Source organism: Rhinoraja longicauda, chromosome 3 (assembly GCF_053455715.1).
Source record: "Rhinoraja longicauda isolate Sanriku21f chromosome 3, sRhiLon1.1, whole genome shotgun sequence".
In the NCBI taxonomy this organism is placed as follows: domain Eukaryota; kingdom Metazoa; phylum Chordata; class Chondrichthyes; order Rajiformes; family Arhynchobatidae; genus Rhinoraja; species Rhinoraja longicauda.
The window spans coordinates 40,760,263-41,004,055 of NC_135955.1; the positions used below are offsets into that span (position 1 = coordinate 40,760,263).

The following is a 243,793-nucleotide window of genomic DNA, read 5'->3' on the forward strand; positions in this document are numbered from 1 at the left end:
TTAACTACACCACCTATCTTAGTATCACCTGCATACTTACTAATCCAATTTGCCACACCATCATCCAGATCATTAATGTAAATGACAAACAACAGTGGACCCAACACAGATCCTTAAGGGTACTCCACTAGACACTGGCCTCCAACCTAACATACAGTTGTCAACCATTACCCTCTGGTATCTCCCATTCAGCCATTGTTGAATCCATCTTGCAACCTCACTATTAATACCCAACGATTTAACCTTCTTAATCAACCTTCCATGTGGAACCTTGTCAAATGCCTTACTGAAGTCCATATAGACAACATCCACAGCCTTGCCCTTATCAATTTCCCTAGTAACCTCTTCAAAAAATTCAAGAAGATTAGTCAAACACGACCTTCCAGGCACAAATCCATGTTGACTGTTTCTAATCAGGCCTTGTTTATCCATGTGATTATATATATTGTCCCTAAGTATCTTTTCCATTAATTTTCCCACCACAGACGTCAAACTAACAGGTCTATAATTGCTAGGTTTACTTTTAGAACCTTTTTTAAACAAAGGCACAACATGTGCAATGCGCCAATCTTCCGGCATCATCCCCGTTTCTAATGACGTTTGAAATATTTCCGTCATAGCCCCTGCTATTTCTGCACTAACTTCCCTCAATGTCCTAGGGAATATCCTATCAGGACCTGGAGACTTATCCACTTTTATATTTTTCAAAAGTGTCCGTACATCCTCTTCTTTGATCCTCATAATTTCCATCACTACTCTACTTGTTTCGCTTACCTCACATAATTCAATATCCTTCTCCTCGGTGAATACCGAAGAAAATAAATTGTTTAATATCTCCCCCATTTCTTCCGGCTCAGCACATAGCTGTCCACTCTGACTCTCTAATGGACCAATTTTATCCCTCGCTATCCTTTTGCTATTGACATATCTGTAGAACCCCTTGGGGTTTACTTTTACATTACTTGCCAAAGCAACCTCATATCTCTTTTTTGCTTTTCTAATTTCCTTCTTAAGATTCCTTTTACATTCTTTATATTCCTCAAGAACCTCATTTACTCCCTGCCGCTTATATTTATTGTATATCTCCCTCTTTTTCCGAACCAAGTGTCCAATTTCCCTGGAAAACCATGGCTCTTTCAAATTATTATTCTTTCCTTTCCACCGAACAGGGACATAAAGACTCTGTACTCTCAAAATTTCACCTTTAAATATCCTCCATTTCTCTATTATATCCTTTTCATAGAACAAAATGTCCCATTTCGCTCCTTTTAAATCCTTTCTCATCTCCTCAAAATTAGCCTTTCTCCAATCCAAAATCTCAACCTTTGGTCCAGATTTGACCTTCTCCATAATTATATTGAAACTAATGGCATTGTGATCACTAGACCCAAAGTGCTCCTCAACACATACCTCCGTCACCTGACCCGTCTCATTTCCTAACAGGAGGTCCAACACTGCCCCTTCTCTGGTAGGTACCTCTACATATTGCTGCAAAAAACTATCCTGCACACATTTTACAAACTCCAAACCATCCAGCCCTTTAACAGAATGTGATTCCCAGTCTATGTATGGAAAATTGAAATCACCCACCATCACTACTCTGTGCTTACTACTAATATCTGCTATCTCATTACATATTTGCTCTTCCAATTCTCGTTCCCTATTTGGCGGTCTATAATACACCCCTATAAGTGTTGCTAAGCCTTTCTCATTTCTGAGTTCCACCCAAACAGCCTCCCTAATCGAGCCTTCTAGTCTGTCCTGCCAAAGCACTGCTGTGATATCCTCCCTAACAAGCAATGCAACACCCCCACCTCTTGGCCCTCCGATTCTATCACATCTAAAACAATGAAATCCTGGAATATTTAATTGCCAATCGCAACCCTCCTGCAACCATGTTTCACTGATCGCCACCATTGCCCCTTGCCAGTTAGAAGAAACAACCTCACCATCAGTTTGGAACTGCTGAGTTGTTAACTAAACTTAGTTAATTCTCTTTATTCAACATAATTTAGTATTGTTTACTCCATTGTTTACTCCAGGATTCTACGTTTCTGCAGGTGGAAAAAAAAAGGTATTCCAGAATGTTTTAAAAACTTGCATGTTTATTCACTTTATATAGTCTTTTCGGAAGTTTGTTCAGTGAATTCATACACAAGACTGAAATATTCTAGTTAGTTGTTTGGCAATAAAGGAAAATAAAGCTTTATGTAAAGCACATCATGATTATTTTCGTGATAATTACTTAAAATTGTGTTCATTGGCTACCTAGTTACCAAAGAAAAACAAATTCTCTTTTTATGTGTAGGAAAAAAAACTGCAGGTGCTGGTTTAAATCGAAGGTAGACACAAAATGCTGGTGTAACTCAGTGGGTCAGGCAGCATAGCGGGAGAGAAGGAATGGGTGATTTTTTGGGTCGAGACCCTTTTTCAGACTGATGTCAGGGGAGGGGGTGGGACAATGATAGGATGTAGTTGGAGACAGGAAAACTAATGGGAGAACTGGGAAGGGGGAGAGGATAGAGAGTGGAAGCAGGGACTACCACTGGGTGTAAACTGCCCAAACGTGAAGTGCTGTTCCTCCAATTAGCACTGGGCCTCACTCTGACAATGGACGAGGCCCAGGACAGAAAGGTCAGACTGGGAATGGGAGGGGGAGCCACCGGGAGATCAGGTTGGTTGAGTTGGACTGAGCGGAGGTGTTCAGCGAAACGATCGCCGAGCCTGTGCTTGGTCTCGCCGATGTAGAGAAGTTGGAGGAGGTGCAGGTGAACCTCTGACTCACCTGGAAAGACTGTTTGGGCCCTTGGATGGAGTCGAGGGGGGAGGTAAAGGGACAGGTGTTGCATCTCCTATGGCCCCAGGAGAAAGTACCTGGGGAGGGGGTGGCCTGGGCGGGAAGGGACGAGTGGATCAGGGAGTTTTGGAGGGAACGGTCTCTGTGGAAAGCAGAAAGGGTTGAAGGATAACTTGGTATATGCGACGGCTGATGGGGTGGAAGGTGAGGACAAGGGGGACTCTATCCTTGTTACGAATGGGGAGGGGGAGCAAGAACGGAGCTGCGGGATATTGCGGGATATCACTCTACACCTCCATCCCCCACCAGGAGGGTCTTAAAGCCCTCTGTTTCTTCCTCAACCACAGAACCATCCAATTTCCATCTACCAATTCTCTCCTCCGCCTAGCAGAGCTGGTCCTTACCCTCAACAACTTCTCCTTTGACTTCTCCCACTTCCTCCAAATCCATGGCTGAGCTATGGGCACTTGCATGGGCCCTACCTATGCCTGCCTCTTATTAGGGTACATTGAACATTCCCTGGTCCAGGCGTACACTGGCCCTATCCTTGAACTCTACCCCCGCTACATTGATGACCGCATTGGTGCTACCTCTTGAACCCATGCAGAACTCACTGACTTCATCAATTTCACCACTAATTTCCATCCTGCGCTTAAATATACTTGGACCATCTCTGACATCTCCCGACCGTTTCTGGATCTCACCATCTCCATCACAGGAGACAGACTAGTGACCGACATCTACTACAAACCCACTGACTCCCATAGCTTGACTACACTTCTTCCCACCTTGTTTCCTGTAAAAGCTCTATCCCCTACTCCCAATTCCTCAGTCTACGCCGCATCTGCGCCCAGGATGAGGTGTTCCATACTAGGGCATTGGAGAGGAGCAAGTTCCTCTGTCCCTCTCTTCCCCTCCCCCTTCCCAGTTTTCTCTCTATCTTCCTGTCTCCACCTATATCCTTCCTTTGTCCCGCCCCCCTGACATCAGTCTGAAGAAGGGTCTCGACCCGAAACGTCACCCATTCCTTCTCTCCTGAGATGCTTTCGGACCTGCTGAGTTACTCCAGCATTTTGTGAATAAGGGCATCGGAGATGTCCTCATTATTTAGGAATCGGGGGATTCCCCTCTTCCGTTGTAGATGAGGCTCTCACCAGGGTCTCCTCAATATCCCGCCTCCCCCTCCCCCCATTCATAACAAGGATAGAGTCCCCCTTGTCCTCACCTTCCAACCCATCAACCGTCACATAGAACAAATTATCCTCCAATATTTCTGCCACCTCCAACGGGATCCCACTACTGGCCACATCTTCCCATCTCCACTCCTTTCTGCTTTCCACAGAGACTGTTCCCTCCAAAACTCTTTGGTCCACTCGTCCCTTCCTACACAGGCCACCCCCCATCCCATGTACTTTCCCCTGCGGCTGCAGGAGATGCAACACCTGTCCCTTTACCTCCCCCCTTGACTCCATCCAAGGACCCGAACAGTCTTTCCAGGTGAGGCAGAGGTTCACCTGCACCTCCTCCAACCTTGTCTATTGTATCCGCTTTCCAGATGTCAACTTCTCTACATTGGCGAGACCAAGAGCAGGCTCGCCAATCATTTCGCTGAACACCTCCGCTCAGTCCAACTCAACCAACCTGATCTCTCTATCCCCTCTTTCCCTCTCTATCCCCTCCCTCTTCCCAGTTCTCCCACTAGTCTTCCAGTCTTCGACTACATCCTATCTTTGTCCCGCCCCCTCCCCTGACATCAGTCTGAAGAAGGGTCTCAACCCGAAACGTCATCCATTCCTTCTCTCCCGAGATGCTGCCTGACCCGCTGAGTTACTCCAGCATTTTTTGTCTATCCTCTTTTTATGTACTTGGTACTTTCATATAGTCCCTCAAAGCAAAACATACCAAGATAATTCACAGGAACTTTACCAGTCAAAGAATGTTACTGAACCAAAATGTGGTACATTAGGGTACGTTATAGTTGAAAAGCTGAGTGTCTTAAAGGAGGGTAACGTTGAAAAATTCAGGAACAGTGTCAGATCATAGAGTCTTGATAGGTGAAAGCCCAACAATCATGAGGTTGGAATGAGAGGAGGAAATATTTTTTGGAAGGATTTTGGTCTGAAGGAGATGAATGATAAGAAAGGGCAAGATCATGAAATCACTGGAAAAGGTTGCATATAGTGACATTCCTACAGTCAGGGAGAATGGAGATGATTAGATAATTTATCTGACAATCAAGCCCTTTGAAGTTACAGAGATTGATTTTATGGAGGAAAAATATGTGCAACATCCTCTACCTACTGAATGTTCTGATATAATTATCTTCCTTTTATTGGGAGAGTTACTGTAGTTTCTGTTTCTTCCAATCTTTAAACATAGAAACATAGAAAAAAGGTGCAGAAGGAGGCCATTTGGCCCTTTGGGCCAGCACCGCCATTCATTGTGATCATGGCTGATCATCCACAATCAGTAACCTGTGCCTGCCTTCTCCCCATATCCCTTGATTCCACTAGCCTCTAGAGCTCTATCTAACTCTCATTTAAATTCATCCGGTGAATTGGCCTCCATTGCCTTCTGCGGCAGAGAATTCCACAAATTCACAACTCTGGGTGAAAAAGTTTCTTCTCACCTCAGTTTTAAATGGCCTCCCCTTTATTCTTAAACTGTGTCTCCTGGTTCTGGACTCCCCTAACATTGGGAACATTTTTCCTGCATCTAGCTTGTCTAGTCCTTGTATGATTTTATATGTCTCGATAAGATCCCCTCTCATCCTAAACTCCAGTGAATACAATTTTGTTTTGGGGGTAAAATGCTGAAAACAGATTTTGTTTTGGGGGTAAATTGGTTCTGGTATACAACAGACTGTTGCTTTGAGTCAAATACCACATCCTACCTCCACCATTTGGCTGCTGCAGTTGTCAAAAGAAAATTTTGATTTGAAAAAAGGATAAGTTAAGATCATGGGAAATAAACAATAGGATAACCTCAACCCTCCATATCCTCGATCTCTTTCAAAACTCTGACATCAATACCCTAACATCCCATAGTCCAGCTCACTGTCCACCCTGTGCATGGTGACGCACAAAGATTCTTGGTCGAGTTTTGTTCAATTTTAAAAAATCTTATGGGGATTCTCATTCAAATATTTTCATTGCTCCCATCTCTATATGTCCTCTAGTCCAACCTTCTCGGAACTCTGCTTTTCTCAAATTCTGTCCCTAATATTTAGGACACTGTCATTAGACAATAGACAATAGACAATAGGTGCAGGAGTAGGCCATTCAGCCCTTCGAGCCAGCACCGCCATTCAATGCGATCATGGCTGATCACTCTCAATCAGTACCCCGTTCCTGCCTTCTCCCCATACCCCCTCACTCCGCTATGCTTAAGAGCTCTATCCAGCTCTCTCTTGAAAGCATCCAACGAACTGGCCTCCACTGCCTTCTGAGGCAGAGAATTCCACACCTTCACCACTCTCTGACTGAAAAAGTTCTTCCTCATCTCCGTTCTAAATGGCCTACCCCTTATTCTTAAACTGTGGCCCCTTGTTCTGGACTATATCCTTCCTCAAATTTGGAAACCAAAACTGCACACAGTACTCCAGGTGCGGTCTCACCAGGGCCCGGTACAACTGTAGAAGGACCTCTTTGCTCCTATACTCAACTCCTCTTGTTATGAAGGCCAACATTCCATTGGCTTTCTTCACTGCCTGCTGTACCTGCATGTTTCCTTTCAGTGACTGATGCACTAGGACACCCAGATCTCGTTGAACATCCCCTCTTCCTAACTTGACACCATTCAGATAATAATCTGCCTTTCTATTCTTACTTCCAAAGTGAATAACCTCACACTTATCTACATTAAACTGCATCTGCCATGTATCCGCCCACTCACACAACCTGTCCAAGTCACCCTGCAGCCTTATTGCATCTTCCTCACAATTCACACTACCCCCCAGCTTAGTATCATCTGCAAATTTGCTAATGGTACTTTTAATCCCTTCATCTAAGTCATTAATGTATATCGTAAATAGCTGGGGTCCCAGCACCGAACCTTGCGGTACCCCACTGGTCACTGCCTGCCATTCCGAAAGGGACCCATTTATCCCCACTCTTTGCTTTCTGTCTGTCAACCAATTTTCTATCCATGTCAGTACCCTATCCCCAATACCATGTGCTCTAATTTTGCCCACTAATCTCCTATGTGGGACCTTGTCGAAGGCTTTCTGAAAGTCGAGGTACACCACATCCACTGACTCTCCCCTGTCAATTTTCCTAGTTACATCCTCAAAAAATTCCAGTAGATTTGTCAAGCATGATTTCCCCTTCGTAAATCCATGCTGACTCGGAATGATCCTGTTACTGCTATCCAAATGCTCAGCAATTTTGTCTTTTATAATTGACTCCAGCATCTTCCCCACCACTGATGTCAGACTAACTGGTCTATAATTACCCGTTTTCTCTCTCCCTCCTTTCTTAAAAAGTGGGATAACATTTGCTATCCTCCAATCCACAGGAACTGATCCTGAATCTATAGAACATTGAAAAATGATCTCCAATGCTTCCACTATTTCTAGAGTCCCATCAGTCTACCCAAAACCATTTCCTGCCTAATGTGGATTTCCTTCAGTTCCTCCATCACCCTAGGTTCTCTGGCCCCTAGAACATTTGGGAGATTGTGTGTATCTTCCTCAGTGAAGACAGATCCAAAGTAACGGTTTAACTCGTCTGCCATTTCTTTGTTCCCCATAATAAATTCCCCTACTTCTGTCTTCAAGGGACCCACATTTGCCTTGACTATTTTTTTCCTCTTCACGTACCTAAAAAAACTTTTGCTATCCTCCTTTATCTTATTGGCTAGTTTACCCTCGTACCTCATCTTTTCTCCCCGTATTGCCTTTTTAGTTAACTTTTGTTGCTCTTTAAAAGAGTCCCAATCCTCTGTCTTCCCACTCTTCTTTGCTATGTTATACTTCCTCTCCTTAATTTTTATGCTGTCCTTGACTTCCCTTGTCAGCCACAGGTGTCTCTTGCTCCCCTTAGAGTCTTTCCGCCACTTTGGGATAAATTGATCCTGCAACCTCTGCATTATTCCCAGGAATACCTGCCATAGTTGTACATCCTAAGGCTTGTATTCTGAAATTCCTTTCCTAAACAGCTCTGCCTCTCTAAATGTATCTGCCTTTGTCTACTTTTTATCAGTCTTTTAGTTGCATGGTGGAAATTTTCTTTGTGTGACTTAGTATCAAAGATTAATTAGATAAGGCTCGGGAGAATTTTGTATGTGTTAAAGGCATATAGAGTGCATACAGTTTGCATTTAAAAATGCATTCAAACAAAGCATGGCTTCCATTAAAACATTGTATGCTATCATTCTGTTTGTCTCTTTGTAATGATCAGCTGTCACAGATAAAGGGTTAAGGATATATCTGAAGGGCTAAAGATGTTGTAAAGCACAATGCTATATTTCAATTCCACATCTTCTGGGATTGGTTAGAGAATATAATCTCCAACCAATTGCTTTGTTTGAATGCACTTTTAATTGCAAATATATGCACTCTGAAGGATTAAATTATAAGGTACTTTCCAGATGATGATGTTCAGTTCTCATCTGTTCTTTGAAGTTTCCGATTGTCTGGTTCCTTTATTCATTTTAAAGTGAATTTCCAAATAAGACTTTTTGATATCTAAAGTCCTATTTGCATGAAGTATGTCACTTCAAAATGTCTCAGACCTCTGTCTTGTTTAAATTAACAACGCAGGCCATTTTAAAATTCATTTGCTGTCTTGCTTTACCCTGGGGAGGAGCTGACTTGAGTCAGTGTGATTTAAATTTGCATCCTGTATTTATTCCAATCTACATACCAGTTTACTCATGTTGTAGCTTTCATTTACACCAATGCACACAGCAAAGCATAACGCATAATATAGCTGAAACTAGCAATTTATCTCCTGCTCAAGTAAGCAATCTTGCTGAGAATCACATTCTCCCTAGTGCCCTGCATGTAAATGGGGAGAATCCCAGTAGTGGAATTCTAACCCAGATCAAGGTGAAACATGATTAGTTTCATCTCCAGATGTACATGGGTCAAGAGATATTGATGTTCATGATTAAAAAGGAAGCCTCCGATGTTCTGGTTGTTTATAATTCCCACAAGGAGGCAACCATAGAGCTAGGTTGATGGGGCTGATTATAATAATGCAACTAGGACATAAAGACATTGGAGCAAACAGAAAGAGGCTTAAGACTCCTCTTACCTCTGCATGTTGGCCAGGACTTAACTGACGTTTACACCGGTAGCATTTCAGGCAAAGGGGATGGTAATCTTTGCCCAAAGATCGCTTCCTCTCCGCTGCAGAATGTAGAATGTTGATAAGGAATGCTTTTTAAATGAAAAATCATCAAACACAGCCAAAATATTTTTTTCTCTATAAATTCTAAAAACGTTGGCAAGGTTTATTTAATTCATCGCAACTGGATGGCAAATGAGACGTATCCTTTTATCTTTCCAGAACAAGCACACCTTTAATCTTGGCCTTAACAGGAACATCATTGTGACACGGATATCCTTTCTCTCTGTGTGGATTAGCAGGTTTATCCAAAGAACGTTTTCAACATGCGTCCTACAGAGCAGTGTTTGGTGACTGACCTTTAAGACAAGGTGTCACTTTGGGGAGATTTTCTATGAAAAAGTGATAATGTGCCTTTTATGCTGTTTGTTATTTGCCATTTGTGGGTTGACAAAGCAATTGTCATGTGACTAATATGGAGGCCAGTTCCTTATCTCGCAACAGGTGTAAGGCGAGAAGCTCTCAACCCATCAGGCCCATTTCTGCTTGCACACCATATGCTGCATTCACTCTTTGGTATAAAGTGCCCAATGAGTATTTTAAAAAGAGGGAAGTTAATTATTTTAGTTTTACTTTACCAACGCCCATCTTAGCTGCGTACTAATTAATTTGTAAAGCTTAGGTGGAAAAAAATAGAAGACACTTTGACAAGCTAAATACCCACAGTGTACAATCATCTCATCGTGAATATTGCTGGATATTGTAATTTGATATTTGAACTCAAAGGCAAATTGAATCCTTTCCCAAAACCTTTAAGAGAACATTTAGCGTTATTTTCTAAAAATGTTCAGTTACACAACACTGTACCAACCGCAAAAAAGAACAAGCCACGATAACTTATTTATACAATTAATTCTTTCTTCGGCCAAGTATTAAGTCTCCATAGATTTGCACACTTACCAAAATAGACAGGCTTCCCACAAATTGGACAATATGAAATCATCTTTTAAAATTCTCTTTATTCAATCCAATGGCGGTTGCAGCTTGTAAAAATGTTTTTAAAAAACTGACAGGAAAAGCTTCAAATGTGACGTGTTAATTTTAAAGGCAGGATGTGGTTTCCTTTAAGGCAACCATCAGCAAAGTCTCTGAGAAGGTTAAGAAAAATATTATTTGTCAAAATCCCTGGATTGTACCTTTAATATTCTTTAAAAATGTATTTTTTATTTCAGCCTTTAATGCACAGAAGTATGAAAATATAACAAGATTTTCTGTAATTTTTTAAATTTATTTGTGTTTAATTAATTATTTTGAAAAAATATTTTGTCTGGTTTGTCATTAAATGAGGGGTAAAATTTGTTATTTTCATGAATGAGTGGATTTATTTTCCTTTTATCTTTAAATATGTGGATAGTTGGTAAGTGGATAACTTTCAGCATCCCGTTTAAGTTAATATTATATAATTCGAATGATACATGCTCTCTAAACAGGTAGCGTCTGTTTGCCCATAGCTGTTTGGTATTACTGCCACCGTGACCGATCACAACATAACACAAGAACAAAAGAAACAAGTAAAAAATTATCGAGTAAGAAATAGACATAGACACTGGGTGCAGAAAGTGTTTTCCAGGACAAAAAACAAACAGCTGGAAGAACTCAGTCGGTCTGGCAGAATCTCTGGAAGGAAATGGACAGACACCGAGTAGGGACACTTTTTCTGACAAAATGTTGTCTGTCCATTTCTCAAGACAAATGCTGCCTGATACACTGAGTTCCTACAGTAGTTTGTTTTTTGTTTAAGATTCTAACATCTACAGTCTCTTGTGTCTCTAAGCCTTATCCAGGGCATGTTTTGTATTGGGGTCTGTTATCAGTCCCATTCCTTGCCTACTTGTAACTTCCCAATTCCCCACTTGCTCATCCCAGTTCCCCTGTCCCTTAGTTTCATTCCTTGCACCACAGATGGCGAAGAAATAAAATCAGAACGAGGTCCAGGAAGAGTTTAGTAATGGAATGGAGATTAAAGGAAAAGGCTATTTTCAATCTAGATGTCAGGAAGGCAACTAATAGTGAAGGGAATTTTCAATAAACAAAATAACACATTAGACTAAATCTGCCAAGTTCCAGTAAATTATTATCTGCACATATAGAATAGGATCATAGCTTGAAACAGCCACAGAAGGGGTCAATTCAGCCTTTTTTGACTGGGCTGGCTATTTGTTAGGTCTTTACAACTCATCTTTTTCATGCACTCTTTTCCCATGAGCCTGTAATTTCAATTTAATCTCAAAGAATGTATCCCATTTTATTCAAACAGTGCACTCCAACAACTAACTAGATTAAAAAATGTTTTTTTTGTCTCTTTTCTTTTCGCCTTCATTTTGTGTCTTGCGGTTCATCCTGATCTCCGATGTTGCATGTGTGAAGTTTGCACATTCTCCCCAAGACTACGTTGGTTTCCTCCAGGTGCTTCTGCTTTCCCTTATCCCAAACATGTGCAGTTTGGTAGGTTAATTGGCCACTGCAAATAGATGGTAGTGTGTAGGTGAGTTGTAGAATCTGTAGGGTAGGATTAGTATAAACATTTGGCTTGATGGTCAACATGGACAGTGGGTTAAAGCTTTTGTTTTCATGCTGTATGTCTCTGATTCTATGATCATTCATGATCTTGACCACCTTGTCAAATCTATAAACCTTCGCTGAGGAGAACAATGCCAGTGTGGCAAGTCTCTGCACATAACATTCTACTCTTCACCTTTTAAGCTTGTGTACCTGCCCACAAGTCTAAATATTCAACAATATCAACATTAAAATATAGAAGCCTGTTTGCACAGTCAATATGGTCCTTTGCTTCCTGCCATAAGTCTGTTTCATTACCTGCTGATGACCTTTTCCATAGACATGCCTTGAAACCCAGTATCATAATATGTACAAATCCAGTGCTTAGCACATAATTAAACCAGTTAGAAACTTCACTACCTCTAGTCTTAACCTTTGATAACAGAGTAGCATTATGTTGCGAAGGGTACAGTAAACAGAAATTGCAGTGGGAATCTCTTCGCATGGCCACCATTATGAACTCCTGTGATCATAGAAGTATAGCAAATAATGTCAATCCTCCAAGTAACGGAGTAATTATGCAAATAACAGTGAACGCTTCAATTTTTTGCAATTGTCAGAGCTGAGGTTATGACCTTATTAGAAGTTCTTATTTGGCAATATATTCAGATATGTTCAATTATTAAACTAGTCCTTTGTTCATAAATACAGGTTTTAGTAAAGAGATTATTTCATTTGAAATATTATTAATTGAAGTTTCCTCTAAACATATTATAATATAAATGTATTCATTTGCCTCGTGCCATCTATATACTAAAACTCACGTTTGTTCGCTTGTTCCTGAACTACAACCAAAACGGTACATGATAGTGTGACAATTTTAGGCCCACCTTACTCACCGCCGTCCCATGGTCCTATGGAAGAAGTTTCATTGAAATCGGTGTTATATTTTAAAAGTTATTCACATTTTAAAGTTTATAAAGCTGCGCATGCGCAGTTGGGGCTCCGTTGATCTGGTTCTTACATAAGATGGCCACCGCATCCGCATGTGCGCAGAACAAACACGTCCGCGCCTGCGCAGTTGGAGCCCATTGGGCAGGGATCGGCCACCTGTCTCTTGGGGGCAGGAAGGACTGGCCTGGTGCCGGGGGAAGCAGAGAGCCTGGGCCTGGGCCTGGACGTGACCGGGTAATCGCGAGCTTGAGGCGGGCCAAGAGGAAAGGCAGCAGCAGCAGCAATGGCGGTGAGGCCGGGTGTTGGTGGAGGTGGAAGCCGAGGCCTGGGCCTAACGCTGGGCCTGCCCTCGCCTCCCCGCCCCCCCCCTCCTCTTCCCGGCTGGCTCAACGCCTTCCCCACGCCGCCCAGAGTCCAGCAGCTCAGCAACAGTGGAAGAGCCGCTGTCTTATACCACTGAACATCCTCACACCAGGACGGGACAGGACTCTCTGCCCCCCCTCCACCAATGGCGGCCGCCCGGGCCAGGAGGCCGGTAGCTATGGCAACCGCGGGTTGCTCCCTGGAGGGAGGGGGAAGGGAGGGGAGGAGGGTGTGGGGGAGGGAGGGGTGGTGGGGGAGTGAGGGGGCAGAGGAGGGGGAGGGAGGAGGGGAGGGCGGGAGGGGGGAGGGAGGCAGGGAGGGAGAGGGGTGAGAGGGGTGAGGGGGGAGCAAAGATACTAGAGGAACAAGATAGACCACTCGACCCTAAAAAACGTAGTTTGTCATGGCGCCATTTTAGTAGGCAGAAACTTGCAGAAACATTTAAAAAGAAAAATAACAAAAATCTGTGAGTTGATAGATGAGATATATTCTGCATTTTAATGGTATCATCACACGTACTGTTCCCCCAAAACATTGATTACACTGCGAGAGGCATAACGGACGGCGGGTTTTGCCTACTAAAATGGCGGACGTTACGCTCCTTTGCGTACTGCACTTCAGTATAGGCGATTTCAATGGAGTGGTCCATCTTGTTCCTCTAGTATCTTTGGGGGGGGGGGGGGGGGCGAGGGGGGGAGGGAGTGAGGGGAAGGAGGAGTGGGGGGGAGTGGGGGAGGAGAGGGTGCTGCACCAATGCAGGAGTGGTTTGGGCCCAACTTGGGTCCACTTGGTCCAGTTATTGTTATTATTCCTTATTTGACATGGTCCTAGGTTGACTTGGTTTAATTGTGACCTTGCTTCTAGGTAAATTCAATGTTCATACATATATCAAATTTGTGCAAGGTAATGGTTTGGTCACAGTTCTAATGTTTTATTTGATATGATCATGGCTGATCTGCCCCAGGCCTCAATCTTCTATACCAGTTTCCACTATTCCTTAATCTTTCAAAATATCAATCTATCTCCTCATTAAATAAATCCAGTGGGGTAGAGAGTTTCAGAGATTCACTATCACCATGAGAGGGACAGGACTGGCAGCTTAATGTTCCAGGGTACATCTGCTACAGATGAGATAAAAATGGGGGTAATAGAGCGGACGCTGTTTTACTGATAAGTGGAACATCACATCAGTTGTTTGAGGGGACATTACTGATGGTTTTTCCAGTGAGGCTATATAGGTGGAGTTGAGAAATCAAAAAGGGATGTTCGCCTTGTTGAGAGTGTACTCAAGGCCTCAAATAGTCAATAGACAATAGACAATAGGTGCAGGAGTAGGCCATTCAGCCCTTCGAGCCAGCACCGCCATTCAATGCGATCATGGCTGATCACTCTCAATCAGTACCCCGTTCCTGCCTTCTCCCCATACCCCCTCACTCCGCTATCCTTAAGAGCTCTATCCAGCTCTCTCTTGAAAGCATCCAACGAACTGGCCTCCACTGCCTTCTGAGGCAGAGAATTCCACACCTTCACCACCCTCTGACTGAAAAAGTTCTTCCTCATCTCCATTCTAAATGGCCTACCCCTTATTCTTAAACTGTGGCCTCTTGTTCTGGACTCCCCCAACATTGGGAACATGTTATCTGCCTCTAATGTGTCCAATCCCCTAATTATCTTATATGTTTCAATAAGATCCCCCCTCATTCTTCTAAATTCCAGTGTACACAAGCCCAATCGCTCCAGCCTTTCAACATACGACAGTCCCGCCATTCCGGGAATTAACCTAGTGAACCTACGCTGCACGCCCTCCATAGCAAGAATATCCTTCCTCAAATTTGGAGACCAAAACTGCACACAGTACTCCAGGTGCGGTCTCACCAGGGCCCGATACAACTGTAGAAGGACCTCTTTGCTCCTATACTCAACTCCTCTTGTTACGAAGGCCAACATTCCATTGGCTTTCTTCACTGCCTGCTGTACCTGCATGCTTCCTTTCATTGACTGATGCACTAGGACACCCAGATCTCATTGAACTCCCCCTCCTCCTAACTTGACACCATTCAGATAATAATCTGCCTTTCTATTCTTACTTCCAAAGTGAATAACCTCACACTTATCTATATTAAACTGCATCTGCCATGTATCCGCCCACTCACACAACCTGTCCAAGTCACCCTGCAGCCTTATTGCATCTTCCTCACAATTCACACTACCCCCCAACTTAGTATCATCTGCAGGAATTAGAATAGCAAATACGTTGGGAAATTACAGGTAGCTGCTAGATTAATAGAGTTGTCATAGAAGAGGATTTTGACTTTCCCAATGCAGACTGGGACTGCAATTGTGCTGCAGGCTTAGACAGGGTGGAATTGTTCAAATGTGTTTAGGAAAGTTTCCTTAGACAATATGTAGAAGGCCTTACAAGGGAGAGGGTAATGTTTGAACTACTTTTAAGAAATTAGGAAGGGCAAGTGACTGAAGTGTGTGTATGAGAGTCTTTTGGGACAAGCAACCATGGTTCTATTAGCTTTAAAATAACTATGGAAAAAAGAAAGGACAGGCCTACCAGTTAAAGTTCTGAATGCAGGCAAGGCCAACATGGTATTAGGCAGGAACTTGCTAAAGTTAATTGGAGTAAGATGTTTGTGTGCAAAGGGATGTTCAGAAATTGGGAAGCTTCAAAATAAAATTTTAGATTAGAGATACAGCGTGGAAACAGGACATCGGCCCACCGAGTCAGCACCGACTAGCGATCCCCACTCATTAACACTCTCCTACACACACACTAGGGACAATTTACAATAATACCAGCCAATTAACCCATGAACCTGTACGTCTTTGGAGTGTGGGAGGAAACCGAAGATCTTGGAGAAAACCCACGCAGTCATGGGGAGAACGTACGAACTCCGGACAGACAGCACCCATAGGCAGAATCAAACCCGGGTCTCGAGTGCTGCAAGTGCTGTAAGGCAGAAACTCTACCGCTGCACCACCGAGCCAATCCAGGGTGGTGCGGTGGTACAGCGGTAGAGTACATAGTTTTATGTTCTTACCATGACTGCGTGGGTTTTCTCCAAGATCTTCAGTTTCCTCCCACACTCCCAAGATGTACAGGTTTGTAGGTTAATTGGCCTGGTATAAGTGTAAATTGTCCCTAGTGTGTGTAAGGTAATGTTAATGTGCGGGGATCGCTGGTCGGCATGGATTCGGTGGAGCGAAGGGCCTGTTTCCGTGCTGTATTTATAAACTAAACTAAACTAAACTAAGCAGTCAATAATTTCTTCATACATTTGCAGGGCCTAATGTGCCACTGCACACTGGTCCTCAGCTGGCAGGCTCCTAAGATAATGTTCCATTACCAAACAATCCACAACTTCCTCCAAGGTATTTCAGTGGGGCTGGAGCCAGCGAGTGGCAAGCCTCCTTTGTTGGGCTAGCTCAGCTCAGGGAGGTTTGTTGGGGTGGTACACCCAGTCATGAAATTGTTGTGCTACAACCACCAGGGAGAGATGAAGACTGTGCAGTACCTCCATCTGGATAGTATTGTAGTCTGCAGCCACTGCATGGGGCAGCTAAAAATAAGCCTGCTGGGCTTCACCACTGGGCAATATGTGCATCCAACTCTAACACTCCCATTTTTCTCTCTCAGTGGTCAGTTCAAACATGTTTTTGAAAAATGCTTCTATATCATCCTGCTCAGCCAGTTTGTTGAGAAGCCCATGGGGTGTAGGTATGCTTCCACCTGCATCCGTGAGCTGTGTGCCTTCACTGGCATGATGCAGCAGTGATTCCGTTACCCAAGCAAAGTTATAGGTCAACTCTTGGGTTGCCTGCTGTAGTTCTCAGCAAACTCGCTGTTTTTCAATGCTGGTCTCAAAAAAATGCTGGAATAGTTCCTCCAATGTCTGAAGTGCCAGTCCACTTATGCCCACATTCTCCACCAGCGCGGCATCAATCATGACATAAAATCAGCAATGAACACACTGGCGCACAGTCAGGTGAACTCACCCAATGGGCTTTATTCCCAACAACAAAGAAGCATCTAGAATCATCCCAGCAGCTTCCTCTCTCAACTCCCTCCCCTTCCATATTGCTGAGGATCAGCTCGTGGAATGCTCTGACATCAAACTATTGTCAAAGGTATTGGAATGTTCATTGCTCCGTGAAAAAGGCGACATGTGCATAGGATAGTGAAGGCATTTAGTTTGCTTGCCTTCATAGGTGGGGTATTAAGTACAAGAGTTGAGACACCATGGAGCAGGCCGGTTAGGCCGCATTTGGAATATCGAGTGCAGTTCTGGTCATCACCCTATAGAAAGGATGTGGAAGTATTAGAATGAATGCAAAAGAGATTCACCAAATGTTGTCTCAAATGCAAGGCTTTAATTACAAGGAGAGATTAAATTGGCTAGGAAACACAAAATGCAGGAGTAACTTAGCAGGTTTAAACTAGCACCAGTTCCTTTTTATTAAATAGAATGGGATTGTTCTCATTGGAGTGCAGAAGGCTGCTGGGTGACATTATGGACATGTACACAGACTCTGTACATGAACATATACACAAGTACCTAATAAAGTCTGCATGTGCGCATGTACACTTGTGTACCACAGAAACTCTGAAAATGTACAGAGACAGCATAATTTTTGCAGTCTGTATGCAGACAAATTGCAGTGGTTCTGGAATGGCTATGGGGGAGGAGCCAGAAAGCAAAGTAAGGTTTGAATTTTAATCACATAGATAGAACAGGAAGTACTAATGATGTATTATCAGTAAATGGGAAGGCAAAGACCACAACCACTCATTACCCCACATATTTCAAGAAAATGGCAGCATTTCTCATTTCTCAGCATAGTCAGCATTTCCAATATGTACACTAGCAGGTTCATTATCATTTATGGGTGTGCAAACGATGAAGTCCCAAACTTGCTGACAACTATTTGCTGGGATTTCTTCATTTGCTTTTCAAAGTTGGACTTCTCATGGAGTTCAGCTATGCAGTAACAGGGAGAACATATAAATTCCATACAGACAGCACTCGAAATCAGGATTAATTCTGGTTCTCTGGCGCTGAAAGGCAACCACTCTATCACTACGCTACTGTGCCGCCCTAAGCTTGGTGGACTGAAGGGCCTGTTTCCATGCTTTATCGTTCAATCAATCTATCAATCAAGTGACTAAGTTAAGCATTTTTGAGATTTTCTTACGTTTGATTTAATGTTTTAGTGTTCTATTGTAGATTATAGTCATGAAGCAGTAATTTACTAGATTAGCAGCCAGGGTTTTGATTCATTAATTTAAAGACATGAGTTCAAATTCCAGCACAGCACCTCAACTAAATCTAGAATTAAAATCTGTTCTTAGTAATGGTAACCATGAAAATGCCAGATGTTGTTAAAAAGGTATCTGTACATCATAGAAGAATATCTGCCACCCTTACCTGATCTGCCCCAATACATGGTTCCAGATCCACAAGCCAACTGCTCAGTCAAGCATAATTAGAAATGGGCAACATATGCCTGAGAGGATCCAGCCACAATTAATGCTGAACAAAAATGTGTTATGTACAACTGTTTTTTATTAATATGTTCTTTATTTTTTAATAGTTTGAAAAAGAATCATTTAAGTAGGTTTTAGTACGCTCATAAGTTCTAAGAGCAGAATTAGGCTATTTGGCCCATCAAGTCTACCCTGGCATTCAATCATGGCTGATATATCTTTCCCTCTCAATCCCATTCTCCTGGCTTCTCCCCATAACCCTTGACACCCTTATTGATCAAGAATCTGTCAATTTCCACCTTAAAAATATCCATTGACTTAGCCTCCAATGAATTCCACAGATTTTCCACCCTCTGGCTAAATAAATTGCTCCTCATCTCCTTTCTAAAGGTACGTCGTTTTATTCTGAGGCTATGGCCTCTGGTCCTAACTCTCCCACTAGCGGAAACATTCTCTCCACATTCACTCTATCCAGGCCTTTCACTATTTGATAGGTTTCAATGAGGTCCCCGCTCATCCTTTTAAACTCTTTGAAATAAGTAAAGTATATTTAACAGTATTAGAAGTTTTTGCTGCTGTTCCATAACAGACCAAATGGATTGTAAAATGTAAATGTTGCCATATGTGCTGATATCCACAGAGGGCACACCATTTTCCTGTTTTCTTTCAATCATCATCCTGTGCTCCACCACTTTTACAATGATCACAAATTATTACAATGATTCATTCTTTTCTTTTGTTTTTTTACTCACCTTTTTTACTTCTCCCTGTCCCAAACAATGAGGCTATGAAAGTTGTTTCTATCAGATTAGTCGGAACTACATTTGCACAAACTTTTTGTATGTGCAGGTACATCCACAAAACTGAATTTCACTAAATATAGTGTAAAAGATTCATAGCAGGTTCATAGCAGGTTCATAGCATGTGATCTGAATCTTTTTTATTAACTTTTCTAAGCCAAGCACTGAGCCTTGGAGATGCAGGCCTTTCAGTGATTCCCTGACATTTCTGAGTTTGTAATGTAATATTTGTAATGTAATATTCAGCCACCGGATGCTTTTGGTGAATCGATGTGAGAGAGGAGCAGGTGGAAAATATACCATTAGAGTTTATTCTTGGCTGTCATTCTGGAGAGGATTAACACTGCTGCTTTTCCAGATTTATCTTTTACAATAATAGTTACTGGAAGGAATTAACTCCTTGGTTATTGAAAAGGATTGACTTCGGATCATGCCTGAGTTTTGATAATGGTTGACTGACTTGACTCGACTTGTGGTAATGATTACTGTAGGAGATTAACTTCCTGGCTGTAGTCAAATTATAGTCGTGGTAACTGGACGATTAACTCAATGATTGCAGCTGAGTTAGGGTAAAGGTTACCTTTGGGAATGATTGTACCCTAGTTATGATAATGATTACCGTAATGAAATTCTGACTTTACAGTTAAACCAATGATTATTAGCTGGGAATATCTGACTATAATCAATCTATTGTAATAGTCACTTGAAGGGGCTTGGTTTAAGACAGTGCCTGAATTGGGTCAGTTAGAATAATGGGAGGACTGAGATTACTAAAGGGAGAAGGTCATTGAGAAAGGGATTATGTGCCATATGGAGATAATGACAGTAAGTCACTGAAATGAAAAGTTTGTGTGAGAAGAAGGCTACTCAGTATAAATCATACACACCCTGCTACTGTTCCCAGATTAATCTATATTAGTTCAGCCAAAGTTAAAACCTGATGCAATCTGTGCATTTCTGTCATATTTGTCCAGGTTGCTTGTTGGCAAATCATTACTCATACTGGCAAAATCCTCCTCTCTCATAAACTGGCTTCCAATACTTTGCAGCAAATAGTTTGAGAAGAGCCCCTCCAGCCCGTTATAGAGCCACAATCTTCATAAATTTAGAACAATAGTCTGCATCTGTCTTCCTGTCTTCATCATCGTACTGTGGCCACAACATCCTGCCGCATAGGGGCTTGACACCTTACTGCATGCTCTGCATAATTTAAAGTCTTTTTTTGTCAGTGTTATGGGTCTTGTTACCACTCCAGGCTTGGGTCCAGTACTGAAGGGAGACTTCAATGTCAGCTTTTGCTCGGATTTTCTCTCTCTGTTTATACAGCATGGCTGCTAGGTATGTCTCACAGCCCTGATGAGGAAATTGACTGATTACATTTCAGGTCAGGACCCAATCTGCAGGCACTCGTATCTCCATTAGTCAGTGTGAAGTTCCTCATCCTCCCTTCAAGTCTAAAATTATTGACAGAAAGGAACTGATCATCGCTGGGCCATGGAGAAGTAGGACTGCAAGTGCTTCGCCTATCACTTTGGACAAGCAATTCTACAGGATAATATTGGAGATGTTTAAAGGCATATTGGCATGGAGTGAAGCAGAACAAATAGGATTAAGCATCGGTTAGAAAAGTTAGAACAGAAAGCAACATCTTCCCAGGGAGCCTTACAGTGGGGAACAGGACTCTGCATTGCATCTTTTTGGGATTGCTTGCTTTCACTATGTACAAAATAAATTGGAGCTTAGGCAGATGGGAACACTTTCCAAATTTGCAGGCAGTTATAAACCAGCAGGCACATTAAATAGATCTATGTAAATAAAGAAAGATGCGGAGGAATATAAATAAGATGGAGAAAAGAAAAAAAAATTGATTGTTGGAATTCAATGTCAATAAATGTGAGGTTGAATGGGGGGGACCTCAGAATTGTGGAAGAGCAGAGGAATGCGGAAGTCAGGTTTAGAAGACATTTAAAAAAATGCCTATTTTGCAATCATAATAAATGAATGCTGAGTTCTATAAGAGGTATAAAATATAAATCCAAATATCTGTACCGACCTTAGCAGGGCTACTGTGCAAGATATTGTGAAAACTGTCCTATGACTATTTATTTATGACTATGGAGCAACAGAAATAGGAGCAGTCCATTCAACCCTTTGAATCATATATTTAGTGATTATGGTTCCTTTGGCTAGGAAAATAACTGCAGTTGCCGGTACAAATCGAAGGTATCACAAAATGCTGGAGTAACTCAGCGGGTCAGGCAGCATCTCTGGAGAGAAGGAATGGGTGACGTTTCAGGTCGAGACCCTTCTTCAGACTGATGTCAGGGGGGCGGGACAAAGAAAGGATATAGGTGGAGACAGGAAGACTGGGAGAACTGGGAAGGGGGAGGGGAAGAGAGGGACAGAGGAACTATCTAAAGTTAGAGAAGTCAATGTTCATACCACTGGGCTGTAAGCTGGCCAAGCGAATTATGGGGTGCTATTCCTCCAATTTGCGGTGGGCCTCACTATAGCACTGGAGGAGGCCCATGACAGAAAGGAGGAGTGGGAGGGGGAGTTGAAGTGCTCAGCCACCGGGAGATCAGGTTGGTTAAGGCGTTCTGAGCGAAGGTGTTGAGCGAAACGATCGCCGAGCCTGCGTTTGGTCTCGCTGATGTAGAGAAGTTGACATCTGGAACAGCGGATACAATAGATGAGGTTGGAGGAGGTTCAGGTGAACCTCTGCCTCACCTGGAAAGACTGTTTGGGTCCTTGGATGGGGTCGAGGGGGGAGGTAAAGGGACAGGTGTTGCATCTCCAGTGGTTGCAGGAGAAACTGCCTGGGGAGGGGGTGGTTTGGGTAGGAAGGGACGAGTGGACCAGGGAGATACGGAAGGAACGGTCTCTGCGGAAAGCAGAAAGGGGAGGAGATGGGAAGATGTGGCCAGTAGTGGGATCCCGTTGGAGGTGACGGAAATGTTGGAGGATAATTTGTTGGATACGCTGGCTGATGGGGTGGAAGGCGAGGACAAGGGGGACGCTGTCTTTGTTACGAATGGGGGGAGGGGGAGCAAGAACGGAGCTGCGAGATATAGAGGAGGTCCTAGTGAGAGCCTGGACCTCATAAGAGTAGAAGAGTCTAAAAGACATTTGATAGAGGATATGGAGAGAATTAAACCACAGGGGCAGAGGAAGCGGTGAAGAGGTTTCTACTCATTAAGGCTGGATGTCAGTCAAGCAGTATGACATTGCAACAAGTTAGAAATGGTGAATGTGTCAAGAAAGCTGATGGTGTCGTGGAATTTCAATCAACTGATTGATTGTATTTTCAGATTATATTAAGGGACAGCAAATAGTTGAAAAATAGGAGGAGTTCATCTTACTTTATTTTTCTAGCAAATGATGTAGCAGCGAGAACTGGTATTTGCCAAATATAGTGGACTATGTTGAGACAGCGAGAGGTGAGGGCAAGTCGAGTGAGGTGGCACAGGACATTATGAAATACCTGTGAGTAATTGGCAGATGCTTATACCAGCAATGCCATTATTATGACTGTACCAGTGCGAAATTTAAGTTATTTTCATCTTAACTGTATTATTCCATTCAGAACTCTCTGGGTGAATAAAAGTACAATTTCAAGTCTGAATACTCCAGATCTTCTTTCTGCACCCTTTCCTGCATTTCTCTCTTAATATAGATCTCAGAATGTTTAGCCACTGCTCACTCAATCTGTGAGAATTTAGCTGAGTTTGGACTTGGCTTGGCAAGGCAACTCAGGGAGAAAATTAAGAGAAATATTACAAGAAATTATAGATCAGATGAATAATTATTTAGTTGACAATATATGATGAAATGGATAAGAGAGTATTTATTTTCTTCATACTTAGTGTGGGTAGGTGAGAATGTATGTGTTGAGCAACCAAAGGTAAGAATGTGGGAACAGGTTGGTTGGAGCCTGTAGATCACTGCTGGATGACCCAAGGTCATCAGTGCTGCTATCCTCCCCCTCTTTCACTTCAGCATCACAGTGGGGAAATCAAGCAAGATTTCCATTAGTTTATTCAAGATTCCATCAATCTGAAGAAAGGTCCTGACCCAAAATGTCATCTCCACAGATATTGCCTGGCCCACTGAGTTACTCCAGCAGAATGTGTTTTTCTTTGCTCAAGGTTCCAGCATCTGCAGGCTCTTGTGTCTCCGAAGATTTCTATCCCTGGTGATTATCTTTATTTTTCTGTTCTGTTTTTTTAATTAAGTTTTATGCTGGACTTCTCATTTCCAATTTCTGTGGTTTCCCCATTGGCTGGGTATTTTCAGCCAAACTGGAGACAAGCCAAGGTCCTGTTCCAAAGTTTGCATATGCTGCTTAAAATCAGCCACAAGGAGGCATCTGAGAACAATGTTCGCTGCAATGCTCATGTGATTTCTGTGTCTCCTGACTGTGTCACATTTGCATGACTTCACTCAGTTTACCACCTGCTGACCTAGATTCGTGGGGAACTCTGGCCTAAAATCAAGATCTTCCACTATGTGCTGAAGTTATGGCCCCTTCAACTAAAAGTGCAATTTCCAACCCATTGTTAACTGAGTGATACGAGTAATACATGCAAACAACAGAAATCCAATAGCCTCAGCAACAAGCTGGATTCTAATTTTCTGCTATTCCGTTTGTACTAAATACTAACGAGGTTGTTTAAAAAAATACACACATCATATCCATGGACCAAATCATCACCTGGTTAATATGATTAGAATGGCAGTTACTAACCACACAGTCACAACACAAAGTTAAAAGTTATATACCATACTCTTGAGTATATCCAGTTGCATTTGCATTTGCTCTTTGCATAAACATGATACAATACACACAAACAAGTTCACCATTGTGTGTTTATGTTTACAGATACACTGAAATGAAGGCAAAAAGGCCATCTGTATGTGTATTAAGGACATCAAAAAAGCCAGAATAGCTTATTCTGGAATGTGACAGACAGTTGGGGCTGTTGGCAGGAGTATTGGCAATCTCCTAATATAGAGTAGATCAGTAAGTAGATAAGTAAAATTTGCCACAGGCTCAAATTTATTGGATGAAATAGAGAACATCCTAGGAGGCGAAGATGCCTCCTTGAATGCGGGGCAGGCAGCATCTCTGGAGATAAGGAATTCAGACTGAAGAAGGGTTTCGACCCGAAAAGTCACCCATTCCTTCTCTCTCTCGAGATGCTGCCTGTTCCGCTGAGTTACTCCAGCATTTTTTGTCTGCCTTCGATTTAAACCAGCATCTGCAGTTCTTTCCTACACATTTTATTGAATATTTTGATTCAAATTTACAAGCACTAATCACACCAGAATAAATTGACAAAGAATGAGGTGAACTTGGCTTCTACTATAAGATTAAAGTCCATTCAACTAATTATTGTAACTAGAACTACAAGTATTTTATTGATAAATAAGATAGACAGAAAATGCTGGAGTAACTCAGCAGGTCAGTGAACATCTCTGGAGAAAAGGAATAGGTGACAATTTGGGTTGAGACCATTCTTCAGCTCAGCTCTCAGTCTGAAGAAGGGTCTTGACCCCTATTCCTTCACCTATTCCTTTTCTCCAGAGATGCTGCTTGACCCGCTGAATTACTCCAGCATTTTGTGTATATCTTTGGTGTAAACCAGCATCTGCAGTTCCTCCCTACACATTATTAATGAATAAGTTCCATTGATATCTCACTTGGAATACCATTACCCAAAAAGCCCGATTTGGTAAAGAAATTTGTCTTACCACTTCCTCATAAATATATACTACCCATCACTTTCTTCATAAATTGAAATGCTTCATTGGCATTGGCATACTTTCAAATTAGATGGACAATTCTATGAGCAAAGAAAGAAATCAAGTTATAAATTCTAAATGACTGTTTTGGTGGCATTGACTGACAGATAAATATTGACAAGGATACCAGGAATACTCCTTTGCCTCCTGAATTATGCTTGAGTTATTTTTTAATCATTTGAGAATAAACAACTCAGGTCATTGAGCCTTAATCTAAAATGAAATTCTTAGCGATCAAATTGCAAAATATTGCAAATGTTAGAAATCTTAAATCTATTTTTTACCTTCAAATAGAAAGTTGCTGTGGAGATAGATATTGATCCAAGCTAAGCATGTCATTTTGTGGATTATCTGCAATACGTTTGTTTCCATTCCCAATCTACTGGATCACCTCTAATGCTTATTTTTCCAGTGCTGTGTTGATTGTATTGGTCCTCTTCCTGATCTCTTCCTTGAAATGGTAAATACCATGACATTTTGCAGCCAATTTCAATGATTCCCTCACTTTTGCATGGTTCATCTCTGATTCTTCCATTCCTCAACTTCTCTATCTACCTTTCTGGTCATAATCTAGCAATTTACATTCATCATGAGCCCACTGACTCCCAGAGCCACCATTACTGCATTTCTTATAATCCTTAATAAATAATGACAATTTCATTTTCATAATTTCAGATTTTTGATTAGTACAGGAGTCACAGGTTATGGGAAGAAGGCAGGAGAATGGGGTTAGGTGGGAGAGATAGATCACCCATGATTGAATGGCAGAGTAGGCTTGATGGGCTGAATGGCCTAATTCTACTATCACTTATGACCTTATAATTTCTCCATCTTCATTATATTTGCTCCAGTAATGCCAAATACCATAGTAGTGCTTTTCCTTTGCTCGGTGTTTCCTTTCCCTCAACTAGGTATTAATTTGACCACAACTGACAGGAATTTGATATTTCACATATTCTGCTCTCATCCCTTTCCCACATTCACAGAAAGCCTTTGATAAGGTGTCACACGGGAAGATGAGGTGTCATAAGGTGTCACTAAGGAAGATGAGAGCCCACAGTATCAAAGAGCAGATACTAACATTGATACCTGATTGGCTGGATGGCAGAAGACAAAGAGTGGCAATAAAGGGGGCTTTTTCTGGTTAGCTGCCAGTGACTAGTGGAATTCTGCAAGGGTCGGTGCTGGGGCTGCTACTCTTCACGTTGTATATTAATGAGTTGGATGAGAAGGCTTTGTGGCAAAGTTTGCGGATGATATGAAAAAAATGACGAGGCGGGTAGTGTAGAGAAAGCAGGGACTCTGAAGAAGGACTTGGACAGTTTGAAGAGAGGGCAGAGAAGTGGCAGATGGAATATAGTGGAGTCATGCATTTTGGTAGGAATAAAGGCATAGACTATTTTCTAAATGGGGTGAGAATCCAGAAATTGGAGGTGCAAAGGCACTTGGGCTGGTGCAGGATTCCCAAAAAGTTCATTTGCAAGTCGAATCAGTGGTAAAGAAAGCAAACTCAATGCTAGCATTTATTTCAAGAGGGCTTGTATACATAAACAGGGATGTAATGCTGAGTCTCTATAAGGTGCTGGTAAGGTCACATTTGGAATATTGTGAGCAATTTTGGGCACCATATCTGAGGAAGGATGTGCTTGCTCTGGAGAGGGTCCAGAGGAGGTTTATAAGAAAGATTCCAGGAATTAGTCAGTTAATCTATGATGAGCGTTTGTAGTTGCTGGAGTTGCTGGGCCTGTAGTTGCTGGAGTTGCTGGGCCTGTAGTTGCTGGAGTTTAGAAGAATGAGAGGGGACCTCATTGAAATATACAGAATAGTGAAAGACTTGGATAGAGTGGATGTGGAGAGGATGTTTCCACTAGCGGGAGAGTCTAGTTTTTAAGGAAGGAGGAGACATTTCTTTAGTCAGAATCTGTGAATCTGTGGAATTCTTTGCCACAGAAGGCTGTGGAAGCCAAGTCAGTGGATATTGTTAAAGCAGAGATAGATAGATTCTTGATTAATGAAGTTGTCAGAGGTTATCGGGAAAGGCAGGAGAATAGGGGTAGGAGGGAGAGATAGATCAGCCATGATTGAATGGCGGACTAGACTTGATGGGCCGAATGGCCTAATTCTACTCCTATTCATTAGCTTAACCATGATAGTTCCCCCTGTCCTTGCCATTCACCTTACTGGTCTTTACATTCAAAGAATTGTCCTCTATCTACTTTGGAACTTGTGGATGGTATCCTCTATGATTCTACAATTCTAAAACTGAGAATTAGAAATGGTAATGATAAATACCTGGAATTATTAGGAGTATAGAACACCCATTGGCCATTCAGTCCTTCCAGCATAGAATAGTTGCAGTGCATGCCATCTATAAAGTGCATTATGGTTTATACATCTAAGTTACTTGAACCTGCAACCTGTACCTCAAAAAGAACAAAGCCAGGAGCTGATGGAAACACTACCACCTGCAGACACCTCCATGTCACACACTATCCTGACTTGGATATACACTGATGAGCCAAAACATTATGACCATCTGCCTAATATGCTTGGTCCTCCGCGTGCCACCAAAACAGTGCCGATCCGCCGAGGCATGGACTCTACAAGACCCCTGAAGGTGTCCTGTGTAGCTGGCACCAAAACATTAGCAGCAGATCCTTCAAGTCCTGTAAGTTGCAAGGTGGAGCCGCCGTGGATCAGACTTGTCGATCCAGCACATCCCACAGATGCTCAATCAGATTGAGATCTGGAGAATTTGAAGGCCAGGGCAACACCGTGAACACTTCATCATGTTCCTCAAACCATTCCCCAACAATGTGTGCAGTGTGGCAGGGCACATTATCCTGCTGAAAGAGACCACTGCCATCAGGGAATACCATTGCCATGAAGGGGTGTACCTGGTCTGCATCGATGTTTAGGTAGGTGACACGTGTCAAATTGACATCCACATGAATGGCCGGACGCAGGGTTTCCCAGCAGAACATTGCCCAGAGCATCACACTCCCTTGTCGTCTTCCCACAGTGCATCCTGGTGCCATCACTTCCCCAGGTAAATGGAGCACACGTACACGGCCATCCACGTGATCTAAACAAAAACGGGACTCATTGGACCAGGCGACCTTCTTCCACTGCTCCAAGGTCCAGTTTCAACGCTTGCGTGCCCAATGTAAGCACTTTCGACTGTGGACGGGGGTCATCATGGGCACTCTCATCGGTCTGCGGCTACGCAGCCCAATACGCAGCAGAGTGCGATGCACTGTGTATTGTGACACATTCCTCCCGTGACCACCATTAAAGTTTTCTGTAACTTGTGCCACAGTAGACCTTTTGTCGGTTCGGACCAAATGGGATAGCTTTCATTGCCCTCGCGCATCGATGAGCCTTGGGTGCCCAGCACCCTGTCGCCAGTTTGTGGTTTGTCCCTCTTCGGAACACTGTCGGTAGGTACTCACCACTGCTGACCGGGAGCACTCCGCAAGCCTTGTCACTTCAAAGATGCTCTGACCCAGTCGTCTGGACATAACAATTTGGCCCTTGTCAAAGTCACTCAGGTCTTTACTCCTGCCCATTTCTCCTGCATCCAACACATCAACTTCAAGAACTGACTGTTCACTTGCTGCCTAATATATCCCACCCCTTCACAGGTGCCATTGTAACAAGATAATCAATGTTATTCACTTCACCTGTCAGTGGTCATAATGTTTTGGCTCATCGGTGTATATCACCAGTCCACTGTCACTGGGTCTAAATCGTGAAATTTTCTTTGCAAGAACAGTGTGGGAGTACCTTCACCCGATGGACTGCAGCAGTTCAAGAGAGGACGCGCCATTACCCATATACACAGACAATTATTAATTGCTGTGAGTTGAGGATGTTTATCAGAGGCTTGATTTTTAAAAACTTGTAAAACTTCTTCACCACCAACAGTCATCCTCAGACCTTGCAAGGGTTATGAGTAACAAAAGGGTCCTCTAAACCAGCTAATTCAGCCGTTGTTACTGCAAGGATCCTCATCCAATTTGCTGAGACGTACTTGCTGGGCGTGACTTATTCTTAAAAATAAAGGGGGAAGTTATTAAATTGGCATAAGGACAAGATGTTAATAGTTCAATTGTTATAAATATGATGTCTACATTGAGGTATGAAAATTATTAGGAAGTGCAACATGGTTGCACTCTTGTGATAGCTATGCTACTATTGTAGATTGTGTCTACTTCAGAACTGATTAGCTTCAAACTATCTGGTGCAAAGCACTCATGTCTTCTACTCTTGACCTCATCCATAAGGATATGATGGTCTATTTGAGTGAAATGTGGGACAGTGTCCTTCCTTTTCATTCTCCCATTTGAACCATGAGTTTCACAGATATTTTCAGGAATGTGGTGGTTTATTGGACAGGTGCCCTTTAAAGTCAAGAGTTCTGATAGCTGTTGGTGAAAGCATAAGTTGGCAGGAGTAGTATTCATTGTGAACACCTAGTTATCGGGAAACAAAGGCTTTATGCTCAAAGTACAGATTCACAATTTAACTAGAATTGTGGAATTTGTGACCTTGAATCTTCAAGAATAAATATTAACCAGCTCAGCTTAAATACAGAGTGCAAATTTGTGCTCCAGTTCAGGTGCAATTAAGTTCAGGTGTCATTGTCTTTTAAATAAGATGTTTATCCAAGATGCCATTTACCCACATGTACTGTAGATGGTTGAATAGGATATTCCTCCAAATTGTGATAGATGTACTATCAATTCAAGTTCTTTTTTTTCTTTTTTTTTATTAGATGCCATCAAGCACTCATGAACAAGTAAAAAGACCTTAATGTTTTAATGGCAATCTTATAAGGCCTCTCATTTTTGGATAACACCATAGTGTAGCAATGTCATAAACCTGTGATCTGCTCCTTTGAACCCATTTGTTTCTTGTCGACCAATATATACAACATATCGCATAAAACACTGACCATCCCTGAACTAGATATAAAATGCTAGAAAATGTAGGTGGGATGGGTAAGAAGGGCTGAGTAGACTATGGAGTCATGGGGAGTGTGGCCTCTGCAGAAAGTTGGAAGGATGTGGGCAGAGGAGTTGACTGGAGGTGTGGCCCCAATGGAGTTAGCAGAAGTGATGAAGAATTATACACTAGAGGCAGGCGGAACTGGCAAATGATGAAATACTGGATGTAGGTGTAGGTGGAAGTGGAAAAGGACGATATGCAGTATGTGTGCAGAAGTGCTGGAGGATGATATATTGGATGTGGGTGGAAGTGGGGAAGGACGATGTGCTGGAGAAACCTATATGGTCAAGGGGAGAACAGACTGCACTTGAGGTCAGTATTGATGCACTCTGCCGGCTCACTTTATTTACCAGTATCCTTAGTAGCCCATATTATCCTCTTGGCTTTACCAGTTAATTTTATACCATTACCAAACCTAGATACATCGTCCCCTGGAGATACAAGTAGCTGTAGATGCTGGTTTACAAAAAAAGACACAAGTTGCTGGAGTAACTCAGTGGGTCAGGCAGCATCTTGGGAGAACATTGATCGGTGTTGTTTAAGCTCTGTCTTTAAAAAAACTAGAGGTGAGTCAAAGGAAGGGTCCCGACCTGAAATGCCACCTCTCCATGTTCTCCAGAGATACTGCATGACCTGCTGAGTTACTCCAGCACTTTGTGTCTGTTTTTTGCATTGTCCTCTGTTTTTACTTAACAACTTGGTAAACACATTCCATAAAAATAACCTAACAGAAATGGGTTCCACTGGCTTGAGAGCCAAACCAGAGGATATAGATTTAAAGAGGAAGAGAATAGGAAATAAGGTAAATTTTATTTCATGTATCAAGATGTGATATTCTTGAATTCTCTCACTGCAAGGGTGCTGGGATACAATGATAACTCTCCAAATGTAATTGGATAAACACAAAGCATTACAACAGAGGCCATCGCCATTTGGTGCTTTGTTTTTGGAGATAGAGTAATGGTATTTAGTGGTATTAAAGGCTTGCCGTGCTGCAGGAATTTGGTTCAACCCTCAGCTCAGAGCCATATCCAGGACTGCCTGTGGCTTTTTTTCTTTCACATCCCATCTGGTTTTGATGCATCTTGGAGTGAGTTGGCCAATTAGCACCAATCAATGCCGACTAATGAGCAACTGTGTACTGGAAATTTATGTTCACCAGGAGCCCCACCGGCCTACCCATTCCAATCAAACCTCTCTTCTGTCAGGATTTTGACAGAGCAGCATTTTCAGCCAAGTGGTCTGGGTGCTACTTTATCTCTATTTTCAGATTTAAATACATGCTATCATTCAATTTTTCTCAAACTATCTTTTATTAAAAAGAATGTTGCAAACAAATTTCCATCCCTATTATTTTTATAAGGTCACTTTAGATTCCTTTGAAAAATAAAAACAGTAACAGTGAACTGCTAGGCTTTGGTTTGAATAACAGTGAATTTGTGTTTCACGGCATTTTCCCAGTAATTTTCCTGTCAGTTCAAAAGAGTGTAAACTTGGATTCATTGTGATCCCTTTTCCCTGAAGACAAATCCAGATTGTATTCATGTGACTCACGTATGCAGATAAAAATCACCTGATGTGCATCGAATCAATGCTGGACTCACTTGGCAGCAGGTTTGGTGGCCTCAAGTGAAAATAAGTCTTTGAGGCAGATCGATGCTGAGACATGTCTGTAGAGAGTTGAATCAGCACTTTGTTATGAGGCCCTTAGGCAGGGCCCGTTTCAAGCATCTGCATAAACACAGATGGTGAGAAAGCAAAGTCAGTTATAAATCTGAACATGAGGAGCAAAGCAGGAGAATGCAAGCAGGAGAAAAAATCAACAACACCATCACAGTGAAGCAAGCTGGACTACATTAGCAGAAAACAGACTCGTGTTATCATTTCTTTCTGCGCAAGGAATTGATTTACTAAGACCAGGCCAGATTTGGATATCACTGGATGGAGATAGTGTGATGAAAGGAAAGGCAGAAATGACTGGAGGTGAAATTCTCCGTTTGAGCTTGTGGTTTTAATTTGCCAATCCGCATGCTGTTTATGCATTAATTGGGCAGTCGTATTGTTGTTTGATATTAAACAAACATGTTATATTCAGCTCTTCCAGCTTTATCATGGGGTTAAATATTTTGCACATTGTTGATGAGCTGACCTATTGTTGTTTTCCTTTATTAAATGCGCATTAAAAAATTGAAGTGGAAAATTAGCTTTGTTTAAGATTCACCATTCCATTGTAGTTAGTATCTCCTTTTTGAAGGGGAATTGGCAGGGTTCCATTGGTGAACAAAACATAACATACTGTCTAAAGTAGAAGTCTGTTGGCAATCCCTGAACGTGGGTGTTGCTCCACACCTGTCAACACTGAGATTTTGCTGGAAGAGGAAGAGAGCAGGAAAACAAAACACAAAGCACATTGAGGTGGAGTTTCGAGACTTGATAAAAATCCATGCACTCTGAACACTACTGGGATTTGTGGAGCAACGTGTTATCTGTGAATTCTCAGGAACATGCAGATGATTATAGTTACTGCTTACACCACTGTTTGGAAGAGACATTAACAACCGATCTCTCAAGTCTGTGAGTGTGTAAAGTCAAACAAAGTGATGACATGCCTTCTCTACCATCTATCTATCTATATTACTAAAATTCTCATCTTGTTTGTATCTATATTTGACCGTTTGCTCCCGAAATACAGCCAAAACGGTACACGATAGCGCAACATCCACCTTACTCACCATTGTCTTGGGGTGTGTGTTAGCGAAGTTTCATTCAAATTGGTGTTATATTTTTAAAGCCATTTACATTTTAAAGTTTTTTTAAAATCACTTTTCCATTTTCGCTGGCTGTCAGCCGTGTTCGACATCACAATGGGACCTGCCCGAGTGACGGGAATGGCGGCCAATGAGGGGAGGGCAGCCAATGAGTCCAGCTGCCGCTGCTGCTCAATAAATTTTAATAAATGCACTTCCGCCCCCCCCCCCCCCCCCCCCCCCCCCCACCGCCGGGAGGACCGGCACACGTCCCGGCGTGCCCCATGCCTGACCTTCCTCCCGCGGTGCAGGACGACGGCAGAGGGCCAAGCAAGATGGCCGTTGCCGCTGAGCTGCGTTTTCAACGTCACAATGGGAGAAGGTCCGTGCAAGCGCAGTTGATGCACGTTGATCTAATACAGATACTCCCTGACTAACGATGCTTTGACTTACGATATTTCAACTTTGCAATGGTGCAAACGACAGGGACCCGTAGCGAGCCGCATCTCGCTTCCCGCCACGTGATCTAATACAGATGCTCCCCGACTTATGATGCTTCAACTTACGATATTTCGACTTTGCAATGGTGCAAACGACGGGGAGGGGGGGGGGAGGAGAGGGGGATAAGGGGGATTGAGGGGAGATGGAGTGGGTGAGTGGGGGGGGGGGAGTGGGGAAAGGGGGTTTGAGGGGGGATGGAGTTGGTGAGAGAGGGATGAGGGGAGGTGGGGGGGATAGGGGGGGTTGAGGGGGATGGAGTGGGTGAGTGCAGGGTGGAGGGGGGATAAGGGGGGTTGGAGTGGGTGAGGGGAGGAGGGGGATAAGGGGGGGTTGAGGGGGGATGGAGTGGATGAGTGGGGGGTGTTGAGGAGGGATAGAGTGGGTGAGGGGGGTGAGGGGAGGAGGGGGGCATGAGGAAGCTTGAGGGGGGATGAGGGGGGATGGAGTGTGTGAGTGGGTTGGGGGGGGGGGTTGCATGGAGGGTTGCAGGAGAGAATTGGACCAAACGGGTCCATGCCCGTCTAGTTTGTTTATATAAATCACATATCAAAGTAACATGGATTCAAAGATCCAGAAATGAATTTTAGCAGCTGGATACAAATACAAAGCCCATAAAATGAGATCAGATTCCCATACATGTTTCTACAGGCAAACTATTCCCATTAATAACTCAAAGATATTAATGTTATATTTGACATATGTATAATATCAAGAAGATTGGCATGAATTACTGCCGATTTAGGAGGGCGTTTGTCTATTGAAAGAATTTGTGATCCCATTGATAGTTGAAGTGTGTTGTGAGCATGTGCTTAGTCACTGTTTGGATGTGAACAACAAATTTCTTAGTCAAGGCTTTTTCTGCTTTCTTACAGTCTGCTTTTATATTCTGAGTGAACTAATATTGCCTCAGAATAGTTTAATGGGGATGTCAAAGTACAAGATTGGTTCACGGAAATCACATAATAGCAGCTGGTGACATACCAACATGATGCTTAGAATCTGTAAGCAAGATTTTTCTACGATACATATCTGAGAGACGGGAATATGGAGGGAATAGCTGTCCCCAATTGCTCTCCCATAAGAAGTCTGAACTTCTGAGGTAGAGCTTGAGAAATCGGAATTTGTCAAAATGGTGGAGGGCATGCGAGTTGTCCCAGATATAGGTGGGACGGTAGTAGTGGACACAGGGTTAAATTAAGGTGCTCAAGCAAGATGTATGTGGCCCTACTGGACAGAAACAGCCCTTGGCCTCCTCGTAGAAAATGGCTAATGGCTTTGGGCAAATGGCTGAAGTGTTAGTGGGGCAGTACTTTTGGACCATGATTCTTATAGTTGCAAAATAGTTAAAATAGTAATAGTAAATAGAATAGTAATAAAATGTAAAATAATTATTGGTAAAAGTAGGGGTGGTCCGCAAGTTAAAGTCCTAAATTGGGCAAGGTTAGTTTTAATGGCGTTAGACAGGAACTTGCAACGTTCAGTTGGGAGAGGCCATTTGCATCTAAAGTCATGTGTGGCAAGTTGGAAGCTTTTAAAAGTGAAGAAGGGGGAGTTTAAAGCCAACATGTTCCTATTAGAGTGAAGGGCCTGCTGGCAGAATTAGATAACTCTAGTTTGCAAGAATATTGAAGTTCTAAGCAGGAAAAAGAAGATATATATCAGACATAGTCAGCTGGGATCAGCAAATCCTTGGAGGAATAAAAGGATACAGGGGTACATTTAGGGAGGAAATCTTGAGGGCAAAATGGAACATGAGATATCCATGGCAGATAAGGTGAAGAAGTATCCTAATGGATTCTACAAATATATAAGAACAAAAAGGTGCTTAAAGAGAGAAAGTTTCCCTTTAAGGATCAGTGTGGGTGTCAATATTTGGAGTGGGCGAGGTCTTAAATTAATACTACTCACCTGAATTACAATGGAGGTAATGGAAGCTAGGAAATATGATGTCTGGAAACATATTGGCATTACGAAAGAGGAGGTATTGACAGTCTTGAGGCATATCAGTCTGTGGCAAATTTGGGCTCCATATCTGAGGAAGGATGTGCTGGTTCTGGAGAGGGTCCAGAGGAGGTTTACAAGAATGATTCCATGAATGAGTGGGTTAACATATGATGAGCATTTGACGGCACCGGGCCTCTAATCGCTGGAGTCAAGAAGGTTGAGGGGGGGCCTCATTGAAACTTACAGAATAATGAAAGGCATAGAGAGAGTGGATGTGGAAAGGATGTTTCCACTGGTGGGAGAGTCTAGTACCAGAGGTCATAGGCTCAGAATTAAAGGGTGCTCTTTTAAAAAGGAGATGAGGAGCAACTTCTTTAGCCAGAGGGTGGTTAATCTGTGGAACTCATTGCCACAGAGGGCTGTGGAGGCAGTCAGTGGATATTTTAAGGCAGAGATAGACAAATTCTTGGTTAGAACGGGTATCAAGGGTTATGAGGAGAAGGCAGGAAAATGGGATGAAGAGGCAGAGATCAGCCATGATTGAATGGCGGAGTAGACTCGATGGACCAAATGACCTAATCCTATTCTTATAACTTGTGAACTTGTATAAAGATGCATATATCTCTAGGGCCTGATCAAGTGTATCCTTTGGACATTGTGGGCGCTTGCAGAGATTTTTGTATCTTCCTTAGTCATGGGCAAAGTACTGGATGAGATGATGGCAAATGTGCCTTTATTTAACGAGGGCTGCAAGGACAAGCCAGGGAACCCCAGACTGGTGAACCTAATATTAGTGGTGGGAGGTTTATTGGAAAGGATTCTGAGAGACAGGATCTAATTGCATTTGCACAGGGAAGAGCTGATGAGCAAAAGTCAGCATGGTTTTATACATGGAAAATCATGTAATGTGAATCTATGTTTTATAAGTAATGACAAGAGGACTGATGAGGTGGGTTGATAGACGTTGTCTACATGGACTTCAACGAGGCTTTTGACAAGGTCCCACACAGTAGGCTGGTCCAGAAGATTAGATCATGGGGATCAAGGGTGAACAAGCCTCTTGGATATAAAATTGACTTAGTGGAAAGAGTCAGAGAGTAATAGTGGAGGGTTGGTTTTCAGATTGGTGGCCTTTGACCAGTGACATGCAACTGGGATCGATGCTCAGTCCGTTGTTGTTCGTCGTACATATTAATGATTTGGATGAAAATGTAGGTGGTAAAATTAGAAATATTGCAGATGACACCAAAAATTGATGGTGTGGTAGACAGTTGAAGACCATTCTTTAAGATTAATACAGAATCAAGGTCAACTGGGAAATTGAGTAATGGAATGGCAGATGGAATTTTATTCAGACAAATGCAAAAGATGCATTTTGGGAAATTAAACCAGGCCAGGACATACACAGTGAATGGCAGAATGTTGTGGCGCAGAGAGAACTGCTGAGATTGAAGAAAGTGATCTTTAGGATAACAATTGCCAGATTAGTCCTGATTTAACTCAGATTTAAAACCTGTTGTTGCATGCTGGATTTATCAAAAAAGTACAATGGTTAGTTTAAACTACAAATTATGCTGATGCAGTCATGAATGGAGTCTTCCAATAACATGACTGTGGTCCCAGAATGGCATCTTGGAATGTAATTGTTAGAATAGGTGAAATCAGGCCCTGGTATAATCTGAAAATGATCCCATTTAACGAATGTAAAAGTGTGAAATTTTGGAACAAGTGTAAATTTCCATGGATCATCTGCTAAATTTATCATGGGTATTTAAAAGAATTCCCGTGGAACTTCACCCAATTATGAACTCCATTGAACTTGGACTTCACTGCACAGCACAGTGGTACAATTAGTAGAGTCGCAGCCTCACAGCATCAGAGACCTGGATTCAACCCTGACCTTGAATGCTATATGTGGGGAATTTGTACATTCTCTCTCTAGTCCTGTGAGCTTCCTTCAAGGGCTCCAGTTTCATCCCAATACCCAATGCTGAGCAGCTTGGGAGGTAAATTGGCCACTGTAAATTGCCCCTTGTGTCCCTCGTGTGTGTAGGATAGTGTTAATATGCAAGGATCACTGGTCGGTGGGCCGATGAGCCTGTATCTCTAAACTAAACTAAATTTAAAAAAGATTATTGAGCATTATTGTAAATGGATAGTTAATGATCAGTGCCTCTCTCTGTATCTTACACTGATTCTATCACTCTCCACCCACATGCCCTAGGTGGGTAACTGGTCTTGTCTCATCTGACTTAGGTTGATATCATCTCATACAGTTCACATGCTGAACTAGTTTTTGGCTTATGTAGGCTTTTGGGCAGTTTAGTCAAATCCCAAGGCTGACTTATCTAAAGATCCCAGAGGCCTTCGTGGACTGAGTGCAGTTTTTTTGTGAAACATTTGACTAGTCTATGTCTCAAACAGAGCAGCTCTTTCTCAGTAAGTGTATCATTTGGACCATAAAATGGGACTTGAACTCTCAAATTGATTTGGAGGGGAAAGCAGATTAACATCCTTCATGTCTGTGGGAAATGATAATATTGGGGGAGGCGTTTAATATTGCCCATGGAACTGAATGGGTTGGGGGGCAAGACTAGACTTTTATATTCATCATGATAAAAGTTTCTTGCCATTAAAAACTAAGGTGAACTGATATAGAAAATGACATGTGAGGAACTGGAGAGCTACTTTATAGTTTAAATATTGGTAGTTACTGAAATCTGGCAAGAATGGCTTACAAATGTACAGGGCCATGAAGTGTCAGGAAGGGGAGGCGTATAGGATTATTTATCAGGATGTGACTGAGCTTTGCTCAGTGGGGAATTTGAGTATCTGTTTGGGTGGAACTGGATGATGGGAATTAGTGCAGGAATATTTTTTTTCAAGGAACCAGTGAATTAGAGGAAGGGGGATGAACTACAGAGGGAGGGCAGGAAGAATTTAAAGCTGAGGCTCCAGTTGCAAGAGAAGATTTTAATCTTCACAGCACAGACTGTGTCATACACTGGGGACTGTTTTTATGTGTCAGTGTGTTTATTTTAGTAGTTCAGAAATCTTTTCTTAAACACCAGGCTGGGAATGTAGGATTTGCCAACAAAACACTAATGGGCCAGTAATCAGTCATGGCCAGGGGAGGAGGGGGGAGGGGGGGGGAGGAGGGGGGAGGGGGGGGGAGGGGGGGGGAGGAGGGGGGAGGGGGGGAGGAGGGGGAGGGGGAGGAGGGGGGGAGGGGTTAGGGGGGGAGTGGGGGAGGAGAGGGTGCTGCACCAATGCAGGAGTGGTTTGGGTTCAACTTGGTCTAGTTAATTAATGTTTTATGGGTCTCCACAACACACTTGATTGGGTATGGTTGTGGTTGTGGTTGGGTGGAATGCAGGCCTAGCCCATCAGATGTGAATATCCCACTGGTAGAATCAGAATTCAAAGCTCATTCTGATGCTCTTCTGATAGGCTCACTCCATTATAAATAATATGCAATTGGTCTTGCAGAAACCAGTAAGCGTAATTCAGTGCTTCAAAAGTACAAATGGTTTACACCTGTAGTTGTGAATAAATACCTTTGATTTGTACCAGCATCTGCAGTTATTGTCTTATACACCTGTAGCTTACTCTGCTCCACATAATAGGCCAATGTGTAACAATTTCTTTGAAAGTTATGTTACACAATGCTATATAAAAGAGGATTTATTTAAAGAATGCTGGGTGTGCATTGTGTGTTTTTCTCCCACAATATTCAGCTTTACTGGGAAATGCTGAACTACCCCCACTGTGACAAATTAATAGTGTGAATCCACTACAATGAACAATTCTCCATTCTCATCACTATAATGCACACTAATATTTCATTGTCTTCTAATTATCAGGACAGGCAGATTATTCTCCAGTACCACATCATTAACATGCAACCTGTGTTGTTCCCAATCCAATGAGCAAGTGTCTTCATTTTTCACAATGAAGAAAAATGAACTTGTTAAGTACTGACTAAATGCTGGGTCATCAAAGTACAACATGAAGTAATATTTTCATTAGAAGTATCATTATATTTTAGATTGTGCGCCTTGCACAGAACAGCAGGGAATGTGCATATTGTATTAAATAATGATTGCTTTGGTCACAGAGTCATGTAAAGTTTGGCACTGCCTGCTCATTAAATTAATATTAGTTCCATAAACCAATTTGCCGTTGGCTTAATTCCCTAATTTTTCTTATATTCTAAAAAAAAATCTTATTCCAATATTTGTCCCATTACTGATTTCTCTCGATATTTACTGGTAACTCTTTACATGAAAATAAAATCCTTCTACTTTTTTTTAGCTTTTAATACTATGTGCCCATCCTTGATGTGTTAAATGGAAATGATCTTTCACGCGATACAACTCTCCACTTACTCTCTCAGACCCTCTACCGTTCCCATGAGCAAAGTTCTGCTCTTGCTATACGATCTCATTGAAACCAGGTTCATCATATCTGCGTTTATAATTTTTTCCCCAGAATAGAAAAAAGATTTACATTTGTATCATACCTTTCATGTTCCTTTCAAGTATTTTTTTGGCGCTGTAAAAAACAAAACAGCCAATTTACGTACAGCAACGTTCGACAAACAACAATGTGATGTTTTTGCTTGGTGGTTTAGAATTGATCAGACTCTGGGATAATTCCCAGGCTATCTTTGAAATAGTTCCATTATATTACTTTGAGAGACCGAGCCTCACTTCCATGTTGCAGCTGTAAGATGGCACATGAGAAAAAGCAAAACTCCTTCTGTACTGCACTGGATTGTCAGATCAGATTTCTGTGGTGCTGTTTCTAAAGTGGGATGTTTAGAATTGTTTGCTGCAGTAGTTGGGGCCCAATCAATATCTTGTATAGTTTCACCATCCAAAATTGTTTTATAATAAAAACAGAAAATGCTGGAAGCATTCAGTGGGTTAGGCAGCATCTGTGGAAAGAGCATTGGAGTTAACATTTCAGGTTTAAGATTCTTTGTCGGAAATGCGAAAGAGAGAAAAACAAGTTAAAGTTGCAGAGATGGCGGGAGAGGAATATTTAGGACAAACGGAACATTGCGATAGTGTGAGGCCAGGTTTGCTATGGGGATAAGTCGTAGAAATCACCTGGACAAATGGGTTAATAGGACAGTTAGAGCATGAAAATGCAGATAATGAAGTGTTGTTGCAAATAATGGGTTATGGGACTTGCCCAGGACATCTGATATGCTAATAGAAAGAAGAATTGAGCCAATATCACCAATAAATGACTTACAGCACAAAAGGTCAGTTCTGAAACAGGCAGAGAAAGTAAATTACCTGAGGTTGAAGTATTTGATGTTGAGTATGGAAGACTCCAACATGCCCAGGCAGAAGATAAAGCACTTGTTCCACAGTAACAGTGCAGGAGGCCACAGAAAGACAGGTCAAACTAAGAGTGAGATACAGAATCTATTTGCCATTCTGCTTTTAAAGCTGTCTGTTCAAATGACCTCCTTGTTCTCTGCCATTTATCCAAAAATCTACCATTTATTTGTCTTCAGGATATTCAGTTACTGACTTGACACAACCCACTCGGGTAAGGAATTCCACAGAATCACCATACCGAACATGAATATATTTCTGTGTAGGAATGGCAGATGCTGGTTTAAACCGAAGTTAGACACAAAATGCTGGAGTAACTCAGCAGGACAGGGAGCAGCATCTCTGGAGAGGAATGGGTGACGTTTAATGATGAGACCCTTCTTCAGACTGAATGTCACGGGAAAGGGAATCGAGAGATATAGACGATGATGTAAAGAGATATAGAACAAATGAATCTTCTTCTTCTTCTTGTGCTTGAGGCAGCAGAAATTATGTAACGCCCTCCAGGCGCTGTAGCCAGTGCAATGTGCTGTTGTCAAGGGCCGTGAGGTCTACCCCTCCACCAGGGGGACGGAGGACAGTGCAGTCGAAAATGACGTGCTGCGCTGTTTACTGGTCTGCTCCACACACGCAGGCTGCTGATGAACGCAACCCCCAACGATGCATGTTGGCATTGAACCGGCCGACCCCTGTGCGGAGCCGGTTCAGGGCGACCCACTCTTTGCGGGGCATGTCCAAGCCGGGTGGGGCTGTGGTGTTCGGTGCGACAGTGAATTGAGGAACAAACGAATGAAAGATATGCAAAAAAGTAACAATGATAAAGGAAATAGGCTATTGTTAGCTGTTTGCTAGGTGAGAACGAAAAGCTGGTGTGACTTGGGTGTGGGAGGAATGGAGAGAGAGGGAATGCAGGGGTTACAAAGTTAGAGAAATCAATATTACCCTTACCCTGGGTTGTAAGCTGCCCAAGCAAAATATGAGATGTTGTTCCACCAATTTATGTTTAGCCTCACTCTGACAATGGAGAAGGCCTAGGACAGAAAGGTCAGTGTGGGAATGGGAAGGGGAATGAAAGTGTTTAGCAACCGGGAGATCAGGTAGGTCCAGGCGGACAGAGCGAAGGTGTTCAGCGAAACGAAAAGAGGTGCAGGTGAACCTCTGCCTAACCTGAACAGACTGTCGGTCCCTGGACAGAGTCGAGGGAGGAGGTATAGGGGCAGGTGTTGCATCACCTGCTGTTGCTGGGGAAGGTACCTGGGGAGGGGTTGGCTTGGGTGGGAAGAGATGAATTAAGCAGGGAGTTAAACATCACCCATTCCTTCCCTCCATTAATACATTTCTTCTCATCTCAGTCCTGAGTGGCTGACTCCTCATTTTGTGACTGTAACTCGGTATCTGTCCCATCAAGCCCTGTAAGAATTTGATATGTTTCAATTAGATCTGCTCTTGTGCTTCTAAATTCCAGAGGCTATAGGCCCATTCTGCTTAAACACTCCAACAATAAACAGGCATCCCAGGACTCAATTGGGTAAGGTTGGGCAGGCTGGGAATGTATTCCTATGCAGAAAACTGGGGAGTGATCTTATACAGGTGTATAAGATCATGAAAGCCACGGATAGCGTGAAATCAAGTAATTTTCTAGGGTTGTGAAATCAAGAACTAAAGTACATTGGTTTAACATTAGAAGAAGCAGCTTTTGGGTACATAAAACAACCTGCCAGGGTTGAAACCGGTACTATAATAACATTTAAAAGACATTTAAACAGATACATGGGTAGGAAAGGCTGATGTCAAACATGGGCAATTAGGTTCTCCCCCACACACCGCCCCCCACCTTCAGATCTTTCACTCTGAAGAAGGGTTCCAATCAAAAATGTCACTCATTCCTTCTCTCCAGAGATGCTGCCTGACCGCTGAGTTACTCCAGCATTTTGTGTCTATTTTCGGCAGATAGGAATAGATGGTTAGCATGGATAAGTTAGACCAAAGGATCTGTTTCAATACTGTACGGCTCCATAACACCATGACTATATAGATCACGACCGTGAGGCCAAATATATCTATAAGTTTGCAGATGCCACCAATTTGGTGAGCCAGGTCACAAACTATAACGGGAAGGCATACAGAAAGGAGACAGATATCTTAGTGACATTGTGATAGGATAACAACCTCTCGCTCAATGTCAGCAAGATGACAAAACTAATTATTGGAGGTATGGTGGAGTACATGCCCCAATCATTATAAATGGCGCTGATGTGGAAATGGTTGAGAGTTTCAGGTTACTTGGATTAAATATTACCAAAGATCTGTTGTGGATCACCCACATTGAAGTGACAGGCAAGATGGCACACCAACTCCTCTACTTCCTCAGGAGACTGAGGAAATTCGGCATGTCTCCAATGACTCTCACAAACCTCCACAGATGCATCATAGAAAGCACGCTGTTGTGTTGCATCATAGGTTGTTTTGGGAACAGCTTTGAGCAAGACCACAAGAAATTGCTGAGAGTTGTAGGTGTAGTCCAGTCTATTAGCAGCGGTAGAGTTGCTGCCTTACAGCGAATGCTTGGGGAGAGTGAGAGTGTGGGTGGGGGAGGAGAGAGTGGGCTCCTCAGTCACACCCTCTCCCCTTCCCTGTCCCCCCTCTACGAGGAATGGGCCCACTTGCTCTAGTATATTACTAAAACTCTGTGTTTATTTGTTATGTTATTTAGACAATAGACAATAGGTGCAGGAGTAGGCCATTCAGCCCTTCGAGCCAGCACCGCCATTCAATGCGATCATGGCTGATCACTCTCAATCAGTACCCCGTTCCTGCCTTCTCCCCATACCCCCTCACTCCGCTATCCTTAAGAGCTCTATCCAGCTCTCTCTTGAAAGCATCCAACGAACTGGCCTCCACTGCCTTCTGAGGCAGAGAATTCCACACCTTCACCACTCTCTGACTGAAAAAGTTCTTCCTCATCTCCGTTCTAAATGGCCTACCCCTTATTCTTAAACTGTGGCCCCTTGTTCTGGACTCCCCCAACATTGGGAACATGTTTCCTGCCTCTAATGTGTCCAATCCCCTAATTATCTTATATGTTTCAATAAGGTCCCCCCTCATCCTTCTAAATTCCAGTGTATACACGCCCAATCGCTCCAGCCTTTCAACATACGACAGTCCCGCCATTCCGGGAATTAACCTAGTGAACCTACGCTGCACGCCCTCCATAGCAAGAATATCCTTCCTCAAATTTGGAGACCAAAACTGCACACAGTACTCCATGTGCGGTCTCACTAGGGCCCGGTACAACTGTAGAAGGACCTCTTTGCTCCTACTGTAGAAGGACCTCTTTGCTCCTAACTGTAGAAGGACCTCTTTGCTCCTAACTGTAGAAGGACCTCTTTGCTCCTACTGTAGAAGGACCTCTTTGCTCCTAATTGTAGAAGGACCTCTTTGCTCCTAACTGTAGAAGGACCTCTTTGCTCCTAACTGTAGAAGGACCTCTTTGCTCCTAACTGTAGAAGGACCTCTTTGCTCCTATCTGTAGAAGGACCTATTTGCTCCTAACTGTAGAAGGACCTCTTTGCTCCTATTTTAGGATGTTTGTTAGTTATCAGTCGTGTTTTGTGCCCCCGTCACACAATAGCGCTACAATGTTAGGACCACCTTACTCACCTTTGTCCTGGCGACCCTTTAAAACACGTTTAATTCAAATTGGTCTTATATTTTTAAAGTTACAGAGATTTTAAAGTTTAAAAATTACCTTAAAAAAACAATTTCTTCCCATCTTCAGCGTGTGACATCACAACGGGACCCACCCGAGTGACGGCCAATGAGGGGGGAGGCTGATGATGACGGCCGGCGGTGAGACCCACCAGAGTGATGTCCCACTTGGGGGAAGCGCCGCCCATTTTAAAAAAATCTTCAATGGGGGGGGGGGGGCTCACAATGACGGCCGTGGGCGAGACCTGCCAGAGTGACATCCCACGTCGGGGGGAGCGCAGCCAATTTTTAAAAATAATCCAGCTCGACTACCCATTGGTCCGGTGCACGTGTGGGGGGAGCGCAGCCCCCACTCTTAAACTGCCGTCTCCAAGATGCCGTTTACTCAGCCTGAGCCGTCCAGCTCCCGCTGGTGTTGTGTGAGCCATCCAGCTCCCGATTGCACTGCCGCGGCTGTTGAACCCTTAAAGCTGTTTTTCTTTACTTTCCTTTGAAAAAAACGCGTTTTGATTTAAATAAGGAACGATTTATTTTACTGATAACATTTTTTTGATTTAATAAAGAAAACACCCGCTTGTGCTGCCACTGTTGAACCATTACAGATTAAAAAAATTCCTTTGATAAACCCGTTAGTTTTACAGAATAGATGCTTCATTTTAAATGAGGGCCTAGGGTGTCGCGGCCAATGGTGGGGGGCGTGACTGACTTTAACAACCGATGTAGGAGAGGCTTTGGGTCCACAGCTCACTCTTGCTGCAGCGCTGGTGGCATGGGGCCAAGGTGAGTGGCTCCCTCTCCCCTTCTCTGTCCCCCCTCGCCCGCCTACGGACCCGGGAGACACTCCCCGCCCAGCAACGGGCTTTGTCAGTTGGAGAGGGTTACCGCGCCCGCAGGATTGTCAATTGGGGGAGGGTTGCCCCAGGGGAGGCCCGCAGGAGAGATTTGGACCCAACGGGTCCATTTGGTCTAGTACCCTCTAAACCAGCCTGCATTTTAGAGAACCTCTTCTGCACCGTCTCTGAAGGTTCCACATTCTCCCTGTAATGGAGCAATCAGAATTCCGCACAATATTCCAAATGTGGATTAAGCAAAGTTTTATAAGGCTGCATCATGACTTCCTTACTCATGTTATCAATGTCTTGACTGATGAAGGAAAGCATATATATGTCCACTTTATCTACTTGTGTTGCCGCTTTCATGGCTGAATATTTCCAAAGCTATAAAGAATGCCTTCAGAGCAGGTCGTATTTCAGTATATCTGGTCACCAATCTGTGAAAACATTTTATTTATTGTTTAATTGTTGGAAGAGGACTCAGGCTTTTTACAGCATAATTATCTATCCATTTTTGGTTATAGACATTAGTCGCCTTTAAAGTGGTAAAAAAAAAATTGTGAAAAGAAAATGGAATTCCTTGTCTGCCATCCCATTGATTGTGAGTGAAACTATTTGGTGAATATTTCTCCCCAGTAATGCCCAGACAGATCTTTACCCATGTCCTTTAGTCTGAAGTCAATGGTTCTCAAACCTATTTTATGTACCTCAAACCTATGATGTAAAGTAATAAAAAACCATAGCATATGATGTGTGACAAGTATTGGACATGCTGCTTTTCTGTGAGATTGCAGTGTGTCAAATCCAAGGCTCAGAGTCCATTTATTTACTTGAAGCCCCACGACATTCTTTATTATGCTGCATTTAACCGTATCAATTCTTGTTCAAAGTACATGACTACATTGAGGTGGATGGTTCATGCTGTACTGTTTACATAAAACATGGTTTTGAAGTTTCTTAGAGCATGTTAAGTAGCCACAAAACAGATAACTTTCTCATTCAAACATGGGGACAACAGAAATATTGTGCTTCCAGCACACTGCCTATTCACTTGTCTCCACAGAAGCCCTCCCCCTCCCATGAAGCCCCGTGCAACACACGCAATGTCAATGTATCCTCAGGGACCAGGCATCTTTAGAAACAGTCTGATGCTTCAGGATTTGATGTCTGTGGTTCGGTGGTGAGCTGTGGGCCACAGACTTGCTTTAGCCATTTCGAAGGAGAGTGCGCTTTCAATCTCAAATGTTTCTCAACCCCATTTTACTGCCAAGCAGCAAAGAAGCACAGGGGTAGCAAGTCAGGATGCCAGGAATTCCTTGTGGCTGTGCAGGAATTGCTACAGCCCATGAGAAAAGGAAAGTTGCACTGCTTCACATTCTGGGCTAAATTCCAATCGGAGCGTGACCAGCTTGTCTGGGATGAGATTCTGTATCAGCATTTCATCTACCCGGCAAGCTGCTTCCAAGTACACTAAATATGCTAACATGTATAAGATGGTCAAAATTAAAGCTGACTGCTGGAAAATAAAGCCATGCATTAATAAAGCATCTTTCATTATCGTAGGGTTTTACAAATCCCATACAGTAAGCATACGGACAATATCCATACACTTTTAGTAGGGCGCCAATTATAATAGCAGCTGAACCTAAAACTATGCCTCTTCAAAAGATCTTTAACAAAACTAATCACATGGGATGTGTTCTGTTTGTTCTGGAGCACCTCCTTTGATGTCCTGGACTTTAACTTCTCAACATGAAGCAAGAATAAAACTAGCAACCAGGAGGAAAGCAGGATTTTCATTTAGTGGAAAGGAGTTTGATTTGATAAAAAAACACTGTTTCCCTCAGGTCCCAGATTCGGATGGCATTTGGAATACTGAGCCTAATTAGTTGGGGCATTGAATACAGAAGTTATCCTCCAGCTTGGTCAGACCTCAGCTGATTTACTGCATGCAGTTCTGTCCACCATGCTATAGGAAGAATATGATAGCGCTGGAGAGGGTGCAGAGGAGATTCACTTGAATGTTACCTGAGATGCTGCAGTTCAGTTATGAGGAGAGACTGGAGACACTGGGACTGTTCCCTCTGGTGCTGAGATGGTTAAGAAGGTACATGACGAAAGTATTTCAAATTATGAGGTTATGGGTTTTGTGTAAAGGGGAGATATATAGAGTGGATATGAGGGACCTTCTTTACCCAAAGTGTGGTACCAGTAATGCACTGCCCAAGAGAGTGGGTGAAGCTGGTTCGCTGTCAGCACTTAAGAGGTGTCTTGTTGAGTACTTGAGTGCCAAAGCATAGAGGGCTGCGGACCAAACACTGAGCAATAGGATTAAGATGGAAAGGAGCCCACTGCTCAACATGGACAGATTGGGCTCATTGGCCTATTTCCACATTCGATGAAAATAGTCTGGGAATTACATTTTCCCAGCGATCACCCATACTGATGAAAAAGCTAAATGGCCATTACATCAATGGCTACACTTCAATCATAGTTTGGCTGTAAAGTACATTGGTATACCCTAAAAGGGGTATGAAAGGCACAACATAAATGCAAGTCTTTGTTATGTTGTTCACATTGAAGAAAATGTGTGATAGGAAAATGAACACCAACATGGGTTAATTTAGACAATGGCTTGTTTGTATGCTGTCAATATGAGTGTAATTCTAGGTAATATTAAATACTGAGGAGAATACGTAAATCTTCAGCGAGTATATTATATTCAATTCTAGACACAACACTTCAGGGAGGATATCAACGACCAAGAAGATATTCAATGGAATTATCCTGGAGACAAAGGACATTGGTTGTGTGGAGATAATGGAGAATTGGGATTCTTCTCTTTAGAATAGGAAAGGAAAAGGCAATCTAAGATTATGGAAGATTTTTAAAAAGTAGATAGTGTAGTATTGGTGTCTTTCCCTGCCTACCTATGTTTATAAAGGGCCTGTACCTGAATTACTGTCAATTATACAGAGGTCCTGACTAGGATTTAATAAATGACAAAAAAAACAGAATTTGTTCTTCCGTATAAAATATCTTTACTAGAAATTGGAAGATTAATGTAACTTTAATGTAACACTATGATGCTATGGTACAGATTCCCATCATCCCATCTCTCTGTGGTGCAAACTAAGCCCTACATATTCAGTAGGAAAATAACTGCCGATGCTGGTCCAAATCGAAGGTAGGGGGGGAGTGCAGTCTGAAGAAGGGTCTCGACCCGAAACGTCACCCATTCCTTCTCTCCTGAGATGCTGTTTGACCTGTTGAGTTACTCCAGCATTTTGTGATACCTACATATTCAGGATCATCTTAAGGCAAACCATTGATAATCCAATGAATCATGACTTCTGGTAACTGATCAGATTGTCCTTTCTCAGTTGCTGCCTCTCTCAGTGGACTACCTGCCAACAGTTTCTGGTGAATAACCAGATCCTGCCTACCCTGCTCATGTGGCTGAGTATTCTTACTTTGAAGGTAAAACTTTGCAAGCTACAAACAGTTGAAATTGTAGCTTCCTCTTTGATCTAACACACAATTCTACACTCCCCCCCTACTGTTCCTACTGGCGGTTTCCAAAGCTCTCCACACCAAAATTAGAGGAGTTGCAGACAACAAGGAAGCCTGTCACGATACATAGTGGAATATAGATCAGCTACAAAAATGGGCGGAATAATGGCAGATTGGGATTAACGTGAGCAAATGTGAGGTGTTGCACTTTGGGAGGTTGAATGTAGGGAAAGAATATGCGGTTAATGTGGCTGAGTATTCTTACTTTGAAGGTACAACTTTGCAAGCCATTAACAGCTGAAATTGCAGCTTCCTCTTTGATCTAACACTGAATTCCACACTCCCCTCCTTACTATTTCCACTGGTGGTGATCAATAAGCAGGTGAAAAATGTCCAAGTTTTAGGAAAGAGTTGTCAGCCTGATGCATTGAAATAATCTTTCATAGACCCAGAACAGACAAAGTTTTGAGTGCCATGTTTCTGTGCTGCCGATCCTATGATTACACAAATATAGGTGGCGTTGAAACCATTAACAATGGCAATATTTAAAAAGCATTCAACAGTTATGGCACATGGTGTTTTTGTGTTTGGACTGGAAATAACCTGTCTACAAATTTGTTGCGGAAAGCCATCTCCCACGTTCAAACTCTGCTCTCTTTCCCCTGTTCCTGTGCCAATTGACACAGCAATGTGTGTCAAGTGATAACAATCTGCTGGCACTGGTTTCAATCAGTGATCCTTGAAGGATTGAACTGCTACACACAGAAAGCTGTGTTTCCAGCATCGGGTCTGTGCTCACACTATACACGTAGTTTTCTACTACTGTTTCCTTCGCAGTGGCTCAGGACCTAGGACTCTCTGGGAAATATTGATACAGTTCTGAGCCTTCAATCTTTCCCATTGCTTTTCCATTTACTAATTCTGAAATGTCAGTTTAAAGAGATGTTTTCTTCTGCTGGAGCCTCATGATTGCATTCAGACTCTGAAGCAGCAAAGCAGTTTGCAAAACCCCACCCACCTGTGTGTGTGTGTATCAGTATGTATGCGGGTACTTTTTGTTCCATACAAGCAACAGCTGGGCAAAGTGCCTGGGCATCTGACCGCCTGGTACAAATTTATCCCAACATTCTTTGCCTCTGTTAGAATGAGCTGATCTTTTCCATACTCCCTTTCTAAGCACTGTTTCCACATTTGGAAAGCTGGAATTGTTTTTTTTAACATTAGTTTTGCTAATGTGCATTAGAAAAGAAATTTGCTCAAAACTTAATTCTGTGGGACTTCACTAGACTTCCAGAGAGGCCCCTGGAAAAGTCTCTGCATGAAAGGAGGTTACTCACCCCATCGACTCTATTCCAGGGCTTTGTAAGAGCAATTCAGACAATCCCACTCCTCCACCGTGGGAGTCATTTAAAAATTAAATAATGAGAGTTCAGGGACAATGTGCTTCGGTCAAGATTAAAGTAAGGACAGCATGTCCTAAGAACCATGAATGCCAAGGGATATCAAAGGTTTCAAAGGTCTTTTATTCTCACGTAACAATTAAGGTACAGTAATATATGAATTACCATAAAGCCATATGGGGAAAAAAGCAACAAGACACATAACTACATAAAAGTTAACATAAACATCCACCACAGTGGATTCCCCACATTCCTCACTGTGATGGAAGGCAAAAAAGTCCAATCTACTTCCGCTTTATTCTCATCCATCGAAGCTCCCTCAGCTGGCGGTCAAAGCTCTTGCGTCCGGGAGATTGAAGCTCCTGCGGCTTGGAGTTCCTGAAGTCAGTCTCTGACCAGAGACCACGGGCTCCAGCAAAGGCCGCCAACTCTTCGATGTTAGCCGCAGTGCGGACGGAGATACGATACAGAAAAAAATCGCATCTAACAGATTAGAAAAAGTTTCCCCCGACCTCCCCCCCCCCCCCCACCTCCCACATAAAACAAGCTATAGAACACTAAAAACATACATTTAACACTTTCTTTTAAGACACAAAGAAGGAACAAACAGACTGTTGGCGAGGCAGCCATTGCAGGCGCCACCCGGTGGTTGGGTTGGGTAAAGGGAAAAAATGAAGCATGTGACAAGTAAAGAGAATTGAAAACAAGAACCTTCAGGAGTATAAAATATTTTGGGGGCACTGAAAAACAAATCTACGCAGGAAAAGAGAGGACACCAAATACTACAGACAAACAAAATTAAAGAAAATGCCAATGAATTTTATAAATATATTAAGAATAGGATGATCCAATGAATCGTGACTTTTGGTCCTTCCCCAGTTGCTACGGTACAAATCCCCATCATCAATCTATCTGTGCTACAAACTGAGCCCTACATATCCAGGACCATCTTTGGGCAAAACATTGCCAATCCAATGAATCGTGACTTCAGATCATCCTTCCCCAGTGGCAGACTCTGTCTCAGTGCCAACAGTTTCTAGTGACTAACCAGACTAACTTGGAGGAGTTGCAGACAATGAGGAAGGCTGTCAGAATATACAGCGGGATACAAATCAGCTACAGAAATGGGCAGAAAAATGGCAGATTGTGTTTAACCCGAGCAAGTGTGAGGTGTACTTTGGGAGGGTTGAATGTTAGGAGAGAACATATAGTTAATGTAAAGACCTTTAACGGCATTGATGTGCAGAGGGATCTTGGAGTCCAAGTTCATAGCTCACAAAAAATGGCAGCACAAGTAAATAGGGTGGGTAAGAAGGTATATGTTTTGCTTGCCTTCATTGCTAGGGGTATTGAATATAAGAGTCAAGAAGTCTTGATGCAGCTATACAGGACTTTGATTAAGCCACATTTAGAGTGATACATGCAGTTCCGGTCGCCCCATTACAGGAAAGACGTGGAAGCTTTGGAGAGGGTGCAGAGGAAGCTTACCAGAATGCTGCCCAGATTAAAGGGTTTCAGCTATAGGGAGACGTTGGATAGACTTGGATTGTTTCCTCTGGAACTTGGAGGAGATGGGAGATAGATAGAAGAATATAAAAATGTTGAGAGTCAAATGTTGAGGATAGATAGCAGAACCTTTTTCCCAGGGAGGAAATGTCCAACACTAGAAGGCATAGCTATAGTGTGAGAGGGGTGCGAGGAGATGTGCGGGACAACGTTTTTTATTCAGGGGATGGTGGGGGCCTGAAACACATAGCCTGGGGTGGTGATGGAAGGAGATACAATTGTGGCATTTAAGAGGTTTTTAGATAGGCACACGGGTTTGCATGGAATGGAGGAATATGTATCACTTGCAGGCAGATTAGATCAGTTAGACAGCATGTTTGACACAAAGATTGTGGGCCAAAGGGCCCGTTCCTATGATGTTCTATGTTCTATTAGGATTACCGGTTACATATTTGGAACATAATCTAATGGAATACCTGTAAAAAGCAGCATTTACAAAACAAAGTTTAATGTATTTATTTTGTATACAGGTGCAGAGGTTTGGGAATGTTATGGGGTGAAATTGGCAGGGATGAGGTAATGATTTAATAGATCAGGATATTTCTACTTACTCATAGTCTGGAGCTCACAACTGCAAATGGCAGATCCTAGCTCAGGTCAAGAAATCATTCAGCCATCTGTACGGTCCCCTTTTATAGAAATGTCATAAGATTTCTCTTTATGTTAAGCGCCATCAAGCTTGATTCCTTTTTTTATTGGTTTTCCATATAACTTTTAAGAAGATAAGGAAAGTACAGTAAAACTCCAATAATCCAGCACAATTGAGACTTTGATGCCAGACTATTTTATGTTATTCCTATTAACGCCCCCAACGTAATTTTTACTCACTTGTTTTAAAATGTGACAAGATATCATAATATATTTCTTATTGAATCTCTTAAGTTTAAAGAGAGTCTGGGAACCGGACTTCTGGCAAGTCGGAGGGGTGAGCGGGAAGCAGGACCCTGGCAGATCAGAAGGGAGCATGGGGGCCAGGACCATGGTGAACCAGGAAGATGTACAGCAAGCAGGTCCCCAGCAAATCAGCAGGGAACATGGAATTAGGGCCACCGCAAGATGGTAGGAAGGTGAGGTCCACAACCCCGGCAAGTTGGAAGAGATCTTAGGGTCCAGGATCCTGATAAATTGGAGGGAGGTAAGGTCCACGGTCCCAGTGATTTGGAAAGGGAGCATAGGGTCTAAGACCCCAGCAAGCTGGAAGGGAGGGCAATGTTGACCCCATGAGTCGAAAGGAAGTGCGGGAAGAATTGTCTGGTTAGGATTTCTGAATGGTCTGATCATGAATTATTGGAGCTTCAATGTGTTTGTCTCTTTTTCTTATGGTCTTTCTTATTTATTTATCTCTATCTCTCTCTATATATATTTGTTTATTCTTCTACTTTCCTTTACTCCACAAGGGTGCAGAAAAGATTTATGAGGATGTTGCCAGGACTCGAGGACCGGAGCTATAGGGATAAGTTAGAGGTTGAGGGAGAGGCTAGGACTCTATTCCTTGGAGTGCAGGAGGATGAGGGGTGATCTTGTAGAGGTTTACAAAATCACGAGAGGAATAGATTGGGTAAATGCACAGTCTTTTGGCCAGAGTAGGGGAATCGAGAACCAGAGGACATAGGTTTAAGGTGAGGCGGGAAAGATTTAATAGGAATCTGAGGGGCAACCTTGTTACACAAAGGGTGGTGGGTGCATGGAACGAGCTGCCGGAGGAGGAGGTTGAGGCAGTTACTGTTGCAACGTTTAAGAAACATTTAAACAGGTACATGGATCGGATAGGTTTAGAGGGAAATGGGTCAAATGCAGGCAGGTGGGACAAGTGTAGATGGAGCATATTAGTTGGCGTGGGCAAGTTGAGCTGAAGGGCCTGTTTCCACGCTGTATGACTCTGTGACTATGACTCTATGAAGGCTGCACCTCTTTGGGTGCAAATAGGAATAGACAGAAAATATGCTGATCTTGCCTGCAATGCCCACCCCATAGATAAACAATATTTTCACATTGACCCTTTGTCCTTATACCTTGGTCTCACATTATTGCTCATTCCACATAAACCCAGTTCTTCATTTTGCTCAGATCTGTTCTGATAAATCTAACCACTCTTTTTTCTTTGTTTCTTCACTATTTTTTAACTTATCAAGTTCCTATTCTCAAAATATTGATCAGATTTAAAAACACTAGCAGAATAAAACAGAACAGTGATTCAGTTGGTCACAATACACTGAAGACATACTAAATAAGATACTTGGATTGAATTAACCTCCCTGAAGGAAGGTTAAAAATAACCCAAGGATCAGCTGCCACCAGATTAGTTACATACTGCTTAAGTTTGTTTGGACATACAAACAGGAGGTCCCAGCTTCACTCTGAGTCTCCGGCTGAGTCGCTTAATATTCACAAGGACAATATAACTGGTTCAATGTGCTGAGTTATGGAGAGGGGATTCAGCTACTTTGCTGATTTTTACCGAAGTACTTTTTAAAATGTGCATTATCTCCTGTATGTGCTGCTGTATACACACGCATGTGCATACATGTGCATATCAATGCTTGCCATTCTTTCCTGTGGGTGAATGCAAGCTTATTTGAGCCTGAACAGTGTGTATGAATACTGTAAATCTTTGTGCGTACATGTCTGTGACTGTGGTGTGCATGCATTTGCACCTGTCCATGCCTGTGGTGCTTTCATGCACAAATGCCATGACTAATGTGTGTATCTTCCTGCCAGAAGGTGTGTAGAAGCTGAGTGAGTTGTAATCGATCAGAATCAATTGCCTCATCAGAAATCTTCCATGACTCTACAGCCTGGAAATGTGGTAGTACTCCTCCCAATTCCAAAATATAGTCAAAGACTATTGTTGGATTCTATTTGATCAGATTAATTTCCCCTCCCTATCTTTACTCTACCCTTTCAATGACTGCCCATGGCCCCATAACCACTGCCTGGTCATCTCCTTCTTTCTAATGGCCTGGAGCTGTAATATTGTCTAGTATCATGGTTTATCCAGTCCATGGCAGCCAATAAATTCATGCTGCTTCCAACAACTGCTTGTCCTGTTGTTGAAATTGGCAGTATACATGCTGGTGCCCAGGGCAGGGAGATTGAGTGAGGGTGCATACTTCGAGGTACTGATTTCTTGGTAGGTAGCTGGTTTTATATAATGTAGAATTCTGGCTACATGACACCTTGTTAAATGTTACTTAGATGGCAGATATACTATGCATCATTAAACTATATAAAATAGGAACAGGAAAAGGCCAGCTGACCCCTCCAAGCCTGGTGTGGATTCAATAAATTTATGGCTGATGCTGCTTCCCTTGTCTCTACTTTCCTGAACCCTCTCACTAGACTAATTAAACTAATTCACTAGTTAATTAATGAACTAATTAAAAACTTCACTAATTAAAAATGTATCACAGCTTTGAATATGCACCCAGGAATCAGCCTTCACTGTTTTCTAAGGATCTCCCAAGACTCACTACTTGTTGAGAGAAGAAATTCTTCCTCCTCAGGCATGTTTAGTTTAGTTTTGAATTTGTGAGCGAGTCAAAGAATGTTTTTCAAGTTTGATCCTCTAAATATTTTTCCAGTGCAGTGTAATCATTCACATAACTTCAAAGATGTATCTATTTGACAGAATAGATAAGAGAGAGAAATGGGAGATGGAATGTATTTAGATTCAGAAGGCATTTGACAAAGTTCCATATGAGAGGTTCTATTGTAAAATTAAAACACATGGGATGATGGTGATGTATTGACAGGTTTTGAAAATTGGTTGATGACGAGGAAACAGTAGACATACATTTCTTTCTCAGGATGGCAGGTGGTGATTAATGGGGTACTGCAGGGATCAGGCATGGACCCCACTTTTCACAATATCAATGATTTAACTGAGGGAACCAAATATAATAATTCCAAGTTTGTTCTTAAGATAAAACAGGGTACAGTTGTGATGAAAATCAAAGGGACTTCGTAGACACGTTGTATCAGTGGGCAGAAATATAACAAGTGTAATGGAACAAATTTACTCACTTTGGAAGGAAGAACAGAAAGCCAGAATATTATTTTAATGTCGATAAACTGGAAAATGTTATTTATAAAGGGATCTGGGTGTTCTTGTACATCAATCATTGGAACAAACATGCAAATGCAACAAATAATTAAGAAGACAAATGGTCCACTGGCCCTCATCAGATGAGGCTTTGAGTACAGGAACACACTGCACCTGGAGTACTCCGTGTAGTCTTGATCTCTGGACTCAAGAATTGATATGTTTATTATAGAATGTAATGAAAGTTTACCAGATTGATTCCTGGGGTGAGAGGACTGTCGTAAGAGGGGAGATTGAATTGACAAGAGGAATGAGGAGCGACATGATGGTGCAGTGGTAGAGTTGCTGCCTTACAGTGCCAGAGACCAGATTCAATGCTGACTGTGGGTGCTGTCTGTATGGAGTTTGTACATTCTCCCCATGACCTGCGTGCGTTCATTGGGTTCAGCAGTTAAAAATCATGGTATCAGAGATTTGGCCTGGATCCTGCAGTAGGTTAGTGCACCTTTCACTTAAACCTCACAGAAGTTGCTCCTGCAAATGTGTGTTCTGCTAGTGTCCCAGCACTGTGTTTTCATTCAGTACGATTGTCACCTAGTTAGTGCACCCACTGTCATTTTGTCTGAGAACAAAATCTTTGAACCCAGGCCGAGAGAGATGACTTTAAACTCAGCAATTCCCAGGAAACAATGGTGGTGTGTTGCAATAAAACATCATGCTGCAAATTGAAACGAGCATGTTAAACAACGGAACAAAATTACACAAAGTGTTGGAGTAACTCAGCGGGTCAGGCAGCATCCCTTGAGAACATGGATAGGTGACGTTTCAGGTCGGGACCCTTCTTCAGACTGATTCTGAATTCAGAATCTTCAGACTGATTGGTTCAGTCAGGAGAAGGGTCCCAATGCAAAACGTCACCTATCCATGTTCTCCAAAGATGCTGTCTGACCCATTGACTTACTCCAACACTTTGTGTTGGCTTTTTGTAAACCAGCATATGCTGTTCCTAGTTTCTACATGTTAAACAATGAGATTGCTTCGATCCATGAAGCTTTTATTCTGGAACCTGGCACCAGGAAATGTAATAAGGCATAAGGCAGAATTATATAGAAATTTATCCTTAGCTCTATATACAAAAATTTGTAATATTGACTGAAAAAAAAGGAGGGAAACAGTACTGCTACTGTATACTATATTGAAAACTACCGACAATATGATTTTCGAGGCAAGGAAGTGCTGCTGAACAAGTTTGAACATTCAAAACTGTTTTCCACATGTACACTGCCACTGCAAAGAGAAGGCTGGGTAAGTACTGAAAGGGAACAACCAAGTTGTGTTTCCAGGCCCAAATTCCATTATTTAGTTTCTGCACAGGAACCAATTTGAGCCATTTATTAAGTTGATGGAGGAAGTGGTAGAGGTGAGTACAGTTAAGATAAAATATATTTGGACTGGATCAGAAAGCTTAAGGGGGTTACGGGCCAAATGTAGGAAAATGGGACTAGCTCAGTTGGGTGACTTGGTTGGGATGGACATGAAGGGCCTGTTTCAGTGCTGTATAACAGGATTTTATGAAGCTTGGAGGTGTACTGAAGACTAGGAAGGATAATCACAGACTTTGTGTGGCAATGGAAATCACAGATTCTTCAGTTAATTTTATTATTCATTGAACTTTAATTATAAAGTGGACAAAAGTGGCATTCTGCACTCCAGTTTCCAGAGTCAAACTGCCCCTGTTTCCTAAGGTGCCCACTCCAGGATGTAATCTACGTGTCCTAGTTTATGAACATAACATAACCTGATTCAGTCTGTATAACATTGTCAGTTACTGTCTGCAAAAAGAATCATCTGAGAAATTATCCTTTTCACATACCTCATTTCATTTCTCTCATTTGTTTATTTTCCCTTTATTTACAGATGCCTTTATTGGTATTGTTCTGCTGCTTTCATTGCTGTTTAGCCCACCCTTGTTTGACTCTCCAAAGCATACCATGCTATGTTGTGTTGACATAAGCACTCCTGAGCCATGCATTTGGAGCTCGTCAGGACCTATTCTGTGCAGAAAACACAGAAGAAATTCATTTACACATTTTAACAGTTGTTGGGCAGGAAAGGGTACAGCAAAAAGACATAGTGGAGAGGACGGTAGGAAGAGGGTGGAGTGAGAGAGTAGACAATCATAGGCTGGTTTTAAGTGGCTCGAGTTTATGGGTGTGAGGGTCTGTTGCTGGATGGAAGGGATCTTCATAATGGTTCAGTTGTAGGAAAAGATCATGGAGGACTCAAATGGTAGACTGTCAATGAAGTTGAACTGGAGCAAAATTCTGGGGTGATCAAGGGTGTTTGGGAAGTGACATTACAATGGACTGGAGATGGTTATCAATGAGGGAGGGTGGAATTGTAGCAGGATGAACTTGGGGCCAGTGGGCCGACCATGGTAGGGAAAACGATTGGTGAGAGTAGTACTTGAGATTGCAAGGGCTTCGCAGGTTAACTACCTAGGCATGGCCCACAAACATAAAAGCACTTCATTTATTGATCCAGCCTTTCTCATCTACTTTTACCACTGTCCCCAGTCTGGTTAATTGGCTAGTATTGGATAAAAATAATAGGATTGTTAAAATGGAGGCTTCCTAAGCAAAGCACCCCACCAACACTGAGAGCAGATTAATCCAATTGCATGTAGGCACAATGGATTTTCAAAAGATTAAACTGACCTGACCCAAAACCAACCATTTTATTGTTATCAAAGCCAATTAACCTCCAAACCCGTACATCTTTGGAATGTGGGAGGAAACCGGAGCATCCAGGAAAAACCCACGCAAGTCATGGTGAAAACGTACAAACTCTGTACAGACAGCAACCGTGGTCAGGATTGAACAAGGGTCTCTGCCGCTGTAAGGCAGCCACTCTACCGCTGCGCCACTGTGCCACCATTAGCCTACCAATCGACAAGTATTATTTTAGCACACTTTCATTTCCACTCAGACTTTGATTTGTGCCTTATCACATTTCCTGCCTCAAGTTGCCACTCAAAGCACTGAAATGTTATGCATGTTTTTTTCTTATAATTGAGGAGAATCAAAGCCAATGGTGCTGCACAAGGTGATTTAGCAACCGACAATTAGATCATATACCAGCTGGTCTTCCTAATCTTCAATTCATATCAAAGAGAGACAACTTCATTCTGATAATGGAGATTTATGTTATTATGTATTGAGCAGCTGTTGCTAAGAAAAGAGAGAAGTGGAGGTCATATCCTTTGCTGCTTGTTTATTGGGCCTGCTTCTTGGCTCTAATGAAAGATAAGTCAGATAAAAGTTTAGGCTGAAGGAACAAAGTAACTGCAAAGCTTTGCCTGCAGAGTGAATCTGACAGCTGCCCCAAACCTTAATGGGGCTGGCTCTTTACAGTCTCCAGTAAGAGATTCAACTGGTATCAACCTATTAGTTACATGTGGGAGTATCCCTTTCAGTTCCTGGTCCAATATCTTGCTACTGACTGTAAGGAATACCAAGACACATTGAAACAGTAAGTTTGCCTTTAGTTTTTCTCCTTACATTTTCCATTGTTTGGTCTCACAATACAACGTTAAAAGTTTCTACTCACAAGAAAACAGAACATTGTAAAGGAAATGGTATCCCGTGATATGCAGGTAGTGTACATGTATGACGGTGCACACATTGAATAGCCATCAGCAATTCTCTCCTGCCTTTCAATGTCTTAAACAGGGGAAGTAAACTTTGTTCAGACTCCCCTGAGGACAACTTTTTTAAAGAAGGAGATAGCTGTAATTAGAGATTAGGCCTTGCTCCAGTCATTTCAGAATTATTGTTTGGAGGATGCCAAAAAGAAGGTGTTGTGATGAAGTTCATCTTTGTATGATTTTAATGTTTGCACCACTAAGTTTAGCACAAGTAAATGAGAGCAGAAAGCAGTGTTGATAATGTCTGTTCATGAATGATAATAACAAGTAAAGGGAAGAAAAATTAATTAGGCACTGAGTAGAGGGATTTGTTTCATTCATAAAGCAGAAGAACCATCAAATCTTTCCAACTATAAATGGGATTAAAGAAGACAGAACTCTATTTTCACACCCAGGTAAGTTGAATGCTGCTCATCATTGGGTCTGGTGAACAAAAATCATGAATATCCTTGCATGGATGGAATTGTTGAGAGAAGTGAAATGGAGTCCCCATTCGTGAATGGAAGAAGCAAGCTGAACTCAGAACCAGCTTTCAGCTGCTTGGGCCCTGAACTGTGGAGTTTACCTTTCCAAAGCTCATTGCCCCTCCTGTTCACAACTGTAGAGGTTGTGGGTTTCTTTATGTTCTTAGTCAGAGCAATAAACAGAACATTCTTTATTGAAGTCAGCAGCAGTATCTGGATACAATAATTCTTACCACAAGTTATAAAACAGCTCTTAAAGGTATTCTATTTAAGTTAAATTCTTACCCTTTAAAAACACAAATAATCCTATGCACTCAATTAAATTATTTACACAATACAAATTACACAATTGGATCTCTATTTCCATGAATACACTTTTGCAAATTCAACCTATTATGAATTAACTTGATTTCTTCATCTCATCAATCACTGAACCCTTCACTGCAAACTGGACTTGACACATTTAAATTAACCCCTCCAAGCACAATTGCAGTGATCATTTCTTCATGTAGGTGATATGAATTGAACCTCACATCCTGTTTTGCAATTATTGCCTCAACATAGTTGAGTGTGAACTTTGAATACATTGTTTTAAATGTCCTGGATCACCTTCTTCTTCGTCTCACCTGTTTGCATTAAACTGCCTATAGAAATCTTAGTAAGAGTCCAATAACTCTTATCGCTAACTATAGTAGCTATAGTTAAGATTGTATTTAACACATCTCTGTATGCCATGAACTCCATTGCAACAATCTCTATTTCAATTGCTTTGTAAAGTTCTCCATCTGCATTCTACATCCCTCTTGTGATTCATTGTAGATATTGGATACAATCTTTCCTGTTTCCTGGTCTTAGCTTTGGAGTCACAAAGTTATCTCCTCTGAGTTGATTGTGCTCAAACTGTCCTGTCACACTCCGGCTACGTGTATTAGGCCTGATGTCAATAAGCCAAGCCTGCTGTGACATCTCTCAGACAATATTTAGAGCCATGAAACTTCCTTCACATAGCAGGGCAGTCTTCCTTCATCGTAGCCAACACAATCTGCTCTTGATTCGGCAACTCTATAGAGTCTGAGCTCCTCCACAGAATTCACAAAGTCAGATGATAGAGCATCACTGCAGCACCTTGTTCTAAGCCTGTTTCTTCTTGCCTTGTTCCTTGATTCTTGCAGTGATGAAATGTTGTCAAACATGGCGGCTCCAGCACTATATGCAACATGAATTTCACTACGTAATATTTAATTGCATATGTGATAATAAATATCCATTGAACCATTGATGCACTGCTTTCCTAAAAGTGCTATGAATTGGTTCTCTCATGCTAGTCAAACAGATTATAAACACTTTCTGCCTGCCTTTGAGTTTTGTGAAGAGTTCTATTGTTGTGAAAATCTGAACCCACTGTTGAAGTGATGACCTTGACGAAAACTGTTTGTACCACACTGCGTTTCACTGTTGCGCTGGACCCAGAGCATCTTTTCCTCTGAGATTCACTCTGGATTTATCATGTGATCGCCTGGTTGCTTCGTTTCGCAGGTCTGTTTCTCAACTTCTGAGCCAGTGTTTCCCTCCGTAGAAAAAAGGACACCAAGTGCTAGAGTGACTCTGCAGGTCAGGCAGCATCCCTGGAGAACATGGATAGGTGATGTTTCAGGTCGGGATCCTTCAGACTCTGCAGAAGGATCCCGACCCAAAACATCACTTATGCATGATCTCAGGAGATGATGCCTGACCCATTGAGTTACTGCAGCACATTGTGTCCTTTAGTGTAAACCAGCATCTGCAGTTCCTTGTTTCTACATTCCATCCATAGATGCTGTCTGACCTACTGAACATTTCCAGAACTTTAAGTTTATATTTCAACATATTGAATCATATGATGTAATATAAATCATTTATACTGTTGTAAATTCAAAACTTAGTCTCCTATTACAACTTGAGTCAATCATTAAGAGTTATGAACATTTTAATTTCTATAATTTTTATTACTCTGGGTCTTCTAATATGTTCACTCTCTTGGCAGTTAGTTATCAGGGTTTTCACCTTGCTTAGCTTCACATCCTTAGGATAGAATTTCATTTGCACAATTCCTGAAGGCGGTGCTGTGCTATTGATCTGGAGAACTAACCTGGAGAAGAGCTATACTGGGTCGCTCAGTACCTGCCAAAAAATCTGCCTCCTCATTTTTTGCAGGATGATTGTTAATCCTGGAACACTTTGTTTCCAGTAGCAGAGGATGTCAATAGTGGTCCATCATTCAAAATTCAGATTTTCAACCTCACTGATTTGAAAAACAGCTGCTCTTATTTACTCCCAGAACAATCGGATTTTTACTAATCCATTATCCCCTGAAACCATGCTTAATTAAGGGAGAAATTCAAACTATTCCATGTCATCACTGAGCTACAGCATGAAATATAACCTCAGACATGTGCTAGGCTGCTCTGTTCATGGGTGTCAAAGTCAGAGTTGCTGCTGGCTTGCTAGCATCAGCACTGTGGCAACAGCACTGCCACGTGTCTCCTACTGTTTCCTCTTTCATTAGCGGGACTACTCAAACCCCATATTCGCAGCAAGAAATCTGTTCTCCCCAGGTGCAGACAGAGCTGGAATGGACATTTGCCCAATGCAGGCATTATCCCTAAAGCACATAGGTTCATATGCCACACTCCTGTCCTGTTGTGACAAGGTGGATGCATTCGTAATAAGGTGGATGAATTGAATGTGCAGTTAGTGGTTGATATAGTTAGATATATAGATAGATATATGATATAGTTGGAATTACAGATTCAGGGTGACCAGGGCTGGGAGCTAAACATGCGGGGGTATTCGATTCACGAAGGATAGACAGAAAGGAAGAGGAGGTCGGGTGGCATTGCTGGTTGCAGAGGAGATTAATGCACTAGCAAGGAGAAATATTAGCTTGGATGCTGTAGAATCGGTATGGGTAGAACTGCAAAATAGCCAAGGGCAGAAAACGCTTGTTGGAGTTGTATACAGACCACCAACAGCAGTTGGGAGGTTGGGGATTGCATCAAGCAGGAAATTAGGAATGTGTGTAGCAAAGGTACAGCAGTTATCATATGATATGTGACTTTTATCTACTTATAGATTGGGCCAACCAAATTGGTAGCAGCGCTGAGGAGGAGAATTTCCTGGAATGTATACGGGATGGTTTTTTAAACCAATATGTAGAAGAACCGACTGGAGGACAGGCCATCCTAGACTGGGTATTATGTAATGAGGAAGGATTAGTTAGCCATCTTGTTGTGCAAAGCCCCTTGGGCAACAGTGACCATTATATAAGAAAATAACTGCAGATGCTGGTACAAATCGATTTATTTACAAAATGCTGGAGTAACTCAGCAGGTCAGGCAGCATCTCGGGAGAGAAGGAATGGGTGACGTTTCGGGTCGAGACCCTTCTTCAGACTGATGTCGGGGGTGGGACAAAGGAAGGATATAGGTGGAGACAGGAAGATATAGGGAGATCTGGGAAGGAGGAGGGGAAGGGAGGGACAGAGGAGCTATCTGAAGTTGGAGAAGTCGACGTTCATACCACCGGGCTGCAAACTGCCCAGGCGAAATATGAGGTGCTGCTCCTCCAATTTTCGGCGGGCCTCACTATGGCACTGGAGGAGGCCCATGACAGAGCGGTCAGACTGGGAATGGGAGGGGGAGTTAAAGTGCTGGGCCAACGGGAGATCAGTTGCGTTAATGCGGACCGAGCGCAGATGTTCAGCGAAGCGATCGCCGAGCCTGCGCTTGGTTTCGCCGATATAAATAAGTTGACATCTAGAGCAGCGGATGCAATAGATGAGGTTGGAGGAGGTGCAGGTGAACCTCTGTCTCACCTGGAAAGACTGTTTGGGTCCTTTGATGGAGTTGAGGGGGGAGGTAAAGGGACAGGTGTTGCATCTCGTGCGGTTGCAAGGGAAAGTGCCCGGGGTTGGGGTGGTTTGGGTAGGAAGGGACGAGTGGACTAGGGAGTTATGGAGGGAACGGTCTCTGCGGAACGCAGAGAGGGGAGGGGATGGGAAGATATGGCCAGTGGTGGGGTCCCGTTGTAGGTGACGGAAATGTTGGTGGATGATATGTTGGATCCGCTGGCTGGTGGGGTGGAAGGTGAGAACGAGGGGGATCCTGTCCTTGTTGCGAGTGGGGGGAGGGGGAGCAAGAGCGGAGCTGCGGGATGTAGAAGAGACCCTAGTGAGAGCCTCATCTATAATGGAGGAGGGGAAGCCCCGTTTTCTGAAGAACGAGGACATCTCGGAAGCCCTAGTCTGAAACACCTCATCCCGGGCGCAGATGCGGCGTAGACGGAGGAATTGGGAGTAGGGGATAGACTTTTTGCAGGGGACCGGGTGGGAAGAAGTGTAGTCCAGATAGCTGTGCGAGTCGGTGGGCTTGTAGTAAATGTCCGTCACTAGTCTGTCTCCTGTGATGGAGATGGTGAGGTCCAGAAACGGGAGGGAGATGTCAGAGATAGTCCAGGTATATTTAAGGGCAGGATGGAAATTGGAGGTGACCATTATATGGTGGAATTCTGCATTAGGATGGAAAGTGACAGAGTTAATTTAGAGACATGGGTCCTGAAAAAGAAAGGAGACTGTGAAGGTATGAGACGGGAATTGGCTAGGATAAACTGGCTAATTATAGTTAAAGGGTTGATGGTGGAGATGCAATGGCAAAGATTTAAAGACCGCATGGACGTACTCCAAAAATTGTTCATTCCAGTCTGGCAAAAAAATAAAACAGGGAAGTGGGTTCAACTGTGGCTAACAAGGGAAATCAAGGATAGTGTTTAATCCAAGGAAAAGGCTTATACCTTGGCCAGAGAAAGCAGCAAACCGGAGGACTGAATTTTTTTTAGAACTCAACAGAGAAGGACAAAGGGGTTAATTAAGAGGGGGGAAAAGAGCAGGAAAGAAAGCTTGCGGGGAATATTAAAACTGATTCTAAAAGCTTCTTTAGATATGTAAAAAAAGAAAAGATTAGAGAAGACAAATGTAGGTCCCTTACAATTAGAGACAGGTGAATTTATAATGGGAAACAAAGAAATGGTAGAATAGTTAAGTGAGTACTTTGGTTCTGTCTTCATTAGGTAGACACAAACAATCTCCCAGAAATACTAGGGGACCGAGGATCTAGTGGGAGGGAGGAACTGAAGGGAATCCACATTAGTCAGGAAATGGTATTAGGTAAACTGTTGGGACTGAAGGCAGATACTGTAAATCCCCAGGGCTTGATGGTCTGCATCCCAGAGTACTCAAGGAGATGGCCCTGGAAATCATGGATGCATTGGTGATCATTTTCCAATATTCTCTCGACTCTGGATCAATTCCTGTGGACTGGAGGGTACCCAATGTAACCACGTTTTTTAAGAAAGGAGGGAGAGAGAAAACGGGGATTGAAAGACCAATTAGCCTTACATCAGTAGTGGGGAAGATGCGTGAATCGATTATTAAAGATGTTATAGCAGCGCATTTGGAAAGCAGTGACGGGATCGGTCAAAGTCAGCATGGATTTATGAAGGGGAAATCATGCTTAGCTAATCTTCTGGAATTTTTTGAGGATGTAACAAGTAGAATGGATAAGGTAGAGCCAGTGGATGTGGTGAATCTGGACTTTCAAAAAGCCTTTGACAAGGTCCCACCCAAGAGATTAGTGTGCAAAATTAGAGCACATTTTAGTGCAAAATTGGGGGTAGGGTATTGATATGGATAGAGAACTGGTTGGCAGACAGGAAGTAAAGAGTAGGAATTAATGAGTCCTTTTCAGAATCGCAGGCAGTGACTAGTTGGGTGCCGCAAGGCTCGGTGTTGGGACCACAGTTATTTACAATGTATATTAACTATTTAGACGAGGGAATTAAATGTGACATCTCCAAGTTTGTGGATGACACCAAGCTGGGTGGCAGTGTGAGCTGTGATGAATATGCAATAAGCTGCAGGATGACTTGGATAGGTTCGTTGAGTGGGCAGATGCATGGCAGATGCAGTATAATGTGGATAAATGTGAGGTTATCCACTTTGGTGCAAGAACATATCTGAATGGTGTCAGATTAGGAAAAGGGGAGGAGCAACAAGACCTGGGTGTGCTTGCACATCAGTCACTGAAAGTAAGCATGCAGGTACAGCAGGCAGTGAAGAAAGCTAATGGCATGTTGGCCTTCATTGTGAGAGGATTTGAGTTTAGGAGCAGGGAGGTCCTACTGCAGTTGCACAGCGTCCTGGTGATACCGCACCTGGAGTATTGTGTGCAATTTTGGTGTCCTAATTAGAAGAAGGACATTATTGATATTGAGGGAGTGCAGCGTAGGTTCACCAGGTTAATTCCCGGGATGGCAGGACTGACGTATGATGAAAGAATGGGTCGACTGGGCTTGTATTCACTGGAATTTAGAATACCTCCTGGCAAGAATACCTGGCCATAGCCTTCGAATGTTTTCATCTGTTTTGTCGGCACTGCTCTTTATAAAGTGAAGATAGACACAAAATGCTGGAGTAACTCAGCGGGGCAGGTAGCATCTCTGAAGAGAAGGAATGGGTGACATTTCGGGTTGAGACCCTTCTTCAGACTCTATAATCTTCTTCAGACTTTATTAAATTCCAATCCCACACTCCTCCAATAATTCATTTAGTAACCAGAAGAGTGTTGTTTGTAAAGTGGGGTGTGCTTTTAAGAATTGGCATAAAGTTTGTACCTGCTCTGCTGTATGATGAGAACAATAAGAAAATGCAACTGATAAATAAGAAATGCCATAGTATTATCCACAATGTCAGTGTCAACACAATCAATCGAACAATACTACACTCTGAACCTCACAATTGCCATTCGCACTCTTTTTACTTTTTAATTAACTTGCTTGGACAGAGAAGCAGGCTATTCTGCCCATTAGGCCAATTCTAGCCCCCACTTGTTCCGTTACTTACCCCTCCAACCTTGCAACCTGTTCTCCCTCACATTCCAATCTTTGGCAATCACCTACATTAGGAGTAATTTACTGGAGCCAATTCATTAATTTTCAAATATCCCCTTGAAAATAAGACTTTCGCTAGTTGAAAATGTGAAGAGAATGCATGATATATACTTCAGCACCCCAAAGCCATTTGACAAAAAAAAAAGTAACAAATAAACAACATGCTGTGTCTGTTAGGGCTAAGGGTATCAAGGGATATGGGGAAAAAGCCAGAAGGGGGTACTGATTTTGGATGATCAGCCATGATCATATTGAATGGCGGTACTGGCTCAAAAGGCCGAATGGCCTACTCCTGCACCTATTTTCTATGTTTCGATGTTTTTTTCTAATCAGCAATACACTGAAACAAAGTCAATGGCAAAATGGGATGCATTGTTTCTTGTGTTTATCTAAACATGAAGCTTGGTTGTGCAGAAGTGTTGCTTCTAATATCTGTTCAGAACTGCATACAACTATTGATCAGGCCTTACCAATGTTGCCATAAACTCTCAACTATCCCCAACAACTCTCACCAACTTCTGCAGATGTGCCGTAGAAAGTATTTTATCGGGATGCATCACAGCATGGTTTGGGAACAGCTCCATCTAAGACCGCACGAAATTGCAGAGAATTGTGGACACACCCTGGACAATCACACAAACCAATCTACCTTCCACTGACTCCATTTGTGCTTCACGCTGCCTCGGTGAGGCCAGCAGCATAATCAAGGATGAGTTTCACCCCCATCCCTCTTCACCCCTCTCCCATTAGGCAAAAGCTACGGAAGTGTTAAGACGCACACCTCCAGATTCAGGGACACTTTATTCCCAGCTGTTATCAAGCAACTGAACTATCCTATCAACAACGAGAGAGCGGTCCTGAGCTACTATTTACCTCATTGGAGATCCTCGGACTATCTTTAATCGGACTTTAGCTTACACTAAACATTATTCCCTTTATCGTTTATCTGTATACTGTGGACGCTAGATTATAACCATGTATTGAATTTTCACTGACTGGTTAACACGCAACAAAATCTTTTCACTGTATCTCGACAGACAATAAACGAAACTATCTAATGAACTCTCCAAGCCTCTTTGTCCCACTGTACTCAGCCCCCAACCCCCACTGACTCCAACCCCTGAGGCAGTGTAGAGAAAAAGCTGGAACCTCTTGTACTCAGACATATAAATGAGTCTGCTTTCTCAGTTGAATGTAAAAGATCACAAGACATTATTTCATAGAAGAGCTCTCCCTCAATCAACATTACAAAAAACATTACAAGTCAAAATGTGACTGTGGTTTGCAGATCCTGCGGTTCCTTAGTTAAATGACCATTCAAAGTTTTGGGGCAGCTTGATATTTATGAACATATCTAGTGTGGACGTTCATCAGGGCACAGGCTTTCATTTCCAGCTGTTCCTTACTCTCATATAGAAAGGGGTAGGGCCATGTGTGATATTCTAAGTACATGCAAATATTTGGTTAATGATATGATTGCTGGGTGAGCATGTGCTCCAGTACAGTCCCTATCAGGGCTTTCTGTGAGTGACAGGTTCAATAGGCAGAGAATGAATATGAAAGAAGAGCTGGCAAGGCTATCTGATTCTGGCAGCCAATGGAAAAGCAGCTGACTGTACGTTAAAGCCCGAGCCAGTTTAGCTTTGGAGGACTAATCTAATGCAGGTGATACGTTGCATTATGGAGAAACTAACTTGTGAATGTAATATTTCCGTCTACCTAAGTTAGGGTGTGCAGGTGGCAGGTGGGGCAATAGGGGAATGGTGGGATGTATATTCTCATTTCAACAGTTTATTTTAAACTGACTTAAGCTAGGGAGGGAGTAAAATTCTTAGATTTTTAATTCTTATATTCTTAAATTCTTAAATACATAGCAGTCTTCTTTAAATTCAGTAATCCAGAAGGGCTTGGGAATTTAGGGATCCTGTGTCGCATTACAGAGAGCTTAAGGAAGAATTCCTCAGATCTTGAATGCAATTTCCTTCCCAGCCGCTTGGAATAATGTTGACCTACTTGTTGGATCTGATGGGGATTGCGTATTGGAGCATATGCGTAAGGATCCCACCGTGCCTTTTGTGGAGAACCATCCTCAGAGGAGCACCTTTGTATAATTCAAATTGCATATTGTATGCAAGAATACAAGAAAATAGGGATGCAAACTAACTGCATATGTTGGAATCTGAAGCAAAACACAATGTGCTGGAGGAACTCCGGGCAACATCTGTGGAGGGAAGGGACAGATGATGTTTTGGGTCGGGATATTTCAGAATGATTGTAATGCGGGAGGGGGGGGGGGGAGATAGGGAGCCTGGCAAGTGATAGGTGGATGCAGGTGAGGGGGGTTTTGATAGTAGGGTTAGATCACCAGGCCAATCAAGCTTGCCCGCCCACCACTCAGTATTATCATGGCTGAACTGTCCTAGGTCTCAATTCCTCTTCAGTGCCAGTTCCCCATAGCCCTTAATTCCCTCATCTTACAAAATGTATCATCCTCCCTTTAAATATTGACATTGTTCCAGCATCCAAAAATTATCTTGGATAGAAAAATCTAGAGATTCTCCACCTCTACAAGACAAATTTTTGTTTTGTGTTAGTTTTAAATGGCAGCTCAGTATTTTGTAATTATGCCCTCTTGTTTGAACCTCTGCCAGTAGTGGATGTATCTCCACATCTAACCTGTCATGGCCCATGAGCTCTTATTTGTTTCAATAATATCACAGATCTAACTTTGTTTGGCTGTTTAGAGTAAGACAATCCTCTCATCCCAGAAATTATCCAAGTTAATCTCTCTGGACTGCCTTCAACACTATTATATCCTTTATTAAATGAGGGAACAAAACTGGACAGGGTATTCCAGGTGTAATCTTGGTTCCTGTACAATTAAAATTGAGAGGCACAGTGCAACAATTGGTAGAGATGCTGCCTCACAGCACCAGAGACCTGGGTTTGATCCTGACCTCAGTTGCTGCCTATGTGGAATTTGCACGTTCTCCCTATGATTGCGAGAGTTTCCTCTGGGTGCTCCAGTTTCCTCCCACATCCCGAAGATGTGCAGGTTTGTAGATTGATTCACCTCTGTAAACGTTGCTCCTAATGTGCAGGGAGTGGATGGAAAAGTGGGATGACATCAAACTAGTGTTCATGGGTGTTTGATTGGTGGTGCAGACTCATGGGGCAAAAGACTTGTGTCCATGCTGTATCTCTAAACTAAACTCTAAACAATACTTCTCTAATACTAACTCCAAGTCCCTAGCAATAAAAGACAAAAAGCTTTTTGCCTTTGTTATTACTTGCTGCACTGTGTACAATGCACAAGAACACCTAGATCCCCCTATAAGCCGCTCATTTGCAGTCTTCTCCATTTAGATACTGGCCTGCCTTTTGATTCCTCGCGATGTTCCCGTGCATGCTACCTCTGAGCTCTGGAACTCTCTGTGCTCCTGGGTGCTACTCTTTTTCCTGGGATACTACCCTCAGCATCGCAAAAGTATTTCCCCTGAGCCCGAGAACACTGCTGCTAAGCCCAGGAAAACTCTCTGAGCTGGAAGATTCATCCTCGGGGCCTGGGACACTGCCCCTCTATCTTGGGATGCTACCCCTGTGATACTATCCATGATTGTCCAAACATTCCCCCTGAGCTCCAAGTTAGTGTCCCTTAACTTTGAAATACAATCCCTCAGCTCCAGGGAGGTGCCGCTGAGCCCAGGGATACAGGCCCAGGCCACTGGGTGGTTCTTTATCTCCAGGACACTTCTTCCAAGCCCATCAGTCTTAATGACTGGAAATCTTACCATTCCAGTGAACCCATCACTATTGACCTTTTTAATAATGATTAGATTTTATTTATTGTTTAGCCTACAGATGGCATGAAAGGGTCCTGTCCTCTGCCTTGTTTCTGAACTGGTTAATAATACAAATGCAATAATGATCTTTCCAAACCTCCATTTACCTTAGAAACAAGGAACTAAAAAGCTGGTTTCCAAAAAGTGACACAAAGTGCTGGAGTAACTCAGGTCAGGCAGCATCTCTGGAGAACTTGGACAGGCGAGGTTCAGGGTCAGGACTCTTATTCCTTGCACATTCGGAATTTAACATCTTGCTTTCCCTCTAGTAGCATATTTTCCATTTGAACCACTTGTTTTATTTTAAAGGCATATATCCATATTGGGACTGCAATAACTCCTATAAATTCAGCAGCAATGATCAGAATGGCCACAATCTCCAGCAACCATTGCTTTCTCTCAATTATATAGAGAATATTCAGCAGTTGGGCTCTTAAGCTATGAAATTCTCTTCAAAGATCACTTTCACCAATCTACAGTGCATTCAGAAAGTATTCAGGACCCTTCACTTTTTCCACAGTTTGCTACATTACAACCTTATTTTAAAATGGATTTTAAAAAAAATTAATCATCAATCTACACGCAACACCCCATAATAAAATAGCGAAAACAGGCGTTGAGAATTTTTTGCAAAGTAATTAAAAAGAAATAACTGAAATATCACATTTACATAAGTATTCAGACCCTTTGCTATGACACTCAAAATTGAGCTTATGTTCATCCTGTTTCCATTGGTTATACTTGAGATGTTTCTACAACTTGATTGGGGTCCACTAGTGGTAAATTAAATTGATTGGACATTGTTTGGAAAGGCACACACCTGGCTCTATAAGGTCCCACAGTTGACAGTGAATGTCAGAGCAAAAATCAAGCCATGAAGACGAAGGAATTGTCCATAGACCTCTGAGACAGGATTGTGTCGAAACACAGAACTGGGGAAGGGTATAAAACAATTTCTGCAGCAGTGCCCAAGAGCACAGTGGCCTCCGTCATTCTTAAATGGAAGAACTTTGGAACCAGCAAGACTCTTCATAAAGCTGGCCGCCCGGCCAAGCTGAGCAATTGGGGGAGAAGGCCCCTGGTCAGGGAGGTGACCAAGAACTCGATGGTCACACTGACAGAGCTCCAGAGTTCCTCTGTGAAGATGGAAGAACCTTCCAGAAGGACAACTATATCTGCAGCACTCCACCAATCCGACCTTTATGGTAGAGTGGCCGGACGGAAGCCACTCCTCAGTAAAAGGCACACGACAGCCCGCTTGGAGTTTGCCAAAAGGCACCTGAAGGACTCTCAGACCATGAGAAACAAATTTCTCTGGTCTGATGAAACCAAGATTGAACTCTTTGGCCTGAATGCCAAGCGGCACCGCTCATCACCTGGCCAATACCATACCTACGGTGAAGCATGGTGGTGGCAGCATCATGCTGTGGGGATGTTTTTCACTGGCAGGAACTGGGAGAATAGTCAGGATCGAGGGAAAGATGAATGGAGCAAAGTACAGAGAGATCCTTGATGAAAACCTGCTCCAGAGAGTTCTGGACCTCAGACTGGGGCGGAAGTTCATCTTCCAACAGGACAACAACCCTAAGCACACAGCCAAGACAACGCAGGCGTGGCTTCGTGACAAGTCTGTGAATGTCCTTGAGTGGCCCAGCCAGAGCCCGGACTTGAACCCGATCAAACATCTCTGGAGGGACCTGAAAATAATTGTGCATCAACGCTCCCATCCAGCATGACAGAGCTTGAGAGGATCTGCAGAGAAGAATGGGAGAAATTACCCAAATACAGCTTGTAGCGTCAAACCCAAGAAGACTTGAGACTAATCGCTGCCAAAGGTGCCTCAAAGGTACTGAGTAAAGGGTCTGAATACTTATGTAAATGTGATATTTCAGTTATTTCTTTTTAATTATTTTGCAAACATTTCTAAACACCCGTTTTCGCTTTTTTATTATGGGGTATTGTGTGTAGATTGATGATTTAAAAAAAAGAATTTAATTCATTTAAAAATAATTAAAATTGAGAGGCACAGTGCAACAATGTAGCAAAATGTGGAAAAAGTGAAGGGGTCTGAATACTTTCTGAATGTACCTCTGTTTTACTCTTTAAAGAGGTTTTTTTTATACCCACCTCTATGACCCTCACATGTCCTAATATATGGCACATTCAAATGTTAGCTGATTAAACTTTTGAGAAATGCAAAGGCCTTCTTTACTCTTCACTGTGCTAGTTTCTTTCTGTATGGGCAAGTTAGCCACAGAAGTAAATACTGGATTACATGACAATATATCAATGCTTTCAGTGGCTTCTGGCTGCTGTTGTGTCCAGCAGTGAGCCGAAACTTCACTTAGCATTTCAAACTGCCATTTGTTTTCAATCTAAAGAGCTCCATCTGTTCCAGAATTACTACCCTTTAAAGACTACAGCAGGAGAGCTGAGAGATAATTTGAGATCAAAGAGAAACTGACCTGACTAAAGGATGGCAGGAAAACAAAAGGAGGCATTTCTTCAAAGAACATGCATGGAAACTGTTTAAGTAATCTCTCAGTGGAATCTGCTGAACCACCCAAAGTGTTCATTCTGCGGAGACGTTAACCTATTTTAAAGCAGTCGGGTTGTGTCATGTCTGTATATAAAATCAGTAGGTTGAAACAGGGCCAAGGTTCCACTCCAAACTCTGACTAACTCAGTGCTCAAAGCACTATGGAATGTTGCCTAAATCGAAGTGGTCGGGCTAGTAGCCCAAACATTGGGTTAATAGGGCAGTGTTTTTTATCTGTGCAAATTGAGCATGAGAACAACTTAACCCAGGTTAGATTGTGCTAGCAGTCATTACTGAGTGAAATTAGCCCAGCCCCCTGTGTACACAATTCACATGAGACTGTCTGACCATTTTCTGGCATCATTCATGCATCTAATGACATCACCAGTTGTGTACAACACATTTCCTCCCTGACCAACATAAAATGAAATATTAGGGTGCAATCTAGAGCCACTGCCAAATATTCACAGTGTAACTGGGGATACGCTGTGCTCTCTTTTAACATTTATACTCATCCAAAGAGATACTTGGCTGATACGAGATGGCATAACTGGGTGGCAGCTTTGGACCCGGCTGTAGGCTACGGTTTGCAGAGCACGCTCCAGCTAACAGGGAGTGCCTTTCTTCCATGCCACTGAGATACTCATTGAATGATGACATTGCTGGCAGCAAGCCAATGCTTGAGACATTGCTGTGGCAATATCTGGCAATTCAGAGTGGATTGTGGATCTCCTGGCTGGAGGTAAAGCCAGTCCCCCATGGAGCTTCCAGAGCCAGTGTATCCTAACTAGACCTCACTGATGAACAATGTATCTTGAGTTTGCCAAGTTTGCTGTGGCACAAATACTCTGGGGAGACCTTGGACTATATTCTCATGTCTGGACTGTTCTTTCTGAAGAGGTCAAAGTCATGTTGAGTATTAATAAACTCTTGCCACAGGATCTTTCAATCGGCCTCTGCAATTCTCATTGTTTTGTTTCTGTAGCCAGACACGTATTCGCACAGAGATGAGTTCATCTGCTTAGAATTCAATGCCAGCCAGGTGTCAGCATCTTGGTCATTGCTGATGTCCCCTCAATGTAGAGAGCCATTGTCTGTACACTGTACTTATGGGCTCCAATGAATAAAATAGAGTTTCTCAACAAACATTTTCCAGGCAGAGGTGGCCCATCCAAGGATTTTCCTGATGGTGAGTTTCTTAGAAGAACATTTGATACGTTCATCCTTTAAACTTTAGAGATACAACACAGAAACAGGCCAACTTCAGCCCACCGTGTCTGCGCCAAACAGTGATTCCCGTACACAAGCACGATCCTACACACGAGGGACGATTTACAATCTTTATCAAAGCCAATTAACCTACAAACCTGTACATCTTTGGCATGTGGGAGGAAACCAGAGCACTTGGAGAAAACCCACATGGTCACAGGGAGAACAGCCAAACTCTACAGACAGCACCCTTAGTCAGGATTGAGCCCGGTTCTCTGAAGCCATAAGGCAGCAACTCTACTGCTGCACCACAGCACCGCCCTTCCTAAGACAGAACAAACTGCCAACACTGCCTACAGATTTGGATCTTGGAAAATAAGTCCCACCCTTCACCTTCCTGGCTCTCAAAGCGACAAGCAGTCCTCCCGCAGCTACCCAACACCATTACATTGAGAGGCTTGCAAGCATGTTGAAATGGCATTGATCTTCTGCAAACAAGGCGCCAGTGTTTGCATCAATCTGGAGGCATGGTGAGGAATGCTCCTGGCAAGAGGTTGGGATTCTTTGTAGTGTGTTATATATTGCACAAAGTAGCAATCCAAAGACAGCAGCCAGTGCCAGCAGAAAAGCAGGCAGGCCTGAGGGACCTTTGGCCACAACTGAACAACAGCAGGAGTGTAAGGAACACAAGGACAAGGAAGGCTGTTGGGGAGTCCCAACAGAGCACTACTGGCCTCAGCTCCCAACAAAGTAGAGGAGGGAAACATTAACAGCACAGGCAGGGGTGCATATTTCATCAGGAATCCTCCAGATCATGGTCTCCAATACACACCAAGTGACCATCTCCGCACTCAAATCCTTAACACCAATATAGTTCACAAGCAATCAGTCAAGGGACCTCAGGTGCCACATAAAATCGCCACATCCTCTTTTACAGGACCATCTGCCCTAACTACATGAATGAATGAACTCCTGGTCTATTTACTGAAACGACTTGCTATAAATGTTTTGAATGGTTTGCAGCTGACCCTGGCATACCTTGTGAAGACATGAATTTCTGCGTTGCTCATATGGCTGGGGATTCCCAGCGAGGAAGGAAGCAGCTGAAGCCACCACTTGCCAGCCTCTCTCTGTGCTGGCTCTGGTCTCCGGGGGCACACAGCACCCTCCTTCTGACAATGTTCTCACTGATGAGAAGCCCAGTCATTAAATCAAGGGGCTCAGTCCCCTTCAGCCTCTCCATCCATGGCTGTCACAGTGTGTACACCTAGTACCCAGCAACAAAGGCATGCTTTTAAGGGCTGATGACCTTCTCAGATGGCAGCAAATTGTGGGAAATTGTAAAACTAGGCCTGGTCCTGGCAGGAACTGCATGGATTATCTTTCACTGTAGGATTCTAGGTGTAAATCACCATGAAGGTGTTTTAGTTTAGTTTTAGTTTAGAGAAACAACATAGATAGGCCCTTTGGCCTCATAGAAACTAATCCACGCCAACCATCGGTCACTGGGTTCACACTTGTTCTATGTGATCCAACTTTATCATCCATTCCCTACACATTAGGGGCAATGTGTAGAGGCCAATGAACCAAGAAACCCGTATGCCGTTGGGGCGTTGGAGGACACCAAGGACCCGAAGGAAACCCATGCGGTCACAGCGAGAACATGCAAACTCCACACAACAGCACCCGAGGTCAGGATTGAACCCGGGTCTCTGGTATTGTGAGGCAGCAGCTTCACCATTTGTGCCACTGTGCCACCTAATGTGTTTCTAATGTATTTTTGGCAAATTTCTCTTCTTTGTATAGTGGAATGAATTGAAGGTTAGACAATAGACAATAGACAATAGGTGCAGGAGGAGGCCATTCGGCCCTTCGATGGTGTTGATGGTTGCACTCAATGTGTTTAGTGTGCTGAAAAGAGTTAAAATCAAGTTCCTGATAATTGCGGATTGGGGAAAAAAAAACAAAGACATGTATCAATACATAGTTGACAAGGCAGCTCTGAGCCTCTGCTCAAAGGATGCAAGGCCAAAATATTTACATTGTGAAAACACTGCACAGGGACAGTTTTAGCTTGTGTGAGGGTATAAGATCACTCTCTTCAGCTGGAGGATCATAAGGTTTCTAAGTTCAAAACATGAACCCTGGGTAGGCTGAGGCAATGTGCCTTGAATTCTGATGCCTTTATTTGAACCAGTGAGAATCACTTCCCCCACAATGTAAAAGACAAACATGTGAGAAAAATGAGATAAAACAGCAACTCATCCATCTTTTTGCCTCACATGTTCTGCCTTTTTACCCCTGGCCTTTGTCCAACTATCTGCCTATCAAATAACCCTCCTCACCTTTGTCAGCCTGCCAGGCTTTGCCTTGCCCCTCCTCTCTTCTAGTTTTCTTTTCTGCCCCCCCCCCCCCCCCCCACACCTCCACCAACACTCCAATCAGTCTGAAGAAGGGTCCGACTGAAACATTGTCTATACATGTTCTCCTGAGATGCTGCCTGACCCGCTGAGTTACTCCAGTACTCTGTGTCTCCCCAGACAAATACTTTCATAGCTAACCCAACTGTGTCCAATTTCACTAAAAAAAAATCACAAGCAACCCAAGACAAACTCAGACTGTCCAGTCCAAAACTGCTGAAAAGAAGAAAAAATCAATTAAAACACAGGTTCAAATTTTCTGCAACCTCAATTATCAGCGAAATGTGTTGTCAGCTGTTTTGGAAAGTTTCCCCTGCTGATTTTATACCACTTAATCTGTGCGAAGATAAGAAGCAAATGTTTCTTAATGTTGTTTATGTCATGGAAATTCCACAATCATGACCAGGACTTTTATTGTTAATCCATGTGGACACATTCTCTCTCCCCTGGTCTCTGTGTCTCTGGTCTGTCTGCGTCTTTCTCTTCTCTCATCAATGACGTATGTTTTTTCAATTGCCTGTGAGGGAATGTGGATTTGCTTTTGAGCAACATGTATACATTTACCTCTAAGTAAGACCAAGATTCACATCTCTGATTTAATTCTACTTGTTTAATTTAATTGGTCAGTTCATATCATAAGAGCATAAGACATAAGACCAGAATTAGGCCATTTAGCTAATCAAAATAAACTCTGAGCTACATAGACTTGGGGGCATTAGTTTTGTCTTTTTGTACTATTATTGTTTGTTTGTTTTTATGTGTATGTACATGTGTGTATGTATATATATATATATATATATATATATATATATATATATATATATATATATATATAATATGTGTGTGTTTATATGTTTACATGTTTACATATGTTGAGAGTTTATATATGAATATGTTTACAAATTCTGTTGTGCTGCTACAAGTAAGAATTTCAATGTTCTATCTGGAACATATGACAATAAAACACTCTTGATTTGATTCTTGACTCTTGACTCTACCATTCAACCATGGCTGACCTATTTTTCCTTCTCAACCCCATGCTTCTGCCTTCTCCCCATAACTTTTGATGCTCTTTCTAATCAAGAACCAATCAATCTCTGTGTTAAAAATACCCAATGTTTTGGCCTCTATAGCCATCTGTGGCAACGAATTCTAAAGATTCACGACATTATGGCTAAAGAAATTCCTCCTCATCTCCATTCTAAAGGTATGTCCTTTTATTCTGAGGCTGTGCCCTCTGGTTAGACTCCCCCACAGGAAACATCCCTTGCATGTCCACTCTTTCTATGCCTTTCATTATCCAGTAGGATAATGTCCTTCTAAACTCTGGTGAGTACAGGGTTGAACAGGGAATGTCCTTGTCCTTGTCCTTCTAAACTCTGTTGAGTATAGGGCCTGAGCCTCCAAATCCTCCTCATACATTAACCCAATCATCCTTAGGATTATTCTTGTAAACCTCCTCTGGACCCACTCCAATGCCAGCTCATCATTCCTCAGATATGGGACCCAAAACTGCTCACAATACTCCAAATGTGGTCTGACCAGTGCCTTATAAAGCCTCAGCATTATATAATTTCAATTATATTCTCGTTCCCTTGAAATTAATGCTAACGTTGTATTTGCCTTCTGATTCAGCTTGCAAATCCTGCACCAGCACTCCCAAGTCCCTTTGCATCTCTGATTTCTGAATCCTCTCCCCATTTAGAAAATAGTCTATACCTTCATTTCTACTACCAAAGTGCATGATCGCACACTTTGCTACAATGTGTTCCATCTGCCACTTCTTTGTCCACTCTCCCATCTTGTCCGAGTCCTTCTGCAAACTTCCTGCCTCCTCTTCACTACCTGGCACCTCCACCTATCTTTGTATAATCTGTAAACGTGGCCACAAATCTATCAATTCCATCATCTAAATCATTGATATACAATGTGAAGAGTAGCGACTCCAGCACGGATCCCCTACTGAACACCTCTAGTCACTGGCAGCTAACCAGAAAAAGCCTCCTTTGTTCCTACTCTTTGCCTTCTGCCATTTATCCGATCTTCTACCCATGCTAGAACCATGCATCTAATACCATAGGCTCCCATCTTGTTTCGCAACCTCATGTGTGTCACCTTATCAAAGGGCTTCTTAAAATCCAGGTTAACAACATCCACTGATTCCTCCTTTGTTTATCTTGCTATTTACTTCCTCAAAAAGCTCCAACAAATTTGTGAGGCAAGATTTCTTGTTCTACTTTGGTCTATTTTATCAGGTGCTTCCAAGTACCCTGAAACCTCATCCTTAATAATAAACTCTAAAATTTGACCAACCACAGAAGTCAGAGTAACTGACCTATAATTTCCTTTCTTTTGCTTTACTTCCTTCTTAAACAGTAGAGTTATATTTGCGATTTTCCAGTCCTCTGGCACCAATCGTGACTGGCGATTCTTGAAAGAACACAATTTAATGCCTCCACAATTTCTATGGTTACCTTTTTCAGAACCCTGGGGTGTAGTCCATCTGGTCCAGGTGATATCCACCTTCAGACCTTACAGCTTTCCAATAATAGTGACTACACTCACTTCGGCCTCCTGATTCTTTTGAATTTCTGGCACATTGCTGGTGTCTTCCACCATGAAGACTGATGCAAAAAAGCCTATTCAGATCATCCGCCATTTCTTTGTTCGCCTTTACTATATCTCCTGGGTCATTTTTCAGTAGTCCAATGTCCACGCTTGCCTCTCTTTTACTCTTTATATATCTGAAAAAGCTTTTGGTATCCTATTTTTTGTTATGGGCTAGCCTACCTTCATTTTTCATCTTTTCTCCCTTTATTGCATTTTTAGTTGCCCACTGGTGCTTTTGCAAAGCTACTCAATTCTCTAGCCTCCCACTAATCTTTGCCATGTTATGTGCCTTCTCTTTTGCTTTTATGCTATCTTTGACTTCCTCTGTGACTTCTTACATTTCTTTTCTATTTCCTGATGTAATTTGTGCCCTACATTCTGACTACTATTCAGAGGCCTGTGCATAACTCCCATCAGTGTCTCTTTGTCCTTGCAGTTTATTAACTACTCACAAGAATTCTACATCTTGTGATCCTTCGTCATTTCTTGCTAAGGACTGGATTCTATTCCTCACCAACAGAGCCAACTGACCCCATCTGCCCACTTGCCTGTCTTTTTGATAGGATGAATATCCATAGATATTCAGCTCCTACTGTAGCTCTGATCCTCTTTCAGCCATGACCCTGTGATATATCGTGTCGTATCTGCCAGTTTTCAACTGCACTACAAGCTCATCCACCTTGCTTCGTATACTGCTTGCATTTAGATATAACAAACATCTGCGGTTCTGTATTTACCACCCCTCTTCTCAAAATAGTCCCCATTTTGCCTCATTTAACCCTTTTTAACCCTTTTTAAACTTCCTGCCCTATTTCTTAGTCTGGAGATTTCAGTAACCTCTAATGTGCTTCCTGCTTCCCTTTAGGTTTATCCATACTTTTCCAATCTGTTGAACCCCTCCCTCACTATTTAGCTTAAAGGAAAAATACCAAACAGGAATAACCATAGCGCTGTGTTATCTCACCACAATGCTGGCTGACTAAGTCTTAAAAGAATGTCCAGTAATTCTTCTACCTGAACTTCTTTCTCAATATCCATGCCACATTAGCAGCAACTACCTGTATTCTGCTAGTACAGTGTAGGAAGGAACTGCAGATGCTGGTTTAAACTGAAGATATACACAAAAAGCTGGAGTAACTCAGCGGGTCAAACAGCATTTCTGGAGAAAAGGAATAGGTGATGTTTCGGGTCGAGACGCTTCTTCTGACCCGCTGAGTTACTCCATCTTTTTGTGTCTATCTTCTGCTGGTAGAGTGCAGATGGCTGACTATATCTGCAGTTTAGATGGATGAGATTACACAGTTGATCATCTTGGGATTAGATGGGATATTGAAGTTGTGGATGCTTCATTGCCGCCTGAGACAACAGCTGGTAAACAGAAATAAATCAGTTGTGAGGGACCATGGCTTGCAGCAGGTGTAAAGTGGCAGGTGGGTGGGGGCAGGCAGTCAAAGACATCGGCTTTTCCCTTCCTTGTATTTAACTGGCAGTTTCACTTTCTCTGATGCATCATGCTGGGTAACACTAAGCCACTAGTAGCTAAAATAACAGAGAGATGTTTAAAGTTTAAGTGTAAAGAGACGAATGATTGGCAAATCAAATTTAGATAATCATGAACACATACATCCAAAATATGTTGCTGTTAGATAGATCTTCTGCCACCAGATGATACAAATGAAACTAAAAGTCCCAGATGGAAGACGATATAAGAAAGCAGAGTTGGTAGCATACTTAAGTTATCATGGAGATTTTTTTGATGAGCTCTGTAGGTGTATTGCAATAAATTAGAGAAGGGACCTCGGTAAAATATAATCTGATAGCTGAATGGTGCCAAGAAATTGGGGTCTTGGTTTAAGATCTCCTACAAAAAGATGGCACATCTGGCAGTCCAACACTCTTTCAGTAATGTGCTGGAATCTCAGCCCCAATTGTAAGCTCAAGAATACTTTGAGATTTACTACCCACTATTTAAAAAGACGAACAAACAAACTGACACTCCGGGATCTGCTTTTGATGTCAAGCAGAAATATTCCATGGAACTGACCTTTGGTACAGAAGTAGTGATTCAACTGTGAATTCAGTGATCATGATGATGTTCTTATGTTCTGATGCACAGGTTCAACTTTTGCTGAAGAGCACAAGTGGGAAACCAAGATACAGAAGAAGGGTGAAGGGACAATGAGACATGGCAGCTCAAATCTCCAATGATCCGGACGCAAAAGGCGCTAATCAATTATTGTATGAAGCTCACACAATGTACAGAGAGAGGTGAGTGTTCAGAATTTTTGAAATCTTTCTCCAATAAATTTGCCAATGTCTTCCACATGATTTGTTTGTGTCTTTTTTGTATTTTTCAGTAAAAGTTCTAATGTTGGGTGTTTGTAAACGGCATGCTTCACCCCCATTTCCTGTTCTGTATTTCAGCCTAGTTTTGCACAACCTCAAGTCTTTACTGACATTGGTTCTATAGACACAAAGGAATAGCAGATACTGGTTTACCAATTAAGACACTAACTGCGGGAGTAACAGCAGCTCAGGCATCATCTCTGGAGAACATGAGAGGCGGGAAACCAGGCTCTTCTTCAGACTGATTGCAGTAAGGGGAAGAAAGCTGGAAGAGAGATGGTGGTGGGACAAAACCTGGCAAGTGATAGGTGGATACAGAGAAGGGTGGTTATTGATGGGCAGATGGTTTCACAAAGGTCAGGGATGAAAAGACAAAATGTGTGCAATAAGGAGATAAGGTGAGGCGAGGCATAAAGACAAGCAAAGCCAGTGGAAGGAAAATAGGTGGAAGGGGACATGATGAAGGGGAAAGGGAGAAATGGGTGCACTTCCAGGAGGGGAACAGGTAAGAAAAGGAGAAAAACAGGATGGGGGATAAAAGAAGGGGGATGGTTGTTTATGTAAAATTAGAGAATTCAATGTTCCTGCCATTGGATTCTAAGCTTCCAAAGCGGAGTATGAGGTGCTGTTCCTCCAGTTTGCATGTGGCCTCACACTGACAATGGAAGAAGCCCAGGACAGAAAGGTCAGTACGTGAATGGGAAGGGGAATTAAAATGGTGAACCACTGATAGATCCAGTGGGCCCTGGTGGACCGATCGCAAGTGTTCTGAGAAACGGTCAACTAGTCTTTGCTTTGTCTTGCCAATGTAAAGGAGGCCACATTAGGAACACCAAATGCAGTAGAGACGGTGCATAGAATCACGTACTCACCTGGAAGGACTACTGGCTTCCCTGAATGAATGTGATGGAGGAGGTATAAGGAAGGTGTTCTATCCCCCAGGATTGCATCATTCATGAATAGAATGATGTACAGAATGTCTTGGTTATGCTTATATTTGACATAAGTTTGTAGTGTCTAGGTATAATTCTATAATCTCGACTGATCATATACCCTAACTTCAACTTGTTTCCATTATGTCATTTCAAAGAAAGCTGAATAGCAGCTGCTGAACCGATTTTAACCAGTTGGTATTGCAATTGTTTAGCCAACAGAATCTTGAGGAACAGTCATTCTGTCTGCTTATATAAATATGTTCTCTCTGATGAAACCTGAAAATATATATTCAATATCAAGCATCCATTGACAATGCAACAATCTTTGTCAACACAGATATGTACCAAAGGAACCAGTTACCTCAAAATAAAGATTGCCTGAGAAAATGTTTTATGACAATCAAGGAAGAAAGATTGAGTGCTGCCTAGGCCTAAAATATCTTTGGTGCCTAAAGCAGCACATTAAATTGGAGCTGAATTGCAACCATAGTTTTATGCTTGGTCCCTGGCATTAAAACTCTATTGCTACAGAGTCAAAGAATCATACAGCACAGAAACAGGCCCTTCGGCCCAACGTGCCCATGCCAATCAAGATGCCCCATCTATACATCTCACCTGCCCGCATTTGGCCCACATCGCTCTAAACCTTTCTTTTCCATGTACCTGTCCAAATGTCTTTTAAATGTTGTTATGATACCTGCCTCAACTACCTCCTCTGGCTGCTCATTCTATATACCCACCACCCTCTGTATGAAAAATGGGCTGCTCGGGATCCGACTAAATCTTTCCTCTCTCACCTTAAACTTATGACTTTTGGTCTTGATTCCCGTACTCTGGGTAAAAGACCCTGCGCAATCACCTTATCTATACCCCGCATGATTTCATATGCCTCTATAAGATCACTCCTCAACCTCCTGCATGCCAAGGAATAAAGTCCTAGCCTGCCCAGCCTGTATCTACAGCTCAAGTCCTCAAATCCTGGCAATGTTTCCATACATCTTCTCTGCACTTTTTCCAGCTTAATGACATTTTTCCTATAGCAGGATGACCAAAACCAAATACAGTACTCCAAATGCGGCCTCACCAATGTCTAGTACAACCGTAACATAACATCCCAACTTCTATACTCAATACCCTGACTGATGAAGACCAATATACTGAAAGCCTTCTTGACCACCCTATCTACCTGTGGTGCTGGTTTTAGGGATCTAAGTACCCAGATTTCTAGATTCCTCTGCTTTACAACCCTCCCCAGAGCCCTGCCATTCAACCCTAACCCTGGTTTGACTTCACAAAATGCAACACATTGCACTTTTCTGCATTAAACTCCATTAACCATTCCTCAGCCCACATGCCCAGCTGATCAAGATCTGCTGTAATTTTTGATAACTATCTTCACTATCTATGATACCACCCACTTTAGTGTCATCTGCAAGCTTATTAAGTCCCTGACTTCCCACATACTGCAGGAGGAACATTGCGACATTCTACCCGCCATCTCCTGCACTAAAACTAAGGGAAAAAATATCACAACAAACACACACAAGAAACAGCAGACTGCACCTTTACCTCCTGCGACCCTCTGCTCAGCCTCCCAGCTGAAGCCTCTTGAGCCAAAGCCTCAACACAGGCCTTACCCTCTGTATGCCACTTCCCCTCAACACGGCCTCTCCCAGCACTGCCAATCCCAATAGGCTGCTCCGCTACACCTTGCCTTCTTTTTACTGGCTTCTCCATTTGCCAATATGTTGGCCCCTCACTCAACCAATCCAATGGCTGCCTTTTGAAATTCCCGCTCTTGCTCCGACACTGACAAGGTGCTCAAGTTCCAAGATATTTGTTGTGAAAATGAGGCAAAGGCCTTCCCTCGTTTTCGCCACAACTGCCAAGCTAGCACAAGAAATCAAGCAGATGCTCACAGGGTGGGGGTTGAACATAAAAGAATAATAAGCAGAAGGAGCAGTCTGTATGGTACCTCTAGCTGCTCCATCATTAAATAATCAGCACTTCAACTCCCCCTCCCATTCCCAGTCTGACCTTTCTGTCATGGGCCTCCTCCAGTGCCATAGTGAGGCCCACCGGAAATTGGAGGAACAGCACCTCATATTTCGCTTGGGCAGCTTACAGCCCAGCGGTATGAACATTGACTTCTCTAACTTTAGATAGTTCCTCTGTCCCTCTCTTCCCCTCCCCCTTCCCAGTTCTCCCACTGTCCTCCTGTCTCCACCTATATCCTTTCTTTGTCCCGCCCCCCTGACGAAGGATGTCGACCCGAAACGTCACCCATTCCTTCTCTCCCAGATGCTGCCTGACCTGCTGAGTTACTCCAGCATTTTGCGATACCATCATTAAATAAGATTGTGGCTGATCTAATCTTGGCCTGAACTTCACGTTCAGGCCTGTTCGTCATATTCTACTGTTCTTTAGACCAAAAATCTGGTTATTTTAGCTCTCTGGATCAGAAGGTTTCAAAGATTCTTGAACGTCAAAGAAAAGAAATTCTCCCTCAACTCTGTCTCGGATGGGAAGGAGTTATTATGAATAGAGCACAAAACGTACTGTTATGGGACATTAACAGAACAAAACCTCTTTCGTAAAAGAGTAAAAGAATTTAAAGTAAATAATAACTGGCGAGAGAGTCTTGATCAAATTGATTAAGGGTGCAACTGTGAGAACTAAAATTTGAACCGTCGGACATTTGTATTTTCAGCGGTGTTTTAAGAAGGGTAAGACTCAAGGAAATGAGTGGCCTACCTCTATCTCAAATGTTCATGTATTCATATATATCATTGTACAGTGAATCTTCGCTTTTCCGGATCTCTTTATAACGGATTTTGGTTATGGCAGACTGACCTACCGAACTTCACCGCCAGGCCAGATTGGCAATGCCACCCATACCCTGTGCCACCTCTCCAGTCGCTTCCTCGGCCTTGCTTGCCAATGCCACCCCTGGCTGCACTGCTTACTTGGCTGCGCCCGCTGCCGCCTCCACTGCCACCGCCTCTATTGTTGTATTGAGACCGTGACATCGGGCGCTCCGGCAGCAGCAGCGTCTTCGCCCGCCCCAAATCGCAGGGCTTGGGTTGGCCCACTGTGGACCTTTCACCATCCGGCGCGGCCTGAAATAGGCCTCGGGATTTTTTCTCTGCCTGGCGGGGGCTTCAATGTCGGGAGCCACGACCGCCCCGACGTGCAGCGGCAGCATCTTCGCCTGCCCCGAATCGCGGGGCTTGGGTCGGCCCACTGCGGACCTTTCACTGTCCGGCACGGCCTGGAACGGCAATGTGGCGGCATGGCAACTTCAACAGCCTGACCACGGGAGAAGACGGCAGGAGAAGAGAAGACTGAAGGAGACTCACTGTGGCGGCATGGCAACTACAACAGCCTGACCACGGGAGAAGACGGCAGGAGAAGAGAAGACTGAAGGAGGTGACTGAAGGAGACTCACTGTGATGGATGTTTCTTTTTTTTGTTTTGTGTTGGTTTGTGATTGTGTGTGTTATTGCTTATTTTTTATTGCTCTTATTGTTGGACTGTGGGTAACGGAATTTCGTCCAAAAAACTTGTTTTTGTGGATGTCAATAAAGGTTATTCTGATCCTGATTCTGAAGCTATGTAGCTTCGGGCAGGTAGGGCTTTGCTTTAATGTGTTAGCTGAGAAAAGGCACCCCTGTCAGTGCAGTTGTTTCTCCGCTTAAATTATATTGTTAGGTCTCTGCATATGAAAGGCCATATATTCCACTTGGTCCATTATAACAAAGCTTTACTGTAACCAATCACAGATCAAAACATTACATGTACAAAGAAACATAACTCAGCCTTATGTAATACATTTCATAAACTCAGGATGCTCCAAAACACTTAAAGCAAATATGCACTATTTTTAAAGAGTATTCACCATTGTAATGTAGCCAATGCACGAGAAAGCTCCCAGTTAGAAGAAAATCAGATAATCTATTTAAATAATGTTGGTTGAGGGAAACACATCTGCTCAGACATCTGGATAACTCCTACCTGTTCTTTGAAATGGTGCCAAGGGAACTTTCACAGACACAAAGGAGGCATATGGGGCCTTAGAGTAATGAATCAATTGGTGACATTACGGGATAGAATTGTTGTAAAGGGCCTTACCTGTTACAAAATACCAATTAAATATTTAATTAATGAAACAAGAAATTAACGGGAAAGAAGTAATCAAAAACAGTTCAATTCAGTTCGTAACTATGAATAATGAATAAGAAATTATTCTTATTCAAATTCCAAATTCTCTATTTTCAAATCATTGAAAACAGCAGAAACCAATCATTTAACTTAATATAATCCCTGAACGTGAAAAAAATGGCTTTCATATGTGTCAAGAATCATTAAGTGGAATGAGACTGCCTTAAATAACTGCTCCAATTAGGCTCCAGATTTAACCCACCCCTGAGCTAGGTTGTATGTTTAACTTTCAGTGTTTGGATATCCAGATGGGTTCCACGGCTTCCCAACTTTTACCATTGTAAGTTCATTCATATTGCTATAAATGATTTGTAAAAAGTGGTGAGAGCCTGATGTGCAGCTAAAATTAAAGGAATGGAGGAAAAATTGTTGGAGGCAATTCGATGGATCTGATGCAACAAGGTGAAGTGAAATCATGATGGAAAAATGCATCAGGGAAGAGCAATTGAAAATGGGGATTGCCCAATCATCTCAGACACTTAAGTCGCTGCTTGTGATTTACTAATACGGTTTAAATGCTGTGGGTGGGATGGGTGCCCATGAGCATTATTTTGTGTAATTCTAAGTTAACCACAGCTGGATGGTTCTGTTGTTACTATTTGCTTTTGCAATCCAATAACTTAGACTCTGTTGCACTACGACTTCCTGAGAGAAAGGGATTCTTGTGATACCAAATGGCAGAAATAATCTTATTACCTGTGCACATCACAAATGTTACTTTGACACCTGAAATGTTCCCTTCAAATTCCCAGAGATTGTGAGTCAGGACTGAAAAATGTCTGCCAAAACCACCTGGAGAACCAGAGACGGTACTTGGTGCTAAATGGTAAGGAGTTGAACATCATCCCACTGCACCAAGTGTCGCCTGATAATTTTATCAAAAGTAATTACAAAGCTTGAAAGCATTCTGTAGAACAACCCTGGAGACAATGTTAGGGCAGAACTGGAGTTCTTGAATACCTCATGATTTAATACCTTGTGGTTCAGACTACAACAAAATGCTGGCACAGACACCGTCAGACTGTGACTGCTTCATCCAATAAAACTGCACAATTGTATTGATAAAAGAATTGTGTTGAGAAGTGGTGACACTTATACTGGACACCACCTGTATAACTGTCCACTCAAGCACAGAGATTACCTGACACACTGACTTACAGCAGTGTCCACTATTCCAGAGATTTTAGATAGTGTTCACCACCAAGGCACATCCAGACAATGTTATGAAAGCAGTGTTTTGCTTTATTTTTAACAATAGTTCGAGCATGGTAGCGTTGAAAAAAATGTTTTCCCTCTGTTCAGACTGGATTGTAGAAGTTTTGTTATGTGGCAAGTTAAATGGAGTCTATAGTTTAATGTTGATAGACCTGTCCTTCACTTTTACAATAATAAAGATGTTGCTTGAGTGACAGTTGCCTGTTAAATTGAAGTTGCACACTGATAACCTACTGACGGATTCATGTAAAATTGCCCGATCAGTGTGTTTGCAATGATTTGCTGAAATCACAAGTAGTCAGCCAGTGCTTTATTCAACAGTACTTGGGAGCTGGTTGTGAAAACAGTTGAATTTAATCAAGTGAGCATGCTGCAGTTTTCTGACAAAGTTTTATTGGGGCCTTTTAGTTTAGTTTAGTTTTAGTTGAGAGATAAAGCATGGAAACAGGCCCCTTGTCCATGCTGACGATCGATAACTCATTCACATTAGTTCAATGTTATCCCACTTTCCGACTGCACACGAGGGGCAAATTACAGAGGTAATTTAACCTACAAACCAGTGCATCTTTGGGATGTGGGAGGAAACCGGAGCACCTGAGGAAACTCATGTGGTTTCAGGGAGAACGTGCAAACTCCGCACAAACAGCAGTAGTTCTACCAGATACGCAACTAGTCCTAGGAGTGGTTTTATCTTAAATGTGGCTCAGATTATTAGTTTTGTTGGTGCTGTCTCTGAAATACAGTGGATTAAAATAATGCGCACTGAAATAATGCTTATTAACTGGTCTACAATTCCCAAGCTTTGCTTTGCAGCCCTTAAGTAGAGACACAACATTAGCCACCTTCCACTATGCTGGCACCTCACCTGTGTCTAATGAAGATTCATTTATCTCAGGCACGACTCCTGCAATTTCTCGTCTAGCTAGAATAGTGTCCAGTGTCCTTGGATCATGCCTGGCAGATTTAACTACCTTCATGGGTCTTAGCAGGTCCAGCACCTACTCAATTGTATTACGGACTGTTCTCAAGACATTTTCATTATTTTTTTCAGGTTCCCTTGTTTTCATGTTTTTCCACAATAAAAACAGAGGAGAAATATTAATTGAGGACCTTGCCCATCTCCTGTGGCTTCACACAGCGATGACCACTTTGGTTTCTGATAGGTCTATTCTAGTTACCCTGTTTTCCCTTAATATACTTTGGATTCCTTAACATCACTTTGGATTATCCTTAATCTTATCTGCCAGAGCTATGTTATGCCCCCCATTTTGCACTCCTCGTTTCCTTGAGTATACTCCTCCATCCCACATACTCCTCCAGGGATACACTTGACCCCAGCTACCTACATCTAGGAAAGCCTCCTTTCTCCTGACCAGAGCTTCAATTTCTTGTCATCCAGAATTCCTTATCCCAACCTGCCTTGCCCTTCACCCTAACAGGAACATATATACCCTGAACTTTTAGTCTCATACTTTTAAAAACATCCTACTTTTCAGTCTGAAGAAGGGTCTCGACCTGAAACGTCACCCATTCCTTCTCTCCAGAGATGCTGCCTGTCCCGCTGAGTTACTCCAGCATTTTGTGTTTACCTACTTTTCGGACATCCCTTTGCCCACAAACAACCTACTCCAATAAACGTTAGCAAGTTCCTGTCTAATACCATCAAAATTGGTCTTGGCCCAATTTAAAACCTTAAGCTTGGGACCTGCCCAGTCCTTATCCATAACTATTTTAAAGCTAATAGTATTAGCGTAAATCACTTGCCCTGCCCAATTCCCTAAAAGTAGGTCAAGCTTTGCCCCTTGTTCGGCCTTTTACATGTTGTCTAAGAAAACATTCTTAAACACACTTGACAAATTCCACTCCATCTTAGCTCTTGGCACTATGGCAGTCCCAGTCTGAATAAGCAAGGTAAAATCCTCTACTGTGACAAGCTGATTAATCTTGTCGTTTTTTGCATCCATCTGGCATAATTGTTCCTCTAATTCCCAATTACTATTTGGGGGCCTATACTACTATCTTAAGAAGGTGTTAATCCTCTTTTTGTTTCTCAGCTCCACCCATATGCCTCCCTGGATGAACCTTCAGTCATATCATCTTGGATTACTGCTGGGGTATTTTCTTTAATTAATAAAGCAACTCCCCCCTATCTTGCCTGTAGCACCTGTATCCTGGAACATGAAATTGCCAGTGGTGTCCATACCTTAGTTAGGTTGTCATAATAGCTATAACATTTCACTTACATGTACTTATCCACACCCTGAGTTAATTTGCCTTACCGGTCAGGCCTCTCACATTGAAATAAATGCAATTTAATCTTACTGTTTTGCATGTTCTGCCTGTGACCATGTGAATTTCCACTGGGGGCTTGGGCTTTCCCCCCATATCCCAAAGACATACAGGTTTGTAGGTTAATTGGCTTCTGAAAATTGCCCTGGTGTGTAGGAAATGGATGCAAAAATTGGATAACATAGAACTAGTGTAAACAGGTGATTAGTGTGGTCGATGGGCCGAATGGCTTACTTCAATGCTGTATCTCTCAATCAATGAAGTTCCTCACTCCCTGCCGTGCTCCTGCCTGTTCTGTCATTGACTTTTGCAACGACTTCCAGGCTCCAATCTTGTCTCATTACCTTATTGGATCCTGTCCTCCTTCCAATCTAGTTTACACCCTCTTTTGAGTAGCACTAATACACCTGCCTGCCAGGACATTGGTCCCCTCCAGTTCAGAGGCCACCCATCTCTCTTGTACAGGTCACCTCTGCTGCAGAAGAGATCCCATAGGTCCAAAATTCTGAGTGCCTGCCCCTGCCGTAACTCCACAGCCACTCCTTCATCTGTCCTATTCTTCTGTTCCTACCACGTTGTACCAGAGTGATCTGGAGATTGCTATACTTAATGTCCCATGTGGGGTCTTGTCTCTTTTCCTACCCATGTCATTTGTGGCAAAATGCACAATGATTTCTGGCTGCTCACCCTCCTCAAGCATGTACTGCAGTCACTCAGACATCCTGGACCTTGGCACCAGTGAGATAGCACAACCAGCGAGTCTTGTTTGCTGCCACAGAATTTCCTGTCTGTCTGCCTAACTAACGAGTCTCTTATCACCATAGCCATGTCTGTGGGGAAAGGACTGATGAACCTCTTTATCAATAAAGTTGGAACCATCCATTCAGCTGCCCCTTTTTCCACCATGCTTTATCTTTGCTGAAGATTAGCCCTAAACTTTTCTTCTTGTTTCCCTCCAATTTCAATTTTTCAACTCTGATTGCAAACAACTCACCTACTGCTTTGTTCAATTTTTTTACACCATTTTACATCCCTTTCAAGCCTCATGTTAGCATAAAGCATTCATAACTTGCTCTTCTTAGATGCCATTCTCATTCAAATCTGTCAACATCACTTTCTCTTCAAAAAATGCATGATCATACTTTTTATGTCCTTGCAAGTTACTGTCTTATTTCCAAACTTCTTTTTCTCTCCAATATTCTGTATCGTCATCTGTAAAGATGCTTGTTTTCTGGAAGTGCTGCCTTTGAATCCCTCTGATCAAGTTTCCAGTCATAGATTCATACAATTAAGCAGTACAGAAGCAGGCCCTTCAACCGAATGGATAAAGAAACAAAATGATCTTTGTCTAAACACATCCTATACTGTACGGACCAGAATTGCACACAAAACTCCGATTGTGGCATAAACAACAATTTTTATAAATGTATCATGATGTCCCAGCTCCTTTACTCAATACCTCAGCCGATGAAGGCAAGCATACTATAAGCCTTCTTCACCATTCTGTCTACCTGTGTCACCATTGAAAGGGAATTACGTACTTGTAGCCCAAAGTCCCATGTTCTACAACATTCCCAGGGCTCTGCCATTCATTGTGTGTCCTGGCCAGCTTTAACCTCCAAAAATGCACTTTACACATTTACACTTGTCCGAGTTAAACTCCATCAGTCATCCCCTTGCCCACTTACCCAGTCCTGTCAAAGAAATTAAACTTTCAGCTTTCTTCCCTCCCACCCCCACAATCAGTCTGAAAAAGGGTCCCGACCCGAAATGTCACCTCTCCAAGTTCTCCAGAGATGCTGCTTGACCCGCTGAGTTACTCCAGCACATTATGTCTTTTTTTGTAAACCAGCATCCATAGAAATTAAGTGACCTTTATTAAAATCACAAATTACATTCCATATGTCTGTGAGTGTGGTAAATAATCCCTCCTCGGCAGTTGACCATGCCATCTTTCTCCAATATGTCTTGTCCTTCTTGTTGGGATTTTCCTCATATGATTTTTTTCATATTTATCCAGTCACAGGCTCAAAAAATCACCTACATTTCCCTTACTGGTCACTCTGTCTTCATTACGAACAGAATTCCCTCAAGATCCATGGACAATTTCACTTAATGGTAACATCATGAAAAAACTCCAAATGTTGCTCATAACCTTTACTGCTACCTCATGATTAATGCGGACATGATTTCTTATTGTCCCTCCTTTACATCTTTGTACATCTCCATTCCTCTCTTCCTTTAAACATTCCTCCAAACATGTATCTCTTCAACCAAGACTTCAATTGTAACAGTGTGTGAGGTCCATCCACACAGATATTTAATTATTTACACTTACCAAGTGATATCCTGAGAAAAGAATTATAGTTGATATCAAAGATATAACAGCGTAAATATTTTTGTTCTAAAAACATAATATTGTATATTGCTGAACATCTGAAATGAAAACAGAACATGGATAAAAGATTGTCAGATTGAACTATTAATTCTGTTTCTCTCTTCTCAAATGCTGCCTGTTCAGCGTTGTTATTTTTATATTAGCTTTTGCTTGAATTAAATTTGAATTTTTGTAATAGTGTACATTTCCAGAAATAGATTAACCCACAAAACAGAAACAAGATAGACAGCATTACTGTAGTAATTCAGTCTCGACTGTTTTAACTATAATGCTTCTTTGTAACCATTGTATGTAGAAGATTCAAGCCCCGTTTGAGGATTTGAGCACTCTTAGCCAGATGTTTCAGTGCACTCCTGTCAGACAGGATATTAACCAGATGGCATTCACAGAAAATGAGCATGTAAAGGCATGTTGTAATGGAAGGAAGGTCACAAAATAGGGTAACCGACCTCTGGATACAAGTTCACAATTTGACAAATCTTCTGATTTAAAGCATGGTGGATGTGAATTACAAACGTACACGCAATCCCAACCTAAACAAATCTGGAGAATCCCTGGCTTTATTGTGTCTACCCTGCAAGTGCATCTTTCGTCATTACCATCAAGGCAAAGAGGCAACTTAATTGGTATTTCATGGACACAAGAAGTAAATGGATCTTTAGTTTCATCTACTCCCATCAACATACCATGCTTCCAGCTGACTTACCCACAGTAAAAAAAAATCAAATTACAAAAACAGTGAACAGATATACTTTGCTGTTATATACTTTGAACATATATACTTTTCTGAAGGGTCGCGACCCGAAACATTACCTATTCCTTTTCTCCAGAGATGCTGTCTGACCTGCTGAGTTACTGTAGCTTTTTATGCATATCTTCAGTTTAAAGCAGCATCTGCAGTTCCTTCTTATGTTTTGCTGTTGTTATAGAATCAGGAAACTGAGGATCCACTCCAAAAATAACCAGATTGGATGTGATTCTTCAACCACATAATTATGGAATTGGATACAAATTTCACATTCCCAAAGGCAGAGTAGAATCTATTATGAAGCCATTGATCTTGTCCAGTGATTGTTAGAATCCTTCTCCTTCTTCTCAGGTGATCTTTCAGAATCAAGGATGATTTACTTCCACTCTTGTTCAATGGTAACTGATTAGGCCAATGTTGAATTTGAAGTCTCTGCTACAGTCAGGGCAAGAGCTAGGTTAGGTGATCTGTGAGGTGGTGTATTTCTTCCATTGTGTACTTGACACTGGATGGAGATAATCAGTGACTAAGATTCCCAAGAGTTGGTAGGGATGTTACACTCGTTCAAGGAGGCTTTGAGTCCACCAGATAAAGCATACATGGTGTGCCAGTTTTGCAGATTTGATGCCCAGCATGTGGATGACCTGGCTTGCCCATCTAGAACTCACAGGGTGTAATTAGGACCTCCAAGATGCTCATCCTATATGGGGATTTGGAGGATCCTGTGTAGATAACTTTGCTGATATATCTCGTGTTTTGAGGTGTCTGTTGCATACTGCCAAAGTATTAAGACACATGCAGGAGGCTGGGGGTCACTGAGGTATGTATATATCAGATTTGTGCAGGGTTTGAGATCTTGATCTTCAAGCAGCCTTTTCTTCGGGCAGTCTAAGGTTCTGAAGATAGACTGATGGCAATGGTGAATTTAATTCCCCCTGCAGAAAGATGACTCCTGAGATATGGGAAAGGGTACACAGTTACTGTTAGGGGATTTATTCACAAAATGCTGGAGTAACTCAGCAGGTCAGGCAGCATCTCGGGAGAGAAGGAATGGGTGACGTTTCGGGTCGAGACCCTTCTTCAGACTGTTGCTCTACTGTTAGGGGATGGTGTTTTATAGTGGATGAAATTTATTAGAAAACCTTTGCACTGTGAATTTTAAGTATAAGGCATACTGCAGTCAGATCACAGCAGTTGGAGCAATCTTATTTCTGGAGTGCATGCAAAGGAGGTTGAAGTTTCCCATTGAGCTATAGATTAGCTCTAATCTAACAGTACAATAGGTGAGGTGCAGCATTGAAGCCAGAATGAATGGAAAAGGCGTGGAGGCAATAAGACCAGTGTGCACTAAAATCTGTGGTGCACTTTGGTGATTGGGCCCTAAATTGCTTTGAAGGTTCCGAAAAATCTATGCACTTAACCGTTTTAAGAGTTGGTTGATCTCCCGCACTCTTTACACCCACCTTTTGTTCCATGGATCATGTCAAGTCAAGTCAATTTTATTTGTATAGCACATTTAAAAACAACCCACGTTGACCAAAGTGCTGCACATCTGATTAGGAAAAGTGTTTTACGTTGTACTTTGACCTTGGTGCCTGTAACACTGCCTTTTTCACAGTGCAAAAATTGTGAGGGCCAGCATGTTCTAGATGTTATGGATCCTTTGTGGCTCCTGATGGATGGGAGTTGATAAATTCCCCATGAGACGCTGTCTAAGAAAAAGTTATCTTTGAGAACTCCAGCATCCATTTGTATTATGAATAGAGCACACATATTAGCACAAGAAAACGACTTTCTTCACCAGCCAACTCACACCTCAACTGGAGTAGTGTTGAAATCATTGGACATAGGGTTTACATTTACCAAAAAGACAGACTCCAAGGGCTAAATTGTAAGGACAGGTTTGAAAAAATAAGGCTCCTACACACTACAATTTCAAAGAACAATGGCAATTTGACTGAAGTCTTCAGTATGTTTAGTGTTGGGTTGCATGCAGAGAAACTATTTCCGTTGGTTATGGTATCTATTAGGCAACAGAGCCTAAAATTTGAAACCGGATCTTCTGAGAAATACTTATACATTCAAAACCTATAAAAATTTCAGAATTATTCTACTAGTTATTAAATTTAACTTGGAAGGTGATGGAGCTTTGTTTACCAAAGATATTATGGGATAAGAGGCAAAGGAGTAAATATGGTTATACATTATCCATGATCCAATTGAAGAGAAGAATGGCTATGAGAGGTTAAAAAGCCCATTCCTGTTTCTGTTCCCAAATGAAGTCTATTTTCCTTTTCCCATAGTCAAGAGATAAACCCCCCCCCCAAAAATGGTCTCAATTCATAACAAATCAGCTCCAAATCAACCTGATAAGAAACAGACCTCTCATTGGCGTGCCTTGCCTTAAGCCCAGTGTAAACATATAATATATATATGAACAATAAAAAACAAAGAAGCTAGAGGAACACTGTCATCAGGCAGCATCTACAGAGAGGATACGTGGCGTTTTGGGTTGGGACCATTCTTCAGACTGTAAAAAGGCCTGAGTTAGACACAAAGAGCTGAAGAAACTCAGCGGGTCAGGCAGTATCTCTGGAGAAAAAGAATGGGTGACGTTTCGGGACAGGAACTTTCTTCAGACCTGAACCCAAAACGTCATCCGTCTTTTTTCTCCAGAGATGCTGCCTGACCCGCTGAGTTACTCCAGTACTTTATGTCTATCTTTGGTATGAACCAGCATCTGGAGTTTTTTATTTCTACATTCTGTAAGGTCTGGCTGTGTTGATATATTAAGCACATTTAAATACCATGTTATTTAGTAGAGTACAATACATTCTCTACAAAATGTATGATTTCATCAAATATAAATGTGAATGTATCTAAAATCCACAATGGATTCATAAAATATTTCTCGATGAATATATACCTAAATGCAGAACTTGATCAAATGTGCCAATACTTTCCTGACTATTCAGCAAAAGGTAAAAGAAAGTCTTGTTGAAAGTCATTTTTATCATTCTTACTTATAATGGAAATTAAAATATTAACAATATGCATGATGAATCTCTATCATCCGAGTAAACATTATCAATGGAGGGCATTTTAAATGTAAGTCTGTGGACTCAGATTTCCTCTAATGAGCTTTATTCAAGCATAGTTGAATTCAAAATTATTGAAATGCAGCTTTTCTTTAACAATCACATGCAGATAATTACAATTATAATTTGGGAAAAAATCTACAAACATTGTACTGCACACTTGTCTAAAATGTGTACTTAAAGAAAACTAAACCAAAACACTTATGTTTTTAAAAAGCAATAATCAAAATGTTTAAAACGGTAATTAATAACATTATATATTAACGATTCTTTTTCTTATCAAAATAGTTCAAAGTTCTTCAAGGTTTGGATTAATTTGGAGAAACAGTCATGCTGGTAAACGATGTGTTAATAAGTAAAACAAGAGCGAGTTACTTTTATTGGCGCTCTGGTAGTTGATGGTGGTGGAGGTATTGTTTAGCTCCTCCGACTTTGAATAATGCCCGAGTATCTTTATTGTGAAAGTCAACAGGCAGGCATCACCTACATAATCCAAAAACAATGCAGCATTCCCTCGACAGTGCAGTGAATTTCCATCCTACATTATCTGCTCAAACCCCAATCAGGAAGAACCCCACGTAATCCAGGTGTTTCATCCCACAAATAAGAATGTAATATTCATATATTAAAAATACGGTTATTTCCATATCTTCAATGTGATAATATAATATAATGTACTAGAATCTTATTTCCGCCTCCACCGTGCTTATTTTCCATTGGGAAATATATTTTTTAACTTGAAAACGTTTATAATATGTAAAACATTGAGAAAAAAACAGAAAACAATTACTGCTTAAAATCTAGCACGATTATATTTAACAACATTATTCTGAGGAAATGAATCAGCCATTGCTGGGCGGTTTCTAAATAATGGGTATCCACAATCAATTCCAACTCCGGTATTATTTCTTAATTTATCGTATTTCTACCGTTAAATTTAAAATGTTATATTCCCGCAGAAGTATTAAATACCGATGACTATTAACACAATACAATCCCTCTTTTATGTAACCAAAATCAGTCACCTATTATCTAAAAATCACAACGCTCGTTTCTCCTTCCTACTCCTAATGCTCAACAAAAGGCTTGGAACATTAAATAACAAGCCACCACATGGGTCATCTCCTCTCGAGAGTCATACAACCCCCACCTTTTGCCAATGTTAGTAAATAACAGGCAGCTGCCTTGTTCACTCCTCCTCCTTCAGTGGAAACCAGCCCAGCGCAATCGACAGCAAATAGTCGATCGACAGCGACAAAAAAAAGTAGAGTATTCCACATAATTGCAGTTAATTTAAGGGTGAACAACAAGATTAATTAGAAAACGCAACTCTTTCGCAAATAATATAAATGTGAAGTGAGTGATGAGCTGACGATGTCTCATTTCCTGCTGCTAGTCAAGTCCCAGATTGATGGATTTAGTCTGCAGCTGAAATTCTTTTGATCTTTGCATTTATTCTGAGTATGGCACCTATTCTGCTGGAGCTGAGCAAGGTTCGGGCAAGCGACAGGCGCTCTATGAACCTGTTTACCTTCATTCCAATCGACTATATTATATCAGTCGAACCATAGCATCCAAAAAACATTGCCATAAAATAGATTTAATACTTATGTGTGGGGCCGAATTGCAATTTGGATTAGGTTTTAATTCTAACCTAGGTTTGGATGGGGTTAAAACCCAGATGAAATAGGTCCAGGAATTGGATTGGATTCGGGTTAGGGAAGTAGTTGAGTCAGAATACAGTTGGGTTTGTTGGAATGTAATTTGGATTGGGGTCAGGGGTTGACGTGGATTTGTATTGAATTGGAGTCGTGGCTGTTTTGGGTTTGAATTTATTTCAGGCGTGAATTTGAATTGGAAATGTAATTTGAATGAGGTAAAGGGTTGACACGGGCTTGGACTGGAGTTGATTCTGATTTGGGGTGGCGTGCTGTGGGGGGCTTGCTGTGTTGCGGGCGGAGAACTGACTGCTGAAAGTCAGTGACTCGCAATTATTAATTCATTCCTCTCCTCCCTTTCCTCTGGCGAGGAACGCAACCCATGAGAGCGGGTTGAGTCAGCAGTACATGAGGCCGCTGTAAATAACCCGGCCCCCGGCACAAGGCGCACAGACTGGGAGAGAGGTCCGGGGGCCACGGACGGGAAGGAGGAGGAGGCGCAACAAAAAAGAAACAAACCCCACCGCCCTCAACATCAGAAATTAAATAACAGGAAGGAGACAAATATCAGATTGTGGAAACTTGCGGGTCTGGTGACGGTCACCGGGGCGACTGAGGGCGGAACACGAAGCGAAACGACGGAGCGAAGCGGACAGTGAGGGAGCCTGGAGCTTGGCCAAGCCCGAGAGGAGCAGCTGCGGAAGTGCGGCGGCAGCAGCGGGGCCTGGGAGGCGCAGTGAGAGCGGCAGCGGGCAGCGGGCAGCGGGGAGCAGGCTCTCGGCCGCCCCCGGTTATTGTTCCCGCCGCAGCCGCCGCCACCGCCCGACACAAAGTCCCGCAACTTCGGGATCGGCCCGACCAGCTCCCCCTGACCCCCTCTCCCGGCCGCCGTCTCCCCTCCCCTCCCCTCCCCTGGGCCCGCGCCGCTCCCGCCGCCTCCTCACGGCACCAGATGCCGATCGCCTCGCCTTCTCACTCGGCTCAGGAGCCCTGCCTCTACCCCCGGCTGCGGGCCGGGCCCTCTCCGCCCAAAGACACCGGCGATCGCAGCCACGACCAAGGCGCGTCCGCCGAGCAGCCGCGGCCCCCGAGTAACCCGGCGGCGGGCGGCGGGCCGGGTCCCGAGGGCTCGCTGCGGCAGGAGCCGTGGGACCGGGGTGCGGGCAGATACCCCCCGCCCGCCCAGCACCCGCTGCTGGATGCTCCCCGGACGCGCTCCAGATCCAGGTCGGGACTCGGTGGCGGCGGCATAAACCCGCCGAGGGCAGGCGGCCTCCAGCCGCAGGCCGGCTGCCAGGGCCACGGCGATCGTCCCGCCATGGGGCATGGAGGCGCGGCCGGAGCGGCGAGGCCAGCAGGTAAAGGACCGTGGGCTCAGGCGGGGTGGCGGTGACTCTGGGGATGTGCAGCCTGCAAGTTTGGTGCCTCTGGGAAGCGCTGCTCCAGTTTGTGTGGGCTAACTGATAGCAGGGCGCCTGCGTGCGATAATGTTATGAGATTGTGTGGTGGGTGCCACTTTCTTTCTCTTACAAGGCCCAGCATTAGAGCTAGTGGACGGGACTTAGTGTGCCAATAATTAGGACACCGGGTTTAGTTGTTTGTAATCGGTGCCCCACTCGCAGAGCATGTTGCGTTTGGATTGAAGCTCGTGCAATGTGCACCAAGTTAAAACTCGCTGCTTTTTCACTAAATTGTAGGAGAGGAGGAATGAATAATTTTAAAAAGCACATCTCGGTTACTATTGGAAGGACTGCAACCATAACTATTTGTGTAGTAAATATTGATAAGGGAGAATAGTGCTGAATCTCGCACAGTTAAAATAAAAACTGTTTTAATATCACCACCTATTCAGGAGGCCGGCAATTTAGTTGTTTAATCATTCTGTCCGTTGCTGGAAATTTTAGAAAACAATCTTCGAGGACGATGTCACACAAATGTGTAGTTTGAACAGGTTTATAGTTAGAAACAGAAAAAATTGGCGCAGGAGTAGGCCAATCGGCCCTTTGAGCCAGCACTACCATTCAATATGATCATGGCTGATCATCTAAAATCGGTACCCCGTTCCTGCTTTTTCCCCATATCCCTTGATTCCTTTAGCCCTAAGAGCTAAATCTAACTCGGCTTCCACCTACATCTGAGTTTTGCTTCTGAACTAAGTAAACGTGACGTTTTTCCTTACTCTTTGGGTGGGCTTTTGGGTGGAATTGCATACAGGGTGCATCATGTAACTTTTCCAAAAGCAAGTAACAGTCTGTGTCTGACACATGTCATCTCATATGCTGCTGCAAAATAGTGACAACGACATGAAAGCTTTGTGGCATGGTCTGCTCTGCCTCTTGGGAAGGCTCAACTAGTTGATTGTTGGCTTGTTCTTGTCATGAAAAAACATATACGTGAAAGCCCATCTTCATGTCATTCATTCCACTGGTAAAAGCAACATTTTTAATTTAAAATTGAAATAGCCATAACTTGTATCAATAAATCAGAGAGTTAAAGTTAGGCAGTTGTTTGCATAAAATGAGGAATGCTTGGCATTTTCTTTTTTTTTAAAACATTTCCTAAAATAATTTAGTGAAGTGAGTACATTGACATGTTGGATACCTACTGTCAAAATTAAGTCATCCAACTGTGTAGAAATGACAATATATTGTCAATTCAGATTTCATAATTTAATTTTTATTGTCCAAATGGATCATTCACTTTATATTGTCTAATCTTCAAATCTCTGTTACATCAATTATTGGATAACTCATTTTTTTTATCTTTTACTGATTTTGAATTGGTGTGGACTATAAACATAGCAAGAATGTAGATACTTTAGTTTGCCATCCAATACATTCTCTTCCTGTCCTTAACACGATGTCTTTTACAGCTTGGTTTTGCGAGTTTTGGTGATATTTATTTCTTGTCATGAGAACGATTGTCCAGAAGCAGTGCCTCTTAAAAGAAAAACAGAAATTTGTCTATTCTCTTTAACTTGGATAAACATGCCAATGTTACTTTAAAATAGATATTACTAGGGGTGAAACAAACTTGATCAAAGAGGAGGAAAAAGTCTGGATTATTCTTGATTGGACATTGCTGGCTTTACCTTGCATTAAATGTTATTCCCTTATCATTTATCTATCAAAACACTGTAAATGGTTTAATTGTAATCATGTATTGTCTTTCTGCTGACTGGATAGCACGCAACAAAAGCTGTTCACTGTGCATGTGACAATAAACTAAACAGTAAATTGTAAGTGGACTCATTTGTATCAGGTGGTTGGTGGGGGGGTTGCATTTGCAAGTGTTTTTTTTATTTGAGAGAGATCAAGGAACGTCATGGGAGAATTATGTGGTTGTTGGAACAAACAGATGCCCCAAAGGTATTTGAATGCAAGAATGAAGATTTTAATGCAGAATTTACGACAATATCACTAAATGGGTGATGGATGCATAGAATCCAATGTAGGTTTAAACAGTTTGGGTCAGGACGATGTGAAGCTTCGATGTAGCCCACTAGGCGAGCATTGGAATTAAATAGTCTGAAAGTTGACAAAGACACATGAAGGTATCGGTACCACAGGGAGGAGTGGAAATAAACAATGCTATAAATTTGCAATCTTTCATGTAGGATGAGAATTTGCATTCTGGACATTGAGGTTATGAGCAACATTGGTTCAGACAGATAGATGATGGGATATGGCATGAAATTAGTTTCAAAGTTACTGAATTTACGCCAGGCTAGTGGTTCAGAGTGTGCCAAAGATAACCCCTTCCATCTTTCCAGTAGTTCAGAGATGTTGCAAATCAGCCATTACTTGGTCAAGCAAGTCAGCTTTTTACACACAAGGTGTTGATTATCTGGAGCAAATAGCCAGAGGAGGTGCGGCGGCAGATATACTGTAATTACAGTGTTTAAAAGACATTTTGGGCAGTAGCTTGGATAGGAAAACCATAGAGGGATGCAGAGCTAATGAAAGCAAATCGTACATAGGCATCGCTTAGATGAGGTGGACCAAAAAGGTTTGTTTCTTGGCTGTAAGATTCTATAACATTGTCAAGTGGCAATGCGTAAATGAGGAGGATGTGGTGAGATATAGTTCTAAAGGAAGTCCTTTCTGAAAGTGTCTGGCTGAGATTGGAAAGGGAAATACAGGATTGGGTGAGACAGTCCCAGCGAGGTGGACAATGGGAAAGTGTTGTGCATATATTTCTACAGGGGTCATGGAGGAAAGGGAGGCAATTCCCTTTGGTAAAAATGCTGAGGATACAATGTGAAACCATGCCACTTCAACATGGAGGGGGCGATTAGGGTGAAGTTTAACTGGAGATACTAGATAAAGAATTGATGCGTAGGGATATGATCCATTAGATTGTAATCAGATCACTCTAAAAGTCACATTCCACCATGAACTGCACTTCAGTCTAACGTGCTTGATATATTTTCCGTAAACATAAAACCACTCCAATTTGAGGCTTTTGTAACTTTTCACAGAGAGGAGGTATATATTTTAGTCAGTCTTAAGACATTTTATAAGTACTGGCTGAAGTTCACACAACACGGCACATTGTTGGCAGAATCATGATACTTTCCCTGCCACTAGCAGTTCCTGCAATGTTCCATTTAAAAAAAACATGTGGAATAAGTATCCATAATTCTCTGACTGTTGCATTATCACATTTCTATTGTTATGGATGTGCACAGTCAAGCAGAATGATATGGGGCAAGAATATTGGGGGAAAAAAACCTGGCACTATTATCCAATCCTGAAACGTTTGACAGAGATCAGATTAAGCCAGTTAAAAGTATTCGTGCAGAAGCATTTTCTATTTATCGATATCTTTGCCTTGGGGCATTAAATAATCAGCAATGCAACAAGATACTCCCTGTGCCATGTGACTTCAACAAAGTATAATTTCTTTTAGTTTAACTTTTAAGGTAGGGGAGTGAAAAATTGAAATATTTTCAGCTATTTGTTTGCAGTTCTTTAAGTTACAATCTAATTTGTAATATTATAGCTTTTCTGCTCATCCACTGCTATTTTAGTTCCCTTGACGTCACTGGTAGATGTACATTCAAACAAGCTGACTATCGCTGTTAAATAAAGGTTCATCCATGCAAGCATGGAATTCAAAGAAGCCAAACTACTGCTAAAACACCTTTCATGTGTTGATTCTAGTCAGAGCATGAGAACACTTTCCTGCAGACTTGGAAAAACAAGTGATTTTGTGGGCCTCCTCGGTGTCCTTGGAATTGATCATGCAAGAAGCTAAACTGGAAATCGGACATAGAGGTTCGGGTGAGGGAGCACGTTGGAAGGAAAAGTCAATAGTGCAGGTCAAAGATGGGTAACAATAACCAGACTGTATTGTGAAGGTGCAGAGTGGAATAATAAGAGTACGCAAGTGAGAAATCAGAGAGGAAAAATGAAAAAGGTAAAGATTCTTAAATGCAGGCACCATTCAAAACAAGATAAATGAGTTGATTTCATAATAACAACACTAATGGTTAAATGATTATGATTTTATAGCCATTACAAATAAGTGATTGCAAGGGAATCATGACTGGAAACTGAATATTGAGGGGTATTTGATATTGTGGTAGAAAAGTGAGATGGGTTAAATCTGTAAATAAAGGATAATGCCATTGTATGATGAGGATTAATATTGGCACAGGAGTTCAAGATGTGGAATTGTTTAGGTGGAAATAAATAGTAAGGGTGAGAGGTCACTGGTGAGATCAGTGTATAAGCCCTTAAATGGACATTGTGAGTCAAAGCATCTGTTTCATTGCTCTGTGATCCTTTGACTAACTATACAATACCATGCCATATAACAGTATCAATCACAAAATAATGGTGGCGAATCAGAAGGGTGGTGCAATTATCATGGGCAATATAATTATCGTATGGATTGGACAAATCAAAATGCTAACAGTAGCCCTGAGGATGTTCATGGAATGCAATTGTGGATGTGAAACTTTGCCCTGTAATAATCTACTAGATTTTTAAAAATGTGTGCTCCAGCCAGATTTGCTGCTGATACAAAGATAGAGTTAACAATGAGTGTGGGAGGAGGACACAGACCCTGCAAAGTGATTGGAGATGGGGTTAAATGAATAGGCAAGAACTTTGCAGATGAAGTATAATGTGAGGAAAATGTGAGGTTATTCACTTTGAAATGAAAAAGCAAATTATGATTTAATGGATTACAAAAGATTGCATTACAAAGGGATATTCTGGTAAATTACAATTATTCGGGCAACATCTGTGAGTGAATGGACAGGTTACATTTCGGGTTGGGATGCTTCTGAGTAATCATAATCATACTTTATTAGCCAAGTATGTTTTGCAACATACGAGGAATTTCATTTGCCATACAGTCATACCAATAAAAAGTAACAGAACACACAAAATACATTTTAACATGAACATCCACCACAGTGACTCCTCCGCATTCCTCACTGATGGAAGGCTGAAAAAAAATTCAATCTCTTCCCATCTTCGTCCTCCAGCGGTCGGGGGCCTCTAACCTTCCGTTGACGGGACGATCTTACTCCCGTAGCTGGCAGCAGGCCTTCCTCGTTGGGGCGATCAAGCTCCTGCATCGGGGGGGGGGGGGCAATCTCAGCTCCCTGGCGCCGGGTGATCGGACCTCGTGCGGTTTCAGAGCTTCCCGACGTCGGTCTCAACCTGAGACGGCGAGCTCCTCGATGTTAAAGTCCGCAGGCTGCGGTTGGAGCGTTGATCCCAGGCAAGGAATCTGCTCCGATGGCAAGTCAAAGTCAGTCCCGAGCAAGGCCTCCAACTCCACGATGTTCGGCCGCAGAGCGACCTGAGATACGATCTGGAAAACAATCGTATCTCCGGCAAGGTAAGAGATTGAAAAAAAGTTTCCACGACACCCCCCCCCCCCCCCCCACATAAAACAAACCAGAGAACATTAATGCATACTTTCTAAACACACCAAAAATAACAAAAGAAAGATGAAAAAGACAGACATACTGTAGGCGAGGCAGCCATCATGGCGCCACCTGGTGGAAGTATGGTTCAAGAATCACAAATATTAGCTTGTGGGTACAGTAAGTAATTAGGAAGAGTAAAGAAATTTTGACTTCTATAAGAAAATAACTGCAGATGCTGGTACAAATCGAAGGTATTTATTCACAAAATGCTGGAGTAACTCAACAGGTCAGGCAGCATATCAGGAGAGAAGGAATGGGTAGTATAAGAAAATACCTGCAGATGCTGGTACAAATCGATTTATTCACAAAATGCTGGAGTAACTCAGCAGGTCAGGCAGCATCTCGGGAGATAAGGAATGGGTGACGTTTCGGGTCGGAACCCTTCTTCAGACTGAAGGAATGGGTGACGTTTTGGATTGAGACCCTCCAGACTTTTATTGTAACTGGCTTGGATATAAAAGCAGGGTAATTTTTAATTAATAGACTATTATAGGAAACTGGTGTGATAACATCTATAATACTGCATACCATTTGATGCACTGCAGTGAAAAATCACAGGGTTTGTTCCTAGGATGAGAGGTTAGACATAGAAAGGTTGAGCAGGAGAATGAAACATAAAAGGGGGATTGAAGGTGGATGCTGCGAGGTCGTTTATACTTCTGGAGTTATCCAGAACCGGGATCATTTCAAAAGAAGGGCTTGATGGATCTTTGGAATGCTCCATCCCAGACAGCTGAGGAGGCAGAGCCACTGAATACGTTCAAGATTGACTACAGGGGTTTCGAATGGTACAAGTAGTGAGCAGGAAACATTGGATCTGTAGTGATCTTAATGGCAAAACAGTGTTGAATGACTGACTGGCCGAGTGTTCCTGTTTTTGTATCACACCCCATGTGATACTGGAATTCTTTGAAGAAATAGCAGGACAGACAAATGTTGTTTACTTAGATTTTCGAAAGCCTCTGGTAAGGTGCCACACATTAGGCTGCTAAAGAAGATGAGAGCCCATGGTATCAATGGACAGGTACTAGCATGGATAGCAGGTTGGGTGGATGGCAGAAGACAAAGAGTGGCAATAAAGGAGGCCTTTTCTGGTTGGCTGCCAGTGACTAGTCGAGTTCCGCAAGGATCGGTGCTGGGGCACTACTTTTCACGTTGTATATTCATGATTTGGATGAGGGGATTGAAGGCTTTGTGGCAAAGTTTGTGGATCATATGAAAATAGGTGGAGGGGCAGGTAGTGTAGAGAAAGCAGGGACCCTGCAGAAGGACTTGGACAGGCTGGGGGAGTGGGCAAGGAAGTGGCAGATGGAATCTTGTGTAGCAAAGTGTGGAGTCATGCATTTTTGATAGAAATAATAAAGGAGTAGACTATTTTCTAAATGGGGAGAGAATCCTGAAATCGGAGGTGCAAAGGGACTTGGGAGTGCTGGTGCAGGATTCCTAAAAAGTTAATTTGCAAGTCGAATCAGCAGTAAAGAAAGCAAACTCGATGCCAGCATTTATTTCAAGAGGGTTTGTCTCCAAAACAGGGAGAGGGTCCAGAGGAGTTTTACAAGAATGATCCCAGAAATGAATGGGTTAACCTGTGATGAGCGTTTGTCGGCACTGGACCTGTAGTTGCTGTAGTTTAGAAGAATATGGGGGGGGACCTCATTAAAACATGCAGAATAGTGAAAGGCTTGGATCGAGTGGATGTGAAGAGGATGTTTCTACTAGTGGGAGAGTCTAGGATTACAGGTCATAGCCTTGGAATTAAAGGATGTTCTTTTAGAATGGAGATGAGGAGAAATTTCTTTAGACAGAGGATGGTGAATCTGTGGAATTCTTGGCCTCCACAGCCTCCTGTGGCAGTGGACATTTTTAAGGCCGAAATGGATAGATTATTGATTACTAAGGGTGTCAAAGGTTATGGGGAGAAGGCAGGAGAATGGGGTTAGGAAGGAGAGATAGATCAGCCATGATTGAATGGTGGAGTAGACTTTATGGGCTGAATGGCCTAATTCTACTCCTATCCCTTATGACATGATGATGTATCTTTACAGCCATAAGCTAATTTGGTTTATGTTTTGCTTCTGTTCGCGATATTTTATTTTCCTTCACTCCCTTTCTAACAGTAATTCAATACAGCAATATTGTGTTGGCCAAGCAGTGGAAAGGGATTCTTGCAAGAGTATGCAAAAGTAGATGTGTAAAAGGCCATGGATAGTTGTATAGCAAATAGCATCGCAAATGTTTTGATTCCTTTCACATGAGTTATTGTTTTTATCTGAAATATTATTCGCTGTACTAATTTTTGATTAAATTGGGTGAGTTGGCATTGAATATTTCATATTCTCATCATGGCTTCTTTAACTTTCATTAGCACAATTTTGGTCCTCGTGTTGATAAACAGCAATAAAAGTTTCCAAAGGTGATGGAAAGACTGGAGGAAAGACTAGGTGCTGAGAGCTCTCTTATACCTGCATTAAAGAGGCAATTAAACACACCTGAGCATTTACAAACGCCTGTGAAGCCATGTGTCCCAAATACGATGGTGCCCTGAAATGGGGACACTATGTCTAAACATAGAAACATAGAAAATAGGTGCAGGAGTAGGCCATTCGGCCCTTTGAGCCTGCACTGCCATTCAATATGATCATGGCTGATCATCCAGCTCCGTAACCTGTACCTGCCTTCTCTCCATACCCTCTGATCCCTTTAGCCACAAGGGCCACATCTAACTCCCTCTTAAATATAGCCAATGAACTGGCCTCAACTACTTTCTGTGGCAGAGAATTCCACAGACTCACCACTCTCTGGGTGAAGAAATGTTTTCTCATCTTGGTCCTAAAAGACTTCCCCCTTATCCTTAAGCTGTGACCCCTGGTTCTGGACTTCCCCAACATCGGGAACAATCTTCCCGCATCTAGCCTCTCCAACCCCTTAAGAATGTTATATGTTTCTATAAGATTCCCCCTCAGTCTTCTAAATTCCAGCGAGTATAAGCCTAGTCTATCCAGTCTTTCTTCATATGAAAGTCCTGCCATTCCAGGGATCAATCTGGTGAACCTTCTCTGTACTCCCTCTAAGGCTAGAATGTCTTTCCTCAGATTAGGAGACCAAAACTGCACACAATACTCCAGGTGTGGTCTCACCAAGGCCCTGTACAACTGCAGCAGAACCTCCCTGCTCCTATACTCAAATCCTCTTGCTATGAATGCTAATATACCATTCGCTTTCTTCACTGCCTGCTGCACCTGCACGTTTGTTTTCAATGACTGGTGCACCATGACACCCAGGTCACGTTGCATCTCCCCTTTTCCTAATTGGCCACCATTCAGGTAATACTCTGCTTTCCTGTTCTTGCCGCCAAAGTGGATAACCTCACATTTATCCACATTATATTGCATCTGCCATGCATTTGCCCACTCGCCTAATCTATCCAAGTCACTCTGCAGCCTCCTAGCATCCTCCTCGCAGCTAACACTGCCACCCAGCTTCGTGTCATCCGCAAACTTAGAGATGTTGCATTCAATTCCCTCGTCCAAATCATTAATATACATTGTAAATAACTGGGGTCCCAGCACTGAGCCTTGCGGTACCCCACTAGTCACTGCCTGCCATTCCGAAAAGGACCCGTTTATTCCTACTCTTTGCTTCCTGTCCGCCAACCAATTCTCTATCCACCTCAACACTGAATCCCCAATACCGTCTCCTATGTGGGACCTTGTCGAAGGCCTTCTGAAAGTCCAGATATAACACATCGACTGGTTCTCCCTTATCCACTCTACTAGTTACATCAAGTTGTAATTTCTATATGGTGAAACCAAAATGCATAAAAATACCCTTTAATAAAATCTGGCAATGTGCACTTTAACCACATGTGATTATCTTCTATTGCAAATCTCAAATTGTGGAGTACAGAGGCAAATAAATAAATGATGGGTCTTTGTCCCAAACATTATGGAGGGCACTGTACGTAGTTGCATAATATGGTGTTAGGAATGTTCTGTACTAGATTCATTTAGTATTGGAAATGTTATGCAATGTGTTCTATTGGAGCATTGTTTTCTTTAGTGGCCTAAAATATCTTGACTTACATTTTGGGGTCTTTCTGATTATTCAGTCAAATTTATGGTGCTACTTTAAAAACAAACACACAGTCTGCAGATTTGGTTTCACTAATGTAAATGAAAATAATTCTTCACATTGCAGGTTTCGGTATTTATATTAAAAATGTGTTTGACCAGTGATGTTAACAGTTCCAGTTATGCCAATTTTAATTTATCCCCAAAAATGTTTTCCCACATTACCCTGCAATAAATGGCAACCAATTTTATGTATTATAGTAGTAACTTATTCAAAAGTACTTCATTTGAATACGTTAGCAAGGACGTTGGGTTTTGTTCTGTTTTGCACTATATTTAATTTTTTTTAAACTTTATTTTTGTTTGTTTATATTATTTATTGAGTACTGTGTTTACAAACCTGTTGTGCTGCTGCAAGTAGGAATTTAATTGTTCTGTTTCGGTACATATGACAATTAAACACTCTTGTCACTCATCAACTGGAATGTCTCATAAGACGTTTATATTGTCAATAGTGTTTATAAATTCAAGTTATTTTTCTTCTGGTTCTCTTTATTTAGACCTCCTCTATGCAGTGTTTTGTTGATCCAGCTTTATATATTGGCATTCTGACATCTAAGATCTGGAGCATTTTCAATAGAACCCAAGAGGCACTCTTTAAGTTTGTACACCAATCTCCTATGTGGGACCTTGTCGAAGGCCTTCTGAAAGTCCAGATATAACACATCGACTGGTTCTCCCTTATCCACTCTACTAGTTACATCAAGTTGTAATTTCTATATGGTGAAACCAAAATGCATAAAAATACTTGAGGCACTCAGTATGATTTTGTTATCTGACCGTTAATAATATGCCTTACAAAAGAAGATCCAATTTAGTGATAAGGAATTATGAAATAACAAAAAATAAAATGAGCTGTGGAAAAAAGGCATTGTTTATGGGTGCAATCTGACTGGTGCTACAGCCCTGTGCTGTAGTTTCTTCTTAATTTGCTGATTTCAGTCCAGGTTGTGTGTTATCAGCTTACCTTCTGTGCTTTTGGATGGAATAGGGAAATGAACTGGCTTGGCCTGTCACCAGTAATTGCAACTTTGCTGCTCCAAAATATTCTAAGGCACTTCATGGAACAAAGAAATGTTGACATCTGTCCAAAGCAAAATATGAATTGGGTCAGTGAAATAGGCTTTTGGGGCCACAATGAATGACAAGAGGTGGAAAGGTAAAATAAGTTTGGGATAGAATTCCTAAGATCAAGGCATAATTAGTTAAAAGCTGAAAGGGGGTGAAGGAAGCTGATAATGTGTGTGGCCCAAATAAGATTGCAGGACAGTGAACTGGTTATGCTTTGTGGGTTTAATCCCCAAGGGGAATTCAATATGAGATAGGCATTTAAAAGTGGAAGAATAGGCGGACTGCAAGCCAATGACTCTTAAAGGGCACATGCACAAACAAACCTTGTGTGAGGAATGGATCTGGCTTTAAACATATCTTCAAAGCCTTTCACTTGACCATACAGCATTCACCACCAAGAAACATAAGGACCTTTACTAAATATAAGGTAATGGAGGGCTGCTGGAGACTGTTGTCATACTGACAAGAGTTTGGATTGAAGAGGAAGGTGATTGGTACAAAAATAATTTTACCCAAATAGGTTTCAGAGTAGATGCTGTGCAATGGAATACCATACGTGTCTTGAAGTAACTTGCTAAGAGAAATGTTTCTGCAATGTACTTGCATTTACAGTTTGCATATTCCTCAACTGCATTGGACATCCCACATGTATTTAGAATCGTGCATCATAGAATCATACAGCACAGACATAGGCTCTTTCGTTCCATCTTGTACATGCTGACCATGATGCCTCTACCGATGCTGATCCCATTAACTTGCATTGCGCCTGAATAGCTTTCCTATCTGGCCTCAGAAAAGCCACCAGCATCCACAAAGACTCTTCACACCCTTGCAACAGTCTGTTCGAACTCCTTCCATCGGGCAGACGATACAAGGCCTTCTATGCCCGCACCTCCAGACTCAGGAACAGCTTCATCCCCAGGGCCATAGCTGCTATGAACCGGTCCTGCTGAGCCGGATGGCCACAACGCATAGATCAACTTGCACTTTACCCTGTCCAAAACTGTTACAACTGTTTCGTTTCGTTGGGTTGCTGCTGTCTAAATGACCTAAATTATTGCATCGTATGGGAGGCGCATTCCCAATCTCGTTGTACCCCTGGGTACAATGACAATAAAGATATATTGTATTGTATTGTATTGTAAGTGCCCTTTAAGTGTACTTGAATCTGCCTCTTCCACCACCAATGGCCGTTGCTCCAGATAACTTACACCCTCTATGGAAAAACGTAGCAATTAAGACCTTTTAACCTTTCTTTGACTATCTTTTCCAAGCCAGCAGTTTCAATATTATAGACAATAGACAATAGGTGCAGGAGTAGGCCTTTCGACCCTTGGAGCCAGCACCATTCAATGTGATCATGGCTGATCATTCTCAATCAGTACCCCGTTCCTGCCTTCTCCCCATACCCACTGATTCTGCTATCCTTAAGAGCTCTATCTAGCTCTCTCTTGAATGCATTCAGAGAATTGGCCTCCACTACCTTCTGAGGCAGAGAATTCCACAGATTCACAACACTCTGACTGAAAAGGTTTTCCTCATCTCCGTTCTAAATGGCCTAACCCTTATTCTTAAACTGTGGGCCCTGGTTCTGGACTCCCCCAACATTGGGAACATGTTTCCTGCCTCTAACATGTCCAACCCCTTAATAATCTTATACGTTTCGATAAGATCCCCTCTCATCCTTCTAAATTCAAGTGTATACAAGCCTAGTCGCTCCAGTCTTTCAACATATGACGGTCCTGCCATTCCGGGAATTAACCTAGTAAACCTACGCTGCACGCCCTCAATAGCAAGAATATCCTTCCTCAAATTTGGAGACCAAAATTGCACACAGTACTCCAGGTGCGGTCTCACTAGGGCCCTGTACAACTGCAGAAGGACCTCTTTGCTCCTGTACTCAACTCCTCGTGTTATAAAGGTCAACATTCCATTGGCTTTCTTCACTGCCTGCTGTACCTGCATGCTTCCTTTCAGTGACTGATGCACTAGGACACCCAGATCTCGTTGTACGTCCCCTTTTCCTAACTTGACACCATTCAGATAATAATCTGCCTTCCTATTCTTACCACCAAAGTGGATAACCTCTCACTTATTCACATTAAACTGCATCTGCCATGCATCCGCCCACTCACACAACCTGTCCAAGTCACCCTGCAACCTCATAGCATCTGCCTCACAGTTCACACTGCCACCCAGCTTTGTATCATCTGCAAATTTGCTAATGGTACTTTTAATCCCTTCATCCAAGTCATTGATGTATATTGTAAATAGCTGCGGTCCCAGCACCGAGCCTTGCGGTACCCCACTAGTCACTGCCTGCCATTCTGAAAGGGACCCATTTATCCCCACTCTTTGCCTTCTGTCTGTCAACCAATTTTCTATCCATGTCAGTACCTTACCTCCAATACCATGTGCTCTAATTTTGACCACCAATCTCCTATGTGGGACCTTGTCGAAGGCTTTCTGAAAGTCGAGGTACACCACATCCACCGGCTCTCCCCAGTCAATTTTCCTAGTCACATCCTCAAAAAATTCCAGTAGATTAGTCAAGCATGATTTCCCCTTCGTAAATTCATGCTGACTCTGAACGATCCTGTTACGGCTATCCAAATGCTCCGCAATTTCGTCTTTTATAATTGACTCCAGCATTTTCCCCAACACTGATGTCAGACTAACTGGTCTATAATTTCCTGTTTTCTCTCTCCCGCCTTTCTTAAAAAGTGGGATAACATTAGCTACCCTCCAATCCACAGGAACTGAACCTGAATCTATAGAACATTGGAAAACGATCACCAATGCCTCCACAATTTCTAGAGCCACCTCCTTAAGTACCCTGGGATGCAGACCATCAGGTCCTGGGGATTTATCAGCCTTCAGTCCCATCAGTCTACCCAAAACTTTTTCCTGCCTAATGTGGATTTCCTCCAGTTCCTCCGTCACCCTAGGATCTCTGGCCACGAGAACATCTGGGAGATTGTTTGTATCCTCCTTCGTAAAGACAGATCCAAAGTACCGGTTCAACTCGTCTGCCATTTCCTTGTTCCCCGTAATAAATTCCCCTGGTTCTGTCTTCAAGGGACCCACATTTGCCTTGACTATTTTTTTCCACTTCACATACCTAAAAAACCTTTTACTATCCTCCTTTATATTATTGGCTAATTTATCCTCGTACCTCATCTTTTCTCCCCGTATTGCCTTTTTGGTTATCTTCTGTTGCTCTTTAAAAGAGTCCCAATCCTCTGGCTTCCCTCTCTTCTTTGCTATGTTATACTTCTCTTTTATTTTTATTCTGTCCTTGACTTCCCTTGTCAGCCACGGGTGCCTCTTACTCCCCTTAGAATCTTTCCTCATCTTTGGGATAAATTGATCCTGCAACTTCTGCATTATTCCCATTATTGTGCTAAGTTGTACAGAACCATCACTTCTGCACAAAGAATTATTCACTTAACAATTATGGATTCTGATATCTCAAAATTCCACGTTTTTTAGCTTATAAACTGTGCATTTAATAACTTTTGCACTGTTCAATTTACATTTCTTCAGATCCTGAAACAGTTCAACAACGGAAATAGAATACTTTTTTCTGCAGTCAAGATTACCTCCCAATTTATTTTAGTCAGAAACTTGTGTGCCCAAGATAAAAGTATTGGTCTATATGTTGGATATTTTGACGTATCCCTGATCTTTAATCTTCTTTTCAGTCTCAAACTTGTAATTTTACTCTGTTCCTTTGATATTCTATATCCAATGTCCTCCCGAGCACATCATAAATCTTTTCCCTAGACGTTTAACTATGTTTTGTGCCCATCGAGTGCAGACACTTTCTGTACAGTTACTGATCCACACTCCTGCTTGATGCATCTCTGATATGGGTAATTCAGATGAAATTAAATGAAAATGCCTTGCTGTGAATGCTCTGGTCAAAAACAAGTAGCGGAAGAGATAACAAGCAAAATATTACATGGTAGAGGAAGGTAATGCTGTCCAAAATGATTGGAAAATCGTGATCAATGGTGTATCACAGGGATTGTTGCTGACTCCTATTGTTAGTTAAACATATTAACAATTTCAAAGTGAATGTAGAAGGTATGATTGATACATTCACTGATAAGAAAACTGGAAATCTTAGGCTACATGATAAATTGAATTGGTAAAATAGACAGAACATTAGCAAATGAAATTGAATCTTGATAGTTGTGAGAGAACGCATTTTGCTTGGAGTAGGCTAAGGTTGGGGCAAGCACAATGCATGGGAGTGTTAAGGAACAGAGGAATTTTAGTGTACAGATCCAATTCCCCCTGAAGGTGATGATACAGGTATGCAGTGGTATAAGAGAGCTTAGAAGGCATATGGGATACTTGATTAACTTGGCAGGGTGTTTATGGTACAATTTTATAAAACATTGGTCAGGCTGCAGTGCTGGTTGTGCAGTCTCACAGCAGCGGGAAGAAAGGACCTCCTATATCTCTCCTTCACCCACTTGGGGTGAAGGAGTCTGTCACTGAAGGAGTTAAGTGCAGTGACAGTGTCCTGTGTGGGGTGGGAGTCGTTGACCAGCAGCGATGTTAACTTTGCCATCATCCTCCTCTCTCCCATCACCTGCACTGTCGAGGGGGCAACCCAGGACAGAGCTGGCCTTCCTGACCAGCTTGTCGAGTCTCTTCCCTTCCGCCGCTGAGATGCTGCTGCTCCAGCAGACCACTCCATAGAAGATGGCCGATGCCACCACCGTGTTGCAGAAGGTCCTTAGGAGTGCCCCCTGCACATGGCTGATCATCCAAAATCAGTTCCCCGTTCCTGCTTTCTCCCCATATCCCTTGATTCTGTTAGAGCTATATCTAACTCTCTCTTAGGACATCCAGTGAATTGGCCTCCTCTGCCTTCTGTGGCAGAGAATTCCAGATTCACAACTCTCTGGGTGAAAATGTTTTTCCTCCTCTCAGTCCTAAATGGCCTATCCCTTATTCTTGAACTGTGACCCCCTGGTTCTGGACTCCCTCCAACATCGGGAACATTTTTCCTGTATCTAGCCTGTCCAATCCCTTAAGAATTTAAAATGTTTCTATAAGATCCTGTCTGGGATGGAGCACTTCAGTTGTGAGGATAAACTGAATTTTCTTGTGGTAAAAAGGCCAAGGGGGAGAGCTAATTATAAGGAAATTATTTTTCAATTGGAGAGTGGTTGGAATCTGAAACGCACTACCCGCAAAGGGTAGTGGGAGGATGGAGGAAGAGATTATCAACATTCAAGTGTGCAGACAAGTACTTGAATTGTCAGGGCAAAGAAGGCTACAGGTGACATTACAGGCAACCCCTGTGTTACAGCCATTTGGATAACAAAATTTGGCCCTGCAGAATTCACAAATCACTACGTACAAGTTTTAAATTTTGCTCTTACAGAATTTATGTGGAAGAAAAGTAGATAAGTAAACAATTTTTTTTTTTCTACTTGCATTCCTCATGTCAATGTATTTTCTTTCCCTCTGTTTAACTTCTGATTTGCCATGTAGGATTCGAACCATACACTGCATTTGTTGCACAGGCTTTAGTAAAGAATTAATGATATACAGGTTATCAAAGGCGGCATATACTTTACATAAATGAAATGAGTCAATCAAATGCATTTAGAGATTTTACGAGGGCACTAATTGCTGGAAATCCACATAATTGAGAAATATTCCTGAAGTGAAGTGCTTTAATCACAGGAACATGTTGGAAAGGCTCAAATAAATTGTTTGATCATTTGCGAAGCAATTAATTGGTCTATTTGCTTCTGCTTATCAAAAAAAGAGGCATTTTGGAATGTTTAAATGTTATCCTTGAAGTCTACATGGAAAACTTAAGTTATTATTCATGCGTAATAAGATAACTGGAAAGTTAACATTTAACCTGGTGGTCTTGTTGCTCAGGGATATCATTCAGCCTAGTATGCCGGTGCTGTGCTTTTTGAAGAGTGATCCAATTAGTGTTGTTCTTGAATAATAAAAACAGAAAATGCTGAGGAAAAAAGCTGCATCTGTGGAAAGAGTAACAGTTAAGGACACTGAAAGATATTAAAATGTTAGCTGTTTCTCTTTCCACAGATGCTGTCTGACCTGAGTTTTTCCAGTATGTTGTTTTATTTCAGATTTCCAGGGTCTCATTTTTTTAATTTAGTTTTGCCCTTTTGAGTTTTCATAATCTTGCAAAGCCTTAATTTCAATTCAACTTTCTTTACTCTTTTGGAAGTTACCAATGAATCTATCTTCAGTATCCTTTCAGATAGGATATTTCACATCACAACTTTAAGTAGGACCAACCAAAAAAAATCTAGAAATGCTCCTTACTCTAAGATCAGTAATTGTAAGAATATTGACACATTCAATTGGAGCTGTTTTCTGTTTTGGTGAATTGGATTTGATTGGAAAGAAAAACAAGGTTGGAATCAACCATGAAGGTGCAAAAAAAGTTCATATATTCTCATAAGTGAACTTATGAGCTCACTTATGAGAAATTGTTTCTTTAAATGTCCTTTCCCATCCGTCTATTTGCATATCTGAAAAGAAGGCCGGTTCAACATTTGTGTATAGCTTCCTTCATGAATGGACTGTCTCAAAAATTAACCTAGTAAATTCAAGGCTACCTCAACGTAAGGATATTTACAGAAAAGTGGGACCAGAATGTTGTAATTGAACTCCAACTCTCCTTTAATTCAAGCAGTGTTTAAATATAAGAACGAATGAGCAAAGTACTAGAACTATGTGGGAGTTCCTTTCACGTTCACTGCCTGGTGCACTTTTTTGTCTGCGTATCATTTGAGTACAGTTTTTTGAAGAAATGGGTGTGCCTAACATTGAATGGATGGATTTCAGATGCATGCAAGAAATCCAGTATTTCAACTCCGTTGCAGGTTTTGCCTTCCAACCAATCCTAAATAAAGGATTATGCAATGATTCTTGTATTACCTGTTGAAGCAAAATGTGTTGTTTCAGTTTGCTTTACATTAGTTTACCCTCTGACCCTTATCTTTAGATTATTTTGAAATAACAGTCCAAGTTTATTTGAGGCGTGTTTTTGTATTTGCCTTCTGCTTTTTGACTAACCCTGAATCACTTACCCACTCATTTTTGAATTGCACTGTGCCTTTCTCTGATCTATTTCTTGTAGGTATACACGATGTTCCTTCTGGCTGCTGCTTTTTCTTTAGATCTTTTCTACTTTCGTCATATAGTTTATGCCTCATTCTTGGGAATGAATTATAAGAATAAATCAGCTCCCTGTATCCCTTCAGTTTATCTTAGGTACGATTTTGGTCCTGTTCTCAGTATAATTTCAGAAATCTTTTCTCACTTGCATGGCATTGTTGGATTGGAAGTTTTAGTGTGGAACAACGAAGGAATGGCACTATATTTTCATTTCAGTTAAGGTTTTCCTATGCACCTGCTGTCCTTGATGGCGTAGGTCATGGGTTTAAAAATTATTGACTGTTTGTTTTATATAGAGGATTTCTTATATTTTTGTGGATCTATTCAATTTAATCAGCAACTCGTGGAATTTCCAAGTTGATGTGGTTTCAAAGCAATTCAATTATCTTGAAAATTCTGCAGATTAATTGACTTTAAATAATTTGTTCATTTAATAGAATAAGCTGAGGTTGTTCATTTAATAGAATAAGCTGAGGTTGTTCATTTAATAGAATAAGCTGAGGTTGTTCATTTAATAGAATAAGCTGAGGTTGGGAGGAGATTGGAAGAACCAGAAGAGAGGTTTAAGATTTTGGGCTGGAGATGCAAGGGGGATGTGAGGGGCAATTTTTTGTACTTAGAATAGTTAATTCACTATTGTAAAGATGGCAGAAAAGGGAACTGGATAAAGTATCTGATCGAGAATTTGGATGGCAGTGGCGAAAGAACATTGGGAATAGAACTAATGAGATTGTTCCAATAGGATATGCCATATAACTGCCAGTCTGATTCCAAAATTTAAAAAAAGCAAAAGTTTTGATGTTTGAAGGGACAAATACATAGAGTAACCGAAAATGTTTATACTGGAATGTTTGTACTGGGATAGGCTTTTGACGAAGATAATTTTAAAACCTCACGTGGTGTTGCTCAAAATTCTATGGTTAAATATAGCAAATGAATTACCTGAATTGAAGATGGTTCTCCAATTATGCTCATGTATGGAATGTTTGGGATCTCTGATTATGATGCTGTTAAGGGATATTTAGTGTAATATATTAGAAATGTCCTGAATGCTCATGGGACTAAGTTCAAAGGCTGTCGAGGCAAGGGGATAGGGATATAATCAGAATAGGTGTTTAGAAGCTAAGAACGCAGCAGAAAGGAAGAGGACATTTCATTCAACTTGGATTTATTGCATTTAACGAATTGAGTTAATGGAAATATTTGCTAGAATTGTCAGATGCCTAGTTTTTAAACAAGCGCAAATATACCATTTAAGGGACAGACTTGGCTAAAGAAACACAATAGCTGTTTTCCTGGCAAAAAATATAACTTGGAAGGGACTTTGCTTTTGGTATTGAGATCTTTCTCAAGAGTGGAGGAATTTTGAGAGTGATGGAATTTTTAAAAAGGCTGCAATTTCTCCAATTATATTGATTTGCAGAATAAGATGATACATTTGTTTGTCACTAACCTTGTTACTCCAGAGACTGTATATACATCTCTAAGGCACAAGAGAAAGCCTTTCAATCTCTTATGCAATGACTCTTTGCAAATCCATTTCTTCCCAACTCCCTTCTATTGGTCTTCAATATTTTTTCTTTATCACTATCTATCCTGTTCCTTTTTGAAACTTTGAGTCTCCTTTCGCTATCCTTTTTGGAAAAGGAAATCACTTTATGAAAATCCACAGAAAAATTCAAAAGAAAATTCTCAATCTCCATTCTGTTCTTTTGCAGTTATCTATCTGTGCCTTGTTTAAAAAAAAAATCAATTTGCATGTTGGTGGAAACTAATACTCATTTAGTATTAACAATGCCACTGTAATTTTGATCAGCTTATTACATTTTCTCTTAACTGACACCTATCTTAAGAAAACCATCTGAGCTTCCCTAGGTCACCCCATGAATAAGATCTCTCATTCTCATTTTTATTTCTCTCCTGAGAATTAATATATTTTAATACAATCAGTGCAGCTTGCTTCAAAACTTCAACCCTTTTCAAAAGTCTGAGTTGATATCTTTCACAATGTTGGCCTCTGTGAATTTAAGTCGTATTTTGTAGACAACACAAGGAAATACAGATACTGAAATCTTGAGTGAAACACACAGTGCTGGAGTAACATCTCTGGAGGGAATGGACAGATGATGTTTAGGTCTGCGACCCTTCCTCAGACTCCTGTAGTTTGAACAGAAGAAATTTGGAGCAACAGTAGGTCACCTGGTCCTTCAAGTCTGCCACACCATTCAATATAATTGTGACTGATTTGCCCCTGGCTTCTTTGTCTCTTCTGTGCCAGTTCCCCACAGCCATCAATTAGCCAATGTTCAAAAATATATCTATCTTCACTTGAGAAACATAATGATCTAGACTCCACATGCCTCCATGGAGAGATTTTTGAGAGATTCACCACTCTCTGAGAAGTTGTGCTCAATCTTGGAGGATTATTGGTTGTGTATGTGTAGGGGGGGGGTGGTGGTGTGGGGGGGGGGGGTGGGGGTGGGGGGGGTGTGAGAAACTTTTCTCTTCCTCACGGCGCGGGGAGTGGCTCGGCTGCGGGGCCTAACATCGCCCGGTGCGGCTTGGCCGCTGGACTTTACATCGCCCGGTGCGGCTTGGCCGCTGGACTTAACAGTGCCCGGTGCGGCTCGGCCGCGGGACTTTTCATCGCCCGGTGCGGCTTGGCCGCGGGACTTTACATCGCCCGGTGCGGCTTGGCCGCTGGACTTAACAGTGCCCGGTGCGGCTCGGCCGCGAGACTTTTCATCGCCCGGTGCGGCTTGGCCGCGGGACTTTACATCGCTGGTGCGGCTCGGCCGCTGGACTTAACAGTGCCCGGTGCAGCTCGGCTGCGGGGCCTAACATCGCCTGGTGCGGCTCGGCCGTGGGACTTTACATCGCCCGGTGCAGCTCGGCCGCGGGACTTTTCATCACTGGTGTGCTCGGCCACGGGACTTAACATCATCCGGTGCGGCTCGGCCACGGGACTTAGCTGCGCAAGGCTTGGTCGCGGGTCCTTTCATCGCCCGGCTCGGCCGCGAGTCGTTTCAGCGCCCGGTGCGATTCGGGCGCGGGGACTTCCATCCCCTTGCGGGGACTGTGCGGGTAGGTCGGGGACGAGCTGTCTGTCCGTGGGCGTGGGGAAGAGAGTGGAAGTTTTGTTGCCTCCATCACAGTGAGGGGATGTTTGGAGTCACTGTGATGGACGTTTGTGTTGGGGTCATGTGTCTTGTGTTCTTTTTTTTATGACTGCTATGTAGTTTCGTTCGGTACCTCGGTACCGAATGACAAATAAAGCTCTGTTATACTGTTATGTTATGTTATAAACTTTTACTGTTAAGCTTTATGAAGACACAAGGAACTGCAGATGCTGGAATCTGAAGAAGGGTCCCAACCCAAAACCTAACCTGTCCATTACCTCCACAGATACTGCCTGACCTGCTGAGTTCCTCCAGCACTTGTTGAGCAAAATTATTTGTTATGGTTTTTGAAGTATTTAAGTTTAAGTTGAACTAATTTGAGGATCTTATTTGTTAGAATGCATATTTTAGGAAGTGGCTTGTATGGGAGAGAGAAAAATATAAATGGATAGGATCCTTGAACTGTCAGACCGTTTGTTATTGAACTAAAATACTGAAGCATAAAGTAAAGCATAAAACAGTCAGTCAATTTTAACCAAATTAACATTTTAAATATTTTTGCAAGTATCTTCTAATTAGTGCCTGTTTTGTCACTGTTAAAAATGTAAACATGACTAATTACTGATAAAGGGTGAGATAAAGATGGCAGTGTAAAATGACTGGGATGCATTTTAGAGGTAATCTCAATTCCAAAGTGCCGTTTTGCATGTTGGTGGATAGGTTGAAACCCCACATTATATCATTGCTCTGTTGTTAAAATTAGATTCCTGCCATTTTTCTGTCAAAATCAAAGACCCCACCAACTGCCTCCCTCATAGTAATTTCATCTCTCCACCCGCTGCTCAAAACACTTAATTTTTCAGGATAATATTTAATTAAAAAATCCAGAACCTGTAACTTGTCCACACTTGTACTAATTTTCAGTACCAAGCTTTGGCAATAATAAGAGATGTTAAATAGATAGTTGAAAGAACAAATTACAAGCCTTAAATGTTTAAGGTAGGGTTGGTTTGCACCTGTAAGACCAGTACAGCATCTTTGATATTCAGTCATTATTAGTGATGAGCCAGATAGCTAAATTATATTTTTATAAAACTGATAGTTAAGCTAAACTTCCATGTTTGGTTGGTACACCATGCGTGCATAAATAATAACAAATGACATTAGCTTCGCTGTTCAGAGATTGTGATCAGGGAGATGTGTAGCGAAGGAGCTGCAGATGCTGGTTTAATCCCAAGACAGACACAAAAACCTGGAATAACTCAGTGGGGCAGACAGCATCTCTGGAGATGTTGGAGAGAAGGAATGAGAAGAAAGAGATGCTGCCTGCCCTGCTGAGTTACTCCAGCTTTTTGTGTCTATCTTGTGATCAGGGAGAGCCAGGATGGACTATGCCATCCATGCCTGACCACCTAGTGAGTTTTGTTTTGAGGTGGTCACCAATGTGATGGGTAAGGAAATCTCCTTGGCTTTTACCTAAATGAGCAAGAAGGATTTGATCAGGTTGCATAGTTGTCAGCAAAAACGGAAAATTATGGAATTGGATTGAAACATCTTTTAAATTTTTGGCAGGAAATTGGTTAAAAGGTATTGGGGATAATGGGAATGTGCTGCATGCAGGTGGGTTGTAGGAATCTATATAGGAATTTCAATCTTTTGTTATTTTATCAGTGATTATAGATGAGGGAGTGGAGAGGTCTCGAACTTAAAACAATAAATGATGCCCACAGGAGCAGAAAATTCCAAAAGGTTTTTGAGTGGAATGGCAAAACCTAGATAAGTTCAAGGTGAAAGAGTGAAATATTCCACCAAGAGACATGTGAATCTCCAATTAATCACAATTTAAATAAGGAAGATTGTTAGAATATCGGATGGCAGAATCTCTGCAAAGTAATGGACAAACTGTAAACAACTAAATATTTGTCTTTGTCTTAGGGCTGGAACATAAAGTGCTAGAAATTATTCTAGAATTGTAAAGAGCTGTGGTTAAACGGCATCTGACTTACTGTTCAATTTTAGGTGCTACATCGCATGAGAGATGCACTGACCTTTGTGGATAACAGCATAGATTCAACAGATTAATGCCTCGGTTTCGAGATTAAATTATTCCACACATTTAATACTGTATTCTCTTGAGTATAGAAAATCAAAGGTTATCTAATAGCATTGTTTAAAATGGTTGTAGGATTTAAGGAAAGCATAACCTTAAAATGTGAATAAAACCATTTTGAGGATGATGGTAGATTTCTTTCTGTTACTGGAAATGTGGAATGTTCTTTCTCAAAAGTTGAGGCCCAGTCAATTGGTAATTTGGAAAATAAGAAGGATGTAAAGGTAAAGATATTAAGAAATGTGTGAGCAAGTTAAGAAGCTTGGACGTGTGGTGATGCAATATGAACTTAAAGGGTTAAATGTCTCACTATTTTCAGAAACTGCTCTGAATGTCTGTATTAAAGTTTTCAGCAGGTAATTTTGCTATATAATATCATAGAATATCATAGACAGTATGTCTGTGATGATTGGAATGTATTTAAGTGAAATTAACACCTGACTTCACAAACCGTGCTGGCAGAGTGGGGTTTAGGTTTGTTGCTGTTGGGATTGTTCCTAAGAGTCTGAAGAAGGATCTTGACCTGAAACGTCACCCATTCCTACTCTTCAGAGATGCTGTCTGTCCCGCTGAGTTACTCCAGCATTTTGTGTCTATCTTTGGTGTAAACCAGCATCTGTAGTTGCTTCCTACGCACAGTGTCTTGATATTCCATGATGTGGAGAAGAACTCCCACGTGTGCATTGTTTGCTAATGAGGAGCTGTTACATAACAGATCATGATCCACTGGCAGGTTTGGCCACAATTTTGGAGACAATGCTTTATAACATGGGTCACCACATGTGTATCCTGTAGACACAGACTCGAGCACAGATGCGGGTAAAGGAGCTCTTCCATGCTACTTCCCTTCTTGCTCCTTAAACACCTTGCTGCCTGCATTGGTACCTCAACATCTCAAGCTGCACCACGTACCCAATGCCCAGCTCTGGTTGCGTTCATAGCAAAGATACTAGAGTCCCACTCGACTCTGAAAACCGTAGTAGGGCATGGGTAAATTTCAGCACCATTTTAGTAGGCAGATTCTGTGTGCTAGACTGGGCAGTGTTCATGTCTCTCTGGAATTTCTTCGTATATAAAATGTTTGCAAACAATTATTTTTGTTCAACTTCTTGGATAAGGTGATAGTTGACATTTAAAACTATTTCTTGAAGTGTTGCTGCTTCGTGATCTTTAAACTTTGGATGTTACTGATTGAATATTTGCACTAGAGATCCACCCTGTATCTGGCCAATTGATCTGTTCTTCTCTTCTTTCTCTCTTAATTTTAATTTCACCTCCACGAGCTTTTTGTTTCATTTTAAAAAGTCATGGAAACAGATTAGGTATTTGCAAAGAATAGAACTCTACTGTATCCACAATATAATTGAAAATACATTTAACAATACTTAGAGCCAAGAAAATTTCAATTGGTGAATTGATTAGTTAAAAACCCTTGACAGCCACTAAAATGACCAATGCTGCCTGACATGGTACAGAAGCATGAATCCAATTCAAATAGGCACAGTGTTGGAGTAAATCACCGACCGGGTCAGGCAGCATCTCTGGAGAAAAAGAATGAGCAATGTTTAAGGTTGGGAGCCTTCTTCAGATAAGGGGGGGGGGAAGGTGAAGAGCTGGTATAAATCAGGATCTGATCTTTTCATTGGTTAGCTGATATGCGAAACATCTTGCACACAAAATGATGTAAATCGTACAATGAATGACAGAAATAAAAAGTGTTATCCTTGTTTATGATATTATGCATATGCATATACATAAACCATAAAGGTCGAATCGCCTTTACGGTTTATGTACATCATGTGAAAAATAAGATGGAGAGAAATAGAGCGTTGCTTTAAATCAAAGTTGCTTCTGATCCATGAGAAGAAACTTTGAGATCTATTTATCTCTATCTTGCCTCTCTCACGCGCGCGCACACACACACACACACACACACACACACACACACACACACACACACACACACACACACACACACACACACACACACACACACACACACACACACACACACACACACACACACACACACACACACACATTCATATGTGTGTGTTAAACTTGTGCAGAGTGTGTTTGAGCAATACAAGGGAAACTGCACAAAAGAGGGGGCTGGGGTGGAAGGATGGGAGGGAAATGGGCAGAAACAGTAAGAAATAATAAATTCAGAGAAATTAAGCAGGGGGAAAACATTTAAAAATAAAAATAACAACAAAATGTGAGTTGATAGATGAGATATATTCTGCATTTTAATGGTTTCATCACATATACTGTTCCCCCACAACACTGATTACTGCGAGAGGCATAGCGAACGGCTGGTTTTGCCTACTAAAATGGTGGCTGTTCTGCTCCTTTGCGTACTACACTTCAGTATAGGCGATTTCAACGGAGTGGTTCATCTTGTTACTCTAGTATCTTTGATTCATAGCCCCTGCTCCCAGCTCTGACAGTGCTCTGTGTACCTGACCTTAACTCTTGCTGCACACACCAGGAGGTACATGTGACTCTTCATTCTTGCAGAACTAAATTAGCTGCTGAGAAGCTATCATCCCATGGGATTGGGGACTGCTGTTCTGTCCATTTCACCCAATCTTAATAAAAAGAAAATCTGAATTATAATGTAACTAACGCATTGCTATCTATGTTATTTCTGAACATTTAAAGTAGATGCCAATGTATGATTTACACCACTAGATAAAAACTGTACCTATTTGTTTTCAAAATGTTTTGAAGCATTTCTCGTGTGCACTGACTACATTTTGGAAGAAAAGTGCTTCATTATTATTGAAACAGGTTAAGGCATGCTGGTGTCATATAAATGTAAGTCTATTTGTTCTTAGAGTTGCATATTTTGAAATCACTGAAGTAATGTAGGAAAATTACTTGCTAGTGTCTATGTTTGAATAACAGGAAATTTGAGGAATGAGATTTGTATTAGTACTTTAAAAGTATATTCTCAATCTCAAAATATTGATGAGCATGAAATACTTCTCAGGTTAGTTAAGTCTTATTATTAATAGATAGGAAGGTAGGCTGTTAATTGAAAAAATATCTACGTATAATTGTTTGAAAAATGCCAAAAGTGCTATTAATATTTTCTTGAATCATCCGTGCCACTGGGTATATTCATAATTTGCTGGTCTTTTGGATTGTGTGTTTAAATCCTGGAGTGGGATTTGAATGCAATCAGACAACTGAGTGAATATTGCATATTGAAGTTTATTATAGTGAAGTTCAGTAAATGCATTGACTGATTAATAGTTCAATTTTTGATTCACGTGGCAAATAAAAGAATAGCAAATCAATGAGTTATAAAGACAGAATAAAACCCTTTAAATTTGAATTCTGTTATTCCAGCTGCTCTGAATAATACGTGCTCTCTGTAACAATGCGATGGAATCATTTATTTACTTTGGGCAAGATAAACTAATAGCCGTTTGAATGAAAGATAAAGTTACAGAAAATAGTAATAAAATATTACTAAGTTCTATTTCTGAGTCGTCAATTACAAGCTTTTGAATAAAATTGATATTGTGCTGTTTGCTTAAAGGTGATTTGCATTTCAGTAATAGTACTTGAATCCATTATTAACTATTCATTTCTGAAATATGTTGGCTGTTGCAAAGATCCTTGAGATACATTAAGGAATACTAAATTCACAGCACAAATGGAGCTGGTAAAACCCTCATCTGTCTTGGGGCAGTCCAAAACTAATATAATTGCCGTGCTATCTTCCTATGTTCTAGTATGTTTCACTGCTTCAAATGTTTAGCAAACTTTTCTGTTAATAAAATGTTTACAAAACAGAAACCAGCCATTTGGCCAAGAGGTTCATGATGGAGCTTTTACTACACACAAGATACCTTGCTTTTCATTTGACCCCATGAATGTGCCATTTATATTTATTCTCCTATTTACATAGCTTTGCAATTACTAATGTGTGTTACTCATGTGCTACTTGTGCCCCATAATACTACTCTTTCCACTAATGGGAAATTCATGTATTTGTCAAAATATTTCTAATCTATTCATGCCTCTGCTACTTTTTCCCAGAGGATAAAAAAAGTTATTCGATCTTTATGTACAACCATTCTGTTATGGTATAATTTTAATATCTAACTTTTGCATCACCTCTCTATTTAAAATATGGAGACTAGAATTCTGTGCAGTATTCCAGATGCAATCCAAGTACATTTTGATACAAATTTAACATTTCAGCTTTTCAGTTCATTGAACAGCCCTTGTTCTGAAAATAGTTGTTAGCCCTCCAGTACCTGTTTAATTACGTTGATGATCCATTGCTGAACTCTGAATCAAGAAGAAATAGTTGCCGTTGTTCACACTTTTGAAAAAAACCTTCCCTTCTCAGCTTTCCCTGTTTATTGTACCAGTTTCTAGAATCGCTCCACTTAATTGGATCTCTGGTATTCTCCATGTTAATGCAGTTCAGTAACTTTACTCAGCACTCCATTTTTGTGTAACCAAAAGGTGCATAAATAATGTTTTATAGCTCTATTTATAAAATTGATAGTATTGTTGTCTTTTAACAAAGTTATTCACTTGTACAAATGAATAACCTATTTAATCTTTAGCTTGTATATCCCTTTCATTGAGTTTCCATTGAGTATACATTTCTATTTTAAAATACAATACATTATACTATTTACATTTTCCATCTTTAGTGTAAGCAACAAATTTACTTTGTACTGCAGCTTAATCCAGATTCACACCTCCAGATTCAGGGACAATTTTTTCCCAGGCAACTGAACCATCCTACCACAACTGCGGTGTTGGCTCGAAGGGCCGAATGGCCTCCTCCTGCACCTATTTTCTATGTTTTAACTAGAGAGCAGTCCTGAACTACTATCTCCCTCATTGGTGACCCTCAGACTATCTTTACTGACATTATCTTGCACGAAACACTGTTCCCTATTTCCCTAGTTTCATGTATCTGTACACTGAATGGTTCGATTATAATCATGTATTGTCTTTCTGGTGACTGGTTAGCAGGCAACAAAAGCTTTTCACTGTTCCTCGGTACACGTGACAATAAACTAAACTGAAATTAATCTCTATTTCATCTTATTCCTGGTCTCTCCCTAATCTCAGACATGAACTATTTACTATTGCTGGTCTACTTTCTCTGCAAGAAACTTTGATGCAATTTAAAATTTAAGTAAAGATTATCCCCTCAATGTAGCCTTCCCCTTCTGAGTTTTACCAGTGCCTCAAGAACACTTCTGTTTCTGTGTAGCTGCAGCAAGAGATTGATTATTACCTTCTTAAAATTCAGATACTCGCCTCTAAAAGTGTTTCTCTTTTTATATTCTTCACTTTGCCAATTGAGGAATTTTGTTGTTGACTTAATAGCTGCTTACATCTCTGTCAGCACAATTTTTCACTGGCATCATTCTCTTGTTTTTAATGTTTACCTTATTTCCATCCTTTTGAAGTTGGTGAATCCTCGTTCTGTTGTGGAACAATACCATTATTAATGATGCTACTGAGTTGCTGTTTCATTCTTTTGGGTTCAATAAGATCATGGCTGATTTGTTATCTCGGTGCTACTTTCTGCACAGTTTAAAAATAAGGGGTAGGCCATTTAGAACTGAGATGAGGAAAAACTTTTTCAGTCAGAGTTGTGAATCTGTGGAATTCTCTGCCTCAGAAGGCAGTGGAGGCTAATTCTCTGAATGCATTCAAGAGAGAGCTAGATAGAGCTCTTAAGGATAGCGGTGTCAGGGGGTATGGGGAGAAGGCAGGAACGGGGTACTGATTGAGAATGATCAGCCATGATCACATTGAATGGCGGTGCTGGCCCGAAGGGCCGAATGGCCTCCTCCTGCACCTATTTTCTTTTGTCTATTGCATCGATAGTGGGGAAGATGCTGGAGTCGATTATTAAAGATGCCATTGCAGCGCATTTGTAAAGCAGCGATGGGATCGGTCAAAGTCAGCATGGATTTATAAAGAGGAAATCATGCTCGACTAATCTTTTGGAATTTTTTGAGGATGTAACAAGTAGAATGGATAAGGGAGAGCCAGTGGATGTGGTGTATCTGGACTTTCAAAAAGCCTTTGACAAAATTGGCACATGGTATTGGAGATAGGATATTGACATGGATAGAGAACTGTTTGGCAGACAGGAAGCAAAGTGTAGGAATTAATGGATCCTTTTCAGAATGGCAGGCAGTGACTAGTGGGGTGCCATAAGGCTCAGTGCTGGGACCCCAGTTGTTTACAATATATCTTAATGATTTAGACGAGGGAATTAAATGTGACATCTCCAAGTTTGTGGATGACAGAAAGCTGGGTGGCAGTGTGAGCTGTGAAGAGGATGTTATGAGGCTGCAGGGTGACTTGGATAGGTTGGGTGAATGGGCAGAAGCATGGCAGATGCAATATAATGTGGATAAATGTGAGGTTATACACTGGTGGCAAGAACAGGAAGGCAGATTATTATCTGAATGGTGTCAGATTACGAGAAGGGGAGGTGGAACAAGACCTGGGTGTGCTTGTACATCAGTCACTGAAAGTAAGCATGCAGGTACAGCAGGCAATGAAGAAAGCTAATGGCATGTTGGCCTTCATTGCGAGAGGATTTAAGTTTGGGAGCAAGGAGGTCCTACTGCAGTTTTACAGGGTCCTGGTGAGACCGCACCTGGAATATTGTGTGCAATTTTGGTGTCCTAATTAGAAGAAGGACATTATTGCTATTGAGGGAGTGCAGCGTAGGTTCACCAGGTTAATTCCCGGGATGGCAGGACTGACGTATGATGAAAGAATGGGTCGACTGGGCTTGTATTCACTGGAATTTAGAAGGATGAGAGGGGATCTTATAGAAACATATAAAATTCTTACAGGATTAGATGGGGTAGATGCAGGAAAAATGTTCCCGATGTTGGGGGAATCCAGAACCAGGGGTCACAGTTTAAGAATAAGGGGTAGGCCATTTTGGACTGAGATGAGGAAGAGTTGTGAATCTGTGGAATTCTCTGCCACAGAAGGCAGTGGATGCCAATTCACGAGATGTTCTCAAGAGAGAGATTTAGCTCTTAGGGCTAAGGGGATCAAGGGATATGGGGGAAAAGCCGGAATGGGGTACTGATTTTGGATGATCAGCCATGATCATATTGAACGATGGTGCTGGCTCGAAGGGCCGATAGCCTACTCCTGCATTTATTTTCTATGTTTATCTTATGTCTCCTGATAGCTTTAAAAATCTGATGAGGGGATGATTAATGCTGGAGCTCAAAGACGAGAATTTTCCAATTTAAAAACTGAACACCTGTCTCTTTCTCTGTACTGCTCAATATGTTGATTAGTCTAGTCATGCCTCTGATGACCAGGTACTGCAGAATCAGTTCCTCCTGTTAAAATGCAAAACATTTATGGTTACTCCCCAAGTACAGACACTGCTTCACAGTGGTTTCAGTTGTGAAGATCCATGTTTACCTACAAATCAGATCATGAGGCCTCCTAAGGTGCTGTCCAACTGCAATGAACATTACAACCCAGATTTAAACATAGACACGAGGGGAAAAGAAATCCTAACCAGTCGGCACAAGCCATATGTCCCATCATTGACAATTTCTTCCGTTTCAATCAGTTTTTGCCATTAAAACATTGAGATTTTTAAAGTAGTGAATAGTCAGTTGTGCAGCACAGGAACAGGCTTTTGTGCACCATGACCACACCCATGTTTTTGCCCAGCTACAGTTATTCAATTTGCCCACATTAGTACTGTATCCTCTATTTCCTGTCTACATAAACGTTTGTGTAGACATAAATGGCTCTTAAATGTGGTAAACAAATCCAATTCCACCACTACCTCTGGCAGCATGTTCCAGAGATCACTCCGATCCTCTTCAAACATCGTCCTCTCACCTTAAACATATCTCCTCTGTAAGCCTGATTCTATTACAGACTATTATTCTCTATTATCCTTTCTGTTGTACATTTCAATTCTTGATCACCATTATTTTCATTATGAAATTTCCTCATTTGGAAATGCATGGAAGGTTCATTTTAAATTAAGATGTTAGTGGTTTCAATTTTCATTTTAGCATAAATATTAATTGTCTTTAAGATATTGGAATGAACAAGTTTAAATTTATGTTATCTTACTCATTTGTATTTTTTTTCTGTTTTTATTATTTATTTCTAGGTGGCGTTGATACTTCCTTTCAATATCACCCAAGTCCGCATGTGCTACCTTTCATTGAAGATAGTGATAAGGTGAGATGTATAAAGTTAATTTTGTACTTTTTTTTTAAAAAAGCATAAAATGTGCCATTTTACATTGCAAAGTGAAGCCTAAAGGAAATGCACTTAATTATCACATTAAAATAATACAAAAATTGTGTCGGGTAGTTTTCAGAAAAGAATCGGATTTTTATTTCTATTCCTGGGAGAGTTATTGAATGCTTTTTATTGAATGGTTGTTAATATTTAATTTTTAAATTACCATCTACACTACCATGTTAGTTTAAATACAATAGTGTATTGATACTTTAATATTTTGCAATTGCATTACAAATTTCAGATTGTATAGCTAGGAAAAACCACATTTGCTTGTCTCACTTTTAATTACCTCGATCCCAAGAGCATTTTCTAAAACATGATGAATTTTTGAAATTTCCAAATTCCTAGAGTTTAAATTTTAAAATTTAATTTTGAAGTTAATTTGAAGGGAATGTACGCTACTTGTCCAGGCTACATATGTCACATATACCTGCTTGTCTTTGTTAAGCCACCTGGAATGACAGCTGTCCTTGTGGTGAAGGTATTCCCAGGGTGCTATTGAATAGGGAATTCCAATATTTGATCCAGATGAAGAAGCGATCATATATTTCTAAGTCTGGATGCTCTGTGACCGAGAGAGGAACATACAGTAATTATTTTATCATTTGTTTGCTGCTCTTGTGCTTCTGGGAGATGGAAGTTCTGGCAAAGAAGCTTTGTTGAGTTGCTGCAGTGCACAATCTGTCAATTTCTGTCTTGAATCTGTTTAATGAAACTCTAAAGATTTAACACCAACTGGGTGAAGTCATTTCTTATTCTTGTTGAGTTGCTGCATTCCACGAGGCAGCATTCCTTCACATTTCTGATTGTCTTGGGATGGGAAGGTTTTAAGGAGACGAAATAGATCATGACTTATATTTCACAGCATAATGAAATTTAGAAGGCATAGATAGAGTGGATGTTGAAAGGATGACTGGTGGGAGAGTCTAGCACCAAAGGTCATGGCCTCAAAATTAAAGGGCGCTCTTTTAGAAAGGAGATGAGGAGGAACTTCTTTAGTCAGAGGGTAGTTGATCTGTCAAGCTCATTGCCACAGAGGGCTGTGGAGGCCATGTCAGTGGATATTTTTAAGGCAGAGATAGACAAATTCTTGATTAGAATAGGTGTCAAGGGTTATGGGGAGAAGTCAGGAAAATGGGATTAGGAGGCAGAGATCAACGGGTCAGGCAGCATCTCTGGAGAAAAGGAATAGGTGACGTTTCAAGTCTGAAGAAGGTTTTCAACCAGAAATGTCACCTATTCATTTACTCCAGAATGCTGCCTGACCCGCTGAGTTACTCCAGCATTTTGTGTTTTTCTTCAGTATAAACCACCAGTTCCTTCCTACACTTCTTTAATTTCTTCTTGTATGACAAAGTTTTCATCCCAGGAATCAATTTAGTGAATTTATCAGGAATGAAGTGCATTCCCAGCCTCTGACATATCCTGAAGGCACAGTGGCTGAATCAGTTAAGGCTCCGATCAATTGTCACCTCCAAGTTGTTGATGTTGGGTGACCAGTAAATGGTAATGCTTTTGAATATTAATGGAAGGTAATTTGGCTCTTGTTGTAGATGGTCATGGCCCTGCACGATGAATGTCATTGATCTGGCTGTGCCTAAATGATGTCCTGATCCTGCTAGCAAAGTCTTCATTATCTGACCAGTTGCAAATGAAATTGGACATTTTACAACCAGATTATTTTTGGAAATATTTAGCTGTGTGGTTGGAAGGGAACCAGTAGATGCAATATATCTGGATTTCTAGACACATTCAGTAGACTGCTACAAAAAGATATTGCATCGAATCAGACAGTACAGGATAGAAGTAGGCGTAGGGGATTGGCCAACTCATGGTAAAAAGTTATAGAATAAATGAATCGCTTTTGATTTCGTGAACAGTAAATAGTGATGTGCCATGGAGATCAGTGCAGGGGTCTCAATTTACGATCTAATCTGATGTCTTGAATGACCAAATGTACAGTGGCCAGATTTGTTGGTGAAACAAGATAGGTGGCTTGCAGATTGTGAAGAGGGAACAAATAGCCTGCAAAAATATTTCGATGGGCTAAGTAAATGGGCACATTGTTGGCAGATGAAAAAAAATTGAGGTTATTCACTTTGGAAAGAAGGATGCATAAACTATTATTTAAAGGGTGTACAAATATGAACTGTTGTGGAATGGAGGACAGGAGATAACTCGGAAGGCAAACGGAATGTTGGTGTCTTTAGTGTGGGGTATAAAAGTGGAGATTTTGATATAGCTTTACAAAGGCTCATGAAAGTTCACCTGAATAATGCATACATTTTTGGTCTCCAAATTTAAGGAATGACTAACCTTGCATTAAAGGCAGACCAAAGAAGGTTCAAGAGTCAAGATTATTTTATTGTCAAATGTCCCAGACAGAGCAATGACATTCTTACTTTCAGCAGCACAATAGAATATTTTAACATAGTACTCTGTAAACAATGTAATAAGCAAAAAAAGTTCAGTGTGTGCATGCACGAATACACACGCAGTGCAAAAAGACTAAACTAATGCCCCCAAGTCTATGTAGTCAGAGCTTATTTGGAGGTTGTAGTGTTTAATAGTCTGATGGCTGCAGGGAAGAAGTTGTTCCTGAACCTGGACATTAGTTTTCAAGTTTCAATATCATCTTCCTGATGGCAAGAGTGAAATGGGTGTGTGGCAAGGGTGGTGTGGGTCTCTGATGATGCTGGCTGCCTTTTTGAGGCAGCGACTCCTGTAAATCCCTTTGGTGGGGAGGTCAATACCCATGATGGACTGGGCAGTGTACACCACTTTTAGCGGCCTCGTTGCCGAACCAGGCCGTGAAGCAGTCAATAAGCTCTCTACTGTACACCTGTAGAGGTTTGAGAGTCCTCTGTGACATACCGAGTCTCCGCAAGGATGTATGAAGAGAAGTTGAGCAAATTGGTCATATACTCATTGGGGTTAGAAGAATGAGAGATGACTGGGTGTCAAGTGGCACAATGAGTAGAACAACTGCATTGCAACAACAGAGAACTGGATTCAATCCTGACTCCTGGTGCAGACTGGAGCTTGCACGTTCTCGCTCTGATCACTTGTGTTGCCTCCAGGTATTCCAGTTCCCTCACACATTCCAAAAATGTGCAAATTGTAAATTATCTTTCATGAAGATGAATGGTAGTTAATAAGAATGTGGGTAGAACAATATGGGATTAATGTAGGATGAGTGTAAATGGGTGGTTAATTTTCAGTGCAGATTCAATGGCCCGATGGTCCTATTTCCATGAAGTATCGTTCTGTTATCCTATGATCTATTATTCTGCTAGGATGGATGCTCAGAGGATTTTTTTTTCTCTTGGGTTGTTATCTAGTACTGGGTGGTGTAGTTTCTGATAAAGAGTCACCCAAGATGAAGGAGATAAGGAATTTATTGAGGTTTGTGAACCTTTGGAATCGTCTATTGCTGAGAGCTGTGAAGGCAGAATCATTAAATATATTCAAAGAAACAGTCACTTCAACTATAAGGAAGTCACGACATATGGGAAGAGAACTGGGTATGGTATTAAAGCCAAGAATAGATCAGCCATAATTTTTGATTGAATGTCAGAGCAGTCTTGAGGGGCTGATTATCTTCCTTCAGTTTCTAGAGTATGTTCCTTTTATGTTACATTTCATGCAAAGTAACCCCTTCTGTGGTTAATATTAACCTAGTCTCACTGGAGGGTCAAATAGACAAGAAAAAAACCCATGATAAAATCTCTGTTTCCTAATACCTATTGCAGGCAAAAGGTCAACTTAAATCTACTAAGCCATGCAATAAATTAATTATTGAGCACTAATAATACTTTTCAGATCATAATGTTAGAGGTGTACTTGCTACCATCCCAACAGATTGTCTGCCATCTTTGGTAGAGGTCGCCATTCACACCTAAAATATATTGCTTGAGTGCCTTGCAGTACATTGAATGAATGTGTTTTGTTACCAGGGAAATGTACAACCCCCTGCATTGCGAAATCCAAATTCTCATGATCCCAATGCTTGCCTGAGAATTTCTGAATCTTCTCACGGTGCTCATACATTCTGGGTTTTTTCTTTAAAATAATCTTATCTCAGTAAAGCCATTCTCCAAGCATTCTACAGATGATCAAGTTGTTTAAATAAGTAAAGTTTTCTGGAAAATGTCTATCCTGCTGTATACAGTGCACTTTCTGTAAGCATCCTAAAACAAAAACTGCAGTTGATGCTGAAGGGATGGAGGATGGGGTTTGGGTGTGAAGAAGGGAAAATATAAAATTGCATGAGTAAAAAGTTTCTAAAATAAAAATCTAAATTTGATCCAGTGAATTGTTAACATCCAACAGATCCATCAGAATAACTGTTCTGTTATGGTATATATTTAAATTGTGAACAATTTATAAAGTTGGGGGTTGTTGCTGCTGGCTTAAAAGCAGTTATGATTTGACATCTCTTTTGCATCGCTAGCACACTCAGCCATGTAAAAGTGCACTGTATATGCCAAAAGGATCTTTGTCAATATTCATCCTGAGCAGGTGTATTACAGAAATGTGTGTGTGCTATCTGGGCTGTCGTCGGGATGCATATCAAGACAAACATTGACTGTTGCTGGAAGAACATCAATTCAGTGAAAGATGCACTTTGGTCTGCTGGTAACTTGTTGATCTTCCATTGCGAGCATATGTCTGCAAGAAAATGCTGCTGACAGGCACATTCCAAGGTGCAGGAATACATTCAGGGAGATGCACTGTGCAGCCATGGCAGTGGCTGAAAGGGTGCAATCTGCTGCCACTGGACGTCAAGGGGCTGATCACTGTGTAACAGCCTCTCAGATGCTCATTGTTTAAGAATAAAAAATTAGTGACATTGGCATATTGTAAGGGAATTACTAGATTGCTTGGTATGGTGAATAGATAATAACATAACCTCAATGATTCAATTATACTTTATTGTCACATGTACCTAGATACAGTGACCTGATTGTTTATTGTATATATTATGAATAAAGTAATTTTGGGGGGAAAAAATGAGATGCTATATCGCTGCACGAACATAACATTGGCGAGCAAATGGGGAGAAAGAAACACAGGGATCTGCTATGATTTGATGGACATATTATCATTTTTACCAGCTAACAGCACCACCATTTGTGTCAAAGGTAGACACAAAATGCTGGAGTAACTCAGCGGATCAGGCAGCATCTCGGAGAGAAATAATGGGTGACGAGACCCTTCTTCAGACATTAGAGTATCTGATAGTTCCATGATTCTCACCACTCACCCCCTTTCTTTGCCAACTAAACACATCCGTTTCACAGCTTTGCCTCATTCTGATGACATGAATATCAGCCTGAAATGTTTCCCCTTTCACTCTCCATCGACACTGCATGACCTGATAAATATTTACAGCATCTGCAAGTTTTTACTTTGCTTTGTAAATGCAAGGAACGACCTGGCATTTGAATGTCAGGCTTAAATAATGCATTGCAAGTGTAACTGTTGAGTGCTTTTTAACATGACAGACAGGCATTCTAACCCCACACCTACCCCCTTTTCACTCCCCTCCCTTCTCTTCCTCTTTCCCCACCCTCCTCTCTTTCCCCACCCTCCTCTCTTTCCCCACCCTCCTCTCTTTCCCCACCCTCCTCTCTTTCCCCACCCTCCTCTCTTTCCCCACCCTCCTCTCTCTTTCCCCACCCTCCTCTCTCTTTCCCCACCCTCCTCTCTCTTTCCCCACCCTCCTCTCTCTTTCCCCACCCTCCTCTCTTTCCCCACCCTCCTCTCTCTTTCCCCACCCTCCTCTCTCTGTCCCACCCTCTCTGTCCCACCCTCTCTGTCCCACCCTCTCTGTCCCACCCTCTCTCTGTCCCACCCTCTCTCTGTCCCACCCTCTCTCTGTCCCACCCTCTCTCTGTCCCACCCTCTCTCTGTCCCACCCTCTCTCTGTCCCACCCTCTCTCTGTCCCACCCTCTCTCTGTCCCCACCCTCTCTCTGTCCCCACCCTCTCTCTTTCCCCACCCTCCTCTCTCTGTCCCCACCCTCCTCTCTCTCTCCCCACCCTCCTCTCTCTCTCCCCACCCTCCTCTCTCTCTCCCCACCCTCCTCTCTCTCTCCCCACCCTCCTCTCTCTCCCCACCCTCCTCTCTCTCCCCACCCTCCTCTCTCTCCCCACCCTCCTCTCTCTCCCCACCCTCCTCTCTCTCCCCACCCTCCTCTCTCTTTCCCCACCCTCCTCTCTCTTTCCCCACCCTCCTCTCTCTTTCCCCACCCTCCTCTCTTGTTTCCCCACCCTCCTCTCTCGTTTCCCCACCCTCCTCTCGTTCCCCACCCTCCTCTCGTTCCCCACCCTCCTCTCGTTCTCCACCCTCCTCTCTCGTTTCCCCACCCTCCTCTCTCTCTCTCTTCCTCCCCTCCTCTCTCTCTCTCTTCCTCCCCTCCTCTCTCTCTCTCGCTTCCTCCCCTCCTCTCTCTCTCTCTCTCTTCCTCCCCTCTCTCCCTCCCTCCCCATCCTCTCCCTTTCCCCACCTTCTCCCCACCCTCCTCCCTCTCTCTCTTCTTCCCCTCCTCTCTCTCTTCCTCCCCTCCTCTCTCTCTTCCTCCCCTCCTCTCTCTCTTCCTCCCCTCCTCCCCTCCTCTCTCTCTTCCTCCCCTCCTCTCTCTCTCTCTCTTCCCCTCTCTCTCTCTCTCTCTTCCTCCCCTCCTCTCTCTCTCTCTCTCTCTCTCTCTCTCTCTCTCTCTCTCTTCCTCTCTCTCGCTCTCTCTCTCTTCCTCCCCTCCTCTCTCTCCCCTCATCTCTCTCTCTCTCTCTCCTCCTCTCTCTCTCTCCCCTCCTCTCTCTCTCCCCTCCTCTCTCTCTCTCCCTCCTCTCTCTCTCTCTCCCTCCCCGTCCTCTCCCTTTCCCCACCCCCTTCCCCATGCTCTTTCTTCCCCCTTCCTCTTTCCTCTTTCTCCCCCCCCCCTCTTCCCCCTTACTCTCATCTCCCCCTTACTCTCATCTCCCCTTACTCCCTTTCTTCCCCCTACCCCTTTCTCTCTCTTCTCCCCCTTACCCCTTACTCTTTTTCTCTCCTCCCCCTCCCCTAAAACCATTTAACAGTCCAGTACACAGTTGTGACCCGGGGGAGGGAGGCGCGGTTTCAGCGGCCGTGAACGTCACGTCACTGCGCGGGCGAGTCCATCGCCTGTTGTGCGGTGGGAGGTCGGAGTGAACCAGGCGGCGGCAGCGGTGGGGCGGGTCGGGTCGGGCCGGCCGGGCTCCAGCAGCATGCGGGAGCCGCGAAGAGGACGGGAGACAACGCGAGTAACTTGTATACAATAGGTACGGATAACCGCGACAGAATGGAATCATTAATAAACTTCACTTGACCTCTCTCCTCCGCTCCGTTCGGTACTAAAGGACTCGCATGGCTGTCAAGCAGTTTCATGATTAAAAATAATAAAACAAAACAAACGAGTTTATTCCCTGGACCAGGCCTGGGCATGTGTTGCTGAAAATATCTTTAACTCTTTATCCAGTTGCGGCCGCTCGCTGCTGGGACTGGCGGCAGCCGGTGGTCGCGTTGCTGCTGGTGTTGGGACTGGTGGGGGTCGGGCGGCTGCTGGTGTTGGGACTGGTGGGGGTCGGGCGGAGCGGCTCCGTCGGGGGGGGCTTTTAAATTAAAAGGTTGCCGACGGTTGGGGCGCGGGCGCTCGCGCGACCGCCACCCCGCGCAGACAAACAATCCGTAGCGGCCCCGGGCTGGTGGGCGGGACGGACCTTACGCCTCCCCGATGAACTAACCATTTGGTCGGTGGGGTGTGATGGATGTAACTTGACGTCCCATCCTTTCTTGGTTTCTGTTTCTTTAATTTTTAATGGAGATTGGAGTGAGTGAGGATGGAATGACTGCAGTCAGCAGTAGCGAGGTTCCTATTTACTTATCTATGCGGTGTATTATATCTCAATTGCGCGGCCCACCTTATCCTGATCGGAACATTTTCTTAAGACCACATTTTGCTTCGGATGCATAATTTCATGCAATCTGCTATAGCAGTTTGAAGGTGTTATTAGCGTGACAGTATATAAAAACAAATAGGGGGGAAATAATTATTCTTTCTGTACGTATTTGATTTTTATGTTAGTACTTGCCCATTCTGCTTGATTACAAATATTCACCGCTGGAGTTATCTAAACTGAAATGATATCCAATAATATTTTCTTCAAGCTTATACAGAATAAACCTTTTAAAGATACATTTGAGGAAGTATCTCTAATTTTAAGTGTGAAAGAAGATGACATGGTGCCAGAATTTACAATCAGTGATGAACAGTGCTGTTTCATTACATTTAATATCTGCCCACATTTCTTTTGACTTTTGTACAATTTTATAGCCATTTGAAATGGCATAGAGTCCGAGAGCTTTGCAATACTTAGGCCCACCTTGACCATGTGGACCGAGTTTGCAAACTAGGTTGGTTTCATGTGCCTGCATTTGGCCCATAACTCTCTAACCCTTCCGTTGCAATATCTGTCCAGATATTATTTTAAAGTTGTAATTGTATTCGCTACTAAAGCTTCCTCTGGCAGCTCATTCCAGATACGGATTAGCCTCTGAATAGAAAAACTGCCCATGAGGTTCCTCTTAAACCTCTCATCTATCCTGAAGCCACCTAGTTTTAGAATCCTTATCCTAGGAACAAGATCATGAGCGTTGACTAAGGCGACAAAATGTCCTATCCATGTTCCTCATGTGCTAAAGGTGCATTTCCAATCTACTGCGTTGCGGCCCTTACACTTTTATAAAATGCACTTTCTCTGTAGATGTAACACCCTTTATCTGCACTCTTCGTTTTATGATATAATTTGCCTGGGTAGCACAATGGTTTTCACTTATATTTCGGCACACGTAATAATAATAGTGCAATTCAATCATGGGCATTTTGCCTAATCACATGCTATGAAGAGCCATAGGACATTTTATTGAGTGGACAGAGTGGAATTGGGAAGGTGTGTGTGTGATGGTGTCAATCTGATCCTAGTTTATGAATCATCTTGGTTCAACTCATGACAGTTGTCAGGGAGAGGAATGATATCAGTGGCTAAACCCCAAATATCACCTATTTATGTTCTGCAGAGATGCTGCCTGATCTACCGAGTTACTCCAGCACCATGTGTCTTTCTTTTACCTAACTTTCTGGAATGCGCAGACGTGGAAGTATTAAAATAAAAATAATACACTTCAATTGAAATAAACACTGAAATGAGCATTACAAAAATATATATATATTAATATTAATTAAACATGTCTGTTCTGGAGAAGAATTTCCTTTGTCAGATCTAGGCATAATTGTGAAATTTGATGGGTTAGAAATTTGCCAGTGTATAAACTTCCATTTGAGCATGCCAACTAAGTGTGCTGGCTGAGAATTGCTGCAGAGGAATGGCTGGCATTTACTTGCAACATTTAAGTTCATCTTCAAATATCTTTATTCCATCCTATTTCCGGCCTGCATCCAAGACACTTAACACACCTTTTAACTCTGCAATAACTTTCAGTTTCCAGGCCCACATTGCCTCATATTTACCATTGACGTCCAATCCCTTTACACCTCTACCCCCCCCCCCCCCCCACCAAGTCTTAAGGCCCTCAGTTCTTCCTTGAACAGAGACGCAATCAGTTTTTCTCGACTAACACACTTCTCCGCCTGGCAACTTTGACGACTGCATCGGGGCTGCCTCCTGCACCTGTGCAGAACTTGTTGATTTCATTTACTTTGCCACGAACCCTACCCTCAAATTCACTTGGACTATGTCTGACATCTCTGTTCCCTTTCTTGATCTCTTTGTCTCCATCACGATACAAACTATTGACTAACATCTACTACAAACCTACCGACTCCCACAGTTATCTGGAGTACACTCCTCCCATCCTCCTCTTGCAAAGTCGCTATCCCCCATTCTCAAGTTCTCCATCTCCGCGGCATCTGCTCCCAAGATGAGGCTTTCCATTCTAGGACATCTGAGATGTCATCTTTCTTTAGTAAACATGTTTTCCCCTGCTGTCATAGATGGATCCCTCGCCCATGTCTCTTTGTCCTGTAGTTCTGCTCTTGCTGCTCCAATCACAGACGGATCAAGGATAGAATTTCCCTGGTGCTCATCTTTCACCCCACCAGCCTCCGTATCCAACACCATCCTCTGACGTTTCCGTCACCTCCATCGTGATCCCACCACCAGTCATATTTCCCATCCCTACCTCTTCCTGCCTTCTGCAAAAACCGCTCTCTCCGCAACTTCTTGGTTCACCTATCTTTTCCCACCCACACAATACTCTCACCAGGTACCTCCGCCTTCAACTGCAAGAGATGTAATACTTGTCAATATGCCTCCTCCCTCACCTCCATCCAGGGACTCCAGCAGTCTTTCTAGGTGAATCAGCGGTTCATGTGCACCTCTTCTAACCTCATCTACTGCATCTGATGTTCCAGGAAATGGCCTTCTGTACTTTGGCGGGCCTAACGTAGACTCAGACCATTTTTCCTAACATTTGCGCTCGGCCCGATCATGCCTATAGAATCTCCTGTTTGTTAATTATTTTAACTCGTCTTCCCATTCCCATACTGACATTTCCAGAGTGAGACCACACAAACTGGAAGAACAACACCTATTATAATTGGGTAGCTTATAACCCAATGGAATAAACACTGAATTTGTCAATTTTAAATAATTCCATAACCACCCCCCCTACCCCCTCCACTGTGCTCCACCTGGACTTGCACCTATTTCACCCCTTCCCCTCCCACCTACATTCATTCCTTTACCTTCACATTTCGTAACTCTTCAATCCTTTAGTTTCTTTTCATCTCTGGCCATTGTCCACCATCTGCCTATCAAAACTACCCCCCTCACCAGTATCAACCTATTTACTTGTTAGGCTTCATCCAGCCCCTCCTCTCTTGCAGTACTCTTCCCTCTCCCCCTCCCCCTTAATCAGTCTGAAGAATAGTCCAAACCTGAAACGTCACCAATCTATGCTCTCCAGAGATGCTGCCTGATCAACTGAATTACTCCAGCACTTTGTCTTTTTTTTAAAGTTTAGATAAGTTGGAAAAGAGTAAAACACAGCACAAAACAGCATAGCATCATGTCTGTGCTGAACACGATGCTAAGTTAAAGCAATCTACCCTGCCAGCATGTGATCCATATCTTTGAATTGCCTGCATATTCATGTGCCTCATGTTCAAAGCCTTTTAAACAGCATTATCATATCTGCTTCCAACACAACCCCTGGCAGTGAGGTGCCTATCACTCTGCATAAAAACTTGCCCTGCACATCTCTTTTCAACCTCTCACCATGAAGTTATGTCCTCCATTCTTTGACATTTCTTTAACACTTTGACTGGGAAAAAGGATTCTGACTGTACCCTATTCTGCATTAAAATTCAGATTAGTGCCATTTTCTTAATTTTCTAGTGTGGTGCCTTTTGGGCACGGTAATGGGTTGATTCATTTGTTTGACACACTGACTAAGAATAGTGAGAGTTTTGAAATATAAAGTCGAAGGACCTGTAGAGAGCACTTTCATAAAGAAATGTCTTCCCGTGCATATTATAAATATTCATATCACATGGTTATCTGGAATGTGGGATCTTTTTTGTCAGCTGATCTGTTTAGAATTGTATGTTAAGCAGTGCTATAGTTGCAATATTGATTCTTAAAACAAACTGTTTATTGAGGGTAGACACAAAATGCTGGAGTAACTTAGCAGGACAGGCAGCATCTCTGGAGAAGGAATGGGTGACGTTTCGGGTCGAGACCCTTCAGTCTGAAGAAGGGTCTCAACCCGAAACATCACCCATTCCTTCTCTCCAGAGATGCCGCCTGCTCTGCTGAGTTACTCCAGCATTTTGTGTCTACCTTCGATTTAAACCAGCATCTGCACTTATTTCCTACACTGTTTATTGAGGGCTTTGGTTTTACATTAATACAATGCTGATTATATGTGTACATACACAAATTGCCACGGGTGGTTCATGTGAGTAAACATACAACATATTCAGGATATTCCTTTTTGTTACATAGGCATTTTTTTCATTTCATCTCACAAGCATGCAAATTAAAAGCTGGAGTAGATCTTTAGGCCCTAGAACCTGTTCTATCATTCAATAAAATCCTGACTGATTTGACTGTAACCCCCATTTTATATTTCTGACAACCCCAGTAACCATTCACCCTCTTGTTTATTGGGAATTTAAAAATAGTCAAGGACGTTCCTTTTACCATCTTTTGAGGAAGAATTAAAAAAGCTCCAGACCATTGGGAAAAGAATCACCTCATCAGTTCTAAATGGGTCATGTCTTATTTTTCAGTGGTCTCTAGTACTAAATTCTCCCAAAATATAACCGCTTTTCATGTTTACTGCCAATTCCTCTCAAGTAGTTTGATGTCTCAAGTCTCTACAAACAATGAATTATAAAAATGTGTAGTGTCCTAGATAACTAAAAATCTTTAGAATTTTACTATTCTGGCGGCAGTAATCTATTGATTTAATCTGTAATAAAAAATAATAATATCCAGTATATTTCTTCAGATATCATCACTGAGTTTTACAATAAGAAACAACAATCTGTCTAGCATTGAATGTATTTATTAGCTTAGTTGAGAGCTCAGAGTAGCTAATAAATACATTTGAATATTGTTTTTTAGTTTGAAGATAGCAGATGGAGTCTGTATCAAATTCAGTATTAGTGCAAAGCAAACTTACAAGGAGTTACATAAATCCTGTTCTCTGTCAGTGTCTTCAATCTGTATTGGCTGCTGCTTGATTTCTTTATATGGCCTCGTGGGCATATGCAAAAGTGCAGATGATGAACATAAAACTGCACTATTATATGTTCTGAATCCACATGGGAGATTTGTCCTGGATATTTAACCATCATAAATGTTGATCTTTATTTAAAGTACTTGGAAAAATGGTAATCAAACAATTTTATTTTAACTAGTGTAAACAATTTTACTTTCTTCTGAGTAACCAGTTACTTAATCTATTTGATGTTTTGTTTGCCTGGAATACAATTGTCCTGTGATGGTGTTTTTATGGCAACAGGTGACAGTTTAGCATATATCATTGTGCAGCAGAAACGATGGTAGGGTTTAAGAGGTTTTTAAATGAATATGCAGAGAATGGAGGGACATGGTTTGTGCAAACAGATGAAATTAGTTTATCTAGGCATCATGTTCGGTACATAGATTGTGAGCTGAACTGCCTGTTCCTGTATTGTATTGTTCTATGTTCATATTAAAAATATGTCTACCTTCCTAACTACACACTTAAACCAGCATCTGCAGTTCATTCCTACTCATATGTGTCAGAAATTGATGAAAAACTTAGTTTTATTTAAAAAAAGTTTAAATGATAATTTTACTTTAAAGGTAATCACCTTTATTAGAAATTATTATGCACTTTTAATTTTTAATAAAGCTGATAAGTATAAAACATTCTCTCTCATCACTGTCACCCACAAATTGAGAATTGGTCAATCTTCACCATAATGTACACAATGACGTGGCTTCCACAGCCGTATGAGGCAATGAATTCCACAGATTTGCCACCCACTGGCTAAAGAAACTTCATCTCTATTCTATAAGTATGTTCTTTTATACTGAGGCTGTGCCCTCTGGTTCTAAACTCTCCCCTTGCTGGAAACATCCTTTCCACATCCACTCCATCTAGGCCTTTCGTTCTCAAGTATGTTTCAATGAGATCCTCCCCTCATCCTTCTAAACTCCAGCACGTACAGGCCCAGAGCCTTCAAATGTGCCTCATACGTTAACCAAACATCCCTGAGATCATTCTCATGTCTTTTTAAGTTGGAAAGGGATAGAACGCTTCAAATGTCATTGAATATTCTTATCTGCTTGTTATGTTAGGAGATATAAGTGAAGTTGTACAGCCTTTGTCTTTTTTCTGTCCTTTACATTCTTTAATTCTATAGAATGATTCTCCAATTGATAAATGCATAATTAATTTTTTTTCAAATTTGTGATTACATATTAATATTTTGTATCTGTATATTGTAGATGTTTAAAATCAAATGTGTAATTCCCAAGCAAATCCACTTCGTGGTAATATTAGGTCTTACAGAGCGATTTCCAAACACACAAATACATTTCTAAATTATACATTTGATTATAATTCAAATGTGAATTCCACATTTAATAATTCTTTATCATGGCGTAAAATGTTATCTTAGTGAACTGTAGACATGTCTTTATTATTTAATAGATAACTGTCTGCTTATTCAGATTAATTTTCAGCTGCATAATCTAAATGGCAAAGGTTTCTGAATTTAGCACATAATTCACAATTCTATATGCTACATTTGGGGTTAAATACAATAACATGGAAGAATTCTGAAAACTTTTTTCAACCTGTATTCATTTTGTAATAATATTTTTCTCTGTTGGTTGAAACTAATTTCTGGGGCTTGAGTCAAAATCATAATAACTAAATATTTAACACCACAAGTCTATTAAAAATAGATGTGCCATTATTTTGCTGCTGTTAGGCATATCATGTGGAAATTCCTACAGACAAGCAGGCCAAAACAACTTCAGCTGAATGGAAAACAGAACTAAGTGTATGGTTATTTTGTTGTCCATTATTGTTTTTGTATTGAGTATACACAACTTTGAATTTAGGAAGATTACACTGCCATACGTATTATAAGAAAATAACTGCAGATGCTGGTACAAATCGAAGGTATTTATTCACAAAATGCTGGAGTAAATGCTGCCATACGTATTTGTCTGTGGTTTCATTGCCTGATCATTGGAAACTTTTTTAGTGATGTGAATATATTATCAAAGAATGATGAATCTTTCCTCTGAAATATAAATGCAGCTTTATCCAAATATAGCCAAGTCTGTATTTAACAAAGATACCAGAGGACAAATATAGACCACTCGACTCTAAAAACCGTAGTAGGGCATGGGTAAATTTCAGCGCCATTTTAGTAGGCAGATTCTGTGCTAGACTGGGCAGTGTTCATAACTCTCTGCGATTTCTTCGTATATAAAATGTTTGCAAACAATTATTTTTGTTCAACTTCTTGGATAAGTTGATAGTTGACATTTATAACTATTTCTTGAATTGCTGCTGGTTCGTGATCTTTAAACTTTGGATGTTACTGATTGAATATTTGCACTAGAGATCCACTCTGTCTGTATCTGGCCAATTGATCATATTTAATGAACTGTTCTTCTTTGCTTTCTCTGTTAATTTTAATTTCACCTCCACCAGCTGTATCTCTTTTTGTTTTATTTTAAAAAGTCATGAAAGCAGAGATTAGGCATTTGTAAACAATAGAACTCTACTGTATCCACAATATAATTGAAAAGGCATTTAACAATACTTAGAGCCAAGAAACTTTGAATTGGTGAATTGATTAGTTAAAAATCCTTGACAGCCATTGAAATGACCAATGCTGCCTGACGTGGTACAGAAGCATGAATCCAATTCAAATAGGCACAGTGTTGGAGTAAATTACCGGGTCAGGCAGCATCTCTGGAGAAAAAGGGTGGGTGATGTTTCAGGTTGGGACCCTTCAGACGGGGGGGGGGGGGGGGGTGAAGAGCTGAAGAGCTGGCATAAATCAGGACCTGATCTTTTCATTGGTTAGCTGATATGCGAAACAGTGCAACCCTGTATATCTCGCACACAAAATGGTAAATCTTACCATGAATGACAAAAATAAAAAGTGTTATCCTTGTTTATGTTCATTTTTGAATTATGTAAAATTGAAGGGGGTTGGTGCAATATACTGCCAACCCACAAATGTGTCATTATGAGATATTCACATTTGAAAAATTCATAAATCACAAAAAAACAAGGTGCCTATGTTATTTGACCAACCTATCGGTTGAATTTAAATATGAAATGTTTACAGTTGTAGGATAGTGGCCAAGGATCGTGTTAATGCATGTAACTCATTTTTCACAAAAGTGAGGGTTAGCACTATATTGCCCCGACCCCCTCAATTATATGTTAAATTCAAAACTAAACTATGGTAGCAATGTACATTTTTTCATGTCTAAAGCTAGCGCTTCTGTATCAGTGTTGGTATGTATGCATTACATTTTATTACACTAATATAGAATGAAAAGAATGAAAACATATCTTGATATGTGTTCATAGTTATTTTATTCACCATATTAGGATTTCTGGAAATAGATTTGATGTCACTGATTGTGAATGTGTATGGGTAGGCACTGATGAAATGTATGTGAGAGAACAGTGGTCATGATAGGGAGAACCATGTGCTGAGAAGTGTGTGCATGACTGATATATATATAAACAAATAATAAGAGAAAATCACAAGAAAGAAACTATATATATATATATATATATATATATATATATATATATATACACGACTGTGTTCCTGCATTCGACACCAACACCATTGTCAAGTTTGCAGATGACACAACGGTGATCGGGCTGATCACCAACGGGGATGAAACAAACTATAGAGCGGAGGTGCAGAACCTGGCGGACTGGTGCTCGGATAACAACCTGTCCCTAAATACCACCAAGACCAAGGAGCTGATCATCAACTTCCGTAGGTCACATAACGGGGAATATGCCCCGATCTCTATCAACGGGGACAGTGTGGAGAGAGTGTCCAGCTTCAAGTTTCTGGGCACTCACATTTCGGAGGACCTAACATGGTCCAATAACACTGCTGCGCTGGTCAAGAAGGCACAACAAAGACTGTTCTACTTAAGAACACTGAAAAAGTCTGGTCTAACCCAACAGCTGCTGACGACCTTCTACCGCTGCACCATAGAGAGCATCCTAACGCATGGCATCCCTGTGTGGTACCTCAGCTGCACGGAGGCAGAAAGGAAAGCTCTACAGCGGGTAGTCCATAGAGCTCAGAGGGCCATCGGAACACAGCTACCAGACTTAGAGGGCATCTACAACACACGATGCCTCAGAAAAGCCACCAGCATCCACAAAGACTCTTCACACCCCTGCAACAGTCTGTTCGAACTCCTTCCATCGGGCAGACGATACAAGGCCTTCTACGCCCGCACCTCCAGACTCAGGAACAGCTTCATCCCCAGGGCCATAGCTGCTATGAACTGGTCCTGCTGAGCCGGATGGCCACAACGCATAGATCAACTTGCACTTTACCCTGTCCAAAACTGTTACAACTGTTTCGTTTCGTTGGGTTGCTGCTGTCTAAATTACTTAAATTATTGCATCGTATGGGAGGCGCATTCCCAATCTCGTTGTACCCCCGGGTACAATGACAATAAAGATGTATTGTATTGTATATATATATATATATATATATATATATATATGTGTGTTGATAGATGAGATATTTTCTGTATTTTAATGGTATCATCACACATACTGTTCCCCCACAACAATGATTACACAGCGAGAGGCATAACGAACGGCGGCTTTTGCCTACTAAAATGACGGACGTTCTGCTCCTTTGCGTACTACACTTCAGTATAGGCAATTTCGACGGAGTGGTCCATCTTGCTCCACTCTATTATCTTTGGTATTTTACTCCTGTCTCAATTTTGCCCCAGCTCCAAATCCTAAAATGTGGTGGTCAATTGATTTGGATTTAGTCAGCTGAGCGGCCTGTGACTTGTAGACAATGAGAAAACAAAAAAAAGTATTGGTAAATATGGTGATTTTTAGCATATGGTCATTAAACGTAATCATGTGAAAGACAGTGAAGATTTATTTTGATGGTGTCAATTGACCTACAGATTTATTATTTCATAATTCTTTGAACTGGGCCATGCAAGAGCAATGCAGCCAGTCCTGCATGCCTGCTTTTTAATGCAGTACTGGAATTATTTTGTTATCAAATATTGATACAATTCTCTGCATAAATCTGCCTGACAAGTATTGCATTCTGTAGAAGGGCCTCAACCCAAAACGTCACCCATTCCTTCACTCCAGCGATGCTGCCTGTCCTGCTAAGTTACTCCAGCATTTTGTGTCTACTAATGCATTCCTGATGCTGATTACTTGCTACATAAAAAGGTTTGTCCTCGTGTTCCATTAGTTCTTTTGCCATTTAGATCTGCATCCAGAATGACATTTTTAACTTTGATTAGAATCATCTGTGTTACATAGAAACATAGAAAATAGGTGCAGGAGTAGCCATTCATGGCGGTGCAGGCTCGAAGGGCCGAATGGCCTACTCCTGCACCTATTTTCTATGTTTCTATGATCATGGCTGATCATCCAGCTCAGTAACCTGTACCTGCCTTCTCTCCATACCCCCTGATCCCTTTAGCCACAAGGGCCACATCTAACTCCCTCTTAAATATAGCCAATGAACTGGCCTCAACTACCTTCTGTGGCAGAGAATTCCACAGACTCACCACTCTCTGTGTGAAGAAATGTTTTCTCATCTCGGTCCTGATTCGCTGTTCCACTGTGATGATATCCAATATGCAATGACAGAGTAATAAACAAATATTTCATTGTCTTCACAGAAGAGAACATAAGTAACTTTTCAGAAATATTAGAGAACCTAGAATTTAATGAAGGTGACGAAATGAAAGAAAGTAGTATTGGTAAAAAAAATAATGCTGATGAAATTAATGTCGCTGAAAGCCAGTAATTCGCTAGGTCCTGATAATTTGCTTCCCAGAGTACAAAAGGAAATAGCTGGGAAACTGTGAGTACTGTGTATTAGTTGTCATTTTCCAGAATTATTTAGATTAATGAATAACTCCCACAGATTGAATGTTGACAAATGTACTCCATTATTTGAAAAAGGGAGAAATATAAAGGGGATCTACATTCCTATTAACATATGTGTGAGATAAACTGTTGGAGATTATTATAACAGGTGAAATGACAGGCCTCTTGGAAAACAGTGGAATTAGACAAAGACAAAATGGAATTTTGGAATTTGACAAACCTGGAGGTTTTTGAAGATGATCTTGTAGAATAGATACGAGAATATCAGTTGATGTGGTAGACCTTGATTTTTAGATGACCTTTGATAAAAGTTTGCCTTGAAAAGCAAAGAACATGATATGGGTATATTCTGTTGGCATGGATTGAAAATTCGGGTACAACAGTGATCAGTGTTTGTACCTCAGCTATGTTTAATATAGATTAATAATTTGGTTGAGGAAAAACCTCAAAATTGCCTGTCCATTCCCTCCACAGGTGCTGCCTAACTCACTGAGTTCTACCAGCACACCGTATTTTGTTCAAAATTATCTCACGGCCTGAGAGACTGAGTGTGGGGAGGATGTTTCTTGGCTGTGTTGTCTAGAATGAGGGGTCCTGGTCTCAGGTTGCAGGGCAAGAGATGTAGCACTGAGATGTGGAGAAATGTCTATGTTCTTGGTCCTCCAAAATATTCCAAATGGAATTTAAACTGGATGTGGCAGAGTATGGACTGAAGCAAGAAGGGCTTCTTGGAGAAGAAGAGCTGCCTTAAATTTAGTTGCGTCTGGTTGAGTAACTATAGTAGGGTGAAGACTATTCCATGCTATAATTGTGCGAGGGAAGAATGAATTGCTATACACATCTGTCTTGATAGCTGGTATCTCAAATTGAATCGAATGCCCTCGTCGACTCCTGATAGGTTTGGTTTGATGTACAGACCTCCCAACCCTTCCGAATTTGGCGGAAAGTTTCCGCTTTCTTATTTCATTTCCGCCATTCCGATTTCACCTCACATTTTTCCGCAAAACAAATACCTCGCTGCTCGCCTCGCGCCGCTGTCCTCGCCCGGCCTCGCCTCGTCGCTGGCCCCGCCTCGCCACTGGCCTGGTCTCACCTCGCCGCTGGCCTGGTCTCACCTCGCCACTGGCTCGGCCTCGCCTCACTGCTGGCCCCGACTCGCCTCGCCGCTGCGCTCGCCTCACCTTGCCGCTGGCCTCGACTGACCTCACCGCTGCATAGCGCGAGGCCCGTTGATGTTGAGAGGGGTTGGGATGCGGGAGAGGGGGGCAGGGGAGGGGGAAGTGGGGGTCGGGGGGTGGAGGAAGGGAGGGGATAGTGGGGGTGGGGGAGGAATATCGGAGGGGGAAGGGGGGAGCGGGAGTGGAGGTGGGGGTAAAAGGTGGGATGGGGAGGGCGGGAGTGGGGGGAAAAGGGGAGGGAGTAGGCGGAGTGGGGAGGGGGGTGGGAGTTGGGAGTGGGGGGGAGGGCAGGAGTCGGGAGTGGGGTAGTGGGGAGGGGTGGGGGGGACATGGACTGTTGCGATTTGATGTTGAAGACCACTGGAGCAAGTATGTCTTCAATGAAATTAGGTATGTGCATTTTTAAATGAAACTTTCTTCATAACAGTCATACATTTTGTGTAAGGAAAAAGCCAAATAGAGAAAACAAAACAAAACAATTTTTCCTTTGTGTAATAAAAAGTATTTCTGTTCAATAACCTTTCTATAAATAGCAGAATATACTCATGATAGACCTTTTAGTCCAAAAACAACAGTGTTGGAAATAATAGTCGTTTTTCACACATGAATGTAGCGCAACGCGTACGTGCATTTGGTGTGCATACTTTTTTTTGCTGAAAAGTTGCATTACGCGCCATATTATGAATTTTGATGTAAAATTCTGAATTTTGGACATCAAAATTCTGAATTTGTAATATCAAATGTTGGGAGGCCTGGGTGTAGATGTGGTTTTCTATGTCGAGCTGACCATTTAACATTTTGTAAAAACAGGTCAAACGGTGGGCTTTCCGTCTGTCTTGGAGAGTGTTCCACCCCAATGAATTTAGAAGTTCGGTAACACTCGCTTCTCTCTCGTAGGTATTTGTAACAAAACAAGCTGCCTGTCTTTGGACACGTTCGATGGAAGAAATGTTTTTATTTGTGTATGAATCCCATGCTGCAACTGCGTAGTCCAAATGTGGTCTAACAAGGGTGAGGTATAACTTCTCCTTGATAGAAGTTGAACAATGATAAAAGTTGCGTCTCAGAAAATTTAGGACACCTGTTGCTTTCACCGTTGCATGATGAGTCTGACCATTCCAACGTAGATCGTTCTGTAATTTGATGCCAAGATACTTGGTCTGTTTGGATTCTTCAATGGTGGCCCCATGGATATTATATGATGTTTCGCCTGGTTTCCTCTTGGTGACACTCATGGTTTCACATTTGGAAGTGTGTTCACATTTGTTCACATGTGTTCACATGGTTTCGCATTTGGAAGTCTATTCAGTGTAATCAGCCTGCACAATTTGTTACTGTAAAGGAAATCTCAGAGCTCATTGCACCTTCATACTAGCTCTTTGCCTGATTCGCCAAGGGCTAAAATGAATGTACAGCAAGTAATTGGGAAAGCTAACAGAGTGCTATTATTTGTGGCTAAGGAATTAAATACAAAAGGTATGAGGTCAAGCATCAGCTCTGTGAGTGAGGCATTGGTCTAACCACATCTAGAGCATTGTGTCCAGTATTGTTTAGTTTAGTTTAGAGATACGGCGCGGAAACAGGCCCTTTCGGCCCACCGGGTCCGCGCCGACCAGCGATCCCCGCACATTAACACTATCCTATACCCTCTTAGGGACAATTTTTACCAAGCCAATTAACCTACAAACCTGTATGTCTTTGGAGTGTGGGAGGAAATCGAAGATCTCGGAGAAAACCCATGCAGGTTACGGGGAGAACGTACAAACTCCCGTACAGACAGCACCCGTAGTCGGGATCGAACCCTGGTCTCTGGCGCTGCATTTGCTGTAAGGCAGCAACTCTACCACTGGCCACCGTGCTGCCCTATTGGTAGTCTTACTTAAGGAAGGTTGTTAATGTTTTGGCCTCATTTCAGGGAAGGTTTACTGTTCTGCTCTCGTGCCATTTTATTGTTTTGTACTCATCGTGGTATTTTTGGCAAAATTAATTATTACTGTGTGTGTTCTGTTTACTCTGAGCATGTGAACAAAGAATTTCATTGCACCTTGGTGTATATTCTCTGCCTCAGAAGGCAGTGGAGGCCAATTCTCTGAATGCATTCAAGAGGCTCTTAAGGATAGCGGAGTCAGGGGGTATGGGGAGAAGGCAGGAATGGGGTACTGATTGAGAATGATCAGCCATGATCACATTGAATGGCGGTGCTGGCTCGAAGGGCCGAATGGCCTACTCCTGCACCTATTGTCTATGACAATAAACTAATCTGAATCTGAACTAATACCTGGTATGGTGGTTTATCTTCTGAGCAAATGTTGGACATGCTGGGCTCATATTTGTTGCAGTTTAGAAGAGTGATACATCTGGATGGGCCACATATGAATAGGATGTTTTCACTTTTGCAAAGCTCTCGAACAGGTGTGTCAAACTCATTTTAGGTCACGGGCCAGAATGAGCAAAATGCGAATTCATGCGGGCCGGATCAGTTGTGCATGCGCGAACGCACAGCTTTTGTTGCCTTTGTTTTTTCTTGATCTCACCGTACTCTGCAAACTTGTCGTGGATGTCCTCGGTGGCTTCCTCGTGGACCCCGGTCACAAACAGGATCCACCCCTCCACCGAGCGTTGAGGGCCTGGCTCGTAGCCGTCTTGCTCCACAGAGTCGCAGTCTTCTCGCAGCCTGGATCGAGCGCCTTCCTCGGAGCCAAAACCTCGTCCCTTCCTCTTCACCTTCTCCTTCAGTTTGTGGATACTTTCATCGCCCTCGTCGTCCATGGCGAAGTGCTTGCCGCCCTCCTCATGGAGGCCCAGCAGAAGATGGGTGACGTTTCGGGTCGAAACCCTTCTTCAGACTGAGGAAGGGACTCGATCCGAAATGTCACCCATTCCTTCTCTCCCGAGATGCTGTCTGACCTGTTGAGTTGCTCCAGCATTTTGTGTCTACCTCCGGACAGTGTAGGACCGGAGGCCCGGGCGCCGCCTGACATAGGTTGCGTAGCGTCCTGCCTCCCGGCCCGGATGGCCGCCATTTGTGGAGCGGGAGCATGTGGCCGCTGGCTGGGTGAAGTCACGCAGGGCGGTGACGTCACCTTGTCCCGTGTTTGGGAGTGAGGAAGTTGGCAACCATAAATCTGAGGCTTTTCCCCAAATCATCCCGCGGGCCGGATTGGACCCCTTCGCGGGCTGGATGCGTCCCACGGACCGGTAGTTTGACACCCCTGCTCCAGAACATGAGATGGTTACAGAGAAAGGTGATTTTTTTTTCTATCTTGGGGGGAGATGGTAATATCACTAATATGGCTCATGCCTCTTTGAAATTCTGTTTCTCCAACCCTTTGTATCTTTAGTTTAGTTTAGTTTCGAGATACAGTGCGGAAAATGGTCCTTCGGCCCACAGAGTCTAGTCCGCACCGATCAGTGATCCCTGCACATTCATACTACCCTACACACTCTAGGGACATTTTACATTTATACCAAGCTAATTAACCTACAAACCTATACGTCTTTGGAGTGTGGGAGGAAACTGAAGATCTCGGAGAAAACCCACGCAGTTCACGGAGAGAATATTTAAACTCCGTACAGACAAGCACCCGTTGTCAGGCTCGATCCCAGGTCTCTGGCGCTGTAAGGCAGTAGTTCTACCGCTACACCACTGTGCCCGCCCATCTTTGTAAAATCAAGGCAAGATACTTGACCGAAGCAAGAGGATGAAAGGTTGCCATGGAGCACAGTTGCATACAAATTAGCCATGGTCTTGTTAAATGGTGGTACAGTTTTGAGAAGCCGAGCAGCATACTGCTAATTAATATGTTTGTGTCACAGGCAAATTGCCAATATTCAATTAACGGAGTACTCAATCCCCATTCCTCACTTATTTTGAACCAAATTAAAATGTACTCTCATGGATATTCTAATTGGAAGCTTTTCTTTCACTACCTTTGAAAAGATCAAGTAAAGATCAGTGTCTGAAGAAGGGTCTCGACCAAAACGTCACCCATTCCTTCTCTCCAGGGATGCTGCCTGTCCTGCTGAGTTACTCCAGCTTTTTGTGTCTATCTTCGGTTTAAATGTACAAAATGAGTATCCATTCTCTTTGGAAATTTGTTAGCAGAAATAGTTTGTTTTAAGTTGGTGTAGAATGAGAATTCATAGTAATATTCCACCTTTCCATTTTATATTTAGTTTTTGTTTTTAACGTATCTACATTTTTAAACTAGTTTCTTTTGAGATATGTGATCATTTTCATTTTTGAATTTCATATTTTTGTTCAATATTACAAAAGCATGCAGTTTTTAAATTATTAAATTCATCCAGGTATTCTGGCTTACCATGTGCAAATAAGGATAATCATTCCATTCTCCTAGTTTCCCCATTCTCTACTCTGACAAGTATTTATTTCTTGGCTTCCTGTTCTGTCCTTGATCATGTCTTGACCATTTCCCTCCTTTCCAGCTTTATTTTCACTCCTACTCTTCTCTCTTTATCTGACAATCTTTTGACTCCTTTTCACCTCTAGCCTTTGTCACTTACCTCACCATCTGCCAATCAAACACCCCTCAAGTACACTTAGTTTTTATGTGCATCTGATGATATTTTGAAACTAAAACTGTCATCACTTCACTGTAACATTCTATTGATTTTTCAACTTTTATTGAACGTAGTGGGTTTTGATAATCTTTTATTATTATCATGTATACCAACGTTTGCATGTTAACCAATTAAATGAGTTCATACTGTTGTATACAAGAGTACAATCAAGTCATATACAAGTACAATGGGTAGTGTAAAGTGAAAAATAGTAGTGAACAATACAGTTTTACAACATTGCAGCATAACAATTACTGAGAGAATGTCCAGCATCTACAAAGAAGGTCGTTTGGAAGTACTCACTAGCTAATGGGAGGCCCATTCAGTTTTGATTACAGGGGAGAAGAAGCTGTACCCAAGTCTAGTTGTATGTGCTTTCAAACTTTGTATCTTCTGCCCGATGGGAAAGGCGAGGTGGAAAGGACTGGGGTGATAAAAATCCTTGATTATGTTGGCTGTTTTCCTGAGGTACCTTGATTTGTTGGCTACATCTACAACTTTCTGTAATTTCTTGCAGTCTTGGGCAGAGTTGTTCCCAAACTAAGCTGCAATGTAGTCTGATTGTATGCTTTCAATGGTGCATCTGTCGGAGTTGGTAAGAGTTGTCGGAGATATGTCAAACCTACTGAGTTTTCTGAGGAAGTAGTGGCACCTATGAGCTTTTTTTGGCCATAGCTACAATGTGTTTGGTCCAGGAACGATTGTAGGTCTTACTTATGCCTAGGAACGAAGCTCTCTTTGGTATCTTGATGTTGATTGGGATGTATACTCCACCATGATACCTGAAGACAATAACTAGCTCCTTCATCTTGCTGACATTTGGGAGAGGCCCTCAAATTCACCTGGACTATTTCTGACACCTCTCTGTCTTTTCTTGATCTCAGTCTCCATCACAGGGATAGACAATCGACTGATGTCTACTACAAACCCACTGACTCCCACAATCACCTGGACTACACCTCCTCCCACTATGCCCCTTGCAAAGACGCTATCCCCTACTCTCAAATTCTCGTGTCTCCACTGCATCAAGATGAGGCTTACCATTCTGGGAGATCCAAGATGTTCTCTTTCTTTAGTAAATGTGGTTACCCCCTGCTGTCACAGATTGATCCCTTGTCCACATCTCTTTATCTCGTAGTTCTGCTCTTGCTCCCCCTCCCTCCATCCCCAGGCAGAATAAGAATAGTGTTCCCCTGATCTTCACCTTTCACCCCACTAGCTTTGCATGCAATACATCATTCTCTTACATTTCCACCACCTCCAATGTGATCCAACCACCATCTTCCCATCCTCACCTCTTTACGCCTTCTGCAGAGACTGCTCTTTCATCCCTTCCCACCCACACCACCCCCTCCAGGCATTTTCCCCTGCAACCGCAGGAGATTTAACACCTGTCCCTATACCTCCTCCCTTAGATCCATCCATGGACCCCAACCTGGACTAGACTTTTCAGGTGCAACAGGGATTCACGTGCACCTCCTCTGACCTCATATACTGCATCCAGCGTTCTGTCCTTTACATCAGCGCGTTCAAGCGTAGAATCGATGTCCGTTTCGTCAAACATGTGCTCGATCCACCTCTTGCTTTCTAATCATTTTAACTCCCATTCCCATTCCCATATTAACCTTTCTGTCCTGCCCCCCCCCCTCCATTGCCAGAGTGAGCCACATGCAAATGCGAGGAACAGCACCTAATATTCGGCTTGGGTAGCTTACAACCCAATGGGATGAATATTGAATTCTCCAATTTTAGGGTACTAACCAACCATCCCCCACGTGTCCCACCTTGAACGTACCTATTCCCTTTCCGTTCCCTTCCACCTACATTCCTTCCTCTAGCTTCACAATTCGCTATTGTTCAATCATCTCACAACGTTTGTCTTTTCATCTCTGGCCTTCGTCCTATCATCTGCCCATCAACCCCACCCCTCTCACCTGTATCCACCTTGCTAGGCCTTATCCTCACCCTCTTCTTTTACGACCTTCTTCCTCTCACATTACTATTTCTGAAGAAGGGTCCTGACGCAAACGTCTTCTATCCATGTTTTCCTGAGATGCTGCCTGACCTACAGTGATGTACAGCACTTTGGTCAACGTGGGTTGTTTTTAAATGTGCTATACAAATAAAATTGACTTGATTGACCTGCTCAGTTACTCAACACTTTGCATCATTTTTTCCGGCAGAGGTAATCTTAACACCATGTCAATCGCCTTCCTATACTCATGTCTTCTCTTTGTTTAAAACGTGGGCAACTATAGTGGACCGCATCTTGTAAATGGAGTTTGGGCAGAAGTTGGTCACACAGTTATGAGTGTAAATGATTTAGGATTAACTCTCTGGATAAGGATTGTCCATATAGGATCTTTGGTTATCACAGCAAATATGGATGTTCTCAACAAGATTTATTACTGTGCAACAAGAATTATTTGCAATAACATAAGAATCATTAAACCGGTATATAAGTTGTGATAGGGATGGAGAGACACTCCATCTTTGGTTAGTTTCAGAATTTAAATAACAGCTAGATTTAGATGGTAGTCTAACAAGTGTATAGATAGATATTTAATGCAAATCAGCAAGTTCTATGCAGTATCTTTAAAGGAGCTACTTAGTTTAGTTTAGTTTAGAGATACAGCGTGGAAACAAGCCCTTCGGACCACCGGGTCCGTGCCAACCAGCGATCCCTGCACATTAACACTATCCTACACACAGTAGGGACTTTTTTTTAAACATTTACCAAGTCAATTTACCTACATACCTGTACGCCTTTGGAGTGTGGGAGGAAACCAAAGATCTTGGAGAAAACCCAGGCAGCCACAGGGAGAACGTACAAACTCTGTACGGATAGCACCTGTAGTCAGGATCGAACCCGGATCTCCGACGCTGTAAGGCAGCAACTCTACTGCTGCGCCACCATGCTGCCCTATGTGTCTAGATTTCGGATGAGGCTGATAAATGAGATATGGACTAAGCAAGTAATGCGGGCAAATCTGTAAGGAACATTGGGAGTTGTTCAAAACAATCTAATGTAAGGCAGAACAAATTGTATCTAAGGGACAAAAGCAGACCTTTCTAAAGTAGAAAGGCAGCTAAAGTAGCAAGTGTTTTTCTAAATATAACAAACAAGAGGGAATGAAAATCCTTTTTATAATAGGCAGACCAAAAGTGAATGCAATACTCCAAATGTGACCTCACCAATGTCTTCTACAACTGTAACATAACGTCCCAACTTCTATACTCAGTATACTCAGAAAACTGTCTGATAAGGCCAATGTACCAAAAGTCTTCTTTACCAACCTATCTACCTGTGACACCACTTTCAGGAAACTGTACTCTGTGCATCTGTACTCCGAGCTCCCTCTACACTACGGTACTCCCCAGGGCCCTACAATCCATGTGAACGTATTGTCCTGCTTTGACGTCCAAAAATGCAAGTCCTCAAACTTACCTGCATTGAAATCCATTCGGCATTCTTCAGCCCACGTACCCAGTTGATCAAGATCCTGCTGTAATTTTTCAAAAGTGTAGTCGGTGTTTTAGGTTGACACTCTCAGGAATGAGAGGAAGATAATTAGTATCAAGAGATGAAAGGGAGAGGCTGAGGCTGGAAGGTGACAGATGGAATGGCATGAGGAGGGAAATGCACAGATGGAGCCAGGTGAGGAGGGGAGTAGAGTTGGGAGATGGTGACCAGTGAGTGATGGGACAAATAAGAGAAAATAAAGGGAGTAGATGACCAAGTGGGGGAAGGGTAGGATGGAGGTAGAGACAGAGATTGGCAATGATAATTGAAAACACGAGGCTGCAGCTGTTGGAAACTGATAAGTAAGTGATGCGTGGATCCTGATAAGGGTGAAATGAGAGGCAGGTGGAACCAGTAGGGGGATGGGAATGAAACCGGGTGAGGGGTGGAAGCAGAAGAGAGATAAAGGAGCCAAGAGTGCAATCTGCAATGGGAAAATTCAATATTTTAGACTACCGATGCAGTCTTATTTCTGTTTGGCACCCTTGCAACAAAAAAAATCAAGGACTGACAAATAGGTATGGGAAAGAGAATTGAAATGGCATGCAATCAGGAGGTTAAGATCGACACTGCAGAAGGAGTTACAATACAATATATCTTTATTGTCATTGTACAGGGGTACAACGAGATTGGGAATGCGCCTCCCATACGATGCAATAAATTAATTAGCTGGTCAGTATTAATTTAAACAACCCAATGAAACAAATTAGAACAGTTTAATAACAGAATAAAGTGCAAGTAGATCTGTGCCGGTTCACTGTGCGATGTGACCATCCGGCTCAGCAGGACCGGTTCATAGCAGCTGTGGCCCTGGGGATGAAGCTGTTCCTGAGTCTGGAGGTGCGGGCATAGAAGGCCTTGTATCGTCTGCCCAATGGTAGAAGTTCGAACAGACTGTTGCAGGGGTGTGAAGAGTCTTTGTGGATGCTGGTGGCTTTTCTGAGGCATCGTGTGTTGTAGATCCCCTCCAAGGCTGGTAGCTGTGTTCCGATAGTCTTCTGAGCTCTATGGACTACCCGCTGAAGAGCTTTCCTCTCTGCCTCCGTGCAGCTGAGATACCACACAGGGATGCCATGTGTTAGGATGTTCTCTATGGTGCAGCGGTAGAAGGTCGTCAGCAGCTTTTGGGGTAGACCAGACTTTTTCAGTGTTCTTAGGTAGAACAGTTGTTGCTGCGCCTTTTTGACCAGTGCAGCGGTGTTAGTGGACTATGTGAGGTCCTCCAAAATGTGAGTGCTCAGCGTATTCCCCGTTGTGTGACCTACGGAAGTTGATGATCAGCTCCTTGGTCTTGGTGGTATTTAGGGACAGGTTGTTATCAGAGCACCAGTCCGCCAGGTTCTGCACCCCCGCTCTGTAGTTTATTTCATCACCGTTGGTGATCAGTCCGATCACCGTTGTGTCATCTGCAAACATGACAATGGTGTTGGTGTCGAATGCAGGAACACAGTCGTGTGTGAAGAGGGAGTAGAGCATGGGGCTCAGAACACAGCCCTGTGGTGTGCCAGTACTCAGGGTGATAGTGGAGGACAGGTGCGGGCCCATTCTCACTGCCTGAGGTCGCTCCAGCATGAAGTCCAGGATCCAGTCGCATAACGACGAGCTGAGGCCTAGCTGGTGGAGTTTGGTGGTGAGCTTGGTGGGGATGACCATATTGAAGGCAGAGCTATAGTCAATGAATAGCATCCTCATGTACGTGCCCTGTCTCTCCAGGTGAATCAGGACAGTGTGAAGAGCCAGAGAGATAGCATCCTCTGTGGATCTGTTTGCCCTGTATGCAAATCATGCTAAAGATGGCTACAATACAGGCCTGGCAGAGCATCACCAGGAAACCAGAGCACCCATGCGGTCACGGAGAGAACGTGCAAACACTGTTCACAGCATTGAGTCAGGATCGAATCCCGGTCTCTGGTGCTGTAGGGCAGGAACTCTACCACTGTGTCAATGTTCCACCACTGATCATTATGTCCCATCTAACCTGATCCCATTTGCCTGTGTTTGGCTCATATTCCTCTAAACCTTTCCTATCCATGTACTTGTCCAAATGACTTTTACATGTTATCAATGTGCCTGCCTCGACTACTTTCTCTGGCAGCTCGTTCCATATATCATATCATATCATATATCTACAGCCGGAAACAGGCCTTTTCCGCCCTCCAAGTCCGTGCCGCCCAGTGATCCCCGTACATTAACACTATCCTACACCCACTAGGGACAATTTTTACATTTACCCAGCCAATTAACCTACATACCTGTACGTCTTTGGAGTGTGGGAGGAAACCGAAGATCTCGGAGAAAACCCACGCAGGTCACGGGGAGAACGTACAAACTCCTTACAGTGCAGCACCCGTAGTCAGGATCGAACCTGTGTCTCCGGCGCTGCATTCGCTGTAAAGCAGCAACTCTACCGCTGCGCTACCGTGCACTCACCACTGCTTGAAAAACCTGCCCTCAGGTTCCTATTTAATCCTTTCCCTCTCACCTCAAATCTTTGCCCGTTCGTTCTTGATTTCCCAACCCTATGCATTCACCCTATCTATGCCCCTCATGATTTTATACACATCTATAAGGTCACTCTTCAGTCTCCTACGCTCCAGACAGAGTTTGTCCAATCTTTCCCTGAAGCTCAGGTTCTTGAATCTTGGCAATATTCTCGTAAATCTTCTCTGCACTTTTTTTAGCTTAATGATGTCCTTCCCTATAAGTAGGGACCAAAACTGAGCGCAATACTCCAAATGCGGCCTCACCACCGTCATGTACTATAGCAACGTCACATCCCAACTTCTGCACTCAGTACCCTGACTGATGAAGCCAAACATGCCAAAAGCCACTTTCACTATCCTATCCACCTGTGACGCCACTTTCAGAGAACTATGTACCTGCACTCCTAGATACCTTTGTTCTACGACATTCCCAAGGCCGTACCTAATTTGAGGAAGGACTCCTAATTTGTGGAAGGACATTATTGCTATTGAGGGAGTGCAGCATAAGTTCACCAGGTTAATTCCCGGGATGGCGGGACTGACATATGATGAAAGAATGGGTCGACTGGGCTTGTATTCATTGGAATTTAGAAACCTTACTGTTTTTGTCATTAATTGGATCACAGCATTTGCTGTGAACAAACAAGAGCATCAACATTTGACTGCTGAAATTAATAAATAAACATGTTGCATAAGTTATCTTCTGACTAACAAGTCATGCTATAAAGAATTAATCTTTTAAAAATAAATGTTAACATCTTCAGTAACTCCTTACTACTGTATATTGTTCTGTTATAAATTTATGGGTGAAGTTATATGTACATTTTAATGAGTAACATTTCAATCCTTCACTGCTCCATTTGATTGTTGCAAAACTGAGTTAAAATGTTCAATACAGTTATCCGCATCGATTCATTCATTCATATCATACCATATCATATATATACAGCCGGAAACAGGCCTTTTCGGCCCACCAAGTCCGTGCCGCCCAGTGATCCCCGTACATTAACACTATCCTACACCCACTAGGGACAATTTTTACATTTACCCAGCCAATTAACCTACATACCTGTACGTCTTTGGAGTGTGGGAGGAAACCGAAGATCTCGGAGAAAACTTCAATTGTTTTGTGAGAGCCCACTGGGAAAACAAATGGACATTTAGTAGTAGCGTCTCTTCCTTTCTCTGAATCACTCTCAATTGGATGTTCATGCAGTGGTTATCCCCCATGTTTCCTAAGTATCTGAATGCCATTAAGTCTCACAGTCAGAGATTGATGCGTATTATTGAATTCTAGTAGCTCCTGATAATTTCCTGTTTGACTTCAACCCATCCAACTGTTTAAAAATATAGCTGAGTTTTTGACAGTACACTTTTCAGGACCTTATCCTGTGTACTGATTGCTGAATTAAGCAAAATTCTGCATTCTAATGCTAACTGTTCATTATGTATAACTGTCACTGTTTACTTATTAGTACTTGTCAGTATGTCTTTACCTCAATGGTGGGGTAATCTTGGTAACATCAAAACATTTTCACAGAACCTTGAATATGGTAAAGTATTTCAAGGGATGTACATGATGAAATAACATAGTAGTAATTGTAGAGACATGATAAGGACATAGAACTGGGCAGCAGTGTAGGTTGTGAGCAGAATGCAGAGAGGCTCCAGAAGGATATCACCAGGACATGGGAACAATCTGGGACATGGCAGATGGACTACAATGTGAACAAATGAGAGTTCATTCACTTCAATAGAAAAATAAGCAGGAAGAATATTTCTAAATGGTCAGTGATAGAAAGGTGTTATTGTTCAGAGACATTTGGGTGGCTGTGTTTATGAAAGTTAATAGGCATGCTCAGCAGGGAGTGAGGATGTTGACCTTTATTGCAAAATAATTTGAATATGAATGTAGTGACATCTTGATCAGGTGTTATCGGTCTGGACGGGTGTCAGGTTTTGGGGAGAAGGCAGGAGAATGGGATTCCGAGGGAGAGATAGATCAGCCATGATTGAATAGTGGAGTAGACCTGATGGGCTGAATGGCCAAGTTCTCCAATCACTTACGATCTTATAATCAAACTGTTTAGAGCCTATGTGATACATTAACTGTTTGAATGTGAATGTAACAGGTATGATTAGTAAGTTTACAGATGGTGTAGATAATGAGTCTCAAGCTATTGGATGTTATTGATCAATTAGTAGAGTCGGCAGAGCAATGGCTTGAGTATTGTGCATAGTTCTGGTCACCATAGCATAGGAAGGATGTGATTGCCCTGGCGGCATAGACAGAAGGGGATTGGTGGAATATTTTTTTTCAAATGCACTGCTTTAATGAGTGGTGGAGGCAAGTTCTCTCACAGTGTAGCAATGTGGTGGAGCTGCCACTTTACAATGCCAGGAACCCAGGTGCAATTCTAACCTTAGGTGTAGTCCGTGTGAAATTTGTATGTTTTCTCTTTGACCGTCTGAGTTTCCTTTGGGGGATCAGACTTCCACTCACATTTTAGACATGTGGATTGGCAGGTTAGATGGGTACTGAAAATTATGTAGGGGAGTGGTAGAATCAGGGTGAGTAATGAGAATGTGGGGAGAATCTTTTTAAATGGCATTAAGCACGAATAGTGTATAGGTTGGTTGATAGTTAGTAGGCCCTCAAATGGGCAAAGGCTCGTTGCTGTATCTCTGATTCTATGGAAACATTGACGTAGTGCCATATGCATTTAAATTGCAAAGCTACATACAAGGTGCTGGTAAATGGCATTGATATAAATGGGCACTTGCTGGTTGGCCTCTAGACGTGGTGGGCTGAAGGACCTGTTTTTGTTCTCTATGACTCCATGACTGTATCTGGAATATTGAACACAGATTGGGTCTCCCCACCCAAAGAATTGGGCATGGAGGGAGTAAAATGAAGATTCACCAGATTTATTCCTGGGATGGCATGTTGTTGAAGTGATGTCAGTTCATGGGCAAAGCTGGTCAAGGGCAACAGAGGAGGCCCTGCAGCAGCCTGGGGCTTACCTGGATTGAGAACTACTCCAGTACATTGAGCGTGTGGACCGTGGACTTTTTGTAAATGACGTCAAAATATGGTGACTCGTGCACGTATGATTTATGCAAAATGAACTTCACTGTGAAGTGCACACGTGACAATAAAGTACCATGAACCTTCGCAGAGCCATCAAGGATGCCAAGAGGGAGTTCCGGACCAAGCTTCGGTGGCAGGATAACCATACAGACACCTGTCGATTTGTGGCAAGGCTTGCATGCAAAACCAAGTTACAAAGTGAAATCAAGCAATATCGTTGGCAACAATATATCCCTCCCCAACAACCTCAGTGCATATATTCACAAAATGCTGGAGTAACTCAGCAGGTCAGGCAGCATGGGAGTAACTCAGCAGGTCAGGCAGCATCTGGAGTATTTAAATCAATTTGTACCAGCATCTGCAGTTATTTTCTTATACTACTCAGTGCATATATTGCTCCTTTCAACAGAAGATCAGTGGAATGATGTCACACACCCCAAAAGCCTCTGGTGCACCTGCACCCACACTGGCCGTGTCACATCGGCCTTCCTGAGAGTGAGTAGGGTTGGGGGGGACATGGACCGTTGTGATATGCTGTTGAAGATCACTGGAGCAAGTATGTCTTCAATTAAATTAGGTATGTGCAGTTTTTAAAATGAAACTCTTCATAACTTAGTCATACATTTTATGACCATTGTTCTTTTATTCAATACCAAGAGAATTGGGATGTGTAGGGAAAAAGCAAAATAGAAAAAACAAAACAAAACAATTTTTTCTTTGTTGTAAAAAGTATTTCTGTTCAATAACCTTTTTATAATAGTAGAATATACTCATGATAGGCCTGCCATTGTACATGTAGTCCAAGAACTACAGACTGTTGGAAATAATAGTCGTTTTTCACACATGAATGTAGCGCAACGCGTACGCGCATTTGGCGTGCATACTTTTTTGCTGAAAAGTTGCATTACGCGCCATATTATGAATTTTGATGTAAAATTCTGAATTTTGGACATCAAAATTCTGAATTTGTAAAATCAAATGTTGGGAGGTCTGTTCTCCCTACTCCATTCTGAGGTTCCCAGCTACTTTAAGACCACTCCCATCCCGGTGCCAAAGAAAAACAAGATATCTTTAATGACAACTATCCAATGGCTCTGACATCCACCACCTTGAAGTGCTTGGAGAGGCTGGTCCTGGCGCACTTGAAATACAACATCCCAGACAGCCTTGATCCATTGTTGCTCAACATTTCTACCATTGCAACAATTCCATGGCAGACGCCATCTCCCTTGTCCTAAGCTCATTGTGGAATATCTGTATAACAAAGATACGTATGTCAGATGTCTATGTATTGACTATAGGTCCACCTTCACCACCAAAACTCCCAAATAAACTCAACTCCAAAGTCCTGCACTTCATAGTCAGCACCTCCTCTACTGCAGGATCATCGATTTTCTGACCCCCTAAACCACAATCGGTGAGCATAGCCAACAAAACATCCTCCATGATAATTCTCATTACAGCACAAGGATGCATTTTCAGCCCCATACTATACTCCCTATATGCTCAGGACTGTGCAGCCAAAGTTTGATTTAACCTAATTTACAAATTTGCAGAAGACATCACCATAGTGGGCCGGATTTTGAACGGTGACAAGATGGAGGACAGAAAGGTGATGGGAGCTCAGTAACATGGTGTCAAGACAACAACCTCATCCTTTCTGTCAGCAGGGCAAATGGGCTAGTTATTGACTTTGGGATACAAGGTGGCATACATGGCCCAGTCAGCATCAATGGTGCCGAGGTGGAGAAAGCTGTGAGCTTCAAAATCCTAGGCATAAATATCGCCAACATTTTGTCCAAGACCAAGAAAGCACCATAGCCTCAGATGAGTAAGGAAATTCAGCATGTCTCCAACGATTCTTACCAACATCTACAGATCATTTTTACCCTGGTCATTCTCTTTTCTCCCCTTTACCTCGGGCCAAAGATACAAAAGCTTGAAAGCGCATACTGCCAGATTCAGGAACAACTTCTCTGCTGTTCTCAGACTATTCAGCAATCCTCGCTTTGATTTGCTCCCAATCTCCTTACCTACCACATTGCAGACCTTCTGTTTTTTTTTATCTGCATTTTCTCTGTAATTGTAACAAAGTAATACTGTAACACTATATTCTGCAGTCTTATTTTTAATTTGCACTACTTATTGTGCTTGTGTATGACTCATAGCACTGGCTGTTTTACACATAGTAAGACTTGACTGGGTAGTATGCAAATAACGTTTTTCACTGTATCTTAGTGCATGTGATAGTAATAAAATAATACCTGTGTTGCCACTTTCAGGGAACAATGCTGAAGTCCATGTTGATTATGTCTTATCACCTGACCCTCATGTCAATCCTCTTTATCACCTGTGCAAATAACTCAATTCAACTTGTGAGGCAAGATTGCTCATGCACAAAATCATGCCGCCTATTTCTAATCAGTCTATGCCATTCCAAAAGCTTATAGATCCTGTCTCTCTGAATGAATTCCCCCCAGTAACTATCCCACCATTGATGTTAGGCTCACCAGCCTGTAGTTCCCAGGCTTGTCCTTGCAACCCTTCTTAAATAAAGGCATAACATTAGGCATCCTGCAGTCTTCCAGTACCTCACCTGTGGCTGTGAAAGATACATCTTCTGGATGCGCTGGGACGCATCCTCAGTGATGTGACCTGGGGTCATCGGGTGTTTCGGGTCTCACAACATCAGGCACCCTCGCCCAGATGACCCAGCCGGGGTTGATCAGCCCCGACTTGCGTCTCAGCAGCAACCGCCCACGGATCAGCCCTCTTAATCCAAAGCCATCTAGTGGCTTTCTCTGCGGCTTCGCTTGCGGATTGAATGGCCCTCTTCTTTGCCAGCCCCGTAATGCCCAATTGGTTGAGGACTTTGCAGAGTGAGCATCCTGCAAAGCGTCTACAGCCCACCTCTATGGGTTCATCGAAATGTCTTCCAGCCTCTGTCCTGGCACATCTCCACCAGTTCCTGGTACTTTGCCCGTTTCCTCTCATTAGCTTCTTCAGTACGCTCTTCCCAGGGCACTGTCAGTTCCAGAATGATCAGCTGTTTTGTCACTTCGGAGTAAAGATTGCACAAGTATGTTTGCCAAGGTTCTGTAATTTCTTCCCTAGCTTCCCAAAATGTCCTAAGATGCACTTGATCAGGCCCTGAGATTTAACTACTTTAATGTCTGAAGGCCGCCAGCACCTTTTGTAATGTGGATATCATATATCATATCATATCATATATATACAGCCGGAAACAGGCCTTTTCGGCCCACCAAGTCCGTGCCGCCCAGCGATCCCCGTACATTAACACTATCCTACACCCACTAGGGATAATTTTTACATTTACCCAGCCAATTAACCTACATACCTGTACGTCTTTGGAGTGTTCCGATACATCATTTTTCATTTTCCTTCTTGGCTTCCACGACATTCTCCACGGTAAATACAGATAAGAAATATTAGAGTAATAGAGTCATAGAGTGAGTAGAAGAAAGATTTTCCCAATGTTGGGGGAGTCCAGAACCAGGGGTCACAGTTTAAGAATAAGGGGTACGAGGAAAAACTTTTTCACACAGAGTTGTGAATTTGTGCAATTCTCTGCCACAGAAAGCACTGGATGTATTCAAGTGAGAGTTAGCTCTTTGGGCTAAAGGAATCAAGGAATACGAGGAGAAAGCAGGAATGGGGTACTGATTTTGGATGATCAGCCATGATAATATTGAATGACGGTGCTGGCTCAAAGGACCAAATGGCCTACTCCTGCACCTATTTTCTATGTTTCTATACAGTGTGGAAACAGGCCCTTCGGCCCAACTTGCCACAACATGTCCCAGTTGCACAAGTTCCACCTGCCGTGCACTTGGTCCATATCCCTCCAAACCTGTCCTCTCCATGTACCAGTCCAACTGCTTCTTAAAAGTTGGGATAGTTCCTGCCTCAATTACCTCCTCTGGCAGCTTGTTCCATACGCCCACCACCCTTTGTGTGAAAAAGTAATCCCTCATAGTCCTATTAAATCTTTTCCCCTTCACCTTAAACCTATGTCCTCTAGTCTTCGATACACCTACTTTGGACAAGAGTGCATCTACTCGATCTATTCCTCTCATGATTTTATACTTTGTTTTATTATACATGATACATTTACACACCGTTTTATTATACTTTATACATGATTTTGAAATCAAATGTGTCGGTATTGCAGCTGAGCGGAAGGGAACTACAGAGGCATGAGGGAGGAGCTGGCCAAAGTTGACTGGAAAAGGACCCGAACAGGGGTGACGGTGGAACAGAATGGCAGGAATTTCTGGGAATAATCCAGAAAATGCGGGATCTTTTCATTCCAAAGAGGAAGAAATATTCTAGGGGGAGAAAGAGGCAACCCTGGCTGACAAGGAAAGTCAAGGACAGTATAAAACTAAAAGAGAAGGGTAGAACATAGCAAAGATTAGCAGGAAGCCAGAGGATTGGGAAGCTTTTAAAGAACAACAGTCGGTAACTAAAAAGGCAATATGGGGAGAGAAAGATGAAATACGAAGGTAAGCTAGCCAATAATATAAAAGAGGATAGCAAAAATTTATTCAGTTATGTAAAGAGTAAGAAAGAGGCAAGAGTAGAAGTTGGGCCGCGGGAGAATGATGCAGGAGAAGTGATGATGGGGAATAAAGAAATGGCAGAGGAGTTGAATAATAATTTTTGCATCAGTCTTCACAGTGGAAGCAACGTGCCTGAAATTCAAGAGAGTCGGAGTGGAAGTTAGTGGAGAGGCTATTACTAGGTGCTTGGGAAGCTGAAAGGGCTGAAGGTGGATAAGTCACCTGGACCAGATGGACTACACCCTAGGTTTTGAAAGAGGTGGCTTTAGAGATTGTGGAGGCATTGACAGTGATATTTCAAAAATCACTAGAGACAGGAGAGGTCCCAGATGATTGGAAAATTGCCAATATTACTCCGCTGTACAAGAAGGGAGCAAAGCAGAATAGTGGGAACTATAGACAGGTTGGCCTGACCGGTGGTTGGTAAGATTTTAGAGTCCATTATAAAGGATGAGGTTACGGATTACTTAGAAGTTCACGACAAAATAGGCCGGTCAACATGGCATTGTGAAGGGGAGGTCTTGCTTGACAAATTTTCTGGAATTCTTTGAAGAAGTAAATAGCAGAACAGACAAAGGAGAGTCAGTCGATGTTATATACCTAGATTTTTCAGAAAGCCTTTGATAAGGTGCCACATGTGAGGCTGCTAAGGAAGATGAGAGCCTGCGGTATCAAAAGACAAATATTAGTATGGATAGCAGGTTGGCTGGATGGCAGAAGACAGAGAGTGGTGATAAAGGAGGCTTTTTCTGGTTGCCTGCCAGTGACTAGCGGAGTTCAGCAGGAGTCGGTGCTGGGGCCGCTACTCTTCACGTTGTATATTAATGATTTGGACGAGGGGATTGAAGGCTTTGTGGCCAATTTGTGTAGAGTGTAGAGAAAGCAGGGACTCTGCAGAAGGACTAGGACAGGTTGGGAGAGTGAGCAGAGAAGTGGCAGATGGAATATAGTGTAGCAAAGGGTGGAGTTATGCATTTTGGCATAAAGGCTTGGATTATTTTCTAAATGGGGAGAGAATCCAGAAATCTTGAGGGATGCTTTTTTTTCTGGTTACCCCTTTGGTCTTAGTTCACTTGTAGAATCTCTTGTTGTAGAATCTCTTGATATTCTCCTTTACCTTATCTGCAAAGCTATCTTGTGGCTTTTTTTGCTCCCAACAGAGCAATCCTATAAGTCCCATTCCCTTCTATAATTCCTTTGCCACGTCCTTGCACACAGGGCTAATTTATACTTTAGCTAACCTACTGGTATATTCATGCAATGCTGGAGTCCCTGGAGTGAAAAAGCAGCAAAGCAACGTGGTATTTAGTCCAGATGAAGGAAAAGCTGATTTTTTTTAACGTGAAAGTACAAAGTGTAATTCGGAGTGGATACATGCTCTCATAGCTCCTGATCACTCATTAGCACTGGAGAGATAAGATTTGAAACTGGCTCTTCAAATTGTTTCAGTGCCAAAAAGCAGATATATGGTTTTCAATTGCACCACAAGGAAATAGTAAATACTTTGGAAAAAATTAATTGAAACCTTTGAGAGTTAAACTTATATTTGTTGAAATTGGATGTGCAACCAGGACCACATGCTACAATGCAAGTCTCGGCTGGTGTGAGCTGCAGTTTCAACATTATGCACTCATTTAATCCCACTGCCAAGAACAAATTGGCTTTATTGAAATCTTAATTAGTTAAACATACAATTATAAATATACACTGGAGAACTTCTTGATTAGATACAGGATTTTTGTTTTGGAACGGGGCAATTGGATGTCATAGAGCTATACAGCATTGAAGCAAGGCCTTACAGCCTATGCCAACCATAATGTCCAGTAAAGCTAGTCCAATTTGCCTGCTTTTGATTCATATACCTGTAGATTTTTCCTATCCATGTACCTGTTCAAATATCTGTTAAATATTGTACCTGCCTCATCCATTTCTTCTGACACTTCTAATAATGGTCCACTCTCTGTGTGCAAAAAGTTGTCCTTCAGGTTACAATTAAATCTTCCCCTCTCACCTTAAACCATGCCCTCTTGTTCTTGATTTCCCAACCCTGTGGAAAACACTTTGTGCATTCACCCTATCCCTCTCATGATGTTATACACCTCTAAAGATCACCCTACAGTCTCCTAAACTATGATTTGTCTTTAGTATGTGTTAAAAATATCTTTCAATAATTCACTTTCTCCTGAAGAGTCAATCTAATAAGTCTAATAAGTTTTACAAAGTACTCAGATTTTGTTTCTGGCCCACTGATCTGTTAAATTCTCAGATTCATGTATATATACTAGCAAACAAATTTTGCAATTACTTCTGGTTTTTCTATTGGACGCAAAGATATCATATAGGTAGTTTACAAATCTCGGGGATCTAGTATTTGTAAATTAACTAAATAGTGAGAAAGCCACATGAGTTAGTTTGATAAGGACACAAATGGAATGTAAGCTGTGCAGATGAAATTAATACATTTTAAAATGATAAGATTGAGGAGCTAAATGGTCTAATCCTACTCCTGTTTAAAAAACCTTATCTGCAGGTAACTTTCAGGCCATAATATTGTTTAGATTCAAATGCAGATAAACAGGGTTATTGACTTCACATGAATAAAAGGATCAACAAAGGACTTCAAGTTCATAAGAATTGGATTCTCATGCAGAAATCTTGTATTGCATCCCCAAGTCTAGATTATTTATATAGATCAAGAAAAGCGTTGATAGTATTAATGCCTCTGTTCACCTTACTTTAGTCTGAATACCAGGTAGACACAAAATGTTGGAGTAATTCAGCGGGTCAGGCAGCATCTCAGGAGAGAAGGAATGGGTGACGTTTCGGATCGAGACCCTTCTTCAGACCCGAAACGTCACCCATTCCTTCTCTCCCAAGATGCTGCCTGACCCGCTGAGTTACTCCAGCATTTTGTGTCTACCTTTGATTTATACCAGCATCTGCAGCCTTTTTTTCTACACATTAGTCTAGCAACCATTTACCACTATTCTTTTGTCTGTTACTTAACCAACTTCGTATCCAGGGTATAAATGTCATCTTAATCTATGTACTTTAACTTTGCTGATAAGCCTCGTATAGCAACTTATCAAAAGCATTCAGGATCTCCATGTATTCCACCTTCACTGCATTAATTCTATCTAGTAAATTTTCAATTTTTTTATCAAATTGATTAAATACAACTGTCTCTTAACAAATCCATGCTGCCATGTCATAGTTGACCCATTTTCCTTCAGGTGATTATGGATCCTGTCTTGGATCAAAATTTCTAAAAGCTTTCACACAACTAAGTTTAAACTACTAGTCTATTGCTGCTATGTTCGGCTTTACTCTCTTTGAACTTGAGAGTAAATTTGGCAATTTATTCAAAATGTAGCTGACTTTTTAATCATACCTCCAAGCTATCAGTTGTTAATGTATCTAGTGTCTCAACCATCACCTCTGCCAGCATTGATTCAGTGATCGTATGTTGGGATGAAGTGGCTGATGGGTCTGGGTGATTGAACTCCAATGACCACAACCATATCCCTTTTGATTCCATTTACTTCTGGTTCAGTTTTAAATGGAAAGACTGGCAAAAGTGCTCCAATGGTTTAAATTCCATTGTTTGATTCAATAGTCTCAGTTCAGTTTTAGTTTATTGTCACGTGTACAGAGGTGCAGTGAAAAGCTTTTGTTGCTTGCAAACCAACCAGCTGAAAAACATTACATGATTACAATCGTTCATTCACAGTGTACTGATACGTGATAAGGGAATGACATTTAGTGCAAACTAATGCCAGTAAAGTCCGATGAAAGATAGTCCGAGGGTCCCGGATGAGGTAGATAGTAGTTCAGGACTGCTCTTTGGTAGCGGTAGGATGGTTCAGTTGCATGATAACAGCTGGGAAGAAACTGTCCCTGAATCTGGAGGTGTGCGTTTTCACACTTCTATACCTTTTGCCCGATGGGAGAGTGGAGAAGAGAGAGTGGCCAAGGTGCGACTCGTCCTTGATTATGCTGCTGACCTTGCCGAGGCAGTGTGAGGTATAAATGGAGTCAATGGAAGGGAGGTTGGTTTGTGTGATGGTCTGGGCTGCGGCCACAATTCGCTGCAATTTCTTGCGGTCTTAGATGGAGCTGCTCCCAAACCAAGCTGTGATGCATTCCGATAAAATGCTTTCTATGGTGCATCTGTAGAAATTGGTGAGGGTTGTTGGGGACATCCCAAACTTTGTAAGCCTTCTAAGGCAGTGGAGCTGGTGGTGTGCTTTCTTGGTCATTGCTTCAATGGTCCAGGAGAAGTAATTTGTGATATTTACTCTAATGAATTTGAAGTTTTCAACCATCTCTACTTCAGCGCCGTCAATGCAAACTGGGATATGTACACCGCTTCGCTTCCTGAAGCCGATCACTATCTCTTTAGTCTTGCTGACATTGAGAGAAAGTTGTCTCGACACCAGGACACGAGCTTCTCTTTCTCCTTCCTGTACTTCGACTCATCATTGCTTGATATCCGGACTACAATGGTGGTGTTGTCTGCGAATTTGTAAATTGTACTAGATTTATACATGGCTGCACAGTCAAGGACTAGAGAAAGGGGCTGAGAATGCATCCTTGCGGAGCACCAGTGTCCCCAGAATGGGTCCTGATATACTGTCCTTTCAATTCAGCAGTCTTTCACTCTTTCATTAAGATCTGCTATTTGAGAATGCACTGTTTTAAACTCTTCAGTTTTGCAACAATGTTTTCAATTGTGCACTGCGTGCTGATTTAAATTATTTATGCACACCCAGTGGCTTCTGTGCATTGCAGTTACTCAGTTTTGCATTGAACTGTGTGCAAGTGGCATTCACTCTTGCTGGCAATTCTGGGTTTGCTTTCTTCTTGACTCTGCTACCTGACCCACTGAGTGGACCCGCCACTTTTTATTTTTATTTGAAATATCCAGTATCTACATTTCTTTTGTATGAGTCATTTGTGTGGTTGAAAAGACCTGACAGAAATAAATAAATAAAATCATGAGAAGCATAAATAATGATAAAATCATGACAATCAGAATCTTTTTCTGGGTGGAAATATGAAACTTTAAGATGAGAGAACCAAAGTTTAATGGAATGTGTGAGGCGGTTTTTTTTATACAGAGAATGGTGGGTGCCTGGAATGGGCTGCCAGGGTTGGGGGTGGAGTCTGTCCCTGTGCTGAACTCTTCTGTTTTATTGGCATCATATCTCCATATTCTAAAAATTATATTGCTGTATTTTGAATGCGATGTTGCGTATCTAATGAGTAATAAATGTCTTGTTTCCTTGTGGATAACAGAGTGAAGAAAGCCCAAGCCCTAAGCGCCAGCGCCTCTCTCATTCGTTTTTTGAATACGCACCGGTATCTCCTGCCCCATCACCACCAATGCGACCATGGGAGATGACTTCAAATAGGCGGCCTCCCTCAGCTCGACCAAATCACCATCACTTCTCAGGGGAAAGATGCAATACACCTTCACGTAGTAGGAGAAGGTAAATTGTTACAACTCGTGATTGTGAAGTGGTATTTATATTTGGCATTTAAAAAAAAATTGTTTAGATCCTACTGCCTTAAATAAAAACTTTTTTACATAGATACATAGATAATAGGTGCAGGAGTAGGCCATTTGGCCCTTCGAGCCAGTACAGCCATTCAAAGTGATCATGGCTGATCATCCACAATCAGTATCCCGTTCCTGCCTTCTCCCCATACCCCTTGATTCCACTAGCCCTAAGAGCTTTATCTAACTTTCTTTTGAATGCATCCAGTGAATCGGCCTCCACTGCCGTTGCTGAGGCAGAGAAATCCACAAATTCACAACTCTGGGTGAAAAGGTATTTCCTCATCTCAGTTCTAAATGGTCTACTACTTATTCTTAAACTGTGGCCCCTGGTTCTGGACCCCCCCAACATTGGGGACATGTTTCCTGCATCTAGTGTGTCCAATCGCTTAATAATTTTATATGTTCCTATAAGATCCCCTCTCATCCTTCTAAATTCCAGTGAATACAAGCCCAGTCGACCCATTCTTCCAGTCCTGCCATCCCGGGAATTAACCTTGTGAACCTACGCTACACTTCCTCATTAGCAAGAATGTCCTTCCTCAAATTAGGAGACCAAAACTGCACACAATACTTCAGGTGTGGTCTCACCAGGGCCCTGTACAACCGCAGAAGGACCTCTTGCTCCTATACGCAACTCCTCTCGTTATGAAGGGCAACATGCCATTAGCTTTCTTCATTGCCTGCTGTACCTGCATGCTTACTTTCAGTGACTGATGTACTAGGATACCCAGGTCTCATTGTACTTCCCCTTTTCCTAACCTGACACCATTCAGATAATAATCTGCCTTCCTGTTCTTGCCACTAAAGTGGATAACCTCACATTTATCCACGTTGTATTGCATCTGCCAGGCATCTGCCCACTCACCCAACAAGTCCGTCACCCTGCATCCTCACAGCATCCCCTTCACAGTTCACACTGCCACCCAGCTTTGTGTCATCTGCAAATTTGCAAATGTTACTTTTAATTCCATCTAAATTATTAATGTATATTGTAAATAGCTGCGGTCCCAGCACCGAGCCTTGCGGCACCCCACTAGTCACTGCCTACCATTCTGAAAGGGACCCGTTAATCCCTACTCTTTGTTTCCTGTCTGCCACCCAATTTTCTATCCATGTCAATACCATACCATGTGCTCTAATTTTGCCCACTAATCTCCTGTGTAGTACCTTATCAAAGGCTTTCTGAAAGTTCAGGTACACTACATCCACTGACACTCCCTTGTCCATTTTACTTGTTACATCCTCAAAAAATTCCAGATTAATCAAGCATGATTTCCCCTTTGTAAATCCATGCTGACTTGTTACTGCTATCCAAATGCGCTGCTATAACATCTTTATTAATCGACTCCAGCATCTTTTCCACCACTGATGTCAGGCTAATTGCCTCATTCCCTGCTTTCTCTCTCCCTCCTTTCTGAAAAAGTAGGATAACATTAGCTACCTTCCAATCCACAGGAACTGATCCAGAATCTATAAAACATTGGAAAATGATCACCATTGCGTCCACAATTTCTAGAGCCACCTCCTCAAGTTCCCTGGGATGCAGACCATCAGGCCCTGGGGATTTATCAGCCTTCAGTCCCATCAATCAACCCAACACCATTTCCTGACTAATGTGAATTTCCTTCAGTTCCTCCGTCACCCTAGGTCCTCTGTCCCCTAGTACATCTGGGAGATTGTTTGTGTCTTCCTTAGTGAAGACAGAACCAAAGTACCTGTTCAACTCGTCTGCCATTTCCTTGTTCCCCCTTAATAAATTCACCTGTTTCTGTTGTCAAGGAAACCCACATTTATATTAACAAATTTTTTCCTCTTCACATACCTAAAGAAGCTTTTACTATCCTCCTTTATATTCTTGGCTAGTTTACCTTCGTACTTCATCTTTTCTCCCCGTATTGCCTTTTTAGTAACCTTCTGTTGATCTTTAAGTTTCCCAATCCTCTGGCTTCCCGCTCATCTTTGCTATGTTATACGTCTTCTCTTTTATTTTTATACTGTCCTTGACTTCCCTTGACAGCCACGGTCGCCTCTTCCTCCCCTTGGAATCTTTCTTCCTCTTTGGAATGAAATGATCCTGCATCTTATAGGTTATTCCCAGAAATACCTGCCATTGTTGTTCCACCATCATCCCTGCTAGGGTTCCTTTCCAGTCAACTTTGATAGCTCCTCCCTCACACTTCCATAGTCCCCTTTGTTCAACTGCAATACTGACACTTCCGATTTTACCTTCTCACTCTCAAATTGCAGATTAAAACTTATCATATTATGGCCACTACATCCTAATGGTTCCTTTACCTGGCGTTCCCTTATCAACTCCGGTTCATTACACAACACTAAATCCAGAATTGCCTTCTCCCTGGTAGGCTCCAGTATCAGCTGCTCTAAGAATCCATCTCGGAGGCACTCTACAAACTCCCTTGGGGTCCAGTACCAACCTGATTTTCCCAGTCTACCTGCATGTTGAAATCTCCCATTACCTTTGTTACATGCCAATTTTAACTCCTGATGCAACTTGCACTATATCCAGGCTACTGTTTGGGGGCCTGTAGATAACTCCCATTTGGATCTTTTTACCCTTACAATTTCAGTTCTATCCACAGTGACTACATCTTCTGATCCTATGTCACCCCTCGCAAGGGACTGAATGTCATTCCTTCCCAACAGAACTACCCCACCCCCTCTGCCCAGCTGTCTGTCTTTTCGATGTGACGTATACTCCTGAATATTCAGTTCCCAGCTTGTTATGGATAAAGGTTTATCCTTTGTACTGTCTGCTGTGTGTGATTGCATCATCTGGACTGCTTTAATTTCGCTGTACTTTGTGTAGTGACAATAAAGGTTTTTTACATTTACATTTACATTTAATCCTTCTTGAACTTTCCATCCCATTAATTCGAATGTCTTTCGTAACTTTTCCTGTACTCTCTTCCCCTTTAACTCAATCCTTATACTCCAAATTTGTCAATCCCTCCCCCTGCTATTTCATTTAAACCCACCCGTGTAGCACTAGCAAACCTGCCTGCCAAAATGTTGGACCCCCTCCAGTTAAGGTGTAACCTGTCCCTTTTGTACAGGTCACCCATACCCCAGAAGAGATCCCAGTGGTCTATAAATCTAAATCCCTGCTCCCTGCACCAGCCCCTCAGCCACACATTCAGATCCCCTCTCCCTGTTCCTGCCCACTACTGGAAGCAATCCAGAGATAACCACCCTAGAAGTCCTGCTTTTCAGCCATATTCCTAACTCTCTAAACTCACATTGCAGAATCTCCTTCCTCTTCTTCCTGACGTCGTTTGTGCCTACATGCACAACCACTTCTAACTACTTACCTTCCTTCTCGAGGATGTTCTGAAGTTGGTCTGAGACATCCTGGACCCTGGCACCAGGGAGGCAACATACCATCCTCGAGTCTCGCCTGCCGCCACAGAATCTCCTGTCCGCACCTCGGAGAATGGAGTCACCCACCACTATGACTCTGCCCGACGTTGGTCTCGCCAGTCGAGTCTCATCGCTAGGATTGGAGCCACCGACCGGTCCGACAGCTCCCAGAACTTCCACCGAGGAACTTCCACCGAGGTCTCCTGCACCTACTTCATCCTCTTTCTTTCTGTCCCTACCCGTCGCACCTCCTGCACTCTTGGAGTAACGATCTGACTGTAGGTCATGTCCAGAAGCTTTTGTCTTCCCGGATGGACTGCAGGTCATCCAGCTGCTGCTCCAGTTCCCTAACTCGGTCATTGAGGAGCTGCACCCGGACACAGTTCTCGCAGGTGTAGTGGTCACAGGAACTGTGATGCACTTTTAATAATGGACCGGGTTATGTTCAATTTAATCTGTCACCCTACTCTGTTCCCATATCCCACTGTGATGCCCCAGACCCACATGGGAAAATAGTGGCAATGTAGACACACAAACTATTTATGCGTACACAGCTTCCAGCCACCATAATGCTTGGTTCCATGGCCATCCACTAGGGGCACAGCCTCAAGTGCTAGCCAGCTTTCCAGTTGTATTCTGAGGCTCTGTCCCCACAGTCACACTGAAGACCTAAACTAACATGCTGTCAAAGAATTAGCAGATATTTAAAAACTTGAAATTTATTTAAACATAATAAAAAGTTTTAATAATACGTTTATTTATAAAGGCTATCTATACAGCAAAATGAAAAATAAATATGAAAGGCCAATAAACATGCTAAATTAAAATCAGGGAACATGGGACAACATTAGACTTACCTGCTGTGACTGGAATAAAGCTAGTGAGAGGCTAGTGTTGGACTCGTATAGGGGCCCTCAATTTAGTAAGGCATGGAACGCCCTGATACTCAATGGTAAGTCCACATGTGGAGTGAGAGCACTTGTGTGCCGGCATCTGACCTTCCATGCATTCCATACTTCTGCTCCGTGGTGCATATATGCAATAGTCCTGACTCATTGATGTGCACCACAGCACCACTGTCTAACTGCCAGCATGATTCAGCCATTTTCATCAGTGAACAATTCTGCTTCAGTACATGTAGCTATTTCTGCTTGACTTTTTTTCATCTTCAAAGATGAGCAGGGTGCCATTTTTTAGACGCTGTATGAAAAGAAATAACATTTCTTTACTTCAAAGAATTTTTAATCTGACAGTTCTGAGCAACCAGCAATGACATACAGTGAAATTCAATGTCCACCACCATTTAAAGCAACACTTGCCCTTAAAGCTTTAAATCCTGTTCTTGCTTAACTTATTAAAAAAGTATTATTTAACACCACAGCAATCAACAAAACTCAAATATTGCCTGCCAAATGTTTTAGACATAGCAAAGAAGCATAGATCCAGGTTTATGCGGAGGTAACTGCCATGAAAGAAAGGCCAAATCAAGATCCTGTTCATGGTGAATAAATGTTTTTTTGCATTTGAGGTATTGCAAAACTGACTGCTGTATTTCACCACATTCCGTTATTTTGCCTGTTCCTGGTGCAGATAAAAAAAACAAATGTCTTCAAAATGTTAGTTAATTTTAATACATTGAGTATTTTTAGGTAACATTCTTGAGTTTCATCATGTGGTTTTTAATGAAAAGGGCAAGTGTTGCTTTGGCTAAAAATATATAATAGCTTTTAGAAACACAATTAAAAATAATAAATTAAAGTGCACAGGGTACAAACATTGTTATTTTTATTAATCATGGCAGAGAATTATTCAGTTTATTTTAAAAGATGAACACTTTCCTTGCTCATACCTAGATTTGCTAAATTTAGCAGACTAATCTCAAACAACAAAGTATGTAGTGATCATGTATTGATTTTTGCAGCATTCTATATTCTGCAAATTTTAGCAATGTGTATTCTGCATAAGGTACTACTCATTTAGTTTGGTTGTGGAGTTTTTAAAGTATTTATAAAATTCCATTATCAAATTATTAAGTATTTAACAGATTTCAGAAAATGCATCATGCAACATCCAAATCCCAAGTTGAAATTTCCAATTTAGTTTTAATTGGGCCAAGAAATTGAGCTGTTAAGACAGATATTGGTCAATTTCATTCACCACACTGTAATTTTTTTTTGCATTTCCACTTTGCATAGTCCTCCTGTTAGACGGCAGCGAGGGAGACGTGAAAGACTAACTAGAAATAGTTCTCTGAGCCAAGATGAAAACTACCACCATCATCCTTATGGACAACAGCCAACTGTGGAGGAACCCAGAGCATTTCATCCTCCAAATGTATCTCCACGCATGCTCCACCCTGCCGCACATCCTCCACAGCAGAATGCTGTGGTGGTTGATATCCATGAGCAGGTCAGTGAATTGGTTTAAATGCACCCTTTGCCTGTCTTTTTCCTTGGTTATAGATGATAAGATTTCATTTTCTACAAACTTCAGTGAATTAGGTGTGCTATAAATAGATCCCTTGTCTTCATTATTCATAAACAGTCAAATAGAATGTAAATAGAACATTAATTTTTTTAAAGTGCTTGTTTCTGTTGGGAATTCAGTTGCATAGATTGGAAAGTCATCAATTGGTCAACTTTACCATGTCAAAATTGCCTTATCATTTGTACAGCAACTTCCTTGCATGACGCCAAGAAACTTCAGATGCTGGAATCTTGAGGGAAAAACACAAAATGCTGGAGGATCTAAGCTGATTAGGCATTATTTTTGGAGGGAAAACCGCTCCTGCATTGGTGCAGCATCCCCACCTCCCCTTCACCCCTCCCCAACCCCCCTCCCCATCACCTTCACCCCTCCCCCTCCCTCCACACTCTCTCCCTCCCTACCCTCTATCTCCTTCACCTCTCCCTCCCTCCCCCTCACCCCCATCCCCTTCACCCCTCCCCTCTCCCTCCCTCCCTCCCCCTCCAGCCCCCATCTGATGCCCCAGTATGAAACACCTCATCCTGGGCGCAGATGCGGCGTAGACGGAGGAATTGGGAGTAGGGGATAGAGTTTTAAGACAGGAAACAGGGTGGGAAGAAGTGTAGTCAATATAGCTATGGGAATCAGTAGGTTTGTAGTAGAATTTTAGTGGATTTGTACTGGATTTTAGTGTTGGCACCCCTTCCTCTTTCACCTATTTCTCCGCTCCCCCTTCTCATCCACATGCATTCCTTCCTCTAGCTTCACAGTGTGCAACTGTTCAATCTTTTTCTCACACGTTTGTCTTTTCATCTCTGGCCTTTGTCCTACCATCTGCCCATCAACCTCCCTCCCCCACCTGTATCCACCTATCACTTGCCAGGCTTTGTCCTGCCCCTCCTCCCTTCTAGCTTTCTTCCTACCCCATCTCAATTAGTCTGTAGAAGAGTCCTGACCCAAAGTGTCACCTATGCATGTTCTCCAGAGATGCTGCCTGACTTGTTGAGTTACTCCAGCACTTTGCGTCTTTTTTTTTGTTGTAAACCAGCATCTGCAGTTCCTTGTATTTACAAGTTCTTGTATTAATTGAAAGACTCGGACAAAAAGAGGTCAATGACTCAAGCTGTCAGTTTTCAAAAGATCCTGAACTTCTGTGAGAAATTTTAGCCTGTTGATACATTACTAGAAATCTATTTTTTTCTGAATGTCATAGCTTCACAGATCTGGAATTGGCTGCATTTGTTGTGAAATCTCTAAAATTCAATGTCTTTGGAGATCAGAAGAGCTGAACAATGACACTGTTACCTGTAGAATCTTAGTTACGCTGTAGATTATATGGAACAGATGGCATGAATTTGTAAGTGGTTTTGGCAAAAAGTCAGCGCAAATGGATGCTATGCATCTCATTCTAAGAGCAATTTGAGTAACATATAAACTGAGACTGACGTTTATATGGAGAGGGAAAGGCTGACTATGCAGATCACTTATGAGGGCCATTCATGCAAATGTGGTAACTCAACATTTTCTATTATTTTTCCATCTGCTTTGAGCACAGGCTCTTTATAGATTTTGAATCGGGTATTTGACGAGCACTACTTTCTTGCATACAGTTAATTGCAAATAGCAATTGTAGAAAGGAGACTAGATGAGATCCATTGAGATCGAAAGTTGAACTTGCATAGAGGAGAAGTTCTGCTCTGCAGTCATTGTAGGTAATTTACAAACATAAGAATTAAGTGGAACAGGCTTGCTCCATTATTTAATAAGATCTTGGCATATTTGATTGTAACCCCAATTCCACATGTCCCTCAATTGCCAGTAACTTTTCACTCTCTTGTTTATCAAGAATTGTCTATGGATCTGATGTGCTACAATGCTGAGAACTCTATTCTACACTCTGTATCTTTCCCTTGGCTCTCTTTGTTGTACTTGAACTTGACTTGGTTGTATATATGCATAGCATATCAGATCTGATAGCATGCAAAACAAACCTTTTCACTGTACCGCGGTACTCATGACAATAATAAGCCTAAACTTAAACACTTTATCCACCTCTGCCTTAAAAAATATTTAAAGTGCGCTTTTCTGAAAGAGTTGCAAGACTCTCAGCCGTTTGAGATTCGCCTCACTCTGTCTTAAATAGATGCCCTATTATTTTTAAATAAACATAAATCCAGAGTTCTAGATTCTCCCTTAATAAGAAGCATCCTCTCCACGTCCACTCTGTCAAGATCCTTCGGGGTCTTTTATGTTTCAATTAAGCCCCTTTTTATTCTTCACAATTCCAGTGGATGCAAACTCTGGTTTCCCCTCTTTTACCTCACTTCATCCCCTTCCAGCCAGGTGTTGATAAATCCTAATTGTGGAGATTGATGATGAAAAATGCCATTATTGTCTGAGTTATGCTAAATCCACCCTCGCCTGATTAATTTTCTAAATCTACTTCCCTAATTGCCATAAAACCAATTATTTTATTATACAGTGGGACCAATTAAGTAGTGAAATTAATGAAAATAAAAAATTGAATTGAATTTTCAAAGATTAATGCAACTTTATGTAAAGATAGATAATGAGCCAACTGGGTGATGGTCAGGAAGGCACTTTCACTTTAGTATCCTGGGTTTAGACATGAGTGCAAAATAATTAGCTCTTCTGAATAAGAATAAAACAAATGCTTTTGAAAAACTGTACCCAAGCGGATGTGACCCCATGGAACGAATGAACTCAATGTCCATTGCACATTGGTTTAAGGTGGTCCTAATAGACTCGAATTTAACTTTTTGCTGCATAGATCATGTGTTTGTTTTGTCATCAACTTCAGCTGTAGAACTGGGACAGATACGAGTACTACCAGTTTAATCATTTTTTGTTGGACCAAATAGAATGTGATGTAAATATTTTAGCAAGCTTTATCACGCCTCTATACGAACTGACTCATGCAAAATAATATTAATCAAGATTGTGTACTGAATCTACACAAGTGCAAATCAAATACTACATTTTATAACAGTCCATATCACAAGGCCCATATAGAAGTCACAGAACACAGGAAAAAATGTCCAAGTTTCAGCCAAAAGTATTGTACGATTAATTTTTTTCCCCAATCTTTGCATATTAACTGTTTTGATATTGAATATTTTTTTAATGTGCAGATTCATCAGGGCACCGTTCCTGTCTCGTATACTGTTACAACTGTAGCACCACATGTTATCCCACTTTGCACAGGACAGCACATCCCAGCGTGTAACACACAAGTTCCAGGGTGTTCGGTCGTATTTAGTGGGCAACATTATCCTGTGTGCAGTGTTCCTCCTCCGGTTAGTATTAACATTATCATTCTCACTAATAATAAAGAAATAGAACAAGTTAAGTAGAATGTGCGGATTTCCCTAGAGCCATTTACAGAATGTACTTTATGAATCAGTAATAAGCTCAAAACATTTTGCCTACAAAGTTTCACAGAAAACTGTTGTTACGATTACTTTGAACTTCTTATCTACTCAAGATTCAATTTGTTTATATTACAAAGTTCGTGGGCCAAAATATACTTCATACAAATCTTCAAATTTTAACAGTAATGGGCAGTCATGGTTGAAATCATGAAACTATCTCAGTAACATCATGTTAATGCTGAATAACAAAACCAGCTCCCAAGCAGTAGGAAGGGGGGGGGGGGGGCTTAAAACTTGAAGTGGCATTGGAAGGGATAGTGGGTCACATTAGGCAAGACAGGATTCTAAAATTTTAGACAAGGTTAATTATTTATCTACTGGCACCATCTGAGCACTGCTATGTGAAAAAACAGTCTTCCCTTATTCCCCATCTTTCAAACTAACGTTAAAGGTAGACCTGAGCATCCATTACCACATGCTGGTAAGCCTGACTCCAAGAAGCAGCATTCATTTAAACAGCATGGCACACAACTGATAGTGATTTTGCTGATTTTGAGAAGCAAAATTAAGAAATTTGATTTGGAATCAGATTTATTATGATATATTTTCTTTTTAAGACCTGTAGTCAAGCTTGGGTCTTGAGTTTTTGCTCTGTATAAAAAAAATAGAACCTCTTGGTTGACGAGAAACGTTGAGGTTTTGATCACGAGGAAGCATGTTTAAGCGGTCGGGATCAATCAAATTTATATTTTGATATAAAAGGCGTACTTCTACACTTAAAAAGCAGTCAGGAGGACAAAAAAAGGACATGAAATGAAGCTGGTCAGCAAGGTAAAGAAAACACCCAAGAGATTCTTTAGGTATATTAAGATTGAGAGGGTGGCTCAAGAAAGAATACGCTCCCCTAAAGATCAGCATGGCTGTCTTTATGTAGAACCACAGGAGATGGAAGAAATATTAAATTAATACTTTGCATTCATTTTTACTGAGGAAAAGTTTATAAAAACTAAGGAATTGAGGCATAGGAGTTGTGATGTCTTAGATCGTGTACGAATTATGAAAGAAGAGGTATTAGAGTTTTAAAGTGCATTAAGGTGTGTAGGTCCTCAAGGCCTGACCAAGTGCATCCTTGGATCATGTGCGAAGTTTGGGAAGAAATTGTGGAGGCCCTTGCAGAAATATTTGCATAATATTTAGCACGGGTGAAATTTCAGAAGACTGGAGGATGGCTAATGTTGTACCGTTATTTAAGAAGGGCAGCAAGGACAAGCCTGGAAACTACAGGCCAGTGAGCCTGACATTAGTGGTGGATAAACGTTAGACTTTAGTGATACAGGACGGAAACAGGCCCTTTGGCCCACTGAGTCCATGCACTAGCGCTATCCTACATACAAAGGACAATTTACAATTTTACCAAAGATCATTAACCTACAAAGGACAATTTACAATTTTACCAAAGATCATTAACCTACAAACATGTACATCTTTGGAGTGTGGGAGAAAACCGGAGTACCTGCAGAAAACCCACATAAACATAGCACAAAAAGTAAGGAAATTTGTGTTTGGTAGATTATTTCTTTGTTGTAACAATGCTTCTTGGCAATAAATCTTTTACCGTTGGAAAGCCTGTTTATTTCCCTTTTAAATGGTGCCACATTTGTAAGGAACATGCATTTGTGGGATGAGCAGCAGAGCTGAGTATATGGGTTGCGCCCATGAAAAATTTGCCAAATCTTCTCTGCCAATGCCAAACAGCTTATTCTGCTGTTGCTATTGACTCTTGTTTTGAGCTTCTGGTACCCCCAGGTGCTGACAATCAGGTGCCTGGGACCGAACTCTATCCTCCAAGATGACAATGCTCGCCCCCACAGAGCAGGGTTTCTCAGACTACCTCCAGAATTTGGGAGTGGAGAGGATGGAATGGCCTACCAGCAGTCCTGACCTCAACCCCATTGAACACTTGTGGGATCAGCTTGGGCGTGCTGTTTGTGCCAGAGTGACCAACACAACCACGTTGGCTGACTTGTGACAAATGCTGGTTGAAGAATGGGATGCCATCCCACAACAGTGTGTGACCAGGCTGGTGACCAGCATGAGGAGGAGGTGCCAGGCTGTTGTGGCTGTGTATGGTTCTTCCACACACTACTGAGGCTCCTGTTTATTAAATGAATAAATTGTTAAATTGCCAATATGTCTTGTTTCTTCAGACTTCAATCATCCAATCCACCAAACAACACCGAACAAGAGTCAATGGCAGAATAAGCTGTTTGGCATTGGCAGAGAAGATTTGGCAGATTTTTCATGGGCGCAACCCACATACTCAGCTCTGCTGCTCATCCCACAAATGCATGTTCCTTACAAATGTGGCACCATTTAAAAGGGAAATAAACAGGCTTTCCAACGGTATAAGATTTATTGCCAAGAAGCATTGTTACAACAAAGAAATAATCTACCAAACACAAATTTCCTTACTTTTTGTGCTATGTTTAGTAACAGAGAGAACGTACAAACTCCATACAGACAGCTCCCATAGGCAGAATGGAAACCTGATCTCTGGCATTGTAAGGCAGCAATTCTAATGCTGCGCCACAGTGCCGCACTGTTGGAGGGCATTCTGGTACAGGATCTACCAGCATTTAATTAGGTAAGCACTGATAGAGAAAAAGGAAGGTGAGAAAATTTGAGTATTCATTATTTAGTCAGTATTTACCAAAGGGAAGACTATCTGGGAAGAGATGAATCTTGAATTAGTTGAACACAAATGAGCAAGAGAAACATTGCTCGACAAGTTAGTTTAGCTAAATGCCTAGAAATGATTTGTACCATTAGAATAGTGGAGTAAGAAATGGCACTCCAGAAATCAGGGCTGTAGAGTCGGAGTCGTGGAGTCGGAGCAATTTTGATGCTGCTGGAGTCGGAGTCGGTAAAAAAGTCCCGAATCCGACTCCGACCTCAACATAAATTTCAGAGATGACGTAAATCGGGAAATAAAACCACTTTTTAAACATACTGCACACTTTATTTCCAACCGAGAGAATGAGAAATCACATCAGTGCTGCCATCTGGCGGCAAAACGACAAGAAACAAAATGTAAACAAATGTAAACACTGTGAGAGTGATGGGTGCAGAGTTGCTGACTGCATTTAGCATTAGATGAGCACTTCAATTAATTAGGCGTAGAAAGTGTTGGGATTAATACAGATAGGTGGCCACTGGTCAGTGAATGTGGTGGCCTATATCCATTTTATGTCTTTATGGCTCGATAATGCTAATGATTTTAAATGGGTTTTTTTTCCTCTCTAGATGCTCCAAGCGTGTTCTGTACAACATCTGCCAGTCTCATATGCTGCATTTCCTCCTCTTATCTCAAGTGATCCCTTTATATTGCACCCTCGACATCTGTCACCCCACCATCACCCTCATGTGCCACCTCCGGGTCAGTTTGTTCCTTTCCAAACACAACAGTCACGGTCGGTAAGTAATTGAACTTTTGAACATGTTTATGAAAATAAAACTATTTGGTTGTTTTGTTCTGTGTCTGGGAAAGATAGCAGAGAGTAATGGCAACCGAATAAGGTTCTTGCTAGCATGTTAAAATTCTGAGTATTTGTTAACACCTGGTAATATATGAACTGATTTAGAGAGTGTGTTCATGTGTTACTCCATCTTCCTTATTTATTTAATTAATAAATAAAGTATGGTGTTGCAAGGAGATAGCATGAGTTCCTTGTTCTTTTTTAAACTACTGATCCTTTACGCAGCTGTAGTTCCACATGTACCAGTGGCCTTGTGGTTGACAGGTGAAGCATAACTCAAAGCCAAGCCTATGCTGCAATTAGTCAAAGCTGACATAATTTATACTGCTTATGTTATGTGGTCTGCTTATGTTATATGGCAATAAACACTGATTGGTCAAGGGTCCTGATTGGTCTTGATTTTTTTTCCTATTCTTACTAAATGTGTTAATGTCAGTTACAACAACTCATTCAGCTGTGTTCATGCAAATCCTTGTTTGTGGGTGAAGGACCAAGCTATTCATTGAACTGTAAAGTAAATTGCCATTTTTCAGCCCCATTTTTCAATTCAAATAATATCATTCCAATTGTAAGAATTATTGGATATAGCATTATTTTTAATTTTGCAGCCTTTCTCATATTTCCTTGAAATCTTGTTTCCTAAAGTCTTAACTATATTGCTTTCATTATTTTTTGCATAATTTTCTCAAGGATAAAAGTATCACTTTTGGGGTGTAATTAAAAGTTTAATTTGTGCCAATTCAGTCACAGCCCCGCCTCTTGATTTATTCTGCGTACCTGTGTTTCCATTTATACCATGAGTGAAACAAGAAAACAACTCAATGATAGGTACTCTATCCCTATGAAATAATAGATAAAATACCAATATTGTCTATATTAAATAATTCACGTTCTCAGTAATAATATTTGGGGGGTTTTTTGAGAACAAAATCCAGATACTATTTTCATGAGGTTCAGAATAGAGGTGAACATCAGAAAGCTTGTTGTCACCTCCTCCTAGAAACCATGCTGTGTGTCATTGCCCTTCCTGACTGGTTTGCCTTCAATTCTTTATGCCTAATTTGTACCTCATTTACATGTCCGAAGTGAATGGATTGACATAACAAAAATCTGCCGTGACTTTTTAACTGGGAGGAGGAAATACATTTATTTTTGTTTTTTGCATGAAGAAATTACATTATCAAGCATTTCTTTTGTGCCTTTTTTTCCATAGTATCTAATTGCCTATTAAACAAAAATTAGAATAATAGAATATTATATCCTTGAATTTATTGGTTTATTCTAAGCTTTTAAGAGATGATTATGATTTAAGATAGTGTTAGATTTGATATTTCTAAGATTCTCTGAATTTTGGAATGGTCTCTAAGAAATGGAAGGTAGCAAAAATTAATTATTGAAGAATAGAAAAATGGTGCTATGGATCACTTAGCCGGTTATAAATAGCAGGACACATACTAGAAGCTGTTATTAAACACATGGTAGTAGGGCAGCTATGTCATAAGCTAGTGATCAATGAAGAACGGAAATTTGAGTCTGACTGATCTGAGGTTTTCAATTATATAAATGGAAAGGCAGATGAGGAAAGCTAGTCAAAATAGTGTTTTGGGTTTTAGAGAGACCTTTGTGTTCTTGTACACTACGCAATTAGGAATGCAAGAGCTATGTTAGACTTTATGACAAGGTTTTGGTACAAGAGTAAAAAGAAAAGTCTTGCCACAAATTGTGCCCTATTACTTGACCTACCTGCATTAGTCTAGATAAAAAAACCTCAATGTATGACTAAGATATGGAAAAAAAATGGACAAGTCGGGGGGATGATGGTATAATGGTGGGCCTGGCTTGTTTGGTCTTGTGATCTGACACCCAACAACCCACCCCGTTCCCTTTCTTCACGTTATGGTGTCCTTCATGCAGATAAGGCTAAGAGGTTACGTGACAGAAATAAAAGCATAAAAGGTTGGATATATTCTGCAAGGCAGGAGGTTTGATCTTTGTGTATGTAGGTAGAGAGATTTAAAGTAATTAAGAAAAATTCTTGCTAGAGGTGTTAATTCATGGGGATATGATCAGCCTTACATTAGTGGTAGGGAAATTATTGTATAAGATTCTACACTCAGTACCCTAACTGATGAAGGCCAACACGACAAAAGGATTCTTCACCACCACATATTCATCTCAACCAAGACTCCTGCAATTTTTGTTTATGCTTCTCAAAGTGTCCTTGGATATATTTGATAAAGCCCGGGAGATTTATCTTCCTTCATGCATCTTTAGTTGTCAAACACCTCCTCGATTGTTATATGGACTGTCCTCAAGACAATTTTTTTTACCTTTCCAAGTTCCCTAGTTAGAACATTGAACAACACAGCACAGCAACACACCTTTTGGCCCATAATGTCTGTGCCGAACACGATAACAAATTTACAAGCAATTAAGGAAGCAGTTTTGAAATTCAGTAATGACACTGAAATGATCAAGAAAGAGTCGTGTGGACTTTGCAAGCAGATTGAGCAGGAGAACAGCCAGTCACTTGACCCTTAAGGATGAGGAAGCTACATGTCACATGGGTGGAAGGCCTTGCCATAGATGTTAGAAGACTATATCATCTTGGTCTTGGAATATCTGACTACATTGACTTAATGTTACAGTTGCCAAAGAATAAGCCGCTTTGCAGAAGTATACTATTCATTTAAAATGCTTAATGCTGGCATAGATATGGTAGTCCCCATCTGTCTCAGAGGTATGGAAGCAAATCTGTGGAAGGAATCTGCTATACAAACAATGGAGGCCAGTAAAAAGGGGGTAAATGGGATATTCGTTAGGTTAGAGCAATTTTCAAAAATGATCCATTTCAGGCCATCACATTGACCAAAGAAGCAATTATTGATATGCGTATAAATGCAGTTTGTAATGGGACAGGACATGTACCAGAACAATGCCACCACTTTCTGCTGAGGCAGACCAATATAGTGCTGTGCAGTTATTCAGAGAGAGTGTCTGAATCTGAATGTGATGGGTTGCTGGGTATCATGTAGGGCTGGTTGAGTTGAAAAGCGTTGCATATTATGGGATACAAGTGTGACTGCAACAATGAGATTCTGGACTGAAGGATTATATTTGTAAAGGTGAAGCAAAAGCCCCACTTGGTGCACTCGGCCAGCACAAGCAAACCATTAGTCTTGGGTAATACCAAGAAATCTCCAGCTCGTGGACATTGTGTGCATGGAGTATTACAGCAAAGTAAATGAGCAAGCTGGATAAAACAGTGAATTGGTGATTATAATGTAAGTATCTAGGAACAGGATAGTAATGAAGAACTATGATTTTTAGAGGGAGTTAATGAGAGTTTCTTGATTCAGGAGTTACTCTAGAAGTCCACAGCAAAAATTAATGCCTCAAAGGCAATTGGAATAGATGAATTGGCACTTTTCATATCCAGATATGATGCTGATAGCCTTCTTATGAGTGAAAGGTATTTTCATAAAATTATTCAAAATATATCTGATGAATTAGTGTTCTTGGTAGATGAAAGCCTTTTTCTTCACAACAAGCTTGATCAAAGCAATTCTTTGAGCTAAAAATATAAAACGGAGAGGCAATAAAGAAGGTTCAGGCTGTACTATGAACTAAAGATAATTTTTTGGCTTTAGGTCTATTATTGTCACATGTACAAAGGTACAGTGGAAAGCTTTGTTTTGCATGCTTTCCAAACAATCAGATACACCATATGTGGAATCAATCCGTTCAAATTCAAGTACGATAGAGCAACGGGAAGACTCCCACTAGTCTTACTGTCTCTGACTACATTCTATCTTTGTCCCGCCCCCTCCCCTGATATCAGTCTGAAGAAGGGTCTCGACCCGAAACGTTACCCATTCGTTCTCTCCAGAGATGCTGCCTGACCCGCTGAGTTACTCCAGCATTTTATATCTACCGAGCAAAGGGAAGATACAGAGTGCGAAATATTGTTCTCAGCATTGTAGCGCATCAGTTCAATAGACAGAGTGCAAAGTCCTCAATGGCATAGAGGTGAATCATAGAGTACCCTAGCTCATGGAAGGGCCATTCAGAAGACTGATAACAGAGGGAAAGGATGTTTCTGAGTCTGGCAGTGCATGCTGTCAAGCTTCTGTGCCTACTGTCAGATGGGAGCAAGGAGAAGAATGACTGACCGTGTTGGGGCAAGTCTTTGATGTCGGCCACTTTGCCCAGGCACCGTGTTGTAGATGGATTCAATGGCAGGAAGTCTGGTCTGTGAAAGGGTCTGGACTACAATTGCAATTTCTTGTGGTCTTGGGCAGAGCTGTTCCCAAGCCAAGCTGTGATGCAAGCAGACAATATGCTTTCTGTGGTGCATCTGTAGAAGTTTGTATGGGCATGCAGCAGAGAGAACACCAGAAAGTAGTTGCACAACATTGTTTTTTTTAAATAATCTTCTGCTTGTTAACCTCATGGGATACTATAACCATTGGAATTCCTTGCTCTCAAGTTGGCTTAGAATCTTGGTAGTTGCATTGATTGGATTTGATAATAAAGTGGCCATGGAGTCAGTAGTGAAATGAAATGAAGGTCTTATAATTCAAGGTTAGTCCATGTTGTGGATACTACATGTAAAATGAAGGATACAAATACAGGGCAAGATTTGAAGATACATCGCAAATGAGGTGGCAGTTCTGACAGAATGCAGAATGGATATGAACAGGCAAGCACTAATTAGGAGAAGATGAGTAAGTCAAGGGTAAGAGTAGTCTAAAACCAACCAAGACTCCAGGAATGGGAACAGTATGGTAGACTTGGACCCAAAAAGTATCATTCTAAATCATGTGTGCTGAAGAGGTAGATGATCAGGGCAGATGGAAATAAAAGTGGGTGGGGGGGGAAGGTAATAAATTGTAATGAGAATGTGGACTATGACTCCCATCATTCAGATTAAGCATTATATATATGTTGCTGGCATATTAGAAACATAGAAAAATAGGTGCAGGAGTAGGCCATTCAACATGATCATGGCTGATCATCTAAACTCAGTACCCCGTTCCTGCTTTTTCCCCATATCCCCTGATTCCTTTAGCCCTGAGCTAAATCTAACTTCCCCCTTGAAAACATCCAGTGAATTGGCCTCCACTGCCTTCTGTGGCAGAGAATTCCACAGATTCACAACTCTGAGTGAAAAAGTTTTTCCTCATCTCAGCCCTAAATGGCCAACCCCTTGTTCTTAAACTGTGACCCCTGGTTCTGGACTCCCCCAACATCAGGAACATTTTCCCTGCATCTAGCCTGTCCAATCCTTTAAGAATTTTATATGTTTCTATAAGATCCCCTCTCATCCTTCTAAATTCCAGTGAATACAAGCAAGCACAGTCGACCCATTCTTTCAAGACCCATTATTTAAGATTGAGAGTCCATAAAGGAAGCAACAAGCAAAATTAACGAAATTAAGCAAAATACTAAATTGTCTTGAGCAGTAAGGGACTGGTTCTGATTGGCTATTCTTGTGAATTCAAAACTCTTTTACAAAAGAGTTTTACAAATCTAATTTATCATTCTCATTTTGCTGTGTGTAACAGATATTTAGATTTGAATATATTTCCCCCACACACACACGCCATTTAGTATCAAGCGCACGCACACACGCACATAAACAAGCAGAGGCTGAATAAAGTCCTTAAAATGTGACCGTAATCACCAGTTTTATCCCTCGATTCCTTGAATCATAACGATCTTGCATTGAAACCAATCTGTTGGTAATTTTAAGCTGCATATAATCTTGTATTTTCAGTTTGTGCAAATTAACCTTTGACTGTTATCCACATGATTGCACTTTGTGATAAAGTGGTTTGAAGACTTTATTCCTTAAATCCTACATATTGAATAAAATACAATAGATTTTGTTTGGTGCAGTTCTATCTATCTGTCGTCTGTCCCCACCCAGTTTGACCTGGAGAAAGAGGTGATAACTTAGATGTTGCTAGGCATATCTGGACATAAGAAGAAAAACAAGTTGCAAAAATAAGTTTGTCAAAAATTCTGGAAGCTTGGGTATTCAAATACATTCAAATGAGCAAATGTATTTTCCTCAAATTGGCAAACCTTGAAATATTTAAAAATTACCAAAATAATCTGAAATAACTTCCAAAAGCTTTAAAATAGGCAAAAGATCTTTCTGACTGATCATAACCAAGAAAATCATGTCTAATAATTTTTACCTATCTCTTGTTAGCCTTTACAAAGGATAGAAAATGAAGTGGAGTTATTGGGAGAACATCTTCCTGTCAGTGGTTTCACTTATCCTCCGTCACCGCACCCACCTACCCTGCCTCCATCTGCACCGCTCCAGTTCCTGCCACATGACTCTCTTCACCAAGAGCTGCCGTTTGGAGTTGTGAGTACCAAAGGTTTCTTTATTCCATCTAACACTAGGTGATAGAGTATTGCTGGAGGGTGGAATGGAATTGTCCAAAGCAACGAAGATTAAGAACATGGTATTGAGTTCCAAGATTGTCCTTGATTCAATATATTTTCAAGTACCAAATGCTATAGTTTATTCTAACTTGTGACTTGAATTGATTTGACAAAGAAATCACTGGAGGATGTCGTGAGGCTAGACAAGTGCTTTAATTGAACTAATTATAGGCTTTGGATTATAGAATCATGCACAAGAATTGGTGAGATTTGCTTGCAACTAAAGAACTTAAAGACTAAATTAGTTTTGGCACTGTATAAATATATTTGAAGGACATTGAATTGTACATAATGAGAGACTTCATTAGTTATGTGGCTTTGACGCTTTTTAATATTCAAAAGTAAAGTATCAAAGGACTTTTACGTTACATTTTATTTAGAACCAATTTTTCTCAAATTAGTTAGGCTTGTAAATTTTATGTCAATTTATGCAATGTTAATTTTACTAGTAATTAGTCCACTGATTTGGCATGCACACAGAAGCTTCTACTTTCAAAAGCTATTAAACTTGCTAAATTTCAAGCTACATTTTGCATACAAAAATACAAAAGACTGAAATAGAAAATGCCAGAAGCATTGATTTTGATGAAAAATAATTAACCTGAAATGCTATACCTACTGTCATAAGGAATAGGAGTAGAATTAGGCCATTCGGCCCATCAAGTCTACGCCATTCAATCATGGTTGATTTTTCTCTCCTTCCTAACCCCATTCTCCTGCCTTCTCCCCAGAACCCCTTGACACCTGTACTAATCAAGAATCTATCTATCTCTGCCTCAAAAATATCCACTGACTTGGCCTCCACATCCTTTTGCGGTACAGAATTCCACAGATTCACCGCCCTTTGACCAAAGAAATTTCTCCTCATCTCCTTCCTATAAGAATGTCCTTTAATTCTTTAATTCTATGACCTCTAATCTCTACCACGAGTGGAAATATCCTCCACATCCACTCTATCCAAGTCTTTCACTATTCTGTATGTTTGAATGTGGGACCCCCACCCCCTCATTCTTCTAAACTCCAGCGAGTACAGGCCCAGTGCCAACAAACGCTCATCATAGGTTAACCTACTCATTCCTGGCTCCCCCCATTGACTCCCACAGCTATCTTATAGACAATAGACAGGAGGAGGCCATTCGGCCCTTCGAGCCAGCACCGCCATTCAATGTGATCATGGTTGATCATTATCAATCAGTACCCCATTCCTGCCTTCTCCCCATACCCCCTGACTCCGCTATCCTTAAGAGCACTATCTAGCTCTCTCTTGAATGCATTCAGAGAATTGGCCTCCACAGCCTTCTGAGGCAGAGAATTCCACAGATTCACAACTCTCTGACTGAAAAAGTTTTTCCTCATCTCAGTTCTAAATGGCCTACCCCTTATTTTTAAACTGTGGCTCCTTGTTCTACAAGTCAACGCTGTGGTAAAAGCCAGCTTCTTCCAACTTCGAACCATAGCTAAAATCAAACCTTTCCTCCAATTCGACGACACAGAAAAAATCATTCACGCTTTCATTTCCTCCCGCCTAGACTACTGCAACTCCCTATACACTGGGATCAGCCAATCTTCCCTGTCCCGCCTGCAACTGGTCCAAAACGCCGCAGCTAGACTCCTGACGGGTACCCGTAAAAGGGACCACATCACCCCGATTCTGGCCTCTCTCCACTGGCTCCCTGTACGGTACAGAATCAACTTCAAGCTCCTCCTATTCACGTATAAAGCCCTAAATGGACATTCCCCCCCTACATCAAAAATCTTCTAACCCCCCTCTCTAACTCCAGGTCCCTCAGGTCGGCCAACTTGGGGCTACTCACTATCCCGCGGTCTAGGCTTAAGCTCAGGGGTGACCGCGCTTTTGCGGTTGCAACTCCTAGACTGTGGAACAGCATCCCTCTTCCCATCAGAACTGCCCCTTCCATCGACTCCTTTAAGTCCAGGCTCAAAACCTATTTCTACTCCCTAGCGTTTGAGGCTCATTGAGGAGGCGCTGTGAACTGTTTGCGTGCTACTGTATGTTTCTTTTTTTTCCTTAGTACCTAATCAGATGTACAGCACTTTGGTCAACGTGGGTTGTTTTTAAATGTGCTATACAAATAAAATTGACTTGACTTGTTCTGGACTCCCCCAACATTGGGAACATGTTTCCTGCCTCTAACATGTCCAACCCCTTAATAATCTTATACGTTTCGATAAGATTTCCTCTCATCCTTCTAAATTCCAGTGTATACATGCCTAGTCGCTCCAGTCTTTCAACATATGACAGTCCCGCCATTCTGGGAATTAACCTAGTAAACCTACGCTGCACGCCCTCAATAGCAAGAATATTCTTCCTCAAATTTGGAGACCAAAACTGCACACAGTACTCCCGGTGCGATATCACTAGGGCCCTGTACAACTGCAGAAGAACCTCTTTGCTCCTATACTCAACTCCTCTTGTTATGAAGGCCAACATTCCATTGGCTTTCTTCACTGCCTGCTGTACCTGCATGCTTCCTTTCAGTGATACACTAGGACACCCAGATCTCGTCCCCTTTTCCTAACTTGACACCATTCAGATAATACTCTGCCTTCCTATTCTTACCACCAAAGTGGATAACCTCACACTTATCCACATTAAACTGCATCTGCCATGCATCCGCCCACCCACACAACCTGTCCAAGTCACTCTGCAACCTCATAGCATCTTCCTCACAGTTCACAGCTTTGTATCATCTGCAAATTTGCTAATGGTACTTTTAATCCCTTCATCCAAGTCATTAATGTATATTGTAAATAGCTGCGGTCCCAGCACCGAGCCTTGCGGTACCCCACTAGTTACTGCCTGTCATTCTGAAAGGGACCCATTTATCCCCATTCTTTGCTTTCTGTCTCCCTGACTCTGACTCCCAAGGCTATCTTGACCACTGACTCCCACAGCTATCTTGACTATACTTTTTCCCACCCTGTCTCCTGCAAAATGTCTATCCCCTACTCCCAATTCCTCCGTCTATGCCGCATCTGCGCCCAGGATGAGGTGTTTCACACGAGGGCATCAGAGATGTCCTCATTTAAGAAATGGGGCTTCGCCTCTTCCATTATAGATGAGGCTCTCACTAGGGCCTCTTCGATATCCCGCAGCTCTGCTCTTGCTCCCCCTCCCCCCATTCGTAACAAAGATAGAGTCCCCCTTGTCCTCACCTTCCACCCCATCAGCCAGCATATACAACAAATTATCCTCCAACATTTCTGTCACTTCCAACGGGATCCCACTACTGGCCACATCTTCCCATCTCCTCCCCTTTCTGCTTTCCGCAGAGACCGTTCCCTCCGTATTTCCCTGGTCCACTCGTCCCTTCCTAACCAAACCACCCCTTCCCCAGGCACTTTCCCCTGCAACCGCAGGAGATGCAACACCTGTCCCTCCCCCCTCGACTCCATCCAAGGACCCAAACAGTCTTTCCAGGTGAGGCAGAGGTTCACCTGCACCTCCAACCTCATCTATTGTATCCGCTGTTCCAGATGTCAACTTCTCTACATCGGCGAGACCAAACGCAGGCTCGGCGATCGTTTCGCTCAACCCCTTCGCTCAATCCGCCTTAACCAACCTGATCTCCCGGTGGCTGAGCACTTCAACTCCCCCTCCCACTCCCAGCCTGACCTTTCTGTCATGGGCCTCCTCCAGTGTCATAGTGAGGCCCACCACAAAGTGAAGGAACAGCACCTCATATTTCGCTTGGGCAGCTTACAGCCCAGCGATATGAACATTGATGTTTCTAACTTTAGATAGCTCCTCTGTCCCTCTCTTCCCCTCCCCCTTCCCAGTTCTCCCACTGTCTTCCTGTCTCCACCTATATCCTTCCTGTCTCCACCTATATCCTGTCTCCACCTATTGTTTGTAGGGGGTATGCACACCTGACCATAAAGGACAGTGATGTGTGAAATGGTCTGGCTGGACCTTGCTGTCCTTATGGTCAGGTGTGCATACCTCCTACAAACAGCATAGCAGTAAAACTCAGTTTATCTTTGTGTTAGTAGTGTCTGTCTATGTGTGAGTTTGGCCTTTAATAAACGTAGTGATATGCCTGTGTATGTGTTTGCCTCGTTGATCTAAATGAATGAATGAAAAGTGTTCTCATAGCGCAGCGCGTGTGTCAGCGTTTGATTTTAATGGTCAAAATGAATGCGACTAGAATCTTTGAATGAGATGTTATGATAAAGCACTTACAAATTCAATAAATTCCGACACCTATTTTTTAAATAATCACCAAAATCAACTTTATTCAAAAACAATATATTCCTATGAACGATGGATAACTGCATGCCAAAATCTTTTTTTTAAACGGACACTTCACACGAATGCAAAATATACCTAGAAATTTCACTGGACGGACCTTGCTGTCGGTTTGTTCACGTGTGAGTTGTGCTTGTAACACCTCCACATAAGTGCAGGTTTTCGTTGGTTGTCTTGCTTGCCATGGTCCCTGTCGTAGTGGACGTCCTAGGTAGCGAAGACTGAGTCGCTGGTTGTCGTCAGCTTGCCCTCGCCTATGTGGTAGGTTGTCTTAGCTTGTCGTGGACATTGTCGTAGGGTTAATTGTTTTGGCGATCTGCTACGACTTTTGACAGTCGCCGGCAGTCACCTAAAAAATCGCCTAAGTGGGACAGGCCCTTTATCAACATACTAGGGGCAGTTTACAGTGGCCAATTGACCTATCTATCTTTGGGATGCGAGAGGAAACGGGAGCTCTTGAAGGAATCCCATATTGCCACATGAAGAAAGTGCAAACTCCACACAGTGCTAGAAGTCAACGTAGAACACAAATCACTGGCACTGTGAGATAGTAACTTGAATGGCTATGGTATGCCCATAGCTGTGTTAACTAGAATTTAATACTTTAATAGATTAAAACTGTGTGGAAACAGGCCCTTCGGCCCAACTTGCCCACACCAGCCAACATTTCCCAGTTACTCGTCCCACCTGCCCATGTTGGTCCATATCCCTCCAAACCTGTCCTATCCATGTACCTGTCTAACTGTTTCTTAAATGTTGGGATAGTCCCTGCCTCAACTACCTCCTCTGGCAACTTGTTCCCACCACCCTTTGTGTGAAAAAGTTACCTCTCAGATTTCTATTAAATCTTCTCCCCTTCAACTTAAACCCTTAACCTATGTTCTCTGGTCCTCGATTCCCCTTCTCTCGGCAAGAGACTCTGTGCATCTACCCAAACTATTCCTCTCATGAGTTTATACACCTCTATAAGATCACCCTTAATCATCCTCCTGCGTTCCAAGGAATAGAGTCCCAGTCTAGTCAACCTCTCCCTGTAGCTCAGACCCTCTAGTCCTGGCAACATTCTTGTAAATCTTCTCTGTACCCTTTCCAGCTTGACAACATCTTTCCTATAACATGGTGCCCAGAACGGAACACAGTACTCTAAATGCGGCCTCTCCAACATCTTATACAACTAAAACATGACCTCCCAACTTCTATACTCAATACTCTTTGACTGATGAAGGCCAATGTTTCAAAAGCCTATTTGACTACCCTATCCACCTGTAAACTATGCACCTGCACTCCTAGATCCCTCTGCTCCTCAACACTCCGCAGAGCCCGACCATTCACTGTGTCGGCCCTGACCATGTTAGACTTCCCAAAATGTAACACCTCACATTTCTCTGTAATTATTAAAAATGTTTTTTTCATTGTGGCCTTACTGCACTCGAATATAGAAAATACAAAATTAAAATATAGATAACCCTTTGCTAATTCAGTGAGAAATGTTTTTACCCTTGGTATAATAGTAAAACGTAGCCAGGTTGTAAGACCATTAAAGTGCTTTGGGTCACGAGGCTACAGTTTTGTCACAAGTGACTTCCAATACAGAAGGCAAAAAATCTAAAGCAAAATGGATGCAAAGTATAACAATGTTACTTGCATTCAACGTGCATTTGAAGAGATCTATCAATGTACCCATGAATATAATTTGCAAGAGACTAGTACACAGGTGCAACAAGTTATTAGTAAAGCTTAAGCAGAATATTACTATTCATTGCTAAGGGAATTGAATCCAAAAAAGAGTCATGCTTCAGATGTACTGAACATTGGAGAGACCACATCTGGAATATTATGTATTCAATGAAGGATGTCAAGGTGGTGGAAGCAACTTAAAGAAGATTTACTAGATTGAGTGGATATGAAGATGATGTTTTCTCTCATGGGAGAACCTGAAAATCGGGACTACGTTTTAAAAATAATAGGTTACCCATTTCTTCAAATACGAGGCCAGATTTTGGGAGGAACACAGATTTCTCTGCTAGGACTGTGCAAGCAAAGTCTTTGAATATTTTTAAGATGAAGATGGATGGATAGATAGATGGATAGATAAGTATGAGTAAGTAAGGTGTGAAAGACTACTGCAAGTAGATGAGAATGTGGAAATGAGGTTACTATCAGATCAAACATGATTTCATTAAATAGCGGAATAGGCTTGAGGAGCCTACTCGCTTACACTTGCCAATTCTTCTTGTATTCTTTTGTCCCACCATCTTTGAGACTAGAAAGCTGTTTCTTAATATCACATGGAATGAATGAAATTGATTGAATTAGTTTATGTTATGGTGGAGCTCATAGGAATGGCCGTGGTTGGTCATCTATGCAAAAGATTGCAAATGCTTCAGATTTGTCGTTCAACCGTTGGGCTCCTCATGGAAACACAGCAGAATACCAGGACCATCTCTGATTTGCCAGAATCTCAATTAGACAGAAAGCACAGATTTCACTTTCTTTGTTGTGTGTACCAGAATGATTTTTTTACATACGGGGCACTTTAGGGGATTTATCCCATGTTAAAGAATCAATAATAGACACAAAAAGCTGGAGTAACTCAGCGGGACAGGCAACATCTCTGGAGAGAAAGAATGGGTGACGTTTCAGGTCGAGATTCTTCTTCAGACTCAATATTTGGCTACTGATCATGAGGTGGAGTTGGAGAAAGAAGATAAAGTAGTGTTCGGGTTGGAATTAAAATGTTTTAAAGAAAATCAATTTAGCTGATGACTTGTAGTTAATTTCTTCAATTTTGAAATTGCCAAATTTGTTTTGATTTGGAAATTGAGGAGTTAATTTATCATATATGAATTATATAAAAAATATCCCCAAAGAAACTATGATTAATTCAATATAAACTTAACGTGTGTCTTGCTGATGAATGTAATGTTCTGCACCACCAACTTTCTCTTCAAGGACTTTTGTTACATTTATGCAAGTGGTTGTAGTTATTTTGAGAGAGCAATTCGATAATGGCTTTTATTACATTATAGATAATAATTCTAAAACAAGAAATAAGTAAATGTCAATAGAAAGGTAAATACTATCTCGACTGTTGCATATGGACTTGCTGTTCTGGTGTGATTTTACTTCACAAAATGTACCAACAGGGACAACTCAGATGCCTCAGTCCATTCACTGGCTGCTTTCAGCATGCTTAGAGGTGGCATGAAGCCCTGCAGAAGGGTCTTATAAATCTGATTATTTTGAAAACTTGATTTCCAGTAAGTGTTCTTTATTGATGATAATTAACCATCAAGTTTCTTGTTTCATTGAGAAGTTGAGCAAATTTATGGATGATATTAAGAGCAAATTTTGACTGCAGTTTATGTTTACTGTTGTCTGTTATTGCTCCCAAACAGCCGTATCCTCATTTCATGCCTCGAAGACTGCCAGGACGCAGATATCGCTCACAGCAACCCTTACCACCTCCACCATATCATCCCAGCTTCTTGCCATATTTCCTGTACGTGAGTTTAGTACCTTCAACTGTATTATGATAGTTAAGTATTTATTTCCTATGAAATGTTTGGAAAGTTTTGCACCCTAGTCATTCAGTGGCTTAACCAAGTAACTGGGTGAATGTACAATCTGCCAGCTCTGCAGAATGGGGGATGTAGATATTCAAAAAAGTACAGGAATGCTGAGCAGGGAATTTTGATCAATTGTGATAAAAGTTGTGGTTTACCAGTTTCCAATGTTGAGATTATTTTTTTGTATTTACTTCATTTTCTGCTCACTAACTGAACAAAGAGAAGAAAATCAAAATAAATGTTGTTTCTATCAGCATTGGAACTTTACAAAATTCAACTCAGTGCTGGAAATGCTCAGCCCGCATCTGTGGATATGATGTTTCAGGTCAATAACATTCCATTACAAATGTAGGACTGAGCATAAAATGTGCAAAAGACTTGCAATGGGATCATTTAACAAACTGAGTGAAAACTGCAACTCCCCTTGCTGAGTTGATTCAAATATTGGAAAATTCTGATGAGCCCATGTTAAATTCGCAAAATGTGTTTTTAATATATTCTTTGGCATGTGGCCACTTCAGAGAAGGTAACGAGTTATTGGCTATCCATGATTTCCATATAATAAGACAGCAGTGGAAAATCCTTGTGGTGATGCACCGCCTTAGAGGTAGTCATTTTCAGAATGCTCGTGAACATCCACATGCTAGCTAAAATATAGATAGGAGGAATAGGAAAATAACATGAATATATGGCTGCCGTGCATGTGGTGGGATGGAGGAATTCAGATCCCTGGAACATTGGGATATGTTTTGAGGAAAGCAGGACCAATACAAACTGGATGAATTGCACCCGAGCAGGATAGGGACTAATATCCTGGGGGCCGGGAAGGTGAGAGGATAGGGAAGAAGGGCTTGGTGTTAATCTGCGCTGTTAAAGGGTTTAAACTAGAATGCCAGGAGATGAGGAACAAATATAAAAGCTTGGAAAATAGGAAACAAAATGAAATATAAAAGGAAGAAGCAAAAGTGGACGACTGAGAATAAGGCTGAGAGTTAAATGAAGCTACAGCACACCGAAAAGCTTTGAGAGCTAATAACATAATAAAGGCAGATCTTAAGGCATGGTGCCATAATGGTGAGGCATTACATCAATCAATCAGTTCAATCATTCAATCTAGAGAAATGTGGGAACTGAAAGAATAAAATAGTAAAGAAATAATGTTTGGAAATTAGGAGCAAAAGCTAACATATCTGCAGGGCCTGGTAGTCTACATCCCAGAATACTAAATTTAGTATTTACTAAAATTAGATTTAGCTCTGAGGGTTAAAGGAATCAAGGGATTTTGGAAAAAAGCAGGAACGGGGTACTGATTTTAGATGATCAGCCATGACCATATTGAATGGCGGTGCTGGCTCGAAGGGCCGAATGGGCTACTCCTGCACCTATTTTTCTATGTTCTGTGTTTCTAAAGAAAGTCACAAAATGCTGGAATAACTCAGCGGGTAACATCTCTGGAGAGAAGGGAGAAGGGCCTCTGCCCGAAACGTCACCCATTCCTTCTCTCCAGAGATGCTGCCTGTCCCACTGAGTTACTCCAGCATTTTGTGCCTATCTTCCGTGTAAACCAGCATCTGCAGTTCCTTCTTACACAAACTGAAGAAAGTGATCCTACAAGTAGACGCAATAGTACTCATTTTACAACATTATTTACACTATTATGTGGCAATTATATCTCCACTATTTTAAAAAAGGGTGGAGACAAATGAAATTACATACTGGTGAAAGTCTTAATTTCAGTGGTAGAGAAAATGATCGTTTTTATTATAAAAGTGTAATAACAGGAAAACATTAACTTAATTGGATAAAGTCAGCATGAGTTTATGGTCAAGAAATCATGCTTCGCAATTTGCTAGACCTTTTTTGAGAATGTACCTAAGGGAGAACCAGTGGATAAGATGCTTTTGGACTTTGCGATGGCCTTTGAAGGCCATAGTTAAGAAGTTAGTATATAAAATTAAAGCACATACTTTAGCATGTGTAGAAAATTGTTAAATGACAGTAAGCAGAGAACTGAAATAAATGGGTGGGTGGGATGGTAGATCAAATCCTACAGTTATCGGTGATAGGGCCTGAGTTATACTAAAGTGAGAATGTCTGACTACAGCTGATTAAGCTAATACAGGTGAGACCTCATCTGGAACTTTGTATGCAGTTTTGGTCTCTGAGAAAAGATCATCTTGCTATGGAAGGTGCGCAAGGATGTCTATTTATCCAGATTAATTCCTAGGATGTCAAGATTGTCATATATGGAACAATTACGTCAATTGGACCAATATTAATCGTAAGAAGAATGCGGCAACATCTACTAAAAACCTATAATATTCGAACAGTCATATTTTTGACAGTGCAGAACCATGGTTCGGGGAGGAGAGAGTGGGTGTCAGTCACAACTTCAGGGTATGGAGTATGCAATTTAGAGCAGAGATCAAGAACAATTTCTTCTTTCAGAGCATAGTGAACTTTTGAAATTCTTATCACAGAAGACAGTGGAGGCCAAGTCGTTCAGCATATTCCAAAAGAAAGTATCAAGTGGTTAGAATACATAGAAACAAAGAAAATAGATGCAGGAGGAGGCCATTCGGCCCTTCAAACCAGCACCGCCATTCATTGGCTGATCATCCACAATCAGTAACCTGTGCCCAATTTCTCCCCATATCCCTTGATTCCACTAGCCCCCAGAGCTCTATCTCACTCTCTTAAACTCATCCCGTGATTTGGCCTCCACTGCCCTCTGCGGCAGAGAATTCCACAAATTCACAACTCTCAACTCTCTGGGTGAAAAAGTTCCTTCCCACCTCAGTTTTAAATGGCCTCCCCTTTATTCTAAGACTGTGGCCCCTGGTTCTGGACTTCCCCCAACATTGGGAAAATTTTTCCTGCATCTAGCTTGTCCAGTCCCTTTATAATTTTATATGACTGTATAAGGTCCCCTCTTATCCTTCTAAACTCCAGTGAATACAAGCCTAGTCTTTTCAATCTTTCCACATATGACAGTCCCGCCATCCCAGGGATCAATCTCGTGAACCTACGCTGCACTGCCACAATTACAAGGATGTCCTTCCTCAAATTAAGAGACCAAAACTGTACACAATACTCCAGATGTGGTCTTACCAGGGCCCTATACAACTGCAGAAGAACCTCTTTACTCCTATACTGAAATCCACTCGTTATGAAGGCCAACATGCCATTAGCTTTCTTCACTGCCTGCTGTACCTGCATGCCAACTTTCAGTGGCTGGTGTACAAGGACACCCAGGTCTCGCTGCACTTCCCCCTTACCTAAACTGACACCATTGAGATAATAATCTGCCTCCTTGTTTTTACTGCCAAAGTGGATAACCTCGCATTTATCTACATTATACTGCATCTGCAATGCATCTGCCCACTCACTCAACCTGTCCAGGTCACCCTGCAACCTCCTAACATCCTCTTCGCAGTTCACACTGCCACCCAGCTTTGTGTCATTTGCAAACTTGCTAGTGTTACTTCTAATTCCTTTATCCAAATCATTAATATATATTGTAAATAGTTGCTGCTCCAACACCGAGCCTTGCGGCACCACTCACCCACTGCCTGCCATTCTGAAAAGGACCAGTTTACTCCTACTCTTTGTTTCCATGTCAACACCCTACCCCCAATACCATGTGCTGTAATTTTGCTCAACAATCTCCCGTGTGGGAACTTATCAAAGGCTTTATGAAAGTCTAGATACACTACATCCACTGGCTCCCCTTCATCCATTTTACTTGTCACATCCTCAAAAAATTCCAGAACAGTAGTTAAGCATGATTTCCCTTTCATAAATCCATGTTGACTTGGACTTATCCTTGTACTGCTATCCAAATGCACCGTTATTACCTCTTTAATAATTGACTCCAGCATCTTCCCCACCACCGATGTCAGGCTAACTGGTCTGTAATTCCCCGTTTTCTCTCTCTCGCTCCTTTCTTGAAAAGTGGGATAACATTACCTATCCTCCAATCCGCAGAAACTGATCCTGAATCTATTGAGCATTGGAAAATGATCACCAATGCGTCCGCTATTTCTAGAGCCACCTCCCTGAGTACCCTGGGATGCAGACTGTCAGGCCCTGGGGATTTATCAACCTTCAGTCCCATCAGTCTACCCAATACTATTTCTCGCCTAATGCAAATTTCTTTCAATTCCTCTATCCCCCTAGATCCTCTGCCTCTAGTACATCTGGGATATTGTTTGTGTCTTCCTCGGTGAAGACAGATCCGAATACCTGTTCAACTCTTCTGCCATTTCCTTGTTACCCATAATAATTTCACCCTTGTCTGCCTTCAAGGGACCCACATTTGTCTTTGCTAATCTTTTTTTCTTAACTTTCCCCGGTGAGGGACGAATAAAGGAATATATTATTATTATTATTATTAACATATCTAAAGAAGCTTTTACTGTCCTTTATATTCTTGGCCAGCTTCCCCTCGTACTTCATCTTTTCAGCCCATATTGCCCGTTTTGTTACCTTTTGTTGTCCTTTGAAAGTTTCCCAATCCTCTGGCTTCCTGCTACTCTTTGCTGTGTTATACATCTTTTCTTTTAGTTTTATTCTATCCTTAACTTCTCTTGTCAGCCACGGTTGCCTCCTACTCCCCTTAGAATCTTTCTTCCGCTTTGGAATGAAATGATCCTGCATCTTCCGGATTATGCCCAGAAATTCCTGCCATTGCTGTTCCACTGTCATTCCTGCTAGGATCCCTTTCCAGTCGACCTTGGCCAGCTCCCCTCTCATGCCTTCATAGTCCCCTTTGTTCAACTGCAACACTGACACTTCCGATTTAACTTTCTCCCTCTCAAATTGCAGATTAAAACTAATCATATTATGATCACTACCTCCAAGCGGTTCCTTTACCTCGAGTTCTCTTATCAAATCTAGTTCATTGGACAACACTAAATCCAGAATTGCCTTTTCTCTGGTAGGCTCCAGTACAAGCTGCTCTAAGAATCCATCTCGGAGGCACTCTACAAACTCTCTTTCTTGGGGTCCAGAACCAACATGATTTTCCCAGTCTACCTGCATATTGAAATCCCCCATCACCACAGTGGCATTAGCTTTGTTACATGCCAGTTATAACACCTGCTGCAACTTACACCCTACATCCAGGCTACTATTTGGGGGTCTGTAGATAACTCCAATTAGTGTCTTCTTATCTTTATAATTCTTCAACTCTATCCACAGTGACTCTACCTCGTCAGCCCCTATGTCACCCCTCACAAGGGACTGAATTTCGTCCCTCACCAACAGAGCTACCCCACCTCCTCTGCCCACTTGCCTGTCCTTTCTATAGGATGCATATACATTGCCAGCATGTGTGGAAGCAGGTTCCATCATAGTCTTCAAGAGTAAATTGGATAAATATATGCTGAGGAATAACTTGCAAGGATCTGAAGAAGAGGCTGGAATTGCTGAAAATTGCTATAACGGAGAGCCAAACATGATGGGCTAAATGGCTCCCTCCTGAGCTATAACTAGTCTACTTGGAAAAAATGTTCTTATACTGAAGGAATCAAAGGATTTGGGGTGAAGGTGAGAACAGGATACTGAAGTGGATGATGTTTTGCCGTGTCATACTGAATGGCGGAGCAGTCCCTGAAGACTGAATGACCTAATCCTCCTCCTATTTTCTATATACTTCTGAACATTTGGTAAGTAGTCCCGGGATTTTGATCTAGCAACAATGAAGATCTACAACACTTTGCCAAGTCTAGTTGAGGAAACAGGAATTAAGCTTGTGTTTCACAATATTCATAAAAGCTTTGTCTCCATCTGTTTGTGATGTGATGAAGCCATGGATCTGGGAGATGCTGTCAAAGAAGTCATAGCAAAACATTGCATTTCGTAAGTCAAACAGAGTTGAGGGACTGAACCATTTAAGATGGTGAATGGGATGTTTTTGAAACAGTCTAGTATTGTGCTTTTATGTTATTGGAGCAACATCTATTCAGACAAGTGGAATATTCCCCTTTCTTAAAGTACCATGCGGTAGTGAAAAAGCGGAGTAAAGAGGTGCATTATCTGCTGGAGGGTCTCGGTGTGTCAGGGGAGGCATAAGAATGGTTCCATGACTGCTACAAATCAGTGGAATTGGCCATGTTCAGGGATTCAACAGAGGAATCTGATTAATATTTTATTGTTTTCGCTGACTTCATAAAGAAATGTGTGGATGTATGTGTACCCACAAACATTCTGAACCTTCCCCAACCTGAAGCCCTAAATAAACCAGAAGATTTGTAATTTATTGAAGGCTAAATCTGTGGTGTTTAAGACTGGCGAAACAGAGTGGTATAAGGTAATCCATGTCCAGCCTCCTGTCGGTCTTGCAAGAACGAAGAGCCAATTCCAGACCAAGCTGGAATCACAGATTAACTATGGCAGGGCTTGCTGGCCAGTCCATCGCAGGCACAGCGCTCCTTAACATTGCAAACATCTGTATTAGGTGCTGCCTCAAGAGAGGATCCGTCATCAAGGATCCCCACCTTCTCGGGCCAAGCCGCCTTTTGCTACAATTGGACCCCCGAAGTCTCACATAACCAGGTTCGGGAATAACTATTTTCCTACAATCACCAGATTCCTATACAGATCTATGCAATTTGAAATCAGTACTTCAGTAACAGAACACGATGGACCAGCCTTTGCCCTACCTTGGATTTGTTTTTTCTAATTGTGTTTTGCACTAATGTCTTGTTTCAGCAGTCTTTTCCTTTCCATCATCTTGTATAATTTGTCTTTTGCATGTTGCCTGAGTCTGTGTGTCTAATGCTTCTGCAAACCAGTTTTTCACTGTACCTGTAGTCACCATACTTGTACATATGATGAATTTAGACTTGACATCTTCAGGTAACAATACCATCAATGCAGCTGCTTCAGTTCAGTTTCTGGTGAAGGTTCTCTCTATAATATGCTGCATAACCTGTTTAGGATGCATGGTATCCTGATTTTAGGTGCATGCTTAGTACTGCTAATAGACTACAGCTCTGCCTTTAATACCATTATACCATCCAAGCTTATCACCAGACAGGCGATTTGGTGTCAGCATTCATCTCTGCAACTGGATCCTCGACTTCCTGACCAACAGACCCCAATCAGTGAGGATAGGGCATTAATCATTCTCTACGATAATCCTCAACACTTGTGCTCCGCAAGGGATGTGTTCTTAACCCCCTTCTTTACTCCTTGTACACCCACAACTATGCAGCCATGTACAAATCCAATTGAGAATTTTCAAGTCTCTTTATCTAGCTTCAAACTAGCCTTAAATCAGTAGCATCATGTCACCTGGTATTTGTGGTTAATGAATCAGAAATCCAGACCAGTTCAGATCTTTAGATTATACAAGTTAATAAAATGGAGAGATCTGGGGACATGTAACTGGATCCTCGACTTCCTGACCAACAGACCCCAATCAGTGAGGATAGGGGACAAATCACCCTCCACGATAATCCTCAACAAGGATGCATTCTCAGCCTCCTTCTTTACTCCTTGTGCTCCCACGACTGTGCAGCCATGTACAAATCTAATTTAATTTTCAAATTCGCAGAAGACACCACCATTGTTGGCGGATATCAAATATTGATGAGAAGGATTACAGGAAGGAGATCGAGAACCTCGTGTCCTAGTGTGGAGTCAACAACTTTTCAATGTCAGCAAAACAAAGGAGATAGTGATCGACCTTAGGAAGCGAAGCGGTACACATACCACAGTTTGCACTGATGGCACCGAAGTAGGGATGGTTGAAAATTTCAAATTCCTAGGAGTCAATATCACCAACAACTTCTCCTGGACCACGCATATTGAAGCAACGACCAGGAAAGTACACCGATGGCTATACATCCTTAGAAGGCTTAGGAAGTTTGGCATGTCCCCTACAACTCTCACCAACTTCTACAGATGCACCATAGAAAGCATTTTATCACAGCTTGGTTGGGAACAGCTCCATCCAAGACCGCAAGAAACTGCAGCGAATTTTGGACACAGCCCAGACCATCACACAAACCAACCTCCCTTCTGTTGACTCCATTTATATCTCATGCTGCCTCGCCAAGGCCAGCAGCATAATCAAGGTTGAGTGGCACCTTGGCCACTACCTCTTCTCTCTCCCTTCAGAAAAAAAGTGTGAAAACATACATCTCTTGATTCTGGGCCAGTTTCTTCCCAGCTGTTATCAAGCAACTGAATCATCCTACCACAACCAGAGAGCAGTGCTGAACTACTATCTACCTCATTAATGACCCTCGAACTATCCGTGATCGAACTTTGCTGGCTTTATCTTGCACTAAAGGTTATACCCTTATCATGTCTCTTTCACTGTAAATGGCTTGATTGTAATCATGTTTTGTTTTGCTGCTGACTGGTTAGCACACAACAAAAGCTTTTCACTGTACCTCGGTGCACGTGACAATAAACTGAACTGAACTGAACTGAAACTGATAAAATGGCATGCTTTTGTTTTGCAGTTTGAAAGAAACCAAGATTTATTTTTTCATGTGATATTAGATTGTGGCATATGCTGAGTCATGAGTTTAAACGTTATGCTGGAAAATGACTCTTTTGCCACACTTGTCCTGAAGTGCCTCATGGGTCCCTGTTTTGAGTTACATGATTGGTTCTGAATCTATCCTTTAAGCACAGGATGTGATAATGGGAGTTGGGGTTCATACGTTTGCAACGCGGTAACTCCTGTCGGTACTAATGTTATCTAGGAAAGATAGATTCGTGAGGAAAGGATCAAGTTGATGTTATCCTCATGCATAATTCTGATATGGATTTGACCTGCAGCCATGCCCTTCAATAACAACACACAGCCTCTTTTGACAAAAGACATTGAAGTCTCTCGTCCAGAGTACTTTCAAAGCTCCTTGCTAGCTTCTGCTGCTTTAAAGTTATCTTCATTATGAAAGTGCACTAATTCTCCATCTAAGGAGATTATTTCTATGTTATATTTTATATGTTATTTGTAGATTTTTCTTTTCCCCATGGTTTGATCTAATGGCATAAAACTTCCTCAGTTCTGGTCCAAATCGACCGTGCTGCCACCTCTGATTGATTTGTCCTACCTGGTGGTCGGGCATGGTGATAAAGGGGCTTTTAGGAAGTTGGCTGAAAGTTTTGAAAGGTTTGATTTTGTGAGTATAACTTTTTTCAGATTGTTTGTCTATTCTGTTGACATCTCTCTTAATTTTGGCAGATGTTCTCTGATCTTAATGAGATGAGCTTTTATGAGGCTAGCTAGCTGAGTGGCTTTTGCTCAGAACTGAACAAGAAGTGGTTGGTGGGCTGTCTTTTTTTTGTTTTCTACTCTCTCAAAGCAATTGATGACATATAAAATTATTTCCAAGCATAATAGATTATCAAACATAATACTAAGAGAGTCAAAGAGGGCCAGATTCAGCAAGATGAGCATTTTGTTATGATAGAATGAAATAAAAAATGTTCTGATGAAGGGTCCTCAAGATAAATGGGGAATGGGACTGGTGTGTGTGTGGCTTGAGTGCTGGCACAGACTCAATGGGCCAAATGGCCGCCTCCTATTCTTTAAGGTTATATCAGTAATTTGCAAATTTGGCTGCAATACAAATCATTTTTTCATCTCATATACATTACGGCAATGAGGCCCCTGAAGGGATCCCATGGCACCCCGTTAGGTACAGCTTGCCAAAAAACAAAATGACCCATTTATCCCTACTTTGTTTTCTGTTAGGCAATACTCTATCTCTGAGGAACTGCAGATGCTGGTTAATACACAAAAAGGACACAAAGTGCTGAAGTAACTCAGCAGGTCAGGCAGCATCTCTGGAGAATATGGAGAGGTGACACTTTCGAGTCAATCAAAATGTCACATCCACATTCTGCAGAGATGCTGCTGAGTTGCACCAGCACTTTGTCTCTTTTTGATTACTCTATCCCTGCTCCTATAGCCATGTCTTAGTGCTATGAGCTGCTGTTCAGTTGTTTTTTAATGCAATACTCTTATCAATTGGATTCTGGAAATTCAAATACAATTGCATCTATTTGATCTCCTTTATCCATCCTGTTTGTTAATCTCAAAAAAGTCTCAATTGAATGCTTTCCCCTGGCATTCAGCCTCTTAAAGTACAACAGCTCACACTTGCTTAGATTAAACTCCATCTGCCATTTCTCCGCCCATTGCTGTAACTGATCTATATCTTGCTATATACTTTGGCAACCTTCCTAATTATGTGTAAATGGACTAATTTTGGTGTTGTCTGCAAACTTACTAAGCACCACATTTACATGTATGTCCAAGTCATTTATGTATGTCACAAACAACAGAAATCTCAGCTTAGATGCTTATGGAAGTCCACTGGTCACAGAGATCCCGGCCAGAAGAACACCCTTCTACCAAAAAAATATGACTTTTGCCTTCAATATTCATTATTACTTTCTTTGCCTTCAATATTTTGGATTTCTTTAGTTAGCTCTATTCTCTCTTGCACATCAATGACCTAAATGCGTAATTATTACGTAGTGATTTCACATTTACTATTACTGTTTTTAGCTTCACATTCCAGTTTGAATTAACTGTTTAAATTTCTGGTCTGATGTGAGATTTGAACATATTTTTGTTTAAGCATAATATTAAAGCATATAGAAGGTAAGAACAATATATAGGATAAATACAATATATGCATTTTCCTACAGTCATATAAGATATGTTTTGAGTAGCTCATTTTAACGATTAAAACCAGTATAATCCATAGACCAACTTTGGAATGAAGGATTTGTAAAACATACATTAACTACTCCCGAAAAACAGATGGAAAATCTAAACAATGACAGGAACAGTAAATGTAATAACAAAGAACTGCAGTTGCTAGTTTGTACCAAAGATAGACATGAAATGATGTGAGTAACTCAGCGGGTCAGGCAGCATCTCTGGAGAACATGGATAAGTGACGTTTGGGTTGGGACCTTTCCTCAGACTGATTGAAGTATGGAGAGTGGGAGGGAAAAAACGGAAGCGAGAGAAAAACAGGACAAATCAGGGCTGGGACCAGATCTCAGGTAAGGAGGTTCCCCGATAGGCCGATTGTTGAATAGAAATGTGTGAGTCCAAGATGAATACATTGTTGTGAACATGTGGAGCTGGTTACCAGAGTTTTAGTGGAGAAGAGGGGATGTTTGTAAAAGTCACCTAAAATTGGAGAATTCAATATTCATATCGTTGGGTTGGAAGCAACCCAAGCGAAATATGAGGTGCTGCTACTCCAATTTGTGTGTGGCCTCACTCTGGCAATGGAGGATGGAAATTTCAATATTTTTCATGATTACGAGCATTTAATTGATTTTGAAACTATAATTAACTTTGCTTATTATATACAATATTGTTTATCACTAAATAACCTAGTGTACTTCTTTTCTCTTTAAAATAGACTGACGTATGTAAACATATGAAAGCACGTTGACAGATAAATACAGTATAATGTTAATTTTTTGGTAAAAATGTATGCAATTCTGTTTGGAAGCCCCATAGGATCATTAGTGGGGATCCTAACTTAATTTTTATTTAATATTCTCTCACTCGTTGTAGGTTTGGGACAAATTGTAGCATTCTTCATGTCAGTTGATCTAACTCAACACAGTCTGATATCAGACTCTTGCCTCTGTATTCCTTAATGTACTGTGCATGTGGCACATTAAAATAGAAGAGATTTAGTTTGTCGATGAAGACGCTTGAACTTCTACAGATGTGCAGTAGAGAGCATATTGACTGGTTGCATCACGCCCTTGTTCAGCAATTCAAATGCCCAGGAATGAAGGAGATTACAAAAGTGGTTGATCACGGGTTGATCATGGGATCCCATCATCGACAGGATCTATAGGAAGCTCTATCTTCAAAAGGCAGCCAGTACCAAAGCAGTACCCTCTAGCCTACCACTGGGAAGGAAGTATAGAAATCACTACCATGTCAATGGCGCCACTGCCCTCGCAGCTGCGGCTTACCTGCGGTCCGTTTGTCTTTGTGTTTTTGTTGTTTTTTTGTCTTAATTGTAGATGTGATGTCGTGTTTTTTTGTCGTTGTGTACTGTGTGTGTGGGGGGGGAACTGTAAAATTGTAAATTGTCCCTTCCGAACGGAGATCCGACCTTTTTTCTGGATCGTGTCTCCGTTCCTGTTGCGGCCTACCATCGGCCAAACTCCTGGAGCTGACGGCCTCCACCTGGGACCATCTGGGCTCTGGTTCGCAGAGCCCGCGGACCGGACTCACCATCTGCGGAGCCGGCTGTCTTTGGAGGCTGCGGGAGCGGCTGCGACTTGCCTCGGAGGCTTCGGCTCGGGCCGCGTAGATGCCGACATCGGGAGCTCTGGCAGTGGCAGCGTCTTCGCCCGCCCCGAATCGCGGGGCTTGGGTCGGCCCGCCGTGGACATTTCACCGTCCGGCGCAGCCTGAAATAGGCCGTGGGATTTTCTCTGCTCGGCGGGGGCTTCAATGTCGGGAGTCACGACCGCCCTGACATGCAGCGGCAGCTTCTTCGCCCGCACCGGATCGCGGGGCAGGGGTCGGCCCGCCACGGACTTTTCACCGTCCGGTGCAGCCTGGAACGTGGCAACCACAACAGCCTGACCGCGGGAGAAGTCAGCAGGGGAAGAGAAATGACATTCTGGCCTTCCATCACAGTGAGGAGGTGACTGGAGGAGAATCACTGTGATGGATGGTTCTTTTTATTTTGTGTTTTGTGTTGGTTGGGGTTGTGTTATTTTATTGCTCTATTGTTGGACTGTGGGTGACAAAATCACGTCCAAAAGACTTGTTTTTTGGATGACAAATAAAGGTAATTCTGATTCTGATTCTGAAGAATAGCTTCTTCCCAGCAACCATCTGGTTCTTAAACACTACACAACATTAAGTACACTATGAACTATATGCCATCGTTGGTTGCACTACGATCTTTGGGCATTTTTGCACATATTGCGGTTATCAATGTATTAATTTTTGTTTATCACCTTATCTATGAGTATTGTTTATAGGCCTGTTATATTGCAGCAAGTAAGAATTTAATTATTCCGTTGTCTGTTGTATGAAAGTTAAACACTTGACTCCTGATGCCTTCATCCTTTGCTCCAAAAGCATTTAACAATGTGAGAGTTTCTTTTTCAAACCTCTGTCATATCTGTAAATAATGCAGAGGATTAAGCTGGGCTCTACAGAATGGCGCCGTAGAAAAGCATCTGAAATGCAGGTAGCACAATGTTTAAATACTAGTGTACCGTGGCAGCTGTGGATTTTGAATTTAATTAATTTTAAAAATGAACTAGTGTTTAAAAATCCATCTGGCTCGCTAATGCTTGTCGAGAGGAAATCTACTCTCCTTGCTATTCTATCCGTTGTAACTCCAGATCAACAGGAATGTAGTTGACTCTGAATTGGCCTAGCAAGCCACTCTGTTTAGAGGCAATAAGGGTTGGACAATAAATATTTTCAGTTTCAAAAAGTACAGGAAAATGTAACGCCAATGGAAAAAATCACAAGGACTCCACTCAACCTCCACCCACCCACCCACCTTCAGTAGAATAAAATTAATCCAGATGATCGTGCAGGAATAGTCACTTTCTTTTACAACTATGTGATTTCAATACATTTACCTGACCCACTTTGATTGCAGACATCTGCAAACACCCCATCAGCCAGCAATGCTTTCCCAAAGCTCACTACTCTCCAAGAAACATAGAGCAGCCTGTCAGTTCCAGCTTTTTGTAGTTTAAATGCATCAGTTCAGTTTAGTTTATTGTCACGTGTACCGAGGTAAAGTGAAAAGGTTTTCTTGCATGCTAACCAGTCAGAAATACAATACAAGGTTACAATCGAGCCATTTACAGTGTATAGATGCATGATAAGCGAATAACGTTTAATGCAAGGCAAAGCCGGTAAAGTCCGATCAAGGATAGTCTGAGGGTCATCAAAGAGGTATATAGTAGTTCAGCACTGCTCTCTGGTTGTGGGAGGATAATTCAGTTGCCTGATAACAGCTGGGAAGAAACTGTCCGTGAATCAAGGTGGTGTGCGTATTCATATTTCTATACCTTTTGCCTGATGGGAGAGGGGAGAAGAGGGAGTGACCAGGGTGTGACTTGTCCTTGATTATGCTGCTGGCCTTGCCGAGGCAGCTTGAGGTATAAATTGAGTCAATAGAAGAGAGGTTGGTTTGTGTGATGGTCTGGGCTGCCTTCACAATACACTGAAATTTTTTGCTGTCTTAGATGGAGCTGTTCCGAAACCAAGCTGTGATGCATTCTGATAAAATGCTTTCTATTGTGCATCTGTTGGTGATGTTGGTGAGAGTTGTAGGGGACATGCCAAACTTCCTAAGCCTTCTAAGGAAGTAGAGGCATTGGTGTGCTTTCTTGGTTGTTGCTTCAATATGAGTGGTCCAGGAGAAGTTGTTGAAATTGACCCCTGGAAATTTGAATTGGGGTATGTGTACCGACCGCTTTGTTTTCTGAAGTTGATTACTAACTCATGTGTCTTGCTGACATTGAGAGAAAGGTATTTATTCACAAAATGCTGGAGTAACTCAGCAGGTCAGGCATCATCTCAGGAGAGAAGGAATGGGTGACGTTTCGGGCCGAGGCCCTTCTTCAGACTAATGTCAGGAGGGCGGGACAAAGGAAGGATATAGGTGGAGACAGGAAGATAGAGGGAGATCTGGGAAGGAGGAGGGGAAGAGAGGGACAGAGGAACTATCTAAAGTTGGAGAAGTCGATGTTCATACCACTGGGCTGCAAGCTGCCCAGGCGAAATATGAGGTGCTGTTCCTCCAATTTCCGATGGGCCTCACTATGGCACTGGAGGAGGCCCATGACAGAAAGGTCAGACTGAGAATGGAAGGGGGAGTTAAAGTGCTCGGCCACCGGGAGATCAGTTTGGCCAACGCGGACCGAACGCAGGTGTTGAGCGAAGCGATCGCCGAGCCTGCGCTTGGTTTCGCCGATGTAAATAAAATTGAGAGAAAGGTTGTTTACTCGACACCACGACACGATAGTCTCGATCTCCTTCCTCTACTCCTTCCCATCATTATTTGATATACGGCCCACAATGGTGGTGTCTTCTGCGAATTTGAAAATTGAATTAAATTTGTACATAGTTGCTCCAGTCGTGGATGCACAAGGATTATAGAAGAGGACTGAGAACGCATTCTTGTTGATGATTATCATGGAGGGTGATTTGTCCCCTATCCTCACTGATTGGGGTCTGTTGGTCAGGAAGTCGAGGATCCAGTCGCATGTTCCCTAGATCTCCCCATTTTATTAACTTGTAATAATCTAAAGATCTGAACTGGTCTGGATTTCTGGTTCATTAACCACAAATACCAGGTAACATTATGCTACTGATTTAAGGCTAATTTGAATCTAGATAAAGAGACTTGAAAAATCCTCTGAGAGGAATATATTTTTAATATAAATCAGGTATGTGAAGTGAAGATCCGTGTGCACGTGCACTGCACCACCATGTTCCTTTTGGTGGAAAATTAGTATTTCAATAGGCTATTCATATTTCCCATAATTAATATAGAATATTATAGATGTAATAGAATGAAATCGACAATATACTGTACATTTTATTTTTATAACCCTGTAACATATAGAAAGTGGTGTTTTTTGCCATCTATATATTACTAAAACTCTCATCTTGTATATTTGGTTGTTTGTTTATGTGTGTGTATATATATTTATTTATATATATATATATATTTATATTATATATATATTTATATTTGTTCCCGAAATACAGCCAAAACGGTACACGATAGCGCAACAATTTTAGGCCCACCTTACTTACAATTGGCCTGCGGTGTGCAAGTAGCAAGTTTTGTTCAAATTGTTGTTATATTTTAAAAGTTATTGACATTTTAAACTTTAATAAATCGCTTTTCCACTTGCCGTGCCCGTCAGCCGCAGTAATACCTCCATGTTTGACGTCACAAAGGGAACCCAACTGGTCATATATGAGATCGCCATTTGATTGGCGGGTGTGGCGGCCAATGGGGGGGGGGGGTGAGGAGAGTGGAAGAGGCGGGACCGGAAGGAGGGGAGGGGATGGGACCCACACGAGTGACGGGAGTGGCGGCCAATGAGGCGTGGGGGAGCGGAAGAGGCGGGGCCGGAAGGAGGCCGAGGAGGAGGTTCCCGCACCCCAATGAAGAGAGGAACTGCGGGGCGGAAATGGCGGCGCCGCCAGAGAGCCCCTAAGAGTGGAGGAGGGCGGTGAGGGGAGGGGGGTTGAGGAGGGATAGAGTGGTGAGTGGGGGGGGGAGGGAAAAGGGGGGATAAGGGGGGTTGGGGGGGGAGGGAAAAGGGGGGATAAGGGGGGTTGGGGAGGGTGCTCAACCAATGCAGCAGAGGTTTGGGGGAGTTTTGAGGGTGGGTTGAGGGGGATAGAGGGTGATGGTGGGATAGCAGGGGTTGAGGGGGGATAGAGTGGGGGGGAGGGAGGGGAGGGTGCTAGACCAATGCAGGAGAAGTTTGGACCAAATGGGTCCACAGCAGCTAGTTCAAACTAAAAACCCAATTGTTCATTGCAGATCAATGCTTCCAGTGCCACCTACGATGGGACCAGCTTTTAGTTTGGAATTGGATGTGGAGGATGGAGAAGTGGAAAATTATGAGGTTAGTATAATGTGCATTTTGCTGAAACCAAGGAAGTTATAGGAGAAATAATTTATGATGAAAGGATGCGGAGAGAAAAAATATCTTGCCTTCAAGATCAAAATGGGGAACGATGGAGAAGCAAACAGGGTGAGTAATGGAACAAGGGTCAAATGCATTTTGGCAGTAGGATAGTTAGAATATGGAGACATTTTAAAATTTTGTTAGTGTGCAGACTATTTGAAGATATCTTTAATCTTAAAAATCTTTAAAGAAACATTTAGACAGGCACATGGATAGGACAGGTTTAGAGGGATATGGGCCAAACGTAGGTAGGACGGACTAGTGTAGATGGGACATTTTGGCCGGTGTGGGAAAGTAGGGCTGAAGGGCCTGTTCCCACGCTGTAAGACTCTGAGTCTATGATATAATCCGTAAAAGCAACAGACTAGTAAAGTAGAATAATTTTAACTATTCAAGGTGGACTGGGATTATGATTGGAATGCAGGTGGTATTTTTTCATTCTCAACCAGTGTTATTTCTTGGGTAAATACTAAATAATCTAACAAAAGAAATGCCTTGTTAAATTTAATAATGAAAATTGAAATAGGAAAATGACATGTATGAGCAGAGGATTTGAGAAATGAGGATCTCAAATCATAGTTTGAGTTTTATTTTATGAACAAAAAATAAAAGTTAACATGATGGATGCTGGACTGAATAAAGGAAATCTACAAGATGCTGGAGACTGTTTCAAATCAAATACAGTGCCCTCCATAATGTTTGGGACAAAGACCCATCATTTATTTATTTGCCTCTGTACTCCACAATTTGAGATTTGTAATAGAAAAGAAATCACGTGTGGTTAAAGTGCACAATGTCAGATTTTAACAAAGCCCATTTTTATACATTTTTGTTTCACCATGTAGAAATTACAGCCGTGTTTATACATAGTCCCCCGTCCCCCCCCCCCCGTCCCCCCCCCATTTCAGGGCACCATAATGTTTGGGACACATGGCTTCACAGGTGTTTGTAATTGCTCAGGTGTGTTTAATTGCCTTCTTAATGCAGGTATAAGAGAGCTTGCAGCACATAGTCTTTCTTCCAGTCTTTCCATCACCTTTGGAAACTATTGCTGTTTATCAACATGAGGACCAAAGTTATGCCAATGAAAGTCAAAGAAGCCATAATGTGTGAGAAACAAGAATAAAACTGTTAGAGACATCAGCCAAACCTTACTTAGGCTTACCAAAATCAACTGTTTGGAACATCATTAAGAAGAAAGAGAGCACTGGTGAGCTTACTAATCGCAAAGGGACTGGCAGGCCAAAGAAGACCTCCTCAGCTGATGACAGAAGAATTCTGTCTATAATAAAGAAAAATCCTCAAATACCTGTCCGACAGATCAGAAACACTCTGCAGGAGTCAGGTGTGGATTTGTCAATGACCACTGTCTGCAGAAGACTTCATGAACAGAAATACAGAGGTTACACTGCAAGATGCAATAGACAATAGACAATAAGTGCAGGAGTAGGCCATTCGGCCCTTCGAGCCAGCACCACCACTCAATGTGATCATGGCTGATCATTCTCAATCAGTATCCCGTTCCTGCCGTCTCCCCATACCCCCTGACTCCGCTATCCTTAAGAGCTCTATCTAGCTCTCTCTTGAATACATTCAGAGAATTGGCCTCCACTGCCTTTTGAGGCAGAGAATGCCACAGATTTACAACTCTCTGACTAAAAAAGTTTTTCCTCATCTCCGTTCTAAATGGCCTACCCCTTATTCTTAAACTGTGGCCCCTGGTTCTGGACTCCCCCAACATTGGGAATATGTTTCCTGCCTCTAACGTGTCCAACCCCTTAATAATCTTGTATGTTTCGATAAGATCCCCTCTCATCCTTCTAAATTCCAGTGTATACAAGCCTAGTTGCTCCAGTCTTTCAAGATACGACAGTCCCGCCATTCCGGGAATTTACCTAGTAAACCTACGCTGCACGCCCTCAACAGCAAGAATATCCTTCCTCAAATCTGGAGACCAAAACTAACCACTGGTTAGCCGAAATAATAGGATGGCCAGGTTACGGTTTGCCAAGAAGTACTTAAAAGAGCAACCACAGTTCTGGAAAAAGGTCTTGTGGACAGATGAGACGAAGATTAACTTATATCAGAGTGGTGGCAAGAGCAAAGTATGGAGGAGAGAAGGAACTGCCCAAGATTCAAAGCATACCACTTCATCTGTGAAACACGGTGGTGGGGGTGTTATGGCCTGGGCATGTACGGCTGCTGAAGGTACTGGCTCACTTATCTTCATTGATGATACAACTGCTGATGGTAGTAGCATAATGAATTCTGAAGTGAATAGACATATCCTAACTGCTCAAGTTCAAACAAATGCCTCAAAATTCATTGGCCGGTGGTTCATTCTACAGCAAGACAATATTCCCAAACATACTGCTGAAGCAACAAAGGAGTTTTTCAAAGTTCAAAAATGGTCAATTCTTGAGTGGCCAAGTCATTCACCCGATCTGAACTCAATTGAGCATGCCTTTTACATGCTGAAGAGAAAACTGAAGGGGACTAACCCCCAAAACAAGCATAAGCTAAAGATGGCTGTAAAACATGCCTGGCAGAGCATCACCAGAGAAGACACCCAGCAACTGGTGATGTCCATGAATCACAGACTTCAAGCAGTCGTTGCATGCAAAGGATATGCAACAAAATACTAAACATGACTACTTTCATTTACATGACATTGCTGTGTCCCAAACATTATGGTGCTCTGAAATGGGGGGACTATGTATAAACACTGCTGCAATTTCTACATGATGAAACCAAAATGTGCCTTTATTAAAATCTGACAATGTGCACTTTAACCATATGTGATATTTTTCTATTACAAATCTCAAATTGTGGAGTACAGAGACAAATAAATAAATGATGGGTCTTTGTCCCAAACATTATGGAGGGCACTTTAGGTATGGAAGCAAGAACAAACCACAAAGAATTAAAAGCAAACCATCTCAAAACCTGTTTCCAACAGAGTGTTTGCATTTACTGCAATATTTTTGAGGATCCATCAATACAAATGGGTGGTAAAATTATATTGACATATATGTAGAAGATAACAAAATGCTGGAGTAACTCAGCGAGTCAAGCAGCATATCTGGAGAAAAGGAATAGGTGACATTTTGAGGTTAAGACTCTCTTCAGACCGAGAGTCAGGGAGTAGGAAAATAGAGGTATGAAAAGGTACAGAACAAATCAGAACTAGCACCGATGACCAAGGAAAGGTGGAGCCCACAATGGTACATTGTTGGCTGTGGAAGAGGTGATAATGAAGAGATACGAACAGTGGAAATTGTTAGAGGAAATTGCTGCCATTTTGGCCTTGGGGAATGCAGGATAATTGCTGCATTTTAGAAACATTTTTTTCTGATTTTGAGAATTTTTTGTGCTTCTATAGTGCACAATTCTGTCTAAGCAATCATGAATCTAAAATAAATATTTGGCAAGCTATCAAACAGAAAATAATAAACATGTTTAATGGTAGTTTGATAATTCACTTTAAACATAATGAAATATCTTACGTGCTTTATAGATACAACTGTTTCCATACTTGCACAAACCATAAATTCCTAACAAATAGGCATCCTTACATAATATTGTTTAAAAACTAAAAGTTCACATTTAATTTCATTTAATTACTAATATGTTTATTTTGAATAAAGGCACTTCTTAACCTGGCAGAAAGACTGGGAGAAGCCAAACCAAGGGGACTTACAAAAGCAGATATTGAACAACTTCCATCATATAGATTTAACCCTAACAACCACCAGTCGGAGCAAACATTGTAAGTATTTCTGATATAATTCACAGTGAGACTGTTTAACCCTTCAACTGATACCAAGAACCCTTCCACTTAGAGAGTCCTGAAGCAATCAGTTTTATTTGTCATCTCAATGTTATCATTAATGCAAAAATTCAATAAAGAAGAGTGTGGGAAGAAACTGCAGATGCTGGTTTACACCAAAGATAGATACAAAATGCTGGAGTAACTCACGGGACAGGCAGCATCTTTGGAGAGATATCTGGAGAGATCACCATCTGCTTTGAGCTGTCGTTTTCATGCCTTACCCTTCCATATTTATAGACTCCCTCTCCCCTGACTCTCAGTCTGAAGAAGGGTCTCGGGCCAAAACGTCACCCATTCCTTTTCTCCAGAGATGCTGCCTATCCCGCTGAGTTACTCCAACATTTTGTGTCTACAATATAGAAGACATCTATTTGAATAAATACTAGAATCTTGATGCCCCTAATACTAATTTGTATTCATGAAATGTGGTTAAGATTTGGCCCTGCTGTTTGTGGAGATGATGGAAAGGCATTATTACGAGCCAAAGATTACATCAAAACTGGGGATCGGACTGACTTAATTGACAGGACTTACTGTTTACTTCTCTTTTTCACTAAAACACTATGCAAGTGTGTAATTGGCCAAGGGAAGTAATAGCTGGAAGCTGCAGCAATCAACTGGGGTGTGTGGGATTGTTAGCGACCCTAATTTGATTTAGGACTATGTCAAAGATTTAGGGATAGGAGATGGGGAAAGAAAAAATAGCATACGGCAGTTGGGGAAAGAATTGATGCAAATTTTATGGAAGGCGAGGGCATTGTCGTCGGATGCATTAAAACCAGAAATTGAGATGGTTAGGTCAGAGATTGGAAGGTAGATCCTGCCTCCTTTTTGCACAATGTAAATCCAGTCTCCACAGTTGAAAGTTCTGACACAATCTGCTGGTAAAATCTGCAATAACTTTGTTTTCCATTGTTCATGCAGATGCGTTGTGTGCATGTGTGATTTTGAGTCAAGACAACTACTTAGAGTCTTACCCTGCAACCATGAGTTTCATGCCAAGTGTGTCGACAAATGGTTGAAGGTAAAATGACTTTGTAACCATGTGCTTGGACCTGGTGTCTTATTCTCTAAAATATTTTCATAATTTGTTTTTAGCATTTTATAGTGCAAGATGTTGAAATAATATTGCAATAATATTTACATAGCATTCATTATTTATTTAATTTGTAGTAACAAAAGTCTCTAAATTCATTTATTATTTTAAGTGCTACTGAGTTTGGTAAATCTATAATATTTGTACATTTATTTCAAGAAATACATTTATATTCTTTGTTGCCATAACAAGAAAAAGAATATCATATGAACTTGAATTTATTAAATGAACTGAAGTAATTTTTGACCGCTCCATTTATCTCTATTACTTAAAATAATAATCAGATAATTCCACTATCAAACCAGTGAAGTGTAAATCTTTGATACAACTGTCACAAAATTGAATTCTTGATTTGTTTATGAAGAAAAAATCCAAATATGCTTCGTGTTCATAATGTGTTATGCTGCAGACTTACATTAAATCATTTTGCATAAAGTTGCAATCTGATCAAGATCTACCTATGCAAGATGTGGGCGTTTGGGACCAGCATTCATATGATTCGATTAGTGTCAATCTTTACATATACTTTCATTTCTTCAAAATATAATACTGATATATAAATCACGATGTTTCTTTTTACTTCCACAGGCCAATCGTACGTGTCCAATTTGTCGAGCTGATGCTTCAGAAGTTCACCGTGATTCAGAATGAGACCATTTTAATAGCACAAATTTGGTTGTTCCTTGTTGCATATGAATGAACTATCCATTGAACATGCCTATTGTGGCTTCCAGCCTGCCCTTTACATTAAGGGTCATGATGTGATGCAGTTATTTGACCTCCCTTTGCACTGTGTGATTTAATGATTTATAAAGCTTATATAGTCTTCACATTGAACAATTATGGGATTGTTATACTAACAGTGTGATTGGAACTCCAAAGAATTTTTTTCAGCTTAATTTGTGTGTGCACTAACATTCCCTTTTTTTGTGTGATCATTCCGGGTATTGCTGCAGGATTACAGTGGATGTGATCTTTTAGCATGTGTGCTTTTATATATTTAACACACACATGTATATGTGTGTGTGTGTTATATATTATATATATATATTATATTATATATTATATATATATATAATATATATATTAGTTCAACAATTTTAGCAGTCTACCTTAGAGCCTTCAGGTACTGTGAGTGAGAGTGATTGTAGGTGTGCAAGTATTCTAGCCACATGTACTTTGTCAGATGAACTTAAGTACTGGCATGATGTGAGTTGTATGTGTGCAGTCTTAATTATGCTGAAATGTATAGTTATTTATACAGTACTAGTACTGTACACTGGTTTGTATCTTTCTGTTTGCAGTTGCACACTGTAAGTTAAGGGTGCAGCAATTATGTAAATTTTATCAGCCAATTACCCCTCAGTATTGTATAATGGTAAATTGGAAGACCATATGATAAAAACATCCACATTTAAATGAATAGTCAAGGAAGATATTGATCTGTAAAATGGTATATTGTAACGCAAAGTACCAAAACAAGTAGAAGAGTGAAATACTTTGCTGTCCAGTGATGTATAATGAATGTAAATTGTGTAAGCAGAATGACAAAGGGGTTTGAAAGCTGAGTGTTGTATAATAATATTATATGTGACTGAAATTACTGGCTAATCTGATAACATAGGCCATCCATTGTGCAAAATACTCCAATAAGCACCTTAAGACCTAACCTGATTTGTTCAGTTATTTTGCTACTTAAAAAGAGAAATTTCTCCATTTTATCTTCTGATCTTAATGAATGCTTCCATGTTGCAACCGTCCTAGCACAATATTAATTATTGTTTCTTTCAAACGTTCTGATTGAGCACAGCACAGCACTATTAGGCATTCTACTGCCTTTGGCTCCACCTTTCTGATCAAATAAAATGTTCTCCATCTTAAGTATTTTAGTTTTCTCTTGACAACACTATAATTTTTGCTGTTAGATTAAGTAGTAATTTTCCCATATCTACAAATTAACCCCAATAAAGTTATTTGCATATGTAAGTGCCCATGTCATAATGCTTGGGATTTTCATTTAAAATTTGTAGGAAAGCACCAAGCAGTTATTAGATCTATTAAGTGGTAACCAAATTATAATCTACAGTTTGAGGTTTGATCCAACTTTTAGCAAATTTTGTAAAAGAAAAATTGCGAAATTACTATTTTTATAGTACTAAATAGGGGCCAACTGCTGAATAAAGACATTTGGAGAAGGACTAAAGCAGATTTGGATTGAAGAAATTTCATGCTTCCTTTTCTTTGATCAAGATTGTAATCCACAGTCGTCATTTAAATCAATATTGACTATTCTTATAGATTTTTTATATCACTAATATTTGGTTGAAGCAAAGATTGCAATAAATTGGTTTGGAAATTCTCACTTTAGGATGCAATTTTCTGTAATTATTTAGTAATCAAACGTACACCAGACAGCTTATGTTTTTGATTTAGATTGTTGGGATGAATTAAGAGCCTGGTGTTGCCACAGACCAGACGTGGCTTATAACTGCTTGTTACTTAAACTGGACACAGAATGGGGGAAAAAAAATCCTACCTGGTTATTATTTGATTTAATAACAATGGTCAAAAAATTGAAACCTTAATTGACTTCTCACCTTTGACCTCAGTTGTAGTTGTGACTTAATAATGATTTGTGGTGGAGTATTAATATCAATAACGTATCAGTATTGAAACGTTCTATGAAATTGGAGTCATTAGAACTTGGAGATATCAAGGATATCCAAGCAAAAAGCTAGCAAATTATATCTGCACACCAAATATTAGCAACTGGTATTACTTTTTCTGGTTTTGTTAATGTTCCAGATTTGGAGGCTGTTTCTCTTAAAGTGTATCCAGTACTTCTAAAAGGCCCATACTTTAAAGCTTGAGACGGTCGAAAATGAAGAAAAAGATGATATCATTATCATCATTATCACTATTCAGTTACATGTGTACAATAAATATTTTTCATCATGACTTCGTCATCAGGCCAAATGCAATGTGTAATTCTTGAGTGGAAGCAAGATATGTAAAAGCACAGCCAAAGATTGTAAATATTGAAAGAAGAATTTATAAATTAGAACCAGGGTGAGCTAAATTTTAAAATACTTGATGTGTTGTGGATACATTTTCCTTCTTTAAATTATTTATAGAATCATGGAAGAGAAATTGTAAATACGGGCCTCTTAGGAACACTGGATTATTGTAATTCAGTCTACAATGTATTAGTAGTGATAATGGACGTGCACAACTTTAAAGCTATGAGATATAGAATGGAAACATTTACAACTTATAGCATGAATAGTGTTATCTTTTATTCTTTCAAAATATAATTTCCTTTCTGATTTGAAGGTCTTGAATGTATCTTTAATTATAGTTGAGCTTTTGGTTATTCATTTTGTGCATTCCTTGCAGTAGTCACAAATATCCTAAGGCACTACACTATAAAACATTTGTAATGCCATGCACCAGAATGTACAGAAGCACTGTGTGACACTTTTTTTCCTGCATGATTACTAGTTCCTGAAATTATTTGAACCAGTGTTAAATCTGTTTTTGTGCTTATAACCCAGTGCAACTGTAATGCTGAGACATACTGATGCTAAACATAGCATCATCTGAATGATGATGTTTAGGCTAAGCGGTGCTGCCAATAGTTATTTTCAAAGATTCATTATTGTTGTGGCATCATAATTAATTGTAACACTCATGTCAGAATTAATGAGATCAGGTTGAAATTCCTTTATTTGGAGGGAATAGCTTTCATTTAATCTTCATATGGAAATTGGAGTCAGAGAGGAAGCAAAGTAACAGTTAGGTCTGGTTATTGGCAAAGTTAATTGTTGCACTCTTAATGCTTAACCACTTTTAAAATGTTTCTTATTTTTGCATGGAGACTGTAGGGCAGATGTGTGCAGACTTTGCTTTCTGTGGTCAGTGTGTTTTAAGTACATGTGCATGTGATTCAAGCAAACTCATGCTGGCCGTGGCTGCATCTGCCCAGCTGGGGGTTGGTTTGTGTGGGAATGGGGATTCATGCTGAGCTATTACTGCCATGAACTGTAATGCGCATTTCTGTATTTAATCCCACAGTCTGTATGATGTAAGAGAAGCAACAACTTGCAGTAGGATATGTTGTGTTGGTTGACCCCACAAATATTGGGTTTATCAATGTGTCCGGCTCGCCATTGTTTTAAATGTTTTGCATGCCGTTTTGGTGAACAGTTTGAAATTTCTGTTAATTGTAAACAAATATCACAAAGACCTAGTGATACCCCAGGTTTTGGTCATTATTTCAAGAAACCAAGAGTTTAAAGCTGGACTGTTAAACTTCAAAAGGATTTCCTTACTGATCCATTTTTCTAAAAAAAAGAAGTTTGTTCTAAATGCAGCAACATTTGGGGTAACATCTTAAAAGTGTGATATTAGAGTTGGGGTTTGAACAGCAGCCTTAATTTCAAGGGGAAGTAAAACCTGAAGCACATACAATCTGGGTCATCTTTATGTCTTAATGAATATTTTTTTTGAGCGGGATTTTTATTTGGTACATATACTGTTACCTCATTTGCCACTATATGTTTAAAAATTGCTGATGAATCAGTAAAAAAGCAAGTTACATTTTTTGGAGGCTTTTGAGCATTTCATTAAATCATTCATATATTCTATCATTTAACATGACAAGTAGTTTTCAGTGTTGTATTATAAATCTGTAACCAAATCATTTGAAAGCTTGATAAATTTTTAACAAAATTTGTACATTTTTTATGGAAGTTACTAGTAATGCTTTACTAAGTAGTGCAATGATTTTTTATTTTTAATCCCTGTGCCCAATTTTGAAGTTGAGAGGGTTGTTCATTTAATAAATGTATAATGTATACTTTGGTAGTCTTAATTTTATTCAACCTTTAATCTTTCGACCAAAATTTTCTATCTTATTATTTCTTGCCATACGAGTCTAAAATTTTAGTTATATGATTTTCCATTTGGAGATTAAATAGAAACCTTGAAAACTGGTGAGGTCCAAAAGGAAACTTTATAAGCAGTAAAATTGTTTAAGTTCATGTCATTGTTACAAAGACAAAACTATTTACAGTACAAGGATGTAGGAAGGAACTGGAGGTGATGGTTTACACCAAAGATAGACAAAATGCTGGAGTAACTCAGTGGGTCAGGCAGCATCTCTGGAGAAAAGGTATAGGTGAAGTTTCGGGTCGAAACATCTGAAGAAGGGTCTGTTGGGAGTATTGCTGTCTCCCCCTGACCCTTTAATAATTGCGGACAAGCTGAGAACAATCATATCACAGCAGAAGAAAGATGCACATACAGTGACTATCTGAGAGACACCTGCGCATACATTGACTCTCATTTGGGATGCTGTTCCACATAGTAACTCCTACAAAGTATCAGGTCTACTGACATTAATCAATTGGAGCATTTCTCCAACAGGCACCCATTCTCATAACTCCACATTTTCATAGATTACATTGCATTTGCCATAATAATACCCACTCATTTAACCCAATAATGTTTCTTTATAAATCTTAGCATGAGTACCCTACAACATAATATGCCCTGGCATAGACCACACGCTTTACCCTCTATTACAATGAAAAGCATATATCTTGGGGGACATGATAACTCCCCCAATATGTCTGAAATATACACCGATCAGCCAAGACATTATAGCCACTGACAGGTGAAGTGAATAACATTGGTTATCTTATTACAATAGCATCTGTCAAGGGGTGGGATATATTAGGCAGCATGTGAACAGTCAGTTCTTGAAGTTGATGGGTTGGATGAAGGAGAAATGGGCAGGAGTAAAGGCCTGAGCGACTTTGGCAAGGGCCAAATTGTTATGGCCAGATGACTGGATCAGAGCATCTCTGAAACTGCAAGGCTTGTGGGGTGCTCCCAGTCAGCAGTGGTGAGCACCTACCGACAGTGGTCCGAGGAGGGCCAAACCACAAACTGGCGACAGGGTGTTGCGCGCCCAAGGTTCATTGATGCGTGAGGGCAACGAAGGCTATCCCTTCTGGTCCGAACCGACTGGGAAGATGACAAGCTGATGGAGGGAGTAGTGTGATGCTCTGGGCAATGTTCTGCTAGGAAACCCTGGGTCCAGCCATTCATGTGGACGTCAATTTGACATGAGTCACCTACCTAAACATTGTTGCAGACCAGGTACACCCCTTCATGCCAATGGTATTCCCTGATGGCAGTGGCCTCTTTCAGCAGGGTAATGCGCCCTGCCACACTGCACACATTGTTCTGGAATGGTTTGAGGAACATGATGAAATGTTCACTGTTTTGCCCTGGCCTCCAAATTCTCCAGATCTCAATCCGATTGAGCATCTGTGGGATGTGCTGGATCGACAAGTCCGAACCACGGCGGCTCCATCTCGCAATTTACAGGACTTGAAGGATCTGCTGCTAATGTTTTGGTGCCAGATACCATAGGACATCTTCAGAGGTCTTGTAGACTCCATGCCTTGACGGGTTGGCGCTGTTTTGGCGGCACACGGAGGATCATATTAGGCAGATGTTCATAATGTTTTGGCTGATCGGTGTATAAAGGTGCATTATATAGTGGTTGGACTATAATAGAAACAAAAATGCAAATGCATGAAATAGAAACTGCTTGAAAAACAGCGTCAGGCAGCATCTATGGAGAAAGAAACTTTATGTTTCAGATCAATGAGTTTTTGTCAGAAATGTTAACTGCGTAATCGACAAGATGTTTCTCAGTTGCCAAAACTACATATATCGGAAATATTTATACTCTGATTTGACTCCAGGGTATTATTCTGTGCAAATGTGTTGAATCAGTTAATTTACCCATGCCGTACTCTGACCAGGTTAACCTGCAGATATGTACATGTAATTAATATCTTGTAGTTTTTGTATTGCCTGGTGGCTCACTGAAGGCAGCTTTTTTAAAGTACGAAGGCTTGGAATTTTAAGCAGGCAGCTTGGATCTTTGAAACATTGCATATTTACTTGTCAAACAATAAGTCAATTAATGGCATGACCACCTGCTCAGGTTCCCACACCGCTGCCATTCTAATTTAAACCATCCCAAGTAGCCCCAGCAAACCTCACTGCAAGGATGTTGATGCCCCTCCAGTTCAGATGGGATTCTATCCCTCTTGTACAGGTCACCTCTGCCCCAGAAGAGATCCCAAAAATCCAAATTCTGAAACCCTATCCCTGTACCAACTCCCAAGCCACACATTTATCAGTCCTATCTTCGTATTCCTACCCTTGCTAACAAGTGGCACAGGACATAATCCCCAGATTACTGCCTTCTTGAGAATGTTATACAGCAGCTCCGAGACACCCTAAACCCTGGCACCCGGGAGGCAACACCATCCTGGAGTCCTGTTTGCTGTCATATAATCTCCTGTCTGTCTGCAGCACCTCATAGTTTGCTTGGGCGGCTTACAACCAGGCACTAGGAACATTGATTTCTCTTAATTTCAAGTAGCACATGCATTCCCCCCCCCCCCCCCCCCCTCCCCAGGCCAACAATAGGCCATTATGGCCTCCACCCTTCCTTGGTCATCTGTTGGCATCTCTGCTTTGTTCTGACCTTTTGTGACCTCCAATTCCCTCCCCTATACTTTCTGTCTGAAGAAGGGTCCCGACCCGAAATGTCACCCATCCTTTTTCTCTAGAGACGCTGCCTGACCCGCTGAATTAATCCAGCACTTTGTGTTTGTCTCCTATCGTTATAGCACTGTGTGATTTCACCCTTTCCCACTGTGCTTCAGAGGCAGGCCTGGAGCCACAGACTTGATTGCTGCTCTTCTCTGACCAGTCAACCCCGTCCCCAACAGTATCTAAAAGGTTATACCTGTTTTTGTGGGGAATCGCCACAGGGAATCCTGCACTGTCTGCATTCTTTTCTGGTGATCACCCTTTTACTCTCAGTTTGCACCTTTTGTCACAATCACCTTGGTGTAACTCTAATCTCTGACACTCTTACATCCCGGATGAGCCTGAAATTGTCCAGCCACAACTTCAGTTCCCTACACAGTCTATAAGGAGCTGCAACTGGAAGCATTTGCCACAGGTGTGTTCAGGGTCACTGGACGTCTTGCAGGAAGACCATTGCACCATCCAACCTGCCATTTCTACCACATCAAAACCACTAATATACTAAAGAATTATATATAAAAATCATACCTTAACCTGTTGTCACCACCTGCTCAGCTTCCTCACCTAAGCTTGAGTCAAAGCCTCAACATTTACACTTAAACATAGCACCTCTCAACACATCCTCTACCAGGATAGCTGCCCCGTTATTCCTTCTATTTATTGGCTGATGTGCCTCTCAATAAGCCAGTCAACTTTCTTTTCTAATCTACTACTATTAATTGCAACAAAAAACAGCTTTTCACTGTACCTCGGTAATAAACTAAACTAAACTGCCAACAATACTGAAATTAATTGTCTAGCTGATGAAAATTCCCAACCTATCTTGTGTACAAGTGGCTGAAGGTTCTTCTCTTTCTAAACCTATATAGCAATCGGAACCGGGTTGTGCTGGAAAACCAGCATGTAATTCTGACTTGCTTGTCCATTTTTTTCCCAGACCTCTTCAGTGCCGTGACTCTGGAACGATGTGATCCGTTGGAATAGTTACCAAGAAACTAGGGAAAGAATGCAAGAGATGATTTTTAAGAGAAAACCATAACACAGGCATTATAGGGTTTGTTGGCGCTAAATTATAATCATCTTCATCTCTAATGATTCTCTTGCTCTTAATTCTACCCATGGTAGTTTATCCCATGTAGGCTGACTTGAGGGTGGCTGGCTGGGTTTGGAGGTTGTCTGCAAACTAGCTTGCTGTTAACATTTTTGCTAACCTAATGTCCTTTACAAAGGGAAAGTCTACAGTTTACACTTGGAATATCTCAGTTCTATAAAACTGCTGTCCATGAACTTCCATTACTTGGAACTGTGTTGCAATTCCCAAAAGTTGGAAGAGTAGTTGTTATTTGAGTATTGGAGCAGTAGTTATTGGAAAGCATGACAGCCAATTAGCGCACTAAGATTTAACTATTCTGAAGAAGGACCCTGACCCAAAACGTCATCTATCCATGTCCTCCAGAGATACTGCCAGACCTAAATTATTTCAGCACGTTGTGTCTTTCTAAGATCTTACAAACTTCAATTATAACCAAATAATTATTATAGTGATATTGGTTGAGGATTAAATATTAGCCTGAAATTCTCTAGCTCTTTAATTAGTACTGTGGAATATTTATGTCAACCTGAGAGGGTACATGGAGTCTTCTATTCCAAATTGAACATTTGTTTAGTAGTGCATTCATTAATAATGCATAAATAGAACAACTTCACATTACAGATTGCAACAGGCCTCACCCCAATTTTGAAGAGAACTCGGGCTGACTAATAAATCCTGGCTTCAACAATAGTAACCACATTCGATAAATAAAATGTATTTTTCCTTGAGAAAATGTTGCAGTGGAAACTTTTTGATTAACATCTCAGGATATCCTTGCCAAATACCTTCTAAAACCTCTTCTATATTTGCTTTTCAGGTACAGAGAACAAAATGTTACGATGATCGTGCCCTTGAATGGCAGCTGATATTACCCTCAGAACTGCATCAGCAATCCTTCCTCATTCAGTTCTATTTTGTGCAGTAAATTGAACTCATCCAAATCCATCACTTGATTGGAGATTGGGTTTTCTACTACATTTAAGAGTTTACTGATTTGTGATATATATTTTGCTTTTTTAAGTAGCTTTGCAGAAACTACACAGAGATGTGTCCTGATTTGACCAATCTCTCTTTATGAACAGCCCCTTAAATTTACTCCTTCCCCACATGTGCCATATAGGACAGATGAATGTGTGGCTGAGGAGTTGGTGAAGGGGTAGGGATTCAGATTTTTGGACCATTGGGATCTCTTCTGGAGCAAAGATGACCTGCACAAGAGTGATGGTTTGCACCTGAACTGGAAGGGAACCAATATCCCGGCAGGCAGGTTTGCACGTGCTGCACAGGTTTGTGCAACGCTAGCAAACCTGCCTGTCAGGATATTGGTTCCCCTGCCTGAGGAGCATAATTAACCCAGATTGGCAGGGGTGTGGGATCCAATGCAGGACTGCGGCAGGTGAGAGGATAGAAGTCGGTGTGGATTGTGATGAAAGAAAGTTCAGTGGAGAGAAAAGACATGATGGAGTGAGGAAGGATTGTTGAATTGAATTGCACTTATTTTAATGTGAGAGGCCTGATGGGTAAGATGGATGAACGGTGCATGGATACGTTCACACAACTGGGAAGTTGTAACCATTACGAAAACCTGGCTAAAAGAAGGACAGGGCTGGAATCTTAATGTTTCAGGGTACAGGAGAGATAGAGGTGGGGTAAAAGAGGAGGGGGTGTTGCTTTATTGATTAAGGAGAATGTCATGGCAGTAGTCTGAAATTACATTGCTGATGGTTTGTCCAATGAGTTTGTATGGGTGGAACTAAAATAAAAAGGGGATGATCACCTTTTTTGGAGTGTACTAAGGCCCCCAAATAGAGCGAATAGAGGGGCAAATATGATAATAGATTGGAGGCAGCTGTCATAAGGGATAGGAAATACGAGTAGAATTGGGCCAATTTTTTGGGAATCCTGCATCAGCATTTCCAAGTCTCTTTGCACCTCCGATTTCTGGATTCTCTCCCCATTTCGAAAATAGTTTACGCCTTTATTCCTACTACCAAAATGCATAACTCCACAATTTGCTACATTATATTCAATCTGCCACTTCTCTGCCCACTCTCCCAACCTGTCCAAGTTCTTCTGCAGAGTCCCTGCTTTCTCTACACTACCTGCCCTTCCACCTATTTTTGTATCAATTGTAAACTTGGCCACAAAGCCTTCTATCCTCTTGTCCACATCGTTAATATACAACGTGAAGAGTAGCAGCCCCAGCACTGACCCCTGTGGAATTCCACTAGTCACTGGCAGCTAACCAGAAAAAGCCCCCTTTATTGCCACTCTTTATATTTTGCTATCCAGTCAACCTGCTATCTATATACTGAAACTCTTTTTTGTTTGTTTGTTCCTGAACTACAGCCAAAACGGTACACGATAGCACAACAATTTTAGGCCCACCTTACTCACTGTTGTCCATTTGATGCGAATGGAAGAAGTTTCATTGAAATCGGTGTTATATTTTTGAAGTTATTCACATTTTAAAGTTTAAATCTATCTCCCAGGGAGAGAGGGAGGAGGAGGGAGGATAAGGGGGATTGAGGGGGATGGAGTGGGGGGGGGGAAGGGGAGGAGGGTAGAGTGGGAGGGGGGAGGATGGTGGGAGGGGGGAGGATGGTGGGAGGGGGAGGAGGGAGGGAGGGGGAGGAGAGGGTGCTGCGCTAATGCAGGAGAGGTTTGGGCCCAACGGGTCCACTTGGTCTAGTCCATACTAATATTTGTCCTTTGCTACCATGGGCTCTCATCTTCCTTAGAAGCATCACGTGTGGCACCTTATCAAAGGCTTTCTAAAAATCTAAGTAAACAACATCTACCGACTCTCCTTTGTCTGTCCTGCTATTTACTTCTTCAAAGAATTCCACTGTGAAGACTGATGCAAAAAAGTTATTCAACTCCTCTGCCATTTCTTTATTCCCCATCATCACTTCTCCTGCATCATTCTCCCGCGGCCCAACTTCCACACTTGCCTCTTTCTTACTCTTTATATAACTGAAGAAATTCTTGCTATCCTCTTTTATATTATTGGCTAGCTTACCTTCGTATTTTATCTTTTCTCCCTGTATTGCCTTTTTAGTTACCTACTGTTGTTCTTTAAAAGCTTCCCAATCCTCTGGCTTCCCACTAATCTTTGATCTGTTATACGCCTTCTCTTTTAGTTTTGTACTGTCCTTGACTTCCCTTGTCAGCCAGGGTCACCTCTTTCTCCCCCTCGAATCTTTCTTCCTCTTTGGAATGAAAAGATTCTGCATCTTCCGGATTATTCCCAGAAATTCCTGCCATTGCTGTTCCAATGCTAGGGTCCCTTTCCAGTCAACTTTAGCCAGCTCCCCCCTCATGCCTCTTTAGCCAGCTCCCCCCTCATGCCTCTTTAGCTAGCTCCCCCCTCATCCCTTTGCTCAGCTGCAATATTGACACATCCGATTTCGCCTTCTCCCTCTCAAATTGCAGATTAAAACTTATCAGGTTGTGGTTGCAAAATCCTAATGGTTCCTTTACCTTGAGTTCCCTTATCAAATCCGGTTCATTATATCACACTAAATCCAGAATTGCCTTTTCCCAGGTAGGTTCCACTACAACTCACTACACTACCCTTTCTTGGGGTTCAGTGCCTACCTGATTTTCCCAGTCTACCTGCAGTTTGAAATCTCCCATGACCTCCATAGCATTGCTTTTTTTACATGCCAATTTTATCTCCTGATGTAACATACCCTATATCCTGGCTACTGTTTGGGGGGCTGTAAAATAACTCCCATTAGAGTCTTTTTAGCCGTATAATTTCTCAGCTCTATCCACAATGAATCTGCATCTGCTGATCCTATGTCACCTCTCGCTAAGGATTGTATTCCATTCCTAACCCACAGAGCTATCCCACCCCCTCTGCCCACCTTTCTGTCTTTCCAATGGGACGTATAACCCTGAATATTCAGCACCCGGCTCCGATCTTCTTGTAGCCACGTTTCCGTAATGCTTACAACATCATACCTGCCAATTTCTAACTCTGCTACAATCTCATCCACTTTGTTCCTTATGCTACGTGCATTCAAATGTACCTTGAATTCTGTGTTGATCACCCCTCCTCTCACAACCATCCCGATTTTACCCGACCTTGCTCTCTTCCTTTTTAAACTTTCTGTCCTGTTATTTCTGGAGACTTCCGTGACCTTTCCTGCACTCTCTTTCCCGTTAACTCCACGCATACGCTTCCACATTGTTGACTCCACATGTACCGAGAAACAATGAAAAGCTTTTTTGTTGCGTGCTATCCAGTCAGCGGAAAGACTATACATGATTACAATCAAGCCGTCCACAGTGTACAGATACAGAATGAAGGGAATAACGTTTAGTGCAAGGTACAGTCCGGTTAATGATTGTCCGAGTGTCTCCAATGAGGTAGATGGTAGCTCAGGACCAGTTCTGAGTTGATGATAGGATGGTTCCTATTTTTGGACGATTTTGAATTAGACTTTGGACTTTAGAATTTGGACTAACTCGTTCCTTCTCAACCTAACCACCAGGTACTTTCCCCTGCAATCGCAGGAGATGTAACACATGTCCTTATATATTTCCCCTTGATTCCGTCCAAGGACCCCAACAGTCTTTTCAGGTGAGGCAGAGGTTCACCTGCACCCCTTCCAACCTCATCTACTGTATCCGCTGTTCCAGGTGTGGAATCCTATATTTCGGCGAGACTAAGCACAGGCTCGGCGATCGTTTCGCTGAATGCCTCCACTCAGCTGCCTAAACCTACCTGATCTCCCGGTTGCTAAACACTTTAACTCCCCCTCCCATTCCCACACTGACCTTTCTAATCTGGGCCTGTTCCATTGTCAGAGTAAGGCCCAGCTCAAATTGGAGGAACAACACCTTATATTTTGCTTGGTCAGCTTTACCCCAGCGGTATGAATATTACTTCAAGTCACCCTTGCTTTCCCTCTGCCTCCATCCCTTCCCAGTTCTCCGACTAGACGGACTGCCCTTGATTAAATGTTATCTCTGTTTGCTTTATTGTTACCTTCTCCGAGCGAACAATGATCTATTCTACATTTTCCTTGATCTCCATCCCCTTTGTCTTGTTTCACACCTTATACTTCCTTATCTCTGTATCTCCATCTCCCCTGACTATCAGTCTGAAGCAAAGTCTCAACCTGAAACATCCCCCATTCATTCTATCCAGGGATGCTGCCTCGCTATGTTACTCCAGCATTTTGTGTCGATGATAGGATGTTTCAGTTGCTTGATAACAGCTGGGATTAAACTGTCCTTGAGGTATACGTTTTCACACTCCAGTACCTCTTGCCTGATGGGAGAGGAGAGAAGGGGGTGTCCGTGGTGAGTTAGGAAAGGTTTGGAAGTATATAGGCCAAACGCAGGCAGGTCAGACTAGTGCAGATCGGCATGGGCAAGTTGGGTGAAAGGACCTGTTTCCAAGCTGTTTTAGCAGTTGAAAACATTTGCAGTCCTTTAGATTTCCAAGAGATGGCGGTAAGTAATTGTGTAGGACAGAACCATGTTTGCAGCCAAACTTAAATGTTCTGCATCTAATGTTTAAAGGGAACTGGCTGGTAATTAGTGACCTGAGAATACATTAGTGTGGCTATTCTTCATCGAATTTGATAAACCTTTAAATTTAATGGGTTAAATACAGGATTGGTGAGTCGTGGGGGAAATGAATTGTAAGAGGAGTGAGGTTGAATTGAGCTGTAGTTTAAGTAGATTCTTGTGGTTTGTCAATCCAAATAAATTATTATTGTTTATTGGAGCTGATGTCCAAGTTTCTTCCTGGAAATTCTTGGCAAAAAGTTATTTTGTTCACAGTGTATCTTTAAATCACTGGCAAAGATGGAGGGCAAATTGCTTGTGTTTGACCATGACTTTGCAATGTATGCCCTGATTACATCATGGATGGAGGCAGAACAGATGACAAAAGCTTGGCCAAAGTTATTGCTTTTACATATGAACAACCTGCAGATGTTGGCTAAAGTAAAAAGGAAAAAAAATAGGGGAAACACTGCAGATCAGCTTTAGCCTGAAACATTAACTCTGTTTCTCTTGTTCTGTTTCCAGCAGCTTCTGTCGTTGAAGATACAGGTTGGGATTGAACCATAGTTTAGGTGGATACTTTTGATCAATGAAAATAAATTATAAATTGCTTTTTTTAAGTGCTTTTAAAGTGGGATAAGTGCAGAGATTTAAGGAAGGATTTCAGGTGCTAATGGAAAGTCTGTGAAATGACTATAGTCAGGTTGTGCAACAGGCAACAATTGGAGAATTGTGAAGGTGCAGGGCTGAAGGAGATTGCAAAGATAAGAAGCAACAGAGGAATTTGAAAGCATGGATGAGAATTTTAGGATTGAGAAATTGCTGTGTCTGGAGCTCATACAGGTTAACAGACAGACTACTTGATTCAAATTTGATGCAAGTTAGGATTCGGAATTGTCGGATTATCTGAAACTTATCCATGGTTGGAATTGGGAGGTTGGCCAGACCAGCAATAGAACAGTAAAGTTTAAAAACCAGCAGATGAGCAGAAGCCAGAGCTAAGAAGGGTGACAAGGAAGTAGGTCGTTTTGATAGTGGTTAGTATTCTGGGGTCAGGTATGATTGTCGTAATTTAGTGATGCTTTGATGCCTTTGATGATCTACCTAAATTTATTTAAAGTGACACATTGTCATCCAAAGTCTAAATTTACGATCCATGCATAAAGCATGGAGACCTTCACTCCAATTCTGAGGTTCAATCGGTTTGATAAAATACAGGCACATTACCTATTCTCCTCACTTTCCCCTCTCATTATGTCAGCTTATGCTCGCTTGTGAGTTGTGAATTACCAGGTGAAGAATCAAATATTCTAGGTTGAGCCACCAAGATAGTTGTACTTTCTGTGACCATGCCCCCAAAGAAGGAATTAAAAACCTCCAGCAGCACCTGTTTACACGTGAAGGCCACTGAAGAGGATAGAGAATTCTGATTTAGTTGGGACAAAATAAAAATCCAAAAAAATATCTTAATTGGTCTTTCTAGCTCAATAGCCGAAGTGAGTCAAAGATATTTATAATTATGTCACCAGTTAAATGAGTATTCCCCATCTCCATTTCCAGCTGATGGGGAGTCAAATTTGCGTAATACCTCGGGGAACTCGAATAGACAGATGCAGTTGACAGTGGGGGTTGCTGTGAAAATTTAGCAAGGCACTGCAAAAGGATTGGAGTGAATAGGGAGCTGGGGTTGCCAACAGTTCTGTAGCAAAAAGGATGATCCAACTGGGGTAATTACAGAGGGGTTCTCCTTGCTGTCTGCCATAGAGAAAGCCATCATTATGGTTCTCAATTATCTCCTCTCAGTGCCTCTATACTCTCTGAATGTAAAGATACCACAATGCAGAGGACAACTTCAAGAGAAATGCAGGGAGCAAAACCTTTTTTTAACCCCACATGGGCTTTGACTCCATTAATCAGCAGAAACTTGGAGCACTTCCAAAATGTTGCTGTTCACAGAAATCATCCTTGCATGCATTTGCATCACGATGGCAATGTTACTCATGACCCCAACAACAGACCCGTCTCAGTGAAGACCAGTGTCAAACAAGGCATAATCTCTGTTTTTAATGTTTGTATTTATTTGTTTGTTTGTAGGCAGCCAGCATCATCAAGGACCCACACCACCTGCAACACCATCAACAACTTCCCACAGGAGAGAACACAATCTGCAGAACTTATGATGAAACACTTCCACTTATGTCACCTACTGACGGCATTTCAGCCTCAGATGCCAAGCATGACAATAACAACATATATGTCAGGCTGTTATTCATGGACTACAGCTCAGCATTCAACACCATCATCCCCTCCAAACCTGTCACCAAGCGCAAGTAACTGGGTCTCTGCACATCCCTTTGCAACTGGATGTTCAACTTCCTTGTCAACTGAACACAATCTGTATAAATTGGCAACAATACTTCCTCCTTGATAAGCATCAGCACAGAGACACCTCAAGACTGTGTGCTCACCCCCTACTCTACTAACTCCAAACCGGACACCGTTCTAATTCCATCTTTAAATTTATCGGCGACACCACCATTGTTGGGCGATTTACGGATAATGATGAGTCAAAGTATTGGAGGAAGATTGATCGTCTTACTGAATGGTGCCAGAACAATAACCTTGCTCTCAACATCAGTAAACCAAGGACCTGATTGTTGACTTTAGAAGAGGAAGGCTGAGGATCCACAAACCTCTCTTCATCTACGGGTCAATGGAGGACAGAGTCAACAACTTCAAATTCCTGGGAGTGCATATCTCTGAAGAACTGTCCTGAACCCAACACATTAACACAATCATAAAGAAACCCCATCAACACCTCTACCTCCTTAGAAAATTGAGGAGATTTGGTATGTGGACGAATATTCTCTTTAATTTCTCCAGGTGTACTGTAGAGAGCATCTTGATTGGTTGCATCATGGCCTGGTTTGGCAACTCGAATACTCAGAAACAAAGGAGATTACAAAATGAGGCAAACACTGTCCAGTCCATCACGAATACTAACCTTACCAGGATCAAAGGGATCTACAGGAGGCGCTGCCTCAAAGAGGCAGCCAGCATCACCAAGAACCCACACCACCCTGACAATGCTGTAATTTCACTCCTACCATCGGCAAGAAGGTACAGGGGCATGAAAAGTGTAATGTCCAGGTTCAGGAACAGCTTCTTCCAACAACCATCAGACTATTGAATGCTCGGAATTTTAACAAAACTACAAACTGCCTTGATTTGACTAGGGACTTTGGGCTTTGTCTTGTGTTTTTGTGCACAATATTTTTTGAACTATTTTAATGTTTATTATATTATCTATTGAGTACTGTGTTTACAGATCTGTTGTGCTGCTGCTGCAAATCAGTCTGAAGAAGGGTCTCGACCCGAAACGTCACCCATTCCTTCTCTCCCGAGATGCTGCCTGACCTGCTGAGTTACTCCAGCATTTTGTCAATAAATCGATTTGTACCAGCATCTGCAGTTATTTTCTTATAGAATTTCATAGGTCCGTTTTGGTACATCTATATACTAAAACTCTCATTTGTTTGTTTGTTCTTAAACTACAGCTAAAACGGTACACAATTTTAGGCCCACCTTACTCACCGTCGTCCCTTTGGTGCTAATGGAAGAAGTTTCATTGAAATCCTTGTTATATTTTTTAAGTTATTCACATATTAAAGTTAAAATCTATCTCCTAGGGAGGGAGGGGTCAGGGAGGCAGGGAGGGGGGTGGAGGGAGGGGTTGCTTGAAGCAACCGGTTTAATTTGTAGGAGGCTTGTAAATACGTGTGAATAGCCAAAACATCCAATGACATTGATTCATCCTGAGAGTTAGGCTAGGTTTAAGGCTATCATGGCTTCTAAAGCAGTTCTTTCATGAATAAATTAATCACAAAGTTTGAGCTAAACAGGGGGGGGGGGGCGTGTCCAATGTCTGACTGAGTAGACATAACTTTTCAGCACTCCCGAAAACAAAGCCCTAAACTACCAAAAAAGACGCACTAAAAGAATTCAAGTACTTTAATTTAAAGTTAAAAGTATACAGAACGCACTGATGACTCCCAAGAAAGAAAAGAAGGGAGCACAGCTGCCACAGAAGCAAAGAAATCCAGCAAAGGAATCAAGAAAAAAAATCGAAGGTAGGCCTACAGCCCCGACGGAGCAGGGGCCTGGATTTGAGGAGCCCTCAGCAGGCGGAGAGGCATGGCCCTGTGTTGGCCGAGAGGCTGAAGTTTCAGAAAAGAGTGACGAGGAGGGAACTAGCACTGGAAGTGGAAACAAGGAAGAAGGAAATCAAGAAGATTCAGAGATTAAAATTAAAGCGATGCTTGAAGAAATTATTAACAGGCTCAAGAAAATTGAAGGAGATAACAAAGTGATGGAAAATGAAGTGAAAGCATTGAGGAGAGATAATAAGGAACTGCATAAGGACAATAAGGAAATGTATAAGACTGAAAAAAATGGAGGAGAATTTTCAAACAGTGATAAACAGAGTGGATAATATAGAAATGGAAAATGAAATGTTAAAATCTAGAGTGGAAAAAAATGAAGATAGTATTACTGCTGCAGCAATTGAAAGCAAAAAGATCGTGGAGAAGTTGGACGCCTTGGAAAACTACAGCAGGAGAAAATAATGTTAAAATTGTTGGCTTGCCAGAGGGAGTTGAGGGGGAAGACCCAATCAATTTTTTTCAAGATTGGATAGTGACTAGTCTGGGAATAGATAAACAAGGACCGATGGAATTAGAAAGAGCACATAGGGCTCTAAGACCGAAACCTTCGACTAATCAAAAGCCAAGATCTGTGTTGATTAAATTCTTAAGATACCAAGATAGAGAATTGGTCCTCAAATCAGTCGGGATGAACATAAGACAGGGAAAACCAATAGAGTATGAAGGTGCAAAAATAATTTTTTACCCAGATATCAGTAATGTCTTGTTGAGCAGGAAAAAAGAATTTAATAAGGCAAAAAATATTTTATGGAAGAAAGGTTATAAGTTCATTTTACTGCATCCTGCTACTTTGAAGATCATGATCAACATTGGAGAAAATAAATTTTTCAAAGACTTTGTCAAAGCACAAGATTTTGCTGAAGAATTGCCATCGAGAATTGATCAAGAAGATCCATGAATGAATGATTATTAACAAGATCTGTATACTATAGAGGGGATCAATTGTATTAAGGATAGTTAATTTTTAGAAGTACTTGAAATATCGGGGGGGTTGGAGAATATGCATGCTCTACCATAATCATGGGCACAAGTGTGGCGTGGACCACACCTCGTATAATAGAGGGGGGTAATGTTGTTAATCTATTTATTAACAACATTAGAGGGAGGGTTTACTTTTCTATCTTTCTTTTTTCTTTTCTGTTTTTGTACCTGGACGATGGAAGGGAGTACACTGAAATACGGCACAACGTAAATACTGGAAGAGGTATCAAGGTAAGGAAGAAGGGAAAAAAAAAAAAAAAAAAGGAATGAATGGATAATAAATTAAATTTTCTAAGTTATAATGTGAATGGGTTAAATGGACCGATAAAAAGGAAGAGAATTTTAACACAGATGAAAAAATTGGAAGTGGATATAGCTTTCTTACAAGAAACACATCTAACGGAAAAAGAACATCAAAAGTTAAAGAGAGACTGGGTAGGAAGTATGGTAGCATCTTCTTTTAATTCAAAAGCAAGAGGGGTTGCTATCTTATTTAAGAAAACGCTACCAATTAAGATACAAAATATTGTAAGCGACCCAGTAGGTAGATTTATAATCGTACATTGTCAAATGTTCTCAGAATTGTGGACTTTAATGAATATATATGCACCAAATACAGATGATGAGAAGTTTGTGCAGGATACTTTTCTAAATCTAGCGGAAGCACATGAAAATATATTG

The 243,793-nt window shown here is 41.7% G+C and overlaps 2 protein-coding genes across 6 annotated transcripts in view; one reads left to right on the forward strand and one right to left on the reverse strand.

Moving 5' to 3' along the window:
* Positions 1–10,141, reverse strand: part of LOC144592375 (cysteine-rich protein 1) — a 17,142-nt gene extending 7,001 nt beyond the window's left edge. The window contains exons 1-2 of one of the 2 annotated variants that reach the window (XM_078396935.1): positions 10,048–10,141; positions 9,055–9,149 (exon numbers count right to left, since the gene is read on the reverse strand). In XM_078396935.1, the coding sequence (XP_078253061.1) occupies positions 9,055–9,149; positions 10,048–10,090 (138 nt within the window). In that variant the 5' untranslated portion in view covers positions 10,091–10,141. Of the gene's footprint in view, positions 1–9,054; positions 9,180–10,047 lie in introns of both variants that reach the window. The other variant, XM_078396934.1, reaches the window with a different exon arrangement.
* Positions 10,142–98,622: 88,481 nt separating this feature from the next.
* Positions 98,623–228,453, forward strand: LOC144591950 (E3 ubiquitin-protein ligase RNF38). Of its 4 annotated transcripts, XM_078396006.1 has the most exons (12): positions 98,623–99,714; positions 131,091–131,161; positions 174,673–174,866; positions 180,511–180,724; positions 183,934–184,098; positions 187,477–187,647; positions 193,930–194,091; positions 201,840–201,943; positions 218,573–218,657; positions 222,368–222,489; positions 223,477–223,576; positions 224,237–228,453. In XM_078396006.1, exons 1-12 carry the CDS (start codon positions 99,309–99,311, stop codon positions 224,297–224,299), a joined length of 1,857 nt encoding a protein of 618 aa, XP_078252132.1. In that variant the 5' UTR covers positions 98,623–99,308; the 3' UTR covers positions 224,300–228,453. The 4 variants fall into 4 exon arrangements, with proteins under 4 accessions (XP_078252132.1, XP_078252133.1, XP_078252134.1 ...); XM_078396007.1 differs by lacking the exon at positions 223,477–223,576; XM_078396008.1 differs by lacking the exon at positions 193,930–194,091 and having other exon boundaries at positions 98,629–99,714.
* Positions 228,454–243,793: the final 15,340 nt, after the last annotated feature.

Coding starts and splice junctions, on each gene's coding strand:
- LOC144591950 (XM_078396006.1), top strand. CDS start 99,309: ATGCCGATCGCCTCGCCTTCTCACTCGGCTCAGGAGCCCTGCCTCTAC. Junction 99,715..131,090: donor CGGAGCGGCGAGGCCAGCAG/GTAAAGGACCGT, acceptor ATTTATTTCTAG/GTGGCGTTGATACTTCCTTT. Junction 218,658..222,367: donor GAGAAGTGGAAAATTATGAG/GTTAGTATAATG, acceptor TTTTGAATAAAG/GCACTTCTTAACCTGGCAGA.